The sequence below is a fragment of the Vulpes lagopus genome, chromosome 11, assembly GCF_018345385.1.
Source record: "Vulpes lagopus strain Blue_001 chromosome 11, ASM1834538v1, whole genome shotgun sequence".
In the NCBI taxonomy this organism is placed as follows: Eukaryota; Metazoa; Chordata; class Mammalia; order Carnivora; family Canidae; genus Vulpes; species Vulpes lagopus.
The window spans coordinates 59,183,970-59,472,327 of NC_054834.1; the positions used below are offsets into that span (position 1 = coordinate 59,183,970).

The 288,358-nt window shown below is 43.0% G+C and overlaps 2 protein-coding genes, 1 long non-coding RNA gene and 1 pseudogene across 22 annotated transcripts in view; 2 read left to right on the top strand and 2 right to left on the bottom strand.

Annotated features, from left to right (window-relative positions):
• Positions 1-21,900: 21,900 nt before the first annotated feature.
• LOC121472242 lies at positions 21,901-116,635 on the bottom strand. Of its 2 annotated transcripts, none has more exons than XR_005982826.1 (5): positions 116,503-116,635; positions 87,620-87,785; positions 70,065-70,113; positions 51,539-51,595; positions 21,901-21,991 (listed from the first exon to the last, which is right to left on the bottom strand). It is a non-coding gene; the product is annotated as an uncharacterized LOC121472242 (long non-coding RNA). The 2 variants fall into 2 exon arrangements; XR_005982825.1 differs by lacking the exon at positions 21,901-21,991 and adding an exon at positions 46,178-48,216.
• On the bottom strand, positions 56,646-57,261 carry LOC121472241 (annotated as a pseudogene).
• Positions 116,636-116,811: 176 nt separating the features above from the next.
• On the top strand, positions 116,812-166,272 carry WT1 (WT1 transcription factor). 7 transcript variants are annotated; one of them, XM_041723470.1, is made up of 10 exons: positions 116,812-117,636; positions 123,186-123,311; positions 123,778-123,880; positions 133,679-133,756; positions 134,802-134,852; positions 153,516-153,612; positions 157,248-157,398; positions 161,314-161,403; positions 162,066-162,158; positions 164,848-166,272. In XM_041723470.1, the coding sequence occupies exons 1-10, from the start codon at positions 117,192-117,194 to the stop codon at positions 164,967-164,969; spliced, it is 1,356 nt and encodes a 451-aa protein (XP_041579404.1). In that variant the 5' UTR covers positions 116,812-117,191; the 3' UTR covers positions 164,970-166,272. The 7 variants fall into 7 exon arrangements, with proteins under 7 accessions (XP_041579404.1, XP_041579401.1, XP_041579402.1 ...); XM_041723467.1 differs by having other exon boundaries at positions 117,055-117,636; positions 162,066-162,149; XM_041723471.1 differs by lacking the exon at positions 116,812-117,636 and adding an exon at positions 117,798-118,286 and having other exon boundaries at positions 123,189-123,311.
• A 44,518-nt stretch (positions 166,273-210,790) lies between these two features.
• Positions 210,791-288,358, top strand: part of LOC121471311 — a 172,589-nt gene continuing 95,021 nt past the window's right edge. The window contains exons 1-5 of one of the 13 annotated variants that reach the window (XM_041721879.1): positions 210,791-210,928; positions 269,301-269,446; positions 272,260-272,364; positions 275,721-275,849; positions 277,922-278,029. The gene's annotated coding sequence lies outside the window, so the exon portion shown is untranslated. Of the gene's footprint in view, positions 210,929-211,290; positions 213,367-234,061; positions 234,081-265,693; positions 266,337-267,268; positions 267,315-269,300; positions 269,447-269,598; positions 269,618-272,259; positions 272,365-272,537; positions 272,763-275,720; positions 275,850-277,921; positions 278,030-288,358 lie in introns of those variants that run through there. The other 12 variants (XM_041721869.1, XM_041721865.1, XM_041721871.1 and 9 more) reach the window with 12 other exon arrangements.

The following is a 288,358-nucleotide window of genomic DNA, read 5'->3' on the forward strand; positions in this document are numbered from 1 at the left end:
CTCTAGAAAAATATGAGACAGGTATTTTCCTTGGATCACAGTTTGAGAAATACTTGCCAATAGGATGAAATCCCAACTCCTTACTATAGCATATAAAGAGTCATATGCCTCACTGCTTACACACATTCTCACATACACACACGCACGTACGCACAGAGCCCAGGTTCAGACATATTGAACTATTTGTACTTTCTTGAATTCAGCAGCGTGTTGCATATCCTCAAGCCTTCGCTTATGCTTTTCCATTTACCTTGAATGTCTATTGTCCAATGTCCACTGATGAGCACACACGAACTTTCAAGACCCATCAAGCATCATCTCTTTTGGGAAACTGTATTCCCACTTTCCTCTCACCCTCTCTCTAGAGAAATAAAGCACTCTTTTCTTTGTCTGCCCTCTGTATCCCATGCAAACTTCCTTATTTCATATCTACAACATTATATTATAGGTATAAATTGGCCTATCTCTCTACCAGTCTGTGAGCCCCTGAAAAGCCATGACCTTATGTTATTAGTCTTGATAGCAAAAGGCCTAGCACAATGCTTGATACTCATTAGATGGTTTAAAACACTGAGCTACTCAAATAATAAAAATATTACTTTCCTGAAATTGAGCTAAATACCACAATTCATCTCTAACTACATACATTCTAGCTATAAAAATTCTTTTCAAACTCTGAAAAGGGCAAAAGAAAAGGCTTAATAGGGAAAAATATATCAAATTTCTGCTGATCCAGAAGCTTCATAAATGAGCAGGATTAATATTTCAAGGTATACACTCTAGAATTTTCTTTTAAAGTCTCAAGAGATCTAGGTGAAATGCCCAGACTCTGGACTGTTTTCCTCTTTAAACTATTAACATCAGAATTAATCATCCTTCATTGCAGAAAAAGGGTGTTCTGAAGTTTGTTTCGGAGGTAAAAACAACCCAGTTGCATTTGAATCTGAGGCAAAGATGTGGTTCTTTATGTTCGAGAGTTCTGTGTCTCTTCTACACAGTTATTAGTTCTCTGGCCTTATATCCTACCCCCATACACGCTCTAAGATCAAGCTATAAAAAATGACTTGTAATTTCTCAACTGCAAAGATTCTCCCCACCTCCTTCTGAACTCGGTGAACTTTCGAATGGCTGTCAAGGCTCTCTTTCTGTATCACCCACTGGATGGAGCCTAAGCCTTTCCTGTCTGCGGCTTTCTTCTACACCTGCCAGGCGCCTGCCTCACTGGCTGCCCCTTATCTACGTTCTCATCTCACCCAGCACCTACCACCATCACTGCACTTCCCACCCTGTGCACCCTAATGCCATAATTCCCTTCTCTTTCTCCTAGACCAGGGACGTGTTTCATCTCTGTCGCTTCAGTGTCAGATCACTGGTCCCTTAATTAATGCTTTTGAATCTCCCTTGCACTTATTATGTGTCAGATTTTTGTTCTGCATGCTTGGCGTACTGAACAATGAAGAAAATCAGCCAAGTCCCTGCCCAAGTCGAGCGGACTTTCTAGCAGAGGGAGGCAGATAGGAAGATTTAAAACATAAGCAAATCACACAGTATGTTAGAAGGTAACAAGTTCTATGAGGATAAAAAGGAAAAAATAGAGCAGGGTAAAGGGGAGCAACAAGGTAGGGGCTGGTGGCTTGTAAAGAGTGGCCAATTTACCCAAGAGAAAGGAAGCTAGAAGCAAGTTTATAAAGGAGATTTCATCTGACACACATGTAGGGGACTGAATAGGACTTTCAGGTGGTAGTGAGAGGTTTAAACCCCAAAGGGTATTCCAGGCAGCAGAAGCCACATGTCCAAAGGCATGCCGTCTTGAGTGCTAATGATGAGTATGTGTGTGGGGGGCAGTTCTGGGTGGCTGGAGGAGTGTGGAGTGCCCGGCCCAAGTAGTGGAAGATGAAGCTGGTGGGGAGCATGGGGCCAGGATGTGAAGGGACTTGCATGCCCCGCTAAGGAGTTTGCACTTTACCCTGTAGACAGCCGGGGTCCTGTTGATGATTTTATGCAGGGGAATGTCATGTTTATATTTATTTTTAAAAAGATAATTCTGGCAGATGTACTGGAGTGGTGAGAGTCTGGGCAAGTCACTTAACCTCCCTCTTCCTCTGTTTTACCATCTATCAAATGAGATGAGCCATATCTGCTCTACTTACCTCCTAGGATTTGGGTGAGAAATAGATAAGAGACATGGAAACACTTTGAAAAGTATATGGTATTGTAAAAAGGCAAGCTGGTGCTGTTGTTATTTCAGCTGTGCTGTGTTTAGAAATGCGGTTTTAGAGACGCCCAAAGAATCAAGGAGCAAAGCAGAGGGATGACCACACTTGTTTCCCTAAAAGAATAAAATCCAATAATGCTCTAATTTGTTGACTGCCTATTTCAGCACTCTGCTACAGAGAGCTAAGGGGGTCTACAGAATAGAAAGAAAACCCAGGAGGCCGCATAGTCTACCTGGAGAGGCATAATACTTCTAGGAAATGAAAACAAGGACATGAAAATATGATCCAATCCAAAAGGAAAATGCTGGAAGGGGGCAGAGTTTGAAAGAGTTGAGACTCCCTACAAGAAAAGACCCTCATGAAGTTTGTCTTAATGGAGATGATGATTTGCTAATAGCAGCAAATCTGTCATTCTGCTCCCTCTTAGGAAGCAGAATGGGTAGAAGAAACGGGAAAATATTTCACCAGGTAGAAGATTTTATTTCATATTCGGTGGCAGCCTACAATCTATTCTTCTAAAAGTAACACTAATAAATTATATTTTAATGTTTTCAAAATTATGTGTTATTTGGTGACCAACACGAGAAAGCCTCATTACAGAAATATGTTGGGTGAGTCTACCATATGCTGTTCTCTCCTCAGGTAATTGTTGGGCAAAAGCAGATTAGACATATTAAATGGTTTCTTTGGATTCCTTCTTGCATGCAAGTTTGAGTGGCTTTCACTCATTTTGAGCGGTATCTTTCTATCTCCAACTAGCCCTCATTTTTCCAGAAATACACAGCATTTAAAATTCTTATGTCCCCCCCAAATAAAATTAAATTAAAAAATGAAATGTTTCTGTCCATCTGTACTTTATTTTGTAGATTACAATGACAAGGTGTGTATTTTTGTGAGACAGACAGAAACCTTAGTGTTTGTGAAAGATTGAGAAAGGATGATATAATAAATAGTTTAATAAAGGAGAGATTAGCTTCTTCTTAGCCTCCGTAGAAATATTATTTCATGTATTAAACACTTCCCAAGTTGGTAAATTTTCCTTTTACCCAAGGTTTTTAGTTAGGAATTATATAAACTTTGAGATAATATTTTGATAAATCAAGCTTTTAACTGAAATGAAGTTCTCAGCCTGTGAGTCCTTAGTATGTACTCAATACGTGCTTAGCACATGGTTATCATCCCCTCAAACCAATGACCTGATTAAGGAGACAAGATTTTTATTTTATTTTATTTATTTATTCATGAGAGACAGAAAGAGAGAGAGAGAGAGAGAGAGAGAGAGAGAGGCAGAGACACAGGCAGAGGGAGAAGCAGGCTCCATGCAGGAAGCCTGACATGGGACTCGATCCTGGGTCTCCAGGATCAGGCTCTGGGCTGAAGGCGGCGCTAACCCACTGAGCCACCCGGGTTCCCTGGGAGACAAGATTTATACATAAGTAACAATTAGCAAAAATACAGTACAAAATGTGCAAAATTATGAGGCATAAACTAAAAGAGCCATGGGAGTGAATTAGCTTGGCTAGAAACAGTTTTTCAGTTTCAATGCCAATGTGTCAATGTGTGCAGCTGCTGGTGAATGTAAATATGATGAGTTCTCCTTGCTGAGGATATGGTGTAAAGAAAAGAGCATGGCTTTGGTGTCCTAATATAGGACCTATATATTAGGGGTCCTAATATAGGCTCTCATACCTTTCAGTCTTGTGATGGTGGGCAAATTACTTAACCCATCTATGAAAAGTAGCAGTTAGGACTCTCATAAACAAATAACAGCAATTTCTAGAAGGAAGATCCTTCTATTTAGTTCTACTCCTTACCACCTACCCAAGAAAGGATTTTTAGCCATTGTGGGGTATTTTCCTGAGAGCCCTCAGAAACAGAGAAAAGCAATCATCTTCTACTGAAAGGTAGGATTCCATCCTTGGGTGATGAGAGGGTACAGTGGGGGAATATGCTAAGGTAGGTAGGATGGGATGAATTATGAAGCTTGACAGTCTGGCAGAGGGAAGAGGGCTTGAGGAGAAAGTAGGAGGAAGGCATTGTTAGGTCTTGAGCAGGGGAGAGAGTCCAGATAAAAATGACAGGCCATGGGGCTGCTGAGGACAATGGAAATGGAAGGGTAAATCCAGATATGAGACATTTAAAAATCCACCTTTGCCATCTTTGAATTACATTACATACCAAATGTAATTCGTGCATTGCAGCAAGTTGGGAAGTATACAAATATAAATGAGAAAAGAATTACCAAAAGTCATTTCCTTTGAGATATTTAATGCTTATGTATTGCCATATTTTTTCCAAGTCCCTCCACATTCATTACCCTAATAGACCTTTGGCGGGGAATGTTGAAATTAAGATGATTTAAAACTTACAGGTCACCTCCTATGGGAAGCCTTCTTAGATTTCTACACCAGATTCATCCTCGGTGCTTATAATCTTTTATACTTATGCAGAATTCTTCTTTAAGGGAAGATTTCTCTGTCTCTTTTTTTAGATTTCTCTTTTATTTGTAAGGAAAACAACTTACAATGTTCCTTTTGAGTCACGCAAAGGTGAAAGCAGATCCTCCTTTGGGATAGAGCAGTTCAGGGTGAGTGGCTTAGTAACTTTGCAGAGCAATGTAAAAGACAGTCTGACTATGAGCAAGGAGCATTTCTAGAGAGAGCATTATTTAAACAGGGCTTTTACTTGTTGGGGCCAAGGGAGAGATGTTGCGGTGCTTGACTTGGGTGGGGGCTGAGGACAGGCTGTGGAGGATATCTGTCTTGAAGTTTGAGAGCTGGCTGCTGCAACCCAACAGCAGGCTGAGGGCTGAGCAGAGAGATGTACTATAAATGACTTCCTGGAAAGGGGCATCCTTAACGGACCCTAGGTGTAGCAATGTTTTCATAAACACTAGACTATTTATTAGCAGTGCTTTGTGGAATTAAGGGAAGCAATGGTGGCTGCTAGAAGTGCTATGGATGGATGGGAAAACAGCAGTGTGAAAAGGTGGATAAGACTTAAGTGGATAAGGTCTTTATTACACCAGGTTCTATTCTGGGACCTCTATAGACATGAACTTCTTTAACCCTTGCAACAATTTTATCATCCCCCACTTATGGATGATGACGCACAGAGAAATTTAATACCTCCAAACAATCTAGGAAATAGTGGAGTCAGGACTCAAGGCCAGGCAGTTTGGCAGCCAAGTCTCTGTTCTTAACTATTGAATTCTAATGTCACCTGCATATTAGAAAGGGACTGTACCATCTACAGTCACAGAGGATGCTGGTTCAGACAAGGTCCACTAGGAATTGAGGGAAAGAGGGCACATAAAAGCTGGAGAGCTTGAGGACTTCCATCAGAGCATTTGCCAGATAGATTCATTCATGTTCATTCTCTCCCATCCGCCAGGCTGATTCCTTCTCGGACAGGAGCGTGTTGTTTTTCCCCTGTATCCTCAGTGTCAAAGCATGGTGCCTTGCACATAGCAACCACTCAAAAATAGTCCCCCAAAAGAGCACATGGGACACATCAATGATGACTCCAAGATGTTGAGTCTAATTTACTGAGAATTGTATAGCTCTTGGGAGACAGCTCTTTGTTTGGAAGATCCTTTTTTTAAAAAAATAAAAGATTTTATTTATTTATTCATGAGAGATACACAGAGAGAGGCAGAAACGTAGGCAGAGGGGGAAGCAGGCTCTCCACCAGGGAGCCTGATGCAGGACTCCATCCCAGGATCCCGGGATCATGCCCTGAGCCAAAGGCAGACACTTAACCACTGAGCCACCCAGGTGCCCTAGTTGGAAGATCCTTACAGACTAATGACCATGCTATTATTTTTAAAAATGTGTATATTTCTCAGCCTTTCTCCCTAGAGAAGTCTGCCTTAGGAGATGGGCTGAATTTTGCTTGTAATTTTCTCTCCAGTGGCGAGGTACAATAGGGCAGAAACCAATCTGAGATTTACAGCCTTGAATATTATCAAGATATTTGAGAACAGGTAATAAGAGCAATCTATGAACTTGGTTGGATTTATAGCGTGTTTAAACCTTGTGTCTAGCCTTGATATATAACAAAACACAGTGGGACATTCAAGAAAAATTCATGTAGGATGCAAGGTGCATAGAATAGCGAGCTAGTGCCCCAGTGCCTGAACTTGGAACTTATGTTCCCTACTAACAAGTCCATGGGGAGTTTGGACTATTAGGAACTGTAGCTAAAGACATTTGACTGTGTTTAACTTAAAATATCCCCAAATAATCTGTGTATAGTATTATTGCTATCGATTTTGTTAGGTTAAAGCCAAGAGCAAAAGCAAGATTTTACCTCAAAACCAAAAAGCAATTCTGAAAACAATTCAAACCTACACAAAAGTGGAGGGAAGGGTATAATGAACTTTTATGCACCCATCATTCAGTTTCAATAGTTATGAATTTGAAGCCAATCTTGTTTCATCCATTGGTCCTCACTCCACCCCAGATTATTTTGAAGCAAATCCCATTGGTCATTTGCTTATAAATATTTCAGTATATAGCTCTAAATGAGAAGAACATCTTTTTTAAACTGATCATACCTAAAATATTAATCATAATTCTTTAACACCACCAAATATATAGTCAGAGTGCAAGCTTCCCTTATTATTGTTTGATTTTTGTAGTTTGGCTTGAATAAAGGATGCACTGGAGTCTATAGCTTGTGATTGACTGACATGGCAACTTATTGACAGGCTTAATTTATAGGCTCCCCCTCCATCTTTTTTTTTCTTTCCTTGAGATTTTGGGTTTATAGAGTACCTCGCATGCAGATTTTACAAACAACATCTAATCTAGTATCATTTAATGTGTTTTCTTTTCTCTTGCCATTTCCTGTGGATTGGTTATTAGGTCTAGAGTTTTGATTAGATTCATTTTGGCAGGGTGTTTTATAAATAGTGGTTTATGAGTGTGTTCTATCAGCAGGCATTTATACTGGGTTTTTTGTTGTTGATGTTGTTGTTATAACATTAACAACCATGGATCATCACTTACATAGATCCATTAATTCATTGGGGTTGCACAAGTCATTAATTCATTAGGGGTTACCTTGATTTTTCTAATTCTAGAATTCTTTCATGATTTATCAGCTGAAATAATCCTATAAAGAGAAACTTTCTTTGTTCAACTATTTGATTACCCTCAGATATAGCCCATTTAAGAAAAGCAGGACAAAGGCTTATCTCCTTTTATTTACCAGATTTTAAAATAGTAAGCGGATTCCCTAGCATTCTCTAAAGGATACTTTTTAAATACAGTTTAAACTCATGGATTTATATATATATTTGATGTATTTCAATCCATTGTGATTACTGGCCAGTGGGAGCTTTGGCAAATTGTCCCTTGACTCCTTTGAAGAGACTTCAGGAGTCTTTTCTAATTTGTATCTGAAATGTTTCAGGCTCAACTAGTAGATTTCCTCCCCTAGATCTGGCATTACCTTTTTATCTAAGGAGCTCTGAGTCATTTTGGAGCAAAATGGTATTTAGAAACCATAATCTGAAAACTATTTGGAATGGGACTTCTTTGAATTGAAAAAAAAAAAAAAAAAGAAAAGCGGAAAACTTTGTAGCTCCAAATATCAAAACCTTTGGATATTTAGAGAACCACCCATTTAAAGCGACTCACAAGATTCCTGGAGATTTTTTTCCCCTGAAAGAGTTACTACTTTGATAAAACACTGCAGTCTTTGAACATCTAAATTTAAAAAGAAAACATACTACCTAGAAGCAAATGATAACAATATCGTTAACTCACACTTGGGTCTGTGTAGGCTGAACATGTGTGCTTCCCCAAAGGTGTCCATGTCCTAATCCCTGGAACCTGTGCATGTTACCTTATATGACAAAAGAAACTTTGTTGCTGTGATTGAAGATCTTGAGATGGAGAGATTGTTTTGTATTATCCAGGCAGGCCCTAAATATAATCCCAAGTGTCCGTAAAGAGAGACAAAGGGAGATTTGACTACAGAAGTTAGATGGGAATGATGGGGCCATAAGCAGCCACAAGAAGCTGGAAAAGGCAAGTTAATAGATTCTCCACTGGAGCCTCCAGGAAGAACTGGACCTGCTGACACTGATTTTAGCTCCGTAAGACTTATTTTGGATTTTTGTCTTCCCAATTTATAAGAGAAAAATATTTTCTGGGCTTTAAGCCACTCAATTTGTGTTAATTTGTTAGAGCAACAATAGGAAACACAGAGACTCGTCCTGAAATAAGAGATAGGAAGTAGGGCCATATCTCTTGGAGTGTAACAGAAAATCAGAAAATTTGCAAGCTTTGGGAGGCTCCTAGGATCTGGGGAAGGGCTTGTGTTTAGATGAAAGTGAAAGGACTAATGAACAAGGCAATGTTCCATGCCTGTTTCAGCAGCTCAAACCTAGTCTCAAGCAGCTCTGGAGAGAGGTGTTTGGAGGCTCCAGGGCAGGAGGTCCGATTGCAGGTAGCCTCAGCCAGGTTCAAGGAACTCCCAGGAGCAATTAGGTGCTAATGTGGTGGGATTTGGCAAACCCATGGCATTACTTGGGGCTGGAAGCAGGATGGGAGGCGGGGATGGCAAAGGCTTTCAGACTCTCTGTTCTTGGTAATAACAGTGACTGTTAACAAGCAATAAAAGAGCTTTTCATCACCCATCAGCAGAGGAATAATTCAAAACATATTTTTGTGAGGGAAGAAGAGGTAAAAGGATTGTGCAGTAGTAGGAACTAAGGAGCTGAAACTATGGCTTTTTTAACAGGGGTGTAGAGGCTGCTGCTGCATGTGTGGTTTACATGAGAAAGTGGGAATCACCCCTGCTGACCAAACGCTTCGTAAACTCTTCCTTCTGACTTATGGTTTCTGGGACAGACACAGTGCATACTAGTGGCATTTTGCTTCATGCTTCAAAAGTTTAAATAAATAATCCTTCACTTCAATTCAGCAGCTATCAGGGAAAATGATATTGTTTTTACTCATCCTGGCGAGGGGAGGCACTTCTGAAGTGCCCACGCTTTCAAGCAGAAACAGCATTTCTGCCAATGAAGCGTGTAGCGAGTTCTCGAGTCACCAGCCTAACTTTTTATCACCAAGGCAAGATGAATGCCCCAATCTAAACTTTGGCTGCCCGCTATTTTTCCTATATATGGTCAGTGGTTTCCATAGAATCAAGTATGAGAAAGCCTTTTGATGATGATGTTTTCTTCTCTTGGCTAACTGAAAGTTTTTGATATTTAGGTGAAAAAGTCAGAACATTTTGTTGGATGAGTTGTGAAATTCATGAAAGTGCAGCAGATTCACGCGGGTGTTGAGGAGTCTCAAGGGGCCAAGGCAAGGTTACCATACTTAGGAAGAAGGGAAATGGATGTCCTTTTAAAATTCCACAAAGTCCCTTTCATAAAAGTGTATCAATCCCCATTAAAAAACACAACTTGACGTGTTTGACTTGATGACTTTGACTTCTTTGGCAAAATAACCATGAGAGTTTACCATGAACCCAACATCAAAGAACCAATAAATTTAATGAGTAGTTTCCAACACTACAGACTCACTAGCTAGTACATTTCATTGCTACTGTGTCCACGTTTAAAACAAAAACAAAAACCCCCAAAGAATCTCATTTCTAATTGACACACCTCTTGAGATTTAATCCAGAGACTGTGCTCAGAACTATTTGATGAATAGGTAAAAGAGTGACGTAAAGGCTTTGGCCACAAAAGTGCCTCATGGTGCCCAGAATATTGTCATTAAAGACAAACTGCTTTCAGCTAAAAACAGTTTTTTTCTAGATTCCTTCTCTGCAAATGCAAAGGATGAAATGCTGAGTCACACATGGTCAGATTACTTTTCTCTGGGAAAAGGCAAGTTAGGAAGCCTTGGGAAATGTGGTAAAGTGAGGCTGATAGATGGGGAAAGGTGTGGAAAGGGGCAATGAGGCTGACTGAAAGGATAGGCTTCATCCGTTCACAGTATTTCAGAAGATTGCCCCAAATCTTTCCATTATCTTGGTGGTTGCAAACTCCGATGTCAGTAGGGCATCTTAAATTACAAGGTAACACTGGTGAGTGGTGAAGACCATGGCAAATTGGATTAACAGGTCTGTATAAAGAAGCCAACATTTTCTTAGCTGCAGGCCATTGTCACTCCATGTATTGTCAGATGCAAATACGAGCTTAGTCTTGCTGGAGCTTCTGTTTTTTTTTAAAAAGCCGGAAATCCATATTTTTATATGTAATCTTCTGATTTTGGAATATAAACAGCTAATTCCAGTACTCTTAAAACATTGTGCAGACTAGGGATCCCTGGGTGGCGCAACGGTTTGGCGCCTGCCTTTGGCCCAGGGCGCGATCTTGGAGACCCGGGATCGAATCCCACATCAGGCTCCCGGTGCATGGAGCCTGCTTCTTCCTCAGCCTGTGTCTCTGCCTCTCTCTCTCTCTCTGTGACTATCATAAATAAAAAAAAATAAAAATAAAAATAAAAATTAAAAAAAAAACATTGTGCAGACTAAACAAAATGTGTCTATATGCTGCATCAGGCCACCATTGGGCCATCACATTACATCTTTTGCATTAGCTTAGAACAAATTTTGCATTTGCGAGAATATGCAAGCAAGTTATTTATGAGAAAAGGCCAGGATTCTCTTGTATCTCCTATACAGGATGTCCCAGTTGAGAATGAAGAAGGAAAATAATCACTTAAAAGGGAATTTTAAGTGGTTTTTTTTAAAGATCTTTTGGCCTTTAATCTTGCAGACTACTCATTTCCAAAGTTACTGGGGTCAGCAAATTTGTCCCCCACTCCTCCAGTGAAGTTGTCTCAACAATTGCAATAGAGTTGATAATTTCATCACATTCTTCAGGAGGATCCCCTAGCCCCCTAAATGAGTTTTAAAAATTTGCATACATTACGGTTCACCCTATGTGCTGTGGAGTTCTATGGGTTTTTGTAGGTGTCATCAGTTATTCACCACTACTGTATCATACAGACTTGTTCACTGACCTAAAAAGATAATGCCTTGTGCTTCACCATTCAAATGACTTTGTAGTTTAGTCACTGTGAGCCAGACATAAGAGATAGTATGGGGCTCAATATAAAATGATACTATTTAAAATAATAGCATTTTCTTTTCAATACATTTGTAGGAAGGGATTGGCCAAATGGGAATGTACTGACAGGATTTAGTTGCCTAAGTTAATATTTGAAGCAAAAAGTGATTTAATGTAGGGTTATAGGTTGGACACCCAGAATTACTCCCAGAACAACCACCAGAGAGCTGACCCACCAGGAGTACTGTTACCTCTGTGCCAATTGGGAAGGTGGGAATCACCTTCCTTCTTGTTGCCTTCAAGAACACAGGGCTCTAGCAGCATGCTAGAGATCAGGAAGTCACTGCACAGAAATTGCCCTTGATCTTCACATATTTAAAGGCTGTCCCCTGCTAACTTGTTGCAGTAAATCTCAAGATCTTCACAACTGTGATCACCAACAGCTTCAACCAAGGATGTGGAAGGATGGCCTCCTCCTCACTTCTACATTCCAACTTCCACACTGTACATCTAATGGACATAACCTGGTTCACATCCAGAAACTCTTGCATAATGGATTGAATGGTGGCTCCCCCAAATATATGTCCATCTAGAACCTGAGGATGTGACATTATTTGGAAAAGGAGTTTTTGCAGAAATAATTATGTTACGATTCTTGAGATGAGATTATCCTGGGTTATCTGGATGAGCCTAAAATCGAAAGACAAATGTCCTTATAAGAGATGGAGAGGAGAAGACACGGAGAAAAGAGAAGGCCATGTGAAGGTGTCTTACTTTTGTTTTAAAAAAAAAACCATCTTGGGTATTCTTTATTTCTACTGCTAGATGTCTTCTGATGGCAGAAGACAACATGCCTCCTGAAGTTAAATATGAGGGGTAGAACGTCATACTGTGGAATATACAGTCTATTTAAGACACACAAGAATATGTCATGTTTCTAGCATCATCTAAGGTTGGCGAAATGGGATTTGTAGTCTTACAAAATAAAAAGAATCATTTTCTCAGGTTGCTCCAGTTAAGTTGAATCTAAGTAAGCCAATCTGTAACAGATTATTACCTTATATAGCAATTACTAGTGTTGAGGTATGAACTCTACCATCCATTTGTAGGGACACTGAGCTGTCCCTGTCAGATTCTGTGCAGGTGGACATTCTCTATCTGAAACTAAGTGGGATTCTAAAACTGGAAGAGGAAGCAGAGTCTAGAATCTGATGAGAATCCAAAGCTCAAAAAGCCCAAAGAGAATGTGGTGTGTCTTCAAACAGAAGGGAGAGTAAGGGTGAAGTAAGGGTGTGGAGCCAGGGATCTGAGACTGTAGAGAAATAATACAGTGATGAGAGAATCTGGGAAAAGGTCCTCATGGGTCCAGGAGGCATCTGCTTACCTTCTTTTTAGGAAGAGCTAGGGTGTGGTGCCTGGTGGGAAAGGCAATTTAAATGGTCAGAGTAGAAGGCACCCCCCACCCCGGGACAATGAATCTCTTGGTGTAATGATAAGCTTTTGATAAACATAGAAACTCATTGAAGTGAGTGATCCACATTTCCTCCGTCATAAGGATCGTAAACACACAATAATAAGCAATTTAGCATTAAAGATTTAAAGTTCAGCCTCTAACTATTCAGAAATTCAGAAGGCTTATATGTTTAATAATATCACAGAGAAGATAGTAGCTATGTGATGTAATGCTTGCATGGATGGATGGATGGATGGATGGATGAGAAACTTATATCTCCCAAAACCTTTCCTCCCACTTAACATTCTACTATTACCTTGGCCAAGGTATCACCACAAGCAGCCTCTGTTAATATGCAAATACACCACACGGAGTTATAATAACAAAGGCCTTTTCTGGGGAGCTGTGCAGTTTTCAAAGCATCATCTTAGAAATATTCCATATCATTTTTCTAACATTTATGAGGAGAGATCAGAGAGAAAATAGGAGCTTTGGATGGAGAGATATGGGAGGACTAATCTGGGAACAGAGAGCATGGTCGGAGGTGACAGCTTGAGTGGAGAGATGTATCAGAGGGTTGCAGGTGCCACAAGGACACTGAGGGCCAAGAGGGGCCTGAGAAGCCCAGCAGAGAGGGCACTGGTGGGGAGGGCGTACTCTAGATGACTTCTCTGCTTGAGGGTCTTGCACCCTGAAACTCAGAGGGAGGTGTTTGTTCACACTCTTTTTGCTGCTCTGCTAGGACTTTGATCTACTTTCTCTGTGCCCTAGCAGTACCACGGCTATATATTGATCTCTACAGGCAAAAATCTGGAACAATATTTTTATTGCAGTAGAATATGGTGGGGACTACTGAATTATAGCTACGACCCTAGTGCTTGGTAACTTCATGCAAAAACTTTCCTTTACCAATTTATGCCTGAAATTTAAAAGACATTTTGTGTGTAATACCTCAGTACTTTAGAGCCACTGTCATACCCACTTAAGTATTAATTGTTGGCAAACATTTTTGTGGCCTTCTCTTGGAATAAAGGGTTAAATAAAAACTATATTTTTAATATAGCATGAACCTAAATAAAGGATAAAACGAATTAAGTGGAGAAAAGACAAAAAAAGAAGCTGTCTGTATAAAACAAACCAACCAACCTTAATGGTTTAACCTACTTGTGGTTATTCACAAGTAGCAATTTTCAGTTTGGTGGGAGTTTTGTGGTGCTTTGGTTTCGATGAGTTACAAAGTAAACCTGACTTTGAATAGTTGATCAAATGGAGTGAGTGAACTTATATATTGATTTGATAGCCCTCATAGTCTTGTTAGAGTGAGGCTGAAAAGGTTGGGTCACATTCTTTCCATGACATTTTAATGAGCAGTTTAGGGAGTGTGGCTGGTGTGGTGATAGTAAGTGGGGACAAGTGGCAGAGATTAACTCACTATTCATCTTGCCTCCTGCAGAATTTAATACCCCACTGTGGCTGTCAACACAATGATAGAAAATATAAATTAGATTAGGCTTTATGACATCTTGTATACAATAGCATCACCAGCTAATTAGAATATTTTTTTAAGGTTTTCAGTTGTTAATATCTCCTTCCCTAATTTTTCTATAAGGATCATATATTTATAGTAGTGTGATATTTTTGTTGAAACATAATGCGCACACCATAAAACTCATTCTTTAAAAATGTTCAGCTGAGTGGGGTTTTTTTTTTTCCCAAAAAGTTTGTGAAGCCATCACCAGTACCCATTACTAGTCATTCCCCCAAGTGTATTTATATTTAATTGGTTTATAATTAAAAAGAGAGGTTGTTTAGGAATACATCATCCATGAGAATCAGGGGTTTAAGACATACTTTTAAGATATGTGAGGGCGCCACTTCCTCTAATAAGTTAGCTTGTGCCAGGCCCTTGATTTTCAGATTCTTACCAATTTAATTTTTTTTAACTGCATGCAAATCTCAGCTGTTGCCACAACAGAGAAACACAATTTGGACAGCGGACAATTAAAAGTGTGAGATAATGAGTGGTTTACAAAAAGTTCTACTTATCATTTTATATCATTCCCTTTCAAAAAAAAATCTTTCCTGGATTTTATTTACTTTCCTAGCTACTACCGCGAAAACTTTAATAACCTACTTACAAATTTGTGGGCAGGAGTTTGGAAATTGTAGGTCAATGATCTAAAACAATATCTGGCACAAAGCTACGAAACACACACGGACTACCATTACTGTTAACCTTAAAAAAATAAAACTACCGATTCTTTTACTAGCAAAACTGGGTTTATTTGGGAGTAGCACAGAATTGTAGTCCCGTAGAAGCAAGCTACAGCAAAGTCATAGGTAAGAGTGCAGAATGAAGGAGAGGACCACATTTCTATATAGGAAAGAGGGAGAGGCTGTTATAAAATAAAAAGTCCAGTGGAGTAAACCGGGAGGTCAAAGAAGAATGGCGTTTCATTGGCTGAGTTGTAACTGTCTCTCAATGGCTGGGCTGTTGCTGGGGGAGGAGGAGAGACTTTCTTCCAGGGTAACATCTCTCTTCCAGTGGGATCTGCAACTGATGAGGAGTGGGAGGGGGTAAGAGCTCCCCCATCAGCCTCCCATTCTTTTTTTTTCAGCCTCCCTTTTATTAATTTTCACATTACTAGCAATAATAGTTTGTGTCATCGTGTAATATTTAATTCATAGACATCAAAAGCTTTTATAATAATGTAATCACTGTGTTGTACCCCTGAAACTATTATCACACAGTATGTCAACTAAACTTCAATTAAAAAAAAACTTTGCAAACCATTCACCGTCTGTTTTTCAGGAGAACTGAGTAAAGTCCTAACTGAAAAATACCTTATAATACATTGACAGTGTACGCTATTGGCAAGAGCTACAATTTTTTGTCTTGTAGTTGATGATGGATACCAATATCTGCATGCTTTACAAAGTAATGGCTATAGAATACAACACAGTAGTGGGTAATGTAAAAACTAGTAACTGGTGGAGCACCTGGCTGGCTCACTTGGTACAGCATGTGACTCTTTTTTTTTTTTTTTTTTCAGCATGTGACTCTTGATCTTGGTTGGGGTTGTGAGTTTGAGCCCCATGCTAGGTGTGGAGGTTTTTTTTTTTTAAATAAAATGTTTTTTAAAAAATAGTAACTGAGTTATTATTGCCAAAATGAGTAATAAAGTTTTAGAAGACTGACTTCATGCATCAGAATATAAAGTGAACAAGGAGTTGTAGCTTTCATTTCAAATGCATCTTTTAAGCATGCATGGAGATTTAAAAAAAAAAAAGGCTCATTTGTTTGAGTTTGCACTCACTACAGTAGCCAGTAGTTAAATACTGATCTCTACCATTTCTGGAACTATTCATGGATTTGAGGGTGGAGCAGTTTTTAAAGATGGTCACAAATTCTCTGACACTTCCCCTTCAAGAGTTAATGTTCCTTTCCTTTGAAAGTAGGCAGGCTTATGACTGCTTCGACAAAAAGAGCACAGAGAAGTGATATGTGTGACTCTCCAAACTGGGTTATAAAAGGCCATGCAGACTCTATCTTGTTCATTGGGACACTGGCTCTCATAAGGACTCTGACCCCTCAAGCTGCCATGCTGGAGAAGCCTCCTGAAGTCATTCTGATTGACAATCCCAGCTGAGCCTTGCTTTACAGCCATCCCTATCAGTCACCAGTCCTGGAAGTGAAGCTTCTTGGATCCTACAGACGAGACCATCTACTGGGTGAATACCCCCAAGTGATTTCTGAACACCACATGGAATAGTCAAGCCTTTCTCAAACACCTGACCCGCAAAACTACAAGATACAACAAGAACTATTGTTTTAAGCCACTAAGTGTCAGGATTGCTTGTTAGGCAGCAATAAATAATCGGAACTGAGGGTCATCCGTCTGCATCATCTGTTCTACTGTTGATCCCCTGTTCTGGTTACACTTGCTAAGCTGATATTCCCTTCCTTCCTCACAGCTCTAAATGTTCTCCAAAAAAGAAACCTTCCCAGGGAGAGACAACATTTCAGTTCCAGCCTGCTCTTCCCTTCCTTGTCCTTTGCCACGTCCTCTATCATTTTGTTTGTTTGCTTTGCTCTTTTGCTGAAAGCCTTTGAACTTATGTCAGGCCTTAGTTGTTTTGGTCTCTGAATAGTTCAAATGATCTGACCTAAGGCTTATCATACACAAATACATTTGGAAAACTCACAAAAAGTAATTTCTTGAAAGATTTAAAAATCCTTTCCACTTACATTTATCCAATATGACTATTCTTGAAGTCTTTTCTTTCACTAAATTGGATATTCACGTACAAAGTGAAGTGAAAAATTGAAGTCATCAACCCTGCTCTATAATTTTTAAAAATACAGAAAACAGAAACAAAGAGAAAAACTGAGATGCCAGTTTTGCACCTTTCTAAATCAGTGTATCTCTCACTCTAAAGAGAAGAAAAATCCATGAAATCCAGTCCACAACAATAGATTCAAAGGTAGCCGAATGACTTTTTAAGCCTGGGGTGAGTTTTGACTTATATCTTGGCTGAAAGTTTTAGAATCATCCATCTCTAGCTACAGATACAGTATGAATGATATAGAAATGAGTTAGTATTGGAGAAAGAAGTCTCCTGGATTAGTGACTAAAGCTTCAGGATATCTCAGGAGCATATATGATGAATCCACATTTCCTCCTATCCTTCCCTGAGATACAACTATACTTTGAGTAAATTTGGTATATCTTGTCAGAGGCAAATCTTGGTTTCTTCTTTTCTTCTAACAGTACAGCTGTGTGTTTCTGGTTGATGGTTGATGAATGAAAGAAGAATTTATGTAAGTACAGGAGCTACCCAATTGAATGTGTGTGTGTGTTGGAGAGACGTCAAGTTTACTGGAAGAAAAGAGAGAGGGGAAGAGACAGAGATAGCATGAGAATGAATAAAATAATTTTCTCTTGACCCAAGACAAAGATACGTTCAACATCACACTTGTTGCTAATCAGCTAATGTTAGGTTCACTTGTATTCTTCTGCTTGAGAATATAAGTGGCAATATATGCGGCTTTCAAATTTTTAAACATTTTCTATCAGGATTTTGAGTCATTTCATGGACACTTCAGCGACCCCCCCCCCCAAAAAAAAACTGCACTGGAACCCCTAGGATATGGCATTAAAATTGGAAGTGACCTTTGATATCATCTAGTCTTTGCTACTCAAAGTGTGGATCAAGGGCCAGTAGCACTGGCATCATCTGGGGGGCTTGTTAGAGATGCCCCACTTCAGACCTACTAAGTCAGAACTACCTTTTTTTATTTTTTTTATTTTTTATTTTTTAATTTATTTTTTATTTATTTATGATAGTCACAGAGAGAGAGAGGCAGAGACACAGGCGGAGGAAGAAGCAGGCTCCATGCACCGGGAGCCTGATGTGGGATTCGATCCGGGGTCTCCAGGATCGCGCCCTGGGCCAAAGGCAGGCGCCAAACCGCTGCGCCACCCAGGGATCCCAGAACTACCTTTTTTTAAAAAAAAAAAAAGTAATTAATTTTTTAAAATTCCAGTATAATTAACATATTAGTTACATATTTCACAATATAATAGTTTCAGCTATACAATATAGTGATTCAACAATTCAATACATCACCTCAGTGCTCATCACAATAAGAATACTCAATTCCCTTCACCTGTTTCGCCCATCCTCATACCCTCCTCCCCTCTGGTGACCACCAGTTTGCATAACTATCCTTTTAACAAGATACCCAAATGGTTTGTGTGTACACTAAAACACAAGAGATGTGGATCTAGTCTACATCCACCCCACATAAGGAACCAAATGGAGTGAATGCTGGCATATTCTAAGATGAGGAAATTATTATAATGACAGGTAAAGAGACTTCAAACTTCTGTTTTTAAGTAGGAAAACAACAAAATTTTGGGTAAAATCACCTATCAAACAAAACCAACAAAAAGGTGAGAAATCAAAGAAGATGAATGCAATATCTGACTTTAGTGGGAAGAATTGAGAGCATCAGGATAACACTGAACCAAATTAAACAAAACCAAACAACACAGCTCTGTATAGGACAGATTGGAACCATGAGTCCAAGGGAGCAGGGTGACCTAGGGATTACTCTATGCATTTAGTAAACAGGAGACACTTCTCCAATGATTTTCAAATAAACCTGGCCTTGTGAATTTGTTTGTGGAAATTTCTAACCTGTAATAGACCAGCAAGTCCACAAGAAAAGGCTTTAGTAGTACTGAAGTGTTTGTTTGTTTGTTTGTTTGAGGACAATTTTGTTTGAAGCAAGTAAGCCTGCCGTGTTTTAGGACTGTCGTAGCAGGTGTTTTTCTTAATCTTTTTTTTTTTTTAAGAAGAACTGCTGAGTTCAGAGGAAATGAGCACTCTTTTATTTAAATTTCCTGAGATTAGAGGAAGAACATATTGCCAAACAATGCCTCTTCACTTCAAAACCTCTCCCCATAAATTATTTGAGGATATCTTATTAAAAGTCTGTAAAATTTCCTATTAAGAATGGTTGATTGCAGTCCAGACCATCATAGCTTTGGTGCTTTCTCTGAAATACCACAGCTGTCGGGAAGAAATATATTTTGAGACAAAAGGTTTTGTTTCTCCAGCAATAAATTATTTTAGTGATATCTCAAGATAGATAAAACTTTCACTTATGTTTGAGTGAAGGAAGATTCTACTGATAACTTGTTAAAAATCTATAAAAAGAATACGAGAATGTAGATGTAGATAGCAAATTAAAATCAGACTTCCTTTAAGTTTAGCAAAGCAATTACTTGTAAAGCCGGTGAAGATTATTATTATGGATAATGAAGTGATTTACTGGGAAACGTGGAAATGACATTCAATATGTCCACATCTCCGCACAACCTCAAGTTGGTATTTTCAACTTTAACCTTGGAGCCATTAAGAAAAAAAAAAAAAAAGGCAACTTACCTCTAGTAGTATTTTACGTAAATTGCTAACCCAAAGCCCTACTTACAGTGATGTGGATCCTGAATAAGGTAAGAAATGTCGTGTTTGAGACACTAAATTCAACACCCAGAACGATATTACACTGTATGTTAGCTAACCGGAATTTAACTAAAAATTTCATTTAAAAAAAAGAAGTATCTTTTTTTAGTGCTGATATAATAATCCATTGATTTCATGGTAGGTGATATCTTAAAAATATAGTTGCCCTTCCTAACCCTAATAGGGTAACCCTCTCACTCTTCTTTATCCCTAAACAAGGAGGATCTTTCTTATTGTAGTCATAAGAAAATGTGTTTTATCAAATACATTCATTTGAAAATGGCAAATATCTTTATCCCCTTGAAGTAATGATGTATACCAAGCAAGCTGCTAAAGACTTCCAATTTTATTTATTTCTTATGAAACTTTTCAGGGAACATTGGGTTCATAAAACATTTTGTAGGCCAGAAGAACTTTTTTTTTTTGGCCTTTGTTTTCAGTTTTGGTGTAAAGCCATGAGAAAAATTTGTTATGTCTTCACCATTTCCAGAGTGATGTTAATTAAGAAAGATCCAGTCCATTTTTCATCAAGTCCCTGAAAGCAAATTCTAATGACGTCTGGCAAATGCAGATCTTTGATATTTAAGTGATGGGTATTAACAGTGGATAGAGATTGAGGGGTTTGAGACCTCAGATAGCTCAGTAATAATATAACTCACCAGCTTTGATGATAGCAGCAAAGTGGCACAAAATGCTACTAAACATTGATAAAACAATAATATTTTTAAATGTGCGATAAAATAATCTAATCTGTCCATTCGCTCTTAGTTTGGGGATGACGAATAAATTGTGTCAACAATTTTGAAAGGAAAATTAAAAACTAAGAGAGCCGTTATAACTTTTTAAAAGAAAAGAAAAATACATCACAAAAATACATTCTAGCCTTTAGCAGGGCAAGTAAAGTAAAAGAGTGATACAACTCTCTGTATACTAGGGTGCACTTTGTGAGCAGGTTTATGTCTGAACAACTCTATTTTGCCTCGAATAAAGGATCTGTACACAGTAAGTGCATGCTGCCTCCTGCAGCCTGCAGTTGTTAAAAGAACATTAATCATTTAAACAAGGTCACAAGCAACAAAGGCCAATGAGGGTTCAAAGTTTACAGGTCCAGGCATTTATCAGGTAGAAATGGGCTACATTTCAATATTTCATAAAATATCCTTTTATGAAAAAGCTATCAGTCATCGCATAGCCTGGCAAAATTCTGATTATCCCAGTGAGCAAAATGAATGATGACACTGAATCAAGAACCCCTTTATGGGTTTATATTTTTGTAGGACCACCATGGCTGGAACATACGTTTTCAATTTCTATAAGGATGTGATTATTATGTGGGAATGTCTTCCTCCCTCTGGCTGAAGCAGAAGATATATCAAAATTGTCTCTGCTTCTGATAGGTAGATTAGGATCAATTGGTTAAGGAAATCACAGAGCTGGTATCACTAAATACCATGCAAATCGTAGTTTTCCACCGACTTTTGTTATAACTTAAATTATTTTTATGGGAGAGATATAAAACCGAATGCTTTTGTTTATATTTAGTTTTGTATAATTGCATCAACTCTGTCATCCATCATTTGATGCCATCTTAAAAATTAGTCTATGTGTATTGCACTTCTGATCTAAGTTTTAGATTGGGTATTTTCCCCAGTTGTTGGTGGCTTTTCCCATTCATTTGAAATCGTAACGTTCAGGCACCTCATACCTTTCAGTACTCCACTTCCCAATGTGTGCAACCTTGCATTAACCAGGGAACAGCCCTTTTTATCTGAGTTTATTTTTTAACACCTTTGTTGAGCTCTAATTCCCATATCTTTCAATTTGCGCATTTACAGTGGCCAATTCAATGGTTTTTGTATATTCACAGAGTTGTGTAACCAGTACTAGAATCCATGTTAGAACAGATTGTACCCCTCCAGAGGGAAACTGTACCCAGTAGTGGTGAATCCCCATCTTCTCCCCAAACAACCCTCAGCCTTAGGCAACCGCTATTCTACTTTCTGTCTCTATACATTTATCTACCCAGGATGTTTCATATAAATGGAATCGTACGATATGTAGTCTTTTTGCGATGGGCTTCTTTCACTTACCATAATGCTTTCCAGGGCCATCCATCTTGTAGTGTGCATCAGTACTTCATTCCTTCCCGTGGGTAAATACTATGCCATTGTGTAGACACACTACATTTTGTCTATTCATTCATCAAATTCCATTCAGATGGAGATTTGGACTGTTTGTTCCCTACTTGGGCTAGGATGAATAAGGCTACAATTAGCATTCATGCACAAGGTTTTGCATGGACATATGTTTTAATTTCTCGTAGGCATATATATCCCCAGGAGCAGAATTTTTGGGCCATATTGTAACTCTAGATTTAACATTTTGAGGAATTGCCAAACTGTTTTCCAAAATGGCTGCACCACTTTACATTCCCACAAGCCACATTTGAGTGTTTCAATTTCTCCATATACTTTCTAAAACTTGTTATTACAGAGTTTTTTTAAAAAGATTTATTTATTTATTTATTCATGAGAGACACACACACAGAGAGGCAGAGACCCAGGCAGAGGGAGAAGCAGGCTCTCTGCGGGGATCCCAATGCAGGACTCGATCCCAGGACCCCAGGATCACGACCTGAGCCAAAGGCAGACTCTCAACCGCTGAGCCATCAAGGTGCCCCTACTACAGAATTGTTGTTGTTGTTGTTGTTTTTATCAGAGCCTGTCTGCATTTACTTGTACTGTTGTTACAGTGCCAGAATTAGATATTAAAAAAGTATTCAGCTAGAAAAGTAAGTACTTAGGAGAAAAAATACTTAATTATTTAATTAGACTAAAAAATGTATTTAACAGTATTATAACACTAAAATTTATGCAGCACTTCTAACTTTTCAAGAGTTTTCCCATTTTTCAGTGTATTATAAAGAATTAAAACCCCACTTTGGAGCTATATAACTACACACCATCCTCATGAGCCCATTGGAACTCAGAAGTTTTCTGTGGTGACTCCACCCCAAGATTGTTAGAACTCATACAGCAATTTGGCAGTGTGGCAGGATACAAAATCAATGCCCAGAAGTCAGTGGCATTTCTATACACTAACAATGAGACTGAAGAAAGGGAAATCCCATTTACAATTGCAACCAAAAGCATAAGATACCTAGGAATAAACCTAACCAAAGACGTAAAGGATCTATACCCTAAAAACTACAGAACACTTCTGAAAGAAATTGAGGAAGACACAAAGAGATGGAAAAATATTCCATGCTCATGGATTGGAAGAATTAATATTCTGAAAATGTCAATGCTACCCAGGGCAATTTACACGTTTAATGCAATCCCTATCAAAGTACCATGGACTTTCTTCAGAGAGTTGGAACAAATTATCTTAAGATTTGTGTGGAATCAGAAGAGACCCCGAATAGCCAGGAGAATATTAAAAAAGAAAACCATAGCTGGGGGCATCACAATGCCAGATTTCAGGTTGTACTACAAAGCTATGGTCATCAAGACAGTGTGGTACTGGCACAAAAACAGACACATAGATCAATGGAACAGAATAGAGAACCCAGAAATGGATTTTATGGTCAACTAATATTCGACAAAGGAGGTCAACTAATATTTGACAAAGGAAGAAAGACTATCCACTGGAAAAAAGACAGTCTCTTCAATAAATGGTGCTGGGAAAATTGGACATCCACATGCAGAAGAATGAAACTGGACCATTCTCTTACACCCTACACAAAGATAAACTCAAAATGGATGAAAGATCTAAATGTGAGACAAGATTCCATTAAAATCCTAGAGGAGAACACAGGCAACACCCTTTTTGAACTTGGCCACGGTAACTTCTTGCAAGATACATCCATGAAGGCAAGGGAAACAAAAGCAAAAATGAACTATTGGGACTTCATCAAGATAAGAAGCTTCTGCACAGCAAAAGAAACGGTCAACAAAACTAAAAGACAACCTCCAGAATGGGAGAAGATATTTGCAAATGACCTATCAGTTAAAGGGCTAGTATCCAAGATCTATAAAGAACTTATTAAACTCAACAGCAAAGAAACAAACAATCCAATCATGAAATGGGCAAAAGACATGAAGAGAAGTCTCACAGAGGAAGACATAGACATGCCCAACAAGCACATGAGAAAATGCTCCGCATCACTGGCCATCAGGGAAATACAAATCAAAACCACAATGAGGTACCACCTCACACCAGTGAGAATGGAGAAAATTAACAAGACAGGAAACAACAAGTGTTGGAGAGGATGTGGGGAAAGGGGAACACTCTTGCACTGTTGGTGGGAATGTGAGCTGGTGCAGCCACTCTGGAAAACTGTGTGGAGGTTCCTCTAAGAGTTAAAAATAGAAATGCCCTACGACCCAGCAATTGCATTGCTGGGGATTTACCCCAAAGATACAGATGCAATGAAACGCCGGGACACCTGCACCCCGATGTTTATAGCAGCAATGTCCACAATAGCCAAACTGTGGAGGGAGCCTCGCTGTCCATCGAAAGATGAATGGATAAAGAAGCTGTGGTCTATGTATACAATGGAATATTCCTCAGCCATTAGAAACGATGAATACCCACCATTTGCTTCCACGTGGATGGAACTGGAGGGTATTATGCTGAGTGAAATAAGTCAATCGGAGAAGGACAATCATTATATGGTCTCATTCATTTGGGGAATATAAAAAATAGTGAAAGGAAATAAAGGGGAAAGGAGAGAAAATGAGTGGGAAATATCAGAGAGGGAGACAGAACATGAGAGACTCCTAACTCTGGGAAATGAACAAGGGGTGGTGGAAAGGGAGGTGGGCGGGGGGTGGGGGTCACTGGGTGATGGGCACTGAGGGGGGCACTTGATGGGATGAGCACAGGGTGTTATGCTATATGTTGGCAAATTGAGCTCCAATTAAAAAATATGTAAAAAAAATTTTTTAAAATAAAAAATAAATAAAAAGAAGGGGAGGTAGGCAGGGGTTAGGGTAACTGGGTGATGGGTACTGGGGGGGCACTTGATGGGATGAGCATTGGGGGTTATACTATGTATTGGCAAATTTAACTTAAATAAAAAACTGTAAAAAAAAAGTTTTCTGTGGTGATCATAGTTAAGAGGCTACAGGATGGAGGAAACAATAATTGGTAAGTGGAAACATTACACGGACTTATATAAGATTTCATCAGACTAAGTCAATACTGTGGCAACATGCGTCAAAAATATAAATTAAATTGTTTTTAAAATTAGCTGTAAAAGATGCCTAGATCCTAAGAAAGCAAAATCTCATTGGCTGCACAATATTCCTTCATACAAATAGACCATAATTCATTTAAACATTTCCTAATTTTTGAGCATGTAGGCGGTTTTCAAACTTCACTACGATAAATAATGTTGCAATAGACAATATAGCAATTTCCCCCGTGCCAAATAAAGAGCTGATAGACTGAATTTCCTATTGCTGGCTTTGGCTTCGTGGAGATCTAGTCTGAGATTATCTTGAGATTGTGTAAAGTTGATGCAAAGCAGACCGAGCTTCACTTAGCAAGGGGCTCATCCAAAAGACCCCTGCGAGCCCACTAAACAGGGGGCATTCCAAGAACTCAATTTATCTGTCTTAAAAGGTTAAGCTATCATGTTGACCCTGCCAAGATTCAAACCTGTGCACCCAAGTCGGCTACATATTTTCAGGCTGCTGTTGGTCCTAAGTAGCCATTCCCTTCAGCTATACCAGTGTGATTTCTTTATCCTCACAACTAGAAGGCAAGGACTCTGTGATCCACCAGAATTTTCTCCTCCCATTTGAGACTATGCAATGTCTCAAATCTTTTACTTCCACAGACACAGATTTCACTACAGTGGAAAGACTTTGAAAAGCACATATGATAACTGTAGGAAAAAGTATGTTACACTTCAACATGGAAATCACATGCAAGAAGGAAATGCATACTAAGCAAAGCTTGAGTCAAGTTCTCATCCTGTCTCTCACTAGCTGTATGACCTTAGATGAGTTACTAAACTTCTCTCAGTGTGTTTCTTTTAAACAAAATCAGTTTGCTAAGATAATCATTATAGACTTTTCCGCTTCCAAAGTTCTAAGCTCTCCAAAACAAAAATATTACCGGACTAACAAGTGTATAGAATTTTCAGGAGTGGAGTTTGTGTATGTGAGCCAGTTCTAATTTGCATGTTTGTTATGGATGCCGCATTGTATTATTTGTTTGACTCTTCACAGTTTAAAAAGTAGTTATATACATTTTGTTATTTGAATTTTCCATAATTCATCCCTCCCCCCCACAAGTTTTACTATCCTCATCTTACATATTAGGCACTTGAGGCTTGGAGATAACTTAGGACTTGGTCGAAGTCAGACATTTATTCAGAGGCAGAGCCTAGGTCCTGGTCTTCTGTATCTAAAGCCCATACTCTTTCAGTGCCATCAACTATTTTTTAGTTCAGGCACATTGAGAAACTATTATAGATGGATTTTAAGACCGATTCTTATGTGCATGGGAGAGAAGGGAAACAATGGACGCGGGACACCTGGGTGGCTCAGTGGTTGAGAGTCTGCCTTTGGCTCAGGTCGTGATCCTCGATCCTGGGATCGAGTCCCTCATCAGGCTTCCTGCATGGAGCCTGCTTCTCCCTCTGCCTATGTTTCTGCTTCTCTCTGCGTGTCCTTCATGAATAAATAAATAAATAATATTTTTAAAAACAAAACAAAATAATGGACATGTATAGAATATTCCATTGGAAGTAACCTCTCTTAATTCAGTCGCTCTGGTTACCACTTCTCACTCTGTGCTATCATGGCCAAGTTCTTAAAAACCTGCTTTCTCATTTCCCATTCACTCCTTGAGCACCACACTCTGACTTCTGTTCCCACGACTTCTCATGGAGGCAATCTCTAGACCCCAGCTGGAATGGCTCCCTGCTCACAGCGGTTCTCTGCTTCTCTAACTCTGCCCCAACACACCAGAATAGGCCCTCACCAGCCATTCTGTGCTAGGTCCTGGTCCCCCATGGCCCTGGCTGATTATGTAAGAGGAGACACCTGCCCTGAGCTGGGTCAATCACCCAGAAGCTTGAATGGAAATCCAGAGACAGGGAATGACTGGAGCTGAGCTGATGAATGGCTTCACCCTCAAGAGTACAGCCAGTGCTCTAGGGCAAGTTCCTGCAGCTGCCTTGATTCCTGCGTGGGTGTTCAACTCTTGCTCTGACTTTTCACATTACCACTTTTCTTGCCTAAATTACTTTCTCAGGCATGCTACCCAGAGACCTCAACTAACACATCCATCAGCAAGCCCGTTTTAATCCAGTGGACACTGTTGTCAATTCCCATTTTTGAAATCCTTGCCTTCAGTTGGCTTTCACGATACCCACCGCCCCCCCAAACCATTCTCTTCCCATTTTTTTGGATCATGCCTTGTTAATGTCCTCATGGGTTCCTCTCCAACTATCCTGTCCCCAAGGCTCCATCCTCACACTCTGCTCCTCTGCTTACTCTAACTTTTCAGCTGGATGATTTGTCCGCTGCCCAGGCTGTGGCTACCTGCTCGGGGCCTCACTCCAGCTGTACAAAAACACTTTTCTTCAATCTGCCAGTCTTTCTCTCCAGTCTCCCAGCCTTGTTCCTGCCCTGCAAGAGCTGCCACCCACTCCCCAGTCCATTTCTCCTAGAATTCTTCAGCCTTTTGGATTCACTGTGGATGTTGTGTCCATAGATAGGGAGATCCACTGGGATCCTCCAGTGTTTTTGTTCTTACACATACCAACTCCATTTTGAAAAACTATGCATCCCCTTGCACAATTTATGTTGACCATCAAAAAGTGTTATCATGAGGTGCCTGGGGGGCACATTGGTTAAGGGCTCGACTCAAGTCACGATCTCAGAGTCATGGGATTGACCCTTATGTCAGGCTCTGCACTCAGTGCAGAGTCTGTTAAGACACTTTCTCTCTCTCTGCCCCTCCATCCTGCTCTCTCTCTTTAAATAAATAAATAAATAAATAAATAAATAAATAAATATTTTTTAAAAAGTGTTATCATAAGTTTAGAAAGTTGCAAATGTAGTAATGTCTCGTCCATTGTAAACGTTGACATTTTAAAATAAAACTGGACTTTAAATACTTTAAGTACTTTAGTGATTTGATGCCCTTCCTTACCTTTTAAAGAATACATGAATCCACTCTTTTAATAGTCAGAAACTTTATATCATTTTTCTTTCCTCTTGAATTTATATCTTCATTCTACTTCCACCATACAATTTCACCCCCATGCAAATTATTTTAATCTTGAAAGACTTTGACTGATGACTCATATTTCTCTGCCACATAAATATGTAAATAAATTGAAATTTAAAAAATTTTTCTCTGGTCATCAGCCTCCAAGAGAGAAATTGTTTTCTTCTTGGTTGGGTTTTTATTAAAATTATACAGTACATGGCAATACCCACCTGAGCAAAAGATTATAAAATATATTACAAATTTAGGTAAATAATTATTGACTCCAAAAAGCAAATGATTATTGAGACAGATGGGCCTTTAAAAATTGATTTATGTATATATCATGGATATTACTTATTAGAATGAGATTTTTTGCATCAATTCTATTTCAATCTATCTTTTATATGTAAGCATTGAGAAACAGCTCATAAATAGGAAAGAAGTTTTATTAGGGCAACATCATTTGATTCCTTGAACTCCTTTCAAAATGTCATTAAAAATAACATATTATTCTGGCATACAAATTATTTTAAATTTTCTGTTGGCTGTCAACTACATTATACCTTCGTTTAATGTTGTAAAAATATTTATGGTTCAGCTATTAGAATAATTTGCTCTCTAAATTGCTGGTACATAAACCCAAAGTTTTTACCAAAACTTACTAAATGACTACTGATTATATGTTACTCTTTCATTTTGATGTATCTTATTTTAACCCAGTATATTAATCAAGATTTGGGAGTATTAATTTTTTTATTAATACTTTGTGCATTTTTTGGCTAAAATTATTTTGTATTGGAAAATATCTAATATCCAACTTAATTGGCATACATGGTCCTCACTCTTAAGATAGATGCATTTGGTCTTTCTGTGTGGAAAGGAATCAACTGTTTTATGGTCTATTTGGCTTCTGCTTATGTGAATGTGTGTTTTATTTAATGACATCATAACTGACCCGGCTGTTCGGTTAATGTTCACATTTCTCTGACTTTACGGCTTCTTGTGTCTTGCTGGCATTTCTGAAGGGCAATTATTGTCTGGAAATTGAATATCAGAATGAATTCATTTAATCTACAAACTATTTTAAAAGCTATTTTCTTCATAAATTTTTATTATATGGTTTATCTGATTCAGTTGAGCCTGGTTAAAGAATTAGACACAACAGTAGAATTGTTTTGATCATATGTTGGTGTGATTAAATTGTATTGATTACATGACAGGTAGCCTCAAGTAATCAGAATGGTTATAATGAACACATACTGAACAAATGCTTTGCTGAATAAATGAATAATGAATGGGAAAGTCCCAAACAGATGTCTCAAAAGTTGCTTGAAAAGTTTTCGTAAATCTCTCCTGTTTTTAATTCTCTGCAAAAGAAAATTAATGCTAGCATCTTACGTTTATTAAGTCTTTACCAGGTGTCAGGCACTGTTCTAAGTGTTTTGTGTATATTAATTAATTTAATTATCACATTGCCATGAGGTTCTTATAAAGATTTAAGATCTATAAAGTTATATATTTTTTTAAGATTTTATTTATTTGAGAGAAAGAGAGTGGGAGTGGGGAAGGAGCAGTGGGGAAGGGAATGAGAAGGGGAAAGAATCTCAAGCGGACTCCAAGCTGAGTGAGGACCCTGACTTGGGGCTCAATCTCACAACCCTGAGATCATGAACTGAACTGAAACCAAGTATTGGAGGCTCAACTGACTAAGCCATGCAGGCACTCCCTTAAGGTGTATAAAGATAATAAAGGTATATATAGAAATCTGAATCTGATACTAAGTTAAAAGCTTTAGTTGAGGGATGCCTGGGTGGCTCAGCAGTTGAGTGGCTGCTTTCGGCTCAGGGCGGGATCCTGGGTCCGGGATCAAGTCCCACACTGAGCTCCTTGTGAGGAGCCTGCTTCTCCCTCTGTCTGTGTCTCTGCCTCTCTGTGTCTCTCATGAATAAATAAATAAAATCTAAAAAAAAAAAAAAAAAAGACTTAGTTGACATCTTTCTAAATTTAATTTAATGGAAAATAACTCTATTCTCCAATCTTTCAAGAGTAGAAGTTAGATATTTCTACAGTTGCTACACAGGCCTTTGATTTTATTTTATTTTTTATTTTTTTAAATTTTTATGATAGTCACAGAGAGAGAGGCAGAGACATAGGCAGAGGGAGAAGCAGGCTCCATGCACCGGGAGCCCGACGTGGGATTCGATCCTGGGTCTCCAGGACCGCGCCCTGGGCCAAAGGCAGGCGCTAAACCGCTGTGCCACCCAGGGTTCCCAGGCCTTTGATTTTAAATAACCAGTTCGAATTCTTAGTGGAGGGGCCCGGAACCTGTGTTGATAAAGCAAACTCTGCTTGATTTTTTTGGCCCTTTGAAATATTTGCTTTTTTCCTAACATAAATAGAACCCAACCCAGCACATTTAAACTGTTCAATTAAATCAACCTTGTCTAAAATAGTCATTTTACATATCTAATGCTCTGATTCTGCTCACAGTGGCCATGAATGCCATCACCCTCAACACGCATTGGAGGAAATTTTCACATGTACAAGTCATGGAAACTCTGGAAATTGGCTGTTGACTCTTGGCAGTTTACATTTGTTGTTATTCATCATTAAGACCTTGATTATCTCACATCCTGTACTGATAGAGATCTCTACCCACAGAATATTTATCAAGACCATGCTATTGGGTTATCACTAACTTCTAGGACATCTCCCAAGGGCATATTACAGAGAATTTTAGTTTTCTTCTGAGCTTTTTTGGTTCTATTGGTATTGCCGAAAGGGCGTTCTTGCATCCATTCAAGTTTGTAGGGTGTGAGAGAATGCTCTTGAGCACACAGCCACATTGTCATTCTGTTACCTATAAATTAGGGTGACCACGTGTGTTGGTTTACCCCAGACACTGAATTGTGCCTGTTTCCCCAACTCCTACCCAGCCTTTGTACCAGTATTTGTGTTTCATTTTTTAATGGGATATTCTTTATTAATAGTGGAATGAGAAGCTAGGATGGTTTTGACAGACCTCCACTCTAAAGATCTGGATTCTGTCATGATCTCTATTGCACATGAAATGGTTATGTAACAGATGGAATTCTTACTTTAACACATGGTTCTATATGGAGACTAGCCCTCCTCTCTTAGCTGGACCCTTTCAAGGTGCAAAGCAATTGACACCTTCCTTTGAAGGACAGTTTGCAGAGTACTTGTTGATAAAAACCAAAGTGCCCTCAGATAGGATCAGTCATAACAGCTAATTCCTTCTATCTCCAGAGATGGTGGGAGACACAGTCAATGATGTTGTTTTTGCTGGTCTTTGGGTACACCTGCCAGACCATTGGTGGGCCAACCCAGAAAGAAATGGGCAAATTATGGACTAGGTGTACACGCAATGTGTGCAGGAAATACAGGCTGAGCAGTCTTACTAAAAAGTGAATAGAGAATAGCCTGGACACTCTTAGTACAGAGGTCTTATTATTTATTGCATGATGAAAATAGCATTTATTTCATTGTTTAGTAATGCTTTTTAAAAATGTTACAAAAAACCTCTCAGCAGCTGTCTTAGACTGGATTTTTGAGGAATAGACTCTGAAATGGAGGTTTGCCTCCAGGGGGTTTATTGGGAACAACACCTGTGAGGGAGCAAGGGAAGCAGGATTGGGCAGTAGGAAAATTGATTTGTGATGCAGGTGCAGCAGAAGCCTCAGCCGATCTCATGGGAGTTCTGGAACTGAGTGATCTATCAAGGTTACAAATGGGCCAGGTCTTTATATTTTATCACCACCTTCCATCCCCCTGCCATTCACTGACTTTATAGGGTGGAAGCTGCCTTCCTTCCCCATGCCCCTCCACTCTCAGAGAAAGAACATGACATTGAATAAGGCAGCATTTCAGCTAAGGGCAATTCTGGATATTGAATTAACTGTGAGCTATCAACTGCTAGCATTCCCAGAAGCTGGGAGAAGCTTGTCACAGTCCTGCAAGGGGAATCTGGACAGCACACCACAGTGTTCACTACAGCAGCAATGAAAAGAGAAGGGGGGAAGGAGGGAAGGAAGGAGGGAGGAAGAAAAAAAGGCAGGGAGGAAGGATAGATGGGAGGTTTGTTTTATAAAAATTAAATACTGAGTTTCTATGTTTCAAGAAAGTTGATGAACTTGCACATAACATGAGTGTACATTTACCATCTGTTACAGGATCCATAGTGATATTATTGATTAATGAAAATTAGAAGACATAAATGTTCTTAAGATGTATTAGGTTAGTAGTTATTTCAAGAAGACCACACATGCAGCTTCAGAAGTTCATTTGTTAAAGCGTGAAATCTTTTTATAAATTAATTTGGCTATTTTATATCTTTTTTACAGATTTATTTATTTATTTTAGAGAGAGAGAGAGAGTGTGTGTGTGTGTGTGCACTAGCAGGGGGAGGGGCAGAAGGAGAGGAAGAGGATGGCAAGCAGACGCCCCACTGAGCATAGAGCATGGAGCCTGAGGTAGGGCTCTACCTCAGGACCCTGAGATCATGACCTGAGCCCAAATCAGGAGTTGGTTACTTGATTAACTGAGCCATCCAGGCACCCCTAATTTGGCTATTTTAATTTGAGTTATCTTAACCTGGGTTCCCCAGAAAGTAGCGCCTAAAATAAATCTTTATATTCAAATATTTTATTGGTAAATGAGATTAGGGTAGCAGGCATGAGGGACAGGAAGAGCAAACAGGGAAGGAGGCAGGCAGAGTCAACATAAAGAAGTGCTATCAAAGTTGGCCACTACTCCATGTGACTTACTGTTCAATCCATGAGACTACCTGAAAAGCCATATTAAACACATTTCAAGACAGTCCTTCAGATGAAGAAAGGGATAGCATTTAATGATTGGCCCCATTTGTTACAAGTTCCTTCCAGGGACCATTCCCATCCTTTTACCTTGTACACATATGCCAAATATACTGCAAGGTGTCATACGATGAAGCTCTGGAGCACAAAGTAAGAAATCCAAACTGAAGGTGCAGAGCTGAGATGAAAGACTTTGAGGATGCATTAGTGCGGCAACCAACTGGAATTGGGGAGCTGAGACAATTGGAAGTGGTACACAACAGATATCAAATATATTTGTGTGTGTGTGCATTTACAAGAAATAAAAAGTTGTTAAGTGTATTGGCTCCATTAGCAGAAGAAGTTTGCAAATAGAGAAGGATTTTTTTTTTGTGAGATAAGGATTTTTTAAAAAGATTTTATTTATTTCTTTATTTGAGAGAGAGAGAGAGAGTGAGTGAATGAGTGAGAACATGAGCTGTGGCGAAGGGAGAGGCAAAGGGAGAAGGAGTCTCCCCGCTGAGCAGGGAGCCCATGCTAGATTCCAGGACACTGGGATCATGACCTGAGCCAAGGGCAGATGCTTAGCTGACCGCCCCAAGAAATTTCTGAATAGTTAAATGATGCCTGATTTATAGGCGTTATATCAGATATTTCAAATAGACACTGAAATTAATTGCAATAGTGATTCCACTTTTTAATCCAATTCATGAAGTAAGAGTTAATAGATTATTTGAAAGTTTGTTTGGTCAAGGGCAAAATATCTGCCATTTCTTCCATTATTATGAATGCTATCATAAATTTAGTTAAGTTCATCAGTGAAGATAAAATAATTTATGTTTCTGGTAATAATATAAATTTGAATTTTGACGGAGCATAGTGTTGAGGTAGAAATAATGCTTGTGTTAAATGAAGAAATTTAATTTGGAGTAGAAAAGTATTTGAAATTGGTGATAGTGTGCACATGACTCACAGTCTTATCTGTGATGTTGCTGTTGGCCAACAGGTTGTTACAAAACCAAATCAAGTTGGCTTTCTTGATTTGTAAATGATGAAAAAGAGATTACTGATTTAAAGACTTGCTGTGAAGCTACATAAATGGAACTGTGCAGATTTGGTGTAAGGATGAATAGATAGAAGAATGGAATAGAATATGTAGCCCAGAAATGGACTGACACGTATATTGTCAGATTTTTAACAAAGGTGTCAAGTAATCCAACAGGGAAAGAGTTTTCTTTCCCCCAATAAGTGGAAGTGTTCCAAATGGAGATGATTCATATGGAAATAAATAAACCTTGTCCCCTACCTCACAGCCTTGCACAAAATTTAATCATAATGGCTCATATGCTGAAATATCAAAGCTAAACAAACTTCTACAAGAAAACATATAAGAAACTCTTTATGATTTCAGGAAAGCAAAGATTTCTTAGATAGGACACAAAAAATACAAACCGTGGATAAAAAAAATAGCAAGTTGAATTTCATTAAAATTTAAAGCTGCTCCTCTTCTAATGTACCATTACAGTAAAGGAAAAAGTAAGCCAATGACAAGGGGGCAATATTCATAATACATAAACCTGATAAGGGACTTGTACATACGATGAATACTTGCACCTCAGTAATACAACAAAAACCCAACTAAAAAATGGGCAGAAGATTTGAATAGAAACTTCACTAAAAAAAAAAAAAGAAAAAGAAACTTCACTAAAGCAAATATATGAATGGCAATGGCTAAGAAGCACATGAAAAAAATACTTAACATATTTAGTCATCAGGTAAAAGCAAATTAAAACCACAGTGAGATTGCACTACATGCCTATTAAGATGGCAAAAATTAGAAAGAATCACAGTACCAAGTATGAGTGAATGTGGAGTTATTGGAACTCTTGGTCGCTGCTGGTAGGAGTGTAAAATGGTATCGCTACTTTGGAAGATGGTTTGGCAGTTGCTTTTATATGGAAACATTCACTTTTCATATAATCCAGGAATTCTCTTAGGTATTATCCAAGAGAAATTAAATCATATGTCCACACAAAGACTTGGCCATGAATATTCATAGCAGCTTTTTTCATAATCTTTTAAAACTGGGAAGCAAGTGAACAGATAAAGAAATTGTGACATAGCTGTATAATAGAATATTGCTCAGCAATCAAAAAGAAGAAACTACTGAAATGAACACCTACAGGAAAGAATTTCAAAACGGGGCACCTGGGGCACCACTGAGCATCTGCCTTTGGCTCACGTCGTGATCCTGGGGTCCTGGGATCAAGTCCCGCATCCGGCTCCTTGTGAGGAGCCTGCTTCTCCCTCTGCCTGTGTCTCTGCCTCTCTCTGTGTGTCTCTCATGAATAAAGAAATAAAATCTTAAAAAAAAAACATGTTGGATGAAAAAAACCAGATCCAAAAGACTGTATACAGTATAGTGTATAATTTCATTTAATGAAGATCTCGAACAGGCAAAACTTATTTCCTATAAGAGAAAGCAGACCACTGGTTCCTTGGAAGCAAGGAGGGTGGAATGGTGAGACTGTCTACAGGAACTATGAAGGAACCTTTTGGTGTGATATACATACTCTATAGCTTGATTGTGTTGGTGGTGATAATTCCCCATCCTCAACCCCATTCCCATTTCTACATACTCGTTTCTCAACCTTCTTTCTAGGCCCCAGCTACCTCCTCTATGAAGCCCTTTTCTCAAACCAGATCTTTGCCCTCTGAGCACTTTAATTCTCTTGGATGATTTGTCACACATGTTATCAATAGTTTTTAAGTGCATGTTTTATCCCCTCTTTTTTCCTCTAAAAAGTGCTTTAAGGCCAGAGAGGTGGTATCTTATTCATCTTTGTATCACCCATAGTTCCTAGCAGTGTCCAGCACATAGTATGCAATCAGTAAACATCTGTGAAGGAAAGAACAAACAACACAATGAATGAATGAATGAATGAATGAATGAACGAAACCTCTGTTGCACATGTGTTGATCATAATAATATCATTTGGTATAGTATCCGTTGGCGTGGTGTAGTGAAACAAGTCCTTTTTTTCATTACATTTGTGATCATTTATAAAATTTACAAGTCCACTTTAGGGTAAGGTCTGTGCACATGAAGTGGTTAAAAATCTTTCTTTCTTACATCAGAATTTCTTGTGGTTTATTGGAATGTGTTTGACATCCTGCTACAAAAAGAAAAGGGAAGTTCTGAAGTGTGGAAGTCCTGATTTCAAAGGTCTTGATCCATGGTTTTGCTTTCCACCCGGACAGCACGTTCCAATAGAGAAGTCCAGCCAGCAGCCGGGATACTGACGTGTGATGCCCATTGTTTGCAGATTATGCCCCCTATGTTCTTCTGTGAGGAAGAGCCGAGATTTTATCTGATTATAATTCAGGCTGAGCTAGGGCACCCCAGATATCATGGTTCAGAATTTTTTGGTATGTTCTCCATGATGCCTAACATGTTGCCTCACACATAGTGCATGAGCATGACTCAGAAAATAATATTCACTGAATTAACAAATGAGTGAACAATCTAATTATCACATGAAGCAGGAAGGGCTGCCCTTTTGTACTGAATTGTGCAACTGTGGACCTTCCAGGGACGTGGGAGTGCTGTATTGCTCAGCCTCCCAGCTTCTAACTTTAGCCACTATTTAGAGGTAGCATTTAGCTCCAAAGACACAGATCTCCCCAGAAGGACTACACTTTCCATCACCTTTGCTCCCGTGCCTAAGACTCCTAGCTGAATTAAGACAATGAATCAGCCAGTATTTATTATGTTCTCATACATAAACTATGTGAGCACAACACTTTTAAGGCTGACAAAATTTACAAGTGAAATACAGGACACTGTTCTCACTTTTCAAGAACTTTACATTTTGTTGGGATGCAATATTAAAATATCCACAAAATGAAAATAATGCAAAACCATAACAAAATATCAAGTTGCGTGGGTTGGAAAATAAGGAGGTGCTGAGTTCAGAGAAGAAATTGATCGAACTACAGAAACTTTTGCCATAGAGGTGGCTAGTGTTTGTCGGCAAATGCTGTGCAGGTTGTTTCTGAGATGTTGCAGCCCAAATTCCTTATGTGATGCCAGCAGTGCTTCTAAGCCAACAGTGTTTTTTTTTGTTTGTTTGTTTTGTTTTTGTTTTTTTCAGTGTTGTTATCTGGCTGGTCCACAGGGTGGGGAAAGTGTAGAGTCCCTAGAAGCAGGAGGGACCAGATAGAGTATGGATGTAGGACTGCAGGAGGTGTGGGCTAGAGAGAGAGAAAGGAAGTAGGAGTGAGATAAAGAGTGAAAACACACATATATCAGGGATAGAGAGGGGCATCAATCAAGAAGCTGACTTACTAGGTCATCACTCAAGATGCTCTGACAGGACAGGAAGATAGGTGTGAACCAGTTCAGGTGATCCTGGACTGTGGACACTGCAGCTGTGTTGGAAGCCAAGGGCGTCAAGGATAGAAAAGGGAAAGCAGGGATTAGAATGCAAAGAAGTTAGATCAGAGGTTGAGAAACTTTATTTAAACAACCACCAGTTAAAGATTAGTCAGTCTAAGAAGTCCAGAAATAGGATTTTGTAGTGAAAGGGACCATAAGGGAAGGGGGGGGGACTGAGTGGCGAAAAACTAGAAAAGAAGATAAACCATGAGAGACTCCTAACTCTGGTAAAGAAACAAAGGGTCGTGGAAGGGGAGGAAGGTTGGGAGATGGAGTAACTAGGTGACGGGCACTAAGGAGGGCACTTGATGGGATGAGCATTGGGTGTTATACTATAGGTTGGCAAATTGAATTTAAATAAAATTTTTTAAAAATAGGATTTTTATCTACTCTCTGTCTTGGGGAGCTCCAACCTGAGTGCAAAATTTTCAGCCTTGCCAGTGCCGTCATTTATGCCAAACTGTGCAGGAGAGACTTGGGAATGGAAAATAAAACTTACTTAGTTTTTGTTTGTTCCATGTGACTGCTCAGTTCCCATATACCAGTCTCACCAGTATTTTTCAATTTCTTGTACATGTAGAGCATATTTGCACCTCAGAAATTTTGCATATGCTATTCCCTCTCCAGAGAACTCCTTTGCCTTGAGTCTTCAAATGTCATCTCCTCAACACCGAACATTGGTTCCTATCAATTTCCAGCTTGGCTGAGTGTCTATGGAAGACCTCACTGGGGTTGGATTCAATTTGCGTTGGGCCACCCTATTTGAGGAGACTGGTCCATGTCTCAGCACCACTGAGCAGCTTGGTGGCATAGCATGGGGCAGACTTGATGATTTGGAGGAGCCAAGAAACGCTGGTTGCTATCAAGAAGGACCAATCAAACTCAGCTTTATCTGACTTAGAATGACTTTAAAAATAGAAAACAGAAACAGCTTCAGAATATTTTAATGCCTCTTGATGTATTGAGAATGTAGAATCAATAAAAGCATGGGCATCCCTAACCCACATGAAAACTGGCAGGTTTGGAAGTACAGAGTAATCAAAGCGAAATATTTGCAACGAGTTTTTAAAGCAGTGAAAACACTAAAAATATAAACCAGGGATAGGAATATGAAAGCATCCTGCTACTGCTGTACTAATTTGTGCCATGTCTTACACCTGCCGTGAAAACGGCTGAGAGTTGAGTTCATGATTTCAAGAGGTATTGGTAGATCACATGGGCACCCAACACTAGAAACCAGGACAGTGACCTAGAATTAATTAATTACTTACTTAATTAATTTTTAATGTTTTGTTAATTTATTTGTGAGAGACACACAGAGAGAGGCAGAGACACAGGCAGAGGGAAGCAGGCTTCACGCAGGGAGCCCGATGTGGGACTCGATCCCGAGTCTCCGGGATCAAGCCCTGGGCTGAAGTCGGCGCTAAACTGCTGAGCCACCCAGCCTGCCCTAGAATTTAGAACAAAGGGAAAACTTTTTTAAAAGGTCCTAAATAAATGAGCAGACATCCCTCAGTGGATTTTCACTGACTGCAGAAGGCATTCAACTCTACATTTTTTATTACTTCTGTGGGTCTTGTGATTTTCTAAAGTAATGTGTCTAAGATTTCTGAATCTCAGACTAGAACAAAAATGATCTAACAATGGGATAGACTACTATAAGTAGGACTTAAAAAAAAATCCTTATGGGGGGTGCCTGGCTGGTTCAGTGGAAGGAGCATGAGACTCTTGATCTGGGGGTCATTAGTTCAAGCCCCAAGTTGGGTGTACAAATTACTGGTAAAAATAAACTTAAAAAATAAATAAAATAAATTTTAAAATCTTAAAATAATCCTTATGATTTCATTATCTGAAATCAACTAATCCATCCTTCAAAAGACTAAGACTTTGGGCGGTCGCACCCATATCAAAAGATGAGCCAGTTTCTTCCATCCCATTTACATGTCTCAAACCCCTGGGAATATCTAAAATATTTATTGGGAACCCCAATTTTTCCCAGCAAACAATTTCCAAGAGCATACATCTTAGTTAGTAACCATACTTTACCTGGACTTTTAAAAGTGGATAAGAGGGATCCCTGGGTGGCGCAGTGGTTTGGCGCCTGCCTTTGGCTCAGGGCGCGATCCTGGAGACCCGGGATCGAATCCCACATCGGGCTCCCGGTGCATGGAGCCTGCTTCTCCCTCTGCCTTGTCTCTGCCTCTCTCTCTCTGTGACTATCATAAATAAAAATTAAAAAAAAAAATTTAAAAAAATAAAAATAAAAAAAATAAAAGTGGATAAGAAATGGGTGAAGTGGTGTGGGAGCTACAGGCCTCCAGTTATGGAGCGACAGTCATGGGAATAAAAAGCACAGCATAAGGAAAATAGTCAATGATATTTTGGAATAGTAATGTAATGGGACAGATGATAGCTACACTTGTGGTGAGCATAGCCCAGTGTGTAAGCTTGTCGAATCACTAAATTATATACCTGAAACTAATGTGCCATTGTGTGTCAACTATACTCAAATAAAAAATAAATAAACTGGATATAAGAAAGAGGAAGATGTGGTATAAAAGCATATATTTCCATGGAATCTAAAGACTAGACAGGACTTTACTGTTGCTCTGGCCCAATCCCATCATTGTTCATATGGAAAAGCTGAGTCCACTGAGGTCAAAGATTTTCCCAAAGTTATTTAACATCAGGGGCTCTTTATTCCCATTTTTTTAGTATCTTCGGAAGGATTGTTAGGATGGTTTAATTCTTTCATTCAATAAGTGATGATGGAAGGCCTATTTGCGCACCCACCTTTATGCCAGCTGTTGGGAGTATCTACTGGGTGACATAGATATCCCGGTTTGCATGGAGCTTAGAATCCATTAAGGAAGACATAACGACATAAGCAATTATGATGAGGATGGGTAGGTTCATGATAAGGCGACTGCAGGATAATTCATTCATCCAAAAATTATGAAATGCCAACTGTGCACCCAGCACTGTTCCTGTATCAGCGATAGACAGCAGGAAACAGACAAAAACTTGCCCTGAGAGCACTTGTGTTGTACCAGGGGAGCCATCTAATAAACGCAGTAACATAAAAGTTAGTTAATACGAAGTTAGGAGGCAATAGCTATGAGAAAGAGGAAAAATGGAGCTGGCAGGGGGTGGTTGGGGAAAGTGGAGGTCTGGGGGAAGGCCTCATTGAGAAGGGGCATTTGAGTGAGGCACGGGAGGATGGGGAGAAAGCCCCACAGACAGGGGAGACAAGACTGTTCCTAAGGCAGGGGGTGCCTGGCAGGTTTGCAGACCTCCCCCAAGGACAGCGTGGTGAGGGGATGTGAGTGAGTGATGGGGAGGCTCCTTTGGGCCGCACGTCAGGGCCCCAAGCCAGGGTGGAGGGTGTGTGCGCTGCTGTGTTCAGTGCCCGTGAAGTTCAAGGGCAGGCCTGGCTCTCCTTTCTAAGCTTGCTCAGATCTCCAGCCAGCTTACCCACATAGGAAGTTGCCCTGCCCTTGTGGAGAACAAACATTTACAAAAGGCCGTGAGTTTTGGTCCTGTTTCATTTAGAGAAGTCAACTATTCCAAAGGCAAGCCCCACAACTTGAGAAAGAACTAGACATGGCCTTTCCCTCAGCAACAAGGAAATGCTGCCAGCCGCTCCCCATGGGCCCATAATTATATAGCTAAGGGTACAAATGAGGTTGATCTTTTTTTGCTTCCCCTCTCTTCTTTCCTTTCATAGAAAACAAGAGTCACCGTGTTTTCCTTAATTTTACCTTCACTCATCCTGCTAGAGTTTGGCAAATCTTTTTCCATGAGAGCCCCGATGGGGAATGTTTTCTTTACCAAAGTTCACGATTCTCCTATTCAAATCACTAATTTCCATGGTTTCACTTCAGTGCTTTTGTGCTCCTCAGGCCTTTCAGGAATGAGCTCAATTATCAACCCTGAGTGAATCTGAAACCTGATTCAGTCTTCTTATGATCTGATTAAAGCAACGGGGTTTTATAAATGTCACTACAGAAATAGTCAGACCTCCACTGCTAGAGGCTGGCCAGGCAATAACTTCCTCCTGTGAACTTGTGGCTTATTATCTTTCGAATATTTGAAGCAGATCAGTGGTCCGGTGGTCATTGTGTGTCTTAGGGGGTTAAGATTTTACCATGAAAAACATTCTTTATAATACTTGGCATGCACATTCCAAAAAAAAAAAAAAATCCTATCAAGAGACTGGCAGTTTTTAAATTAATTATTTGAGCTTGAACAATTCAAAAGCATCATCAAATTAAAACAAGGTAATTTGGCACAGAGGTTATTGCCCATCATGTCTTCTAATTACTTTTCTGTATTTTGAAAAAACAAAAACAAAACATTAAATGCTGAGATAATGAACTTTGGGGGCGGCGTTCCGCAGCAATCCCCTTGGTGATGGAAAAACAGCACTGACTTCCAAACAGACCCATCTGATCTTTCCCAGAAAGATCTGTTTGTAGAAAGTGGCAAGAATAAGACTCAAGTCTCCTTAGAATGCCTTTATAGCACACTAGCTATAAACTGCACACATGGTTATGGAGCAAGGAAAATAAAAAGAAAAATATAAGGGCACTCTCAGAAAGTAAGATGGCTGGGTCAATTTTGATAGTCATGGCCAAATTCTCCTCTCTAGGATGCACCCTTATATCTTACCTGTAGTGTATAAGAGGCCTGTTCCCCCAAAGTCTTACAGTATTATTGAGCTTTTGGGTTTCTGCCAGCTAATAATAGGTAAGAAATGATGTCTCAGTGTGGTTTTAATTTACAGTCCTCATATTATGAAATAAGTTGAGCATCTTATCATATATTTAAGAGTCATTTGTATATCTTTTTCTATAAAAAGATGCATGGTCATGTTTTATGCCCTTTTTCCTATCAGGTTTTAGTTTTTCTTCTCAATTTTAAGAGTCCTTTATACAATAGGGAAATTGGCCCTATTGTATTTTAAGTTTCAAATAGCCTCACAATTTGTCTTTTGTTGTTATTGTTGTTTGCTTATGTTTTTGTTTCTCCACGAAAAGTTTTAATGCACTCATATTTATTAGTTTTTTTCTTTTCATTGCTCCTAGGATTTGAGTCATAATTAGAAAGGCTTTCCCCATGGAATTTATCCAAATTTCCTTTTAGTAATTCTCTGGCTTTATTTTTTATATTTAGATCCTGGATCCATTCAGCATTTATTCTGGTAATGCTATAAGTTCTTAAATAAATTTTATTTTGGCATTTGACTTTACTTCATAGTATTTTTAAGATGAATCAATTGAATGTTTCCATATTTTATCATTAACATCTTTTCTGATTTTAAAACTAGTATAATAGGTTAATGAAAAGCAAAGAAATGTACAGAGAAGCAGGGGGGAAATTTCAAAGAGTTTACATATGTGCATATTTCCACTTTTTAAATTTATATTTTATATTATTGTGATAATATTGCCTATGCAATTTTGTAACCTCCTCTTTTCCTTTTTTTTTTTGTGTGTGTGTGTTTTATTGGAGTTCAATTTGCCAACATATAGCATAACACCCAGTGCTCATCCTGCCAAGTGCCCCCCTCAGTGTCCATCTCCCAGTCACCCCAACCCCCCGCACACCTCCCTTTCCATTACCTTTTGTTCATTTCCCAGAGTTAGGTGTTCCTCCTCTTTTCCAGTTAATGTTCTAGTACAAATACTTTTCCATGGGATTAAAGGCAATTCATAAATGTGGATTTTGGTGCCCCCCCAAATAATCCATAATTTCAATATATTGCATTTACTTACTCATTTTCCCTTAGTGATTGAGTTTTTTGATCAAACTTTCATTTCTTAACCATCCCCAATTCATAACTAGCTCTGTGATTACTGTATCTACACAGTTCAATTTGGAAGATGGATTCCAGAAAAGGAATGTGTAGTGAAAACCTAAGCTCTTTTTTTGGGATCCTGAAACATAATGCCTAATTGCTTTCTAGAAAGGTTATGGCGATTAATACTGCCACCAGCAATATGTGACACTACACTACATCTTAATACCGCATTTTTGAGAAATATCTTTTTCTGCCAACAAATTTATTTTTTGAATCAAAAAGAAAGTAAAATTTTTAGTACGGAACAGATAAAAATATCATCCAGAATATCTTTGCATTGATCTGTAAATTTAGTTTTTCCCTCTTTTCATTTTGTATAAGTTAAGATAGTCATAGTTATCCAATCAAAAAACTACTAAAATTTGAGATGTATAATTGCACCCAATTAATAATAAAAAATCTTACATTAATTCTTCTAGCAAACATTTATTAAGTACCAGGCCCTATCTGGGCCACATGAAGTACATGTGTAAACAAAACAGACACCCCTATGCATATTTAGGTTACCTGACCAAGCCCTAAAGGCATCTGAGTTTGTAGCATCTACTTAATATATGCTATCTTGCATGTATTCTTTTGCAAATTTTTGTCCATTCTTTTATCAAATACAAATATATATGTATTGATTGCTTACTTTGTGCTAGATAGTATTCTGGGATCTCAGGATAAACCAGTAAACAAAACAAAGACCCTCCCTCCCATCTTCTATAGGAGACCATGCCATACACACTAACTATAGGAAGTAAGTAAATTATATAATATGTTAGAAGGTAAGAAGTGCTATGGGAAAACAGAGTAAGGAGAAGTTAGAAATGGCAGTGCACCGTGTAGGTGGGGCCTTCAATTTCCTCCAAGATTTTTTTCCTATTAAATTTCCTAAAATATTTTTAAAATTTTTTGTAACTTTTATTTTGAGCTAATTTTAAACTTATAAAAACAAGTGGCGAGAATAGGGCAGAGGGTTCCTGGATACCCTCACCTACTTCCCCAAGTGATAACATCTTACATAACCATAACACAGTTATCAAGCATTGATAGAGTTTGAATATCACCACTTTCACCGCTAATGTTATTTTTCTGTTCCCAGACCTTATGCAGCTTCCCCAATTGCATCTACTTGCTAATTCTCCTATCTCCTTTAGTCTCTAACAGTTTCATAGGCTTTTCATGTCTCTCATAACCTTGATAATTTTGAAGAGTACTCCTCATTTTTTAGAATGTCCCTCAATTTGCATTTCTGATGTTTTCTCACAATTGAGCTAAGGTTATAAATTTTTGGCAAGAACACCACAGACATGATGTTGTGTCCTTCTCGAAACAAGGGGTTTATGATTTTAATATATTTTATCATTGGTGATTTTAACTTCAGTCACTTGGTTAAGTCGATGTATGCAAGGTTTATCCACTATAAAGTTACTGTCTTTCCCTTTGTAGTTAATAAATCTCTTGGGGTGATACTTTGAGACTTTGCAAAATTTTCATCCATTGATTTTTTTATTTTAAGTAAGTTTCATGCAGGGCTTGAACTCACAACCCTGAGATCAAGATCTGAGCTGAGAGCAAGAGTTGGATGCTTAACTGACTGAGCCACTTGGGTGTCCCTGTCCATTGATTTTTTTTTTTTTTAGCATCCATCCGTAGAGCTTGTATGCAACAAGAATTACTATAATATGTACCTAATGATGATTTTTCTACTTCCATCTTTCCTTTTACATCTGTTCATTGGAATTCTACTGTAAGAAAGAGCTATCTCTTCTTAGCCATCTATTTATTTATCTATTTATTCAATTACATATTTATATCAGTCTGGTCTCCTGAATATTCCTATTATTCTATGGACAAAATCCAATGGTCTCAATATTTATTTTGTTGCTCAAATTGTCCCAACTTGTCCATTAGGAACTTCTGTTGGTAGACTTTTGTTTTCTTTTGACATGCCCCCATCTTATTTAGAGTACTTCCCTCCTTTCTGGCTCCACAAATATAAGATGAGCCTCCTTTCCAGGCTCATCTTATATCCCTGCCCTTGTCCCTACTCTACTATTCCTCCTTTTATTGGATAATGACTCTTTAGAAACCAAGATCTGGGCACTAGTTATGCTCATTGCAACTGGAACTATTGTTTCCAGGCCCTCTCAGCAGACAGAGCTAGGAAATTACATATCTATAAACCATGTGTATATACCCACTAGTACTATCTACATCCACACTGTATTTCTGTATGTATCTTTCTATGTGTATATATCTGTGTGTATGTATGTCTACATATATACACTTACATGTATTCACGTATGTATATGTGTATGTATATGTATGTATATAATAATATGAATTGATATCAATAACTTGGACTCTAATACACAGGGTTCATTTTAACCTTTCCCTTTTCCTTATCTGTAACTTCTTTCTCCAACACTGAGAAACTTGGCTGTGATTTTATACAACCTATTCACGTATTTTTAATGTTCTAGTAAACATTTAAGGAGATCCACATTTCCAATAGAAGATAGCATTTTGGATGGATCTTTTTGTCTTTAGCCTGACAATACCTAGTCAAGATAACTGTTTTCCATAGTTACTTAAGTCAATTCTTTTCATCCTCCTTTTTAGTGCAGTTCTGTTATTCACTAATGAACACTAATGAACACTAATGAACATTAATGAACACTAATGTTAGTGTCTCTAAGTTCCCTCGATACCTTGGTTGGTTTTTTGTTTATTTTTTAGGGCATAGGAAAAGTATACTGAAATATTACCATGTTTTAATAAGAAGGGGTATATGAAAATACAGACTCAGAGATTTTATTAACCTTTTAAAACTCAGCTCTTGGGACACCTGGATGGCTCCTTGGTTGGGCATTTGCTTTCGGCTCAGGGCGTGATCCCAAGGTCCTGGGATCCAGTCAAACATCAGGCCCCCCACAAGGAGCCTGCTTTTTCCTCTGCCTGTGTCTGCCTCTCTCTCTGTGTCTCTCATGAATAAATAAATAAAACCTTTTAAAAAAATAAAAATAAAAACTCAGTTCTTGGTACAGTGTTGGCAATTCAATCACTATTTATTGAATAAAAGATCTTATTTATATGTACATGAAAAATTGTGATAAACTAAAAGTATAGTTATAATAGTAATTGAAACTAAAATGATGGCATTGGAAAAAACATGGCTGGGGAAAAGAATTTAGAAAAAAATATTAACAGAGTCAAACAAAATCAGAGGGAAAAATAGCCTCAGGTTCTCACTTTGACTTTTTTGACTAAATTCTGTACCTTTTCAATCAGTACATATGAGTTTCACAAAAATTTGAGAAATACCAAATTTGTCAAAGATCTCTCAAAAACTGTCTTATGCTCGTATCAGAATTTAAGTTACCTAGAAAGCAGAATCACCTATAATGTTATTTTCATATCTGTGTCTATCTGTCTATACTTATTTATTTCTGTAGAATCTGAAGTGTTTTCTATCCATTCCTGTGTCTCATAAGGAATTTAAAGAACTTTCAAACAAAAGAAGACATTTAATTATTTCACATTATAAGTTCGCATGTTTCCTCTAGGTAAATGCCATAATAGGTCAAAACTAATGTAAATTTCCAAATAATTTAAATTTCATTGTTCAAAATGGGGGTGGGGATGGGGGACTTAGGGAAGATTTCACCTCCTTCTGTTGTTAGTTGTTGTACGATCCCTTCCATTGTCTTTTTTTTTGTTTTCTGGGTCATGTTCCAAAAAAAAAAAAAAAAAAAAAAAAAAAGTAAATACAAGGTTCTTTATAAAATCTGTACACAAATTTTTTTTTTCGAAGTAAGGAGATGAGTGACAAGATACATTACAGCAATAACAACCTAGACAATGGAAAGAGTTTTCTGAGCAGTCTGAGTAAGATCCCCAGCAGCTGGATTTCTCCCGCATGTGTTCAGGCTGGCTGTTAAGCATCAAGTGGCCTCGGTGTTGCAGATTTTCCCACACATGCTTTTTTTTTTTTTTTCTACCAAACTATAGCGTTCACCAAAACAGTACCTTTCCCTGAGTTCCTCACTGACATGTCTCCTTGGCCCGCCTCCTCCTTTTTCCTGCCAAATTGTGCTTTCAGGAAAGAATCTGCATCAGGTTACTGCAACTTCCATGAATTAAAGTCCACAGGACTGGGAAAATGAGAAGGAAACCAGCACCTGGGGGCATATTCCAGGCCCTGTGCGAGGGGACCTGCATATATTCCTTTAAAAAATATTTTAAGCCTTATGTCTAAAATGAGAAATGGTGGGGATTTGACCACCATGTTCAAAAAATCTTAGTGAGAAATTTGAAAAAAAAATGATTTTAACAGATGGAGTCCCTTGTTCTGTGAAAGGTGATGCTACCCTCCTCACCCCACTGGGAGGGCTGGGAGCAGCATCTCCTTGAACTTGTCTTCCCCCTTCCCTGGCTACTCTAGCTCCTCATCTACTAGATTCTGAATAGTATCAGCTGAAGAGTAAGCTGCTTTTACTGCTGGTCAGAATGGATTCTGTTCTCTGACTGAGCTCGTTTCACAAATATTTATGGAGCTCCTGCTTCATAAGTCTCATTTCCTCTAAAGGATGATTGGGAGAGGATGTACAGGATATAAAGCATCACTCCTATCTTCAAGAAGCTCACAGTCCCTGGATAAACACACACACGAAGTGTAATTAGGGAATATGTGTGGGTCTAGGAGGGGCATCTCTACGCTTTCTAATCTCTGTCGGGCTCTAGGAGCCTCAAGAATCCTGTGTGGAGTGTTCTGATATCCCTTTAACCTGCTGTAAACACAGCCACTTTCTCTGGCTCTCAAACAATAATAAACATGGTAGGCGAGCGATAAATAACTCTACGAGGGCTGTTCTGTTTCCAGCTGGAAGGAGCCTCCTTATCCCTGTTAGTGCTAGCCTGGATTTAGGGGTTTAGACTTGGTGTCAGGGTACCTTTTCTCTCTCAGATACATGATTTTTTCCTAGCTCTTATCTTGATTCATGCAGCAGTGTCTCTTGATTTGTACTCTTGCCCCAGCACAGGGTGAGTTGTGAGGGAGCGTTGGCGTCTTGTCTTCCCAGCAGAGTTGAGATGAGCACCTCATCCCAAGAACATCCCCATCTCTCTGGATGTGTTTTCCCTGCAGGTGATGAATACAGAACAAGAGAAGGGGGCCATCAGGTTGGCCACGTCCACCGTGAACTTCCGCTCTCCTCCCGACTCTCTGGATCCCTGGGTGTGGGACAAGATTTGGTTCCATGTTCATTTTCTCAGGACTTGCCCAGGACTTGATGAGAAAAGTGACTTCTAACTCTACTCTTGGACTCTCCCTGGCCAGTTTCATTGATGCCAGCTGTTGCAACAGCTGAGAGACTTGGGTGTGCCATGTTTTCTGATGGGCTGTACGCTCCTGGCTGGTGTGGTTGAGGGCCTGGTCACCCTGTATGGGGTAACCACAGAGTGGACAAAATTTGTCTGCTCAAGTACACACACCATCTCTTCACCCTGATAAGACCATGTGGTATCAGTAGTTGCAGAGAGACGTCTGGTGAGGAAGACAATGCCTCTTGCTGCCAGCTTTCCTTTGCATATGTCTCAAAATCTAGAAAAAGCTGAAGACGAGAATTTTCCCAGGAAAGGGAACCAGACCATAAACACCTAAATTACTCTGGTTTTACAGAGAAATAAAACAGTTATGAGTTCCTTGACATACTTCCTCACCCCAAATCTAATGCTTTGGAACTCCATGGATGAAATCTAAGAGATAGTAACCAGGAAGACAAAGCCAATATTTCTATTTACTTTGTTGAATGTCCTGCAGAACTTGGGTAAAGACCTCACAGTTTCATCTAGAGTTCCTAATAATAGCTGGGGGAAATGTCCATAATCCTTTGGACTCTGGGAGAAAAGAAAGCAAATTGCAGAGTCATATTTATGATATGTCTATATGATTGCATGTGGAAAAGTACTGACATTGTATTTCTTAGGTATTTACGAGTCATGGGAGGATATTTCCAGAACAATTGCTGCTGGTTACCTCAGGATGAGGGTAGCAGAGTACGGAATAGAGAGGCGGGGGAGACAGCAAGACTATGAATCCTGTTCCTTTATACACTTCAGATCTGTTCCAATTGTTATGATAAGCATTTCCTTGTATGTTTATAATTAAGAAATAAAGCATTTTGTTTTAAAAAATAGCTAGAAGCTCTGCTTCTGTGCCTGAGACTGAGAGGAGGATTAAATCAGAGTCTTGCTAATCAGGTGGGAGCACGTTAGGCCGTGTGGAGTCCCTCCAGCCCCCCAGGAGGCTGCCCAAGGAGGAGGCTGAGGCTGGCTGTCGGCATCTCGGCATCTCTCCTGAGGGAGCCTGCACTTCCTCAGTCCCAACCTCTAGGACGTGTCAGGGCGGTGATCCATCAAAAATCGGGCTAGACTTGGGACTGGAGGGAGAATCTCGAAACCCAATGAGCTGATAGCCAGGGAGCACTGCGGTGGGGCCCAGAATCTCACACGGTTTTTAGTTACAGCCAGCACTGAGCAGCCACTCGGGGGCCAGAGGGCATGCCAGTGCTTTGCAAACATCTTGTTTAATCTCCCACATGCCTACGAGTTGGTACTGTTATTACCCATCTTACAGATGAGAAACAGAAGTTCAGGAAGCTGAGTGATTTCTCCCAAGTTCACCCAGCTTTCAGCACAGGTCTACAGTGAAAAGACAATTACAATTGTACAGTTGTAGCATATGCATGTGTGTGTGTGTACAGTCCTATATTCACACACTTAGAGTATATGCGGTCCAGCCCCCTAATCTTTCCAGCACTTTCTCACACCTGGGTAACCTGTAAGCTACAGTCTTCTAAAGAGTGATAAATATACGGATTCATTTCAAGTGTCCACAGGGCCTGGTATGTCAGAGACACTCGCTAAACAGTAGTTTAGGTGTATTTATTTGTTGGACGCGACCCTATCAGGGCTTAGACTCCAGTTAGGTTGGAAAAGAAGCTCCTCAGGATGAAGCAGTCCCATGCAGGCCTGGCACTTGGGAGAGCCTCAGTAACACAACTTTATGTGGAGAAAGTGTTCTAATTCTTCAGCTCACTCTTTCCTCATATCTTTCTCCTCTTCCTCTTCCTTTCCCTATAAAAACATCTGAGTTTGTGTTCTGGGATAAGAGAAAAATGCAGGTTCTACCCAATTTAGTTCTTCCTCTACTGATCTGATTAGAATAAACAAGAGCCTCCTAGGACTTGTAAAAAAAAAAATCCTTACTCAGATCTTGGATGAATTATTGCTGAGAGGTTTTAATTGGCTGTGGTTGGCTTCTGACCTCTTGTACGGATTGATTTATGAGGTGAATTTGCAATCCACTGTTGGAAAAATTGATAGCATGGTAGCAGATAGAAGTTACTGTTTGAATAAGGCTTGGAAAATATTCATGCCATCCCAGCCCCCACCGCAAACACCCAAATTCACGTCCACAGGCAACCTTCCCTAGGAGCACTGATGGGCCCTACGCTCGCCCTATGTGTTTGTTCTTAGAGTCAGATGAAGGTTGCCATTTTGTAGTCTGCAGAGGGAAAAATAATAAAATGTGTAGAATAATCTGTTCTATTTTTTCCTGCAATTGTTCCTAAGCCTTCTGCAAGATTTTACCTCTGAGGGTTTTTCTTTTAACAGAAAAGTGATTGGCTTTTTTTTTTTTTTTTTTGCCACCATTTTAATATTTTGTGTGGTTCTACAGAAGACACAATGACTTCTGCTTGTGAACCACAGTCCTAGGCATTTGAATGAGCCCTTTTTGGACAAGAGCAGCAGGTTCTCTCCCTCTGCTTAAGGAAGGAAGTCAGATTTGGAGGGACTGTGTGGGGCAAAAGTGAGCACATGCAAAGTGGTACCTGTTGGCTCCACTTCAACCTATGTATCTGGCTCTAGATACCTTTAGAAAAATGGGATGCCTGTGCTGAGGCCTGTGATCTCTCTCTCTATTTCGCATTATTTCTAGGATGTAGAACATAGTTCACATCCAATGAGCCACTCTTAGGAAATGGTTTAGAAATAACCCAATCATTTCCTTGCATGAATTCTCGTAGCCTGAGTTATCAGTTATACTGATTTACACTGATTACCAGCCAGCAGCTATCTAGTTCCTGTCTTCTTCCTCTGAAGAGCTTCTAAGCCTTCCATGGCACTTTGCTAGGTACAGAGCCAGTGCCTAAAAATTTTGCATTACCTTTGTTCATTTATTCATTCATTCAAGTCTTTCTTGAGTGCCTGCCATGAGTAGCCTCTGAGTAGGCACTTAGTGTACAGTGGTGAAAAAAAACAGTGTGGGCCTTACCACACACCCTCAGTGTGAGAAGGTGAACAAGTACAACACACAAATATATCATTACAAATTATCATGTGTGTGAAAAAGGGAAAAGGACAGGATGCTGCAGGGAAGCATAATAGGGGATGCTTACCTTATGTGAGGTAGCCAAGAAAGGACTCCATTGAAGAGATGACATTTAAGCTGAGACCTGTGGAAAGAAACCAGCCATGAGAATGGGGATAAACATTCCAGGCAGAAGGGACAGCATGTGCAAAGTCCCTGCACACCAGTAGGGCTAGGCCAGTATAGTCTACTAGCTAAAAAAGGCCCGTGTCGGGGTAACACAGCGAGCAACGCAGAGAGAGGGTGGATGGATGATCAGAAGACCAGAGTCATGTAGGGCTTTCCAGCCTAAGTTAAGAAGTCTGGATTTTGTTCCATGTGGTGGGAAGACATGCTTCACACAGAACCTCAGAAGGACACTGCATTGAAGCTCCAGTTAAGGAAGCCTGAGGTCATGTCTTTACAGAAAGTTCTGAGTATCTCTTTTAGTATTTTTTCAACGCCCACTATGTATCCTGTTGGTATATACTACATAACGAGGATAGCATCCCCTGTGTTCACTGAATGTATTAGAGCAGTATCTCATGTTATCAAATATTCTTCTACAGCATGATTTTTAACGACTTCCTAACATTGCCAATGTGGATGTACCACAAAGGATCTCACCTAGCTCCTATTAAACACTTGAGTCTAATAATTTAGTAACAATATTAATAACTTGGTAATAAATAACTTAAATAACAATGTATAGAACTTACTTGCACATTAATTTTTGCACACATATGCCTGATTATCTCCTTTGGGAAAATTCCCAGATATGAAATTAGTGGGCCAAAAGAATAGGCTTATTTTTATGATGGGATCAAAAGCGCCATGGTGTCAGCCTGCCTGAAAGCTATCAGGTTACCTGCCCTGGGTGAAGTTTCAGAGTAGCCATTTCAGTGGGAATACTGTTTTCAAATGGTGTGTTTGGAGCTATAGGGGAAACGGGAGTTACTCCTATCTGCTTGGGTTGGAATCTTGCCTCTTGTAAGCTTTGGGTACTGTAGGTTAAGTACACAAACCTTAACCTGAAAGACTCTCAGTTTGTACTTCCATAACATAAAGGAGATAATGCCTCAAAGAATTGATGCAAAGATTAAGAGCAATCATGTATGGAAAGCACTTAACAGAATATAAGATCTTCCTTGACTTATGATGGCATTATGTTCCAATAAGCCCACCCTAAGTCAAAAATATGGTAAGCTGAAAATACATTTAACACACTTAACCTATGGAACATCATAGTTTAGCCTAGCTTACCTTAAAGGTGCTCAGAACACTTACATTAGCCTACTGCTGGGCAAAATCATCTTGCACAAAGCCTATTCTATAATGAAGTATTGAATATCATCTAATTTATTATTTACTATACTGAAAGTGCAAAACAGAATGGCGGTGTGGGTACAGAACGGTTGTGAGCATATCTGTTGTTGACTCTCATGACTGCATGGCTGACTGGGAGCTATGGCTCATTGTCCTGCTCAGCATCACAAGACAGGAACACTTTGCTAGCCTGAGAAAAGATCTAAATTCAGAATTTCAAGTGCAGTTTCTTTCTTTTTTAAGTAGGCTCCATGCCCAAAGTGGGGCTCAAACCCATGACCCTGAGATCCCTGAGATCAAGAGTCATGTACTCTATGAACTGAGCCAACCAGGCACCACTCAAAGTCCAGTTTCTCCTGAATCCATGTGGCCTTGTCACTATCATAAAGCTGAGAAATCATAAATCCAATGATCATAGTCAGGGATCATCTGTACCTACCCAGAGTAAGCATTGATTGGGTTTCTCCCCTCCCCCGCTCTCTCAGGCACACACACAGACACATACACATATTTTGGGTCTGCATCTTATACTTGTGAATCGTGACACTCTCTTGAGAGAATGAAAAAAGGAAAATTCTTGTCTCTGTTATCACATCTTTGAGGCATTGAATAAAGTGTTTACCTACTTTCTCCTGGCAACTAAGAGTATAATCTTCACATTCTAAGGTGAAACCTCTCCCACATGGATATTTCTTTTCTAAAGAGAAGACAAGTCATCTTTGGCTAACATTGGGCTTAGAGACTAAATGTTTTGACTTAAATGTTTCATTATTTGTTCATGTTATGAGACAGAAATATGGCATGGGAATAAGAGCCCCTAAAGATTGGGGTTGTAAGCCTGACTCTTGCCACTCACAGTTGGCTTGGGCTTGGGTAGGTTGCTCGTGCTCTCAGCCTCATTTTTCCCCACTGCAAAATAATACAATACCACTTCTCAGTGCTGTTGTGAGGATTAAAGAGATTAACATAAGCAAGGGCACTTAACCTCTGCTGTGTCAATAAATCAATAAATATTTTTGAATCCAAATCTCATATCCACCTCCTCAGCAATGAATAGTAAGGATATAAACACAAAAAACTTCCTACATCCAGGAGAGAAGACATCTACTCTAAGGTCCAGTTCAGTCTTTTATTTCTACAATGATCAACTGCCTCTCCTCTTTTATGTGTGGTCTTAAAAAAATTACAGTGATTCTGATTTACAAAACGGATAACAAAACTCAAGCGATGAGGACATTGATGAATCTCCTGATACACTGCAGAGGTGTTTGAATGATTAAGATGACCTGCAATCTTCCTCCTCTGTCAACCTATGGAAACTCTGAAATGGCCAAGAGGTCCAGACAGCCAGTAGCCTGAAGAACTGAAGAGTGGAAGGGATGTCTGAGTTTATGATGGTCCTCAGAGAATGTCAACAAGCAGAGAACCACTGTTTCTGTAAAGTTTGCTCTGAGAAAAGTATATTCATTTCCACCAGGAGTGACGGCCCTGTTGTTATCATGCCAGAAACAACTTGGACATAGATTTTATTTGAGGGGGGAGTGGGGAGTAGTAAGGGTAGGAGAAGAGCCCAGATAATCAGAGAAAGCTTGGGAAGATCAAGACTTTGAAAGTCATAGCTTAAACTAGTTTTGAGATTGTCTAATTAGTTTTTTCATTCTTGTTACTTCTGGAAAGCCATTTCTCCCACCCCCATACAAATAGGAACAAATAGGGGCTTAGTGGTTGAGCATCTTCCTTTGGCTCAGGGCGTGATCCCAGGGTCTTGGGATTGAGTCCTGCATCAGGCTCCCTGCAGGGATCTTCCTCTGCCTATGTCCCTGCCTCTTTTTCTGAGTCTCTTATGAATAAATGGATCAAATCTAAAAAAAAAAAAATAGACACATGTCCCCAGATTCCAAGTTTGTAAGATATTGGCTGGAGCATGGGCTTTGAAACCTATTTTTGAGGCCGATCTCTACCTGCAGTCCAGATTTCTTCTCCCCTGTATGTTAAACAGACATCTTGAAAATCTCTGTCTCAGATAGAAACAACTCCATTCTCACTGGAGCCAAAGTTACTGAGGTCCCTCTTGTCTCCTGGCATTTATTTGTTTTGCTTTGTTTTTCTCTCACCCCTATCCAATCTGCTAGGAAACCCTATTGGCTGTGCCTTCAAAATATATTTAAGCCAATCTGACCCCTTTAAACTATTCTCCTTGCCACCATTTATCTATCCTTTTTGCCAACCTTCACCTCTTATCTGATTACCACAATATCCTCTTTATTATTCTCCTTTGTTTTATCCTGGTCCCTTCAGTCTATTTCCAACACAACAGGAAGACAAAGCAGGTCAGGTGTTGTACAAATCCAATGACGTCCACATCCTCCGGCTACAGCTCATTTCCCTAGAAAGAGTCCTTACTAGGAGTTCTGAGACAGAGGTGCTCAGCCCATTACCTGCCTGCTTTCCCTCTGGCTCTCCTCATTCATCCCATTTCTGCCACACGGGGCTCCTGGCTGTTCCTCCAACACCATGGCAGGCACACACCTGCCTCAAAGCCTCTGTTCTTGCCCTTCCCTCTGCCAGGAAGATCCTCTCCCCAGATACACACTTGGGTGGTGTCACTTTTTTCCTACCTTTGCTTTATTGTTACCTTCTTAGTGACACCTTCCCTAACCACCATTTCTAAAATTGTAGTCTCCCTGTCCCAACCTATCCCTCTCTCCCATTTTATTTCTTTCTCCTTTTGCTTACTGCTGTCCAAAACACTTATATTTTACTTACTTATCTGGTTTATCATCTGTCTCCGCACTTGACTGTAAGTTCCATGAGAGCAGGGATTTTTGTCCATTTTCTTTGCTGCGGTATTGCTAGGTCCTGGGACAGAGTCTGACCTATGCAGGTGCTCCAGCAATATTTATTGAATTGAATTAAACACAGAGCTGACCTAGTGCTGGGCTTTCCTACTTTTTTCTTTTTTTTAATTTTTTTTGTGAATAGGCCCAGTCAATGCCATTTATTATACATGTTGAACAGTCTCTGAGACCCAAGGGCTCCCATATAAAGTTTTTTTTTTCTTTTCTTTTTTTGCATCAAATAGGTTCTTCCAAGAGCCTGCTCACAAGGAAGAAAAAAAGAGTAATCCTCAATAAAATGAAACAAACAGGAAAGGCTGAACAGTCTACATATGAAAAACAAAGGTTAAAAAACTCACCAGACAGAAACCACACCAAACTCTCATCCCATTTAATTTCCTGTTACATGCACTGAGGGAGCCAAGAACATCAGGCCCCAAGGCAACAATGCTCTGAGGATCTAGCTCAGGCTCCCTCTATGTGACAAATTCATGCACACACGCCCGCACATACTACTGACCCAGGCAGAAATACACATGCATGCACAGGCAGTAGAGAACCACAAGAGGTTTGGGGAAAAAAGAGGGCTGGTCAAAAATGTGCTATCAGCTGGACACTGGGGACCCAGAGAACCCTTCTGCTGCAGGCTAAGCAAGAGTCAAAATTAAAACAAATGGAAAACACAGGATAAATGTCAGCTGCTCAAAGAGATTGGACAGATGAAGAGGGAAAGATGCAGGGGGAGGTTTGGGAAAGCAGCCTCAGAAGAGGTTTTTCTTTATTGGGAACTCAGGCAGAGGCCCTGTGACTCCAGTGATATGCCGAGGCTGAAGGAATATGCCACAGCATTACCTCTGCATCCTGTGTTCTCTCCCAAAGTAGAGGGAAACCACCAACACCCACCCTCTAGTCCACCCCCATTGCAGCTCTTAAGGACTTTTCCAAGTACCCTCCCCCAAAATGACCCCCCCCACACACACACAGTTAACAAAATGCCAAGCATAGAAAGTCTCAGTAACTCTTCTTGGTGGAACCAAAGCCAGAGAAGCCCATCACAGCTGCCATCTCATCATCCTCTTCAAATGTCAAGTCCTCCTCAGCCCTCTTTTTCTTCTCCTTCTGTTTCTCTTTCTTGTAGGCTTTGGCCTTTTCCTCCTCTTCTCTGAGCTCTTTCATCCTTTCCTCAAAATCATAATCCTTCTGTTTCTCTTCCATCTTCTTCTTGTTGACTTCAAAACGTTTCTTCACCTGATCCAAGGTGGAACGTTCCACACGCATAGACATGCCCAGATTTCGCTGATGTTTCTTTCCATTAATGTGATCCAGGAAGTTGATGGAGTCCTTCACCACACAATCACAGACATTGCAGTAATACCCTCCCATCTCAGATTGTGGCGTGGTCTTGGTAATGACAATTTCTTCCCAAGCTTGGATTCCAGGTCCATTTTATAGTCTCTATGCCGGAGAAGCTCCCGTTTGACTGGCTGTATTGGTTTTCCATCCTTCTTTTCTCTCTCTTACTTGAGCCTCTTCTCGGCAAGCTTCTCATATTCATCTTTGTCCCACTTTCGGGAAAGTCCAAGTTTTTTGTCCCGCTGCCCGACGCCATCTTCACTGCACCCCCCCCTTTTTAAAAGATTTTATTTATTCATTCATGAGACAACAGAGAAAGAAAAAGACAGAGACATAGGCAGAGGGAGAAGCAGGCTCCATGCAGGGAGCCCAACATAGGACTTGATCCAGGTCTCCAGGATCAGGTCCTGGGCTGCAGGTGGTGCTAAACCACTGAGCCACCCAGGCTGCCCTGGGCTCTCCTACTTTATGTGGTGTGAGAATGAGCAAAGTGCTTAACCTTTTTGAGTGTGTGAAATACGTGGGACTGTGCTAGGTTTACAGTGGATTTCGATAAATGTTTATTCTCTTGATCTTCTAATTCAAGTAATGGCAGAAAGGCTTTTGAGATGCTGGAAAAGGATAGCCAAGTACAAGGAAATTATTGCTCTGTCTTTATTTTTCTTTGCTTTCATCTTCTTCCTCTATCAAATCCTCAGGTCCTTAGTGAGATTTTCCCTAACCATGCCATCTAGTGTTTTCTCCATTCTGCTTCTTGGTCATCCACATTTTGGCTATAACATCCATTTGGACACATACTTAACTTTCCTTTAGCACTCTTTGCAGTCGGTATTATTCACCGCCTGCTTCCTATCATGTATCTCCAAGAAGACAGCAAGTCCTTCTAGCCAAGGACTGTTTCATGTACTTCCTTTATGTTCCCTGCCTTGGCAATGCTTGCTGACCTGAAGATCTTACGATGAATCCATGAGGAGTGGGTTATTGAGAGAAATATGATATTCTAGAGAACCCAGAAGTGGACCCTGAAATGTATGGTCATCTAATATTCGATAAAGGAGGAAAGACTATCCATTGGAAGAAAGACAGTCTCTTCAATAAATGGTGCTGGGAAAATTGGACATCCACATGCAGAAGAATGAAACTGGACCACTCTCTTTCACCATACACAAAGATAAACTCAAAATGGATGAGAGATCTAAATGTGAGACAAGATTCCATCAAAATCCTAGAGGAGAACACAGGCAACACCATTTTTGAACTTGGCCACAGTAACTTCTTGCAAGATACATCCACAAAGGCAAAAGAAACAAAAGCAAAAATGAACTATTGGGACTTCATCAAGATAAGAAGCTTTTGCACAGCAAAGGATACAGTCAACAAAACTAAAAGACAACCTACAGAATGGGAGAAGATATTTGCAAATGACATATCAGATAAAGGGCTAGTTTCCAAAATCTATAAAGAACTTATTAAACTCAACACCAAAGAAACAAACAATCCAATCATGAAATGGGCAAAAGAGGGATCCCTGGGTGGCGCAGCGGTTTGGCGCCTGCCTTTGGCCCAGGGCGCGATCCTGGAGACCCGGGATCGAATCCCACATCAGGCTCCCGGTGCATGGAGCCTGCTTCTCCCTCCGCCTGTGTCTCTGCCTCTCTCTCTCTCTCTGTGACTATCATAAATAAATAAATAAATAAATAAATAAATAAAGAAATGGGCAAAAGACATGAAGAGAAATCTCACAGAGGAAGACATGGACATGGCCAACAAGCACATGAGAAAATGCTCTGCATCACTAGCCATCAGGGAAATACAAATCAAAACCACAATGAGATACCACCTCACACCACTGAGAATGGGGAAAATTAACAAGGCAGGAAACAACAAATGTTGGAGAGGATGCGGAGAAAAGGGAAGCCTCTTACACTGTTGGTGGGAATGTGAACTGGTGCAGCCACTCTGGAAAACTGTGTGGAGGTTCCTCAAAGAGTTAAAAATAGACCTGCCCTACGACCCAGCAATTGCACTGTTGGGGATTTACCCCAAAGATTCAGATGCAATGAAACGTCGGGACACCTGCACCCCGATGTTTCTAGCAGCAATGGCCACAATAGCCAAACTGTGGAAGGAGCCTCGGTGTCCATCGAAAGATGAGTGGATAAAGAAGATGTGGTTTATGTATACACTGGAATATTACTCAGCAATTAGAAACGACAAATACCCACCATTTGCTTCAACGTGGATGGAACTGGAGGGTATTATGCTGAGTGAAATAAGTCAATCGGAGAAGGACAAACAGTGTATGTTCTCATTCATTTGGGGAATATGAATAATAGTGAAAGGGAATATAAAGGAAGGGAAAAGAAATGTTGGGAAATATCAGGAAGGGAGACAGAACATAAAGACTCCTAACTCGGGGAAACGAACTAGGGGTGGTGGAAGGGGAGGAGGGCGGGTGTTGGAGGGGAATGGGTGACGGGCACTGAGGTGGACACTTGACGGGATGAGCACTGGGTGTTTTTCTGTATGTTGGTAAATTGAACACCAATAAAAGTTAATTAAAAATAAAAAAATAAAAACAAAACAAAACAAAACAAAAAAAAAGAAATATGATATTCTGGAGACACCTGCAGTGCGGTACTTATGAGTCTGACTTTGGGGACTGGCAGGTGTGGCTGGCCCTGCCAGTGTATGGGTAGCCCTCTGGTATAACCCCCATTACATCTGTCTCCTCCTCTGGAGGGCTATAGTGAGGGATGGCCAAGATAAATGGGTGAACGGTTCTTTAGGAAGAACTGTCTGGCACATAGCAATAGTGAATAGTGCCAGTGCTCAGTGAATAGTAACTGTGATTTTTCTTGACCCTAAGTTTACATCAAACAGAACAAGAGAACATATTGGAATATGTTCCCTGGTGAACTTGTCTGAGGCTTCTCAGACTGTGAATCTGTCCCAGTACATCATTTTAGACGACTTTATGTTAAACTGAATTGTAGGGTTTTCAACTTCTTGAAACTGTGGAATTAATGCTATTAAACATTTAGGATGGGGCACCTGGTTGGCTAAGCAGTTGAGCATCTGCCTTCAGTTCAGGGTGTGATCCCTGCGTCCTGGGATCGAGTCCCACATGGGGCTCTCCACAGGGAACCTGCTTCTCCCTCTGCCTGTGTCTCTGCCTCTCTCTCTGTATCTCTCATGAATGAATAAATAAAATCTTTAAAAAATTTAAACATTCAGGATGGAAGGTTCTCGGGAGAGCCTGTGAGATTGGATGGAAGGGATAAAGCAAAAGCTTTTGATTATTTCCTGATTGTGACTTTCCCCCTGGCTTTCTTTTGTTTCTTTCCTCTCGCCCTTCCCCTCAAGTTTTGAAGGCTTGTCACAAAAATGAACAAAATATAAGGAAACCATTGATATACTTAGGTTATGTGCATATAGATATTTATGTTCTTTTGAGCTTTCAACATTTAAAAGTTGAGTTTACTTTTCTCAGTAAAACATCATTGGTTGATTCTTCACTCCCTCTATTTTTAGCCTGTACATTTTATAGTTGCAACATGAGGCAAAACCTCCTATTAAGATTTTGACTATTCACCCGGCCTTTCATTTTTTTTAAAGATATTATTTCTTTATTCATGAGAGACACAGAGAGAGGCAGAGACACAGGCAGAGGGAGAAGCAGGCTCCATGCAGGGAGCCCAATGTGGGACTCAATCCCAGGACCCTGGGATCACACGCTGGGCCAAAGGCAGTGCTAAACTACTGAGCCACCCAGGCTGCCCTCTTTCAGCCTTTCAGATGTGGGTTCTTAGATGTTGAATTACAATTGCTATATCTGTATGTTAACTATTGACTAGTGAGTTCAAAGACCATCTCTCACTGTTAATGTTTTTTTCTTTATTTCATTAATTCCAAACATTGGGTTCTTGATATGTGTCAGTTATGGAGATAGAAAGATGAATAAGGTATGAGGCCTCCCCTAAGAAGCTTCATCTACTGGATCCTAATGATCTATTATGATAGATTAGTTAGACTGTCAATGATGCATCTGAATACTAGCCTCATTAAAAAATACTGAGGAAGTTTTCACCTGTTAAAAGGAGTGTGTGTGTGTATTTACAACCTCCAAACAATGTTTTTTGTGCTTTAACAAACTGTTTTTAAAAAGTCCTCAAGTCCAGTTTATAGTTGGGGAAGAATAAATAATAATAAAATTTTTATTTTTTCCATAGTCTTATTTATTTACTTTAAAGATTTTATTTATTTATTTGACAGAGAAATAGAGAGCATAAGCAGGGGGAGCAGCAGGCAGAGGGAGAGGGAAAAGCAGGATCCCCTCCATAGTTGTAAAATGTAAAAGTCATCTTATATCTCCTAAGAGTTCTTTTATAAAACTAATCCTTTTGTTCTAGGGAAATTTTTGTAGAATAGATAAATAAGCCCATAGGAAAATTTAAGGACTCTTAAGTCTGTCTCATAATTGAAAACATCTTATCCAGCTACATTGTTTACTACTTTATGAACTTTAATAATGTTTATTTAATTCTGGGGGAGCGGGGAGGCTGTTGCTTTTCCGGGTGATACATGTTCTTTGCAATAAATGACAATGAAAATTAGTTATTTTTTAAACTTTAATTCTCTTATTTATGTTTCACGTGTTGCTGCGTTATACAGAGCAAGGTTCAGCATTACCTTCAGCATTATTGACATTTTGGGCTGGAGAATTCTTTGTTGTGGGGACTGTCCTGCGCATTGCAGGATATTTAGCAGCATTTCTGGCCTCTACCCACCAGATGCCCATAGCCCTCCAGTTCCCAAGGTTATGACAACCAAAAATGGTTCCATACATTGCTAAATGTGCCCTGAGAAGCAATGACTGGTCTGGAATTTCCAAAACATTGAGTAATAATAACAGTGATAAGGGCATCCCTAATTTGCTTCTGATTTTACAGGGAATAATGCTTCTGGTGTTTTTTCATTAAGTCTATCAGTTTAGCATAAGTAGTCTTCATGAGATCAAGGAAGTAGACTTTTACTCTTATCTTAAAATAAATAAAATGTAAATTTGCAATGAGTGCTGATTGATGATAATGTAGGATAAATTCTTCATAGTCAAAAAGAATTAATACAATTCAGTGGACCCCTTGGAGTAGGGAGTGTGTGTGTGTGTGTGTGTGTGTGTGTAAAAAGTTGGGTGGGGACTGTTGTGTAACTCTTGATTCTGGACACTTGACTCATAGAAGCAGAGAAGAGTCTGTGCTAAGAGAACACAGCCAAGGCTTTTGCACAGTGAAGGGAATCCAAATGTGGGGATTATTGCTGTAGCTGAGAAATAGCCCCTAGGTATTCAGAGTAGATGAGTTCTTTAGCCACTCTTTTCAAATGATAATTTATAGCTCAGTTTTGTTTTTCTGAACTCATTTTATTGGGCCTCTGCTTTCAACATTTCAAATATAATAATGACTTTGAGAGTCACTGTTATTAGCTTCCAAAGGCCTCAAGAAGTCTGCTTCTGTGGCTCAAGTGATGATGGCCGCAGACTTGGCAAAAAGCTGGGGGGTCATGTTCAAACCTCCAAAACCAGACTGGGGTAGGGGCCACAGACAGACGGCACAGGTGAGGGGAAGCATAAATCCCACTCCTAAGCTGTTCAGACTCCACTTGGCCTGAGCAGGCCTCCCTCCGTGGGGGGTTCAGAGGCCCCCTGGGCTGGCGGATTTATGTCAGCAAGAGCAGCGCAGTAGAAAGAGATTACAAATGCTTTCAAAGGGTGCATGAGGGGGTTGCTCCTGGGTCTGAGCGGTCTGGGACACAGAGCTGAGTCTGTGAGGACCTGGGCTGGTGCCAGCGAAGGGAGTAGGGTGGCCTGAGGAATGGAAGGTCACTGGCCAGTTGGGGGTTGTGATAATTATATCCTTGTTTCCTTGAAGGTACCAGCGTCCTTGATTTTCCAGCTTCAAAGAGAGCTGCCTCTGAAGTAGGGGGACGTTCACACCTGCTTTGCCACAGTGATTTCTGCCTTCCTGGCTGCAGACTCAACAAGACAACAATACGTCTGTGGACATTTTCAAGGCCATATTTATAAACCAGGCCTGGGAAGCTTCTCTTCCACCCTTGCTTCCTAAGTGAAAATGGAAAAGTTAGTGTGCCCCATGAGAATTCAACAATGAACCTAATTTAATGGTTTTACCTTAAATTCAGATACTTTGTAGGTCAGGCACACTAAATCATCACACACACACACACACCCTTATCCCCTCTCCTTCCAATTCTTACACCATCCCAAAGGGGCTATAATAGAACTGGAAATCTAGTAATTACTAAAGGCAGCGGTATACAATACACCTGGAATGTTGTTTATCCTTTCTCCTATCCCATTAGTCTCCAGAGAAGCTGTGCCGACAATAGTTAAGAAGTATAAGCATAATCCTGCCTTTCATATTTTCCTTCAGGCACTTAGATTCCCACGAGACCTTTAGAAAGGAAAGAGGTTTTTAAATGGGACCCTGTTTGTCTACTGGGCCCATGACTATGATCTAAAAATGAGATGACCTTTGACTAAATGCATCCTTGCTGCTCCTCACCCCATCTTTCCACTGATCATCTGAACCCTCCCATCATTAAATGTGCAAATTTAAAACCATGTTTTGGTTAATAAATTCCATTTGCTAAAGATGAGATGACTGGCTTCTGGCACATGAAACCTTCCCAAGAATAAGACTGTTAGACTGGATATCACACATAATTTCTTGGATCCTACGCTCCAATCCTTCTTTTGCTGCCACCAGCTCCGCAGACCAAATCTTCCTTCCCTAGGGCAAAAGCATGTCCTGGTCAAAGCCTTTCTAAGAAATTAGAAAGAGGGAAATATTGTCTCTTTTTCTAGCAAGTTCTTGTTCTGGCCTTGACAGTGAAAGTGGTTCCACATACAAAATATTCCCTCTTTTTGACTTTTGCTCTGAGATTGCACAAGTTATACACTGTTACGTGGATGAATTCCCAAGTTAGTGACATACAAAAACTAGAATCTTCCCTCATTGAAACATATAGTCTCTCCCCAGCATCCTCTTGCTCTCTTCCTCCCTCCCTCCCTTCTTCCCTGCCTCCTATCTCCTCTTTCTCTCTCTATCTCAATTGCTCTAAGAGTTTCCAAAGTCATGGGTAATGACCACTATGACTCCATCCTCCAAAGTCAGCTCCTACCTGTCACCTGGGACCCTGGGATGCTGAGCTCTTGCTTGTGATTTAATAACTAGACCCAGTGGAGCAGCCCAGGTGCTGTATCTCATACCCTTACTGATTGCCAAGGGAACATTTAATCTGTTGACTTTATTCAGTTATGCTAGTCTGGCAAACGTACCTGGAGCTGTAAATTATTCAGATGTTTAATTTATTTGGTGTAGAAGGAGCTCTCTTATACCTTAGTTATCTAATAGCAGAAGATGAAAAACCACTTTGTTTGCAAATCATAAAAACTTTAACAGATTGTGCCTTAAAGAGTAAAACAGACTTCCTTGACCTTAAAGGTGTAACGGGGTCTAAACGAGCACTGTTAACACATTATCCCCTAAGATAAAAATTATGACATAAATCTGTTTAGGTTAGAAGTGAAATGTGAAACAAAGGCCTTCCATTGGCTAATAACAGACAGCTAGTCTGAAGCGAACACAAATCTAGACTATAAATGAGGGGTCAGGGGTGGCAAAGAAGGGGCCTTTGTCAGAGTGCCCTTCTTTCCCAGTACAATATACTTCCCAACGACCCAGGGAGGGAGGGATGTGATAGGACCTAAACCCAATTAGTATACAAAATGACTACCTAATAGTGAAACATGCCATTGTTTTTTTTATTCTTTGGCCTCACACTCAGGACAATATCATTAAAACAGAAATTCAGTACATATTTAATTAAAATAGAAACAACAAAAATAAATGATCTCACGGAACAAGTCTGTCACACATCAGAGGGTAGGAGCCCCTACCCTCCAACTGTTTTCGTTCATGCTCCTGATGAAGAAGGGTTGATCCGAAGCAAAAAGAAGCATAATCTCTAGTCAACACAAAAATATAAACAACAGGAGTACAAAAATTCTTTGTAAAAGTTTTCTTTTACAATTGCCTTGCTTTAAAGGTCCTTCTGGAATCAGGTGACATCTTTGGGTTTTTATTTCTCATCACCCAAATACATCAAAATTTTTTGTTTAGCAGTGGGAGAACGCAGGCTTTTAGCTAAGTTCTGCAGTCCAGCTGCCTAGGTTTAAATTCTTGACTTTTCTTAGACCGGGACACATCAGTGCTCAATAAATGTTAAATTATTGCTGCTAATCATTTCCTACATACTTTGGACTCATTTCTTTATAATAAAGAATGTTCTGAAGTAGTCATTATTTCCATGCTACTAAAGAGGAAATTTACTCCTAGATCCAGCGTGGAAATAAGCAGAGTCCCAGTTCGAACTCAGGTCAGTAAGTCTCTGTGGCAGGTCTGGATCCCCAGAAAGGGCTCTAAGAGATCTTGGGACAGGAAATTTAGGGAGGAGCTCAGAGGCGACACCTGTGGGTCCACAGGAGAAGCTTCACTCATCCGCCCATGCTCTGGGAGCTCGGGTCCCTCAGAGGTGGACCCCACTGGGACAGAGGGTTGGCCATTAACCAGCCTCTCCATGGAATCTGCAGTCCTTAGATGTAGGCTGCCCTGGAAGTGGGGTGGCTTTGGGCAAAGCAGCTGTCTCCTGAAGAACTGCCAGCTGCCAAGGCAGCTGGGAGCATGAGGGCTTCAGTCTCGAGGGGGGATCTGGGTAGTGTACCACAGGGAGTCCACACCTCCCTGCAGTTTAGGAAGCTGTTCGAGGTCCTCTCATGGACCATGGCAGTTGCGATCACTTCTTCTTGTGCCCAGAATGTCTCAGATCCCTTTCGTGTTGGGGAGTCAAGGCAGCACATGGACAGACTGTCTCTGTGAACTACAGAGGGTGCTTGGGGACTTGAAACGGGCACAGCAGCTGCTAACCAGCACCAAAACCAAGTAAATCACTGATAGGCCCTGGCTGCCATGGTTTACATAACTGGCTTTAAGGCAGATCACTTAAAGATGCTTAAGCAGCCCAAAATTTAAAAACCCAATCCCTCTAGCCAGCACTTTTTATGGTGTTTATGTCCTAATCCCTAGGCTAGAACCACAGAATTTTAAAATCAGGAGGGGCCTGAGAGATCCACCTCCATAATTTGGGTTGGGGTGCAGGGGAGTGAGTTTGTCAAGGTCATACAGTAAGTTAATAGTTACACACAATGGGATTGGGACCATAAGCATGAAAACTGATATCTCAAGTAGAGTCTAGCTGTTTGCCAACTGCAAAGAAATTGTAAAAACAAATTCTTGGCTGAAAACTTGAAAGGATAGGTTTGGAATGTTATCTTAATGCACATTACAATCTTGAAGTTTCTTGCCATATCCTAGATAAAGTACTGTGTTTATATTTTATTCATTTCCATGCAAAATGGCTTCTAAAACTAAATGCCAAGAATTCTCACTAACATTGTTTGGTTCACATTTCTTTGACTATATTTTGCTTCTTTTCTGGCAACACAGTATTTTATGATTAAAAGATTCCTCTCCTCCTAGCCCTATAGTTTTTCTCCATGTAATTGAAACAATTCCGCAAATACTGTATGGCGTTGGAAATGTTTAAAGAACCTATTTCAGATCTGAGAGTAAAGTCTTATCTTTAAAATTACTTTCACAGAATGTATCAGACACACAGAGCTGTCAGATTTAAACTGTACCACCAATTTTATGTTAACTTATTATCTAAAGTGCAATTCTCTGGCACATGGATATATTCAGAACCATGAAGAGTAGTACTTAGGCCCCCCCCGCCAGAAAAAGGCTTTTAATTTTTCATTATCTTCTCTCTATACTACCTGGCTGGAGTTAGACATTTAAAAATCCCATATGATTGTTCAGCTCTTCAGAGATGTTAACCCTTAACTTCCCATCAGAAAACCTTCTGGACAATATCTGAAGAATAGTGGCAGTTTCATATTAGAGTTCAGAGTGGAGATTTAGAATCCATACTGCATTCGGTCAAAGCCCAGCTTCACCAACTGTATGACTTTGGGCAAATTATTGAACTTCCGTAAAATGGGAATAGTATTAGTACTTGGCCCTTGTGGTTGTCATAAGGAATTAGTGAGATAATACACATGAAATGCTTAGAACAGTGTCTCTACACAATAGTGCTGAGTGGATGCCATATTACTAGAATTTGATTTTTAAACTACAGAGGATTGAACTTTTACAAAGACAATGAAAGATGAGAGTTTAAAATTACAGATGAGGGGCACCTGGGTGGCTCAGTGGATGAACATCTGCCTTTAGCTCAGGTCATGATCCCTTGGTCTTGGGATCGAGTCCCACGTTGGGTTCCCCCCGGGGAGTTTTCTTCTCCCTCTGCCTATGTCTCTGCCTGTCTTTCTATGTCTCTGGATACATGGATACAATCTTTAAAAATATCTATATTATGCTTCTTCCATTTTCTCTATCCTCTCCTTCCAAAACTCCAATTAAATATGTATGAAAACTTTCCATTTTAACTTCGATATCTTTAACCTTCTCCTTCATACTTTCCATTTCCCTTTTTCCCATGCCACATTCTGGATATTTTCTGGAGATAGTACCCCATTCCCCAATCACCTCTTTAGATATTTAACGTGTTCATTAGATGTTTACTTCTAACCATATTATTTTCACTTCTAGGGGTTCTTCTACTATTCTTTTTTCAAATCTACCTGGTCATCCCTGAGGGGCTTTAGTTGCCTGCTTGTCTTTAATATTTCACCTGTTATTTCTTTAAATTCTTCATATGTACTGATTCTGCATTAGAAAGTCACCAAAATGCAATGGTGGAGAGTGCAGACCCTACATCCAAACTGTAGCATTACTACTTAAGAAAAGTTCACCTGGGACAATTTAATCTCTGTACCTCAGCTTTTTCATTATAAAATGGGAATGATAATAATACTTGCTTCCTAGAATTGTTATGAGAATTAAATAAGTTAAAATTTGAAAAAAAAGGGGAACCCTGGGTGGCTCAGTGGATAAGTGCCTGCCTTCGGCCCAGGGTGTGATCCTGGAGTCCCGGGATCAAGTTCCAGGTCAGGTTCCCTGCATGGAGCCTGTTTCTCCCTCTGCCTCTCTCTCTCTCTCTCTCTCTCTCTTTCTGTATCTCTCATGAATAAATGAATAAAATCTTAAAAAAAAACAGTTTTTAAAAAATTTAAAAAATTTTTGAAAAAAAAATCCTTGCCGTGACACCTATCACTTAATCCTAGCACTTAATCATTGCTATCGTTTTGTTAAGTTAAAAATATATATTCTATACCTGAGAATTCCAATATTCAAAATTCTTCGGTTCTAAGCTGGATATTTGTTTTTCTGCTGCTGGCCCTCCCCCACTCCCCCCAATGGCCTTCCTCCTTCTGTGCTTGGTCATCTTGGATTTGAACTCAAATGTGAATCTGAATGGCCTTCCTACCCTGAGGATTTGTATCTGCTTCTGGCTGGTGGCAGAGGGAAAATAGCAACCTGAGATCTTCTACCCCCTGTGGAGGGTCCTAGTCTTGTGCATCACTTGCCATCAGGGAAATACAAATCAAAACCACAATGAGATACCACCTCACACCAGTGAGAATGGGGAAAATTAACAAGGCAGGAAACAACAAATGTTGGAGAGGATGTGGAGAAAAGGGAATCCTCTTACACTGTTGGTGGGAATGGGAACTGGTGCAGCCACTCTGGAAAACTGTGTGGAGGTTCCTCAAAGAGTTAAAAATAGACCTGCCCTACGACCCAGCAATTGCACTGTTGGGGATTTACCCCAAAGATTCAGATGCAATAAAATGCCGGGACACCTGCACCCCGATGTTTCTAGCAGCAATGTCCACAATAGCCAGACTGTGGAAGGAGCCTCGGTGTCCATCGAAAGATGAGTGGATAAAGAAGATGTGGTTTATGTATACAATGGAATATTACTCAGCCATTAGAAATGACAAATACCCACCATTTGCTTCAACGTGGATGGAACTGGAGGGTATTATGCTGAGTGAAATAAGTCAATTGGAGAAGGACAAACAGTGTATGTTCTCATTCATTTGGGGAATATAAATAATAGTGAAAGGGAATATAAAGGAAGGGAGAAGAAATGTGTGGGAAATATCAGGAAGGGAGACAGAACATAAAGACTCCTAACTCGGGGAAATGAACTAGGGGTGGTGGAAGGGGAGGAGGGCGGGGGGTGGGGTGAATGGGTGACGGGCACTGAGGGGGGCACTTGACGGGATGAGCACTGGGTGTTATTCTGTATGTTGGTAAATTGAACACCAATAAAAAATTAATTTATTAAAAAAAAAAAAGAAGTCTCAGATTCTTGGCTTCCTTACCTTCTGAGGCTTCAGAGCTCCTTACAGTGCTACGCTGGCCCTCAGGATAACCCAATTCTCTTTTTTTTTTTTTTTCCTAATGCTCTTGACTCCCAGTTCTAGTTTCAACTCACTTTTTTTTTTTTAAGATTTTATTTATTTATTCACTAGAGAGAGAGAGAGATTGGCAGAGACACAGGCAGAGGGAGAAGCAGGCCTCCATGCAGGGAGCCCAACGTGGGACTCATGGGACTCGATCCCTGGTCTCCAGGATCACGCCCTGGGCTGAAGGCGGCGCTAAACCGCTGAGCCACCCAGGCTGCCCTCAACCCACTTTTTGAGAGAAGAGCTTGTCCTTAGACAATTTCCTTACTACTGATGAGTCCAGCAACACATTTTAAAAAATGATTTTGCTCTTTTGTAATTGTAAGGCCAGAGTATCTGGTTTTCCACATTGCCTGAAGCTCTTGCTTAGCATCCATCAGAATTAGCTCTTGCTTAGCATCCATCAGAATTAGCCACCTTATGCTGCAGCAACAAACAACCCCCGGACATCTGTGGCTTAGAAAAACAAAGGTTTATTTCCCATTTAGTCTACATGGTCATCTCAGGTCAGCAGAGCCTCTGCTTTGTGTCATACTTACACAGGGATTCGGGCTGATGGGGTTTTGACCATTTGAACATCATCAGAACCTGTGATAGAGGAGAGAAAACATGGTCAGGCACACTGGGGCTGTTCATGACTTCCATCTAGAAGTTTCACAGGTCATTTCCACTCACATGTAATTGACCAAAGCAAGTCATAGGGCCACACATAACTCCAAGGAAGTGTTTGGGAAGGGGAACGGGAAGTATCAGTGGACATCACTAATGATTACTACATGCTTCTTTTCACCTAAAATTATATTCTTTTTAAAAAATATTTTTATTTTATTTATTTATTTGAGAGAGAGAGAGAGAGGAAGAGAGCATGCATGCATGTGCACGTGCAGAGTGTGTGAGAACACAAGGCAGGAGGGGCAGAAGGAGAGGGAGAAGCAGGCTCCCTGCTAAGCAGGCTCCATCTGAGGGTCCTGGGATCATGATCTGAGCCGAAGACAGACGCTTAACTAACTGAGCCACTAGGTGCCACATAAAATTATAAATATTCTTATGTTCTTATATAGACTTGGTAAGTATGTTTAAGAACTTTATTATGAAAATTTTAAACATATAAAAAATGTAAACAACAACAGCATATAATATAGACCCATAACTACAATTTTGAATGTTTATATAATACTCCAGATGGGAGGATTCAAACACATTTTATCATGAAATATCTCAAACATACTAAATATAAAATGTTGAGTGCTTTTTTTTACTATAAAAGTAATATACGCTTATCATTTAAAAATTTTAAATATAAAAAAATTAAGAAGAATGAGCAGAATTTTAATAGATGTGAATTCCAAGTGGAAGAGAAAGTACCAGCAAAGAGTGTAACGTATAAAAGTATTTGCAGAAAAGCAGTAGGTTTAGTTAAATGATAACCCATTCCGTTAAATGGAGGGCTCAGAATGTCAGGCTGGAGCTTCATTCAGAAGGGAATCAAGAGCTACTGAAAAAATTTCAGTAGAAAAACAGCATAAGTTCAATCCAGCCTTTATTGGGTACCTACTAGCAATCAGGTACCGTTAGGCGCTGGGATATAAAAATGAACAAAATAGGGCAGCCCGGGTGGCTCAGCAGTTTAGCGCCCTCTTGGCCCAGGGTGTGATCCCGGGGTCCTGGGATCGAGTCCCATGTGGGGCTCCCTGCGTGGAGCCTGCTTCTCCCTCTGCCTATGTCTCTGCCTCTCTCTCTCTGTGAATAAATAAAGTCTCTCATGAATAAATAAAGAAAATCTAAAAAAAAAATGAACAAAATGTATGTCCTTCCCATCTAGTAATACGATTGGAAACATAATCAGGAAGATTGAGCTAGACTAGACCATCATAGGAGTCACCAGACACCTATGTGAAGAAACCAACTTTGAAGCTACTGTCATGGTTCAGGTAAGAGCTCAGGAGGGCTAGAATGAGGGCACTGGTGGTGGGGATGGAAAAGAAGGAGTGGATTGAGAGATCTTATGGAGATTGCACCTGGAGAATATTCTAATTACCCAGACAGGAGAAGTAAGGTAAAAGAAAGAGGGGGGGGGGGCGGGGAGAAAGAAAGACCCAGAGGTCATTTGAATCATTTGAAGATTATAAACACAAAGGACATGGAGAAAGACACCATTAATAAAACTAGAGACACAAAGGGTGCCTTGATGGCCTAGTTGGTTAAGGGTCTGACTCTTGATTTTGGCTCTGGTCATGATTTCAGGGTCGTGAAATGGAGCCCCATGTTGGGCTCCAAGCTGCCTGCTTGGGATTTTCCCTCTCCCTCTGCACCCCACCCCCTCACTTGTGTTCTGTGTAAACACCAGGAATGGGGCTTGGTTCAGGGGAAAAGATGATGACTTTGGTTGTACACATATTGAATTTGAGATTCCATGAGTTTATCCTGATGGAGGTAGCCAGCAGGAAGTTGGATTTATGAAAACGGAATCCATGGGGGGGGGGGGTGGAGTAAACAGCAGTCATGGTTTATATCATTTGCAGAAGATGAAATTGCTAAGGAAGAGCGCTGCAAAGCACCCCTTCCAACACGTGCTTTTTAAATTGCTGGATAATCATGTGAAAAATCATACGATTATATCCTTAAAAGAGAGTGAAGCCCAAAACTATTCCTCCATCCAAAAATCCCATCCTGTCACAATGAATGAAATTCCATCCTTACAGATCCATTCTCTTGTGTCTTGGGAACATTTTAGTCTTCAGTGTCCCCAGTTACAATGCAGATATCCCTCAAATAATCCTTGGGCCTAGGGATGCCTGGGTGGCTCAGTGGTTGAATGTCTGCCTTTGGCTCAGGTCCCGGATCCCGGAGTCCCTACATCAGGCTCCCTGCATGGAGCCTGCTTCTCCCTCTGCCTGTGTCTCTGCCTCTCTCTGTGCCTTTTATGAATAAATAAATAAAATCTTAAAAAATAATAATAATCCTTGAGCCTTGATGGGAAAATACCTTAGCTAGTGTGTGTTTATCAGGAACTTTCCCAGCTAGCTGACAGTAGGCATTGGGTTGAAGTGGTGTGGAGGTTAGTCCTGCAGGGCAGCAGGAAGAGGCAGCAGGACTCTGAGTACAAAGTGATCTGGTAACAGAACCACCTTCCAGAGTCCGCTGAGGCCCAGCTGCCAGACACGTGCTGGTGGACACACACACACACACACACACACACACACACACACATACTTATGCACATGTGTTGACCAAATGCATATAGTAGGAATGTGGTATAAAGTTCAGCATGGACAAGTCAGCCTTGAAATTTGATTTGACAGTTACAATGTTTATATGTCAGGTTGCTTGACTAAAATACTACATTGGCTCCCTTTCCCTTCATTCAAGCAGGCTTCCAGGCTTTGCATGCTTTGCCTGGAAAATTTGGTTAGAGCTAAAAATTGGATGCAGCCTCTCGGGGTAAAAGTTTTGCACCTTGGGACTTAGTGCCACCGAACACTTAAAAAAATGGTTAGGATGGGAGTTCACACAAATTCTATGTGAACTTTACCACAATTTTTTAAAACTTCATTGAACTAAATACGCAATGATTGTTTTCTGAGTAGTTCTGATGTATGTATGTTATAATAAGAAATAAGCATGACGTTTATGATTTTATTTTATTTTTTACGTTTATGATTTTTAAAAAAGTTTTGCGCCTTGAGGGACCATGAAGGTGGTCTGGAGAGGGAGGGCCCAGGGACTGCACCTTTGAACCGATGAGTCTAGGAGAAGAGGTCCCCTTCAGGAAGGAGTGCAGAGTCATCTAGATGGGAATCTTTTCCCCGCTTCCTGGTGGTGCCAACTTAGGCAGCATTTAGTGGGGAGCAGCTGCAAGAGCTCCTAGGGAGGCCCCATCCCAGCCTCGCCAGTGAGTCCCTCCCGGGCCCCAGGTGAGGAACAGAGTGCTGCTAAGCCTGGAACAGAGGGCAAGAATTTAACCTCTTTTGTACATCACTATTCATCAGCTCCTAGAGCCAGGCTTGGCACATGGTAGGTGTTCAACAAATAGTTGTTGAACAAAGGAATAATGATGAGAAGGCGGGGCCTTGGTGTTGCAGAAGACCTCTGGACTTCACACAAGTCCATGGATTGAAAAGAGGGACGTGGATAGTTACCTTTCTCACAAGCCTGGCAGGATAGGGACTTGGAGTCAGAATGAGGTGGATCTAAGGAAAATGATAGTGTTGTATAATACATCTGGTAGGCAACTTTTAAAAAACTGACTATTGCTCTGCATCCTCTACCATATGTTATGTGACATATTATGTTTGCAAATAAATTATGCTTGTAACTACATAAGGGTAGATGTTTATGTACTAGTGGATAAAGAATTTCAACATTAGCACAAGCAGTGTCATAGCTATAATCCTCAGAGTGGAGGTACGAAAGCTTTCCCCACTTGGGACCTTTAGAGAACCAGACACCCTGCCCATGGGCAGCCTTGGGTAGGAGTCAAGTTTAGGATAAACCAGTAGGGCCCTCCACCTGTCTCATCCAGGCCTTGAGGCTGGAGAGAAGTCAGATATGCAGCGGAAAGTGTTGGAAGGTGAATACAGGGGACCTGGACTCCACTCCTAGCTCTGTCACCTCATGGCCTCAGGTTAGTCCTTAAGCTTCTCTTGCCAAACAAGTGTCAGGTTTGATGGTCCTGAAGACACGACTGGAGTAGTCTGCACACACTTAATGTAACCATCCCAATGTCTATGGACTGTGTCATCTGACTGGTCTGGTATCTATGATACGGTGGTTAAATATTTTCAATGTTGGGACACCTGGGTGGCTCAGCAGTTGAGCGTCTTTGGCTCAGGGTGTGAACGCGGGAATCTGGGATCGAGTCCCATGCCAGGCTACCCACGAGGAGCCTGCTTCTCCCTCTGCCTATGTCTCTGCCTCTATCTCTCTCTCTCATGAATAAATAAAATCTTTAAAAATATATATATTTTCAATGTCATCCTCACAGTCAGATCCCTTCCATGTGAAGGAGAAGTCTCTTGCAGGTCTGTGGAAGACAGGTAATTTGGCTTTCTAGAAGCAGAAGAGTCACAGGCGCTCATCCAAAGCATCAACTTATCTGATTATAAATATTACTCCTGATGACTCCAGGAGCAGTTGTCATGAGCCATATAAAACAGACTGCTTATCCTGGCTCTGTGCTCCAATTTTCCATTTCCCACCATCCTCTAAAACTTTTCTCCTTCTACTGTAAAGTAATATGTTCCTTGGCTTCAAAACATCAGTGGGACACCTTCCCACTGATGTAGAAAATAAAAGAAGGCCTGAACCCAGAGCACCTGAGGTTCTCCCATGGTGCCTCACTCTTCCTTTTAGGAAGAAAACAAAACACAAAGAGAAGTTGCTAAGGTAAGTAAGACATTGCCTGGCGTCCAGGGAGCAGTCTATGTTCTCTCATTGCTCTATGCCTTGGCCTCTACTTGGAAAATCCTCTCGATACCCTTTCTCTGCATGAGCTTCTAACCACCCCTCAATGCCCGAACCTATAATTACTTTACTTCCATAACATTTGTTTATTCCTTCCTCCACTGTACTAAAACTTACCATTTTGTGATAGAAGTATTATTGGGAAGCCTACTTCCCAACTAGAACTCTTTAAGGGCAGAAATTGGGTTTTGTTCTCTATGTCCCATTGCCCACCACAACGCCTGGGGTGGAGAAGTCAGATGGACAAGAAATGTCACTCATGTCCTAACTAACACTAAGCCCACTGCCTCCCCACCTCCACCCCTCCATAGCTAAGTGTCACCCTTGATCTGGACAAATCAGATTTACAGAATTCTGAACTTAAGAGTCCTAAGGGCTAGGAGTCAGAGAGTATGGCCACTGGAACCTCCAAAATCCAACCCTGAGACAAGAACTTTGGTGCAGGAAGTTTATTTGAGAGGTCATTCAAGGAAGTACAAGTGCAGGTGGGGAAAGTGAGGCAGAATGGGAGAAAATCCAGTATAAGGTATATTAAAGAGCAGGTTATCACCATGGGAAACTCTGATTTAATCCCTTGAAACGCCCTGAGAAAACATGCGGGACACACCTCAGACTCGTCCCACTGGAGAACTAGAAGGTCGGGTGATTTACGCGGTGGCTCCCTACATCCACTGTTTGGGGGTTCACATTCCTGCAGCCCAGCAAGCTTTCTGGTAGAACAACAACAGCAACAAAAACTCTTTGAGAAGCAGAGATATGGATACTTGAGGCAAGAGTTGCCAGTCCATGGAGAACGTCTACCACTACTGCAGGGTAGTAGTAGGTAGATCAAGAGGTGCATGCTTTTCCAACGGAGTCAGCAGGCTCCTCTACACTCACATTTTTATCTTGGAAAATATCTCCAAAAATAACTCCAAGATGGGCCAGAGAATGTGGGCAGGACATTAGCGACACCTGCTACAATCCCCCAAAGCCAGAGCAAGTGATGGAGCACTGGGAACCTGGAGCCTTACAGAGGTGGCAGATCTGCAGAGGGGAGAATGTGGTAGGGAAGCAGGAGAAGCAGAGGGCCTGGCCGTCACCCCTCTCGATCGATCAGCAACCTGAAGAGACCCACCTGGCACAGCCCCCATAGAGATGTGATGCAGGCTCTGCACACCAGCCATCGCTCTTCCAGTCTCTCTTCCATAATTTTTTCCAGCTCTTGTTCATGCATCTGTTGGTCAATCCTGAGCTTCACTGACCTGTCACAAAGACCTACTAAATCAACACTCCCACCGATATCCCTATTTACCTGCTGAGCTGGACTCTCTGCTTCTTTATCCAATGCCTTGGAGGATCTACACTCTGGAAAACCTGTATTCTAACATCTAACACAACACTCTCTTTTATATCTTTGCAGTAGGTCCAGTGTTATGACCTATACATTTTGGTCAGCCAGTCTGGGTCAAATTTGTTTGCCAGACCACAAAAGTGAAGGCTGAAAGGGAGGTTAGGGCAGAAAAAAACAATATACATCACAGGATACGTTTAACTTTGATAGCTAAGTAGAGCTCAGCTTAGTGGCTGAAAGCAGCCACAGTAGTATACATAAATGCTCACTGGCCGAGGAGAGTCAACATAGTTTCTCTGCTCTAGATCTCATGGGCTGAGAGCTCTGATGACACTCAGAAACTGAGGAGAGACTATATACACTCATCACATTTAAAAAAAAAAGTTTTGTTTACTTAAGTAGAACCCAATGTGGGCTCAATCTCATGACCCCGAGATCAAGAGGTGCATGCTTTTCCAACTGAGTCAGCAGGCTCCTCTACACTCACATTTTTATCTTGGAAAATATCTCAAAGAAAAACAGGGCTGTAATGATTTGATATCGAGAGGGGTAATACTAAATATTAGAAGTATTCCTTGATGTTTAATTCTAAGGAGTTCCACTCTATCAACAGTAAATCCCTTTTACTTAAATTAGTCTGAGAGGCTTTCGGTTACTTTGCCATTAGACAATCCTGAGCCAAGATCATGCCACCTGTATTAGGGTTTTCCAGAGAAACAGAACCAATAAGAGAAAGAGGGAGAGAGAGAGATACAGAGACAGAGACAGAGATTTTAAGGACTTAGTTTACATGATCCCAGAGAATATCAAGTCCAAAATCTGCAGGGGTAGTCCATTGGTGGGAGGCCCAGGGAAGAGGTGTAGTTTGAATCCAAAGGCGTCCTTCTGGTAAAATTCTCTCTCTCCCTCAGGGGAAGTCAGTCTTCTTTCTATAAGGTCTTCAACTGATTGGATGAGGCCCACCCATATTATGGAGGATAATCTACTTTACTCAAAGTCGACTGAATAAAAAAATCTAAGCAAGGTCTATTGACTTTGAGTAAATCTCAACTAACTCTCAACTAAAAATAAATCCTTTGTAGAAATTTCTGGAGAATATCGGGATACAATTAGCCACATTGAGACAGAAAATTAACCATCACACTCCCATCTCTGATCCTCAACAGTAGCTGCCCTGAGGACCATGTTGCAAATGATTCTGAAGCCACTTCAGACTCCACAGGAAAGAACACCCACATGAACTGGTAATGTCTGCTGTGAGTGCAGATGGGAGGAGAGGCCGCCTGTGTCACATATTCACTGTTCCTGCAACAGAAGTTTAGTTCATGTTTACTGAATGAATGAACAAATGACAAATCCTGTCCATTTTGTCACTAAACGTAGGACTTGTCTCAATTCAAGCTGTCTTCAAATTGCATTGTTTGGTATTAACCAGGCAGGCCAAGCAAATTCTCACATATGCCTGCAAACATGGGCAGGAGCACTTTATCAGCAACATCCCCAAACTGGAAATAACCCTGATGGCCATCAGCAATACATGGAAGAGTTCAGTAAATAAGAAATATTGTGTCATAACGATTATGCCATGATAAATATGAACTATAGCTCCGTATAACATGGATGACTCTTACAGACATAATGGGGCAAAAGAAGCCAGGTACAAAGAAACAGGGCATGAATTCCATTTATATAAAGTTCTAAGATACAAAACTAAACTATTCTATATAGATGCACACTGAGGTGTTGAAGAATTATATGAAAAAGCAAAGAAGTGATTCCCATAAATGCCACAATAGTGGTTATCTCTAGGAGCATGAAAGGGGTTTATGGGGGAAAGATAGCAATATTACATATGCCCTGACTTGGGTGTTAACATTATTTTTGTTGTTGTTGGGTGTTAACTTTAAAACAACATGTCAAATGGCTCCCACCCCCCATCTCTGTGTTAAACTTTACAATCAAAAACTTAAAAAAAAAAAAAGTTCCCGAGGTCTCCTTATGCCAATTCCTGGAAATAGAGAGAAAATTCAGGGGACATCACAAACCCCTCACCCAGTCCTCATTTAGCCTCTAGCCAAAGAGACCAGTCACTGACTCTCCAGCCTTCTTCCTCACTAGCATCTACCCTGTACCCTTCTCTATTTTGTCTCTTCCTCCAGAACAAATGTCTCCATTTTAGTGCAGTGAGTAGATTTACAATATTACAAACTTAACAGTTGAAGGTCCTAAAATTCATCCTCAGCAAAACTTGCAAAGCAGCTGCAAAAAAGATGAATGCCACTCATGGGATCAAAAGCCTAGAAGGATTTCGTGGAAAGGTTGGGTAGCGTGTGCACTCAAGGTCTATTCTGAGTAGAAGGCCCAGTCAGAGGATAGGGTGTCCGTCTGTCTCACCACGGGCTGCAAGTGCCAGGATAACCGAGTTTTGAAGGCTGCCCTTTCTGGTACAGAAATCCTGCTGCAAAGGGCAGGCTCTCATGATTTCGCCTTCCAGGATCCCACGCTTAAAATTCGGAATGCAGCTTCAACAGGGTTAAAGAAAAGGCAGAGTGATTTTAAGGGCAGGTGCTGGAGGTTTACTTTTGCCTCTTTTTCATAGCTTTTAGTACTTAGAAATTTGTGCTTAAATATGCTTCTTCTCTCTGGAAAACAGACTCACCCCTGTCCCACCTCTGCCTGGGGAATAACAAATTTCGTATGGAAACCTGAAAACCCAGAGAGGACCATGCAATGCTTCAGACACCTCGTGTAGGGCTGGCTGTCGTCACAGCCCCTGGTTTGGGTCAGGCTGTTTAAGAGTCTTTGGAACAAGTCTTTATCTAGGGGGGTCATTTTATAGATCCATTAAATCTACATTTTCTCTTGGGCTCCTTTCCTCAGCTCCCCTCAACCCGGCTCTAGTCACACACTCTAAAAACCCCCTTAAGCCCCAGAAATAAATCTCTATAAACTGCCAAGTGTTCAATCAGGCTTTTACTGTATCTCTTTGCAATTAGAATAAATTTACTGCTCGGAGAGATGAGGGGAAATATGCAAGGTACTCCTTGGATAAATATACTGCAGCGAGAAAAGTAGAGGCTCTGTAAAAATTATCTCTGTGAATTCAACAAGAATCAAGGTCACTGGAGCTGCTACATACCAGGGAATGTTAATTAATGGGCCTGCAGCTGGTGGTACCACTTGGCTGCTCGGCTCCAGCTGCTCGCTCCATATTTCTCTCGTTTGTAGGACCATTCTTGGATCAAATCCCATCTCTTTTTTTCTTCCAAGTACAAAAAGTACATAAGTCTATCCTGGAAGGATGCCAGCCTTTCAGAGAACTAAGGAAAGTGTTGTTTCTTAGCTATTTTTATCTCCTTTTTAAAAGAAAGGACACTCTATCACCTCGGGAGCTGGATTACTTGTAATCGGTGTTCAAGCTGTGGTCTGAGGTCACCGTTCTGGCACCGTCCGCAGGGAGGTGTCCTGAAGACGGAGAGCAGAGAGGGGCACTCAGGACTGGCCCTCCAAGTAAAGTGGGAGACACCTGAAGAGATGTCTCCCTTCACAGGCTCCTTCACCACGAGGATCGCATGTTAGGCCCAGTCCCAAGACAAGGGGAAGATGCCACCAGAATGCACTCAACATCTCGGAGATGGAAAAAGACAGAGAAGAAAACCGGAGAGAAGGAGAAAAGACAAAAAGTCTGATGAAAGAGGCAGAAATTATTTCCAGGGTCAGGGTAGTCTGTTCCATTTAAGCCTGCTGGGGGGATCCCTGGGTGGCTCAGTGGTTTAGTGCCTGCCTTCTGCCCAGGGTGTGATCCTGCAGACCCGGGATCGAGTCCTGCGTTGGGCTCCTTGCATGGAGCCTGCTGTTCCCTCTGTCTGTGTCTCTGCTTCTCTCTGTCTCTGTCTCTCATGAATAAATAAATAAATCTCTAAAAAATAATAATAAAAAAAATTAATAAACCTGCTGGGAAGCATGAAATGAGACCAGGCATGTAAATCACTTAGCATACTTAGCGGCAATACGGACGCCATTGTTAAGTATAATAAAATTTCAGCGACAAAGTGGAACAGAAGTGTTCAACACAGGCCCTGGCTGTAAGGCCTGCAGTCTATATTTAGGCAGCGCATGGGTCTGTTTAAGCGTGGACTGCAGAGCCAGAAAGATCTGGGTTCAAGTACCTGCTCAACCACTTGAGTAGCTACATGTCTGTCCCCATGCTGCAGCATTAGGCTTTCAGACCTCAACTTTTCCATCTGTAAAATGGGGTTGATAACAGCATCTGCCCCAAGGCTACCTGCATGGATTGGCCAAGATGGGGCAGGTCAGTAAGCCCTTTAACAAAGGGTACCTGCTTGGGTACCTGGTTCATCTCAACTAATATTCATTGTTATAACTGGAGCTCTTATCACTGCCTCCATAGCAAGGGGAGAATCAGGCCAAGTGGTTCGGGATAAGGGTAGGCCTCTCTGGGCAGGTGAAGACAGCTTATGATTCTCTAGGGCCGCCTGGGTGGCTCAGGGGTTGAGCGCCTGCTTTTGGCCCAGGGCGTGTTCCTGGGGTCCTGGGTTCAAGTCCCATGTCGGGCTCCCTGCATGGAGCTTCTGCTTCTCCCTCTGCCTGTGTCTCTGCCTCTCTTTCTCTCTGTGTCTCTCTGAATAAATAAATAACATTTAAAAAAAAAAAAAGGAACATTCTCTAAGGCAATGGAAAGGGTCCCACTGCATCTCTTGTAACCAGCCTGTTTTTCTTCTCATTTGGAAACTTTCTTTCCTTCAGTGTTACACAGCGGAGGGACTGGGCGTTCTTCCACACAATGACAGACATGCAAATCTGGCCCAGAAATAACAGGGAAAAGGCCTGACACTGCTTCTTTCAAGAATTCTCCAGGTAGTCATTAGCCATCAGCTCCAGGCTCAGGGCTCTGGGGACGGCTGCCCCCACTCCCAGCTAAGACGGGCAGGTCACCATCCATTTGGGCCAGTTCCTCTGCAAGTGGGGAAGGGGGAACCCAGCTTTACGGAGCCCCCCCCCTTTTTTTTAAGGAAGGAAGAATGTTCTTAAAAATCGGGAAATGTTTTCCATTACTACTTTACACTGTAAAATGATATTTAGGCCTTTTAAAAGACTTGGGAAATTTTCTGAAATTAAGGAATATGGATTTAAAGAAGCCTTGGGGGATTAGATTTTTTCTCCTCTTTGAAGCATTTGAAACAACTTTAATCTGCTTTTAGACTTCTATCCAATTTGGTATGGCATTCTAGTAGAGTATTGTTGCCTTCCTTGTGGAACTGATACTTTTGTGCCTCTTGTAAAAGGCACTAGGAGAAATATTTGGGGCGGAGAAAAAAATAAAGCTTGAGTTTAAAGAACAGGACTATTCAAGGTAAAAGGACGATTTCTAGGATGTTTGAAGACATATTTAAATTTGTGTTTTGAGCAGAAGAAAAATCAAACAAAAGCCTAGTTTTATTTGCAACCATAATGGTCTGGTTGACTATCTACCTTCCTGGCGGTTGGTCCTCCTAGGATATATATGGTGCTTTACGATATGCAAAAAACTTAAATCCTCTCATGTAATAGTACTGCTCCAGGAGGCAGGCATTATAATCCTTATTTTACCGACAAGAAAGCTGGGGCTCAGGGAGTTAAAATGTTTGCTCAAAGAAAATGTGATATGTCAAGAACTTGAACTTAGGACTCAGGACTTTGAACCCAACACCTTTTCCACAACATCCCATTACTTCTAATCTCTCATGTGGCCTCGGCAGCCCCAGTCAACTTTCCATGCCTCAGTTTCCTGATCTGTGAGACGAAAATGATACCACTGGAGGCTAGATTTTCCAGGACAAGTCTGTCTATCATGTGACCAAGACTTCTGGGAACAGTGTACAAAGAGTCTGAATGAAACACTCTCTGCATTATCCCGGGGGATGGGAAACCTGGAGAAGCAGCAAACAGGAAAGAGAGGCACACACTTGTCAGTCTGGGGCCTTCATTCCCTGAAGCAATAAAAGAGGAATTAAGTATATTATCAAAGTAAATGAGAGCTCAACAACCATGCAAGTCTAGAAGAACACATAGTTTTGAAATATCTAGGAAAATACTATATTCTACTTTTTATTTATTTACTTATAACAAATATATCTATTCATTGCTAGAATAATCAACAGAGGGGCACCTGGCTGGCTCAGTGGTTGAGTGTCTTCCTTTGCCCAGGGTCTTGGGATTGAGTCCTGCATCAGGATCCCTACTGGGAGCCTGCTTCTCCCTCTGCCTATGTCTCTGACTCTCTCTCTGTCTCTCACAAATAATAAAAAGTCTTTAAAAAAAAAAAAGAATAATCAACAGATAAGTGCACAATTAGAAATTGCATTCCTTCCTTCATCTGCTCTTTACCCACCTCACTTGCTAGACTCCCCACTGTTAAAGTCTGTTTATCTCCTAAAAGTATTTTCATTCAAATACCATGTGCATGGGTGTATTCAGATACACTTTATACAGAGTCACACATGTATTTTTAAGTGGGGTCCTACAACACGTATTGTTCTATAACTTGCCTTTTAAAAATTTTACAATGTATCATAGATACCTGCTCATACAGACCTCTCATTTCTACCCCCTTCCAGCTTTATTGAGTTCTAGTTGACAAATAAAAATTGTATATATTTGAGGTGTTCAACATGTTGTTTTCGATCAATGTGTGCATTATGCAATGATTTCCGCAATCGAGCTAATTAACATATCGATCACTTTTTCTAGGTGGGGAGATGATCAACTCTCTCAGCAAATTTCAAGACTGCACTACAGTACTATTAACTATGGTCACCATGTTGTCCATTACATCTCCAGAACTTACTCATCCTGCCATAACTAAACCATTGTACCCTTTGACCAACATCTCCCCGTTTCCTCCAACCCCCAGCCTCTGACGACCACCATTCTAATCTCTGCTTTTATGCATTCAACATTTTTAGACACCTCTTGTTCCTTCTTTTTTTTTAAGTTTTATTTATTTATATTAGAGGGAGAAAACGAGGGGCGGAGGGGCAGAGGGAGAGAGGGAGAGAAATAGACTCACCGCTCAGCACAGAGCCTGATTCCACCACCCTGATATCATGACCTGAGCAAAAATCAAGAGTCAGACCTCAGTGGACTGAGCCACTCAGGTGCCCACCAAGACTTTACATTCTTTTTAAAGCATGAAGAGAGTTCTATTGTATGGATATGCCATAGTTTATTTAACTACCTCCCTACAAATGAAGATACAGGTTACTTCTGGGGGTTTTTCTTAACTATTACAAATAATGTTCAGGAGCACCTAGATGGCTCAGTTGATTGAGCATCTCCCTTCGGCTCAGGTCACGATCCTAGGATCCTGGGATCCAGCTCCTCATCAAGCTCCCTGCTTGGTGGAGAGTCTTCTTCTCCCTCTCCATCTGCCCCTCCCTTCCCGCCCATGCTCTCTCTTTTGCTTGCTTTCTCTCTCAAGTAAATAAATAAAATCTTAAATAAATAAGATCTTAAAAACAAAAACACACAGAAAAACAAATAATGCTTCAGTGGATAATAATAATAGTTCATTAATATGAAAGAAAACAATGTAGGGATAAATAGGCTAGGACAAACTTCGGATAAGTAGATATAACAACACCCTTACCAGAGAGCCCCAGGTGGGGCACCTGAGACAAACAGACCCTTCTCAGTTTAGCTCCTTGTTATTTCAGATCACTAGCTGGTGCCAAAGAAAGAACCCAGCGGGGGTAGGGGGTGGGGGTGGGGGGAACAAGTTAAAGAAAGAAAAAATTGCACAGCAGTAGTTTTGAGAAGTTGTTTAATTTGAACTACATGTACATCTTAAAGAGAGCTAAGTAGCAAGTGTGTAGAAACCCCACAGAGTAACCATAGCATGTGTAAGGAGGATTGTCTATAAGGCTCAGATTGATGGCATTTTAAGAAAGAAAACAATGGTGACAGTGAGAAAATGTTTGAGCATTTAGTCTCCATGTCAGTCCCTGTAGAACAAGGGCTGTGTCTTATTCGTTTGTAGCCTCAATACTTGGCTTAATTCCTGACAAGTAAAAGGTGTTCATAAGCACTCAAAGAAAAGCAAGGAAGGCTACTCTCTAGAGGACCAAGTCTTTTGGACATGAGCCAGCAGAATCGACCTGAATGTAGATAAATCTTGATTTGTGACTTTAAAAATTATTTTAAAATGTTAAAACATTTAGCTTAATTTGAGAAACAATAAGTTTTTTTTTTTTAAAAAGTGTCCCTAAAAGCCTCTGTTATTTAATTTAATGTCTCTGCATACTCTTTGGGTCTCATTCATTGCCTGCTCAAAAATATGTAATGAGTTAAACTGTAACTAACTGGTCATTGAATTTTTAAAGATTATTTTTTTTAAGATCGACATCATTTTTCTTGAACCTATCACCGGAATTGTTTTGTGTCTAGTTGCTGGTTGTGTCAGTGGGCTAGTTTCTGCCTCTTGGCCTCAAGATTCATGTTCCTAAATGAAGTAAAAAGAATCAAGTGACCAGGGGCATGTCTCCCATCTTGTTAACAGAGAATTCAGGGGAAATGTTTAAGACACCATCATCTGTGTAAAGGTCCTGTTAACTGGCTAACTATGGTTCAATCAACCAAAGGCTCAGATAACTGGGTCTGTGTGTGTGCATTTCTTAAGATACTGTGATGAAGAAAAGGATAAGTGAAAGATAAGCAGACTGATATGAAGGGATTCACTTTTTTAAAAAGAGAAGATCCAGTTTGGGTCACCCTCACCTTCTATAACAGGGTCAGCAAATTACCAAAGGGAACAGTGCCAACCCTGTTCACCATCAGCTGAATTCTCCAGAAAGGTAATCCATACTTATCACGATGACCTCAATGCAGTAGGGGAAGAAAGGCTGAATTAAACTCGGTAGCATCCCTTGTATTATATTTCAATGCTCCATATAGTCATTCATTCAACAAACATGAGCAGAAAGAGTAGATAACCAGGAAGGCCATTCTCTAGTCATTCTGAATCAGCAGGATTGTTCTATTGAGCCTTTTAATCACTTCGGTCCTCAAACCAACCTTGAATTCTCCCTCCATCTGGGCAGAAGCTCTAGTTCATAGTAAGACACACTTCAGAGTACTATGAATAGGCTGTGGATAGAATCATAGAATCATCTGCTGGGAAGTGGCCCACCAGCCTTGTAAAAGAGGAAGAGTGATCTGTGTAAAAGGACATTTTTAGAATCATCTTTTAGCCGTGTGGCTCTGAGGGTTGCAAACTAGACTGACAGCTGTGATCTTGGGTTCTGGCCTTTATTACTAGGTTGCTGTCTGACTTTGGGCTTCGTCTTCTTGATCATAAAATAAAAGAGTTCAATTAAGTGATGGAGATTAATAGTATCTACTAGCACATGGAACAGGAATGCTGATAAAACCACATCAAGGTAAGTTTTTAAAATCTTAAAAACTGGGCAGCCTGGGTGGCTCAGCGGTTTAGTGCAGTGTTCGGTCCAGGGCATGATCCTGGAGACCTGGGATTGAGTCCCACGTCGGGCTCCTTGCATGGAGCCTGCTTCTCCCTCTGCCTGTGTCTCTGTCTCTGTCTCTCTCTCTCTGGGTCTCTCATGAATAAATAAATAAAATCTTTAAAAAAAATTTAAAGACTTACCTATCCTTTATAGATATGGGGAAAAAACCCAAAACCCTGGAAATTCTTTTTTTTTAAAGAAAAGAATCCCAAATTGACTGAATTTGGGATTCCAAATGATGCCCTGACTGAAGCCATCATTTGCCTGATAATCACCAATCTAGAGAAGTGAAGAAAGCCTCATCTCCAGGGCTCTTAGCCTTTGTAACCAGTCACTGTGAGGCAGGGAATGTCTTGTGTTATCCTTCGGTACCTGTAGGTATCTAGAGTTGCTCTAGAGAACAAAATCTTAAAGATGAGTTTTCTATATTAGTTCAGGAGATTTTGGAATTGGTTCTCTAATTTGGTTAGATTTAAAGACACTAATGGCTCTATTTTCCATAGCACTGATGGTCCATAGTGTGTTGTGACAATAGAGATACACAAAATATGAGCATCAGATGCTCATAAGCAAATATTTACAAAAGGAGGCTAGGTTCTGGGTGACCACATAAAAATGATTCTTCGAAGGAAATCCATTGCTGGCTCTTATAGGAAAGAGTTGTCCCCACCTAGCCCCCTTTCTTGTTACTACAACAACTTACTGCTGACCTGGAGAATGTGGCTTTGGAAAGGGCTGGTTTCGCTTTGCTGGTTGCTGAAAGCCCCTGGGGTTGGGAGCAGCGGCCTGGAGGCAGCACATGTTGTGTCACTTGGCTAGGAGACATATCGTGAGGCAACATGAAGTGGTGTCTGTTTGGATCATTTGGTTTTTTTTTTTTTTTCCCTACCTCTTTATCCCATTTTTAAGAGTCAGTGTAATAATAACAATCATGACATAGTGATCACTCACATGGCCCTTTGCATGTGCCAGGCACATAGCTCTCGGGCTGTAGACAGATTCCTATATTTAATTTTTACAACACAACGAGATTTTATTACTAATCCAATTTTACAGATAGGGAAATGGAGGCAAATCCAAATAGTTAATGAGCAAGGAGCCAGGACTGGAACCCAGGAAGTCTGGTTCCAGAGTCTATGCTCTCAGTGCATTCAGATGACCCATAGGTCTGTGTGCATCCCAACCACACCACTCAGTGGTGATATGATCTTGGACTGGACCCTAAAACTCTTTGAGCCTCTGTCTCTGAATCTTAACATGGGAATAAGAACATTTCCCGCTTGATGGAATTACTATGAGCCAGAAGTGAGTTGATGAAAGGAGAGGGCTCAGTCCAGGACCTACACATCCTAAATGGCCTTCACATTCACTAAGACACCAAAGTACTACAGGCACAGTCAACTCATCCCAGCTCAGTGATGGAGGAAAAAGATGCTTGATAGTGGGTAAGCTGGTGATTACAACACTGTAGGAGAGAGCGCTCTGGACCTAGGAGCACCATGAGGAGAGCAGGGACACTCAGGAAAAATGTTTGTTTTATCAAAACAGGTTAGAAAAATATTTCTTTGGGAAAAATATTTAGTGTTCTTCATCCTAGAGAAGTGAGTCAAGACTATGACTAGGAAGCTACTGAAATTGCTCTGCTGTTCCATAGACAGGCTGGTTGTCTCCCTTCCCTCCTGCCTTGACACCATTCATCCGGCTCGGCTTATCATCTCTGATGGGCCACAGGGAGACCCTCCCCTATGGATCCCGTGGATCCCAGTTAATGACCTACCTGATGAAGTATCTTGATTTCAGAAGGTGATGCGGATAAGTGAAGCAACAAGGCCAAGGGTCTCCAGATGCCCACATAGGTCAGCCTTGGTTTGAATAATGGGAGGTCACAGGTCAGCAGTCCAGGTTGGAAAGAGTTGGCTCAACTAACCAATGTAAAAGAGACCCTGCAGTAAGAGAACAAAGAAAAATTGTATCAAAAATAAAAATTGAATATATCCATACAATGAAATATTATTTAACCACAAAAGCAATAAAGCACTGGTGGATGCTACTCCATGGATCAACCTTGAAAGCATTATTAGAGGTGAAAGAAGCCAGTCACAAAGGACTGTTGTATCATGTTGTATGATTCCATGTGCAGACACACTTCATGTATGTGGAATCAAATAATTTGTGGAAAGTAGATTAGCTATCACAGGGGAGGGAAAAGGGCCAGATGGGTATGAGGTTTCTTTTGGCTGATGAAAATGTTTGGAATTGTATAATGGTGATGGTTGCACAATACTGTGAATAAAGTAAAAACACCACTGAATTGTACACTTAAAACTGTAAAAATTATGATGTTTTTATGTTGAGTGAGTTTTATCTCCAATAAAAAATTAAGCAATAAATTCTAACATTCTAAAACAAACATATCCAAAAGGTATGAATTTTAGAACTCGTAGTCTTCATATTTTTTCCTGCATATTCTAAGTTTTCCATAATAAGGATGAATTCCTCTTAAAAAATGTTTTATTTTGAAATAATTCCAGATTCACAGAAAGTTGCAAAGATAGCACAGGATGGTCTTGGATACTCTTACTCATTTCTCTCTGTAGTTACATCTTATTTAACTATAGTACAATAAGAAAGCCAGGAAATTGATACTGGTACTGTGGGGTTGGGCACACGTACATGTGGTATTTTATCACATGTGTAGATTTGTGCAACCACCACTGCAATACAGATGCAGAACCATCCCATGACCACAAAGATCTCCCTCATGCTACCCTTTATAGTCACACTCCTCCTCTTCCTTCCCACCAACTGCTCATCTCTATAATTCCATCTCTATAATTTCAAGAATATGGTATCAATGGAATCACATGGTATGTGGCCTTTTGAGATTTGCTTCTTTTACTCCGCACAATGTCCTGGAGGTCCTTCCTGGTTGTTGCATGTATATCAATAGTTTGCTTTTTTGATGTTGTTGAGTACGATTCCATGGTGCGACATGCCTCAGTTTAACTAGTTATTGGTGTGACATTTGGTGTTTTGCAGATTTTGGCTATTGCAAACAAAGCTGCTAATGATACTCCTGTTCAGGTTCTTTCACTTCTCTGCAATAATGGCCCAAGAATAAATTGCTGAGTTGCATGGCAAGTCTATGTTTAGTTTTTTAAGAAACTGCCAAACTATTCTCCAGAGTCACTGTACCATTTTACGTTCCTACTAGCCATGTATGAGAGATCTGGTTTCTCCGATTCCCTGTCAGCATTCAGCATTGACACTAGTTTTTGACATTAGCTGCCTTACTAGGTGTGTAGTGGTATCTCATCATGGTCAAATGCATTTCTTTAATGGCCAGTAATGTTGAACATCTTTTCATGTGCCTATTTGCCATCTGTATATCCTCTTCAACAACATGTCTCATATAGGTTGCCTGTTTTCTAATTAGGTTGTTTGTTTTTACTGTTGAAATTTGAGCATTTTTTATGTGTTCTAAATACAAATCCTTTGTCAGATGTGTGGTTTGCAAGTAATATTTCCTCCCAGTCTACAGCTTGTCTTTTCATCCTCTTTACACAGTCTTTCACACAGCAACAGCTTTTAATTCTTCTGAAGGGTAATTTATACTCTTTTTTTTTTTTTAAATGGATGTGCTTTTGGTGTCAGGTCTAAAGATTCTCTTCGTCAAGCCCTAGATCTTGCAGATATTCTCCATCAAAGTTTCTAGGTAAGAATCACTTTTTGAAAGAACTTTTTTTTTTCTAAGTCTAAAAGAAAGACATGCCTATTGTAGACCATTTGGAATATAAAGAAAAGCTCAATGGGGAAAGTTAAAACTCACTAATAAAACCAACATCCAGAAATATGTTTGGTATTAGATGCCAGGACTTGCAACTTAATAAAAATGTCACCTCCTTTATAATGGGAAAACAGAACCCTCCAACAGTAAACTGCACTATTGAGTACCAACCCAAGTGCTGAGGAGAGGTGCTTCTCGTAATGCCAAGATCAGCTGGGGGAGTTGCCATTCGGAAAAGGCTAAGAACTACTGACCCAAACAGTGAAACTCATGTTTATGAACCACAGCTGTTAGTCACAGACTGTAATTGCCCTGCCAGATAAAGAAGCTATTTAAGAGAGCAGGTTGCAATAGCTGAAAAGAAACAGAAAATAGTCTTTTGGAAATCACAGGATTGTAACTAAGGGAATATCAGGTTTGAAGGTGGAACGGATTTTGGTGAATTCACTGGCCTGGGACAGGCTGATCTTATGTGAAGATGATCCAGCCCTGGCTGATGTTCTGTTCCACTGGAGGGAAATTGGTTGAGGTTCTCTTTTACAAATCCTGGCATGTGGGGGCTTTTAATAGCTAGAATCCTTCCAGCCTACCCACTTCTGGGCACCTGGAACTTTGCTTTTCATCTCACCCCTCTCACTTGCCTGACATGTTGGTCACACGGTGACAGTGGTGATCAGAGCAGTGGAGTCCAACAGTACTCACCCCTACCCTCACCCCACCACCTCTACACAGTAGACGTAAGCTGGTCTTAAAACAAAGCATTAGATAGACTTCAGAGGCTTTGCTCCCTACCCTTCACCGTCAACCTTCTGAGAAACTGATATTTTATGAAGGAATATTTTGTGGGGTGCCTGGGTGGCTCAGTGGATTAAGCCTCTGACTCTTGGTTTCCTCTCAGATCATGATCTTAGTGTCATAAAATCAAGTCCTGCCTGGGGCTCCTGCTCAGTGGGGAGTCTGCTTCTCCTCTCTCTCCCTCTGCCCTTCCCCTAGGTGAGCACTCTCCCTCTATCTTTCTCAAATAAATAAATCTGAAAGAAAGAAAGAAAAAAAGAAAGGAAGGAAGGAGGGAGGGAAGGAAGGAAGAAAGAAAGAAAAGGCACTTAGTGAAACTTGCTGTTTAAATTGTTTAGTGGCATTAGGAAATAATCCTGAATTGGATTTGGTCAGTCTAGATTTTCAAGCATTTGTTTGTACTCATCGAGTCTGCTTGAGTTTCTCTCTCCCTCTCCCTTTGCCCCTCCTCTCACTCTCGCTCTCTCTCTAAAATAAATACGTAAATCTTTTTAAAAATTTAGATTAAGGGATGCCTGGGTGGCTCAGCGGTTGAGCATCTGCCTTTGGCTCAGGGTGTGATCCCAAGGTGCCGGGCTCGAGTCCTGCATGGGGTTCCCTGCATGGAGCCTACTTCTCCTCCCTCTGCTTATGTCTCTGCCTTCCTCTGTGTGTGTCTCTCTCTTGAATAAATAAATAAAATCTTTAAAAAAATTTTAGATTATGAGTTAATTATGTGGTGAAAATTGCAACCTAAATGTCCATTAACTTAAATTATGATAGATCCAGACAAAAGCCCAGCATTTACTGTCATGGAAAGGTGCCTACACATATTGAGTTTTTAAAAGCCAGTTATAAATTAACAAGTAGATTTTTAAAAAGGCATTAGGAAAGAAATATAACAAGATATTATCAGTGGTAATCTCTGGATGATTAGTTATGGAGAATTTTATTTTATTTTTTAATTTTCTCATAAGCTTTCCAAACCTAATTGCACTGAGCTTATATTGCATTAATAATCAGGAAAAAAGAAAACTGATTTTCATCAGTGGTCATAGGGTTGCATGTTAAACAGAACTGTATATATAATTAATAATTGTATTTACTAGTTTTATGAGTTGTAAAAACTCGTATTTTGAAATATTCAAAAGGGACAAGAAGTATAAAGTGAAAAGTAAGAATTCTCTTGTGAATTCCATGTAACTACTGTCAACAAAAAATACATATCTCGAAAGCACAAATTAAATAGTGAGAGCAGATCTGAACTGCAGAAGCTAACGTGAAGAGGTGCAGAGGTAGGAGACAGCCTTGAAGACAAGTGAACGAGATTTACCAGCCTACTGCCAGCCACCCCTCAGCCCACTCCCAGAACATTCACTTATAATCACATTGCCCTTCTGATAAGGGAAATCACCCTCTTTACACTCTGAGCACGTGGGTTCCAACAGACATTGACATCTAGTCAGGCATGCAAATTAGCATGGGCCCTAAAACCCAAATGAATCAAGTCAAATTCAAATTACAGAGCACACTTGGGCGGTAAGTCACAGAAGCAGCAGGCACTGCTACCTGAGTGTGAAAGGAAGGCTCTTCCTCTCTCCTGTTCCCGGTCACCCCCAATTGGTTTATTTAATAGTTCACTCCCCATCCTCCATGCTTTGGCTTTAATGTCACTTTCTCAAAGAAGAGAAAAATTGGCTTGGCTAGATTGGCATAGCCCCTTACTTTATTCTCTATCATCATCCCTGATCATATCCTTGGAAGCACTTATTACTATTTTGTAATTTTTAATTTAATTTAATTTAATTTTAATTTTATGTACTTATACCTGAGCTCTACCTTCCATCTCTCCCCAGATTGTAAACTTCCTAAGGGCTGGGACCGTGTGTGTGTGTGTGTGTGTGTGTGTGTGTGTGTGTATGTGTGTGTGTAAATGTTGGCTTTGTTTAGCCAGCTTTTAGTCCATAATGGGTATTTAATAAATACAATGTAAATAAAATGGAATATTTTACAAGTCCATTTTGAGATGACATTCTAATTTCCTTAATGTTTTAGATAAGACAGACCCTTGAATGGTAGGTTTGTTTATTTCTTCATTCACTCTTTCACTCATTCAATCAGCAAACTTTTATTAAAAGCCTACTATTTGCAAGATCTTGTGTTAGGTGCTGGGGATAGAGGTGTCTAGCAAGGAAGTCAAATAAAAATAGGTAAATACGATCTAGGCAGACATGAGCTATGATATAGGTGATACAGGGTTTTAGGGGAGCATGCAGTTGGCTATTTCCTGAACTTTGAGAACTGTGGCTGATTCTACCCCCCACCCCATCACCCTGTGACATCCGTTAAAACCCCACAACTTCATATCCAAAATGTTGACTTGGGTCATCTGTGTATCTGTCACCTTGTATAGAAAAGATCATCATCAACTTTTTAAACAGAAAATTGTGTTAAGGAAGTGACACCATAGCAAACAAATGAGAAACCAGAGAGACAGTTTGAAAAGCTGTCTCTGCAAAGTAGGGTTTTATAAAGTGCACACTCTCTGTTCTTCCTTGCCTCCATCCTTTCTCTGTCCTTCCTTCCTACTATTCTCTCTCACACACAACTCAGACACAAGACATGGAGAAACAAATGTTTTCTGACTCGATGACTTCAGCGGATTAGCGCTCCTTTGAAAGTGATATTGTTACAGCCATAACGTGTTTATGTGTAACACAGACATCTTTATGTATAATGCAGACGTGTCTGTGTGGGGAACATTAACATCCTGGCCTTGTCATTTAGTGAGGTAGGAAGTTCAGCCTAGGACTACAGATCCCCAAAGCTTTAGAGAATCTTGAGACAGGAGAAGGAGGGAGCTGGAGAGAAGAGGGGAGATTTCTTTTAGGATTATTTCTCCTTTTTGCCTAACTCTCATGGGCTTAACTCCTACTCTCTGAGAAACAATCCTCTTCCAACACAGCTGGGATGGTTGTCAGGCAGAGGTATCCTTGCTGAGGATAGCAGCCATCCAAGAAAGGGTCAAGCAATTAGAAGATGCTGGTAAATCACAGAGACACCACAATGAGAGTTCCACTTTATAATAACCTGATGGCAAAACATTTATTTTAGACCCTGACACACCATCCCAAAAGAAACAAATTGGAGGGAGTGTTTTCTCAAACATTTTGATATATCCTAGAAATGAATTTTATTTTCACATTTTAAAGGGTCTTTACTCCTCATAAATTGTGAAAGTAATCCAGGCTCACTGTAACAAAATCAAACAATACAGAAGTATATAAATAAAAAGTTAGTCTAGCCTCTCCTCTATCCCACTCCCCAGAGCAGCCGTACCCGATAGAAATATCTTGCGAGCTATGTGTGTAAAGTTTTCTAGTAGCCACATTAAAAAAAGTAAAAAAGGAACAGGTGAAATTAATTTTAATTATATATTTTATTGAATGTAACGTATCACAAATATTTTTACTTCAACCTATAATCAACATTATCAAGTTATTATTAAAATAGAAAATTATTATTGAGATACCACTTTGTGGTACTAAGTCTACTAAATTTGATGTGTATTCTATGCTTACAATACCTCTCAATTTGGACGCTATATTTTCATCGAAAATACTTGCTCTCTATTTCAATCTCATAACACATACAGTTGAAGGACCGGTTTTAAATTAAATGTACAGTAATTAAAATTAATTAAAAATTTAAAATCCAGTTCCTCAGTCACACCAGCCACACTGTGAGTACTCAGTAGTTACATGCAGCTACCATATTGAACCATGCAGCCCTGGAGCGAACTACTATGATTTTTGGTATGGAATCTTCTCAATCTTTTCTCTATGCATATGCATATATAATTAAATATAACATATTACACATATCTGGATTTCATTTCAGAACAAACATAATCATGTTATATACATTTTACTCGACAATTTCACTTTTCACTTAAAGTTATATTTTGGATATTTTTATTATAGATTACTAGGAAAACGTATCAAAGTATTACATATTTTTTATTCTTTATTATGGGTGAGTAGTAGATTTATTTAACCACTCCCCTACTAGTGGACGGCTACGTTGTTTTTGATGTTTTGCAGTTATAAACATCCACGTTTGCATACTTATGCTAGTATTTCCACAGGATACATCCCAAAAATTGACACTTAAGAAGCCAAAGGGTATGTCAATTTAAACATCTGAAAGCTAATGCCCTCCCAAATAGTTGTGCCAAATTTTATCCTACACTCTTGGTTGGCATTCCTCTCCAGCATTTGTAGATGCTCCGAATGCCAGAATCCTAATATCTGAGAAAGAAAAGATCTTAGAGCTCATCTTTTCCAGTCCCTTTATTTCATGGACCAGGAAAACCAAATCTAAGTGGTGGAAAAAGGCCATGCAGCATTGTGGCCAAGCTGGGACTTGAGCAGCTTTTTTAAAAAAAAAATTTTTTAAAGCAGTTTTTAGGTTCTTGCCTCCTGTCTCAACATGCACTGCGGGGCTGGGCAGAGTCTTTGGAAGCATCCTGGGGAAGGGCATCCCTCCTTGGACTTGGCCTGCTGCCCCTCCCTCCCGCACTTTGTCATTATCAGCTGGCGCTGGCTTAGATCAGCAGGCCTTTCAATGGAGCATCACACTGCGCCTCAGTGAACAATGAACAAGAGCCAAGGGAGACTTTCCTTGACATTTGTATCCAAAATTAAATTCAATCCACTCAAATGCTTGCCACAATTTCAAAGTGTGCCTTGCCTGCCTTTCTTCTGCTAAACACAGCCAAATCATGGACCCACGTAGAAGGGGGCTAGGGGGAACCTAGGTGTTTTGTTTCATGCAGAAATAAACTCCACCACTCAGCAATTCCTGGTGGGTCAGCTCAGAAACATTCCACGTTTAATAGGAGTCACTTTGGGAGGGCAGAGGCAGAAGGACATGAAGATCCTTTTGGAGGAAGTTTGGCTCCCTTTAGCTACGAGGCCCGTGAGATAGTAGAGGCAACTCACATGCCAGTGAGATGGGCTCCCGAGGACCGTACACCTCCCTTCTCCCTGGAACTTTCCAGAACCCATGAACCCAAGAGCCATCTCATGGAATCCTTGTGAGTAAGCTCCATGCTCAAATGCTCGTTGGTGGCAAAATGGGGCCTGGAAACCAAATCTCCCAACTCTATCTCCAGAATGTTTCCCTCTTCCCCATCAGTCACTCCCTGGCCCCATCCCATGTTCCACAGAGTCACAAAGGGCCTGGTTCTCTATTCTCTACCTGCTGCCTACACTCCCAGCCCCACTTCATTACAGGCATTAAAAATTAAAAACTACTTTCTTATGCTATTCATTTATTTATTTATTTTTCTAAAAATTAATTCAGACATTTTTAATTTTACTTATTTTTTCTTCCCCTGTTGTCTTACACTCCCTCTTTCTGCCCCTTCATGATGCCTTCTTCATATCCTGGCAAGAAAAGCCAGAGTCAGGTAGAAGAAGTCTCCCGTTTTTTGGTTACATGTTGCCAAATAGTTTATGCTTCTATACCCGGTGCCTTCTTTGGCTCTTGTTTTTTTTTGTTGTTGTTGTTGCTATTGTTGTTGTTGTTGTTTTCCTGGTGTTTCTTTATTATGGGAAGAAAGGAAAGAATACCACAGTAGGAAAAGATAGGGTACAAGCGAGCCCAAAAGCAAAATAAGGATTTATTTCATGCTGTAATGAGCATATCATCATAAGGTTTCTGACTTTGTCATCCTTGACACATCTTTACCCCCATATGCAATTCACTGACAAGCCTGGTGATTTTACTTCTGCAGGATTGTCAAATCCACCCACTTTGCTCCATTTTGACCATCTTCACCCTGATTCAATCACCTCCCAACTAGCTCTTGTCCACTTGTACCCCTCTTGCCTGTACAGTATATGTCCCCACACTGTACACAGAATGCCCATAAAGGACTTTTAAACCTCATTATAAATGCTGTAGGGAATAATAATAGCAGCCATCATCACTATTGTTAAAATTTGAGCACTTTCTGTGTGCCAGGCATGATTTTTCATGTTGTTGTTTTTTTTAAGATTTTATTTATTTATTCATGAGAGACACAGAAAGAGAGGCAGAGACACAGGCAGAGGGAGAAGCAGACTCCCTGCAAGGAGCCTGATGCGGGACTTGATCCCATGACCCTGGGATCAAGCCTTGAGCCAAAGGAAGACACTCAACCACTGAGCCACCAGGCATCCTGATTGTTCATGCTTTAATACCAAAGTCACTTATGCATCACAATCTTGGAGGTAGATATTATTAACTTTTAAAAATAAAAAAAATTGAAGCATGGGGATGTATGTAATTTGCCCAAGAAGACACAGCAATTACGGGGCAGAACCAACTTAGGAACCCAAATCTATAATCTTAAATTCCTGCAGTGTGGGCAATGCCAAAACTAAAGCTGGTGCCAGAGATTAATATTAAGCAGTGCTGAACGAATTTTTGGTTTGCCAGTTGTCTTAATCCATCTGGGCTTCTATCACTACTTACCATAGACTGGGTGGCTTATAAAAAAAAGAAACTTCTCACAGTTCTGGAAGTTGGAAGTGGAAAATCAGGGTGCCAAATTCTGGCATGGTCAGATTGCAAATAGCCAAATTCTCACCGTGTCCTCATAAGGAGATAGCTCTCTGTGTCTTCTTAGAAGGGCACTAATCCCATCTGTGAGACCTCTGCCCTCATGACCTGATTACCTCCCAAAGGCCCTGCCCGCCTCCTCATACCATGACCCTGGAGATCAAGGTTTCAACATATGAATTTGGAGGAGGGCCGCACAAACATTCAGTCCATAACATCAGTTGTTTTCTTGACACCACCATCTTCTAACTACAACAGAGGACAGAGATCTGATAAGAACAGAACTATGGAGCATCCTCGGTCTTCTATAGAAGATGATGGGAAGGAGGGGTGAGTTGCTAGCTCAGCAGCAGCCTCCGTCCTTCATCGGGAGAACGCCTTTCCTCTCCCAGCTGTAGTAGTTGTGCTTGGAGCAACTCCACTGAGCCCTAGATGAAGTCTGGTCTTTTAGGAGCTCCCACTCCTCCGCTCAGTATTTAGCTCAAGATACTTAGCAGGATTTACAAGGTCCCACTGGTTCGGACCCTTGCCTACTCTCCAGCTTTGCCTTCATTCCCCACAACCCAATCACACCAGCCTCCAAAGCCAACTCCTTCTGTCTCTGAGCCTTTGTACATGCTATTTCCCCAATTTGGGAATATTCCTGTTACCTTCTTTTGCCCAAATTATTCCTACTTATCCTTGGGCTTAGCCTAAAATCATACCCTGAAAGACATTTTCTTGAACCTGGAAATCTAAATCAATGGTCTTTCCCACTCAGGTCATAATAAAGTGACACAGAGTCAGGAACTCAGGGCTTGGACTGACACTGCTTGACGTTATATTCTGAGCCTACCACTCATTAGCTGTGTGGCCTTGAGCAAGACATGTAGGCCTTCATACCTTTATTTCTTCATCTTTAAAATGGAGCTAATATTAAATGTATGTAGAGAGTTTGGAAGAGTGTCTGTACTATTAGTATAAGCTAGCATTCTCCTTCCTAGCATTTATTCAAGTTGTAATTAGAAAATTATTTTTGTTATTATTTGTTTAAGATTTTTCTACATGCTGTAGGTTGTATGGCAGTAATGCAGGGTCTCTCCTGTTCTCCACTGTACTTGCAATGCCTCGCACATTGCGCCAGGTCACAGGCTCTCAATAGACATTTCTTGAATGAATGGATGAACATATTACTTTTTCCTGGGCTGGGTCCCCTAAAGACGTGTCACCTTGTCAGAAAGCAATCCATATTATTAAAGAACATTGTCTGAAAATTTTTGATGGTCAGATTCAAGGCTGATTAACAGCCTAAAGTTAGATGTGACATTCACCATCTCTCCCTTTCTGGGGCCTGTTCTCACACAGGGCCTTGTGATGCTCATTGCCAGGCAGATTTATGAAACATCTCAACAGACGCTTACATTCCATATGTTACAATTTACACATTCCTTCTGGGGTCAAGGTGGGGAATGGCATGCGTGCTAATAGCTGCATTTCTCACATGAACTTTCACATAAACCCTTTTCCCGGCTCGTTTTACTGATACATTATAATATACTTTTGTAAACATTTTTCTCAAGGTCATGAATGAATGCTTCCTAATTTCCATTTTTCGAGGATTGCAAGTCTAGAGAGGGTGACTAGAGGTTTCTTAGCCTAGCCCCTTCCAGAGGCCAGAGCTCTATCTGAACTATTCTATCAGAGCTCCAAATAAATAGGACAATAGCATTTTTCAGTGAGTCTCCCAAGTTCTCACTGGTTCTTCCTTTGGTTTCAAAGATACTGTGGCTATATGTGTTAACGTTTTTTTAAGATTTATTTGAGAGAGAGAGAGAGAGAGAGAGAGAGCACACAGGAGCAAGGGAGAGGGGCAGAGGGAGAAGGAGAAGCAGGCTCTCCACTGAGCAGGGAGCCTGATGGACACAGAGACGCAGGGTTCCACCCCAGGACCTTGGAGTCATGACCTGAACTGAAGGCAGACGCTTAACCGACTAAGCCACCCAGGTGCCCCTATGTGGGTTAATTGTGTAGTATTTACTCTAATTACATTTGAAGTCCTAGAAAAAGTGCCCTTTGGCCAGAAAAAAACTGACAAAATTGCTGAATCCAAATGGCCACCAGGGAACTAGTTCGTCATGTCAGTGGAAACCTCCCCTGGAGCATTTGCTTCTTGGCAAGAAGGAGCCCAACATCAGTCTTCCTGTGCTTTCATTTTCTTTCTGACCTGAATTGTCAGTCAAGCTATATCTTTGTTCCATTTGTCAAAACACCATTGTTCTTTCTCTTCCCTGTGGCAGTTTCATTTCTATTGTTAAAAAAAAAAAATCAGAAGTCAGTATAGCCTTGGGTTGATGGAAGCAGGTCTTATTGCCAGGGCAGCCTAGTTTGTGGCCAAGAGCCAACCTTGACTTTGGTGTTCAACAGACCATGGAAATCTCTCGGGCCAACCAACTTTGGTTCCATCAGGAGACTACAACCCGCAGAAGAATTTCTGTCACCCACTGTGCTGTGTGGGGCAACAACATATTACATGCTGGTTTCTATAATGGGATAATTTCCCAGTTATGATATCTACATATAAAATAATAAGCCCATTAAAAATAAAGCATATCATTTTTCTAAGAGAAATGTTTGTTAGTCTGCTTTTAAAAGAGCCTATGGCCCTAAGTTATTGAAAAGACACACACTATTTATTCCTATCTTAGGTTGATTTTATTCAACAGCAATTGCGTGTGAAGATAGGATAACAGACATTTTTAGATGCTGAACAGAAACAATAATTTTGAATGCTCCCACTATCATGATTTCCCCCCCCCCATGTCTAATGTGATTTTCCCAGAAAATGCATTTTAAACAATTCAAAATTCAAGACCTCTATTAGATTGGGCCCTAAATGTTGCTAAAGGGAAAAATGATTTTCCCAAAAATGGATAGGGTAATTTCTTTTTCCTGTCTCTATAAATTGTCATTCTAAAATAATTGTTGGGACAGTTTATTTAACAGATCAATTCTTCTTAACAAGGATTATTGGGAATCGAATTGGGCAGTTTAGGGAACTCTTGCAGATTCTACAAACTTCCAGGAAGGAAAATCTAATTCATATATGAGCTCAGAAATCAGAATGGCTTTGGATTTCTCAAAGGTAAATGCTAGCAGTTAAAAGGCAAAGAGTGATGTCTTCAAAATTCCAAGGGAAAATGATTTCCAATCTATAATTATATAGCCAGCTAAATATCAATCAAGCGAAGGTTAGGATAAAGTCATTTTCAGACTGACAAGCCTCCTCCAGGTCCATCTCTACCTTTCTTCACTCTACTCTGGGCTGCTGGAGGCTGACCTGTATAGATTGCCTCAATGGCCTCCCTTGCCTTCCACTTCTGGTAGGATTTGGCCAAAGGGAATACACTGGCAGAGTCTGGAGGGAGTCTGTCATTTTCTACCTGTGGGACTTTGGACAAACGGCAAGCTCTCTTGTCTCATATATACAATATGGATGTTTATATGATTTTCCCCCCAGAGTTTCAGTAAGGATAAAACGAAATAATTAAGAAAATATGTATCACAGTGCCAGTCACTCAACAAACATTCAATAAAAAGTGGCCATTATTATTATTATTATCCTTGTGCATGGCTAACCTGCCAAGACCTACCCCTCCTCAAAGAAGCCAAATAACCCAAATGGCAGGAATGCCATTCCCATAAGTCTCAGAGCTTATTTGAGTGAATAAGCTCTGAGTGAATCCTGAAGGGTTGTAAAAAAGCAAAAAAACAAAAAACTCAGCCAAGTTGGGGAGCTCCATGCCCAGCCCCTGAAGCGTGGCTTAGGCTGAGAGGGCTGCTCTTGCATTTGAGTTGCACCCCTGCAGGGTGGGGCATCATCTGGTGGCTGGTTCCAAGTTCTACCCACAGTACTCAGTTTATGATCACGATGCTCTTTGCTAGAGATTAAGGGGACACTGGAAACAAGATGTATTTCTGAGAAGATTGTGATCCCAAATACCTGACTGAGGACCCATGGCTGTCTTCCTAAGGCCCTCAGCCAGCCAGAGCTGTCTCCACTTTTGGGCACATGACTCCTGCCTGGGATATTTAACCCCTCTCTCCTACCAACTGTATGAGAAGCTCCAGAAAGTCAACCTTGAAGGAGACTTATCTTTTCGTGTAACTGGGAGGTGTCACTTTTCCTTTATGAAACCATTTTCTTTTTTTAAAAAAAATGGCAGGGATCCCTGGGTGGCGCAGCGGTTTGGCGCCTGCCTTTGGCCCAGGGCGCGGTCCTGGAGACCCGGGATCGAATCCCACGTCTGGCTCCCAGTGTATGGAGCCTGCTTCTCCCTCTGCCTGTGTCTCTGCCTCTGTGTGTGTGTGTGTGTGTGTGTGTGTGTGTGTGTGTGACTATCATAAATAAATAAAAATAAAAAAATATTTTCAAAAAATGGCAATATTCCTGGGACACCTGGGTGGCTCAGCAGTTGAGTGTCGGCCTTCAGCTCAGGGTGTGATCCCAGGGTCCTGGAATTGAATCCTGCATTGAGCTCCTTGCAGGGAGCCTGCTTCTCCCTCTGCCTGTGTCTCTGCCTCTCTCTCTCTCTGTGTCTCTCATGAGTAAATAAAATCTTAAAAAAATAATAAATTGGCAATATTCCTTTAGCTCATAACTTCAGAATTATTTGTGTGAGTAGTGATGAGGAAGGGAGAGAGATGTAAACAGAAGTTGCTCTTGTGGGGAGAAGTACAAGTGAGAAGGCTCAGCTCAGGAAACATCAGGAACATGTGTGTGCATGCACATGTGTGTACGTGTGTGTGTGTGCATGAATGCATGCATACACGTGTGAACATCTGAATGCACATTTGAGCTTTGGGCTCATAAGGGTGCACTTTCTTCTTCCGCTGACCATCAGAAATGGCCCAGCTCTGAGATCTTTGGAGAGCCACCATGTTGGAAACCTGAGTAGAGCCTTCAATAGAGCTTCTTTCTGCTTTATTTAGATGCAATACTTGGTGTGCTTGCACATCTCTCCTCTCTAGTCAATCCTGGCATTTAAAAATTCAGGTTTGAAGAGAGGCAGAGAGAGATGGGGGCGGGGGTCATGTAGAAGGGGGAAAAAATCACCTTGGGATTCCCTGAAATAGCAAATTCCTTCTGTAACTCCCCCACAGTGCATTGTCACTGTTATTCACTGTATTTAACAACAACCAAAAAAATTAATTTCAGGGACACAGCCATTGTAGGAAGGAGGGTACGCCAGAATTTGATACAAACAGGAAGTGGGTGGGTTGGATTCCAGTGGACACTGTGTGGTAGAATCAGATTCTGTGGTAAAGGCCATTTCATTTTCCTTTGGCCTGTGGATCTTATCATAATTGGGCTGGACCATCACGGGCTGGAAGTCTGATTCTGAGAATAAGCTATGCCAAGGGCTGCCGTGGAAGGGGATCCTCAACGTTCACTTACTTCACTTCCTTCCAGAATTCTGATGTGGCCCCCTCCAGAGCCATGACGGCTGCTCTAGCGGCACCATGTCCTCCACGGTTAACATCGTGCAGTTCAGGGGATCCCTGGGTGGCTCAGCGGTTTGGCGCCTGCCTTTGGCCCAGGGCGCGATCCTGGAGACCCGGGGATCGAATCCCACGTCGGGCTCCCGGTGCATGGAGCCTGCTTCTCCCTCTGCCTGTGTCTCTGCCTCTCTCTCTCTCTCTCTCTCTGTGTAACTATCATAAATAAATAAATAAAGCTTTAGGGAAAAAAACAAAAAACAAAAAACATCGCGCAGTTCAAACCTCCCAGCATAGATTTCCTCATCTCAGAAATGGTGATCATAACCATTCATTAAAATGGTTGTTATGAGAAGTAGAGAGAATGTATGAGAGAGCCCAGCCACTCCATAAATGATGGCTGCTGATAATAATAATAATAAGAAGAATAAGAATAATAATAACTATTATTATGAAAAGAAGAGAAGGAGGAGGAGGCAAGAAGGAGGAAAGCCAATTCTAATTACATAAAGAAGCCACCCCACAGGGCCATCTGGGTAGCATAAGAGTGATTTTATAGTACCCTTTGGGAAATCTTATTTAACATTCTCTTCAATAAGCTTGCTGATTTTCCTGATGGCATTATTCTTTGTTTCTAAGCTTCAGCATTTTATTCTGTTTTACGTATACAATATTTTAGGTCTGACGTCAAAAAGTGCATCGTCTGTTTTTATCTTTCTCAGCCTCATCCACATCCTTGGTTACTGTTGCCAGGTATCCCGGGGTCACCCAAAGTACTTTTGTTCTAGAGACCTTTCAAAGGAAGCCAAGGGAGCAGTTTAGAAAACTTCTCTTGTTTGTAGACAAAAATATATTAAAACAACCAAGGGAGTGATGACTCTCCGGGATCATTATTTTTAATGCCTTACTGGACACGTTTGAAATGCTTTTCAGGTCCGTTGGGAGTCAAATTAGGAGAAAATCTTTGTTTTATATCTTGGAACTTGATCTTTGGTGAATGTCTGCGAGGTTTGCACATTGTGTAACACCCCCCACCCCCAATACAGTCAGGATTTCATCAGCTTTAAATAGGCAACAAAAACACAGGGCGGAGAGGATTAACGGTTTCTTTGTGGCTTTCTGGTTATCTTCCTTTGACTATGTTACTAAATGCAGCTCTAAAAGGCTTGTTGTGCTTTGGATTTGATCAGCCACTCACTTCAATTCAGTTCCAAACCAGAAGAGCTCCCCCTTGGGGTATCCTTGTTGCTAAACCTCTAGGAGGCATCATTGACCAATTTAAGCCAAAAAGGATGCTGCAGGTGTGTGAGGCATCTTTGTAGGTCGAGGCCTCTGTAAGATATAATGATGCTTTCCTATTTCTAACAATATTGAGATTAGCCTAATTATTTACAGGCCCATCAGAGGCCCTCTCTCTAACACTTAATGAAGTGGCCTCTGGTCTCCCTGATGACCATAGGGAAGAACTGAAGACAATTCTCAGACCTGGTATAAGGGAGGGTGGTTACAAGGACACCTCTCCTAGCAGAACTTCCACATCCTGCTTCAACCGTGACCAAGTCCTAGAGCACAGCCAGAGAGAACACGTTGAGAGAAAGGACTGTGTGTCTCGGGTTTGATTACTAGGCCTGTGATGTGTACTCAGTAAGTGTAAATGAGTGAATGCTGTTACAGGAAGACAGATCTCACCTCCCATAGGCCTGACCTTACGGAGAGCTTTACCACTAACTAGCCAGGTGATCTGGGGCAAGTCATATAATGTTTTATCTGGGAAATAAGATGTAGAACTAGATGCTCTTTGAAGTTCCTTGCAGCTGTAATCTGCTGCAAACTGTTGTTTCAGCCCAAAGAAAAACTGTCTTACACATCCTGGGTGCACTGAATGATACTGAGGAAGGTACCATGTTGAGTTAAGAAAAGGAGATGATGAAGAATTTCTTTAAAAAAAAATTTAGATTCCTCCTGCGTCCCCCACCACCACTGAAATTATTTAAAGCATGTACATTTATCTGAAAGTGAAGAAGGACAGCCGTGTCAAATAGTCTCATCTTTTGAAAATGGTCCTGTTGGGATCCCTGGGTGGCCCAGCGGTTTAGCGCCTGCATTTGGCCCAGGGCGCGATCCTGGAGACCCGGGATCGAATCCCACATCAGGCTCCCGGTGCATGGAGCCTGCTTCTCCCTCTGCCTGTGTCTCTGCCTCTCTCTCTCTCTCTGTGAATATCATAAATTAAAAAAAAGAAAAAAAAGAAAATGGTCCTGTTGATGGAATTTAGGAGAGAACTAGAGACTCTACGGGGGTCCTCCATGCATATGACCCATCTGAGAGGTGCAGGTACATTTTTCTCTTTTTCAAATCTGGTTTTCAAACATAGAGATCATCAAGAAGCAGCTCTGGCATTATGCACTCATCTTAGATCCACTTGTGATAGACACAGAACTGTGTTTGGTGAATGCAATTGCCTTGAGGAAATAGGATAAAATTGACCTAACAGATGTTCATGTTTGTCCAATAATAATAATGATACGCTGTCTTTGTTTGGAGCACAACTAAATTGTTCCTGCTGACTTCAAGGTCCCAGTGCAAAATCCTGGATTCAGATCCTGTGGATTTATCACACCCACTGGAGGACACTGGCTTTCCAAACCTCTGAATGGATTATCCTCTTCCATTAGATTGGGCTCATCCTTTCCAAAAGATAACATCTTGTTTCTCCGGCCTGAATTTCCCTCGACTTCTTTCAAAACACAATTTGTGAAAACAATGTGTGAGAACACATGACAATGGGAAGTGCTCAGCAGGAATACTGCAATAAATATGTCAGGAATATAAACTAACTGATGCTATTTATTCGGTCCTTAAGAAGAAAGTATCGGGATACAATAAATTACAATCATTTTTCAACATCTCCAATTTCTCCAGTAACGTATATTGGCAGACCTTAGTGGATCACGCTAATTTATTTGTAAACCATCAAAGGAAAGAATAAAACATGTTTCCAGGCAAGTGAATGGACGAGGACACCGAATTGGGCAACAGCAATATTTTCCTACGCCAGAAGTAAACATGTCAACATGGTGAGGAGGGTTTTGTCCCACTTCTGGCTGAACTTTGAGGGGTGAGATGGCTAATATCGAGGGACCCAGCTTTGTAGTCCTTTCTCACAAAGCATTCCATGATTCAAGAAAAGGACAATCTGCAGCGTGACACGGCGAACTAGGTCAGAATAATATTTCTTAATGGTGATTCCTACAATGCCTATTAATTACAGCAGTGGTTCAGAATTTTCTGTGCCTTGATAGGTTGTATTTTTAAGTAGGCATCCATTTTTTAAAATTTAATGTGATATAAAACTGAGTTCCAAGGAATCCCTACTATGTAAGTGGTGAAAAATGATGTAGGGGAGTGGAAGAAAATATGTGTCTATCCATATATATACAGCACAAGCCGGCATTCAGAGATGATCTTTGTGAACATAAAAGTTTATGCTGCTTTTGATTTGTGTGGTTTAAAAAAGAAAACACTAGCAATGTTTAGGGATCTTGGAGCATAACATCAGAACAGAAACTCTTTGCCCTAAATTCACATGTATTCTCTGGCTTTCTCTCTTCTTGCTTCACATAGATTCTCTCTTCTCCAGCTCAGTTGGTTTACTCCCTTTGTGGATGGCATCCCTACAACATGCTTTGCTCTTCTCACCTGCCCATTTCTGTTCCCACCATTTCTTGAGCCTGGGGAGAGGCATCCTCCAGCCCACTGGGATGGGGTGGGGGAACCTAGTTTATGGCCCCCATCTCTGGGAAGCTTCTTTTTAACCCAGCTAGAAATGATCTCCTCTAGTGACAGTACCCTACGGAAGGGTTCCTTAACCTCAGAATTGTTGACATTTTAGGTGGGATAATCCTTTGTTGGTGGGGGGGACTGCCCTGTGCATTAAAGAAAGTTTTAACAGCATCCCTGGCCTCTACCCACTAGATGCCCATAGCATCCACCTTCCTACTCCCACCAAGTTGTAACAATCACAAATGTCTCTAGACATTGCCAGATGTAGGTGCAGGAAATCATCTCTGTTAAGAACTACTACTACTCTAGGGCTCTCCCCAAATCAGATCACAAATTCCGGAAAACAAGGGTCAGATCCCTAGCAGTGTTTTGGTTCATAGTCAAAGTCATTTGATGATTAATGAATAAAAGATATTTTAAAAAATTATCAGTTGGCAGTTTCTGAAAATTAACACATTAGGCTAATTTGAATCAGGTCAGACTCCCAGAAAACTATAAAAAAGGATTATATTACTGCTTCTTTCCATTTAGAAAAGGTTTGGGTTTGTTTTTGTTTTTGCTTTAAAGGAACTATAATTAAAAAAAAAAGAACTATAATTTTAATACTACACCATTGGGTTGAAATGAGAAGCCACCAATCAGAGAATGTCTCTGCATCTTTTGAAATGTTATTGTTGAAGTCACTAACCATTGTCTGATGATCCTTAGAGGAAGGCCAGTGAGATAAGTTTCCGTTAGAGTTTAGCACTAGAAAAGTTTGTCTCTGAAAAAAATTGGCTTTCTTCTTTCTATTGCATAATGATAGGTAACTAGTTGTATTTGACTCGGGTGTCAAGAAGCTCAGAACTAAGTTTTATGCTCAATTACAGTAATTATCCTCCTTTCATTTCTTTTTAAAAATTATTTGTTTATTTATTTATGTATGTATTTATTTACTTAATTTTAGGAGAGAGAGAGAGAACACAAGCAGGGGTATTTGGGAGGGGCAGAGAGAGAGGGAGAAGTGGACTTTCTACTGAGAAGGGACCCCATGGCGGGGGGGCTCAATCCCAGGACCCTGGGACCATGACCTAAGCTGAGGGCAGACACTTAACTGATTGAGCCACCCAGGTGCCCCAAAGATTTTATTTATTTGAGAGAGAGAGAGAGAGAGAGAGAGAGAGAATGAGCAGGGACATTAGGGAGAGAGACAGTAGGGACAGAAGGAGAGAGAGAAGAGACTCCTCGCTGAGAAGGGAGCCTGATGTGGGGCTGGATCTCAGGACCCTGAGATTGTGATCTGAGCTACAGGCAGATGCTTAACTGACTGAGTCACCCAGGAGCTCCCGCATCCTTGGATTTCTAATATTAATGCAATCTTTTCTCCTTCTTACTAGCCACAATTAACTCTTGTCTTTCACCTTTGTTCTAATGGCTTTCTTGAATCTTTTTATAAAATAAAGTTTTAAGCAAGTGGAGTCCTTATCATTTACCATCAATACCAAAACACTTTGGGAAGTAAAAGGAGAGCAATTAATAATTAAGCTGGGACAACAGCTTAAACTGTGGCTGTTCTGGGCAAGATAAAAATGTGGTGTCACTCTAAAAATAAATAATAAGTATAACAGATAACAACAGTTATTCCATTCTCAGGTTGGGGATAATTAAAGATAAACATGTGCCCTAAATAGAGAATCAAAGTTATGTGCTTCTTATTTATTGCGTGTCACGTCTGTTGATTAGAGTTTGATATTTATTACCTCTTGGGAAATTTTGTAATTAGCCTCTGTATCAGTAGAGAAAAAAAATCTTGGGCTTTTTTTTAAAAAAAAGTTATTTAATTTCTGCTAAAGGGGAGAGGGAGATCCTTTAGATCTGGAACAGTGATCACAATAGAAGTTTCATTTGTGATTTATGGAGACTTGGGATAAAGGCACTATTGACCAGTATCAGATTTCTAATGACTCTATCTTGTTTTTCCTGAGCAACTTCTCACAAACTTTTGTAATATCTTGAGCAGCCAGCTGATACTATGTTCAAGCCTGTTTACAGAGCTATTAATAAATGCTATGTGGCAACTCCAGGAAGAGAGTCAAACTGTTTTTTTTCTCTCCATTGACTGAAAATTTTTCTGCTTATTTTGAAAAAATATGAGATTACCGAAGTCCTTGATATGTGCTGGATATTCTGTAAAGAAACTCAGTGAAAATAAATGGGATTCTAGCTTATAATCTAACGGACTCATAGTCAAAAAGGAAAGTCATTGTCAATGCCTTGACTGCAAAGTCTTTCCTATACGAAGCAGTGAGATTTTGATGTGGCATGGGTGAATTTATTTACTTATTGGCACAGGTGAATTTAGACAAAGATGGGAATTTGTTTCTGTGTGTGCTCAGAGTCATGCTCTAATTCAAGTTCTTAGTCGCTGATAGGTTTTTTGAGGTAAGTTAGTATTCTCTGGTTAGGCAAATTGAAAATTTAATAACTACCATGTATTGATTTCTGACCCCATGCCAGGCACCATGTAGGCACTCTACATGTGTTGTGTTGATCTGTTCTCAAAACTACTCTGTGAGGGAAAGGTATTAGCTCCCATTTTTACAGTTAGGAATCTTAAAGCTGGGATCCCTGGGTGGCTCAGCAGTTTGGCTCCTGCCTTTGGTCCAGGGTGTGATCCTGGAGCCCCAGGATCGAGTCCCACATCAGGCTCCCTGCATGGGACCTGCTTCTCCCTCTGCCCGAGTCTCTACCTCTCTCTCTCTCTCATGAATAAATAAACAAAATCTTAAAAAAAAAAAAAAAAAAAAAAAAAGGAATCTTAAGGCTCAGAGAAAATAAGGAAGTCACTCAAAGTCATAAAAAAATAAAAATAAAAAGCAGAGGAGGATTTAAACCCCAGCCGTCTGATCCCTAAGCCCTACTCTTTGTACTATTTCCTCCTGCCAGAGCAAAACAAACAAACAAAACAAAACAAAACAAACCCCAACCCTGTCAGTGTGAAAATGTAAAGCTCAGCTTTGGGAGCATGGCTAGAGGAGGATAACAACAAAGGTAGCAAGCCCTCTATGCCAGGTGGTGTTCAGAAAGGTTGCCCACGTCTCATGTCATTCTCACAACAGCCCCATGAGAAAGGCACTGTGCCCTTCAGAAATGAAGAAACATGCAGGAGAAAGTGATATACTCCAATGTTCCCTGTAGCATTTCTTTCCCTGGTTAGTCTTTCTTTCTCTTTCTTTCTTTCTTTCTTTCTTTCTTTCTTTCTTTCTTTCTTTCTTTCTTTCTTTCTTTCTTTCCTTTTTTTAAAGAGATTTTATTTATTCATGAGAGACACAGAGAGAGGCAGAGACATAGGTAGAGGGAGAAGCAGGCTCCCTGCAGGGAGCCTGATTGGGGACTGGATCCCAGGACCCCCGGATCACGACCTGAGCCAAAGGCAGATGTTCAACCACTGAGCCCCCCAAGTGCCCCCCACTGCCCCATTAGTTTCCATGTACCAGATGGTCCTGATGGCTGTCTGCAAGCGTTGCCTAGCATTTTGCAGTTTTCAAATCACTCTGCTTGCTTTATTTCATTCTTGTTATCATTCTCGTTTTATAGATAAGGGTATTGAAAAACCAAGAGCCTAAGTTATTTCCCAGGGGCCATGGTCATTGTCAGAAACAGGATTTGAGCCCAGGTGCTTTTCTACCTAGCCCAGCATTCTTTATTCTAAACTAGGCTACACATCTGAAATGTGGCTGTAAAGAACAAAGCAATCCTAAACTTTTCAAGTCGACATTAACCTGTAGCCTTCTGTACTGAAAGGAAAGAAACCAAGCTTGATTCTGAACCAGAAGCCACGTATTTTCTGTTTCAGGCCTGGGTGTAGGACAGAATTTCATTTCGAGGTGGCAACAAACCTTCCTTAAGGTTAGAGCTGTTGGCAAAGGGCTTCTCTTCCTGCCTTGATCCAACAACAGTGAAGATTCTCTCAGCTCACACCAATACTGAGGCTAAGTCTAGAACTCAATTAATGAGAAGCAAAGAAAAAACAATCTGTATGAATATAGATAACAGTCACCATTTTATTCAGTGCTCCCTTTGGGCTAAGAAATGGTACATACCTTTCCTCATCTAGTTCTCTCAACTTCAATAGGTGCTGGTTGTTTTTATCTTGAAGAGGAGAAAAGGGAGTGTTTCGGAGGTTAAGGAACTTTCACAGTCACTCAGCTGGTGGTGGCAATTTTAATCCAGCCCTGTCTAAACAGCTACCCTCCTGATTCCATGAAGTCCAGCCTCCCTGCAGACAGAGATGTGTCTAGACCAAGCATTCCAAATCCTTCACACCCTTCCTGCCACTCAGGTGGGACACTTACAAACATATTAAGATGGGGCAGGGTGAGTATATTTGCTCCCGTCCTTGTCTTAACCTTTACTCCTCTAGGCTAACAAATCTCCTTGTTCCTTTGTAGCAGGTACTCCTATGTAAAAGTATCTGCCTGGTTTGCTTGTAATTTGTCTGTCATTCCTACTGGAATGTCAGCTCCGTGAGAGCAGAGTGGAGACTGTCCTCTTCCTGCTGTATTTCCAGTCTCTGCCACAATGCTTGGCACAAAGGAAATGCCCATAAATAGTTGCCCCACGATGAACGAACTGATGGCACCCAAAGGCTGGGGATGCCCCAGATGAAGAAAAGGGGGGATTTTTTCTTTTCTCTGGTAAACTCCTTGATTCAAGAGAGAAAAGGGGAACTTTTTTAAAAAAAGGCTTTGGAATAATCATTTCTTTGGTTTGCCAAGATTTACAGAATGCTGTGATTATGAGCTTTGTGAGCCACTGCTCCTTAAACATTTTGCCTAATTTTTTGTCTTAGTAAACCTCTGCTAAGAATTCTGGAAACTGCCCTTCCTCACTCCCCCATCCCTCTTCTCCCTGTCTACCTCTAGTGAATTCACATCCTTCTCCTTCAGACCAGCTGCATATCCGGGTTCGCAGACGAAGGCCCAGGTGGCTCTTCACTAATGGCTCATCCGTTATCTTGTATGAAGAGCCAGTGCCTTTTCTGAGTAGATTTTTTTTTTTTTGAAGCTAAATCAACCTTTGGGTGTGTGTGTGTGGGGGGGGGGTAGGCATTCTACTGAAAGCAATGTTTTGCTCTCTATTCATCTCTTCTTTCCTTATTTCTTAACTTCTCATCAAATATATCCTGTCTACCTTTCTTCAAAAAATTGTCTACTGAGTATTCCTCATGCAAACTGTTGAGATTTTTCCCTTGTGCCATGCTTTTTGAGCCATCACAATGGCTAACAGGCTGCTCTAAAGAATAGACCCTTCCTGCCCTGCCATCACCCCCGTATTCCTAACTCAACATTTGGATATTTTTACAACGTATATTCAGTTTGAAAGATAATACCGATACCTTGTTTTATATGAACATTTATACACCAGGACCCTTGCGAGGCACTGACTTCATTGGGATACTTTATGGCTTAATACATCTGAATGATTTATATCTCGTTTTGTCTAAGCATTTATGCTAATAAATTTAACAGATTCCCCAGTACTGCCTGGTCCTTCGTTTTCTTCAGAGGGTCAAAGTGAGAGGAAAATAAAGCAGTGTGTTACTAAAGAAAGAAGGAAGAAATTGGCTTAACCGATTTAGAACACAAATAAAATTACAACACAAATAAAATCTCTGATTACAGTTAAGCTGAAGCAACACTCAAAAAAAAAAAAAGTTCCTAGATCCAGATAGATTTCTGTAATTAAGCTGTTTCTCAAAAGCAGAATCACAAAATGACAGAATATTTAGCAAGCTAATTTCCTGAGGAATATTTTGGTTCCATATAATTAAATCCAACACGTAACAAAAAAACACTGAGAGAAAAAACTGACAACTATTAAACTGAGTGCAATCGGGAGAGGGAAAGGGATAAGATAAAATCCAATCTATAAAAGATATTCCATTATCTTTTATAGGTTAAAAAAACTCAAAAGAATACTTGGAAAGAATCGTCTAAGATGTAAAGATTTTAAGACAGTGTGGGGATTTTTTTTTTTTTTACAGGTGCAGAATATAAGTTGGGATTGTTGGGTTGTTTTTTTTTTTTTTTTCCCTCTCGGTTTTTTTTTTTTTTTTTTTTTTCCTTTTTCCCATTTTTTCCCTTGTTGTTTGCAAAGTTGAATCTGGGGTCAGGAGTTCTAATTGTAACCTCAGACTGGAATTCCAGATGGTGCGCTTAGGACTGGGAGCAACTCTCAGCTCATCAATTTCATGGGCCTACGTATCTGCTCTGGCCACGGCCCGGCCTCCATCCCCACTGTGGCATTAATGCAGAACAAATTGAGACATATCCTCTATATAATTAGTTCCAGAATTTAAAAAGATTTACGGTATAATAATAGAGGCAGCGCTGCGGAATCCTTTCAACGGGGACTCTCTGGGAGCTTGGGGACCATCTCGCGGTGGCATCAGAACAGACGGGTAACTCTGGCGGTTGCAGGAGCTGCAAGCTGGGGGCAAGGGGTGGGGTGGAGAGGGGAAAATTTGGCACCGCCCAGGCAGCGGTGCTCACCGGTCCTGAACCCCCAAACTGAGAACGGAGTTTGAACTGTAGGCGAGAGGTGGTTCAAAAAGATCGAGTTATTTTTCAAATGAACAGAGGAAGCCAGGGTGGGGTGGGGTGGGGTGGGGGGCACAAAGGGGGTAGGCTCTAACAAAAGTCCCTCCCTTACTTTTTTTTTTTTTTTTTAATTTAAAGAAACGAAGCTGGGGCTTCTCTGGTCAGCACCGGGCTGCAGACCGGCCCTAGCGCCTGCCTAGAGGTTTGTGCCCGGGGGTAAGCCCACACCTAGGAGTGGAAGTCTGCAGGGAGGGAGGAGCCGCGGTCGGGCTGCTGCTGGTGCGCGCGGAGCTGGGCGCCCGGGCCCCTGCGCCAGGTGCTAAGCGAGCCGGTCCCGCTGGGCTGCCGGCGGGCGAGCCACCCCTCTCCTGGGTCTGCGGCCCCAGCCCCTGGCAGATCTCAGCGCTGCGCCGTGTTTATTCAGTTGTGCGCGGCCTCGGGGTGACGCCGGGAGCGCAGGCTGGGCGTCCGCGCTGTCCCCTGGGGCCCCGGCTGCACCGGGTCAGAGAGGATGGGGTGGGGTCGGAGGTCCTCAGTACCCTCTACCACGCAGAGGCGATTTTTTTTTTTCTGATCTCGCAATAACTAAGCACCTCCCAGGCCAGGATGCGTTTTACCATCGTATCAGAGCCACATGGGTTTTCGGGGTCCCCCCTCCTTTCTTTGCACCCCATTCCGTTAGCTCTACAGAGAAGAAGGGGCGTGGGGGTAAAGCCCTGAGCTAGACTTGAGAGATCTGGGGTCAGCTCCGCTTTGCCACGATCTTGTTACGGATCCTTAATAATAATAATTGAAACATTTATTGAACCCGTCTAATCCTCACGACCCCATGAGGTGGACGCTAGGATTCCTCATCCCGTCTGATGAAGAAGGAAACTGTTACAGCTGTTACCTGGTGGACCCGAGATTCCGTTCTCTGGCCACCCACGCCTTGCTCTTAACCTCTGCGCTCTGCAGCTGCGTTTCCTCCCTCCTCCGCCTGGGCCTCAGTTTCCTTCTCTGTAGACGGGGAGTTGAATTTCCATCTCTGCCAAACGGTGATTCAGACCAGATCCTCTTGGGCTCCCAGCCTCAGCGCCCACGGGAGCGGGGAGATGGGTGAGCGGAGGGAGCGGCCAGGGCTCAGCCGCCCGGGTTTCCTTGGGCCTCGAGAGCTACGGGGGTGCAGGAGAGCGCCCACCTGTCGAGCGGGCAGAGGGTGGGCCTTCCTCCCGGCCAGACTTTATGTCCCTCCGCCCAGGCAGGATCGGGGTGACCCCCGAGACCGCAGAGAACGTTCCCCAAGGGGGGAGGTGGGACCGCAGTCCGCGGGTTTCCCAGCTTTGGCCCAGGCGCTGCTGGGCTTCCGGGGATGGGGATTGGGATGGGGATGAGGATTGGGATGGGTGGGGGCACTCGGGGGCCTCCTCTGGGGTGAGGCCGTCCGACTTCGGGGGGCTGCGGAGGCGCAGCACTTACGTCTCCTGCCCTGCGGGTTGCGGGGAACTCCTCCCACCACTTCGCACAACGAAGTTGGGGCGCGGAGGACCGTAGGGTTGAAGCGGGCATCGCACCGCTGCTCTTCCCTCCCTCCAGAACTCTCTGGCCTCACACGGCGGGGGGCGAGAGCAGTCCTAACTTTTCACGGCCCCCCTTTCCCCCACCCCACCCCACCCCTGAACAAAGATTTTTTTCTTTTAAACATACAGTCACAAAATTAAGCACCTCTGCCCTATCTGGGATTCAAAACCAGAAAAGTTCACGTTCAAGCCACCTTCCCCCCAAACATCCTCCCCTCTCAAAAAAACTCTGCCAAGGAGGATAAAAGAGAAACAATCTCGACCTTTTCGTTGGCAAATGAAAATCCCTGACTGTTGTTGTTCATAAAGGGCTCTCCTTCCCTCGTGGCGCTTGAGTGAATCCTAATTGAGAAAAACTCCTTCGAAGGAGAAATAAAAGTGGTGGGGGGAGACAGGGGTCTGTCCCTTGTGAGGGCAAGCTGGCCCCAGAAGTTTCGTCCTGCGGGGCCTTTCTGAGCCAAAGGGACCAAAGGCGCATGCCCTCTGCCCAGCTCCCCAGGCCAGGGGCAGGCTGACCCACTGCTCTAGTGGGAGCGTAGTGGGCAGCCCACGAGTGTCGGCGGAGACCGAGGGGGCCTCCAGAACCTTTCCATTTCTGAATGAATGAATGAACGAATGAGTGAAGGAATGAATAAAATAAAGCTTCTGAGTGGACACAAGCACAAGTCACGCACCAAAGTAGCGCCGAGAGAGGTGCAGGACCTCCTAGATGGCCGGCGGGGGTGGGGGGGTGACAGCGCGTAGCGCGTGTTCCCGACCTTTGCCCTCCTGGTCTGGGGTCTCCCGCGCCTCTAGGACGAGCGACCCCAAGAGGAGGGAAGTTTGTTGGGCGCGTGGGTTCTGAGCCCGCCAACGCCTCGGGTTCGCGGCCGGCGCTCAGGTCTATCTACTTCGTTTACTCGGTGCAAACGAACGAAAACCAAAGCGCAAGGAATGGAGAGCAAGTCACGGCTCTTAAAACGCTCCGTTTCTTTGTGAAACTGCAACTACCGCTGCGGGGAGCCGCGGGCCCTCCCGGGCCGGCCCGGAGTGAGCGGCGCCCGCGCTCCCGGAGGCTCCGGGCTGCGCCGTCGCCGCGGCCTCCCCGGCTCTGCTGGGCGTTTCCGCGCGCCCCGAGACGCGCTCCGGCCCGGCTTCCCAGCGCCTCTCGTTATCTGGGCTCCGCATCCCCCTAACTCCTGACTATTCTGGAAGAACCAGACGACAAATCTCGAAACGTCAAACACCTGCCCCGAGGCGCGGGGCTCCCAAAGAGCGGCTGGGTGGGGAGAGGGGTCCGACGTGGCAAAGGCCGGCGCTCGTTGCTCCCAGCGGTGTGGCCGCTGCCCCGGACCGTGGGCCACTGGAGGCTTTCCCTCGGGGTCCTCCCAACGGGTTTGCGTCTCCTTGTCCGTCACTGCTTACCCAGAAGGGTATTCCCGATCGTGAGCGGAGGCCGAGCTGGGCGGGACTGGCTCCAGGGGCCAACCTCTGCGCGGGGGCTCGCACCTCCAATCCTCCCTACCGCTCACCCTCCAAACTGGGCTCCAGGATTCCCCGGTCGGGGTACGTGCAGGCCCTAGGAGTTTTCCTCCCTCCCGAACTAGCCGCTGTTTTCCCGGCTTCACCGTAGAAGAGTTAAACACCCATCCCTAGAGAGGGAGATTAAGTGCCGCTGACACCAATTTTTAGGCAGGCGACAACTGCCCTGCTCTGGGCGCAAATCCCGTCAAGTAATCAGCTACCAGACGCTCGAAATAAGCCATTTATCACAGCGGATGCACCCCCGCCCCCCCAGGTCATCCACGTTCACCTTGAGTCTGGCCTCTGGAACCCATAAAGTGTCACCCGCACCCCCCAGTGAACGTAAGATTCCGGCCCCACTCGTGCCCGACGGCTCTGGAAGCCAGAGCGGGACCTGCGGGCTCAGAGCAAAGGAATTCGCCTCTCCGCCGCCCGGGAAAGTTTTCTGCGCTCTCCCGAAGTTCCCGCCCTCGTGGAGCTCACCTGCCCCTCCCTTGAACCCGCCCTCTCAGATTGACCACCCCATCCCGCCTCCCCCCTCCCATCCCCCCCATCCCCCAGGGCTGCAGTGGGGACCTTCACTGCTCACCTGAAGGGGCTCGCCCGGGCCCAGAGGCGCCCACACCTGCGAAGGCCGAGCAGGGGAGGTGGGGGAGGGCCGTGTCCCGCAGGCCGGCAGGAGAGGAGGGTGTCTCCCCGAGGTGCGCTCCCTCGGGCCCGCCCCCACCCCACCCCCGCTGCGAGGGCGCCCCCACTGATCGGCGCGCGCCGCCCGGCCCGGCGCGGGCTGCGGTGTGAATGGAGCGGCCGAGGTTCCTGGCTCCTCCTCCTCCCCCGCCGCCGGCCCCTCTTATTTGAGCTTTGGGAAGCCGGGGGCAGCCAGGCAGCTGGGGTAAGGAGTTCAAGGCAGCGCCCACACCCGGGGGCTCTCCGCAACCCGACCGCCTGTCGGCTCCCCCTTTCCCACCCGCCCTCCCACTCATTCACTCCCGCACCCACCCACCCAGAGCCGGGACGGCAGCCCGGGAGCCGGGGCCCCGCCGCCTCCTTGCCGCGATCCTGGACTTCCTCCTGCCGCAGGAGCCGGCTTCCACGTGTGCCCCGGAGCCGGCGTCTTCTCCCTCGCTCCGCTCCGGGCCTGGGTGCCTTCAGCAGCCCGAGCAGCCGGGGCTCCCGGGCCCGGGCGGCCTCTGGGCCAGGCTAGGCGCGGCCGAGTCCGGCGCCGAGCGTCTGCAAGGCCGAAGGAGCCGCGGGGCGCCCGGGGCTGAGCCGCCGCAAATGGGCTCTGACGTGCGGGACCTGAATGCGCTGCTGCCCGCGGTGCCCTCGCTGGGCGGCGGCGGGGGCTGCGCCCTGCCCGTGAGCGGCGCCGCGCAGTGGGCGCCGGTGCTGGATTTTGCACCCCCGGGCGCCTCCGCGTACGGGTCTCTGGGCGGTCCCGCGCCGCCGCCCGCGCCGCCGCCACCCCCGCCGCCGCCGCCGCCTCACTCCTTCATCAAGCAGGAGCCGAGCTGGGGCGGCGCGGAGCCGCACGAGGAGCAGTGCTTGAGCGCCTTCACCGTGCATTTCTCCGGCCAGTTCACTGGCACAGCTGGGGCCTGTCGCTACGGACCCTTCGGTCCTCCTCCGCCCAGCCAGGCGTCCTCGGGCCAGGCCAGGATGTTCCCCAACGCTCCCTACCTGCCCAGCTGCCTCGAGAGCCAGCCCGCTATTCGCAACCAGGGTAAGCGGGGCGGGGGCGGGGGGAGCGCCCCCTACACGCGGGGTGGCGCCGGGGCTGCCGCCGCGCCCCAGCGCTCCCCTTCCCATCCCTTCCGCGACCCCGGCTCTTAACCCGCTGCCTCCCCCAGGACGGTGAGGGTAGCAGGAGCTGCGGCCGGGAGGGGTGGGGGGAGGAGGCCGCGGAGAGGCCCCTGACATCCTCCAGAGCCGGGAGCCGGACGGGTTCGCCCGAGCCGGGAGGTCACCTGGGGCCCCGTCGGACCCCGGGAGATTCCAGGGCTGCTCGTCTCCGTGGGAGTGGGAAGGGGGAACCCGGCCCGGTGCAGCCTCTGGCCCTGTCTCAGGAAAGCGCTGTTGTAGCTCAAGGCACCACCAGGCCGTTACGAGGCACTGGACCTTTCCCGCTTCTAGACAGTGGGACCAGCCCCGGGTGGGCAGCCCGCGTTCCCGCGCTGCGCCAAAATGTCAGGAGGCGCTGCAGCCTCCCCTAGGGCGGAGGCACACATCAGCCGTACGATGGGTATCACGGGGCCGAGGAAGAGTGGGTGAACGCGCTGACACCTAAACAGTGGCTGTCCTGGAACCGCGTCCCGGCGCGCGTAGGGTAGGACAGCAGCGGACGTCTCCCGGGCTCCAGCTCAGACGAGGCGGGTGAGTGCGGGCTCCAGGGCTGGAGCAGGACCCTGCTCATTATCCTCTTCCAAGCTGTGCGGGAGGGACCAGGTCCTGCGAGAGGCGGTGAACGAGGCCCCAGCATCCGCCTTCCTTTCAGCGCGTCTCGGCGCCTTCTTGTCGTTAAACTCGGACGGAGCTCGGCTCGGGGAAAGATTTTTTGCAAGACATGGGGGTGAGAACAAGAACGGCTTCTCCGCCGACTTCAGCCAGTGTACACGGAGGGACACAGCCCGAGTTCCCTCACCCCGCTCTGGTGGCCGCACACCTACTTACTTACCTCTACTCGGGGACTAGCTGGAACCAATCATATCCAAACCCCAGTGGTTTGTTTTCCAATTTTATTCTAATTGGACTTCTGTGCTGGTTGAGAATGTAACAGCATGGAATTCGGGTTGATTCGATATTTTAGGAAACGGTTTCCAAACGCAACGGGCGGATGCTTTTGCTGGGGCGAAATTTCGCGCGGGCCCGAGACTCTGGGGCGTTTCTGGAATGCGTGGGACGAGAGACGCAGAGCCTGGATGGTTTGCAGGAGGTGCCGGGGCGCCCAGGGCGCAGAAGGGCGCTATGCTTCGGTCCACGCCATACCGTCTAAACGAGTATCTTCAGGTGGCCCCTACCTTAGACCAGTCTGGAGCACCTGGCTCACCAGAAGCCCTGGTGAAATCGAAACCACCCTCGCCTCTAGGTTCAGGGAATCCGAGATCCCTGTTCTGTGGAGGAACCTCTAACGGCCCACCTGGGTTCCTCCATTCTGGGTGTTTCCTAAATAGAAGCTAGTGTTTCCCACTCAAGGAACAGTTGAAACAACTGAGTATGATTCAGAGGCTTGTGTTCTCTGATGGTGTCACCTCCACTGAGCAGGCTGTTGTTACCTTACCTTTTAAACAAATCTCCAGGTCTCAGTTTCCCCATCTGTAAGAGGAGAGCTGAGATGAACAACTTGGGGGTTGGGCCCTGCTGAAGTTCTGTGCCAACGGAGCAGAAGCCCAACTTTCCCTTGGCTTGGGGCTCTAAATTCAGAAGGCGGCAGACCACCTAAAATTGGACAAGAAACTGCAAGACTGGCAGGCAGGTGTGTGATGTAAGGGAATCTGTGTGTGGATGTGTGCTCTCTGGAGTAGCTATTTGGTCTGTTTCTGGGGCTCTACTGCACTATTTGAGGCCATCTAAGTTCTGTGGGGGATTTTGAAACCTGGGCTCTCTCACTTTGGGCCTCTTCTATTAGGCAGGTCTAGTGCCTGGGATCCCATCAGTTCAGCATGGGATTGGCTGCCAAAAAGATAAAAGGCTTGGGAGTTGGGGGACAGGACTAGCAGGTGAAAGAATTCTCCTCCCCATTCCAGGGAAAAGCCCAGTGGAGAGCCCGCCCCAGACACGTGCCACAACCTGTAAGGCAGTTCCCATCCGTGGGCTTAGGTTTTCTTGCATGGACGATGTAAGTGGGCCATGCTTGCCTGGCTGTTGGAACTTACTGGGCAGCTGGGAGCTGGGCTGAGATGTCAGAAGCTGCTCCAGCCTCAGCCCTGGCCTTGGCGACCCTGAGGCCTGGAGGTTCTGGGATTATTCCCTTGACTTCTGAGGTTCCTGTGGCTCCCCCAGGAATGCAAAGTCTGGCAGGAGGCTTGTGTTGGAAGCAAGGGCACCAGCTCCTTCTCCAGAGTATGGGAATGGCCATCAGCAGACCCAGGCCATGCTCCAGCAGAGAGGAATCGAGATTCTGAATTCCTGTCCCTAGGCAGAGCAGCTTAGCCCTGGCCCACAGGAGAGGACAGTTGGCACTCCAGGCATCAGACCATCCCCCTATATTCCCCCAATTTTTTAAATAGTATAGGTGGTGTACTGATCTTCTAAACCTTAATTCAGCAAACATTTATTGAGCATCTACTCTGTGGAAGGCACGGGGGAATTGAGTATTAAGGCCGTCTTTGCCCGTTGGAGTGCACGGAGTCTGACATTGGAGGACTCCCTTATTTCTGGATGAGAAAATCTGGGCTCTAAGAGATCAGGTGTGCGAGAGGTCCCTCTGTGGCACCGCAGGGACTCAAAGCCAGACCATACTAGGCTATTTCTACCTCCTTTTCCAGGGATCTGGGCCCCTCTGTTGAGATGGATTTCCTTTGCCGGGCTGGATGGTCAATGAACCGACTGCAGTCTGTGTGTGAGGGTTAGATGGTTCCTCAGGGCAGGAGGATCTGGGTAGTCTCAGACTAAAGGCAAGACTTTATGGAGGGGGAAAAAGATTGCTTGTCAGCCGGCCTCTGATTTGCTCAGCCTGAAGGGCTCCCAGAGTCCCAGTGCAGGGGGGCAGCCTTGGCATTACCAGGCCATCCTAGGGTTAAGTGTAGAGACCAGTTCTACCCAAGGGCGAAGGGCGCCCCCCTTTTTAGGTCACGTTGGAGAGGGTATTTCGTTGGGGGAAACAGACTTCTCCTTATTCTGCTGTAGCAATGGAGTCCTCAAGTTCAGCCTTCTGCCCCCCTCCCTGGCTGAGCCTGCAGCCCACCCTACCCCTCAGCTCTCGGGAGGCCGGGCCGGGCTGTTCCCCGTCCCTCCGCTGCGGCGGGCGGGGGAGTGAGGCGCAGAGCGTGCCTCGAGTCTCCGCGGTCAAGGTTGCCCTCCCTTCCCCGGGGGAGACTAACCGTGGGAAAAGCGCTACCTTGGCGGCTTAGAGCCTCTCCCTCCAAGGCCCGTACGAGGAGTCTGGACACGCAGCCCCTCTCCGCGGGCCACTGTGCCCCCCTGGCCCCCGCCCCCGCGCTCTCCGCGCCCGGCCCTGCGCGCGGCCCCGGGACAGCGCGATCTAATCAGCCCCGGGCCGATAAGCTTCTAATGAAAAGAGCGCTCAGTCCCCTCCGCAGGCGCTTTCGCTAAGGCCCCTCCCGGGGGTCGGGAGGGAGGAGGTTGGAGGCCGGCCTCTGCCGCGCCCCCGTGCGCCCCGGTCTGCGCGTCCTGTCCCGGAGGGAGCCTCGGGAGCCGCGCGGGGCGCGGTGGCGACCAGGCCGCTGCGGGAGCTGCAGCCCGCAACCCCAGGACTGCGGAGCCCGCCTCCCGAGGACAGCACGTGCTCCGGGCCACTGCCTACTGCTCAGGGATGGAGAGGGGTTCGTCTAGAGACCATTTCTTTGCGGTTTCTGTTTCTCCTTCTCTATTTAAAAAATATCTTCTAAAAATTCGGCCTTCTCTCTGCAAAATTGGGTGCCGAGAGCTTTATTTCGTTTGTAAGTTGACAGGCAGGCTTGGGCAGCGCGGTGCGTTCGCTCCCAAAAGGAAGCCCAAGCTACTCACCCACGCACCCTCCCCCCCACAGCTAAGGGAACGGGAAGGGGTGGGGTGGGGTGGGGGAGATCTTTGCCTACTTAGCAGGTAAGAGATGTAGGACTATGAGGTCATGCGACTTATAAAAGCTGGTGGCTTCTTAAATTGTCAACTTAAGCAGCGCATGAGATTTGGCCTGCCTGGTTCCGACCCGGTAATTAGGACCTGCCCCGGCCCTCCTTCCCACTCCCACACACCACACTGCCCAGAGTGGGCAGGAGAAGCTCCGTTTATTTTTGTTGGAGGAGGGATTATGTTTCCAACGTTCCTCTATCCATCCTAAGTCTTCTCCGACACTTGTTACAGAGCCTACCTCTCGCCTGGGGCAAGAATGGGGTGTGGGTGTGGGGCCGTTTGACCCATTCCACTCCCCCAAATTGAGTGGTGTTTGGAGATGGAGCACAATGGTTGGGTGGGCCTTGGGAGAATGAGCAGAGGATGGGTTGGCACCGTGGCCCTGCCCAGCGCCTATGGAAGCTTCGGGGCCCAACACATTCATCTCCTGGCCTGGACTCCAGGGCCTGCGTATAAAAGGAGGGAATCCCCCCAGTCGGTCCAGGGCCCCAGGACTGACCTTTATCCTCGCTGGAGGATCCTTTTTCCCTAGAGGTGAAAACAGTTTTCCAGAGGCTGGTGGGGTCTATGTTTAAAGCAATTTAATAATAATAATAATAATAATAATAATAATAATAATAACTACAAAGGAGACTACACTTTTCAATCAAGACACCACATTCTGTTACTCAGCCTTCCCAGAGCTGGGGAAGAACACGGTGGATATCACCCTTGGTTTCTCGGTAGGGAAACTGGCAGGGGACCTGTGCACTGCCAGGGAGGGAAGGCACACTCCCCACACAAGCATGCTCCCGGACCTGGAGCCCCAGGAACGTGTCCCCCACAACGGAGCCCAGAATAGGGACTCATTGGGTGCAAGTTGGGTGAGGGTAAGGAGGACACAGGGCGTGGCCGGAGGGCCCAACTGAAAGGGCCTCTTCTTTTAACCCTTACCAGCTTTGGGCGTCCTGGGGTTCGCACAGCCTCCGATAACATTACTCAGTAATTACTCTCACCATTTAAAGCCAATGCTGTTGAACGGGCTCCGAATAATTAATGAAAGTTGGTGCGCAGTCCCCTGATTTACGGCTCCGAGTCAGCGCGGGGTCAGCCCAACAGATTCATTTCGCTCACCCGCTCTGCCCCTTGAACAAGAGCCTCGGTGTTTGTTTTTTGGAGAACTTTCTCCTGCCAGTGGTTGGTGGGCTACATACCTCACTTACCTGAGGTTGGGTTCAGAAGCAAGCAGGCAAGATGTGGAAGATGTGGCCCTCCATGAATTGGGAGGTCCCGGTCTTACTTGGGAAAGGGCAGGAGCCTGCCCCCGAGGTCACACCTCTGGGCTTGGTCTCAGCTTCCCCCCACCCTCAAAGCTCTGGAGGCCGGCTGGTGGCATAATTCTCCGCTGGGGTTTGGAGTTGGGGGAGCGCACTCCCCCACCAGGTTCTGGTGTTGACCCACTGACCAGCTCCCCCCTGACCTGTGCCTCTCTCCCCCGCCTAGCAGGATACAGCACAGTCACCTTCGACGGGACGCCCAGCTACGGTCACACGCCCTCGCACCACGCAGCGCAGTTCCCCAACCACTCTTTCAAGCACGAGGACCCCATGGGCCAGCAGGGCTCTCTGGGTAAGCAGGCGGGAACGATGTGTGGTCCTTCTCCCCTTCTTCCGCCACTCCCCCCCCCCCCCATTCCCGGGATTGCCAAACCACAGCAAATTTCGAGAGAAGGGAGTTTTAGAAATCATCAGCCCAGTCCCACTCAGTTTTAAAGAAAGGACTGAGTTTTGCCCCCACCCCCAAGAATGTTAGGGACAGCTCTACTCAAGCAAGTCTGCGTAGGTCTCGATGGTCTTTTCGGTGTACTAGGAAGCGACCGCTTAGGGAATGTGAAGTGAGAAGCTGATTAGCGCCCTAGATCCATCGATCCGGACGCCCTCTCTCTCGGCACGCCCCAGCATCCAGCCCCCCAACCCCGCCGCTTAGTCTCCGAGCCCGGCTGTCCCAGACCCTGCCCGCGCGTCCTCGCACCCCCACCCGCACTGGCACCCCGATCCCTTGGGGCGCGCTCACGCCGCTCTCCGGCTCTCTGCAGGCGAGCAGCAGTACTCCGTGCCGCCCCCCGTCTATGGCTGCCACACCCCTACCGACAGCTGCACCGGCAGCCAGGCCCTGCTGCTGAGGACGCCCTACAGCAGGTAGGAGGGCGCTCGGCCCGGTGTCTGGGTCCCCGGGACCCGGGGGGGGGTGCGCTCGAACCCCGGGAGCGGTGACGTCCGACGCGGGCACCCTGGACCTCGGGCGTGCACGGTCCCGGACGCAGAGGACGCCTTTAGCTACTTAAAGCAAATTTAAGCAGACCTCCTGGCTCTGCTGCGGAAGAGGTAGGTTTCCTCCTCTCCTGGTGGTTCTTGTTTTGAATATAAATGACGGCGGTTACTATTTGAGCTAAAAGAGCGGCGCTTCGAGAAGGTTTTTTTTTTTTTTTTTAAAGCTCCTTATGGGAGGGCTTTAACTTCCTCGGGACCAGAGATGAGACGCGAGTCCACTCCCACTCCGTTCTTCCCACTGCTCACCCCCCGCCCCCGCGCCCACTGGCCACTCCGGCCGGCCTTCTCCGGGAGTCCTGCGAGGGCGCGGACACCCGGACCGCAGCCTTCGGCGCGGCCCTGCGGTCCCGGGGCCGTGGCGGCGGCGGCGCGCGGCGGGCGTGGTTGCCAGCGCCCGGCTCCGCGCGGGGACCCGACCCCGACCGTGTGCCGACTGCAGCCGGGACGCAGCAGTGGCCCCCGGGGACCCTGCGCCCGCCCGCCCGCGCCCGCCCTCGCCCTCCTTCCCGCTCCGGGGAGGCAGGAGACCGGCTTCTTTTTCTTACAAGCTTTTTTTTTTTTTTTTTCCCTGTCCCTGGTGCGTCCTCCCGGCTCTCGCTCCACCCTCCACCTTCTCTTCCCCCAAATTTATTCTTCAACTTTGGGTGAACTTGGCCGGCGTCCCGCGCCTCCGATAGGGTTGCCTAGTAACTGGTGCACACGCCGGCGCGCGCGGGCCTGGAAGGTGCGGCGGGGGGAGGGAGGCGGCGGCCCTCGGCCCGGGAGGCGGGGGTCGGGCGCGCCTTAGCTCCCATTCCGCCCCGACCCCCCAGCCCGGGGCTGCGGGGAGCCTGATACCGACTGCCCCAAACTCCTCTCCATCCTCCCCCCTCCGCTCGAGGACCCGGGGCTGACGTCAAGGGAAGGAGGTAGTGAGGTAATGAAGGAAGGAAAAGCGCCTGCCCTGGGAGATTGGGGGGGTGGGGGGTGGCCGCGCCTGGGGGACCTGCAGTCCCACAGGTGGAGGAGGGGAAGGAGTCTGCGCTCCCCCGCCAGCGGCGGCGCATCCCAGAGCCCCGGTGCGCTTATGAAATTGAGCCTGGCACCGGTCTGATTGTCCTGTGGGGGAAGTACAAGGCCGAGCCCCTTCTAGTTTTGTATGCTTGAGGCCCAGGGGCTTCGGAAGCCTTTCCTTTGGATGGGAAACTCTGGCCTATCTACTTGGATCTTGGATTCGAGATCACTCTCCTTCCCTTCCCTTCCCTTCCCCTTCCTTTAGCCTTTCTTCCTTCTTTCTTTTTCTTTTCTTTTCTTTTCTTTTCTTTTCTTTTCTTTCTTTTCTTTTCTTTTCTTTTCTTTTCTTTTCTTTTCTTTTCTTTTCTTCTTTTCTTTCAGCCAGAAGGGGCAAAGAAATGTGCAAGGGTTGCACAGAAAGAGGTAGAATGACCACACCTCCTCATCCTCTTTTTCTTTCTCACTAGCAGATCTCGTTCTTTTCTTTGACACTTCAGTCCCAGTGTCCTGTGCTTCCAAGCCCATAGTCTCTGTGCTTCCTCGTGGTGGGTGGAGTCACTGGAATGGGTGCAGAACCCAGAACCATTTTGTGTTGCAAACACTCCCACTCCCACCCCAGCAAAACTGTGGTGGCAGGGCCATTGCCATTATTCTTGAGGAACTGCTTCTGCCCATTTCTAAAGTGGCGTTGTGGTTATCCTAATAGCCATTGGGGGTGCATTTGGAATGGTTCCCCATGGGAACTCCTACCTCCTTGGTTCCTGATTGGAGCCTTACCTAGGCAGCAAGGAATACCTCCATGCTGGAATGGGTGCTGTTGAGATGTGCTGGGATATCTCCTTGAGTGTTGGGGCCTGAGAGGCATTGGAATCTAGTTCAGAAGGGACACAGATACACAACATTTTTTACTCTCCTCTCTCACAGAGGGGCTGAGCAGCCTAGAAAGAGGAGGTGGGGAAAAAGTGGTCACAGCCGCTATTTCAACAACAATTCTCCAAACTGAGTCCCTGTGGTGGATTTTGACTTAGGGCTGAATTTGTGGTTGCCATGGAAGTAGGAAAAGTCACTTGGATTGCATTTTATAGGTAAAATTCTCACATTTCTAATCCAGCTTCTGATTGTATAAAGCAATTTTGTCAAGTTCATCTTTTGGAAATATTTGCTTATCCCTTTCTGCTTTCTACATAAATGGAACTTCTTTTGCTTCTCATTTTTATGTTTATGTCACCAAAATACCATTTTCTTCTGTGAGAGAACATTTCTAAGCAGTAGCATCTGAAGAAGAATTTGTGACTCCCTAGGAAAAGAGTTTGCTCCCTTGAAGTTTGTACTGTCTTTGAAGTTCCAGTCACCCTAAATTCATAATGTTTCTAATCACTTTTCAAGGGTCAGATACTTCCCCTGAAGTAACGATGAGTGGACAGGTGTCGGGAAGTTTTAAATCGATTCTATGCATCGACATCACTGGAGTTATGTCATTTTCTTCTTTTTGCTCCTAAAAAAAATCTGAAAGGGTATTTATATGCTTTTATGAACGCAGTGTTTGAAAAAGCATGGGAAATAAGACTAAATTTTAATCACTTAATGGCTTAACATTTGGGTTTTAGATACTCAGTGGTGCTTCCATGGTCCTTGGCTCCATTCCCTTCTGTCTAAAATTGGGACCTCCTGGGAAAGGCTTGCTTGTATTTCGTTTGCCTTGGTGCACTTGACCCCCTGGGGCAGCCTGCCCAGCCTCTTATCCGCTGCCCTCCAAGAGCTTCTGTCTCTCTAATCTTGAATTTTGTCTTCCCAGCATGAAATAAAGGTGATGATACATATACTGATATTAAACAAGCAGTGCACAATATGAATTTGTTTTTAGAGAATTCTCAAGATTCTCTCCTCATTAGGAGAGAACTATACAGGGATTCTTCTCTCTCAGGTAACAGATCTCAGGAGTTACAGCGGGGCACATTTGTGTGCAGATGTGAATGATAGTGAATAGAAAATGTCCCCAGTCAACTTATGGGTAGTGATAGGAGATGGTTTTTCTCATTCTCTCTGCCATCCCGCATATTGAAGGTGGGTAAAGTTCTGTCTAAAGGTCACTAAGGCTTCTGAAGCCAGATTTCAGCCCCTGTGGGACCCAGTGATCATAGCTAGGTGAAACATGAGTAAACAATGAGGATTTATTGCATGCTGACTATGTGCTGCTGGGCACTGAGCTAAGTGCTTCATTCAGGTCACACTTTTAATTCTTCTGATTACTTTCTGAGGTAAGTACTCTAATCTCCACTCTGCTGAAGAGGAAATAGGTTCAGGCTCTCTAAATAACTTCCTTAAGTCACACAGCAAATCAGAATCAGGACCAGGACTTGATCCACACAGTGTCTCTGACTTCAAAACCCATCTGTGCTCTGCATTGTGGAGGAGTTTCAGGCCACTCGGCATCCTCCACCTGGAATGTTCCCCTTACACAGTCTGTACCAGTACAGTTGCTGATAAATATGCAGAGCAAATCCTTATACAGACTTCCTTTATTAGGGGCCCCATTCTAAAGCACTTTACAAGCACTGACCTCTTTAATCTGCATGACTTGTTGAGGCAGGCAATAGATTATCATCCCCATTTTACAGAGGAAGCCTTTGGAGGTGAATTTGCCTGGTATGCCACAGTAAGAGACAGAGCTGGCATTCCATTTCAGGTAGTGAGGTTTCAGAATCCATCCTCTTATCCACTTCACCCTGCTACCTCTCCTGATGAATAAGCGCCTTTTCTTTCCAAAGGTGGCATCTGCCTGGTGTCTCACTAGAGAAAGGTCTTTATTGCCCAGTTATGAAGGAAATCCTATTATCCATTAGTTTTACCCATAACTTTTGGTAGAAAGCCCTTAATAGATTGGGAGCAGTATTATTCCTGATTATTGTCAGGTGCAAACTTGAGCTTTCTCCTGAAACCTTCACTCCCAAATCAGCTGTCTGTCCTTCAGATTTCAGACTCCTCTAGCTGTGCCTTAAGCACGAGGTGTGAACCATTGGGGGTGATGTTCAGTCCAGACACCCGAAGACCTTTCCCCCCATCCATCCAGACCCAGGAAAAACGACTGCTTCCAGGGCCACCACGATTGTGCTCAGAGCCAAGATTCAGGAAAGGTTGGACCTTCCCCTCTCCTGAGGGGAGAGAGTAGTGAAATTCACTCCCACTAAGCACTAATTTTTTTTTCCCAATTTCTACCTAGAACAGGCAGCTAGCTGGGCTGGCTCACTTCCTTTGAGTCTTCTGCAAACCCATCTGCCTTCTCTGCTTGCTGACTTCCTTGGAGCCCCCCCCCCCCATCCCATCTGCCCAGTTCATGGGTTGATATTCACAGCTACTTTGACAGAGTTCTGTGCCCTGTGTTTGAAAAGTATTCCCCATGCACTGGTGTTTTGTTTTGTTTTTTAGATCTTCTAGTCCTTCCCCTTTTTTCTTATTCATTTATTAGGCTTGCATATCCCTCGTTAGCAACTGTGCTACCCCTTTAAAGGAGGATATTTCCTTTTGCTCCTTAGTAAGTAAAACGACCCCAACTTTGGAAGCAGCAACTGCTGATTCAGATACTCTTAAATTGAATGTTGGTGATACACAAATGATGCGGTTGACAGTGGAGGCTTTTTGCAGCAGATTGTTTTTTTATGTGAGAGAGACTTCCGTAGCAGCCACAGAGTTTCTTGGGAGCCCAGGTCAGCGGGAAGTGCATCATCAACCATTTAGGTTGGCCTTCAGCATAGATGTGTATCAGAGGGGGATAGCTCGTGCCCAAGGAAATAAAATGACAATTGATAATGCCTCCTTTCCCTTGTGTATCCACACACACTTTACATGGTGTAAGGTTTCACTTAAGACAGTACCGATAATTTATTTCCCACATAGGTAGGCGTGAAGGCAGAAAGTCTGAAGTGGTTTCCAGGGGTGGGCAATGTTATCACAACCAAAGGCTTGAAATGGACTTGTCTCCAGGGAGGGGGAAACATCTAGTTTCAAATATTTCTGCAACTTTTGTGCTGACCGAGTGTTTATTAATAGAAGTTGAATCCCCAGTGGGTTTTTCTTTGGTTAACTGGTGAGCTTGAGAGAAATAACAATACCAAGAGATTGACTGTGAAATAATTATTCACCATGGCCTGCTGGGCAGAAATTTCTCAACAGGCAGCCTCCATGGCGCCTTAGAGGGAAGAACGCAGGAAAAGGGCTGTGTGGAGGTCTGGCTGCAGCCTCTGTGCTTAAGCCCCTGTTATCAGGTAGGGAGAAACCCCAGAGGCCTCTCTGTCTGTGTGGGGCAGAGCTGTCGACGCAAAAGCTGAGCAATCACGAATTCTGATCACAGGTGCCAGCTACCTCTGCATTTTCCTTGTTGGCATTTTCTTTTTTCATTCATGCATCCTTTTTTTTTTATTTTCCCCTTCAATCTTGTGGGGAAACTGTACTTCCACCAAAGTGCTCCTTTGCCAGCCTGCAACCATCTGGCAGAGGTAACACCAACCTCAACCGGGTTCGACAGCTCCATTCCAGGGGTGACATGAACTTTTCTACCTTGTTCTGCTGCCTCTAGTAAACACACTTAAAGATGAACATGTACTTGAATTACACGTGCAGTTGAAGAGTGGGGGAGTCCCAGCCCAGATAATAGCCGAGGGCTTTTTTTCCCCCTCCTTTCTTTTTTGTGTGGAGGTCGAGAACTCAGTAATACTGCAGTCCAGGCCAAAACAAACTCTATATGATCTACTACCGATTTCCTTTTAAGTTCCTCTTTTTGCTAGGACTGACTTCCTTTTATTTTACTCCAACTTGCATTAATCCCAGTTATAGAAGTTTCTTTCCTCTCTCCCTTGCTTCCAACTTCAAACATTTCTTACATAGGAAACAAGGGGCCTTAAAAAAAATCGACTTGAAAAATATAAAGGATACCATGACTTTTGGAATATATTTTGGCAGCCTGCGATTTCAGAGTTCACTTCCGAACAGACAGAGTTAGACGGCGAGCTGAAATGCCTACGTGACCACTGTGGTTTGCTTTGAGCCAAACCACCTGCTTATCTGATCTCCTCTGGGAATGAAGTGGTCGACACCTACAGTGGTTATTTAATAATTAGATGCTTTATTTGTCAGAGGCCTTACATTCCTTGACCAGTGTTGCCTCTTTCTGTGGGTTTTCATGATGAAAGCTGGGTGTTGACCGATTGCCCAGAGAGATCAGAGCTGGAGCATGCTCCGGCCTGGTATTTTTAGCTCAGGTTCACATTCCGTCTCCTCCCCGACAGCAGTTACTGCCATGCTGTCATTGACTTCCAGTGAAGAGGCTGTGCCAGCCAAGCTGACTGGCCGAGGCCCTGAGGAACCCCAGGCCGCAGAAGGCAGGATGTGGTTAAAATGCTGCTCCGATCCTATCACTGGACTCAGGAAACCTAGTCGTAGCTTGGGGATTTTCCAAAACTCCGTCTCTCCTATCAGCCCTTCCCATCTTCTCTCTCCCCGAGAGGATTTGCAAGCTGAGCTGTTAGGACCACTAAAACAAGACGTGGGGGCTCCTCCTGTGATCTTGGCATACTGTTCTTAACTTAAAAGGCTATGTCGGGCATCTTGCGTTTTAGAACTTTCTGGAGACGGAGAACTGTCACAAGGCTTCCCTGGGCATCTTCTCTTTCAACTATGGACTTGTCTGCATTATTGTTGTGTTATGATTACTATCGTTGAAGTGGTAGAGGGTGAGCTGTGAGGCCAAATGATGCCAGGATGCCTCCCGAGGGGTGCGGCAGGTGGGGTGGGGGCATCAGGCAAGCTCAGGCACTTCTCTGAGCCCTAATCTTCCTCTAATAAATGGGGATCGTAACTATACCTGCCTCACAAAGTTGTGGGACATATTGAAGATGTGTGAAAAAGCACTGTGTGAAATTGGATACATTAGAAAAAATTAAAATATATTTTCTGTGTTCTTCAGAGAGCCACTGTGAGGGCTTTACCATATCCCTGTAGGGTTAGATTGATGGAGATTAATATTTCCATTTGGCAGATGAGAAAATGGAGGGGCAGAGAGCTGAACTGATTGGCTCAAGGTCCTAAAACTTATAGAGCAGTACTGTCCAATAAAACCGATGCTAGTAGCCAGGGGCACCTGGGTGGCTCAGTTTGTTGAGCATCTGACTTCAGCTCAGGTCACGATCCTGGAGTCCTGGGATCGAGCCCCTCATCAGGCTCCCTGCTCAGTGGGGATCCTGCTTCTCCATCTCCCTTGCCTGTGCTCTCTCGCTCTCTCTGTCAAATAAATAAAATCTTAAAAGAAAAAAATTTTTAGAACCAACGCAAGCCACATATATTTGGAATTTTTTAGTAGCTGCATTAAAAAAATAAGACCGTGAAATTTATTTTTAAAATATTCTATTTTAAAATAGTCAAAATCTAATTTCAGCTTGTGGCACTGGCCATTTTTCAAGTTCTCGATAGTTATGTCTGAGCAGGAGCTATCATACCAGTGCAGTATAGAGTATTTATTAAGCACACATTGGAAGGTACATATCTGGAAGACATAGACTGTATATTTGAGAAAGTTTGCTTTCTGGGGGCTGAGAGAATGGCCTTAAAAATAGTTGGTCTCTGGGGTCCTTCCTTATAGAGACCCTTAGGAATCTACTGGACTATCCTTTAAGCCTGTGAGAAAATTCCTAAATCATAAAGTGAGATATTTGGAACTCATTAATCCATGTGCATAAACTTCTTTCCCTCATCTTGCTTCTCAGCTCTCTTGAAAATTAGGGTCTTAGTCTTAGGCAAAGATGAAATCATTTCAGAAAGATCCCATCTCCCAATAAGGCCTAGGAAAATTGTCAACTGGAGCTGAGTGATTTTAGCTGGTGAACAATTTTTTAAAAATCAGTGACAAAAATACAACGCTGCCTGGGGAATACAATGCCCGTTGGCCGAGATTAATGGCAAGATTAATAAATGGATTGCTTGATGAAAAGGCGCAAGAGAACAAAAACCAGTAGAGATTGTGGAGGAGGCTGCTTATTAATGAGCTGTCAGCCCAAAGAAAGTTCAAGAAACTCTTCTGTGTTAAATGCAGCAGGGCTGGCACTTCTAATAAAAATTGGGGTCCTTCAGGAATTAATTACATCGGCCTTACAGCAAGAATTTGTGGAATTGCGAAACGTAGTGGCACAGACCAGCACGGGCCGCTACTGCAAATGGAGAAGCTGCAGGAGAAAGTAATCTTTTTTTTTTTCATTGATCTGTAGGATATTGTAGTAGCATAATAGCCGGTCAGACCTGAGCATGAATGATGGGGCCCAGATACACACTGACTAATGAAAGGACGCATACTTCGAGTTTGAAGTCACTTCACATTTCATATGTAAAATTCCCTCCTGGAATCTGATTTTCTCCTTATCCCCCCGTGTGCCCGCCACGAAGGAGTTCCAGATCATTTTCAGAGGCATTATTCGAACAGCAGAGGGACTGTGCCATGATTTATCAAGCTCTGCCTAGAGGGAGCACCGTATCCATTTATTCCAGGTTGCTGTGATTTCCCTGACCCCTCCACAAGTTCCCAGTGTGGCTGGCCAGACAAAACCTTCTCTAAATTATTAAAATTTGGTGTTGCCTCTGCCCGATGAAGCAGTCCAAAGGCATGCCACCACGGGATGGAGATTGTCGGTTTGGGGCCTGATACCCCACATGAGACACTGGAAGCTTCTGTCTTTCGCTCCTGCCATGAAGGGACAGTGAAGGGATTCCTCTGGCATGTGTTTAGACCAAGGGCCCCCAGACAGCCCATTCATCTGTGGGTCTCAAATTTCATAATTAACCATTTCAGCTCAGGACTGAATAGAGTCCTAACAGAGCTTGGTAATTAAGGAGATTTCTGCTAATTGATTTATGTGCTGCTCTTCTAGGAATGAGATAGATATAAGAGGAGAGGAGAGAATGACTTTTGTTGGCTTGCATGCTAGTGTACTTTCTCCTCTGGGGTCTTGATGTAAATGATCAGCCATTATTTTCCTTCTTAGAGCTTGATAGAAGTGGGCCTGGGGCTTTTTTATTTCTTTTCTTTTTCTTTTTTTTTCCATTCAACTTGTACCAAGATTATAAAATTTCTAAAGAGGAATTCCTTTGGTTGTGTATACACTTTACCATCCTCTTCCTTTTGCTTGTCACATCCTCACGTATTAGACCATCCACCACCCATCATTCTTTGACTTTTCAGACCCTCATAATCCACATGATACTTCTTTTGATTAAAACAACTTAATGGCCTTTTCACGAATAATTAATCTGCCATCTTTTTACTTTCAGCTCCAGGCTTTTAACTTTAATGTTGAGTTATCCGGCCTGTGTTGCCTTTCAAGAGTTCCACTCCCTTTAGCCTCTTCCCCTGGAAAGGTTTAATACCTTTTTAGAAGCTTCAGTGTTTGCTCTACTAAAGTTTTTTTTTAAAGGCTTCCAGATTACTCTTACATCCTTTCTGCTCTGTGTGAAGTGAATACAGGAATCAGTGGGGTGAAATGAAAATCATTTCAGACTCACATATTCTGTTGTTTTGGAAAATGTGGAGGTTTTCACTGCAAAGAAAAGGTAAAACGCCGTTGCTTTTTGAAGAAATAATTGTATATATTTTTTGTAGTTATGTGTTTCTAACTCTGGATGTTTTTCTAACAGTGACAATTTATACCAAATGACCTCCCAGCTTGAATGCATGACCTGGAATCAGATGAACTTAGGAGCCACTTTAAAGGGGTAAGTTCAATAAATTGAACTTTATTTGTTCAGTTGCCCTTAAACAAAAGCATATACCTGTTTGAACCATTTAAAGGTGCTTATAGCTCATGGAGAAACTGCAGTTTTAGAAAAATAGTCCTGGCTTTCTGGAGAATTAAGATGCTTTCCTCCCTCCCCCAGCTAGTGGATTGTGTTCAGTATTAAATTTTCGGGAATATGAATAGGGATTTTTGTGTGTATCCTGAACAAGGGAGGTGAGAATATTGAGAAAACATTATCTGGCCTTATTGAGCATTTTAGAATTCTTCAAAATCGTGTCAGTTCAACCTCATTTAATGTTTATTTTGCTAGTGATATCACAGATATTAACTATTACATTATCTTATCGAGAAATGCATTAATTAGTTCATAACACCCAGGATCCAAATTCGCGTTTGAGTGCTGATGATTAGGACGTTTCCGAGTCAGAGCTGCTCATACCTGGTGCATCCACAGGTTTTCTTCATGTTCGATAGACAGTCGCAACAGGGAGAACATAGCAGGCAGGGAAGATTCTTTGCCCCTGGAAATTTTGAAAGGCAGACAGGTGGGACTTGCTTTCAACAGTACAAGAACTCACTTTTTCACTTTCTAACAAGTCTGAGTCCGTGGGCATTAGGGTAGGACTCCAGTGAAGTCCCCGTGATGCAGCAAGTGCTCTTCTAGGTCACCTCACTTACTCTTCCTAACAACACTGTAAGGCTTAGGTATTGTTACCCTGTTTTCCAAGTAAACAAACCAGAGAATTAAGTAACTTCCCAAGTTCACATCATGTGAAGTAGGAGAGCTGGGATTCTAAGCCTGGATCTAATTCCAAAGCAGAGGCTCTTTCTGGCCTGCCTGTGCTGCCTTCCCCCCACCACCAGCCCTAGTGGCATTAGAGACCAAATCCAACACTCTGGACTAGACAACTAGCTGCACATCTCTGTGTGTTAGTCGCTTCTCATTGGATTCTGGGATCTGGGGGGCTTGCTAGAGCCATGCATGCTCCATTCCCCATTCCCCACCTCTTCTTCTCTTCTAGAGTTGCTGCTGGGAGCTCCAGCTCAGTGAAATGGACAGAAGGGCAGAGCAAGTGAGTGGACGATACGATGATGGCAAAGCAAATGATGTAGGCCTTGTTGACTGGCTCCTGGGGTGCTGCAGGAGTTAGCATTGACAGTGGGTAATCAGGGTAGTAGATGGTGCAAAAGGATGGGAAGACTCTTGCTCACTCTCTCTCTCTGTCTCTCTGTCTCTGTCTCTCTCTGTTCTCTTATTTAACTGTGGGCAAAAATGGAGGTGGTGACATTTCTCATCCAAGTACTCCTAGAAAACAACTTTTACAACAATGCTGTAGGAACCCTGCTCATTTCCTCTGGAATGTTCTATAAAACACAAAATTTGTGGTATTATTCATATTCCAGTTAGATAAGTCAAATCTTCCAGCCATACATAGCTTGCTTTTTCTCTATTTGCTTTTAAATCTCTCAGGGAGAACTTAATTTTTACCCCAAGACTGTAGCCAGAATTCTTACAAAAACTTTTTTTTTTTCATTCTCAGACATCTGTGCCTTCCCCAGCCCTACAGCCTGCACCCTGGGACATTTCTGAAGCTATTTCTTTTGATTTTATTTTCTCTGTTTGAACACCAGAATTGGTCTCCCTCTTCCTCCTTTCTTTTTCTTGGCTCTGTCTTGGCTTTTGGATCATCCTTCAGTGGTCAGCAGGATTGTTTTTCAGTTTTTCAGGACTTACTGTTAGATCCTTCTCTCCACCCCCATCCTCCATTTTTTCCTGCTATTTTATCCAAATCTCAACTTCCTCTCTTTCGACCCAAAAGTTAAAAAGCCTGTTGATTTGAATTTTTCCTTTCCACACTTCCATCCAAGGGGCTACTGACAATTTCAGCATTTTTCTTTCTACCTACACTCAACTTGTCTGAGGTTTCTTGGCTTCTTGCTCTCACCCTTTCTTTCTGGATCCCGTCCTTTTCTTCTCTCTCCTCTTCTCAGAATTCAGAAGCTGTCCCCACATTGAATGCCAAGAATAGATAGAACATGATTGTGAAGTGAGTAGTATGTATCAACTTTTAAAATTTCTTCATGCTGGAGTACAGGGTTTGTTTGTTTGCTTAATTACAAAAGTTACAGATAGGGACTCTTGGCATGTGTTTGACTCTGGGTCTTTCCAATCGTTGAGATAATTTTGATACCTTTTAAGGTCTATAGACACATGATATTAGTCACTTGCTGGGGAATCAGAAGCTATATTGTAAGGATGAAGTACGAAGTGTGAATAGTTTGTTTTGTTTAATGAAAAAAAACTAGAAAAGTTTTTATTGGTCTGGTGCTTACATTTTGGAAAAGGATTTCTGAAACCAAAATGTATTTCTTGAATACTATTTTTATTCAGAAAGCTGAATGAAAAGGATAAAATACCTCCAGTAGGTAGTCCTACAGAAGAACAACTATTTGGAGAGCAAAGTTGCAATTGTCTAATTTTCTAACATCTTCTCTCACACTGTGGATTTATCCCTTTAGAATGTAAGTCTACTGAAGTCCGCTTCCATTTCTGACTTGAACATTTATCTAAGGGTGGATGTTAACATTACTTGGCTTTGTGTAAGGGGCTTTATGTAGGTTTTCTCCTTTGATCTTGTGACAATCCTAGGATACTATGGTGTGTCCATCTTTCAGATGAGGAGGGTGGAGAGACTAAGCCACCTAACCCAATTTCACACAGCAATGTGAACTTTAAAATGCTTGTTGTGATGCATAGATTGATTTTACAACACCCTGATGTGTCATGACCCACATTTCGCCTCTCTTATGGCTCTTAAAAATGGCTACTCCTTAGCTCTTTCCTCCAAGCCCCTGAATTGCTGAAAACTGAATTCAATTGAATCTGTTACTCCAGTAGAAAATTGGGCTTTTCTCCAGGGAAGGCACAATCTGGGTAGGAGTCATTCTTCTCTCTGATGCCATATTCATTTCCTTTTGCCATGGTATGAAAACGCTGCTAGTATGGAAAATACATTTGAGTAAAGATACTCCACGAAGAAAGATAAATTTTTTATTACTTAAATCCATAGCTAGTGTCTTGACACTATTTGAAATCACTGGTAAGAAAAATCATGGTGATACAGTAGTTATAAAACTAGATGTTTACCTCATATTTTGGAGAAAAAAAGATAATTTCCATATCATTCATAAAAATGGGGCAGTATCCCAATTTTTTAATTAAAAAAGATCATGAACTCCAGACAAACCCCATTAAATATTTGTTCATGTCTTTTTTTCTTGAAAATTTTACTTAAAAAAGAATAGGTTTTTTTTTTCCTTGTGTATTAAGCAAGTCCTTGGAGACATCTTTCATTACATGTCAGGGAGCAGTGCTATTACAATGGGTGGGGATAGGATTTTTAGGGAGAACATGGGCAAGATGAGATGAAAACATGATATAATGGGGAGGAGGGGATACTCCTGCCCCTGATTTACTCCTCCCGCCTCCTCTCTTTATTCATTTTCTGATCTCTGTTGCCCATTGGGATCAGAACTACTTTTATGACCTCAAATAAGAGAGTATTATATTTCAATTTAAGAGAAAGTTCTTCTTGAACCCACTTTCTTAACTCTGACCCTTTTTTTGTCACTCACAAATGAAAGTAGATTTTTTTAAGTGAGTCACTGGGAAAGAAAATTGCCAGGGATCCCTTCTAAGCGTTAGTCCACCTTTAAGAATAATTCTGTTTAGGTGCCTTTGTGTTCGTTGTCTGCTTTTTATTTCTTTAAAAGCCTTTTCCCCATATGTTCTTAAAGGCCGATGATTTCCTAAAGCTGCTCACAAGCCCCAGCTACTCCGTTGGTCTCTGTTTTGTCTCTTCTGAAGAAAATATCCTGCAAAATGGAGTAACACATCAACCTTGACGGCGATCCAAGTTATTAAAACAAGGAAGAAGTTATTCTCTTGGGAGCTGGGCAGGGGGAGTGGGAAATTGAACACAATAGAAATGTGAAAGGAGTGCTGAGCGGAATGAATGTCCCTTTGCTGGCCCAAGAAGTTCATGGACTGGTGGGAACACACAGTGTTTGACCTGGGGATGGTTGAAAGGAAAAACGAAAGCCTCACGATGAGTGATGTATGGTGAAAACAAAGCTGTGCGTTTTGGTAGGGCCAAGGCTGTCGAATCTGGAGAAAATCCCCGCTAGACATGGTCTCATCCCTGGGAACCTGTGCCAAAAGAGATAACTGTCTTCTCTGGCCGGGAGTTCCAATACACAGCCCAGCACCTTCCCATTCCAGCTCATAAACATAAGGTATTCGTCTAAGAGATTTACTTCTTGAAAATAGATAGTCTGCTTTTAAGTGACTCCTGGAGCTTGGGATGCAGAGCAAAGGTGGAGAGAAATAGTTCTGTGAGTATGAGCATTCCTGAGTGAAATCCTCCACTCCACCGCCAGCCAAACTTTGTTCATCTCTCCTTCTAAATGGTTACCTTTATGCCAGGAATGTGGGCCTTTGTCTTCCCTTGGACACTGCTTCCCTTGGGTAGCCATACTGCCAAGACCAACATGGGGCTCCTGGGTTGGCAGGGTGGCGGTGGAGACTGATATTTGAGCTCTGTCTCCTGTTCCTTGCACCTGGAGAGGACTTAGCTTCTTTGCCCTCAATTCTTACTTCCATGTTACTTGTTTCCTCTCCTTGGCTGTTGCCTTTCCCACCCTTATCTTTTTGGGTATATATTCAATTAATATATTTAACTGTTTACATTATTTAAATCTGTAAATTATAGAACACTTAAGGATGCCTGGGTGGCTCAGCCTTTGACTCAAGTTGTGATCCCAGGGTTCTGGGATCGAGTCCCATGTCGGGCTCCCCATAGGGAACCAGCTTCTCCCTCTGCCTGTGTCTCTGCCTCTCTCTCTGCGTCTCTCATAAATAAAGTAAGATATATAGAACACTTAGAAAACACAACTAAACAGGGAAGGAAATGACCCCCCCCCAGTAGTTCAGATGAAACTACTGTTTAATATTATGTTGCATACACTTAGACTTTTATCTTTTTTGGGGGGGTGGAGGGCAGAGGGAGAAAGAGAATCCCAAGCAGGCTCCATGCCCAGTGCCCAATATGGGGCTCCATTTCACAACTGTGATATCAGGACCTGAGCTAAAATCAAGAGTCTGACACAACTGACTGAGCCACCCAGGTGCCCCTGGACACCCACTTTTTTTTTTTAAAGATTATTTATTTATTTATTTATTTATTTATTTATTTATTTATTTATGATAGAGAGAGAGAGAGAGAGGCAGAGACACAGGCAGAGGGAGAAGCAGGCTCCATGCCAGGAGCCCCATGTGGGACTCCATCCAGGGACTCCAAGATCACACCCTGGGCCAAAGGCAGGCGCCAAACTGCTGAGCCACCCAGGGATCCCCTGGACCTTTTTCTATGCAAACATATACATTTGTGTCCTTTTCTTCTTTTCATAACAAATGATTGGGCCTCAGGTTCTGTCGGCCATGGTAAAGTTCTGTTTCAACTATCAAGAGAGGGTTTTGAAAATATTCTCTTGTTAAAAAACATTTTATTTAAAAAACTATTTGGGGCTTGATAGACATCATCTCCACACTATGTTTCTATTTTATTTCTATGCAAGCAGTCATTTTAATCTTGTAAAGGTGAAGGAAAGTGACGGGTCTTTTCAGATCAAAAGAAGAAAGAGATCAAGCAGGAATGAAAGAAAAGGAAGGAGGTGGTAAAGGGTCCAGGATGGATATGAGGAGGATGATGGCCTCAGCAGAGAAAGAGGAAGTAGGATTCCAGCCCGACGATGAAGGGGTGTGTGCGTGCATGTGTCTGCACATGTGTGTGTGTGTATGTTGGAGGAGGAGAAGTATATCAGATGCGTGGAGGATGTCTTTCATGACCTAAAGGAGTATTTTGGACCACTCATGTCTATGATCCCATTTTGTGCCCTTCTGAGGCCCTCTACTCACCATGAATCCTTCTCCCTATCATTTACCCAAGGAAAAAAAAATCATAATCTCCACTAGGAAAAGGTGGACATGGAAGCTACACCAGCAAAAAGTCATCCATAATATAACACTTCTCTGAAGCAAGAGTTTGAGTAGGTTTTTTTTTCTTATTAAAAGTGAAAAAGTTCATTTACTCTAGCTTTATTTCTAACTCTTTATTTATTTTTTTAAATTTTTATTTATTTATGATAGAGAGAGAGAGAGACACAGACAGACAGGGGCACAGGCAGAGGGAGAAGCAGGCTCCATGCACCGGGAACCCGATGTGGGATTCAATCCCGGGTCTCCAGGATCACGCCCTGGGTCAAAGGCAGGCGCCAAACCGCTGCGCCACCCAGGGATCCCTATTTCTAACTCTTTAAAACCAAAGCCATAGATACAATGTTCTTAAGGCTAAAATGGTGACTTTATTACAATGAAAACGACTTTTTCCCTCTTGATTATAAAAGTAACAGGCTGGCTTGTTTGTTTGTTTGTTTGTTTATTTATTTAATTTATGTATTTAAAAATTCAGACCAGTACCAAAACATCATAAAGGAGAAGAAGTATCTGTTATCTCTCCACGCAGTGGTCACTAATTTTTATTAGGATGTGTTTGCATCTGCAGAGAGAAACTCCTGGAAACATTTACCGAGCTAGTAACCGTAGCTGTCACTGGAGAGATTGGGTTGGGGGGTGCCTCACAGAGATGGGTTTAAGAGATCCTAGGAGGAGATAAACTATAGGCACTTGTACAAAGACACTTGCATGGAGTTTTGCTGCACAAAGAAGCAAAGAAATGGGGTTCTAACTCAATGAGGATTGAATGTCAGGAAAAGATGGTTTCTTACTGTTTTTATTATTTATTTATTTATATTTAGAGAGAAGGACCTGCATATTTGTTTACTGATGAGAATGGTCAAGAAGAGGGAAAAAGTTGTTTGTGGGAGAGGATAGACTTGCTGGAACGAGCAGCCCAGGTGGCTCAGTGTTTTAGTGCCGCCTTCAGCCCAGGGTGCGATCCTGGAGTCCCGGGATCGGGTCCCACATCGGGCTCCATGCATGAAGCCTGTTTCTCCCTCTGCCTGTGTCTCTGCCTCTCTCTGTGTGTGTCTCTCATGAATAAATAAATAAAATCTAAAAAAATAAAAATTAAAAAAATAAAAAGAATTGCTGGAACACTGTCCTTGAGAGAGAAGAGGCTCCATGGGAAACTGGTGTCTGGCTAAGAGCTGGGATAGGTTATCTAGCAACCCTGGATCCGCAAGCGTTCTTTGTTTATAAGGATATTAACCCTTTGGTTGTCCTGTGCCCTTCAAGTATTTTTTCTGATTTGTATTTTAACTCTTAATGGTTTTGTTTTTTCCTGTCAGAAATTTTAATTTTTATAGTAAAAATGATCAGTTTTTGTCTTATGGTTTCAAGTTTTTGCTTTAGTATCCTGTCTGAAAAGATTTTCCCATCCCAATTTTTTTAAATTACTTATTTGTTGATATTTTGAGGTATATTTTTAAACTTAACTTCTTTTTTTTTTGTTTTTTTTTTTGTTTTTTTTTTTTAAACTTAACTTCTTATATTTAAACATTTAGTTCATCTTGAATTTATTTGGCAATTTGATTCCACCCTGCCCTGTATCTAGAGGATTAGCCAGTATCCTCAAACTATTTTAAATAATCCAGTCTTTCCTTGTAACTTCAAATATTACCTTTATAATGGGGCACCTGGGTGGCTCAGCAGTTGAGCATCTGCCTTCAGCCCAGGGCGTGACCCCGGGGTCCTGGGATTGAGTCCACGTTGGGCTCCCTGCAGGGAGCCTGCTTCTCCCTCTGCCTGTGTCTCTGCCTCTCTCTGTGTCTCTTATGAATAAATAATAAAATATAAAAAAAAACAAATATTACCTTTATTAAACCTTGGATCCTATCAAATTCCTCAGATCCATTTCTAGATTCTGCTGTCTTCTTTTGATCAATCTGATTCTTTTTGCTAAGTATCAGATTGTTTTCTTTGGTATAATTTTATAGTCTGTTTAAAAATCTGATAGAAAAGTTTCCTAACTTTGTTTTTTCTTTTTTTTTTTTTTAAGATTTTATTTATTTATTCATGAGAGACACAGGAGAGAGAGAGGCAGAGGGAGAAGTTTCCTAGCATTGTATTTCTTTTTTCAAACTAATTTTGGCTGTTATCGCTTGTTTATTCTTCAAGATGAATCATAAATTTAAGATTCATTTTGTTAATTAAAAAAAAAAGTCTTTATCGAGGCACTTGGGTGGCTCAGTTGGTTACACGTCCGACTCTTAATTTTGGCTCATGATCTCAGCACCATCTGGCTCTGCGCTGGGTGTGGGGCCTCCTTAAGATTCTCTCTCTCCCTCTCCCTCTGCTCCTCCCCACTCCTACTCATGCACTTACACTCTCCTTCTTTAAAAAAAAAATGAAAAAAGAAAGTCTTTGTCAATATTGGTTCATTAATTGTGACAAATGCACTTATATTAATGTGAGATATAAATAAGAGAGGAACCTGGGTATGAGATACATGGCAACTATCTATATTATCTTAGAAACTTTTCTGTAAATCTAAAACAATTCTAAAATAACAAGTTTATTTTTTAAGTCTTAATTAGAATTTTGAGTGTATTGCATCAGTTTTAAAAATTAGTTTTGGAGAAGATTGACTTTTGGGAAAAAAACTCAACCTTTCTTCAAGAATGTGGATAGCTGGGGCACCTGAGTGGTGTAGTTGGTTAAGCAGCCAACACTTGATTTCAGCTCAGAACTGATCTCAGGGTCATGAGACGGAGCCCTGTGTCAGGCTCTATGCTTAGTACAGAGTCTGCTTAGGTTTCTCTCTCCCTCTCCCTCTGCCTTTCCCCCACTCCTCTCTCTAAAATAAGTAAGTAGGGACACCTAGGTGGCTCAGTGGTTGAGTGTCTGCCTTTGGCTCAGGGCATGATCCTGAGGTCCGGGATCAGGTCCTGCACGGGCTCCTTATAGGGAGCCTGCTTCTCCCTCTGCCTTATGTCTCCGCCTCTCTCTCTCTCTCTCTCTTTTTCTCTTTCTCTCTCTCATGAATAAATAAATAAAATCTTAATAAAAATAAATAAATAAAATAAATAAGTAGATCTTTAAAAAAAATAAAAGAAAAGAATGTGGATGGCATTTCTCAACATTTTTTCAAGTCTTATTCTGTGTCAGATGTCTATTTTGAATTTCCTCCTTTTCAAGACTTTTTAGCAGTAATGCCTCTAGCTTCAGAATTTCTTTGAGAATGAGTGTGATTCCATGAATACATTATGAGGATTTTTCCTTTGTTTCTTCACCTTGAAATACTTTGTTGTGTTACTAACATTCGTTTGGAGGATGGGAGTTGAGGAAAAGATGATTTATGCACACAGCCTTCATACTACAAGCCTCCGTTTCAACAGTGGAGAAGCAGAGGACATATTAATCTTTAGAACCCTTTGCTTGATCCTGGTGTTTTAAGGAGGACAGGTTTTTTAAAAAATGTAATTGAAAAATAAATAAAACAAACAAACAAATAAATAAATAAAAATAAAAATAAAATGTAATTGAGCATAGTTGAGTAAACTTTTTCAGATTCAAGAGTATAAAAGCAAGCTGGGTAGGAGCCTTTAGGAATCCAGGCTGAGAAGATCCTGCTCCCTCCTTCCTGTGTGAGATTTGTCTCCCATGTGGATCTGGGACAGCTGTTCTTGGTATCTAGCAGCAGTTTCTGGCCATAGAACCAAGGCTTTGAGAAGAGTGAACCCAATCAGTTAGATCAAATTGGGATTTGGGTAAACTATCACCTCAATACCAGATACATGTAAGGAGAGATCCAGAGATTTCTTATATGATCTGATTGAGGTGGTCTATGAAAATATAGTTCCTGTGTTTGTGTGTGTTGAAATAGGAATGAAAGTCGTGCCAAAAAATATTCTTCCAAGTGATAGTGGCCGGTAAAATTGTGGTGTTCTTGGGCTGTGTTCTCTCCAAACTGTTGTGAGAAACTGGATTTAAATATTTAAAATATCTCTTAGCTCTGCTCTGTGTGCTAAATAGCAGGGAAAGGGTCAGTTGGAGGAGGTTTGTGTACCATTTCAGGTGTTGAGGAAGGCTCAATGGTTCCTAAGGACTGATTTATACAAGCATTGTTGTCAGGCTATCAGCCACTCAGTCTGTGTGCCCTGTTGAACAGCAGTCAATGACCAGGTTGCATGAGACATGAAGACAGGAGCCATGACCATAGAGAAACATCCAAAAGAGGAATACCAGCTAGGTTTTGGTAATGATAGCATTGCTACAACAAGTGTGCATCTTCCAGAAGGTAATACTTTGAAGGGACCAGTACTCATTTATAGATACTCTGTATTTTGAAAAATTCACTAAGGAAATAAATCCAGTGACTTTTAGGTAACTGCTAGATTATGCGTGAATTAAGACTTTTTCTACAGCAGGTGGCAAAACTCCAGTTGTAACTGGCATGGTCAAAGGGGAAACTTAAATTTAGTAACTTCCTATATTGTATTTTAAAACCCCAGGTCTGGATTCAGGGGCTCATTAGGATACTGTTTCATTGTCTCTTGTCTCTGCTGTTTTCTGTGCAGGCTGCCTTCTTAGGCTCTTGCCATTGTGGAAAAAGTAGCTCTGGTTTTGGGCATCTACAGGCTCACAAGGAGGATACCTCTTCTATTGGCTCTTCTCCAACAAAAGGCCCAGAGAAGGCGCTGACTGGCCTGGGCTGGGTCATGTGGCTAGAGAATGCAGTGATCTGATTGGCCAGGTTCTGAGCATATGTCCATCCCTGGAATCTGAGGGCAGGAGTAGAAGAAAAGTGGTTCCCTAGAAAGGGGGAGGGCCATATTTCCAGAGGACAGTGGGATAGATGTGGAATGGGCAGAAAAGAGATACTCAACAGAGAATTAAAAGAGCCAAAGTCAGGGAGCGTCCGGGTGGCTCAGTCCATTAGGTGTCTGACTCCTGGTTTTAGCTCGGGTCATGATCTTACAGTCAGGCTCTGTGCTCAGCGTGGAGTCTGCTTCGGATTCTGTCCAAATAATAATAAATAAATAAATAGTTAGATAAGTAAGTAAGTAAATCAGTCAAAGTTAATAAAAGTGACATGAGTCCTCTTCCTCTCCAGATCACTTTGTAACTGTATGCCATAGGGGTGTATGAAAGTTGGAGAGAAAGTAAATGAGGGATGGATGGAGAAGGCTTCTTTCTAATGCTCATGGGAAAAGTGTTCATTAAAAGGTACCATAATATGCTCTTTTTTTTTTAAATTTTTTATTTATTTATGATAGTCACAGAGAGAGAGAGAGAGGCAGAGACACAGGCGGAGGGAGAAGCAGGCTCCATGCACCGGGAGCCCGATGTGGGATTCGATCCCGGGTCTCCAGGATCGCGCCCTGGGCCAAAGGCAGGCGCCAAACCGCTGCGCCACCCAGGGATCCCCATAATATGCTCTTTAATGAAAAGTGACACAAGATAGATTATAGGTTTTTGTTAAAAGTCAAAAGTGCATTGTTGTCTTGAGATGTGAACAGAAATGAAACACCTGAGTTGGGGAGGAAGACACACTTTTTTGAGTAAAAAAAAAAAATAGCTGGTTGTTTTCTGTAGACTGTACTTCTGGGAAAATTTTATACCCATGAATCATCAGACTGCAGACATTACTTGTAGTTTTTTTTTTTTTTAAACTCAATCAAATTTAATTTGGTTGTTTCATTTTTTAAGTTCTAGTTTCTCTGCTGGATTCATAAAAGATACTGCATCACTTGGATATTCTCAGGAACAGAAAAAACCCTTTGACTTTGATATACCCATTGATTTGCTATATTCCCACTCTAAATGATGAAATTACGAAAAGAACAGAGGATGGCCAGATGACATCTGGATGTTTGTGCAGAATTTTATTTAAATATTGCCCTGAACACATCACGTTCAGACAGAGAATCAAATAGCATTCACGTTGAGCTGCAAGTGATCGTGCTGGGTTGCCATAACCTCTGACTATGTACAGAAAGAGAATTCCTTGTGTATTCATTTTCCCAAGTTAGATCTTATAAGTGGATATGAAAGTGAGTTCTGAAAATACTTTGGCTACAGGGAACTTAGATTTTCATTCAGTAAAGCTTTTAACCCTACACATTCTTTCTCATGCTACTGATACTTTAGAGACCAAGTCAGTTGGTCAGTAGAAAATCTCACAATCTGGATTCTGCAGATTGCTTCCTCTTAAAGTCTTTTAACTTTGGGCCTCCATCCCCTGTAGTTCCTATAAATAGGTAGTTAGGTCTGGAAGCTTGATTAGATTTTATTTTATTTTATTTTAGCAAGAGTGGTGTGTTTAGCCCCATCTCTTGTGTTTAACCTTTAAGGATGCACACTCTTTGAACATGGTTACAGTCCTCTTTTCCCTCAGAAGTGGCACACTAGCCAGGGGTGATGGTTATCAAGGCTTGTGGCAAAGTGTGTTTTCAACACCAAGAGGAATCAAGCACTCAAGCATCTCATAAGCCTGAGTATCAAGGATGGACAGAGAAGAGGGGTGGATGGGTAAATTCCATTTTCTGCATATGCAAGACTTTGAAGTCTCCCCAGGTGCTTTCCTTCAACCTGATTAAACTCTGCAGAGGTGAGAAGACCGAGGTAAAGATGGGGGGATGCCTACCTGGCCAAGGACTAGAGGCAGGAGAGAGAAGTCACAGATGGAGGTTTTTCCTTTTTGAATATTTGTATCAAATGCTAATTACCTTCAAAAGTCCTCTTTTTTCCCTTTCTTTCTTTTCTTTTTTTTTTTTTTTCTCTCTCTCTTTTTTTTTAACCTCCTCTGTTGATAAGGGATTTCAGGGCAGCTCTGGTTTTCCTCATCTGTAAAACCTCAATTCCTTTTTATTAATCTTCTTGTGCCTGTGGAATATCAAAATTAATCATTTCTAAAGAAGCTACTCTTCTAATGTTAAGTTTTTTTTTTTTTCTGGGCCAAACCTCAATGTAAAGGTTTTAGCATGAAGAAAGCTCATAATTTGTGTTATATGAGGGGCATTTTTCTCTTTTCACAAACTTTCTAAGGACACATGTTTATGTACTTTAAAGCTGTCTAGGAAAAGCAAACTTTCTCAGGATATATATTTATGCATTTTAAAGCTATTTAGGAAAACATGTAGTCCACACCACCACCAAGAAGGAAGCCATGAGGTGTATGCTCTGCTGATAACTGTTTCTGTTTACTTTGTTTTCCCAGTTAGGTGGAAAGAATTTCCTTTTGTAAAAATGATGCTCAGTTTTGGTCGCTTTGTTGCATATAAGCAGGCCACTTCTATCAGCTAGCTTTGTGCTTTCTTTGTACCAAAATAAATATTATGCCTCAGAGCAGAAGCTGGAGTGTACTGAAAAGTGAGTGTCTTGAACTTGCTCCTCCTGACTGCTCCCCTTATCTTATCCTACCCACTCCCACGACATTTTTAAACCTTCAGCAAGTCTAATTTCATTCATACCACTGGAGAAAATAGCTGGGGATTAGTCAAGTGTCTTGATGATAGAAGTGAACCCAGGCTGGGGTTATACCACTCGGATTGTCGAGCTAGTTTTGAAGGAAGAGAGCTGGACTGACCTGGATTCAAACCCCATCGGTCTGACTTTGGGCAGATAACTCAGTGTCTTCTTAAATTTCCATATCCTTTGCTGTAAAATGAAGATCTTACTAATTAAGTAATAGTGAACATTTATTGAGGGCATACCATGTGCTGAACAGTGCACTTTACTTACCTAGTCTCATTTTATGTTATGAAGTTCTGATGGGGAGGTGCTATGTCGTGTCTCTTTTGGACTAGTCTTGTAGATTAATCTGGAGATAAAGAACCTAGATTAATTTAACTCTTTAAAATGCATCTGCAAGAAACTGAATAAATCTGGTTCTCTTGGTATAGTAGGTTGAATAATGACCCTGAAAGATATCTCAGTCCTAATTCTTGGAGCTTGTGAATGATACCTTGGGTAGCTCAAGGGACTGTGCAGGTGTGATTAAGTTAAGGATCTTGAGGTGGAAGATTATCCTGAATTATCTGGGCAGGCCCTAAACATAAAACATAATAAGTGCCTTTATAAGAAGAAGACACAGGGGAGATTTGACTACAGAGAAGTTGTAGAAGATGTGACAAAGGAATCAAGAGGACAGAGTGATGTGAAGAAAGGACCAAGGAATGCAAGCAAGTCCTAGAAACTGGGCAAGACAAAGAGATTTTCTCCTTGGCCTCCAGAAGAAAATAGCCCTGCTCACACCTTGACTTTAGGACAGGGAGGCTGATTTTTAGACTTATGATCTCCAGAATTCTAAGGGAATATATTTATGTCTTAAGCCTCCAGGTTTGTGGTAATTTGTTGCAGCAGCTGTAGAAAACCGATATGCTGGGATTTGCACTTTCCTGCCTAAAGCTTCAATGTTTAAACCTACCAGCAACTGGGCCCATGAAATTTAGAGGTGAAACACTGATCCCTGTAGATGAAAAGTGCCTCTGGATTTTGGCCTAGTGGCATTGGCCATGTCTGCTGTACTAGTACAGCTTCTTTTTCAGTGTTCAAGGGTTTAAAGAGTTCTAATACTCAGTTTTCAAAGAATTAGATATATCCCCACTCTACTTTGTTGCCATGTGGCAAGAGACAACAAAATCAAGACAAAATTATCCAGTTTGTAACTTAAAATTCCTTGCATAACCTTTAAAGCTGAGGTTGCAAACTGGTGGCCCTTAGGCCAGAGATATTTTGTCTGACCTGACAGTGATTCTATAAAATCTCAATTATTTGCCAGAATTTTTAATTGATTGATTGAGGGGAGAGAGAGACAGAGACAGAGAGAGAGAGAATGGGTAGGAAGGCCAAAGGGAGAGCATCCTTCCAGTAGATTCCTTGCTGAGCATGGAGCCTGATGTAGGGTTGATCTCATGATCCCGAGACCATAACCAGAGCCAAAATCAAGAGACTTGACTGAGCCACCCAGGTGCCCCATTTGCCAGAATTTAAAGCTGAAGTGATCTCATATAAAAATATTGATTTCTGACTTTTCTGGAAAATGGAAAGATTTGGCAACACTGGGTTCATATAATTACCAGTCCTTGGCTGGAAGAGCACAGTCCTTACTTTCCTCCTCATTATCTGAGTTGGAAGGTAGATCTACCCACTGCAAACATTTCTACCCTAAGGCAGATTTGGGATTCATACTCCACTCTAGGGCTGCTCCATGAATGATAACACCCTTGTCTCTGGGTCATGATAAATTTTTACTCCCCAACTATCCAGGGCTTTATGATTGATTATTTGGAAACTATATCTTTGGCCAGAAACCCCTTCACTGGGTGGTAGCTCCTTGCCCTTCTTAGAAGACTTTATGGCTCTAGACCTCTAAGAATTCTTCCTTCACTCGCTTAATTCACCGAGCAGTCAAGAGACCCAGATCTCCCTTGGGGTAGAAATCTTAAGCATAGTCCCTGGAACTTTTTCAGTATAATTCTCTTGGAGGAAGAGCTTGGTTTTCCTTGACCATCTAAACTAATAGTTTGGTATTAACAGTGGCTATTGTTCCAAGGGCAGCTGCCATCATCCTGAGCCATTTTGTCTCAGATGAACCTCTGCTGATGATATTTGCCCATCAAAATGACTAAATTCTCTATGATGGCTTCCCCCAGGTTGCCACAGAAAGAGACCTTCTAGAATCTGGTCACATCCTGAATACTAGAGAACAATTATGTGTATTGTAAATATAATAGTTCCCCACAACAGCATTAAAAAAAAAATAGCAACACAGAAAAGATGGTTTCCAAAGATGGAGATGATACGAAATGGGATGGAAAGCAAATATTTTGGAAGCTAAATTGAGCCAAAAAAGATTTCAACAGTTGGGAATGACTTGCTAAAAGAAATGAAATGGAATTTGAAGGGTAAATGTGACATTTTTAACTGGGTGACGGGCACTTGATGGGATGAGCACTGGGTGTTACATGTTGGCAAACTGAATTTAAATTTTAAAAATGTAAAAAAAAAATAAAGTAAGAAGTATGTGTAGTCTTGAACTGCAGTTAAAGAAGTCGTGTTCAAGCGCAGGGTTGGAGATACATGCCTTAATTGCAGTTCATGCTTTCTTGGACGCTGAGGATTCTATTTGACTGGGGAAGACCACTGTGACCTGAGTGCTACAAAGTGATAATGCTCTTAGATGTGTTCGTGGAGCCCTGACAGCCTGTGAGCCTAATGCATTGTGTTGTGTTTGACTGGCATACTGGTTTTGAACAATGCGATGGAATCCCTTGGGTGAGGCATGTACTCTCTGGTCTTATGCATTTATGTAAATTCCTCAATTCTTAAGATTTTTGTGTTTATGGATGGCCCTCCTTCCCCCCTCCCTTATAGTAACACTCTTCTGGGGCCACTGGGATCCATTTTAAGCTGAAAAGTTGAGAGAGACTTAACAAAGGAAGGGAATCAAGAAGAGGATGATATGGATGGTAAAGGAATCAGACACCAGTGTGTGTTGTAATCACTGAGAGAACTGCAGCTCTGTGCCCTGGAAAGCTGTCTTCCAATACCTGAAGGGCCGTCGTGTGGAAGAGGAGTTAGCTTCAGTCCTTCTCATGGAACATTTACAGGCTGTGCGCCTTATTTTGGTCTCTGAGCTGAGAGGATACAGAGGAGCAGGTTGGTCTCTGTCTTTGAGGCCGAGTTTACTGCAGAGCAGAGGAGATATACAGGTGGCTGTAAAACACGAATACTCTGGTTCTCCAGAAGACAGAAGGGAGGAGGCAGATTTCAGCTTGGCCTAGAAAGGCCTTTCCTCACAATTAAAGCACTCCCCCAACTGGAGTGGGTTGCCCTAAAAACTTAACCACCAGTTGTATTGTCCAACTGTTGAAGATGAGCTCCAGGAGCTTTCAAATGAGGGTTGGAGTAGATGCCTTCTCCACATGTTAGTATATGGTCCCAAGACCACTGATCTGCTTTCCTTTACTTATCCAGAGAGCAGCTTACTCACCCTCCAGCTGCTGTGGCTGTGGGACGTGTGGACATGTCAGCCGTCCTGGCAGACACCAGGATGCCTATGTGTTGTACTCAGTGTTCTGGGCAGACCACGTTGGGAAGAGCGTTGGGTTGCAGGGTTTCCCCAGCGTGGAATTGCACTGATGTGTTTGTTTTTTGGAGACATCAAAGCCAGCCGGCAGGCCCAGCTGTAGTTTTTGTTCACGGACCTGGTAGGAGAACCTAGGGGCGTGTTTCGCAGGTACAGTCTTGTTTCTGGGTGCTTCTTTAGTGTGTTGGTTGCATCTGGCTCTGAGGATCATGTCATTACCTTTGAGTAGTGCGGCGCCTCATTTCCTGGGACATGTATTTTGAGGAAAGTCTATTACCTATGCCCTCCAGGAACCCAAGTAATATCAAATCCGGAGAATAGCTGCCAAGGCTAGAGATCCCTAATTCTTCCCCTTTAAAATAATTCAGATTTCTGTTGTGTCCCTAGAGATCCCTCAGCCTTAGAAAACGTGTCACCTTCTGGCTCCATGCAGAGGACTAAAGCAAGCAGAGGCAGCATGTCTTCACAGCCCTCAAGGCAGAATGTTCTGGCGGTGTCATTCTTGCCCTGTCCTCTCTCTGCTACCACACGCCACTGTCATCAGCTCTTACACCCCCACTGTCTCTGTAGCATAATTGTAAGGCAGACATGGCCTCTTTCTCGGCAAGTACCATCTATGGTTCAGAGAGGCAGATGTTGTCTGGATTTGGCATTTCTTCCCAATTTTTGCACATTTAACCCTGGCTTGGCTCTTTGGGACACTGCCCCCCAGATATATCAAAAATCACCTGGAGGATGTAGAGACGAAGTGTAGTAGGTTAAAGGGAGCAGAACTGCCACCGAGTTCCCCAAACTGCTGTCACTGATCTCTGCAAGGGAGACAGGCAATTCTTTCTAGAAAGCTTGGAGCCAGAATTAAATGTGGCGCGTCCCACAGCTGCTGTGGCCGTGGGACGTGTGGACATGTCAGTTGTCCTGGCAGACAGCCTTCCCCTCCAGGAATTGTCTCCCCTGGGGAAGTGGGAGGTGGAGCCGGCCCCAGGGTTTCCCCACACTATGGAGTGGGCTGAGCAGCCAAGCTACCTGCTTCCTGCACTGGGACCCCTGGCCTCTCTAGAGGAACAGAGGCAGAGGGTGGAGGTTCTCAGCCCTGACAGCAAGTTAGTGACACCTGGAGGCTTGAGAAAACCAAACCAAACCAACACCCCCCCCAGAAAAAGAAAAAAACAATCGTGCATGGAAGGAACCCATTATTCCCCAGAGTTAATTTTGTAAAGCAGCTTTATAAATTCCACATACTGTCAGTTTGGAGTATACAGATCAGTGGTTTTTAATATATTCGCAGAGTTGTACGACCATTCCCACAACTTTAGGACATTCTCAGCAGTCACTCCCCCATTCCCCCAACTTCCCGGGTCCTAAGCAGCCAATCCCCAATCCACTTTCTGTCTCTCCATAGTTTGCCCGTTCTGGACGTTTCGGTTAAATGGAATCACACAGTAGGTGTGTCCTCTGTGGCCAACTTCTTTCAGTCCCCTGTTGTCAGGGTTTGCCCACATCATCATGTATCAGTACTTCCTACCTCTTTATTGCCAAATAATGTCCCCTTTTATTAATATACTATAATTTGTTCATCCGTTCATCAACTGATGGGCATTTGGGTTGGTTCCACTTATTGGCTCATGAACAATGTGTACAAGTTGATGTGCAGATACAGGTTTTCATTTCTCCTGGGAATATACCTAGAAGTAGGATTTCTGGGTCGTATTGTAACTTTAGGTCTCATCTTTTGAGGAACTGCCATTTTCCAAAGCAGCTGCACCATTTTACGGAGGCTTTTCATAAGAGCTCCCTGTGCTGATTCTAGATGCGATTATACCGTGCTTCCCATGCAGATAAGAATCCTTGCTCTGCCTCATTTGGAAGTAAAATAACTGCAGAATAGATACCAGCTTTTACCTAAAGGAGAGAATACTTTTAGAGGATTCACTACCTCCGAGGTGTTCTCTTCAGCGTTCCACATCCCTCAGCTCTCGCCAAGCTGTCCAGGATCAACCTGAGCACCAGCTAGAGGACCAGCCACTCTAACGCTGGGTAGGATTATCCAGTGTCCAGTGGTGGCACCGGTTGGCTGCAAAGAGTTAAGTCGATCTGGAAAACTGATCTGTAGGTTAAGTGGAGCAGGGGCACAGATGCGTAATCCCCACGTCTGAGAATGTGACATTTCTTCTGTGTCATCACTTTCTCCGTGCTATCTGGTAAAAACTGAGTCATGAGGTGCCGACAAAAATCCATTGCACTTAATGTGAAACTTGAGGTATCTGCTCATTCCTGAGATATTCGCAGCTGTCAGTTCGGCTGGCTAGAGGGTAAACAACTTGCTGGGGATGAAATCCTGCCCCTGTGACTTTTCCCAGCCTGTCAGAGAGGCAGAGACCCAGAAGGCCAGCCAGTGAGAACCTGAGCGTAGGGCGGGCTGCGTGGTGGTGACCCCAGGGTTGAGTGGCCCTGCCCCGCACAGGGTCCTGTTTCCAGAACAGCCCCTGTGGAGGGATGCAGACAACCAACTGTTGTTGTTGTCCCATGATCCTTTTAAAGACCTTCTTTCTGGCACCGATGCGCATTTCCAGATGGCACCTGCGGACCCCTCTGAGCCTTGCTGTCCGTTCTTTGTGTTCGCAGCCACGGCACAGGGTATGAGAGTGACAACCACACAACGCCCATCCTGTGCGGCGCCCAGTACAGAATACACACGCACGGCGTCTTCAGGGGCATTCAGGTGAGACCTCGGGGGGCATCGCTGGGCGGGGATCTCGGTGCCTCCTTCCCTTCTCAGCAGCCTTTCGCTTCTTTGCTGATGGCCATTCGGCCAGGTAAGTCTGTCCTCATCACAGGCCCCTCTGATGATAGGGACCTCTGCTCTTCCCCCGGGGCAGAGGGCAGCCTCCTCTCCACGTGGGTCATTGTGACCACGGCCACGTCCCTGGCTCAGACCAAGAAGCTTCTGGTGGAATCCCATCCCTTCCCCCAACCACCGCTTAATTCACCTTTCCCGGTGGGCCATGCAGTTCTTGCAACGGGTGACCCGGACCCTTGGCTTCCCAGGCGGACCCTGGACTTGGTCTGCATCGTCAGGTGCCCGAAGCTGACTCTGATCTTGCCAAGTGTTCCACTAGTAATAATAAATAATGACAATAACAGCACTACCTTGTTGCTGCTGGACGCTTTCTGTATGCCAGGCATTGTGCTGAATTTTATATATGGGCTTTTTCTCTTAACAGATGTAATTTCTTTTTTTTTTTTTAAGATTTTATTTATTTATTCATTAGAGACACACACACACACACAGAGAGGCAGAGACACAGGCAGGGGGAGAAGCAGGCTCCGCGCAGGGAGCCTGACGTGGGACTCGATCCCGGGTCTTCAGGATCATGCCCTGGGCTGAAGGTGGTGCTAAACTGCTGAGCCACCCAGGCTGCCCCAGATTTAATTTCTTAAATCAGTTTTGGGTTTAGGGAAAAACTGCAGAAAATACAAAGACTCCCCATGTCCCCCCTCTTTCCCCTCCTCCCTGTTATAATCTTGCCTCCGTATACTACACTTGTTACAATGATAAGCTGGTATTGATCCTTTTTCTTTTTTAATATATTATTGTTTTTTTTTCAGATTTCAAGATAATTTAATTAATAGTAGAGCTAATCTATTCTCTGTACTTTTTTGCCTCAACATGCATATTTCATCTTTATATTTTAACTTTAGTATAAGTTGAAATAATTTCAAATTTACAGAAAAGTCTAAAAATAGTAGATATGTTTCCTGCATTCAGATTCCTCGTTGCTAATAGCTTACCACGTTCACCTTATTATTCTTTATGTATATATAACTTATTTCTGAATCATTTAAGAGTTAAGTTGCCAGCACAACTACCAGTTTGTCCTAAGGTTCCTTTTTGATACATTATTGTTAATGAAAGTCCATAGTTTACGTTAGGGTTGATTTCTTGTGTTGTGCAGTTCCATGGGTTTTCTTTAAATGCATAATTCCACGTATCAACCTGCACATTCTAGTACAGAATAGTTTCACAATCGGAAAACAAAAATGCCCATGTCCACCTATTCACCTCTCTCCCCCTCCTCACCTCCTCCAAAGGACTACTGATCTTTTTACTGACTCTGCAGTTTTGCCTTTTACCAGAATGTCCTATGGCTGGAATCACACACCATGTAGCTGCTTCAGACTGCCCTCTGTCAGTTAGCAATATGCACTGAAGTTTCTTCCATGTCTATATTTTATTTTTCCAGTTAGTCCTCAGTGCATCTTAACAGGTGGGTCCATCATGTCCATTTTACGGACAAGGAAACTGAAGTCCAGAGAAGATGAGTGACTTTTCCACAATCACATAGCTGGTTAAACACAAGTCTTGTCTGATTCTGGAACTCCTGTTTTTGTTTTGCTTTTTTTTTTTAAGATTTATTTATTCATGAGAGACACAGAGAAGCAGGCTCCCCACGGGAAGCCCGATGTGGGACTCGACCCCAGGACCTGGGATCATGACGTGAGCCAAAGGCAGACGCTCAACCACTGAGCCACCTAGGTGCCCAGAACCCCTGTTTTTAACCACCATGTTGCATTGCTTCTTAGGGAGACAGAGGGCTGTGAACAGTTTGGGGGAGAAGGGCTTCAAGGAGAGTGAGGAAAGTAAAGTGAAAAGGTAAACATTTTGGAGACTTTGGGGAAGTCAATAGCAGGCCACCTCAGCAGAGCCTTTTTTGGGAGGTCAGAACCACATGCAGGTACCAAGGGTGTGCGTTTGTGACTTTGACTTGTGACTCAGTGGCTGTAACACAAGTGACACCAGTGGTAGTTTCACCAGAATAGTCAGTACCCTAGGAATAAGTGGTGTGTGAGCCGGGTGTCCACATGATGTGTGGGGCAGGTAGCTCTGAGAGGTTCTGATTGATGTCTTTAGAAGCAGCGTGGTGATTGAACAGCGTGCTCCCTCAACCCAAACCTTCCAAGGGTGAGAATAAAGGTGAGGGTTACAGAAATATAAAATCTGATGGAGGTACCATGAAGAGTCATCCTGGTCTCTCCTCCAAAAAATACCATCTTCCACCAGGATCCTTGACTGACTGACAACTCGATTTTATATCCCGTTGCTGTGTGTGCCACATATAGATTGAATTAAAGGAAATGAAAAAAGCTTCTTTTGCCTTCATCTCCACCAAGCCACTTGTCAGACTCACTGTCATGGCTGCTGGTAGACTCCAGACCTCACAGGTGTTGTTTCACTACCTACTCATTTTCTCCTAGAGTCTGACAATTGAACACAGCTGGCTCACCATTTAATTTTGCCACCGTTTGCCTTGAGACACTGTGGCCTATCAACAGCAATGTGTACGTCACTCTAGTACTTTTTCTTCAAAGAAGATCTCACAGTGCCAGGCAGTGTGAAGTAGAATCTAGAACGTAAGCATGGTGTGGAAGATGCACAGGGCAGGGACACTGCTAAGCTCAGAGGCAGTTCCAGGTCTTAACGCAAACATAGGTATGCTCTTCGGTCTTGACTTGCACATCTGGAAGAGACTGAGGAGGATTCGGTGGCCCCTTGGGCACTCCCAGTTCTCCCATCAATGAGTCATTGATCCTGAGAGCAGGAAGGAGAATTTGCCTCACCGTGTCCCCTTAGTACCTTGTCATAAAGAACTGACCATACACGTACCCACTCCCACAAGATAAAGGGAATCAACAGTGAAGGATGGAAAGTGCGCGGAAGGCAGACACAATGTTTTCTGGCGTTACTACTAAGCGATTACACTGGTTACACCATTAGCCCTGGTGGTTTCAGCCCCATCACAGAGAAAACCTCCAATTCCCAGGGGTCCCTCCTTCCTTGTCATTTATTCCCATATGGAAAGTCTGGTCAGTTTGGGGTTCATTGAGGATCCCATATCTTTCTCTAATAAGGGCTTATCCGCACATGGCGGATTGGGCCTGAGCTCATGTGCCGGTGCATCCAAGTAGAAGGAAATAGAATCTGGGACTTGGAACTTCCAGACCTCACTGCCTCAAGTGGAGAAGCTGAGAGACAGGAGGGCTTGGAAGCTCTTGGAGTCACCAGCAGTTCTTTTCCAGATCCTCTGGATCAGCAACCCCAAACAGATTTCAGTGAAGTAGCAGCTATGGTTGATCAGTAGTAATGACGTTAGGGTGCTGCACAATAGACCGTCCTGATCTGTCATCCATTGGTGATGTCTGCTGTGGGTGTGGATCTGGGGTGTGGATGGGAGTGGTTTTAGATCTTATATCTGTCATCCTTTCTCTGGGTATATTCTAAAGCTCACTTTCCCTAGGACTGACATGAATATTCACACGTGGCTTAAAGCCTCCATTTCTCTCACACTCTGCCTGCAGGATGTGCGACGTGTGCCTGGAGTTGCCCCGACTCTTGTCCGGTCAGCATCTGAGACCAGTGAGAAACGCCCCTTCATGTGTGCTTACCCGGGCTGCAATAAGAGATACTTTAAGCTTTCACACTTACAGATGCACAGCCGGAAGCACACTGGTAAGTGTGTCCACCGTCCAGCCTCTTTTTCAGTGGCCTTTGGGCAAGGTGGTTCAAGAACTCCTGCTCCTGCCTGGCACACCACTAAGGACATGGAAAATTTCTTGGATTGACAGTCGGTAATGCTTTGAAAGGTCTGGCCGATGTGATTAAAAAAAAAAAAAAAAAAGGCTGTGGGGAACTTTGCATCCTGACTGTCCATCCTTTAATAAAGAATTCAGTAAACTGTTTTCAGGAAGAGCAGAGGAGAGTGGTGGAGAGAGAATTCCACAGAACTGAAGAGACTTGCTTGTGTTAGAAGTCTGGCTTAATGATCAAGTGGTGAGACCTTGAGCAAGTTACTTAACCTCTCTCTGGATTTCATTTTGTTTCATGGAAAATGGAGGTGATAATACCTGCCTTAAACCATAGTTAAGACTAGATTCTTTTTTTTTTTTTTTTTTTGAGAGAAAGAGCCAGGGAGGGGCAGAGGCAGAGAGAGAGACAATCTCCCGCAGACTCCACACTGAGTGTGGAGCCTGATGTGGGGCTTGATTGCACCACCTGAGATCATGACCTGAGCTGAAATTAAGAGTTGGACAGTTAACTGACTGAGCCACCCAGGCGCCTCAAGACTAGATTAACTTTTATTTTTAATTTTTAAAAAAGATTTCATTCATTTATTCATGTGAGAGAGAGAGAGAGAGAGAGAGAGAGAGGGAGAGAGAGAGATGCAGAGACACAGGCAGAGGGAGAAGCAGGCTCCATGCAGGGAGCCCAGCGTGGGACTCGATCCTGGGTCTCCAGGATCACACCCTGGGCTGGAGGCAGCGCTAAACTGCTGAGCCACCCGGGCTTCCCTAGATTAACTTTTAATATCAAATTAAATTAGGGGTGCCCTGGGTGACTCAGTGGTTGTCTCTGCCTTTGGTTCAGGTCGTGATTCTGGGGTCCTGGGATCGAGTCCTGCATCAGGCTCTCTGCATGAAGCCTGCTTCTCCCTCTGCCTATGTCTCTGCCTCTCTCTGTGTCTCTCATGAATAAATTAATAAATAAAAGCTTTAAAAAAATAATAAATAAATAAAAGTAAATTAAAGGCATTAGATGTGAAGCACCCAGTATAGTAGCCTATGTCAATAAATAAACAGTGGTATAACTAGTAGAATCCTAGTAGCATCTCTAAAGAGAGAGGACCTGTTCTGGGAGCTTGGTAATCAGACAGTTTTGAGAGATTGATGGGCAAGGTCAGTAAGACTTAAGGAGAGACAGGGCCCAAAGAAAAATGGGATGGACTGCTTGGGTTACTAATAACCAACCAGATAGGAATGGGAAAATGGATTTGGTTTTAATTTTTGTTTTCAATCTTAAAAAAAGAAAGATGATTTTTGATGATGGATGTGTCAAGGAAAACTGGATTTTCCCACAGGTCATGAGATCTGCCTTCTTCTAGGAAAGAGAATTGGCCTTGTCTGGTTGTTGGCCACATTGAGTATAAACAGCCATTTCACAAATATTTGCTCTTGGCCTTGTGGGCACTGTATGGGAGCGTGGTTGGGTCTCCATTGCAGGGAAGCAGTGCAAAACACAGGCTTTCCTACAGGGGAGCTGGTGCTGGGTTTTTTTGTTTGTTTGTTTATTTGTTGTTGTTTTTGGTAACTGGAAAGACAGCTTCATTGTTATAATTACCCTTACTATTTTGTTATTACTGCTTATTTTGCTTTGGAGAGGCTGAAAAGGGGAGCGAGCCACGTTTAGATCTCTCTGGATCGTTGAACTTTGCTAAGTTGTTGTGTCTGGAGGATGCAGTTCTCCTATAAACCTGAGTTTGCACTCAGTAGACCACATGCTTTGAGGCTAAAGATGAGACACCTAGGGGCCCATTATATTTTTACATTGTTCCCCAAGTGGGATCCTTTGAAAAGTGTCTGTAAAGGTTATAAAGAAAATAATAAAGTAAAACTGTGGCTGGAGAAACACAGGGGAATACAGCGAAGGAAATACGGTTTTAGAAACCTTTGATGGAGAAGAGGCACTTAGCAAGCAGTGAGGGGGAGAGGTCTGTGTGAAGGGGAAGCAGTGGATAAGATAGCCAAGACCCCCAGACCTACTGGAGGCTTTAAGAAGCTCTTCTTTCCAGAAGACAAGGAGAGCAGTCTGGTATTTCACAGTCCTGCAGCCCTTTTCTTGAAACAATGCGATCATTTTTTATCTACGTATGATAATAGGAAGACTATTCTATTAAGTACTTTTATATAAAATATCTCTTAGCTGCCAGACTATCTACATGAATTATTTCATTTAATCCTCAGGCACTGACCAGTTACCAAGTGGAGAGGGTATAGTGGAAGCAGGGCCCAAATTCATGCCTTTTAACTCCAACTCACAAACCCCCTTCTCAAAGAGTTGATAGTCTGTTTTGGAGCTAGGATACATACAAATGAAAAGGGGTCACGAGAGTAATGACAGTGTACTAAACCCGAGGCTGGAGGAGCCGAGAACAGTTGCTAATGTAAGCTAAAATCATCCCAGAAGGAGGAAGGGCTTGGCTAACCATCCAAGGGTTGGTAGAGTGCAGTAGAGGAAGTAAAGAAGGAGCAGAAGCAGAAAGGCAGAGAAAAGAAATTAGACCGAGTAGGATTGGTGGAATGTAAGGCACTGAGCCAGATATAAATACAATGTTAAGGAAAGGTTCCTGCCCTCAGAATTTTCCAGCCCACGGAGGAAGGTAGCCCTGGGTGTAGCCTACAATGTTAGATATTCCGGAACAAATTCCGTACTGAGGCAAGGAAGGGCTTTCGGTCTGAACATGAAATGTCCAAGAAGGCATATGCAGAGGAAGCAGGTGGCATTGGTGAGAGACATACAGTAGACTTTTTTTGTGGGAGGAAAATGTGGAGATAGGGACAAAGGGCATTTGTTGTGAGCGAACTGCAAGGCAGTTTTGGGAATGCTGAGCTCTGGTATAGCGGGAATACAGATTTATCAGGGAAATAGAGGAGGGTATGAGGCCGGAAAGGCAACTAGGGAATGCCCTGCAGCAGAAAGAACAACTGGCCCCAAATAGTTTGCTCTCCATCCCAGAATACTGGTGACTCAGAGTTCTCATAAGAAGGTGGGAAGGCCCAAGGTTGCTCAGTTGCACTCATGGCTGAACTTTCTCCAGCAAGCACAGGGGTGGGGCTTCTCCATTCTGAGGCAGAAAGTTGTGTAATCCCACTCCTGACTACTCTCGGATAAAGGGATACCAAAACCTTCCTAACTACTTGGGTTCCTGGTTTAACTTGAGTGTCTCACAACCATGGCGCTGTTTATGCTTGATTCAGGGATGAGAAGTCAGTAGCAGAGACCACCACATCTTTATGCCATGGAACGCAGGACACTTATTTCATGGGGCCAGCTCCAAGGCGTATCCATCCCAGAATTGCCTCCCAACTCCGTTTGAGAGTTAAGACTTCTTTGGTTTATTATTTGTCTAAAGATTCTCTACCAGTGTTTTTGGAGCAGTGCCTCTGTGCCAGACCCTGGGCTAAGCCCTTAATGTGGATGGCCTGGTTTCGTCTGTTCGTAAATCCTTTGAAGTTGTGAGATTTGGGGCCCCATTTCTCAATAAGGAAATGGCACCTGCTCAGAGCTTTAAGTGGCAGAGCTGGATGTGACCCTAGTGTCAGACTTCAGAACCTGAGCTCCCGTCTACTCACAACCCAGAGGTTAGGGACCATCCTCATCCACCCAGTCCTCTCTTGTACGCCCACTGGCCAGGAGCCTGCGCACAGGAGGGCCCTTGGCCTCACGTTGCTGTCGGCAGCACCACCCTGACAAGGTCTGCCAGAGTGCCTTAGGCGTTTGGGGATCCCACGGTCCCAGGAGGAGAGCTCGCCTTTAATGAGATCCCCATTTCTGGCATCATTTTCAAATGGAATATGTGTCTTCCCCAAGGTGAGAAACCGTACCAGTGTGACTTCAAGGACTGTGAACGAAGGTTTTCTCGTTCAGACCAGCTCAAAAGACACCAAAGGAGACACACAGGTTTGTAGGCTCGCTTCTCATTGCTGCCAGTACATTCTCTTGGGTCGCACTTGATTTCATGATTCTCTTTGTGGTTGAATATGGATGTGAGAGGGTTAGCCATTTGCTTAGCTTTTCCCGATAATCGTGCCTCCCCCCGCCCCCCCCCCCCCAATCTCCGGAGATTTTCCTTTTCTTAAGGGAAAGAATAAAAAAGAAAGAAAGAAAGAAAGAAAGAAAGAAAGAAAGAAAGAAAGAAGGAAAGAAAGGAAAGGAAACATCCCCTGTTTCTCCTGCAAACCGCAGAACAGTGGGATCCCGCTAGCAATTTGCTGATGATACAATAGTAGCGGTAAAGAACAGGGTGGTGGAGAACACAATCCAGTTTGTAGGGTGTGATTCACTTTTTCAGTCTTGGACACAGCTGAGACTGGTGGGAAGCTGGATGTTTGTGGTTAGGGAAGAGTTGTTCCCCAGACAGAAGCAGGTCTTAAGGGATTACACTGCAGCATCAGGTGGTTTGTGCCAGGCCTGGGGTGTTGGGGAAACCTGCGGGTGAGGCAGACATCGTCACAGGTGCCTGGAAACGTCCGGCTCCTCCGGCCACCAGGAAGCTGGCCCTGTGGGCCTCGTTATGCTCCCACATTGTTAGGGCTGCGGCTAGACCTTCTCTGTCCATTTAGGTGTGAAACCATTCCAGTGTAAAACTTGTCAGCGAAAGTTCTCCCGGTCTGACCACCTGAAGACCCACACCAGGACTCATACAGGTAAAACAAGTGCGTAAACTTTTCTTCACATTTATTTTTCATTATTTTTTTAAAAAATGTTGTTGAATGAAGTTGTTTGTGATGAGAGAGATGGGAAAAAAGACTAGTGTAGAAGTTCTGAGCAGGCTTTAGAGTGGGTGGGGAGAAAGAACAGGGCATGGCTATCTTTAAATAATAATATTGTTTCAGAAGAGATGGGGGGGGGGAACCATAAAGCTGGAGGAGGGACGTGTGAAAAGAACTCTTACTGTGAGTGTCAAGTTTGAAAGGAAGAGATGAGCTAGGTCCCTGCTGTTCCCAGTTGGCTCCCTCACACTGTGTCACTCAGTTTTGATATGATAATCAACCTTACAGAAAAACAGCAGAAATTCTCGCAAGCCAAATACTTATTTTTTGGAGAGCTCACATTTCATGACACTATTTTCAGAGACCTTGAATCCTTGCTGTGCTAAAAGTTGATGTCCCCAGAGCAGACATGGTGTCTGCTAGACTCGTATCAGCAGATGGATATTATTTCCTTTGTACTCGTATAGACAGGGGAATAGGACATTTATTTACTGGTCGCTGGAAGTTTCTTGCTTCTTCACAAGCCTGGTGTGATTCATAATGAAAATGGCACCACCTTTGTTGTGTATTTTCTACCTGTAGAAGGAGGCTTAGGGTTATCTCGCTGTTTCTTTGTGACATCCTTGTAAAAAAAGGGTAGGCATGTTTTATCCCCATTTCTGAGATGAGGAGACTGAGGTGATGAAATGACTTGTTTACAGTCCCAAAGCTTGTAAGTAGCAAACCCAATTCCTTCTGTACCCAGCCCACCGTGTCCCACAGCCTTCCTTCTTGAGAGAGAGAGAGAGAGAGAGAGCGCGCCTAGGTTCGTCTCACAGCCCAGGGAGGATAGGAATCAGGAAGAGAGCCAAGGTCAGGAAAGCCGAGTGCCACCAAGACACTGAGGAAAGTGATGACCACCAGGAGAAGGGGTTGGGCTTAGTCCATTAGAAGGTGACCTTTGACAGCACGGCTGGGGGTGGAGGTGGGGGGCCAGGAGCCAGATTGGGAAGAGCAGAGGAACAGTGAGCAGGAGGTGAAGGAAAACATGAGGTCACCAGCCCCCGTGCAGTTGCAGACTCAGACCAAATAGGCTGCGTTTACAGACAGGGCCAAGGCACCTGTGCCCCAGAGTTGGTGGGACGGGCATCTTTTGCCGTACTCAGGTGCCTCTGGTGTTTCTTCTTTTTATTTTTTTATTTTTTAAAAGATTTTATTTATTCATGAGAGACACAAAGAGACAGGCAGAGACACAGGCAGAGGGAGAAGCAGGCTCCATGCAGGGAGCCTGACATGGGACTTGATCCTGGGTCCCCATGATCACACCCTGGGCTGAAGGCGGCGCTAAACCGCTGAGCCACCCAGGCTGCCCAGTTTCTTCTTTTTCTTAGTCCTGAGCTCAACTTGGTGAGAAAGTTATCGTGCCTGGTGTCCCACCCCCCTCGTCCTCCAACACCGGACATACCTGCGTATTTGCAAAATGGCCCTTGTCACTGGCAGACCCTTTTACCTATCTTGGGTCACTCCCCTTGTGACCTTGGGATAGCTCCTCCTCTGGGACATTCCTCCCTGCTTGTCCCAACCACTAGCTCTCAGAGGAGGCAAAGTGGGGGGCCAGCGATACCCTGGGAAGATCTCCCTGATGGTACAGAGATTGGCTCCTGTGGCATTTTTACTTAGGATAAAGCCACGCCTCTATTCCCATTAGGGCCAGGCCTCGGAGGCGGGATAATGCCAAGCGCATGGGCTTTGGCATAGACCTGGACGGACGTCCTGCTTGGGTCTGCCCTCACTAGCTGTCTAGCCTCCTCTCTAGAATGGGGATACCAACGCTTCTCTTACAAGGCTGTTGTAAGGAACACAAGAAATAGCGTATGTAGATGATGCCCAACAAGGCTGGGCATAAATTAGGCATTTCATAAATGCTAATTATCCTCCTCATCCAGAACGAGGCTTGGAAGGAACTTCTGAGAACTCCTTAGATGGAGAGGTCTCTATCTTATGGCAGGCTTGTTAAAAATCTGAAAACCATGCCTCACCTAGAACCAGGGATTAAGCTCTCAGTAACACTTGAAGGTAAAAGAAGCAAATATCCTGCAAACTTGTATCCGTGAATTATTTTAAAATACCCAGCCCCCCCCCCCCCCAGAATATCCACACGGACAGAGATATTAAAGTTACAGTCAAGCTCTAATACTGGAGGACAACCAATCAGTAATATCCAGGGTGATGATCCTGACTCTCCGCAGCCCAGTTAAGCTCAATTCCCTTTGAAGACAGCTGAGGGGAAACGTGTATGCAGTTCACAAAAAAATGGTCCAACAGCAAAGGTTGAAACAAGTGTTTTCCCCTCGGTTACATATGAATTACCCAGACACTCTGATTAACTAGACTTTTTCCTTCTCTGCCATTTCCCTAGGCCTCTGACATAGGGAATATTTTATACTTTCTACAGTAGTGTAATCCTTAAGGGCCCAGAGGGGCTTCCATTTCAAGGCTGCCCATGAGATGAGCCCGATTTGTGAGCCTAGGGCAAGAGCTAGAGGGAACCGGGAGTGGATGCCTTGGGATGATTTAACTCAGGCTTTTGATAGTTGAACTTGTGCCCGGCCTCTCTGCTGCAAGTGTCTCTGACTGGCAATTGTGTCAACAGGTGAAAAGCCCTTCAGCTGTCGGTGGCCCAGTTGTCAGAAAAAGTTTGCCCGGTCAGACGAATTAGTCCGCCATCACAACATGCACCAGAGAAACATGACCAAACTCCAGCTGGCGCTTTGAGGGGGTCCGACCTGGGGACAGTTCTGTGTCCCAGGCAGGACAGTGTGTGAACTACTTTCAAATCTGACTTTAGAATTCCTCCTCACTCACCTCTCTAAGAAGAAAATGGCAGGTGATCTTCATCCAGCTTCCGAGACAAGACAAGATGCCTGTACGACTGGATCCTACCAGGTTTGCCCGGAGGAGTTGGGCTCTGCTTTGCTTGCTTTTAGTTGACTCCAAGGCCCTGGAGAGAAGTGGCTAACGATGTCCAGTTAGTTAAAAGCCCACCTCTGCCATTTGGTCTGGATTTTCCACTGTAAGAAGAGCCATTGTGGATCATGTCCCCCCCTCCCCCAGCCCCTCTCCTTTTATGCTCCTTTTCACTAGGAATGGAGTCATTGTACCATTTTCCATCATAGAATATTTATAGGCCAGGGCATGTGTATGTGTCTGCTAATGTAAACTTTGTCATGGTTTCCATTTACTAACAGCAAGAAATAAATCAGAGAGCAAGGCACTGGGGGTGAGTCCGTCCGACATTCCGGAGGTTAGGCAGGCTGCTAACCTGGAAGGCAGGATGTAGCACCACCAGGCAGCTTTGAAAACTTGTGCGTTCCAAGCAGCTGAAGAAAGCATCAGGACTAACCAGTACCTCTGTAGAGATATCGAGAAGAATCCTTCCGTTCAGCTAATTCGGTGTTAACATTTAGCACAGTGCTGTTAAGAAACTGTGTTTGAAAAGCTGAGATTTTGGTGGTATTTTCAACTTTTTTTGAGTTGTAAATCACATGCATCTTCAGAGACGTGCATATGTCCTCACACAAAAGAAGTGGAATTCATTTTTATCATCTGGGGTGTCCTTAGAGTGTACTGACCATGCTGGTTATGTGGCTTCAAGTTGTAAAAATTAAAGTGATTCTAGAAGAAAATTGGGCTGGTCCAGGATGTCCATTGATAAGACTGTTCTTAAGTAACTCTGAGTCTACCGGTGTATGTGACAAAATGAGACTCACTAGTGTGAGGAAATCCATTGTTTAAAGATGGTTGGGTGTGTGTGTGTGTGTGTGTGTGTATGTGCGCGTGCGTGCGTGTGCATGTGTGTGCTTAAAGGAGGGTGTTTATTATTTACTGTTGCTTGAAATTATTATGTAAATATATATATCTGATAATGATTTGCTCTTTGACAACTAAAATTAGGAAATGTATAAATGTTAGATGCATCACTGTTTTGGTGTTGATCTTACAACGTATCAATGATAACACTAAAAATGTAACCTGCATTTTTCACTTCACTCTCAATTAAAGTCTATTCAAAAGGAAAGTGGCAAGGTTGTATCAGCTGTATTGTGTTCAAATCTCAAGAACAGTTGAGACTCTCTTAAATAGGTAAAAAAGATGCTACCGGACGTCGAAGATCACTAGTGTAGTCTCTCCAGGTCCTGACTCCTAGCTGTTTCTCTCTGTCGAAACTCAGGAGGCGCAGTTACCCATCCTGGAAGCCGCCGGCATCATAAAGGGATCGTGTTCATGCTGTGGTCAGCTGGGTTTGTGGCCGGCATGGTGGGAAGCGTGTTTGAGGGTTTATTTTAGTCAGGCTCTCCTTGTATCACTTGTTATTCCAGCTCCAGCAAAAGAGAATAGGGATGCTAGTGTTAACTGGTCTTTTCTGGAAAGTTCACAGATACGTAGTGCAATCAGGAGGCCATAGGCTGAACACCTAGCCCAACTGAGTTGTCAGCTGTAGTTGCCATAAATCAGCTCAGCAGGCCGAAAACTACTTAGACTTTCCAGGGCAGCCGAGTGTAAAAGCAAATGTAAAAGCATTATGTATAAACTATAAACTCTCTCTCTGGTTCTGGTGTATGGTCTTTCGGGTGTAAATAAGGAGATGGATTTGGTGCCGCCCCTCCCAGCTCCAGTAGCTTGGAGTGTGCATGCATCCAGGTTTCATTTCTTCATTGAAAAAGTATCCTGAGCACACCGGCAGCTCAGCCCCTCACCAGGGAGAGACTGTGCAGCAGCTCAAAGTTTGGGCTGCCGAAAAGTTGAGTCCTGAGGCCCTGCTTCGTTCGCATCTGGCTCTTGCATCACTGTTAATTATAGCGAGTACGGTGACTCATTTGTATCAGCCAGTTTTATCTTTTCCTGCCAGAAGACAGCATTTCTCTGGAGAAGCTCAGGACAAGCATGGCAAACGTCAGCAAGTCAGAGCGAGCCAGGTTTCACAACAAAAGCAAAGCCACATTGTTTCAACTGCAGGAGGAAGACCAGAGAGTCTCCCACTGCCCTGGCAGTTGAGCGAGCAACAGTTAATAAGGTCATGGGCTTCGGTAAGCCGACCAGCCTGGGTTCAAATCCTAAATCCCTAGTCTCCTCACCTGTAAGGTAGGAGGAAAGATGGCCCTGCCTGACAGGATCATTGTGAAGATGAAATAAAAAAACACCCAGGACCTAGCAAAGGCTTCATAAGCGTTACCCAGGAAAACGCTTATCCAAGGACGCACCTGCTAATTTCCTTTGGCTCCCCCTTCCCCGGACATCCTCTGGCACAGTCCAGCCATCTTCATCGGCCAGCTCCACAAAATGCCAAACCCATTTTCCTATGCCCCCAACCAGAGGTAAGGTTTGCAGCAGTGGGGCTCTTGCCAGCCTCCCCACAGAGACGACATCTGCTTGCCCTGCATCTTTGGCGAAGCCCTGGGTGGCAGTGAGTGTGTGCTGCTGAGGCCCGCCCAGCTGAGCGTCAGTCCATGGTCAGGATGAAAGTTGGTGAAAGTTGGTCAGTGGACGCTCCCTGTACCTCCGGTGAGGGGCTCTGTTTGGTGCATTTGTCAAAATGTGCATTTTTCCATCTTGCTTTACTCTTGTGTCTGGTTCACTATATGGCTCAATGTCTTTGAAAGGCCCCTTCCCCTTAGCTGGATCTTCGCAGCCCGCTCCAGCATAGCACTCTAAGTACGTAACGTTAAATGGTACCTCCTGTGGGTGAAGTGCTTTCGCATCTAGAACAATCTGTGAGGCGGACGGGGCGAGTACTATCACCGGTTTACAAATGAAGAAGCTGAGGCTGGGTAAGAGGAAGAGGCTGAGGCAGGACTTGGTCTTGATGTTCTGTATCCACCAAATCACCCTTGATGATGGAGGCTTGCAACTCTGCTCCACTGTTTCATGTCTATAAATCATAACTTCCCAGCCAGGTGTGAGCTTCTAGAGAGGAGCCTGTCTGCCTTTCCTGTGTTACTTATAGAGAAGCCTTCTCGACCTTCGGTGACCGTGCATGTCACTGGAGGAATCGCTAAGGGGCATGCTCAGATTTGGAGGTTCTGGGGCAGAGCCTGAGAGTCTGCATTTCTCACAAGCTCCCAGCTGGCCTGTGAACCACCCTTTCCACAGGAAGGACCTAGACCGTCGGCTCCACAAATACTTGCTGAAAGGTGATCAATGAGATTTGCTCTTGCCGGTTCTGGGGCCGCTCTGAGCCTGTCTGACTCAGAGAGAGCAGCCAGGGAAGGTGGCCCGGGGCTGCGCTGCAGTGCTCCATGGAGCTGTGCTTGGGGACCTTCGTGCTGAATGTGGTCAGAAGAACTGGGGAATCCATCCTCGGGGAGATTTAGTTTCCAACCCAGGCTCCCCATCCTCTGTGGGTGACTCGCCACAAGCAGGGACGCCTCCCTAGGGGAGATGAAGTGCTCTGCATGGTCACACCTGCATATCCAGCCCTTGGGCCTTCCTTGGTCCACATCGCAACAGCAGGCCTCGACCTCCCTGACACCCACAAACTGGAATTCTGTGGCTTTGGAGAGAACGTACTCGCTGTGAGCCAGCAGTCTTGTTGGCAGGCTGGAATTCCCCATGTTCTGCTCCTACCAGGAACTGCTTGCTTAGTTAGTGTCTTTGGTAGGGTACCAACGAGGAAAGGCAGTGGCTTCTAGAGCCCTCTCCTCCCTGCCGGGTGTTTGCACTTCCAGTCTTGGACCAACAGGTGTATCAGGGAGAGGTGTGTGTGTGAGAAGAACAGTGCTTCTCACCACACAAGAAAACTGGGGGCCTTTTTCTTCAAAGCCTTGCAGCTGGCAGAGTGGCTTCTAAGAATTTCTCACGAGTAAATGTGTAAGACAGTTAAGGAAAAGTAAGCTTCCACCGTAAGGAACACAAATCCCTAAAAAAAAAAAAAAATAGAAAGGTGTTGGCCCTTTGCTTTACTCTTGTGTCTGGTTCAGTATATGGTTCAATGTCTTTGAAAGGCCCCTTCCCCTTAGCTGGATCTTTGCAGCCCGCTCCAGCATAGCACTCTAAGTACGTAACGTTAAATGGTACCTCCTGTGGGTGCTGTGCTTTTGTATCTAGAACAATCTGTGAGGCGGAGGGGGCAAGTACTATCACCGGTTTACAAATGAGGAAGCTGAGGCTCGGTAAGAGGAAGAGGCTGAGGCAGGACTTGGTCTTGATGTTCTGTATCCACCAAATCACCCTTGATGATGGAGGCTTGCAACTCTGCTCCACTGTTTCATGTCTATAAATCATACCTTTGCTGCTAATGACCAAGTTTTATGTATCAAGTGATTGAAATCTGCGTAAAGCTTAATTTAAGTGATCATGAGGATGAAGATCACACCTGGTCTGATTTCTTGCCCTGGGAAAGTAGCTGCCTTGGTGGAGGGCTCTGGGCTCTTCTCCATTTTTCAAGCGAGACCCTGATTCTGTTAGTCCTTGAACTGACCTTGAGAAGGAATTGGAAGGAGCTAGAAACCCACCAGCTCAGCCAGCAGACGGCCTCATGTAGTCAAGGCCTGAGTAAGTTTGCTTTGCAGAGACGGATGAGAACAACCTCCTTAAGACCCAAGGCCCTGGAGAGTCAGTGCCGTTAGGCCCAGACTGAAAAGCAGCCAGGTGTGAGCGGAAGCCCCAGACAGAGAGACTGCAGATGCGAGCGGCTAACGCAGACCAAAGCAGCAAATGTGAATTGAAGAGATAACGAGATATTTTTATGGAGCAGGGGAGGATTGACTGCTGGTCCGGGGGAGATGGGGCTGAGATAAGTGCACAGTTTTGGGGGGGGGGGTTGGTGGGAGCAAGCGGCCCTTCCCCCGCGGCGTCCCGGGAGCATTGGCGCTGTTGACGCTGGCTAAGAAGGATTGCCTGACACGCAGGGATGCCGAGGGCCACTGAGGGAGGCAGCTGGAGTCCAGGAGAAGGGGGAAGGAGGGATGGAAAGAGGGAGACAGACAACCCTGGGAAGAAAGATGAGACGGATGAGGGATGAAGTGTGGACGTCAGGGAGGTCTGACAGGAAGAGGGCGCTTCTGTCCGACAGGGCCTGACCCCCGCGTGAACCTACGCCGGCGCTGTGAACACACAGCCAGGGCTCTCCCACACAGGAGAGGCTCACGTGCTCACGTGCAAGTGGTCACACTGGGTGCCGTTTACGGACCTTCGCGTGTGGACTAGTGCCCGGCATGCTCTTCCTGAGAATATTCCCATTTAACAGATGAAGAAACAGGTTCCAAGAGGTGGGCCACACAGGCTCCTCCGGCCTGTATGTGGCAGACCGGGGATTCTAACCCGACTCTGACCCTTGACCCCCGCTTTGTTCCCTAGTCATCCTCCGGCTCCCGGGCCCGTTGGCCCCACAGGCCGGAGGAGCCGCAGCACTGCTTTGCCCACTTGTTTGTTGGGAAGCCGGGCATGTTGGTCACGTGCCCGGAGACAGCCTGGCGTGACTGGCGAAGTGTCTTCTCCTCACGTATCCATCCCAGTCCTTGAGCTGTTTTGTAAAATATGTTTTCATTCAGTGTTTTATGTTAAATACCGGAAGTTAAGAAATGACATAGCGTAATGTTAGCCGGACAGTGATAAAAGGGGAAAATTGAGAAACACATTTAAAAGTTCAAGGTCAATGAGTACTTTTAAAAAGCAGCATCCTGCTTTCCCAAGGAGCTGGACGGCAGAGGGAACCGGCTGAGGAGGAAGCGGGGTGGGGGTGGGGGACTCGTGGATGCGTCCCATACATAGGACTGTCCCCTTGCCTTAGCAGGCAGTCCCCATTTTTCTAAGATGTCATTGGGTCCTTCTGATCCAAAGGAAGAGGGCCAGGGGAGATGGTCACAGATGCCTCTTGTCCTAATTTTTCCAAGGTCTAAAAATATAGTGAGCCGTGTCCCTGGCCTCAGTGTGGCACAGCTTTCCTTCCAACCCCAGCCCTAGCAGACCTCTCCCCCTAGCAGGCCAGGAAGGGCAGGTGACGCTTGATCAGGGCTTCTGGAGATCTTACGGTGGGAAGATAATCAAACGGGGCTGCAGGATAGGCCTTTGAACTCCCTGGGTGGGTAACACAGAGCGTGTTCCTGACGCTGTCCTCTGGAGATAAGCTGCCACCACTTTTAGGCGGGGACCCTGAGGCCCTGGGAGAAGCAGCCGAAGAGATGGGAATTTTGAAAGATTGCCCTATTCCCTAAGTGTTCTAGTAACGTCCAGCGCCGGTGGCAAGACATGGTGGTTCTGTTTGCTCAGCCAGCCATTCACCTCTGATGACAACAGCCTAGAAAGGCCCAGAGCAAAGGATGAGGATCATTGAAGCGGGGTGAACATGTCCTCCGGGAGGCAGGGACACTCCAGCAGCGTGTGACACAGCCACTAACAGCACGGGCTCTGGTGTCACTCCTGTGAGACCCTAACACCTTTGGAACCTCAGAGCTTCCACTCATAACAAAACTTCACCTCCAGGGGTTGTCCAGAAGATGGAAGGGGACCGACCCTGGGCAGGTGCTTAGCCCTCAGACCCTCAGTCAAGGACAGCCAGGTCCCTGGCTGTGTGTCAGACAGGCTCTGGGCCTGCCAGCAATCCCTGGTACGGCCCCACTGCGCAGAAGAGAGGTGGGCCGCACTGGGCGAAGAGGCCAAGTTTCTCTTGTCACATGGGTGTCTCTGTCTTCCTTTTTTGACCTGCCCAACTCAGGAGGCTAAAGGGACTGGGGGTACAAGGTCACTTCCCACCTGTCGGTCACCTCACAGAGGAGGGTGCTGTGGGGGGGCGGGGTTGTATGTGTGGTGGGACTGGCTGGCCGGGACCCACCCTCATTGTGTGTCCTGCGGCATCCTTTGCGTAAAGGTCCTCTCTGAAGCCACCGAAGTGCCTCCTCCTGGTTCAACTTCCCAAATGAGGGGAAAACAGTATTCAGATGGCTTGGCACAGGGACAGTTTTTTTTACCAGGTGTGTGTTGGCAGGTGGGACAGTATCAGGGAACTGGGAACTCTGTGGGTCTCAGTTTGCAGACCAGGACGGGGCCTTGGAGACACCTTGCCTCCCACGTTGCTGGCTGCGTTGTTTGGTCAGGGGCACCAGATGAGCTGAGCGGTGGCTCAAATAACCCAAAGCAGCGGTGATTAAAAACTTCTGGTACTGGGTTCTGAAATGAATTTGTGGTGTGTATGTGTTTAATCCATTAAGGGCAGATTCATCTCTCAAATTAGGGTCATCGCCAGATGCTACTAGACCTGGATGAAAGAGGAGGCGCCTGGCTGGCTCCGTCGGTTAAAGCGGCTGGCTCTTGGTTTCAGCTCAGGTCATAATCTCAGGGTCCTGGGATCGAGCCCCACGTCAGGCTCCATGCTCATTGGGCAGTCTGCTTGAGACTCTCTCTCTCTCTCTTTCTCCCTCCCTCTGCCCTCCCCATGCTTGCATATGATCTCTCTCTCAAATAAATAAAATCTTTTTTTTAGAAAAGGGGCCCCTGGGTGGCTCAGTCAGTTAAGCATCTGGCTTCAGTAAGTGGTGATCCCAGGGTTCTGGGACTGAGCCTCGCATCGGGGCTCCCTGCTTGGCGTGGAGCCTGCGTCTCCCTGTCCTACTCTCCCCGCCTCTGCTCTCTCTCTCTCTCTCTTTCTTTCAAATAAGATTAAAAACAAAAACAAGAATGAAACTGAAAAATTTACCCCTTTCTCTGACCATCTCCCGCCAAGGCGCCAGGAACGTCATTTCATTGTGCCTGCTGTCCTCTGACACTTGTCCTTTCAGGATTACAGGCTCTCAGAATAGATGAAACACAGTTTCATTCCCTGGATCTGCCACTTACCAGCCCCGGGACTCTGGACCGGTTGACTTCCCCCCCACGCTGCTCATCTGTCAGGTGGGACTGGAGCCCTGACCTCGCAAGACAGGTGTCCAGGTTCAAGGAGCCAAGCGCCTGGCGTGCTTGGCACAGAGCGGGGAGTTACAGCAGCGCTTGCCTGTCTTTGGTGCTGGGCCCCGTGAATGCCCACTGGGTGTCGGGGTATCGTATCTACTGCCTGGGGCGCCCAGGCCTGCTCCTGGCTTTTCCTGGGTGCCGCCCCCCACAGGCCCTCCGAGCTGGGATGCAAACACTGGGGAGCCGCACCCCCTCTGTCAGCAGGCCCTGGGTGGCAAATGGGGGCAGGTCCCCAGGTGACCCCTTAGGACAGCCCATGACAGGGTGCTGAACCTGAGGCCCCCCCAGGTGGTCCGGGTTGGGGAGTCAGGCCCCCCTGAACCCCTCCGGCTGACAAAGGAGCCTCTGCTTGTGGATGTCCCTCGTCGCAGGGCCACTGCATCCAGTCAAGGGGGCCTGTCTTGCCCAAACCCCTCCTCAGGGGCGGGGTCAACCCCCCGCACAGGCCCCTGCACCCCCCAAATTAGGCTCCCGTGCCCGAGGCCGCCCGCACCGTGTGGTGTCCCCAAAGCAGAGCCGGGGCACACACGGAGCACAGCAGCAGCTAGGGAGCCATGTGGCTGTCCCCCCGTAGCTTTTGATCAGTTACTGCTGAGTGAGCTCCGCAAATCTTCCGAGCAGTGTTTTCATTTTCTTAATTTTGTCATTGCTGTGACCCACCGTTATCACCTGTCCCCATAGGGAACGTCACTCCTCCTCCGTCGCTGCTCCTGCCTTCCCTCTTGTTCTTCCCCTTCTCGTTCCTTCTTCCTCTGTCCCTCTGGCAGGTCCAAGTTCCCAGTTTGAGATGGTGGGTCTGAGCTAGGCCTGGCCCCCCAAGCCTGGGTTCCGCGGCAGTCCTGAGGGGACACCCTGGAGGACTCTCTCCCTGCCTGCAGTGGGTCCCTATACAAGGCTCATAGGTTTGGGGTGGGGAGGACTCACCAGAAGGATCAACTTCCAGCCTCAAAGTCCCCCCCCCCGCCTTTTTGTTTTTGATCAACAAAATGTTTAAGGCCAGCTGTGGCAGTCTGGTCCCTTCAGAGCTGGGATTGACCCAAGGAGCTCTGTCCCCTGCCCGCAGCCAGAGGATGGATGCACCCCACCAGCCACTGTCGCCCGATTACTATCACTGCTTTCATGGGCCTTCCAGAGACATAGACATTTTATGTCGGCTGAGGAGTCATGCCATTCACTGCCGAATTCAAAACCGGAGAGATGTTTATAATTTTATTCATTTAGCAAACACGCATGGTGAGCCTTCTAATGTGTGTGACCCCTCGTCCAGAGCCTTCCTTCTCCCCAAGAGCCCCACAGTCTAGTGGGAGAAGCAGGAACTTAAACAGACGGTACGAGCATGTGAAAAAGATGAAGAATGAGGTTTGCTTCAAGAGGCTTAGGAAGGTTTACAGTCAGCCTGATGCTTTTCAGCCTGGTTTTGAAGGATGCATAGGAGTTTCTAGAGAAGGAAGAGAAGGGAAAAACATTCCAGGCAGAAGGAACTTCGAGAATTAAAAAGATGGAATATTTTAATATACCTAAAGCCATCGTGGTGAAGGAGGGCACTGGACCACGGTCCCAAAAGACTGCTGCTTTCTCTGGGTGGTGCAACCTCGGATCTGGTTACCCAGTGGTGTATACAGCCGGCTTCCACTGACTTGTGAGCCAGTTCTTTTAAATATTCAGAATTTTGTTGGGGTGCCTGGGTGGCTTGGTCGGTTAAATGTCTGAAACTTGATCTCAGCTCAGGTCTTGATCTCAGGGTCGTGAGTTCAAGCCCTGCATTGGGCTCCATGCTGCATGTGGAGCCTACTTAAAAATATATATATATAGAATTTTGCAAGCCTGTGGTTAAAACATTAGTAGCTCGGATTGGGAGTATTATGTCACAGACACTGGCAAATGCTACAGAGCAGGACTGCTTGTTTCCTGGAGAGCCAGTTCACCGGCCTAATGTGTTTGTGCTCAGTCAGTTACTGTTACTGCCCTTTGCCAGGAAGGCCTTGATTTGGTTCTTCTGAAGCATCTGGCCTTCAAAGATGGGGTCAAAAGACAAATAGAACAATAATCCGATTCTTTCTGTTTTGAAGATGGCTTGGTTTGTGCAGGCCTTGTGCCCACCTCACTCCATATTCTTATACTTCCTCCCACAAACCTATCTTAAAGCCTCACGGGGGTCTGGCTTAGAGGCAGCCCCGCCAGGATGAGTCGCAGGCCCTGGTTTCCTCCCTCATGGGTACGGTGGCCCTTGTCCAGAAAGAGCTGCTGCAGAGGTGCTGGGCCTCAGACACAGCTCTCAACTCAGCTCGTGTCAAGGAAGCACTGACTTTTTAAAGAAACATATTTTTCTTCCTTTTCACCAAATTGACCAGTTATTTCATTGTCCGTTGACATAGCCTTGGCCTTGATAAATCTACATAGAGCTGCTCAGGCCCTGAAATCTCTGGCCACCAACCATTGTCCCACTGTAGTGTGATAGAAGGAGTCAAACAAAACATGTTCAGATCACGGCTTTGCTGCTGGCCAGTGGTGGGAAGTGTATACGAGTTACTTAGCCTCTCTGAGCCTCAATCTCTTCATCTGTATAATGGGAATAACAAGCTCACCTCATACGGTTGTTGTAAGGACTTAACTAGACCATGTGTGTAAAGGGCCTGGTGGTGCTATTTAAAATCTTTTTCCCTCCTCCTCACCTCTCACCATCCCCCTGACGACTTCTACCCACTGTCTTATCCTCATTTAGCTAGGAGAGTCTGATGCTGACTCTTTTTTAAAAAATCAATGGTGGATCTACCTTCATTTCTTCTGCTGGACCCTATTTGTTTTGTTTTGTTTTAAGATTATTTATTTATTTATTCATGAAAAACACAGAGAGGGAGACAGTGAGAGGCAGAGACACAGGCAGAGGGAGAAGCAGACTCCACCCAGGGAGCCCGACATGGGACTGGATCCGGGTCTCCAGGATCCCTCCTTGGGCTGAAGGAGGCACTAAACTGCTGAGCCACCCAGGCTGCCCTGGACCCTATTTGATGCATATTCATTAGGTTAGGAAGAAAGTCAGTAAGCCATCTGGGGAGAGGTCTCGTGACTATGGCTTTATTTAATTCCACAATCGAATCCCCCTGAAGCTGTAAAATGTGGATAATAATAGTGCTCACCTCATGGGTTTCTTTCTTTCTTTTTTTTTTTTTTTTTTTAAGATTTATTTATTTACTAAAGAGAGAGAGAAAGAGAAAGCATGAGCAGGGGCAGAGGGAGAAGCAGACACTCTGCTGAGCGTTGAGCCCGATACGGGGCTCCATCTCAGGACCCTGGAATCATGACCTGAGCTAAAGGGAGATGCTTAACTGACTCAGCCCCCCAGGCGCCCCTACCTCATAGGTTTACAGTGAAAATCAACGAGATAATGCATTTAAGGCATCCAACAATTTGCCACATGCTCTATGAGCAGTCAGTGATGGGAGCTGCCCGGGTTTCACTTGCTATGACTAAAGCGACTCGAAAGGAGTCTAAGGGTCAAAGGACCATAGAATTGGAGGAAAGCTTAGAATCCAGTCCTCTTATTTACAAAGCCTCAAAGGGCCGCAGAATGAGTGGCAAAGCCAGGACTCAAATCTGGGGATCCTAACTCACAGTTCAGAGTTCACGACGTCTCCTCAGCAGGAAATGGTTAATCCTTGCACTGGCCTTTTTTTTTTTTTTTTCCTACTGATGTTGGAAGACCAGAACAACCCTCCAGGAAGATCATTAATATTGGGGTTTGTTATTTTGAGGCTAATTAGGACTCTCATTGCTGTGATCCCCAAGGGAGAGACTGTAAGAGGAGGCCGGGGCCCCGTTTCCAGGAACATGGAAGTTGTTACATGTTGCCTCTGAGCGCCTCAGTGGGGACCAGAGTCCCCGAAAGCTGATGGGACATACATCATCCAGAAATCTGGCTGTTTTGAGCCAAATACAAATACAGGAAAGACCCCAAACTGGAATTTTAGCTCTCTCTTTAGGAAAATGAGGCATTTTAGCAGATAAGACAAAGCTGGGGAAATTGGCAAAAATCAAATATCAGCCTCATAATAAGTGTATTTGGAACAGAATATTGACCATATGTAAAATGCATGGAAGTGATTTTTAAGTAGATTTTTTTTTCTTTTTTCTTCTCCTTCATGTTTATGTTGGCCATTAGCTTCAGATGACCATTGACATTCTTCAATGTTGAAAACCTTCCTCTAGGAGCAGGCCTCTTTTTTGCATTTTTGGCCCTTGTTTTAATCTGAATACCCAGGACATAAGAGCATGGGAAAGGAGGGCTGAGGGTAGGTAAGCCTGTCTCTCTGTCCTAGGTCATGTCTTTACACCAAGCCCTAGTTAGTGTGGTAGAGTGGTGAAAAAAAAAGGTATTGGAACCAACAAATCGGGTTTGTGTCCAGCTTTGCCACACTCCTCATATGATCCCTTTCTTGGCCTCTGCTCATCTCATTCCCTTATCTTTAAAAATGAATTAATAATGGTACTTGCCTGTATCTGTCTGGGTCCAACCAGGAGGCAGAAACCACACAGTGATTTGTTTTTGTTTTTTTAAGATTTTATTTATTTATTTATTCATGAGAGAAACAGAAAGAGAGAGAGAGAGAGGCAGAGATACAGGCAGAGGGAGAAGCAGGATCCATCCAGGGAGCCCGACGTGGGACTCGATCCCAGGACCCCAGGATCACGTCCTGGGCTGAAGGTGGTGCTAAACCGCTGAGCCACTTGGGTTGCCCCACACAGTGATTTGAAAAGAGGTGGTTTAATTTAAAGAAGTATTAAGCTTGGAGAGGTCAGGAAATAGAAAGATGGGAAGAGAATTCTAAAGGGTACACCAGAGCCGAGGGAAGATACCCAAGGAAGGACAAACTTGGGGTGGGGAAGCCTTCCGTAAGGCTGGGGTTCAGACTTGGTTGGAGGTTGCTGGCCACCAGATGGCAGAGAAGTTTCCTGGGTTATTTGGCCCAGAGCTTGTACACGGTCGCCACACAGGAGGAACCAGCCCACGTACAGGTGAGCCCAGATGGGTGGGCAAAGGGAAGGAGATTCTTTGGGAGTCTGCTTCCTGGCAGGTGACACTTGGCCTAGGATTTGAAGTGTTGACATTGGGAGGGCCATGAGAGGTGATCTTCCAGGGTGCAGATGAGTCAAGGCTGGTGGGCAGGTGCACAGGGGGTGCCTGGGAAGACTGGGAGAGGCCTGAAGTGTTTACATCAGGAAAGCCACAGTGAGGTGGTCACCAGGCTCTGGGCGGGGCTGTGAGGTTGTTGGAGGGACTGGGTACCCTGGGTGGAACAGAACACCATTGGATGGCTCCCCATGGAGGTGCGGGGGGTGCAAGGAGCAACAGGGACAAACAAAAGGCAAAGAGCGCACCAAAACTGGGAAGAGAAACTTCTTCCTATAACGTTCCTCCATTGCCCTCTACTGACGGAGCATAACACAGTGGTCAGTGCGAAGGAGAAATGCTCAGAGTCCAGTTGGTCATTGCAAAGCACGTACTGAAGGGTGAGTTTGGAGTTGAGAGGCAATACATGGATCAACTGGCCCGAGAGTTCTTTAAGGGATTAAATCAAAGAGGCCACGGAGGGTCCTTATCACAATGCCTGGCAACTTGTAGTAAATAGAATCTGTCCTCTTGATTCCTGCTAGGGGGTATCAATCCACATTTCCCAAAATGTGTATCAAGGTCTTTAATTTATGTGCTAATAAACTTTATTGTCTAATGAGAAACCAGCTCAGAAGAACATCCTGTAAATGCTCTAGCTGAAAGCAACCCCAGAGGCCAGAGGCTTTGAATGGTGATATTTAGCAGGTAACACCTTTAGAGATGCTTTCTGGGTACCTGCAGCCCAGGCTGCCCCAGAATTAGGACTGTACCTGTCCCCCATCCACCAAGATTTACGGTGATGCTGGGGTGCTCCCCACCAGGGCTACCTGTTTCTGTCAATTATGTCCCCTCCCAGCCTCTCGCATGGTTTCCTGATGGTTCACTCCCACATCTCCCTGCATGAAAGCGACTTCATTGGATTCCCCAATCTTGTGAATGGCTAAATTAAAAGAGACTTTAGAAGCCACCTGTCCTGACTTCATTTTCCAGATGAGACACAGAAAGGTGATGTAGATTTCCCAAGGTCATTCAGCTGAAGGCAGGACAGTGACTGGAATCTAGGTCTTCTGAGTGCCTCACAGTGTCTGCCAAGGGCACGCATCGAAGGAGGCCCATGTCTTATAACCTGCAATTGAGTTTCCAAAGATGTGTCAATATAAGTGTGTGTGTTGGCTTGGATAGCGTCCTCCCAAAAGCCATGTCCTCCCTGGAACCTCACAATGTGACTATTTGGAAATAGCTTCACTGCAGATGTAATTTGCTAAGATGAAGCTATACTGGAGTAAGGGGGGGGGGTGTCCTTCATCCAATAGGACTAGTGCCCTTACAAGAAGAGGAGAAGAAAAAAAAAGAAGAGAAGAGAAGAGACAGAGAGAGAGAGACAGGGAAGAATGTCACATGAAGACAGAACAGGGATTGGAGTGATGACAACCCCAAGGATGTCAATCATTGCTGGCAGCCACTAGAAGCCAGGAGAGAGGCACGAACAGGTTCTCCCTCTGAGTCCCCAGGAAGGACCCAAACCTTCCGGCATCTTTATTTCAGACTTCTGGCCTCCAGAAGTGAGATAAATTTCTGTTGTTCTAAGCCACTTAGTTGTGGGAAACTTAATCCAGTGTATAAAGATGAATGTCCAGCGATTCTGCATGTCAGGAGATATTGGCTGATGTATGCCCTCGGTTGCTTGTCACATTTCGCAGAAAATTTGATCTCAAATCGTCAGTCTTGCCATCAGGATTCACCAGGCACCTGTCCTCCATCCAGCCATGTGCTCTGTGATGAGGGAGATGCTGAAGCATAGAGAGATGGAGTAACTTGCCCGGTCATAAGGCTGGTGAGTGGCCAGCTGATATTTGGAGCAGTTCTGTTTGCATCCCAAGTCCCTGCTCTTTCTTTGGCAATGTAAATAATCCTTTTATTACACAAATTCTTCTAAAAATCTCAGGAGTTGACCTGTTCATGGAGCCTATTGTATGAATTGAATTTGGTTTTGATTCCTAAATCTGAGAAGGACACAGCTCCACCTTGAGCCCACTCCTCTTACCACCAGATAATTTAAACTAATTTTACATGGGAAAAGATACAAAAGCTGTATATTAAACCCTACCAGTTAGAATAAAACAGCACATATTAAGAGAATTGTCTATGATGGTAATGTGGGGCTTATTCTGGGAGTGGAAGATATAATTTGGAGAAACTATTAACATTTCCTATTTAACAGGAAAAAGAATTACTTTCATAAATACAAATGCCTTAATAAAGAATCTATCATTTTTCTTGGTCAAACTTAAAAATTTGGTGGAAAGAATTTCTTGACACACACACACACACACACACACATGCAAATTAATCTCAACAAATTGAAATGCCACTTCACATTGGCTAGAATGGCAACAGTGAAAAAGACTAACAACGCCAAATACTGACAAAGATGTGGGACATCTGGAATTTTCACATATTGCTAGCATGAGTTTAAAATGGTAAAGTCATTTTGGAAAACTTTCTGGCAGTTCCTTATAAAGTCAAATATATACCTATCCTGTGACCCAACAATTACACTCCTTAGTATCTATTCAAAAGAAATGAAAACATACATCACCAATAAATATCAGAATGTTTCTATCACCTGTAATACAATAGTTAAAAATTAGAAACAGCTCAAATGTCCATCAACAAGAAGATGAATAAATAAATTATGATAAATTCATAAAATGGAATACTAGTCAGCAATAAAAAGGAATGAAGGAATAATCAATGCAACAATTTGGATGAATCTCAAAAGCAGTTTGAATGAAAGAAGTCCGACACAAAAGAGAACATACTGAATGATTCATTTTATATGAAGTTCAAGAAAAGGCAAAATAACTCTGTGGTGATAGAAACCAGAACAGTGGTTGTCTATGTCTCCAGAGAGGAAGTTAACTGAAAGAGGGCATGAGGGAATTTTCTAGAGTGATGAAAGTGTTCTGTATCTTGATCGGGATTTTGATTAGTTGGTTGTATGCATTTATCAAAATTCATCAAATTTTTCACTTGAAAATCTATACAACTCCTTGATTTTTATCCCAGGTATAAAAATACTCGAGCCTGCCTCACCATCCTTGAGGAGGAGGAAGAGAAAAGAATGTTTGGAGTAGAGACTGTAAACAAAAGAATAGAAAAATGTTAAAAATTGTTGAGGTTTGCTGTTGAGCGCATGGTAGTTTCATATACTTTGCTCTCTACCTTTGTACATGTTGAAGATTCCCATAATAAAAAGTTTTTTTTTAAGTAAATGCAACAGCCAAAAAACATCCTTAATGTACAAGAACCTAAGCCATTCCTCCTGAAAATGAAAGTAGACAAAGAGATTTCTTGCTACAACTCCATCTAACAGGGATTAGATACATTGGCAAGATCTACTCACATTGCCCTTTAAAATAAAATGGCAAAACCAACCTGCCAACTCTAATAGACTGAGTTCTCTTAAATATTACCCTTAAAGTCTCAAATATGTGCTGATGTCTTAACACAAAAATGTTCGTGTTTTTGTATGATTCTCTTGCCATCTTTACACTTAGGTATAAAAAACAAAATCTTCTGGGTTTCAGAATTAAGGAAGTTTTCACCCTCTGAAGAAACATTTTTGGGGTTACCTTTATTAGGGTTGATGGCATCTGGATGCTGACTACAAAACCATCCAGCAGACTGATGAGACCTACTGGGCTTTATTTGTGGTCCTGTATCCCAGTCTCCAGATGCAAGTCCCAATTCCTAATCATTCTCTCTATTCATAGAAGTCTGCACACCTCCCAGCCTGCTACTTCCCTTGACTGGACTTTGAATTTCTTTGATTCTTGAGATATTTAAATGTCTCTGTTCTAGTTTTAAAGACCTTTTTTTTATTTATTTTTTTTTAGTTTTAAAGACCTTTAAACTTGGTCAAATCCTTCATTCATTGAATATTTTTCCGTATTGGAGTCCAACAACACATAAAATATACTAAAACAACAACTGACTGGATTCTGGATATTTCTCATTGCATTGTCTGACCTCGGGCTCAGCACTTCCAAAGTTATCCTATTGACAATGAAGACAGGCCAGGAACTTGAAATGCTGTAACTAGTTAGTGGTTAATGTTCCTTGAATTCCATTTATCTCTTACGAAGTTGCTGCATTCATAATGATAATATTTAAAGGAAATAAATTGCCCCTGGTGCCTCATAGATCAAAATTTTTTCCTTGTACCAAATGGTACTTTTGCCTGGAAAAATTAATTCCTCTCTCTGAGGGGCAAGTATGAATATTAAACTGCCAGGAGAAACTACCCCAGTCTTCTTACGGGCCTGGATGCCCAGATGTGCAGACAGAGAGCTCTCTTTGATGGCAAAACTAGGTTGAGATCAGAGCTAAGAGAAGAATCGACTCATTGCTGCTGTTGTTGATGCTGAGAAAGGCCTGCCCCACTCCTCACCCCCACCCAGTTTCCCATTAAGAACCAACCAGCCTGGGGTTCATCTTAGTCATCACCCTAAGTTTCCCTCCTGACTCTCCCAGGTGATATTGTGCACTCAGGGTCGTTTTGTTTTCTCCATATTTGGTTGATGCTAATTGAAGCCCCCACTTCAACAGGCGAACTGTCTACCTTTTTTCTTTTAATCTCTGGGACTCAGCATGAGAGCATGCACATGAATGTAGCTACAGAATCACCCTTTTCCTTCCTCTTCTCTCATTGATTTACCTTCCTTTTGTCCGCAGGCCCTGACCTCAATGGCTTTCAGGGCATGGTTTACTGAAGCACATCCCAGACCTGAGTATAAAATTAATAATACTAAAAATAAAATAAAATAAAATAAAATAAAATAAAATAAAATAAAATAAAATAAAATACTAATCTTTCAAATTTACGAAGCACTTACTATGTGCCAGTCACTGGGCTAAATGCTGTCCGTGGACATTTCATTTAATCTTCAAAAGAACCCAGTGGCATAGCTGTAGCCAACTGCTTCCCAGGCATCTCCACTTGGCTCTCCCACTGAAACCAACGAGTCGGCATATTCAAAATGGAACCCATCATCTTCTTCCCCAAACCTCTTCCTTCTCCCCCCTCAATGGCTCCAGCCAGAAACCTGGGAATCATCCTGGTCTCTTCCTTCTTCCTTATGCCTTCACCCAACATCCAATCAATCGCCAAGCCCTGACAGTCCTAAATCTACATCTCTCTGCACTGCCTCTGCTTGTCTCCAGGCCCCCACCCCCATCATCTGTCTCTGGATTATTGTAACAACCTCCTAACTGTTCTCTCCACCACCAGTCTTGCCCTCTCTCATCTCTACTGGCACGGCAGCCACAAGGGACTTCTCTAAAATGCGAGTCATCTTGCCTCACTGCCCTTTGCCCTTAGGATAAAGCTTAGATGTCCCAGGAGGTTACCTGGCCTTTGAACACCTGACCCCCACCTTGCGGCCTCACTCCAACAACTCACAGCTCCAAAGATCGACTTCCTTTTCTTTCATCTTTGAGCCTTTGCTCTAAACTTTGTCTGGATCCCTCCTTCTGTAGCTTCCGTGTCCCATTTCTCTCAAATCCCCTTATTCATCTTCCAGGTCCCAAGCTAAACAGAGAAGCATTTCCTGAACCCCCAAACTACCATTCCTGAGATCTCTCCTACAACCTGCACATTTCCCCTATAATTGCACCTACCACAGAAACCCCAGACTCTAAACCCCCATCCCAGCAGAATAACAGCTTCCCAGAGATGTCCCAATCCCTAGGACTGGTGAATATGCTACCTTACAAAGCAAAAGGGGCTTTGCTGATATGATTAAGTCAAGGATTTTAAAATGGGGAGATTATCTTGGATTATTGAGGTGGACCTTAAATGTAATAAGGGCCCTTTCAAGGAAAAGAGAGAGGAGAGTCCGAATCAGAGAAGGAGAAATAATAAAGGAAGTAGAGCTCAGAGTGATGAGGGCCATGATCCCAGGAACGTGGGCAGCTTCCAGAAGCTGGAAAAGGCATGAGCACAGATTTTCCCCCTGGAGCATCCATAGGAATGCAGCTCTGATGATAGACCTTGATTTTAGCCTAATGAGAACCACTTTGGACTGTTTACCTCCAGAATTGTCATATAAAACATTTTTGTTGTTTTAAGCTGCTATGCTTCTGGGGGAATTCGTTATAGCAACAAGAGAAGACTAAGGCATACTCTGTGTAGATTTTGTTCACCTCTCTAGCCCTCTTACCCAGAGCAATGACTGGCCTGTAGTGTGTGCTCAGTAGTGTGTTGGCCGGGTTATTGCTTTGGAAATATTATCCTCTTAATTTTTCTCCTAGCATTCTGCTCTCCCTCTCTGTACTCTAGCAGCTAGTCCCGGGGTTTCTTCCCCCAGGGAATAGGCATGCTAGGAAGAGTTGGTCACCAGGGTCCCTTCTACGAGTTTTTTTTTTTTTAAGTATTTTTTTAAGATTTTATTTATTTATTCATGAGAGATACACACAGAGAGAGATAGAGACACAGGCGGAGGGAGAAGCAGGCTCCCTCTGGGCAGCCCGATGTGGGATCCGAGCCTGGGACAAGGACCATGCCCTGAGCTGAAGGCAGACGCCCAACTGCCGAGCCACCCAGGCGTCCCATACCTCCTTTGAGTTTTTATGTATTTTTGTATTTGTATTTGCCACAGAGTGAAAAAAAATCACGGAGCGAATGACTCTGAAAAGAAATCACTACACTTTAAAAGAAAGAAGGATTTTTTCTGAAGACCAGTAAAACATTTCTTTAGGCAGGAGGAGGGGCTTGGGCAGGGACATGGCCAGACCCCAGGGGGAGGTGGCTAAGTGATGCATGTTGGGTAGACAGGCTGGTAGGGCACATAGATGGCCCAGCTGAATGTCTAGTGCCCTCCAGGCCTGAAGGGGACAGGCAGACAGGGGAAGTGTCTCAGCGAAGACCTGCGTGCACAAGCCGCTGGAACGGCAGGAAGACAATATTCCAGGCTTTGGCAGTGAGTCTCCTGAAACTTACACTAGACCTTTTAACATGAGCCAAGATCAGACCCGAGTGACACGGGAGTTTGACATAGGAATTAAGTTCCATTCGAGGAAAAGAAAGTTATGTGCTGCTTTCGTAACTGTCCTACCACAACTCAAAACTCTTTCTTGGCTGCGCAAGAAAATGTATTTGAACAACCCCTATCCCAGCAAGTGTTTTAAGTCCATCTTGATTTTTGAAATGAAAAGTTGGATCTCTAAGGCTTATGTTTTGGGGCGCCCACTCATTCATTGCATCCAGATAGTAGGCAACTCACTTAACCTCTTTACGAGAAGCCTGTGAGTTAAGCTAACACGTAGCCTTCTTGTCAAGATTAATTTTGAGTGAATATGTATAGAATACCTCTGTTTGGGTGTGATGGCTAATTTACTTTGTGTTGAACTTTTTTTCTTAACCTGAGACATGCGTAGAGATGGAACTAGTGTTTCTTGCTGTAATTGGAGACAAGGGAGATGATAGCTTCATGTCAAAGCACCCCTCTGGCAGCTCAGGAACTTACGTAAGTGCCAGTTGTTATTAGCCAGGGCGAGCTCTGTTCTGGGTACTGGAATGTCAGTGGATAAAACAAAAATTCTGCTCCCAAGGCACTTACATTCATTTGGGGAAACCAACAAAAACAATAACAACGAAACCAAATGAATATTTATTAGGTCTGGTGAAGAACAATAAACCAGGATAAAGGGGATGGGAGCTCTATTTTATTTATTTATTTAAAAAAATTTTTAGCTCTATTTTTAAATAGGATAATTATTTGGGGAGAGACCCAAAGGAGGTCAGAGAGCAGGAGGGAAGAGTGTTCCACGTACAAGAGTCAGTGTAGGAGTCCAAGGTGGGGCATTGCCGTGTAGAAGGACAGCTGGAGGCTGGTGTGTTGGGACCAATGGGTACATATTAGGTGAGTTTAGAGAAGTTCCCTACAAATCCACCTTGTAGGGAACTGTAAAGACTTTTGTTTTTACTCTAGGGTGGGAAACCACTGGAGGGTTTTGAGCAAAAGAGTAACTTGATCTTACTTAAAGATGAAAAAGACCATGACCCGGCAATTCCAATCTCCAAGTATTGAAAACAAGTATTCAAACAAAACTTGTATAAGAATGTTCAGGGGATCCCTGGGTGGCTCAGCGGTTTGGTGCCTTCCTTTGGCCCAGGGCGCGATCCTGGACTCCTGGGATCAAGTCCCGCATCAGGCTCCCTGCATGGAGCCTGCTTCTCCCTCTGCCTGTGTCTCTGCCTCTCTCTGTGTGTCTCTCATGAATAAATAAATAAAATCTTAAAAAAAAAAAAGAATGTTGGTAGCAGCAGTGTTCACAATATCAAATGTGGAAACAATCAAATGTCCATCAACTGATAACTGGGTAAACTAAATGTGATATATCCGCACAATGGGATATTATTCGGCCATAAAAAGGAATGAAGTGCTGAATCATGCTATAACATGAGTGAGACAGTGAAAGATGGTAAGTGAGAGAAGCTGGACGAAAACGTTCCCATACTGTACGAGTCCATTGTACGAGTCTCTATGGGCAAATCCATAGAAACAGCAGATTCATGGTTGGCAGGGGCGAGGGAGGGGGAGAGTGGGCTGTGATGGCTTAAGGGGTTCCAGCTTCCTTTGGGATGATGAAAAAGTTTTGGATCTAGATAGAGGTGGTGGTTATACAACATTCAGAATGGATTAATAGCCACTAAATTATATATGTTAATATGTTTCATTTTATGCTATATGAACTTTACCTCAATGAAGAAATAAATAGAAGGATCCTTCAGGCTGCTGTGTGGGAATAGGCTCAAGTGGGTGAGGACAAAGATCAGATGGTTCTTGCAATAATCCCACTGAGGCAAGGGGTGGCTTGGACAGGCTAGTGGTGGTGGGGTGGTGAGAAGTGGGGAGATTCTGGATAGGATTTAAAAGAAAAGTGCCTCAAGGTCCTCTCTGAGGCTCGTGCACATGGGACCCCATGAGGTCTATACCTCCTATGGCCTTTGTGATTGCTTTCAGCTCTGAGTGGGACTGGATTTAGGACACCTGGGTATTCTCCATCTTAAGGCAAATACTGATCCCAAGGATGACCACAGGGAATAGGGTGCTGTGGGCCACAGAGACATTTTGTCCGGCACAGAGTGTTGTGAGTCACCTTACCCCCAGTGAAGGATTACACTCCACTTAAGAGCAGATAGCATGTTAAATCTCTGTATAAACTGTTTTCTTCTTTCCCATCAATAAACATTGCACAAGGGAGAACCAAAAGCACTCACAGGTCTTAATTGTTCAGAACAGTGACTAAGCCCCACTTGGTCAAGATTTTCTTGACTTCGCAGCTGTCCAGAAAGTGACGAATTTATGATTTGAGAGCAATTTCATTTTTTTCTCCCCCTGAATCACACAATAATTTGTGAGAATTAGCCACCTGATAAGATAAGGGGTGGGGGTGGGGAGAGGGGGGCTGGGGAGGGGAGAGGGTATTCAATGCCTCTCAGTGTTCCAGGGAGGGCTGTGGAATTTTCGGAGCAGCCCCGGACACACTGCAGGGACCATTAAAGGATTAGGCGGCCCTGGTCGGGCGGCTGCACAGCGGTGAGGTTAGTAAATCATGGGAGGCCGGGTCATTATCCTGGAAATTAGTTCAAGTGGTCTCCGCAGAGACACCAGCTATCAACCCGAGTCTCCGAGGAGAACGCCAGAACCCGGGGCTGAACTCGGGGACTTGCCTGGCAGAGACTTCCAGGTCACAGGCAATAGGCCCTGCTTCCCCTTTTCTGGCCCAAACCTCCAAAATCTTAAATCCCGTCTTCACAATCAGCACATTTTTTGCAGGGGGGGGTGGTGGGGGTGGGCAATCCCTTGCAAGTTTGCTTCTCTCCACCAAATTGTATTAACTTTGCGCTTCGTTGCTTGGGGAGGGGGGGAATAAATTGCTGAAACATGAGAATCATCATTAATTGGACAAAAAAGAAAGTTTCTTCCACAGTGTGTGTCAACAGCCGAGGCTTAGATTTCTGCCTTTTCTCTTTCTTTGTGCATCGTTTTTTTCTTTTTATTGAGTGGAGGTGGGAGGGGGAGGCTTATTTCACGTAAACGTGGAACTATATAAGGTAAAAAAAAAAAAACACCCTAATCCATCTGGCCTATGGAATATGGAGGTTCTTGACAAAGGTAATAAGTGGGAATAAAAAATGTATTTGAGTTGCTTGCGTTTCACTCCCCAGATGCCCAGCCAAACAGCAGCAAATCTTTCCCCCTGACCCTCTTCAGGACATTTATTAATTATGTTGCCGAGTGAGACTCTGTTTGAGGAATCTGTCTCTGTGTCCTCGTGGAGTTCGACCGCCATCTGAAAGAGCAATTTTGCAGAAAGAGGGGATCTTGTGTTGCTGGTTTAAGGGCTCTTAGGCCCCTAATGCACCCTTGCTGAAGGGGTGTTAACAGACGAGGTGTAAGGATTCGGCTTGATTCAATCAGCCAACCTGCTACCAAGCAGAGGTTCTGAGGGTGTCGGGACCTGGGGCGGGTTGCCTGATAAGTGCAGAGGGACAAGCCCGCGGGGGGAGGGAGGCAAGAGTGGTGGCTGGGAGTCAGGACCTCCGCAGTGCTGCAGCTTGGATGAAGGCCTGGCATGGCCACTTCCTGTCTGTGACGGGACACTGGATGCCTCTGAGCCTCAGATTCTTCATTAATAAAATGAGGAATTTTATTTTACGTAGGGCCCTTCTACATAGGGCCGTTGGGAGAAGCAGGAGATAGTATCTCTGAAGTGTTGGACATAGAGTAAGAGCTAAAAGCATGGTAGCTAGTTAGTATTGTTTTGGAGTGGGGGGGTGGTGGTGGTAAAGGATTGCTTCCTTTGCTGTGTCCAAGAAAACTGCATGTCATGCCCCGGGATACTCACTGGTTCAGTGCTGGACTGTGCTTTGGTCGTGGTTACTTGCCTAATCAGCTAGTGGGGGGGGAGGGCAGGGGAGGAACATTGGACTCAGGGTCAGAGGACCTGGTTTCAAGCACCTTCTCTTCTGCTACCGAGATGGGCAGACCTGGGAAGAATTCCTTGTCTGCTGCAAGCCTCAGTTTTCTAATCTGTCAAGTGGGGCCACTCATCTGGGGCTCACCGATATATGGTAAAGGTCAAAAGAGATAACTCATTCATGTGGCTGTGCCGCATGGCCAGGAAGTATGCTGTGAATATAAGGTGGTGGCAGTTGCAGTGGCGAGTAATGAAGTCATGAGGCCTAGTGATATCATGGGCTGTCTTGGTACCCTCTGATGGCTTTGTTCTCAAAGAGGGCCTGGGAATGACAGATAGGAGGGATCCGAATGCTCCCAACCCCATACATGGCTTTACTCCCTGGAGGTGGGACAGAAGTGTCCCCTTCACCCAGAGATACCAAATAGGTCCTCTGCAGGGCCAGTGTCTGTATTTTTTTTTTTTTTATGCCGGTGTCTGTCTTGTAGCAGCTCTGCCTCTATCACTAGAATCACGGTAGGCCCAGCTAACTTAGTCACCGCGTTCTCCTACCTCCCCTGGAACAGCCATTCCGAAGTGTGGTGATTAATCCTGTCCAGCACAAGCTCAAGAGGACTGGCCAAGGGCACAGCAGCTGGAGTGACTCCGGTAAATGTAACTGGCCTCCATCCCCCAAGGTCAGGGGAAACCGAGCAGGAGCTGGCCCAAGCCTGTTCTCAACAGCTTGTGGTTTCCTGGTGGGAAGAAAGCAGCAAGGACTAGGCCAGGACTCCATCCAGAGGAGGGCCTGGTCTCTTTCTTCCTTGCATGGCCGGGCTCCCTTTAATACATCGTGCGATGTGCTGAGCTAATGGTTTTGCAAAAATCTACCCTCAGAGTGGTAAATGATTCCCGACCGCAAAGGGCCTTCCTTAGTACTTCTGTATGTTCTACTCGCCACCTTAGCAGGGAGCACAGATGGGAGGGGAGTCATGATTTAAAGCATGACAGACCGATTTCTAGACCTCCCTAGGGGGATCCCTGTGTGCTTGATCAAATACCCCCAGTGTCAGCCTTCCCAGTGATCCCTGCCCAGGTATGGAACTGTGGGAGTTGAGTTTATCACTCCCCTTGCTCACTTCAGCTCTGCTCCTTCCTGATGAGGACTCAGCAGAAGACTGGCATCAGTTTCTCAGAACAGAGATCTTTGATCCTAATGCTTTACGTGAGAGACCTCTCCAATATAACCTAAAGTGATCTGAGGAGACCATTCTAGATCAATTTGCTCTTTCCTTTATTGGAGACAAACTCTAAATTATCCTCTGGCTACCCAGTTGAACTTTTAACTCCAGCAACCCTACATCGAAAGCACCCCGAGAGAGACCTTCCGCATAACCTTGTATTCAGTGCCTTACAATCCGGTTGATACCAGGGCTTCCTGGAAGTATTGGTTTCAATCAAAATCAATTTCCCAGAAAGGGCAACTGCACTTGTCTGACTCATGGTCATGATTTCTACTTTTAGAAGGCTTAATTTTTAAGAAGATTGTTATTACAAAAGTAATATGCTTGCTATATAAAATAATTCAAAATGAGGTATGTAAAAATAAAAGGTAAAAAGCAAGCTTTTCACTTGATCCCATTCCCCACAGGTATCAAATGTTCATTTATATATAACATGTAAAAAAAAAAGTGGAATCATGCTATATATACTGCCTGCAATTTATTATTTTTTCACTGAAAAATATCTTGGACATCTTTCCATGAATATAAATTTTAAAGCAGGAAGCTAGGGTCCATGGATCCCCAGGGAGATCCATGGATTGACTTAAAGAGTTCACACACCCTGAAATTTTATGTGAATGCACGTGTGTGCATTTTCAGGTTCACAGTGTTCCGTAGGTCTCAGAGAGTACTATCACCCCCAAAGAGTATAAGCAAAATCATCCCAATCCTACATTCGAGGCTTTTCCTGTACCGGCTCCTCCAAAAATCACAGTTAAAACTCTTAGACGTCATTGTTGAACTGCCACTGTGATATATTAGTCTAATGGTGACTTTATGAAATTGCCTTTAAATGTTAAGTATCTTCAAGCGTAGAAACTCACTCTAACTCAGTAACTTGCTCAGTCGACCACATTGTACCTCTCCTTGCTCTGTAAATTTTGCAGCAGCCTTGAGCCAAAAACAATAAAATCTGACCTGGACAAATCTGTGCAGTAACAACCAGGCTATTAATGGGGTCCCCGGGCTGTAAGGCTGTGTGATGCTCCGTCCAAACAAGATGGAAATTGAAGAGGACGACAGATAGCTTGTCGTCAGGTAACCGTTTCAGAAGAGAAACAATCAAAGAATTGAAAGCCTAGATTGCAAATCAATTTTTAATTCTTCGCTTTCTCCAACCATGGCACAGGTTGAGGATTGTTAAGAGTGCTGCTTGCCACCTCCAGCCCTGCTTCATCACAAGGGGGAGTTAGCCTAATCTGCAGGTTTCCTTGTTTATTATCTGTGTCCCTTGAGGCCCCCCCCCCCAAAAAAAAAACGTAAGCTCCATCATCAGTCTTGGAACATCTTCAGTTGCCTAAGAATGTGTCCGGCAGAGATGCCTGGGTGGCTCAGTGATTGAGCATCTGCCTTGGGCCCAGGGTGTGATCCCAGGGTTCTGGGATCGAGTCCCGCAGGGAGCCCACTTCTCCCTCTGCCCATGTCTCTGCCTGTCTCTCTGTGTCTCTCATGAATAAATAAATAAAACCTTTTAAAAAAAGAAAAGAAAGTGTCCGGCAAAGAGCACTTAATAGAAATCACTTAAATGGACAGATAAATCCATAAATTAGTGAGGAGATGTTGCTCTGCTGTGATCTGTGAGCCCCCGACACCTGGAAACGCAGGTTGGCATTTGCCCACGCTTCCAAACTTTTGAAAGCCGTGTGAGACACAGGCCCAAGTTCCCAAAGGAGGAACCAGGCTAGAAAGATGCCTCTTGGAATTCCTAGCTCAGGCCTGCAGCCTCTCAGCACTCAGCAAGCCGTTAGTTCCAGTTGTGGAAGGGATAACAGTAGCAAACATCTTTTCCATTCCCTGATTACAGAATGGGAGAAGGCTGCTTTTTTTTTTTTTTTTTTTTTTTTTTTAGCCTCGTCTTCAGTTTTAGGATGACAAAAGGCACCAGCGTGTACCATGCAATGATTTCACCCTCTAACACAAGTGGAAGGGGTTGAGCGCAGACAGGAAGCAGCTGCTCTGCTGTTCACTGGCACCCTGACCCTGTTCGGACCCACAACGGTCAGCAGCCTGTCCTCTTGGCCTGCCCTGCAGCCTGCAGCTAGGTAAGGCCGCCAAGCCTCTGCAGGGAGAAGAGGCCGCCCCCTGCCCTCCGCCGCCCCCTCTCCGGCACAGCCTTGTCGTTTCTTGGACTCATAAATCCTGAGCCAGTATTTGATCCCACAAAGCAAGATTGCGGTTATCTGGGTGGATGGGCCTGTCATGGGGCCTGCAGACAAACCGCAGCCAGGCTGGGCCGTGCTGGATCATTAGTCACCAGGACAGAAGTTCTGCACCGGGTCAACCCCAGGGCCAGTCCAGCTCTGGCCTCAGACAGGGCCCCAGGAGGACAGCTCATTATTGTTCTCAGGAACTCAAAGTCAAGCCTTGCTGTTCTTTTTTCGGGGGGGGGGGGGCGGTGGGTAGGTGAATAAATAAATCTCTTGCATCTGTGTGCAGTGCCTCTCGAACTCCAGTGTAGACAGGAATTCTCCTATAGAGTGTGATATAAATGCAGGGTATCCAGGGGTTCTGATTCAGCGGCTCTGACTCTAAGATGACCCTTAAAGTCTACCAATGGCCACCTTATGGTGGCCTGTGCAGCACCCCCGATGGTGGTTTTGTGCCTTCCAGGCATTGCTCCCCTACATGCCACCCACCCACACAGCCTTCCCCATGCAGGAGGCTGGAGGACGGTGAGAAGGTCTCCAAAATTCTGGCACCACTCAGTCCTCGCCTTGTTGCTTCTGGGGACAGAAGTCATCATGCGCTGCGCAGCACGGAGACCAAGATGCTGGAGAGCAGAGCCTGGTGCCCCCTGGCATTGGGAGCCCAATGGGGGCCGGCTTCCCAAGCGACAGCGTCGGGGATGACAATCACAATGGTCACCACAAATCGAGCCCTTCCACGCTCTGGGAAGGGAGCTGAGCTGTTTCTGTGGTTCTGTCACAGGGCAAAGCCCTACGAGATGGGTTCCATCACTACGTCCAGTTCGCAGATGAGGTCCTGAGAGGTTAAGTGACCTTCCGACCTCTGCAGGGTGGCTTTCAAGACTGTTCTAAGCCCGTGTCTCTCCGGGTGTGGACGGAGGAGCAGCACCAGGGATGTCTGTGATGGTTTTACAAATACGGTCACGAAAGTGTCTCCCCATCCAGAGGTGGAATTCCCCTCACGTCCGTGTGGCCTTCTGAAAAATAGAATATGGCAGACGTGATGGCACGTCACTTCCGGGGTTATGTGTAAAAAGGCCGTGGCTTCCACCTCAGGGGAAGCAGTATCACACGTAAGCAGCCCTCTGGAGAGGCCCGCGGGGTGAGGGCCTCCCGCCAACCGTCACCAACCAGAGTGAGCCCGGAAGCGGAGGCGCCGGGCCCTTCAGGGTCGGCAGCCCATGTGACAGCTTGCTTGTCACCTCATGAGAGAGCCCACCCCAGAGTCCTCCGGCCAGGCTGCTCCCAGATTCCTGCCCCTCCGAAACTGTGTGAGTCAAGAAGTTATTGTTGTTCCACACGGCTACGTTTGGGGGTAATGTGTTATTACCTCAGTAGATAACTGGGAGCTTTTGAGAAAGTCAGGCCTCAAGCCCCACCCCAGGTGTACTGAGTCAGAAGGTGGGTGTTAGCAAGTCCCCCGGGTGTTTCACGTGCATGTTAAGTTTGAGAAACACTGTTCTAAGCCACTCCGTTCCTAGTCAATAATACAGACATAAGTACGTACGGACGTGTCCCAAGGAAAGCTTTTGAAGTGAGCTCACCTTGGGTCATTCCTTTCCCCCTCGCCGTCTTTTCCCCTTGGCTAAGGAAACCAGACCCTCTGTCCACCCCCACCCCCACCCACCACACCACCCTGGCGGCCATGTTGCTAGGTTGGCTGAGCATCCTTGCCCTCTTCCTCAGGCCCAGCGCGTGACAGGTGCATCCTTCTCGGCCTTGTCTGTCTGCCACATGCCAGGATGCTTGGGAATGGTTCATTCAGTCGGTTCCAAAACAGCACAGAATAAATAGTTGGAGCAGGTAGGTGAGATGTGGCTTCAGTCAATCTTTTTGGCCGTGTTTCTGACCAATCCCCAACACGTGCTCTTTCTACTACAGCCAAATGGAAGAGTTTCTATTCTGCAAAAACACTGTGGGTTTCACACCTAGGCCTTTGGATACTCGACTCCCTCTGCTTGCCAGCTCTTCCTCCCTTCCCCTCAGGTAACTTCTACCCCTCCTTCCGTTCCTGACTGAAGTATCACCTCCTCTGGGAAGCCACCCTAGATTCCTCTGGGTCTGGTTTCCCCTCTTTGTGCTTTGGTAGCACCCTGCTCACCCCTTCCTCATACTATTATCACTCTGTAGGTGCTGATTTACTTCTCTCCCCTGCTAAACTGGAAACTCTGTGAGTGGCCCTGTCTCATTCATCGTCCCATTTATCGCAGTGTCTGGCACAGATTAAGTGCTCAGAACTCACTGTCATTACACCTGCATGAATGAATATTAGGTTATGCCTAGAATGGTGCCTGGCCCCTGGTATGTGTTCAATAAAGGTTTTTGGAAGGAATTGGTGTTTAGTGATTGTTTCCGTGGAGAGGTTAGAAAGGTGGTGGAGCTCTTGAAGGAAGACCACCACCCCTCCACCCCGGCCCCTGGAAGCCCCTAGAAGCCCATGTGAACCAGGAGATGCTCTGCCTAGGTCCCGCCCTCTTCTATGGAGGAGTAAAGTTTTGGCCTCCACGGCAGCTTAGCTAGTGCTCTGCTTTCATCATGCCTCTGCTTCTCTCACTTCTCTTGACTTGATAAATAGAATTGAACTTTCTGGTCCGAAAGGTGCTGCCTTATTGATTCAAAAGCTGGCAACAGTGACCCCAGCACAGAAACATTTCCTGGGGATCAAATAACCAGCTCCTCTCAGCCCTCATCAATCTGCAGCCTGGCTACATGTCCACTTACTCTAGGACTTACTACCTGAACCCTAACCCTAAGGCCCCCAGGCCAGGGGATGGCCCAGATAATTTACTATCATCTTGAATTCCCAGGGTTGTAATTTAGAAGGACTTGCTGTTTGAGGCAAAACAAAGCAATACTTTAGTTCACTCAGGGTTCTGAGTGGTGCTACTTTCCGGGGATTAAATAATAATTCTGGATCAAAAATACTTTTTACACAAATTTTCTGGTCTGCCTTACATAAAAAGCTAGAGATGATCATGAATATTTCCAGTTCATAAGTAAGGAAATAACCTAATAGAAGTTGGGTAGATTGTCCTTTGGCCAGAGATACGATGCTATTCTTTTTTTTTTTTTTTTTTTTTTAAGATTTTACTTATTTATTCATGAGAGAGCCACAGAGAGAAGCAGAGACATAAACAGAGGGAGAAGCTGGCTCCCTGCAGGGAGCCTCATGTGGGACTCAATCCCAGGATCCTGGGATCATGACCTGAGCTAAAGGCAGATGCTCAACCACTGAGCCACCCAGGTGCCCCTCCAATGCTATTCTTAATGATAATAATAAATAAAATAGTCATAAGTTATTTCTTTAGTGTTTATTAGTGCCATTTAATACTTCATATAGATAATGTGAATTATCACACCAATATTAAGGTTAATATTACTACTGAAAATTTTGGGGGGTGAAATAGGGAATTAAGAGTACACTGATCATGATGAGCACTGAGTAACGTATAAAAGTGTTAAATCACTACATTGTACACCTGAAAGTAATACAACACTGTAGGCTAACAACACTGGAATTAAAAAAAAATTAATGAAAAAAATTTAAAACCCATCTTCACAGCAAAAGAAAAAACTTATTTTGAGGATAGTTGACACAGGGTTATGTCTTATTATTATTTTCACCTGACATTTGCAGATATTGAATCTTAGAAAAGTGAAATGATTTGCCCAGGATTACAAAGCAAATCCATGGTAGTGCCCGTAGTCTACCTCCTATCAACTCAGCTCCCCAACCGGTCCTCCTAGTCATTATTCTGTGATGTCCCTGAGGACAGGGACACCACGTTCACCTCGCCCTCCACTGTGTCCTAACCCACAAGCACAGAGCTAGCAGATGGGGAGGTGTAAGTGCCTGGTTCTCCTGCTTCCAAATCTGATGTTCTTAAATGTCTGTCCTGGGATCCCTGGGTGGCTCAATGGTTTAGCACCTGCCTTTGGCCCAGGGCATGATCCTGGGGACCTGGGATCAAGTCCCGCATTGGGGTCCCTGCATGGAGCCTGCTTCTTCCTCTGCCTGTGTTTCTGCCTCTGTGTGTGTGTGTCTCTCATGAATAAATAAATAAAATCTTTAAAAATAAATAAATAAATGTCTGTCCTGCCTCAAAGAAGGCAATGAAGAAGGCAGATCTGTGCCAGGCATCAGGAGGCCAGCCAGGCCCCTCTCCCATCTATCACCAAGGCTTTTCATCCTCTGAGTCTCAGTGGGCTCAACATCCGAATGGTCACAATCAGAGCCACCATTTATCAAGTACTAACCACACAGTCAGCACGCTGCCAGGTACTCCGTGGGCGAGCATTGATTGGACCCTCTGCCCCACCCTGCAAGGGAGGCATTATTATTTCCGAGAGAGAGGTCAGTTGTGATTCAGAAAGTTGAAGTAATGTGGCTACAGTCATACAGTAACTAAGTGGTAGAGCTGGGATGGAACCCACATTCATGCCAAAAATAGGCTCCATGATGTTACCTCTCTCTTTAAAAACAGCTTTACTGAAACATTAAAAAAACTATATCGTATGGCTACTTATTGTTTACGATGCACTGGCTGTTAGTATGGTCACGGGGTTGTGTAGCCAATACCACAATCAGTTTGGGAATATTTTCATTATCCACCCCCCAAATAAACCCTTCCACCTTGGTTCCCTACCACCCCAACCCCACCATACACATACCCCAGGCAACCACCAATCTACATTCTATCTCTGTAGATCCTGGACATTTCACATAAAGGGAATCGTACAATCCTTTGCGACTGGCTTCATTTACTCTGTCTAATGCTGTCAACGTTCATCTCTGTTGTAGCGTGTTTCAATCCTTCGTTCCTTTTTACTGCTCAGTAATATTCCATCGTATGGTTATACCGCATTGTGCTTACCCGTTCATCAGCTGATGGACACGTGGGTTGTTCCTGATGTTATCTCTCTAACCCACCCCATTTGCCTCCCAGGGATGTCCTGAGGACCAAATAAAAATGAGACAAGAAAGCATTTTCTAACTGTCAAGTAGGAGGCAGCAGTTTTTATTGAGCTGATGGAAACAAATGAGGGCAAGTTGGCTTATGTTTGTTTATTTGTTTCCAACGAAGCACAGAGGATCCTGTGGCGGTGGTTGGAAATATAGTCCTGGCATAAGAGCTGTTTGTGTTCTTATCATTGCTAATGCCTCTTCGGCATGCCATTCTGTGATAATAGTTTCTATCTTGACTTTTATTTTTTGCTGTAAAACAAATGATAGCAAGTGGCTCTTTAAGGGAATAGTTTTTATTTGGAGTGATTCAAAAGTCTGGCATCTAACTTTAATGGAAAACAGATCTATCTTCTGCCACTAAACTAAGGAATTGTTGACTGGAAATAATCTTACTAAACCAATTAAAAAAACTCTTCACGGATCTTTCTCATCAGCAGCTCAGCAATTCATATATCTTTCAGATATCAGAAGGGGCTAATCATGTGTGTGTTACTAAGGAATCCACTGAGTATATTTTGTAAACACACTTAGATGAATCTAAGAAGAAAACCAGGACAGCTAGGAAACTCGCATCCTCTTCTCTTCCTTATCCTGGGGTGAAATGAAACAGAAGTGGGAGATTATGTTCTTTTCCCCCATCTTAATTTAGCAAACTAGGAATTGTTTCAACCAACTCCTACAAAGGTTGCATATGCTGCGCAAGATGTTCCTCACGTATAAAACACACTTTGGGGTTAGGTTTGTCAGCAGCCAATCTGAAGGCAGTATAAGAAAATATCCACATAAAATCTTTCCTGTTTTCAGCTAAAGGGGTGCTCCCATTATTTTCATAAGGGCCTCTACACAATTCAACAGATTTATTGAGTGCTGAGTGCATTTGGCAAAGGACACAGAGACAGGCATACAAAGAGGTACCAGCCAGAGCAGGAGAAAAGTGATCATTGGGACAGGAAGGAGGGGCTGGAGTGGGGCAGGGGTTGTGGGGCAGGGGTCTGTACTGGGACAGCAAGTGGAAAGGCCAAGAGGGGCAGGAAACACGAAGAGCTAATAAGTTTGTTTATACGTTTACTGTTTGCTAGACCCTGGGCTTAACACTTTGCACGTATTTTCTTACCCAGTCACTGCAATTCAATAGTGGTCTGTGCCACAAATGGGTGCCACAGTGGATATCATTATAAACCCCTCTTTTAAGATGGAAACTTACTTAACCCAAGTTATACCCTTAGTAAGTGATGGAGTTTGGGCCAAGTTCCTAACCACCGTGCAAACCACCTCTCAATCAAACAGAAGCCAGTCTATTCAGGATGTTCCATATCAGAAAGTAGATAGAGATTTTTTTTTTTCTTAAAGGAAACTGAAGTCAAATTTCCTCACTACAAATTATACAGCCTAGTTCTGAAATCTGAGTGTTGAATATGAGAAGATCAGAGTTTTATAATTTTACCATCTGGGCATTTTGGGGCCAAACATGTTATGGCAGTGGCCCCAGGCGAGGCTGGGAACAGGATGACTTTTATCTGTGATACTTCCACACCCCACCATTCCTCCAACATTCAGGCCCCTTCTGTACCACCTTTCAAGTTACCATCTGGCTGTCTCTTACCTCCATGCTGTCCCATGTCCCAGATCTGATGTTCGTTTCCTTCTATAATGCCGGAAGTAGGCTCTAGAGCTGGGAAAGACTGCAAGACATTATCTGGTCTCTCTCCCATTTCACGGATGAGGAAAACTGAAGCCCAGAGAAGTAAATCACCTCAACTCACAGAGTTAGATAATAGGTGTCTGATGAACTGCTCCTAGAAGAAGTGTTGGTTTTTGGAGGAACATGAAAGGGGCCCACAGAATTCCCCAGAGTCTGGGATGAAGACCACTGGTGGCTCCTAAGATCATTTAGATGATGTTCAACAGCATTTAGCTTCTCTGTCAATCCTTCTGGTTTAGGTCAGGGAGACAAATTCCATTTGGCCCTGTCTTTAACACCTACCAGGCGGCAATCTCTCTTTTTAACAGAAAGAGAACAAAGATGAGGCTCAGGGCCCTTGACTAGCTAGCTAGCTAGCTAGCTAGCACCTAGTAACATTGTTTTGCTTTCATTGTATTTATTATTATGCCTCTGTTTTTGGCAAATGACACTGACTTTCCATTGACACTCCTGAGGCAGTTTTCCCTAAAACATTATCTATTTGTTTTTGAAAAGTAGATCTGAATTGTTAAGCAAATAATATTGCATTCGTTTCACAAGTAAGACAAACATCTTCAGGATGGTAAACAACTGCTTTAAAAGCAAGAGCCACTTGAATGACAAAGAGCAATGATTTGGGGCCCTGTGCGGGACCCTGAGGTAAACACCTCTCAGATCACACTGCCTAGCCCCTTGCTTATTTTGAGAAGGGTCATCTTTGCTTCAGGATTGGGGATAAATTGGTGACTCGCTTAGCATCGTCCACCCTCCGCCCCATGATCCTGTCACTCCCACAGTCTGGCTTCTCCGTGGTGTGCTCATATATTCCTCTCCCACCCCCCCACCCCACTCTCCACATCTCCCTCCATTCCTGCAATGGCCTCCAAATTCCCCTCTCTTCTCCCTCTGACACTAAAGATGGCAGATAACTCAGAGGGAATTACTTCACCTTGAAGAATGGTGATTCCCTGTGGCCTCCTTGAACAGGCTTAGGAGAGTGAAGAAATGCAGTGTGCCACAGTGAAGGAATGCTGGTGTGGGGGCTCCTGGCCCTGCCTCCCAGGAGCTTGACGGCCCTTGTATGGCAAGTCACTCTGTCTCTAGATCTCACTTCCCTTTCTCAGCAGCAGCTGTCTGTCCTACCAGTTCTGAAATTCTGCGTTCCAACGATCTGTCCCCCCCATCTACCTCACCCCTCTGCTTGCAGGAAGGTGGGATGAAGAAAGGAGGAAGAAGGAGAAAGGAAGTGGTGAGGACAGAGGCTTTTCCTAAGCTGTGAAGTGAGAGACTTCTGGGTAGCCAGAGGCCCAAACACTTAGGGTTGTTGTGAGAATTAATCAAGATATTATCTGAAGATGTCTTCCCACAATACTCAGCACATGGTAGGTGCCCAATGTGAAGGCTAGTCTCATTGTCGTGGGATTGCTGAAGAGGTGAGTCAATATCCAGAGACAGTGGAGGCCGCTGGGGGTGGGGGTGGGGGGTGGGGAGCGGGGGGGGGGGGGGCAGGAGGCTTCACCTGGGTCATTGGATGGAGGAGTCACACTTCGGCCCAGGCTGGCTTTCCCCAGGGCTGGCCTGGAAAATGGGCCTATTCCCTTCCACTGGGTCTGACCAGGGACAGAGGGCACAGTCAGAAAAGAAATAACCCCAGGGAGAAAGTAAAGGGGATGGAGGCCCCTGTGCAGAGGGGTGGGGGGGGGAATGACAAGGAACCAGTCAAAGGTCAGGAAATCAATATTTTTCTCCTTACAGATCTATAAGTTTAGAGGCTTGTAAAGGTCAACGTTGTCCTTTTAAAGTACCTCCAGGATTTACATCCCGAGTAACACTTGGTTTCCTCCACGGTAAACATGAAGATCCAATTAGTTTTCCCTATAATTCAAAGAGATCCGAGAAAACAGGGACCTTTCCGGTTGGGAGTCAGTTTGGCTATAAAGTTTCTTGCTACACTATTCTGAGGATGAACTTTAATCCATATCTTATCTCCTGTTTGAAAATGAACATCCCTTCTCTTCTTATCATAATGTTTCTGCTTTCTTTTTCACTTTTTCCCCCCCCTTTCCTGAGGAGCCTTGGCCATATTCCTTTTTGGCAATTAGAATAAATTCCTCATACTTAGTTATTTGCTGCACTCGGTTACCTAAAGAATTTTTCTCCCCGACTTGACTCCAGAAGGCATTTTAAGGTCCTGTCGAAGCAGAATGTTGCTGGAACCCAAGCTTTCTGGGCCCTGATTCGAAGTCTTTTACAGCGATGTGAAATGGGGATCACTGAATATTTCTCTTTTTTATGGCATCCTTGACTGGGGATGAAATCACCGATGCAGCCGTTCCAGGAACCCTGTTTACAGAGGCTGCTTCTCAGCCTCTGGGTTTCTCCCTTTCCCTCTGGGTCCACTAATCCATCCTGGTCTTTCCCAGGGGGCTAAGCGGTGAGGTGGGAGTTGCCAAATATAAACACACCCCAGGCTGGGCTTTCAGTCTCATGCTGGGTGTGGTGCTGGTGTGCAGTCAGGAACAGGGCTAGCTCTGGATTCCTGGGGTGAGGGGGATACAGAGGGCGAGAACCTCTCTCACAGGTGTGTGTGTGTGTGTGTGCGTGTGTGTGAGAGAATCACTACCATTGGAGTGTTCTGGGTCCTTCCGAAAGGGAGGACCGAGCTTTGAGTAAGAGGCCTGTGTGTGGAGCTAAGGAGTTGTGGGGCCTGTTTAGAAATCTGGAGAGATCTTACTTTGCTCTCTTGCCTGAAAGAAGAGGAATGAGCTCTACAGCAACAAGATGATACCTTGTACAAAGCTCATTGGGAATATTTGGCAGGAAATATTGGCCTCCCCAGTGCAATCCCAAGTTGACAGAGGGTCCTGATCCTACTGAGTGATTACCACGACCAGGCCCTGTCAGAGAGACTTGACATGCATTATCTCACTTAATCTCAGAGCCTCCCTAGGAGACAAGTACAGTCATCATCTCCATTCCACCACTACAGAAGCCAAGGCACAGAGAGGCTGATTGACTTGCTCAAAGCCCAACAGAGTAAGTGGCAGGGCACATTACATGTGACAGCTGGACACATCCTATTTTTCTCCAGCTTTGGTGAGTGAAGAAAAGGATGAATGGCCATACACCTATCCAAGGTGGAGGAATGTTTTCTCTTTCACTTCCTAAAAGGCTGCCATTTGGGCTTTCCTCTTGTTGCCCGTCAGTCCAGATGGGAGGTGTATCAAATCAGAATGCATTCTGAAGTTGCAAAGAACAGAAAATGCAACTCAAACCGACTTTGATAAAGGAGATTTATGAGCTCATGTAATGGTAACTTTCAGACAAGGGTGATCCAGCACCTCAGTGACATTATCATGGACTCAGTTTCTTTCCGTCTTTCTGTTCTGCCTTCTGTTTGCATTCCAGGCTTCGTATGTGAGCAGTTGAGAAGGTGAGAGAGCACTTCTTTCTTCTAGCACTCCAAATCCAAAGTTCACCCTGGTTGGACAACTTAAGTTGCAGCTACTCCTTGAATCAATCACCACTCAAAACCAGGGCAGTGGAATTTGTTGGCCAACCTAAGTCAGTCAATGATCACCTCTGGAAATGTGGGCAGTGTCTGCATCTACGAGCTATAGGAAATACACAGGAAGACTGGATACTCAAATAAAAATCTGGACACAGTCAGGAAGTCAAGAGCAGAGAATGGTTAGTGTGTAAATAATTTATATCCTTGGATTATTTAAAGATAGCCACGGGATGCCTGGGCGGCTCAGCTGGTTAAGCATCTGACTTTTAATTTCAGCTCAGGTCATGATCTCATGGCTATGGGATCAAGCCCTATGCTGAACCCCATGTCGGGCTGGGTGTGGATCCTGCTTAGGCTTCTCTCTCTTCCTCTTCCTCTGCCCCTCCCTTGATATCTCTCTCTCTCTCTGTCTCAAAAAAAAAAATCATGTCTTTGGTTAAAAATGCTAGAATAACCAATGGCTGAAATGTAGGAGATTATTAGTCACACTTAGAATGAACTGTGAAGGCGGGCCATTCCAGTTGGTGTCGTGGCTCGATGATGGCCCCAGAGATGTGGGCTTTTTCTGCTTTGTCATCTTCATGTTTCAGTAATGGTTACGACGGGCTGCTAGAGCTCCAGGTATTACCTTCTCAGATGTGACCCAAACAAGAAGGAAGCAGGAAGGATGGACACAAAAGGACTGTCTTCCCAATGCATCTTGTCTTTTACTAGTAGGAAAATCTTTCCCCACATGCCCTAACCATCTTTCTCTTTCATCTGACTGGCCTTAACTGGATCATGTGGCCATCTAGCTGCAAAGGAGGCTGAGAAAATAAATACCTGGAGTTTTCAGTCTCTGTGGTGGGAAGCTGGTGAGGAAGAAGTGGATTGAGAATGGCCTTAGTAGTCATCCAATAATGTCTTGTTTGGGTAATTTTGTGCTAACGAAGTAGAGACCACGTCCTAAGATTCTGCTAGTGTCCATTACAGAGGATATTATCAGGATCTGACTGATGGTCTTTTTAGTAAAACTCAGACTCATAGGTAGTTAGTTTTTCATCCATATTACCTTCAAACACAAAATACAACGTAGCATTAGGTATTCAAGTGCTGACGTTGCTGAGAGGTTTATCAGAAGCAAATTTAGGCAGCAGCATACCTCACATTGTCAACAGTAAAAGAACACCTCACACCTTATTAAAAATCAGATGTCTAAAGTAACCTTATAAAAATTGGAAATTCCAATATGGACTGTTAATTATTCTGAAATTGGTTTTTGCTCTAGATGGCAAAAATATTTCTCTGCTAATTAATTGCCTAATCTTCGCAGCTATAAGCTCAGTCTCAAAGTACGTTACAAATACCCTATCACTCAATAAATTGCAGCTAGTATCAGCAAAATATTTTTGGCTTATTTGAGGACTAGAGCAATGAGGCCAAGAAAGTGACTCAATAGATTAGGGAAACGGTAGAGTGAAAGATGCTGAGAACAATCTGATTACACACACATACATCCATTATGTTTGCAGTTTCAAACCATTCCAACTTTGGACATTTTTTTTTTCCTTCTGACTTCCTTTGAAAAATGACATGAACAGATTTTTCACTGCAGTTGGAAACAGACTCTGTGAGAAGAAAGAGGCCAATATTTGGGGAAACTGTGACAAATGAATCTGCTAGGAGGAAAGAAAAACTTAAAACATCCAGAGAGCTAAAGATCCAGGAGTAATTGCAGTTTGGCTGTGTAGGGCTGATGTAGACTTACATTTAGTACTGACTCACAACCAGCATTTCATGGTGCTTTAGCATTTATGAGGCATTTTTACGTATACTGCCAATTGGCCCAGGCTCTAATAAATCTCCACTAGAGCATATTTGGTATGTACAATTACACAGGGATGTAATAGGTTTTATTTTTGGCACCCCAGCAATTTATTCCCCACCTTCCCTTTTCTGGCAGCTGATTCAGGCCTGGCCCATCATAGTATCCATTCACCTGAACAGTTGGAGGACCAATCAGAGTCTTCCCCTGGGATTTTGATGTACACCAATAAAGTTATCCACCTACCCCATCAACACCCTCTGTTGCAAAGCTGGAAGAGTAAGACTGGAGCTGCAGAGGGGAGTAATGGAGATGGAAAGAGCTTAGCATCACTTCTGGATCCAGGATCAATCTTTGCCTGAAGCCAGAGCTTTTGGGATGTCCTAGTTAGGCGAACCAAAAAATTCTACTTCTGGCTTAGCTTGTTTGGCTTGAGTGTCTTGCATAAAGAGTCCTGATCCATACCACCATTTACACAAGCTACAGTCCGTCTGCAAATTCAGCTTGAATTGAGACTCTTTGATGAAGACTCTCCCAGGGACTGCCTCCTGCACATTACTCTTTCCAGGAGTCACACCACTCAACTGACTCCATTAAACAGCTGGCATGGTGTTGAATGCAATCACAATATTCTCTGATTTTTCAAATGTCTTTTCAGCTTTGTTGTAAAGTCTTATGGGAATGGATAATATTTGCCCAATAAATAAACAGAAATTCTGGAAGTATTTTTTTAGAAGTTGTTTGGTTAGAAGCTACACATCTTTGGAGAAGTAATATAAGCAATAGTTGAGTTCCTAGGCTAGCTCACAAAAGCCTATTTTATGAAAATGTGTGTACAATGGCAGAGAATAAAGAGCTGTCATGCAGAAAACTGCGGCTTGAAAAAAATGAGTTTGATCTGAAAAAAGAAAGAGGTAGAAATAGACTTTTATGGATCATCTGGAGGAGTTTCAGAGTTGTGGGGTTTTTTTTTGTTTTGTTTTGTTTTTTTTTTTAGTTTTAGTTTTTAACAAACTTACATGTCCATGTGGTCTGAAGAGTCAAATAGTTCAACAAGGCTTATCATAAAATCATAGCAGTTTCCAAACCACTCAGCCTCCTCAATTTCTTCTTTAGAGACAACTGCCTTTAAATATTTTAGTTGTTTATTTGGGTACTTAACACATGTGTCTAAGACATTTCTTGGTTTTTCTCTTGTAGGCATTATCTACTGATTCTTAAGAATTTGGCTTTCATGATCATTTGCCCACCCTGGTGCACACCACTCATCTTCTCAATGCAATTCTATCTTAATTTTGGTCCAATCAATATTTCATGGTCACATTATTGTGACTAGATACATGCAGTTACCTCTGAGCCATGCAGTATAAAAGAGTGCCAAGATTATTTTTTAATTTCTACCCCAATTTGATGTTTTCCCAGAAACAAGGATCATCTTGTTTGTTTCCTTAGATTTTCATGTCATTGTTAATTATTAATTTAGCCTCAAATTATCTCCCAGTTGGCTATATATGTTCTCAAGAAGTTCAAAAAAACAAAACATTGTTTTTCATCAATTCCTCTTTTTGGAGACATCACTCCCGGAGCCTTCTGATCTGCTGCATTCTGGAATGCTTGTTCTCTGTGCCTATAGCACAGCTGCTATCCTACGACCTCCCTCCATCATTATCCTGAGGATCCTTCTGCCTTGCTCTTGAGTTAGATTTCTTGCTTCCTGTATTTCAACTTTTTCTTGTTCCACTCCCTCATTTTGGTGGCATATCTTCTCCTATAGTAGCTTTATCATTATTATTTTTTTTGGTAAACATAACCTAAAATTTACCATTCTAACTATTTTGAAGAGTACAATTCAATGACACTATGCATATTCACATTATTGTGGAAGCATCTCCACCATCCAACTCCAGGACTCTTTCCACCTTACCAAAGTGAAATTCTGTACCTATTAAAAACTCTTTGTTCTCACCTCACCACACACCCTGGTACCCAATCTTCTACCTTCTGTCGCCATGCATTTGACTGTTCCGGGTACCTCATATAACTGGAATCATATATTTTTGTCCTTAAGAAAGGGTATATGAAAGGTATATTTTTTGAGAACATGCATACCTAAAAGTATATTTATTTCTCACTTATAGATAATTTGGCTGGATATATAATTCTGTGTTGGATGTACTTTTCATGTTTAATTTTGAAAGTGCTGTTTGCATATGATATGCCAATTAGATCTCAGACACCTGGAGCCAGACTGCCTGGTTTCCATCCCAGCTTTTAACCATTTATTACCTATGTCATTTGGGCAAATTTGTACTCTGCTACTGTGTATCTCAGATTTCTCACCTATAAAATGGGGATAAGAATAACACCAATTTCATAAGGTTGTTGTGAGGATAATTGTAAAGCACTTACTATAGTACAATAGAGTTAAAGTCTCGTCTAAAATATTAGCTACTATTGCCTTTCAACTTCTAGTGCTATTGTCAAGCTGTTTTGATTCTTGATCCCTTCTAGGTCACTCATTTTTTTTTTCCTTTGGAAATGGTTAAAGTCTATTTGAACTAATATCTGAAATTTCATAGTGATATTCCTTTGTATAGATTTATTTTATTTTATTATTTATTTATTTATTTATTCATTCATTCATTCATTCATTCATCCATGAGAGACACACATAGAGAGAGGCAGAGACACAGGCAGAGGGAGAAGCAGGCTCCATGCAGGAAGCCTGATGCGGGACCGATACTGAGACTCCAGGATCACACCCTGGGCCAAAGGCAGCGCCAAACCGCTGAGCCACCAGGGTTGCCCTGTATAGGTTTATTTTAAACCATTTTTCTGAATGCCTAAGAGGCTTTCTTCTTTTTTTTAAATAAGGAAAGTTTGTTTTGCTAAAATTTATTCATGAGAGACACAGAGACAGAGGCAGAGACATAGGCAGAGGGAGAAGCAGGCTCCCTGTGGGGAGCCTGATGTGGGACTCAATCCCAGGACCAGGATCACGACCTGAGCCAAAGGCAGGAACTCAACCACTGAGCCACCCAGGTGTCCCACTCAAGAGGTTTTCAATCAGGAACTAATGGCCTTCAATGTGGGAAAATCCAATTGATTAATCAATTAATTATTTAATGATAACCTCCCTTCTATTTTTTTCGGTCCTCTCTTCCTGGAATACCTATCATTTCGTTGATCTTTATTTTCATTTATTTTCACCTATATCTTTTATGCCTTATATTTTCATATATATAATGTTGAAGAGCTCTGCCTGTGTTATTTCCTTTTTAAAAACCAACCAAACCAGACTGTTCTTGTTTCATGGATTCATATCTTCTTTTATCTCTCTGAGAATCCTAATTTTTAAAAAATGGTTTTTCTTCTTCTTTTTCATAGTCTTTGTTTTTTTTTCTGCTTGCTCCTACTGCATCTTTAACATTAGAATCTTACTTCTAACACCTGGTGATTCTTGGTATCTGCCAAGTGGGCAGAAAAATGCTGATTAGAAGCTCTATATGTGTGGATGGGGTTTGCCAACTATGGGCTTCACCACAGGGCAGTTTTATTGGATCTGATAAGGAGCCCTTCATGTCACAGAAAAGAAATCTTGCAATTTCCTCACTGGAGAATGTATGTCAGGCTTCCAGCCTGCTGGGGAAGAGGGCTTGGGCAGTATTTATTTATTTATTTTTAATTTATTTTTAATTGGAGTTCAATTTGCCAACATATAGCATAACACCCAGTGCTCATCCCGCCAAGTGCCCCCCTCAGTGCCCGTCACCCAGTCATGCCAACCCCCTGCCCACCTCCCCTACCACTACCCCTTGTTCATTTCCCAGAGTTAGGTGTCTCTCATGTTTTGTCATTGGGCAGTATTTAAACTTTCATTGAATTTTCTTGTTTTTAATGCACTTACCCTCTCAAGAGAACAAACCTTCAGTGTTTTGCTGCCATGGGGGGCAGTCACCCAGCTGTAATGACTTGGAGAGGAGATCTAATGTATTCTTCAATAGCTTTCAGACTAAAACTCTGTTTTCTGCTGTGTCCCAGTTCTGCTGTTCAAATTGGGATTCTTTTCAGTGTTCACTATCACCTGCTTAGGAGTATGGTTTTGTGAGTCTTCTGTCCATTACCACTCGACTTTTTTTTTTTTTAATAACCAGAAAGGAGCAATTGTTCATGTTTTTCTTTTCACTTTACCCACCATGGACATCTTCCCAGGTCAATAAATATTCTCTGAACTATGTTAATAGTTGTCTTGTATTCCTTCATATAAATATACTATAATTTACTTAACCAACTCTCTACTGCTGGACAACTTGGGGTTATTTTCAAATTCTTTATATTGTAAGCAAGAACGTGTTGGACATTTTTGTTGCAAAAATTCTGTTTATATCTTTAATCATTTCCTCAAATTCAGTTACTGCTCTTCTGGCAGTACCACTTTTGATAGGTCATTAATTCCACTGGGATGCTTTGTGAAACAAATTTTCTGCAAACAAATGTGTTTGGGATTGGTGACATTTTGTGTGGGTCCGTAGTTTAAAACACTCCGCAGATGATTTTGTTGTACAGTGCAATTTGGAAATCACCATGATCACAGACTCAGCTTCCATTTTCCCCAGGAAAGCCCCGCTGATTGAGGCTGGAGTGAAGCAATAGAAGAAAACCCAGCAGGTGTCTTAGTCCATTTGGGCTTGCTATGACACAATACCATAGACTCAGTGGCTTATAAACAACAGAGATTTCTAACAGTTCTGGAGACTAGGATATCCAGGCACTGACAGATTGGGTGTCTGGGGAGAGCCCATTTCTGGGTTCAGACAGCCATCCACTAGCTGTGTCTTACATGGCAGGAGGGTAAAGAAGCTTTCCCAAGCCTCTTATGGAGTCACTAATCCCTGTAGGTTCTGCGTCATGACCTAATGATCTCCCAAAGGCCCCACTCCAAATACCATCACACTGGGGATGAGGTCTCAACATGAAGTTTGGGGGATGCAAACATTCAGTCAATTAGCAGCAGGGCAGATATAGGTTTGGCCCAGAATGACAGATTGCTCAACATTAGTAGAAGGCACTCAGCAAAATCCACCTACTTTTTTTTTTTTTTTCCAAATCATTGGTATGTGCTCAGAGCCCTATACAGTAGGAAGTAATGCTTTTAGCATAATTTTCTTAAAAAAAATTCATGAAATAAGGCACAGTTTGTTTGGAAGCCAAATTTTGTAGCCTACACTTAGAAGAAAAAAAAAAAAAAAAGAAGAAGAAGAATGTTTAACACTGTTGAGAGTTTTGAGGGAGTGCTCCAGATGGAAAAACAAGTACCATTTCAGCAGTGTCAAATAAAGGGCCAAGTCTAGTAATTTTCAAACCATACCGAGCAGAAACCTCACAAGGCAAGCTTGTGAAAATGCAGATTTCTGGGCCTCATCATTCTTAATCTAGTTTATCAGCTAGAGTGTAGGCCCTAAATCCTGAATCTACACCAAGGATCCCTGGATATCTGATGTAAGTGGTCCTTGGACCACGATTTGAGAAAATGGCTTTAGACCATGTTTCGCCAGAAATTACTAGAGCTGCTTGAATCTGGAAACATCCGTAGAATTCCCTCTGTTAGCCATCCCAGGGTCTCGGGGTTGGGGCTGAGAACACTCTTCCCCATCAAACAGGGCCCCAAGCCCAGAAGACAGCGCGGGGCTGGCCCAGTTTGTAGTGGTTTCCATGAAGTCGAGCGTGCAGGCAAACATTTGGGATGGGGAGGCCCTCTCCCTGGCTGGTCTGGGCCGCTGTTGGCTGAAAATTCACACAAGGCCTTCGGAATGGAAGCTATAGAGCCTCATAAAAGGTTTTTTTAAAACAGCAATTAGAGCAAAGGAAAAGAAAAACAAGTGGGTTTGCTCTTTGGCACAAGGAAGCAGTGGCCGCTCAAAATTTGGAACCTTGGTTTTTTTTTTGGGGGGGGGGGGAGGGTCCCTGTTCTCTGCTCCTTAATTCTGTGCAACTTAATGCTCCTCTTTCTTCCAGGCCCACGGTTTCTACTTTGAAAGCTCTGGAGTCCGACTAAAGCACCGCCACCCAAACCTCCGACCGCAGGGGCCGCCAACGCCCCCGCCCCCCAGGCTGGGCCGGGGGCGGGGTTCAGGGCGCGGGCGCAGGTTGCAGACGCGCTCGAGAGGGGGCGCGGTCTCCGCCGCCGGGTCCGCCCTGCGGGGCAGAGGTCGCGGGGGGCGAGGCTCCCGGGCCCGCTGCTGCCCCGCGTCCGGAGACGCGCGCGCCCCCCGCCGCCGACGGTAAGCCCCCCGCGACCCCCGCGACCCGCGCAGGTCCTGGAAGCTCTGGAGCCCCGGCCGCTGGCGCGCGGACACACTCCGGGGGTCGGGGAGGGGCGCAGAGGCGCGGGGCCCCGGCCCCGGCCCCGCCTCGGGGCTCCCCAGCCGCACTCTGTGCCCTTGCACCCGCCGCTCCCCTTGACGGGTACACCTGCGTGCCCGGCCGGGACCCCGCCCAGCTCGAGATCCCTTCCAGAAAACGCCCCAGAGAGGGGAGCTTTGGGCCAAGCGAGGCCTGTTGGGTCCAGAACGCGCGCCTCCCGTTAGAAGAGCCCCGGGGTGCCCCCCCCCCCCGAGGATCCCCAAGAAGCTCCCTCCGCGGAGACCGAGAAGGGCGTGCGCGGACCCTGCAGGAGCCGAGCCCCTCGCTGCACCGGGGTTTGCGGAGAGCTCTGCACTTTTCAGCTCTACGTGTAGCTCGGAGAGGGTGTAGGTGGTGGTGACGTAGGAAATGGGATACGAGCCGCAGTTAAAAACACATCTGTTGACCTCGAAGACCAGAAAATTGCCCGGTTGTGCACAATGTATTCTTTTCTTCCCAGTTTTAACAACAACAACAACAACAACAACAACAACAACAACAACAAAAAGGAATATTGGAAAACAACCGCCACCCCTTCCTATACTCCCACGGCCTTAATCCATGTGCACACGTGTTGTTGTTGTTGTTGTTGTTAACATAGTTGCAATTAGAGGTACATGGCATTCTGATTTCAAATTCTGGGGCAAGGGAGGTAAATTACATCCGGACAGAATGGATGTCTTCATTAGTTCTAGGAGGAAGATCTTTCAGTGCATGAGCTGGAAGTTAAAGATTGTATCATGCTTTCAACCTATATTACAAAAGTTTAAAGGATAAAGGACATGAAAGGCTCTTTAAAAAGATCCTTTTGAGACATATAAATGTAAATATATATTCGCATACATTCCTTTTGCATCTTCGTTTCAAAGCCAAGGACAAATTTCTTTCCAACATAGCACTTTGATCTTTATGCTCTTAAGGAAATAACTTTACCATGTATTAGGATTTTGAGAGCACTGGTTTTCCATCAGATATTTTTCAAACCCCTAATCACCATTTAATCAGAGGCCTCAGGGTCTTGCACCTCTGTTCTTTCTGGAATGCTTTTCCCTTGCCTTTGCTTTGCTAGCTCCTCCTTATTTAGATCTTAGCTCATATTCATTTCTCAGCCCACCCCCATACAATGATATTTTATTTTCTTCCAAGCACGCACCACGATCTGAAATTATTAATTTGGTAATTGCTGCACCCCCCAGCCCCCACCGCAACAACAATGTAGGAGACTTTGCTGTCTTACATGCTGTTATATTCTAGAACCATACCCCCCACTCCCAGTATCTGCCAGGACTGGGGTTTAATAAATAAATTTACTAAAAAAAAAACCAATCTTTGCTACATAGGATAGCCTTGAGAGCACTTGCCGATTGTGACCGTGGAGGAAACATCTTTAGTCTCCTGTCCCCTACTCCCTTGCTTTTATCCCTTGGTGGCTTGGGTGCAGCTGCTCCCAGATCTGCTGGCCCTACTTAGGGCCCCACCCACGGTGACCCAGGCCAGCCCCAGGAAGTAGGCCCTGGAGGCAGCTGGGGCCTCAGGCAGTTTTTTTGGGGCCGGATTTTGGACTAGAAAGTGGCCGGGATTCTCCCCCAGAGGCCTGGGACTGCTGGCCGTGCAAACCCCCTGACCCTTTAGCACTTCTCAGCGCTTGGCTGCGTGCACGAGGCTGCAGGGTTCGTGGTGGGAGCTGCTCGTGAAAAACGCTCTGTTATTGTTGGCCTCCAGGCACAGGGAATAATTAGGGGAGTGACATGCGCTAAAGTGGAGGTCTTTCCCTGTGGGCTGGGCCACGGGACTGCAACTGGCCTGCTTGCTGGCAGAGGCTGTGGATTCCTGCGGAGTCCTACGTGGTTCACTTCTCAGAGGAAGCCTGGATGAGGAAGAGGCTGGGAGTGGGGGCAGAAAGTTTGGAATTTCCCGTGGTTCCTTGGGGATTGATTGTTGTCGAGAACCACCCTGGCCAACAGCAAGGTGAGGTGGCCAGGCCTGCCCGCCTTTCCTCAAGGCCACACAAAGCTCCCAGGGGCTCACGGGGTGCCTGGCCCAGGGCCTGCCTCTCAGATGCCAAGAGCTGGAGTCCAGCCGTGAGGGGGATCCAGTGTTCTAGGAGCTGTCAGGTGCCAGAGAGGAGAAGCTTTCCATTGAGCTGTGTAGTTTCCCTGGAGGTGCCTGGCACCTAGGTTTGACGTCAGGGTCCATTCAAGTGGGAAGTGTGAGGATGCCCTTAACACTGTGTTTCGAGTCTGGGTGTGTGTCGGAGAACGGAGACTCCGGAGGCCCACTGCCTGGGTTCAAATCTCGGCAGCTCCATTTGCAAACTGTGAGCATGCTCTTGCCTAGTACCCTGTGCACCTGTAGGGCGCAGGTGGTACCTCCATGGGGTTTGTTGGGAGGGTGAGATGTGGGCATTGTGGAAAGCACTCAGGACAGGACCTGGCTTATAGTAATAGGGTAAGTGCTAAACAAAACTGAAAAAGAAAGTATGGAAAAGGTAACAGTTCCTTCTGGGGGAGGACAGAGAAGGGGCACACTGGGGATTTCAACAGTTACTGTCATTTTTCTTAAACTGGTTGGGAACATGGGTTTCGTTATACTGTTCTTCTTTATGCTTTACACATAATAAATGTCTTAATAACGGTTCAGTATATAATAAAACATTAAAACTGAACACTGGGATCCCTGGGTGGCGCAGCGGTTTGGCGCTTGTCTTTGGCCCAGGGCGCGATCCTGGAGACCCGGGATCGGGTCCCGCGTCGGGCTCCCGGTGCGTGGAGCCTGCTTCTCCCTCTGCTTCTCCCTCTGCCTGTGCCTCTGCCTCTCTCTCTCTCTCTCTGTGACTATCATGGATGAATAAAAATTAAAAAAAAAAATAAATAAATAAAACTGAACACTTAGGGACGCCTGGGTGGCCCGGTGGGTTAAGTGTCTTCCTTCAGCGTAGGTTGTGATTCCATGGTGCTGGGATGGAGCCCTGCATCGGGCTCCCTGCTCGGGGGAGAGCTTGCTTCTCCCTCTCCCTCTGCCCTTTTGCTCTCTCACTCTGTCAAATAAAGCAATAAAATATTTTTAAAAAGTAAATATTGGGCAGCCTGGGTGGCTCAGTGGTTTAGCGCCACCTTTAGCCCAGGGCGTAGTCCAGGAGACCTGAGATCGAGTCCTGCGTCCGGCTCCCTGCGTGGAGCCTGCTTCTCCCTCTGCCTGTGCCTCCCTCTCCCTCAGCCTCTCTCTCTGTCTCTGTGTCTCTCATTAATAAATAAATAAAATCTTTTTAAAAAAAGTAAATATAACTACACACTTCAGTCTCCTGTACTGCATTTTAACACACTGAAGACTATTGAGGTATTATTCATTTGCGAGGCCTATCTTGTTCCTGTACAACCTTATGAGGGAAAACTGTTACTATTTCCAGCTTACAGATGCATAAAGTGAGTCTGAATAAGTTGCTTGAGGTCTGCTTTGTCAAACAGGAGAGGCAGGATTTAAATCAGCGCCTGGGTTCTTAATTGTGTATGGCTTTCTTAATGTGTCACAGATACAACAGGTTGTATCTGAGCTTGAAAAAAATGGAACTCATTGCACACTATGACTTAGCTGTGTGAATTGGGATTTTCTGAATCGTGAAACCAATCAAAACACAGAAATAAGCTGAAAATGGAAATGGCTGAGTGCAAATCACCACTCCTAGCCCTCTACTTCAGAGTTTATTTTCATTGAAACAGCCTCCTTGGGATGCCTGTGTCTCTGCCTCTGTGTCTCTCATGAATAAATAAATAAAATCTTAAAAAAAAAAAAAAGAGAGAGAGAGAAAGAAAGAAACAGCCTCCTCACAGGTCTATTAATAATAAGAAATGTTGTAAATTTTAATTTTAAATAAAATGAGATGCCACTTATATGTGCTTTACTCTGTATATAGAACATATAAACAATCTTCCTATAAAATATATGTTGGGATTCCATTACAAAAAAGGTCTGTGATGCAAGAAAGAAAAAAGAATATTGACTATCACTGGCTTAAGGATATAACTGAGGTTTAGGAATTTGATGGTGTGTGTTAAATGTTATTCAACAGACATTTATTAAATGCTTTTGTGTATAAAGCATTGGGTTAAGCATTTGGGGAAATTAAGAGATGATAGCACAGTTTTATAATCAAACTTGTTTGTAGTCCTTCAATTATGTAATGCATTAGTATACAGTGGACTTTTGAACTATACAGGTTTAAACTGTGGGTTCACTTAAATGTGGATCTTTTGGATAAATACAGTACTGTAAATGTATTTTCTTTTCCTTATGATTTCTTTTGAAGCTTTATTTGTTTGAGTGAGAGAGAGAGTGTTGAGCATGTGCACTCACAAGCCCATGGTGGGGAGGGGCAGAGGGAGAGAGAACCCCAAGGAGACTCTGAGCTGAGCGTGGAGCCTGGCCTGGCGTTTGATCCCACAAACCTGAGGTCACAACCTGAGCCTAAACCAAGAGGCAGAGGCTCAGCCGACTGTGCCACCCAGGCACGTCCCCTGCCCCATGATTTTCTTAACATTTTCTCTAGCTTGTTTTAATGTAGGAATGCAGTATATAATACATATAACATATGAAATATGTGTTCAGAGACTATATGAACCGTAAGCCAACGGTGTTAGGCCAACGGTGTTAGGCTTACGTGGATTTTCAACTATGCAGGGATCCGTATCCCACCCCCTGTGTGGTTTAAGGGTCAACTGTACTATGGACTATTTTGAAACTTCTGACACTTAACCAAGCTGAGTGTACAATGGACTATGAAATTCCTACTGTCAGAGTCTTTGGTAGAATTCAAACAAAAGATTAATGATTTCACAAAGTCCCAGCATTTGAGCTGGACTTCAAAGATGGATAAAGACAAGGAGAGGAGTGCCTGGGTGGCTCAATCGGTTGAGCGTAAGACTCTTGGTTTCAGTTCAGGTCCTGATCTCACAGTATTTGTCCTTTTGTCGCTAGCTTACTTCACTTAGAGGAAAGTCTTCGAGGTTCATCCACGTTGTAGCAGGGGTCAGAATTTCCTTTCTTTTTAAGGCTGAATAATATGCCATTGTATGGACAGATAGCCCACACTTGTTTATCTATTTATGTGGGTATGGACCTTCGTGTTGTTTCTACCTCTCTGTGATCTTGATTAACTTCTTTAAGCAGTTCCTGCATGGAACTTCCCTCCACACAAGTTGGAGATGCTTTTTGAGTTTGTTTTAATTATGTTTGAGTTGTTAGTAGAAAATCACAAACCATATCACTAAATCAAGATGTGAAATTGAGCTCATTCATCTTTAGAGAAAAAATAATTTTTAATCCAGATTTCAAGTCAATTTGGATAGCACTGTTCTTTTTTTTTTTTTTTTTAAAGATTTTATTTATTCATTTGAGAGAGAGAGAGAATGAGAGAGCAAGCACAGAGGGAGGAAGAAGTAGGCTCCCTGTTGAGGAGGAAACCCAATGTGGGGCTCAATCCCAAGATTCTGAGATCATGACATAAGCCAAAGGCAATGCTTAACAGACTGAGCCACCCAGGTGCCTCTGGGTAGCACTAGTTCTGTACTTGATTGTGGGGTGACTTGGTCCCAGGAGCTCACCAAGGATGGATGAGGGCCAACTCAGCAGTTAGCAGTTCAGTGTTGGGGCCTGCTATGCTTTCCTCCATCTTTGTAAAGCCTCAAACTTAGGGGTGGAGGGGTAGAAAAGTGAGGAGGTTGGTTGGAGATCCAGGCCTAGACACCATGGAAAAGAACTGGACTGTTTCCCAGGAACATGCTGCTTTGGGGGCTGCTGTTGTTCTTAGTTTTGAATAGAAGGAACATTGGCAGAGGACTTTGGTGGAATGGAGGTATAGGGAAACCACCAGAGTCCAAAGCTCAGGCCAGCTTCCCACACCACTCTTTTCTCCTTCCTTAAAGACCTTGGTTTAGAGAAAACAAAATAGGTTTTCTGTTTTTGTTTTTAGATTTTATTTATTTGAGAGAGAGAGAAAGAGAGAGCACAAGCGAGGAATGGGGAGACGGCGAAGCAGACTCCTCGCTGAACAGGGAGCCAGACTTGGGGCTCATCCCAACACCCCAAGACCATGACCTGAACCAAAAGCAGATGCTTAACTGACAGCCATACAGGAGCCCCAGAGAAAACAAAATAATTTTGACAGAGTTACTAGGTTGGAATAATTTCAGGTCTAGTTTAATGCATTTCTCCTCCTTTGCCAGCCTTGCAGGCAATCGGTTTTTATCTTTGGAATTTACTGTTTCCCTAGTTGTGTGCCACTGTGCCCAGGGGTGCTGCAGTAAACACGCAGGGGTACCGTGGGATATATTACATTTTTAAGGGAAAAGCAACTATACTTGACATTTGTGGGATGCTCAAGAGCTGCTAGCTGGAGGTGCTCATAGTTTCAACATTAGGTCGTGCTACATTCCTTCCAGTGGTGTCATATCTTTGCGAAGTTGGGTTTTTGGTGCTTGCTGTGATAAAAACTGAGTACCTAATGAAAATCAGTGTGGAGTAGGAGATGAGAGCAGCAGTGTCCAGTCTGATTCCCAGGTTTAAGAAGTTGTAAGGTGCCCGATAGGTGTATACAGTCTGTTAATAAGTAATTATACCGTTTAAGAATGAAATAAAAAAATATATATTTTTTCGATTTATGTGTATTATTCTTTCCAATGACCACACAATTGTTAGGACATAAATACTTCATACGTTGTTTGGACTTTAACATTTAATAAATGGAGCTGTTAAGTGTTTCTTTCATCCAAGGGTGCCATTAAAAATTACTGAGACACTAAAGGCACAGTCTATCAAGAGAATTTGGGATTCTTTGCTTTAATTTATCAGAAAATTCCTGAAATACTTACTTTTAAATATATCAAATATGGAGCTGATGGTGAGGTCACAAGAGAAATAAACATGTTGCTTTGAGATTTTTTAAAGCAAATGGCTTTATTTTTCTGATTGTAAAATTTAATAGGTGTGGTTTATTTTAAAAAAATCCAGAAAGGTACAAAATAGAAAACAAAACCTTCATATTTCCCCTCTCTGTTCTTTCCCCTTCCCAGAGGTTACAGCTGTTAACATTTTGGTGGATAAACTTCCAGACTCTTCTCTCATGTTTATTTAAAGATTAGATGTTATGCAAAAATTGGATCATATATATTCTATTTTGCTTCTTCCTTTTCAAGGTTCACTGTATCACAGCTATCTTTCCACGTCAACATAAATAGATTTGGAATCACACATCATGTATATACATTTACTTTACACAGATTTACAAATAGACTTCCAAGGGGAAAAAGCCTCTCAGTTCTCAAACCTGATTAACTGGAAGAGGATTCCACTGTTAGGGTAGCTCAACCGTGCCCCCTCGTGGCCCGATACAATATTTAACATTTTTCTTCCAAGATTTGCAGGAAGGCCTTGTAGTCTGATGGAAGATACAAAGGTGAATGAAATAAGACCTGTTTTAGAAACTCACAGTCCACAAGAGGAGATGAAATGTATAATGAAATAACTATGGGAGGAAAGAAAAAGTAATTAGGTACATCATAAGAGAGCTACAGTTAACAATCCCATAGGAGCAAGGGGTTAGTCTGTCTGTGAAGATTAAAGACTTCATGGCACAAGGGCAGCAGTAACTACCATAATAACAGAAAACATTAAATGAGTGCACTTAAGCCAGGCACCACTCTTTGCACTTTTTAGAGCAAAGATGGAACTTCTCTCTTGTAGGCTTTACCATGGGAAGGATTTCGACACAGAGGGGTCAGGAGGAGATGGAATAAAGGATAGTACCCTAGGTGGGGGAGCTGCAGGAGCAAATGTGGGAGAGTCTGTGCAGAGAGGACCGGGCCTTGCAGATTGCTTGCAATGAAGTGAGAAAGGACATTAGAAAGAGGCAAGTGCCTCGAATCCCAGGCTAAGGAATGTGACCTTAATTCTGCTGACAGGCAGCAGTGACCAATGATTCAAGTTGTTTGGTCAGGGGAGCAATTTTATTGGAGCTGGACTTACGGAAGATTAAGTTTTCAGCAGGGCGAAGGATGAGAGGCCCATGGTGGAGGGGCCAGCCAAGAGGCTACTGCACCAGTCCAGGCAAGAATATAATGCCGCCTAGAAGAGGTGCAGCAGAAAATGGAAAGGAGACATGAATCAGAGCTTGGTTAGGAAGGCAGCAATGACAAGATCTCTGTCTTGAATTTCACAGTTTTATCACTGGTGTGAAACCACAGTCACATTTGGTGAACTTCGAATGGAGCTCTCTTCATATCCGATGGTTCATACCATTTAGTTTGATGTGAACTAAATAGATTGATTTGCCAGGGTTCACAGGCTGATCTCTTCCTCCTCCTCCAAGAAACTAGTTATTTTAGAGACACCAGCCAGAGCACATTATTCAGCCTCTCATTTGGTAATTTTGATTGGGCTCAGGTCCTCTGGCAGAGCATACTATTCCTAGCCATTTGCTACATTTGTGATGGTGGCACGGTATTTAGAGGATGGTGTTACAATACGTTTCTTTTTTTCTAGTGACTGTAAAAGCGGAGGCAATTTGCTGAGCCTGAGCAAACAGGGTTTGGATTAGGTCCGAGGGGCTGATTCTAAGGATGGGAGATACCTGGAGATTACCGGAATTGCACGATCAAGGGGGGCTGCGGCTCACTATTTTGTGGTCACTTAAACAGACGAGACAGTTAAGTTAGATGACGGGAGTTTAGTTTGCCTTCCAAAATAATCAATTTTATTTTATTTATAAATGGTTATCAAAGAAATCCTGCCTTTAACATTATAAGCACCCAGTGCAGTGATTCTCAAAGTAGGGTCACCAGTTCATTGGTGAGTACAGGATCCTCTGGATGGGCTCAAGCCTAACCCATAAATGTACAAGGTGTTATTTTATAATAAAGAGTAAGGCACATCAGCTCACTTTTATCTCTAATAAAGCTAATAATAAATGATTCAAATATCTTCCTCCCACCTCTTGGTTATCACAGGCTTTCCTCTGCCTGTGTGGGAGTGCCCCTACATAGTTTAAGGGTCACCGATGTGGAAAGAAGTGATTATATTGATTGCTCTTCATGCATTTTCCTGGTAACTGGTGAACTTCTCTGCACTTCCTGGGTCCTCTGAAATATTGTTCCCCGAGAAACTATCTTGAGTTGTATCACATCTTAAAGACAAGTGAGTTGAATGAGGGGAAGTTATGTCAGGTGTTCCTGGGGTATCCGGGACCTAGAATTCAAAAAGATTCACATGGCTTTCCTCTCTGAATATTAGGGGATATGCTTTTGCTGGTGGGCAAAGAGGTGTGCCTGGGTATAATATATAACATAATATAATGCAGTTCTTGAATTTGTGGATCACTAATTAACATGCTTGAGCTATTTCAAACTTTGCTGGAGTCATAATTCAAAACTGGTTTGTCATCGGGGTACAGCAGTATCATATTTCAAACCCTATCAGATGATAGTTATGTACTTTATCACTTTTTAACCATTTAAATTACATTGCTGTTAATAGGATCTGTGTTTTAACATCGACAGGCGGATTGCATGGTTCATGTCTAGTTGAGTTTTTATGGCTAATTGGGCACATATGTACTAGACTAACCCCTCTCTTCAGAACTGAGGGATTTTACTAAAAATGAGCATATTTTTATTACAGGCAGTTTAGTTTCATCTGCTTAAGTAGTTTCTTAAACATGAAGCATTTTTTCAGTACAAGTGTGCCTTAATGTGTTAACTGTATTTTTTAAATGCAGATTTCTTTCACTAGCTTAATGGGAATTCACAGAAATCATAGCCTTTTAATTAAAGCCAATCTGTTTCAGTGCCAGACATTCTGAAAGATTCCAGTGAACCAAAAAAGAACACATTTCTGCACTGGAAGTGTGCATATGGGAGCCTTCAGAAGCCTGACAGAAATGCCTGATGGAAGGATCTGAAACAGGAAAAAGATTAATAAAAAGAATGTCAGAGTAGTTTTCGGAATAGCTTAAATAATGTGTGTACTGAAATCATTTTCTACACCAAAGGATGATTTGATTGAAAAACTGTGACTCTTGCATAGTCTTAATGCTATGAATTCTAAATCTCACTTCAGTCCGTTTAAGCTAAAGAGAGAGCTACGTTTTTTCAAACCTAAAATTGGTATAAATGACTATTTTCAGAACTAGCTCAAGTGGTCTGACAAGCAAAATTTGGAAGACAAAGGAACGGAATATTTAAAGTTGAAAGGATCCTGGAAGATCTGGAATGTACAGTCATTGTAAGGTCATCATGGGGAAACACAGGATACATTCGGGTACAGTTTGGTCACACAGAAAGAGCCAGGGACCAGAAGTCAGATGCACTTAACTCTCTGTGGGACTGGACCAGTCACTTAACGCTGCTCTATTTCTGTTTCCTCCGTTGTAACACAGTGATTATATCCACCATAACCATTTTGTGGTTATTGTGAGGATCTTAATGAGCTGCTGGGGATAAAAGCTTCTGGAAAAACCATGCTAAAGTGTCATAAAAGTGGAATCATTTCTGTGGCTTTGGGTAACCATGGCCAGGCAAAGGACATGTTTTATTTGCCATGGCCTCACGCAAGTGCCTAGCACCTGCCTGGTGTAAGGAAAGGCTCCATAGACAGAGCTAAATGAGGAAGGAAGGAAGGAAGGAAGGAAGGAAAGAATAGTTCTCTTTGCTCTCGTTTTATATTCCCCCTCAGAGACTTGGGCCAAAAAATAAAACTAAATGTGTGGTTTGGGATTCTTTAGAGTTTTACGCAGGTGTACTGGGCTGGTACCCATCCAAGTCTGAACCACATGTATAAATACAAATCGAATCTGGTGGATATCCTAGTAGGACATGTGTACAGGATGTGAGGTGGGATTTCTTTCTGTGGTATTAGATTTGGCAGCTAGGACCGTAGTTGCAGATGCAACATTTTAAAGAAAGCCGATGACAGCGTGCCCCCTGCTCCTTCCCTTACCACCCCCCTCCCCCACTATGGGGCAGCCTGCTAGGTCCTCCTACTTCCAATTGTTGATTCAAACTTTCTTTCTCATCCTGAAGGCCTTTTCTGGCGGTTATGGGGGAAGCAAGAGAGGGCAAGTCTTCTTGGCTGCAGCCTTTTGGAGCAACAGAGCCTTGGGCGGGGGGGGGGCGGTAATTCCTTCAACAAATTAAATGAGGGGAGAAATCCCTTCTTGCTTGCAAGAAGGGAAAACTGGCTTTAGGTTCCCTACTGGACATCTTCCTGGGTAGCGGCCTTGCAGATTTGTCCCCCGGCCTGCTTAGCAGAGGGCAAGACTGGAGGAGGAGGCAGGACGCTGAGGGGCTGGCTGCCACGGAGCCTGCACGTGCGCTGGCAGATGTGGCCAGGATGCCCAAGTCTGTCGTGGTCAGGTGCACGCTCTGGCGCAAGGCCTGTTGGGTTTGACTCTCTTGCTGGTTTTCTGGCCCAAAAGGGTAGCCCATCGGGTGAGGAAGCATTTCGAAGAGTCATACTCCCAGCTGCAGCCTGCTCTGCCGGGGAGGGAGGTGATGAGGTTTAAATTGAGTCGCACTGACATTTGAAACTGAACTAACTGGCCCTAAGTGACAATGACCCGGAGGTGACGGAGTGCTTGCCTGAGACCCAACTCCTCCAATGGTGAAGGGAAATTTGACAGCACGCAATAGAAAGCCGTGATTAGAAGATCGAAAACAAAGCCAAACCGAGACAGTTCGATGTTTTGGGGCCCTGAGCAGAGACTTTCATGAAGTTATTACATTAATTAGAAACTGTCCTCATGTGGTTTGACTCCAGTTGCTTAATCACAGAATCCAGACTCCAAGCAGATAAGACCTTAAAGATCATTCTTTCCGGGCCAGTAGATTTCAGATGGTTGTGGGGGCAGCCTGCAAAGGTTGCCCGGGACCCCTGGGGATGGGACGAGGATGGGTGTAGATGAAGGCCAGTAGGGAGGCAGGTGGATACGCTGAGAAGGTGGGACTTCTGGTTTCTCTCCAGAAAGAAGAAAAAGTTTGCTCTTATTTGCTTTATACATCAAGCTTCATTGCAAGATTACTTTTGTCCAAAGGGTTCCCCAGTTTAAAGAAAAAATTTCGGGGATCCCTGGGTGGCTCAGCGGTTTGGCGCCTGCCTTTGGCCCAGGGTGCGATCCTGGAGTCCCAGGATCGAGTCCCGCATTGGGCTCCCTGCATGGAGCCTGCTTCTCACTCCTCCTGTGTCTCTGCCTCTCTTTCTGTCTCTATGTCTCTCATGAATAAATAAATAAAATCTTTTAAAAAAATAAAGAAAAAACTTCCTTATAATCTAATCCTCTTAATTCTGAGATTAATAAATTGAAGTTCACAATGGGGAAGTGACCAGCTACAGGCCGCAGAGCCTTGAGCGGCCGAGTCAGGACACAGGTCATCATTGAGTTCTGCCCCCTGTCCCAAACCGAAGGGTGGCATTAGCCTCATGAATTCAAGGCACATTTATTAAGCAGCTACTAGATAGAGTCATGCAATAGGTTTTTTTTTTTTTTTTAAATTTCTTCTTCTTCCTAAAAGATTAATGCAGTTACTGCATCCATTTGGTGCCTTTACTGCCGGAAAAATAACAGCCAGCAGGGGCTTTCTTGGGTTACCTCAGTAAGAGATCTCTTCAAGTCAAACACTATTAACTTTAATGAAGCGGCTTTGATGGTGGGGAAGAGACAGCTGACACCGCATTTCCCTAACAATAAACCACTCTGACAGATAAAAACAAACAGGCTCAAGATAACATATAGCATTTCGGAGAACAGGGCCAATAATGAATGTAGACGGATGTGAGCCCGGCTTTCCTCTAAAGCTGTGTCCCTCCATCTGTTGTGGAAACTTCTAAAAGGCAAGGCAGGGTGATCTAATCCGGCTTTTACAGAAACCACTGCCTGGGTTATTATAAGGATGGCCCTGGGAGGAGATTTTAAATAAACCTAGTCCCACCCTGGGCTCTTTCTGAAGACCCTCGTTGCTCCATGGTAGGTATTGCATCTGAGCACTGATGTTTGTTTTTCCAGTGCTAGCAACTGTGGTAAATATGCTCCTCCACCTTCCTGGCCACGGGGTTGCCTACCCTGCTGACGTCCTCTCCGTGGGCTGTGCGCTCTCAGCTGCTGGAAGTGAACCCATGACCGGTGATCACATATGGGGCTGCCATCCTGGCAGATCCTGGCAGAGAACTTGGCCTAAAACACCACTGCAACAGCAATAAACCCAGCCGGTGGGGACGCCTGGGTGGCTCAGCGGTTGAGTGCCTGCATTGGCCCGGGGTGTGAACCTGGGGTCCCAGGATCGAGTCTCACATCGGGCTCCCTGCAGGGACCCTGCTTCTCCCGCTGCCTGTGTCTCTGCCTCTCTTTCTTTCTCTGTGTCTCTCATGAATGAATAAATAAGATCTTAAAAAAAAAAAAAGGAAAAGAAAAGAAAAAAGAAATCAGTCAGTGATGGGCCAGGTTTGATGGTCATGCCGGTGGGATGCTGCAAAGAGGAGGATGGTGTACAGTGCAGAGCTTGGGCATGGTGTGGTCATTAGTCATCAAACCCAGATTTCGGTTAGACTATGATGAGTAACAAATATTACTTTACAAAAAGCACATTTCAGTTCCCCCACCAGGCTGTCATGTAACAAACTACCCCGTAGGGTGTCCTTTCATTGGGGGCTGTTTTATGTGAGCAGTGGGGGAGGGACCATTATCATTGTATTTGCAGATTTTGAAGTCATTTTCTCCATGTATTTTCTCATTTTATCTTTACAACCTTCCTACTGACGTAGATTGTTGTTAATCCCATCGATTTGCCCAGGGTCATGCAGGTAGTGAACGCCAGAGCCAACACGGGATATATTTCAAGGCTTATTCTACTGGGATGGAAAACTCTGAGCGTTTCTCTCTTTCTCTGTTGGGAGTGGGGTGTGGGGTGTAACAGCCAGCAAGGAGAGTTTAAGGACACCCGAAATTATTATTAAAATCCACTGATGGGGGCAGCCCTGGTGGCTCAGCGGTTTAGCGCTGCCTTCAGCCCAGGGCCTAATCCTGGAGATCCAGGATCGAGTCCCACATGGGGCTCCCTGCATGGAGCCTGCTTCTCCCTTGCCTGTGTCTCTGCCTCTCTCTCTCTCTCTCTCTCTCTCTCTCTCTCTCTCTGTGTCTCTCATGAATAAATAAATAAAATCTTAAAAGAAAAACATTAAAATCCACGGATGGGGCACCTGGCTCAGTGGTTGAGCCTCTGACTTTGGCTCCGGGCGTGATCCCAAGGTGCTGGGATCGAGTCCCATATCGGGCTCCCCGCAGGGAGTCTGCTTCTCCCTCTGCCTCTCTCTCTGTGTCTCCAATGAATGAATGAATGAATGAATGAATAAATGAATAAATCTTTAAAAAAAAATGAATGGAGACTAAAAATAAGGGATGCTTTAGGGCCAAAGTGGATTTGCGGGCTCTTCTCACCCAGTGTTTTTTATTTTATTTTATTTTATTTTATTTTATTTTATTTTATTTTATTTTATTAATTTTATTTTATTTTATTTTATTTTATTTTATTTTATTTTATTTTATTTTATTTTATTAATTTATTTATTTATAAAGTAGTCTCCCTACCAGCTGTGTGTGTGTGTAGGGGGGGTGGGGGCTTGAACTCAGACCCTGAGACCTCATGCTCTAGGGACAGATCCAGCAAGGCGCCCCTCCCCGGTATTTCACCTGCCCAAGGAATCACCGCGGAATGAACCCCAGGGCTTGGGTGGAGGGAAGGGCTGGGGGGACAGCATCCTCCAGGGTGGGGCCGGAGAGCCGGCGGATGTGATCCGACTTGGGGCTCCTCCCCCCCTCCCGGGCCCCTCGGCCTCCGGTGCTCCCCGGCGGGGTGAGCAGCTAAGAATTTCTGAACACCACCGAGCTCTGCCCTCTAGTGGCTCTTTGAGAAACATTCACGATCCCTTAAAAAAAAAAAAAAAAGAAAGAAACAAAAAAATCCTAGAAAGGCAGCGTTTAATGCTACCCCCAATTTAAAAGAGAGTAGCCAGGGAGCAAGATGACCTGAGAGCGCAGCACCCCTGCAGCCCCTTCCTGCCTCACTGCTCCCCGCCTGGCCCTTGATAAGTTTAGGAACCGTGCACATCAGTTGAGAGTATTGTAATTAAAAAAAAAAATGAAGCAACACATCCCTAAAAACAAAACTCAGTTGGGATTCCCTGTTCTTGCTCAGCCCAGGGCCTCTCGAGCCCTTTTACTTGCAGCCTCATTTGTTTACATCGCTGGCTGAGTGCAGGGTTGCATCTCCAATTGCATCAACCTCCTCTCGCTTTCTTTATGAAACATCCCTTTGGCATTTCTCACCCTGTGCCGAGCATTCCTCTTTTCTTGCGTGTTGAGAAGAAAGCGCCTTTAGGAGCATAGGCGCTTTAATATTCAGTTTTCTCCATGTCTTCAAAGTGAGGACAGACCTTAATTTATAGGGCGAGCTGAACTGTGTGCTCTCTTCCTAAGGTTTTTAACTTTACCCTTAAGTTGACTCTTGCCTACTCGGTGACCTTGCACCCTAATTTTTCCGTTTACTTCCTGTACTGCATTTGAAGTGCCTATAAATCACATCTCAGGTCAGCCCTTTCCTTAACATGAATAATATTTGTACACTCGCTGTGCAACACAATTTTACAACAATGCCAATTAATTTTTTTGGCAGTCTAGACTTTCATTCTTTTTTCGTTTTCCTTTTCAAAGCCCTATTGAATTTCAAGCCTCTCTCTTAGCTCGTAGCTTTAATGCACTAACTTTTCACCTCTCGGGGCATATCTGGAAAACATCACACGTGAGGTTCTAGTGGGCTGACCCAGTTTGATGTGGGTGCAAAAGCAGAATCGGGCCCAGAGGCAGGCTGTGATGGTGGAGGTAGACTGGGAAGGAGGGAGGGGTGGTGAGATAGGCCGGGGTGAGCAGATTCTCACCTGGTGCCTGGGTTGACCACTAACAGGTTTCCTGCCCCTGCCCCCTCCTCCCCCTCTTCATACGACCCTCTTGTAATTAAAATAACATACTTTAATGATCTCGTAATCATTGGTTTGTTTCCAGAAGCTATCAGGTTGTGTGTGGAAAAGTCAGTAGAGCAGAAACAAGATCCACTGACCTCATCTCCCAAGCCACGGAGGAGGGAATTTCAGCATTTGGTGCAAGGAGGGTAGAACCAGATAGAATTTTTATCTCAATCATATCTTCTACAAGCCTCGCTTTTTATGATAAACTCTGGCCATTTCCCTTCTTACCATTCCTCCACGTTGTGAAAATCACTCAACTGTAGTTTGTACCCATTTTTTGTGTGTGTCCTTATGCTGTGTGTGTGTGTGTGTGTGTGTGCATTGAATGTCCTCTGTCAGAGGGTTTAGAACTCTTAGTTATATACGCCGTTTCATAGTGTGAAATTCCTGGGGCCCTGCTCAGGCACTCAGCAGTATTTACAATTCTGTGGGAACCCAGAACTTCGGGGTATCGTACCTGCCATATAATCAGTACTGTGGTCCAATTTGCCTTTCAGGTGGATGTAGCAAAATGTGAAGACAGAGGGCCCTGCGGTTTGGTGACTTCCCTGTGTGATGCTGGGCGCCTCGCATATCCTTCCTAAGCCTTGGGTTTTTTTCACCTGTAAAATGGGACTGAGAGTTACACAGGTTTGGAATATATGAGGTGATTCATATAATGCACTTAGCAGCACATGATGCTCCATCGTATTAGTTCTTATAGTTGCGAAGCTGGAGGATCGATTATAGGAGATCAGTCTGTAGGGTACAGACATGGACTATGGGCTCAGGAGGGCCTGCGTCTGGACTCCTGACTCGTAGGCATCATTAACTCAGTGACTCTGGAACCTCATACAACCAACGAGCCTTTGGGTTCTCTGCCGAAAGTTGCTATCCTATGCTTCCAGCCCAGGGCTGTTGGGAGGCCTCGGTTCGATGCGGGATGTACTGTGTGTGGTACAAGGCACTTAACACACGTGTTAGGCAGCTTCCCGTCTCCAGATCTTCTGAGATGCTGTGTATGGTCTCCAGGAGGCATTTCACCCCTAGTTTTGCTGGCTGTGAGTCAGAGATAAAGCCAAAGGGGTCTATTAGAACAACACTGCCCCCACCCCATATTAAAAACAACCATTGGGCAGCCTGGGTGGCTCAGTGGTTTAGTGCTGCCTTTGGCCCAGGGGGTGATCCTGGAGACCTGGGATTGAGTCCCACGTTGGGCTCTCTGCATGCAGCCTGCTTCTCCCTCTGCCTGTGTCTCTGCCTCTCTCTCTCTCTCTCTCTGTCTCTCTCTGTCTCTGTGTCTCTCATGAATAAACAAATAAAATCTTAAAAAAAAATTAAAACAACCATTTAACACTTTCTTTCTGATATCTTAAAAAACCCAGGAGCCCTTGGCTCTGAGGTTTAGAATACAACTTCCGCTGAAACAAAGACTGCTGTTCTGTTAAAACCAAATGAATGCGTGTGTTGTTAGAAAACAATGGGTTGAGAGTTCTAATCCTGCTGTGGGAGAACACAACTGCCTGGCTGGGAAATGGGGTCACCACGTGCCTGGGGTGCTAAGGATCTGGTCGGAGAGACGTCAAGGCTGGGTCCCTTCCGTGTGCCTTAGCCTCTGGCTTCTAACTCCTACCATAGCTCTGGGTGGGATTTTTGCTCAAGGGTCCCAAAGGCTTTTTTTCTTTTTTTCCTTTTGTAAATAAAGAATTCAGTTTATAGTCAGTGCTTCCTGGGCGTTGCAGAGGTGAGGGAAGGGGTCGTCCATGGACATGGGAGCCGGACACGAAAGATGCTCTCTCTGTGCAGACATGGGGCTTGTTGGCTCCACGGGCAGGTCCGTGAGAAACAGCAACACCCACTTTGGTGCGAGCAGTCTGTTTTCTGCTTACATATACAGACTTGATTTATAATCCCAGGCCGGACAGCATCTGAGTCTAATTACCTGGGTATATGAAAGTTCAGGAGATCTCAAACGAAGTTTGCAATTCAGGGATGCGCTTTACCAGAAGCAGATGGAAAAAATAAAACACTTTAGTTTATGACTATTTTTCTATTTGGGGGAAGGAGAAAGAACAAAAAGAGTTGCCAAATTGATCCTTGTCAAGTACTAATTAAATATTATTCATGATTAATTCTGATGTTGATGTATTCAGTGTTTTAGCGGTGTCATAAATATCTGAAAGAATGAAATAACTCACTTTGTGTAGCTCTAATAAATCATGCATACCACAGTTCCCACGTGGCCTCATGAGCCAGCCCCTTATTATTATTATTTTTTAAGTGCATACACTTGTTAGTGACTTTTATGGAATATTATTAGACATGCGAGAAAATAATTTCCTAATTATGCCTTGCAGTTGCCATGTCATTCAGTTAACAAATACTTTTAAAATTACAAAGAATGAACAGTTTCTATTGTTTAAAGATAGATACTGAAATATTTACAGATGACATGTCTGGGATCTGCTTAAAAAAAATACAAGTTGTCTGAAAGAGGGGTGAGTGGGTGGGAATATTAGATGAAACAAGAGTAGCCATGAATTGATAATACTTGAAACTTAGTGATGGGTCCAGGGGAGTTCACTATAATATCTTCTATTTTTGTGTGTTTGTGAAATTTTCCATAATGAACTATTTAAATGATTTTTAATGATTTTTCCTTGGGAAGGAGCTCAAGTTTATTTCTCAAGGAAAGTTAGAGTAATCAGTTTTTGTTGAAAGCATATGTTCCTTTAATTACAAATCATGAGTCAGAACATGTTACAAATCCAGTTTGGGGCTGATAGACATGATGATGATGATGACGATGAGGAGAAGGAGGAGGAGGTGGAGGCGGCAAATACCAGTCATAGCTTCAGCCTCATTGAACATTTGCTGTGTCCCGAGCACTGCACTGCATCCATTACACCTTTATTTAATCCCTGAGATAGCTGTGCAGGTTAAATGTTTTTATCCTTACTCTGTAGATGAATAAACTGAGACAGAGATGAAATGACTTGTAAAAGTCACATGCTCTATGACGGAATTGAGGCATCCAGGGCCCAAATCGAATTCTTTCTTTCTCTTTTTTAATTTATAAGGAGATTGCATTTAGTGGGACTGTTGGGCCGGAACCATGAATTCAAGTGATTTGAGCAGGAAGGGACCTTAGAGATGCTCTAGTCAGAGATGGCAAACGGATGACAGGCTTCCTCCCCGCTCCTGTGGCCGTGGTGGCAGACACTGCTGATGGATTGTGGCACTTGGCTGTGCTGGCTCAGAATCCCACTCAACCTCGTGCTCCAAACAGGTCAACTGGCTCAGAGTTGGCATTCCTTTAGAAAACGATTCATCATCTCTCATCTCTCTGACCACCTCAGCAGATGGGAAAACTGAGGCCTGGGCGAGAGGCAGGCCTTGCTCAAAATCTCACGGTCATAGGTGTCAAAGCACTCGTTTCTCCTGGCATCCGTCCAAGGCTCCTTCCACCACAACATCCCAGGCTCCTTCCAGGTCAAACTTCCTATGATTCTCCATGTGTGAACACACGAGAACTGCTTAGAACAGTGCCTGGTACATGCAAAGGACTGGATCAATATTGGCTATTATTATTATTATCATCACTGTGTGTTACAAAGAGGCCAAATGTAAAATATGCCAACTCTAAGATGTAAGAGCTGTGACTCAAACCAGGTCAGCTGGCAAAAGCCTTTGCCAGCTTCCTAAAATGGTCACAGAGCCCCGGGCAGAAACTGGCCCAACAGCTGCAGCCCCAGGCTCCGGGGCCCCCTGGCAACACAGACTGCTCAGCCTTTGCTCCCCAGTCACTGCTCCTCAGGAATGTGCATGGAGAGCACCATTCCGAGGGCTCTGTCTGCTGTAGATTGATGATGTAAAGCAGCCGACCTTAGCACTGCCTTTGTATGGCGCCAGCAGCACCCCACCAGCCTCACCTTGTCCAGGCTCGGCAGCTCCATAAACCACCCGGCTGGCTCCATGAGTTCCTGCTCTGATATGGCAACCAGATTTAGGCTTTGCTCCTAATTGTGGGTCTCTCTCTCCTCCTCTGAAGACTTTTGAATCATTCGATGACTTTAACCAACATTATTTCCACCACTCCCAAGCAGGATTCTCGTACATACACAAAAATGTCCAGCTGCCATAGTCTTTTATTCTTCGGTGGTTTCGTGGGTTGGTTCTGCTTTCCCCAGGAGCTTGGGAATAATGCAGGTATTGTGAGTGGAATCTGTTTTTTTTTTCTTTTTTTTTTTAAAAAAATCTGTGAATTAAACAGCTAAGAAGCCCATGTAATTTGTGTGACAAGTGACAGCTTGTGTGAAAATAACTTACCCATATCCTGTTACACATTTGCATCCATTATGCCGGGTAAAGCTGTATGTCACTGGTAGACCATTAAGTCGTAGTCACCAATGTTTTCCTAGGTGAAAGGGTAATTATTTTTGCTGTTTGTTCATAATTTATTAATAGTCAGTGAAGAACATTAGGGTAAAGGATTATTTCAAACAAAGTGACAGATCAAATGTGTGGAAGGCATAGTGATCTAGCGGTTGATAAGAAAAGCTATTAGTGTAAAGATAAGCTTTCGTTTGGGATCTGCATTTGCTACTACTGATTGGCATTTCAGATAAAATAGGTGCGTAGAGAAGACCGAATAGAAACTTAACGAGAACACCAGTAAACAGTTTCGCTTTGGATGAAATCAGCTGTGTTCTAGAGTAAAAGCTAATTTCCTATGATGTTAATATGCATTATGTAGCATTAGTATGCAGAGTGATTTTAAGTGGTGCATGAATAATTTTTCTTTAAATAGTTATGTGTCTATCTTAAATGTGCTAGGAAAATAGTATAAGTTATAAGACACATGATTTCTTGGATTGTTAGTTATTTTGCTTACACTGAGGTTAAATTAGCTATTTATGTTTTAAAAAGTGAGTGAAAGGAAAGTAAGTCAAAAGAAATAAGCCAATAATGTAAAGGTGGTGGTCAAATCTGACAAAAATTGAGATAAGGATATGCGAATTAATGATGTTCAAAGACCATTGGACTACAGACTGGTCGGAACCTTGGGATTAGTTTCTGTTCACTGGGGATGCCCCCCCATCCCATGTCTTGACGTAACATGTCTTATGTCGAAACCATCTGGAGCTTTCTTACAATCTTCCACCTTTGACTTGAATTTTCAGCATAATATTATTCTTTAACTTGTGAGGCAAAGAGCAAAACAAAACATGGAATGTGATTCAAAGCAGGGGTTGGGTGGAAGTTACTGGATTTTTCTTCTGAGTGTAAGATGAAGAAAGATGAAAATCTTGAGTGTGTGATTGGCTTGAAGATAAGCTGAGGTCTTGTCCCAACTCTGCCACTAACTTCCTATTTGATCTCTGGGATGACTTCAGCTTTTCCCGACCTCAGTTTCCACATCTGTAAAATGAAGGGTTGAGTTGATGTCCCAGTTACCCTCTGGCCCTGACTTTTTGACTCACTCAATTCTGAGAGGTAGGAAAAGTGAAGCCACCCTTTGTGGTCTCATGTCCTGGGAAATTTAATGTATTTCTTAGCCTTTGAAGAGGGCATTACTAGCATCAGAAACTCAACTGATCTCTTATGAAGTGGCTAAATAACTTCCTTAAAGGCGATGACACTCATTTGGGATGTAAATTTGGGTGTGCATGTTAAAGTTAAACCCAGTCCCATTTCTTCTTCATCACACACAGGATCTTTTTGGTAATGGGTGTCCCTCACCGGACTCAGGGAGAGGGTCAAAGATGATTCCCAAGTGAGCAGAACTCTGAAGCTGATTCTCGTAAACATAGAGGAGGTTAGAGGAATGGGAAAGAGAGCTCAACAGAGAGAGTAGCTCGGACTAAGACCTGGAGAAGGAAAAGAACATGGTTCATTTAGGGAGATGCAAGGACTCACGGATACAGCCCACGATCGTCTGTGCCAGGCACTGTGATGAGTGATCAGGACAGATGGTTGTTTGGTCAGCCTGCAGCACGTGGTGGTGGTGGTGGCGGCAGGGAAGGCGTGAGACATTGGACAGTGGGACTGTCACCCAAAGGGCCTCACGAAGAGGCCTCGGAGGCCTTGCTGAGGACTGAAGAGTCCGAGCTTCCAGCAGCCTACTGCCCACCGTAAGCAAGCAGTGGTTAAGGGGTGCCTGGCTGGCTCCGTTGGAAGAGGATGTGACTCTCGATCTCTCTACTTTAGGTGGAGAGATTACTTAAAAAGGGAGTCTTAAAAGAACAACAAACAAATGCCTTTCCTAAAAAGAAGAAGAAGAGAAGAGAGGAGGAGGAGGAGGAGGAGGAGGAGAAGAAGAAAGCTTTGAGATCAGGAGAATTGTGGGAAGGATGGAAGCTTTGGGATGTACTTGCCTTTCTCCAACAGCTCAGGCCCTGTTGGGCCTTCCCTGTGAGGGAATCTTCCTGAATCTGGTCACTTGAAGGCCCCCTCGAGCCTCTAATGATAAATGTCCTTGTCCTTCTAGCCGGAGGCGGCGGGGGGAGGGGGGGGAGAATGACTGTGCCTAGCATGGATGCCCACTGTGGTCTCAGATGCTGATTCACAAATCACTTTTTTTTGTTTTTTGGGGGTTTTTCTCTGGTGAAAGCTGACTCTTACCTTTCAGCTTCTTGCATGGACAAGGAAACACAATCTCAGGAGGTATTTCTGTGGATTAAAAAACATGGGCGTGTTTCTTCTTGCAAAAATTCTTCACTTTGTTGCTAATTTGCGCAGACCACGTAAGTACCATTCTAGAGACAAGCTGCTTGTTCCTTCTGCTGATTTTAGACACAGGCAGCTTGTTCCTTCTGAACAAGCAGATCTGGGTAATGCACTGCCAATTTGGTGAAAGTACAGCTTTGGAGCACAAGAGATTTAGGGCTGAGCTAGGCACCCAGAGGTGGGCACGGGTTTTCTACTTCGTTCCTTTACGGAGAGAGGATATAGAGAATCTGGGCATGCAGCCTCCTGCAGTGACTCCTGGCTTCTGTAAGTGAACCGTCCTTACTCTTAGAAATCAAAACACCACTAGCCGCCTGGGCCCTGACATGAGCACTGGCTGGGGTACCTCTGGCTTCCTGGTTTCAGGGGGAGGCAGGCAGGGGAGAAATTAGCAGGGCTTTGGCAGGGGTGTTACCATCGTGCCTGGGACACATCTTGAAAACCCAAACCCAGTATTCCATTCCATTCGGGTTCAGCGGAGGGCTCCTTGCTGCTTTGTGGCTGCCTTGGAAACAAATACAGGTGACATGAGTTTGGACTTTGAGTGTGATTCAGTCTTTGCGAGGGTAGCCACAGCTGCAGTGATGCCTCCTGGGCACCCCCTGTGTAATTCACAATGGACATAGGTTTGGGTCTGAGGGTATAATAATCATCCCTCTCAGAAGGCTCCTCCTCAAGTCCGGATCCTCCAGCATCATTTCTGGTTGGTTCACTGTGGTTTATGGAACTAGGTCACCTGTAAGTTGTAGGTTCTGGTCCCCTGAGCTGCAGGTTCCTTCTCATTAGAATGCACCTAGGATCCTGTAGTTTGAGTTATTCTGTATTGACTTATTCCTTCACATCCACAAAGTCTAATTTTAGTGCAACTTAAGACCTCAGTGTAAGCTATTTTTGCAGAATAGCTCACGGTCCTGTGATGTTAGAGAGAAGGCAGGTCCATGAGCACACCTGCCTGGACTCTAATCCGGGTCCGCTTGCCGGGTAGGAAAGACCCTTCATCTCTGTGGCTGACGTTTCTTCTTCTCTAGGGTGAGAGAGTTGAAGCGATATCCAAGTCTCGGTCGGCTTTCAAATTCTGTGATGTTTAAGCAGTAGTTTAGGAGCACTTTAGAAGAATCAATTGGAACATCTCACTAACACTGGGAATTGCTAAGTTGTGGAGACATGAGTATTTTTATTCTTCTAAAAACTGGTTTTGTAGCTGTATGCACTAGGCATTAAAAAAACATGATTAAGCAGTTTCTACGTATTGCCTTCTCATGGAAGCTAAAGGCTTTTTTCTTTTTTAAATTAGAAAGTGTGTTTATTTTTCTTTTCTTCATATATATATTATATATAAAATATATAGTTCCTATGGTCCTATGGCTTACGGTCAGAAATATGGAGGAGACCTTTAAAAGGTACAGGTTTCCTTAGTAACTCCCAGACTTATAGAATTAGAATATCTGCATTAAGGCCCAGCAGTCTGTATTTCAAAACAAGCAGAGAGTCCAACAAACTCCCTGGGTAATTCTGATGAACAGCCAGGTTTGGGTTAAGCCTCTAAGTTAGCGGGCATTGTGCGATTTTGGTGGAGTCCGTTTCTGATTCCTGGCTCTGATTCTGATTTCTCATTTGAGAAGTTTTGTAGTGCTCAGGGTAAGTCCAGAGTAAGGTAAGTGCTCAGGGTAAGTCCAGGGAATCACCTGGGTTATTGACTGGCTAATGTATAGGAGAGGAAGCGCAGGCCTGTACCAAGGATGGGGATGATTGATTTTTCCAGTCTGTGCAGGTTGATCATTTGGCTGCGTATCATACCCTGTCTCTGGTGCCCTCGGGTCTCCCTGTCTCCAGGGCCTTCTGAGCTCCCACATGTGTGCCTCTTCATACAAGTCAATAATCCCATCCTACTTGGATTTCTTTCTTTCAATTTGGGGTAACTGTTTTGTTGAGATATCACTGAAATACAATTCATCCATTTAAAGTAGATAACACAGTAGTTTTAAGCATATTCACGAATAAGTACAGTCATCTTCTTTTCTTTTCTTTTCTTTTCTTTTCTTTTCTTTTCTTTTCTTTTCTTTTCTTTTCTTTTCTCAATCATCTCTTTTCAAAGAAACTGTATTCAAGAGCTGCCATTCCTCCATCCCCCACAGCATTCCCCACTGCATCCCCAACACCAGGCAACCGCTGATCAGCATTCTGGGATTCATATAATATGGGGCCTTTTGTACTTCCTTCACTTAGCATGTTTCCAAAGTTCATCCATGTAGCAGTGTGTATCAGCACTTAATTGCCTTTGACAGTCAAATAATATTCCATTGTATGGATATCCCACATTGTATTTATCTATTTATTCACTGATGGACATTAGGGTTTTTTCCACTTTTTGGCTATTATGTGTGTACAAATTTTTATGTGGCTATATGTTTTTATTTCTCTTAAATACATACCTAGGTAGAGTGTTGTGGGCTATATGGAAACTTAATGTCAGATTTTGAGGAAGTGCCAGCCTATTTTCCAAAGGGGCTGCACCATTTTACATTCCTGCCAGCAGGATAGAAGGGTGCCAGCTTCTTGTCTTTGTCAACACTTGTTCTTTACCTCTAACAAAAACAGCCATCTAATGAGTGTGGAGGGATACCTCATTGTGGTTTCTTTTCTTCATTTTTAAAGAGGATTCCTACCAAATGCAAAGTATTTAATTCATCTATGAAAGGTCTTAAAATCGAAATCAAAATGAACTTTTGATTGTTCATAGTAAATAAAAAACCCTAGAAAATAGAGATACACAAAAAAGTAGAAAATCGAAATCACCTACAATCTCACCACTTAGGGAAAACCAGTGTTACACTCTTGAGCATCTCCTTTTAGAATTCTTTTTTATGCAGTATTCACTTTTAAGAGGAGAATTTGGTAGGCTCAGTGAAACCAATTGGTAGGATTACGGAGGAGATATTTTTGAGCAAGACGAACCCTGACCTTTCCCTTTCCCATCTGAGATGAGACCAAGGTGGGGCCTCTTGGCTGCACCCTTGCAAAGGTCCAGACCCCAGCAGTCTGGAGTCAGAAAAATATGTCTAGCAATGTAGCTGTCAGCAGTCACTGAATAAAGGTCCCTTGCCATGTAGACTTTGAGTAAGGCCTTTGGGGTGTGGGCTGGAGGTGACAAGGTTCTCTTACCCTGAACCTAAGAAACGTTTGGCAAGTGCTGTGAGAGGCATACTTTCTTTTCTTAAAACATTGATCATGGGCAGCCCGGGTGGCTCAGTGGTTTTATGCCACCTTCAGCCCAGGGCCTGATCCTAGAGACCTGGGATTGAGTCTCACCTGGGCTCCCTGCATGGAGCCTGCTTCTCCCTCTGCCTGTGTCTCTGCCTCTCTCTCTCTCTCTGTCTCTCTCTCTGTCTCTCTCTCTCTGTCTCATAAATAAATATAATTTAAAAACATTGATCACATTGGACCCATTGGATGAAGGAAAGGATCATGCATGCTGCAATCCTGTCTTTAATATGTGATCTGCATTTGCGCGTTGATTTAAAAAAGGCAGTCTTTTCCTAACAGCCAGCTGATTGAGAATTCAGTGGTAACTCTTATTTTCATAACAACTCAAATTGTTAAGAGTTCATTGGAAGCCCGTGATTTGTACCTTAGAATATTCTCTCATCAGCGGTGGTGTTCTAACCAGAAGCCAGGTGCCAAAGCTAGCGCAGTCTATTTTATATTTTAGCTCCAATAATAAAAACTAAGTATTGTGGAGCACCTCCTATATATCAGGTGCCCTCCAGTCTTTTATGTGGATTATTTTATTTCATCCTCACAGCCACCTTACGAGGTATGATTGATCACTATCTCAGTATTATGGATAAGAAAGCTGAGGCTACACATCTTGGCTTGGACATGCAGTCTGGCTGTGTGAGCATTCCAGAAAATGGTACTTGTCTAAAACTTACAATTAAACAAAACAGGAAAATGATATGATTGAAGAAGAAGGTTTGCTTGTCTGGACTGCCTATGCCACCCCTTGACTGAAAGGCTCCTTCTTCTGTTTTTGTTGGATGTCGCAGACTGGGCTACCTCAGGGAAGGGTTCTCTCTGTCCTGCCCCTACTACTTGGAAAGAAGGTGTAGAATTAAGTGAGGTAAACCTCTCCTCTCCGCAGGGGACATCACTCCAACTATATACTTTGGCTACTTAAGCACTTTTTCTGGGAATACACTTGAGGAGTGAGGAAAAGCTAGGATTGTTTCAACTCCCTTTTTCTTGGTCTCGTCCTATATCCCTCCACCCCCATCCCGAGGCACCAGGGCAGGAGAGGAATGAGAGCAGCGCAGTGGGAGCCTTAGGACGGTGGGGTGGTTGGTTGGGCATGGGAGCCTTGTTGCGGAGCTGGACGATCTGGGCCTGGGGGCATGAAGACCAGCCCACCGTGAGCCAGGTGCTATACTGGATCCTTTATGGAGAGGGTGTCATAACAAATGCTGTTGTCATAAATAGCTAATAAAATTCTATTTTATTATGGTCACTAGTCAGTGAAGTAGGTGTTATTAGCTGCCCAAAACTCTTTTGGAACAGAGCTGGTGTGAACAGTTAAGACTGTCATTCCTATTGAATGGACAAGTTTGCAGGCTCAGAGTGATGAAATAACGCTTTTCACAATCCCCAAATGACAGAGCCAGGGCTGAAGTTCTGCTTGAATTCCAGAAGCTGTGTAAATATATATTTAGTTTATTTGCTGGAGCCCTCTGGATCTAAGTCCAAGTCCTGTGCACTCTTGTGGGACCGCGGGGTGGGGTTGGAGCACACCGTCTGCTCAGCATAGTCGGGAGGAGGCCAGGATTCCAGCCAGGGGGTTTGGAGCCTTGGCCCAGGGGCAAGATTGAATGCTGTGATTGCTGACTTCATGTCCCATCTTTTACCAAAAACTAATTGGAATGAGTTGGGAGTTTTAAGTTACTGTTTCTAAAGTCTTTAGTGGTTAGGGACTTGGGATTAGGGTCAGACCTGGGTTGGAATTCAAACCTCAGGCTATTTATATATATTCCATTTATTTTATTTGTGATAGGGGGTTAATACTGCCCATTTGGTGGGGTTGTTGGGATGAAAATGGTAGGTATATGGTAAAAGCTCAAGTAACATTAGCTGTTACTGTTATTACCACCTGTGTATGCCCTTTTGTACTCCTCCAAGGCTTCCTGTCTTTTTTCCCTTGATATTTATTTATTTATTTATTTATTTATTTATTTATTTATTTAAGGGGGCAGGGAAAGAGAGAGAGAGTCTTAAGCAGACTGTGCTGAAGGTGGAACCCCATGGTGGGGGCAGGGAGGGGGGGGCTCGATCTCATGACTCTGAGATCACAACCTAAGCTGAAACCAAGAGTTGAACCCTTAACCTACTGTGCCACTCAGGCGCCCCCTTCCTACTCTCTTATACTCCCCAGAGGGGCTTCCTTGACACCCTCTACATCTACCCCCATTGAGACCCACCAGATCCAACTATTTGATGGAAAGTTATTCAGGAATTTGGTTGATTTTGCCTTTGTTTTGAGTTTGCTGGTTGGATGCCTTTAGGCTCTGGGAGACTCATTTGCTGCGCTGGGACTCCCAAGGCTGTGTGTAGCTTCCATATTGACACCTATCTGGGGTCAGAGCTGCTCTATCAATTCTTTATTAAGACCAGTTATTTTTTATTTATGATGCTTGCGTGTTCATTAAAAATGGCACTCCCTGTTGGGGATACCATCAAGGCTTTTAGCCAGTTTTTATCAGGTTGTTAGAGTAGATATGAATATTTTAATAGAGAGAAAGAGCAAAGGCTTCAACAAACTTAATTTGTTCTGGAATCTAAGTGACAGGCTTAACGGGGGTGCCAAGTAATTCAGTATAATCAGCCCAGATAGTGGAATAAGGAACACAATTAAATGGACCAGGGAGCTTTTCCAGAGAGTCCACAAGGGGATTTTCCACCCCTGAGCAGCTGTAAATCACTGTTTCCCTGCATCCAGGTAAGATCTTGCATAGCCACAGACAGCTCCTAGCCCCTGTTAAGTTCCCAGGAAGCCAGGGGGAGCATTTTTGCAGACTCCATTTTAGCATTTATAGAATTCTTTTCCCAAGATGCTGATCTTATTAAATTATGTACAAAATGATGGATAAGTCAGGTCACTGCTGCCCATTCACAGCGTTATTTGGGACTTCAGTCTTGATTGGCAATCCTAGATACCATGGCCAGTTTCTTGGTGTAGTTTAAAAATTACCCACTTGGGGGAGCTTTATGATTGAATTTTAAAATCCATATCAGTTTTTTTTTTTTTATATGGGACATGTGAGATCCAGATGAATACCACACACAACCCCCACCCCCCTCCGCACCCACTACAGTGACAAGCTACTGAAGCAAGCAATGGTTGCAGAAATACAATGATAAATCAACGTGAGTGGTGTTACTTTATTGGCAATTCCTCCTTCTGGATTTTGAAGTTATTCTTGATTTTTAAAAAGCTTCCCTTTCAAACTAAAATAGTTTAAAGATAAAGAGTAGCAGTACTTTCTGCTGTTTCTTGGATGAGTGTTCTGCGCATGTAGGCAGACATCAGTGCATACTTGAATAAATGCTTGTCCCAGTTAATGTTCAATAGCCAAAGCACCAGAAAAATCTCCTTTGAAGTTTTATGAACACGGCCAATTGCAAAGAAGCTGAAATCATGAAACCAAATGTCTGAGCAGGGAATGCCGTTTTCCAGATTATTCACTATGTAACTCTCCATCACCCTTTCTCTCTTTCACATAGGTGGGGCATGGAGAGGTCTAATGAAGGACAGTCCCTTGCTGCCCGGGCATATGTCCAGGTTCCAGATGGTCTTTGGGGTCTACCCAGATTTGGACAGTTTTGAAATAATGGAAAGCTAGTTAGGGTTCCTAATTAGGACATTTGCTAGAGAATGTTGTCACAATATGGACTCACTATTAACCCATTTTACTATGGAATAAAATGAAACCAATTATAAAGCCCCGTATAGGAGGGTGATTCTGTGTGCCCACCTGCCCGCACAGAGGGAGCGGGAGCGTGCTTCCCAGAGGGGGACGGCTTGCTCATTGTCTGAAGCTCCGTGTTATTCTCGTCTGTCTTTGCTCCTCTTTGTCCTCTCCTTTTGAGTTGTCAGGGCATTACTTCCTTAGTGTTCAATTATATTAATAAGGCTCTGCTCTTTCGACAAAGCTGACTTCTTGTTTTTCCTTTTCTCTCCCCGGAAGAGGAAGGGAGGAATGCTGGAGTGTCGCCTTTCAGCCTTTTGTCCATCTCTGTATGTGAGCAGCTGCTGCTGCTGCCGGCACTGGCTTCCTTCTGTGCCATCCCGCCCGCCCCCGCGCGCTCAGCCTCACCTTGCTGCACCTCTCTCTCCCAGGGCGGCCTCACCTTGCTGCACCTCTCTCTCCCTGGGTGGCCTCACCTTCCTGCACCTCTCTCTCCCAGGGCAGCCTCACCTTCCTGCACCTCTCTCTCCCCGGGCAGCCTCACCTTCCTGCACCCCTCTCTCCCTGGCCAGCCTCACCTTGCTGCACCTCTCTCTCCCAGGGCGGCCTCACCTTGCTGCACCCCTCTCTCCCTGGGTGGCCTCACCTTCCTGCACCTCTCTCTCCCAGGGAAGCCTCACCTTCCTGCACCTCTCTCTCGCCGGGCAGCCTCACCTTCCTGCACCCCTCTCTCCCTGGCCAGCCTCACCTTGCTGCACCCCTCTCTCCCTGGACGGCCTCACCTTGCTGCACCCCTCTCTCCCCGGACAGCCTGGCCTGTCTCCACGCCAGCGTCACACTCTGTCATCAGCGCCCAGAGACCAGGTCTCAGGTACCTGCTCCAGCGGGGACCCACTCCTCTCCTCCCCCAGTCACTTGTTCACCATCTTCATTGGTCACATCGATATGACTTACAGTGTCTGCTCAGTGGAGGAGAAATCTCGCTTCCTCAGGAACCCTGTTGCTCCCACCAGGAAGACTTCTCTTCAGGAGACAAAAAAAAAAAAAAAAAAAAAGTGCGGCTCACTCCTATTTTTATTTTCTGGTCTTTTGCTTTAACAGAGTGGTTTTCAAACTTTTCTTTGTAACCATAGACTTTTTTTCTTTTTAAATAAATCATATGCAGAAGCCCAGACCAGTCCCTGCCTGGCTTCAAAGAGCTCTGTGGCAGATCGTTTCCCCAGACAGCTACAACCATTTCTGCTAAAATCTTTTGCGGAAGGGCTTTGCTGCTTCTCCCATCAAGGGGTGGAGTGTGTTTCTCCTCCCCTTGCATCTGGTGGCCGGTTCACTTGTTTTGACCTTGAGAATGGGCTAATATGGTGGAAGCTGAGCTGCCCAGGTCCCAGCCCCAGCTTCGAGAGGCCTGGAAGCTCCCATTGCCATCCTCATGGGTCCTTGCCTTAAGACGACCAGGTGAAGAAACTGCCCCTCTGTCCTCTTGGGTCCTTACCTTAAGGCCACCAAGGGAAGAAGCTGCTCTGCTTGGCCAGAGGACGGGGGGCGGGGATGGGAACTGAGGCCACCTTACCACCATCCGGTACTGAGAGCAGGATACCTGAGGAGGCATCTGGGACCTTCCCGTCCAGGTGACTCCCCAGCTGATGACAGGAAGATGAGCGACCCCACCAGAAAAGCAGAGGGACCACCCAGAGAAGTGCCGAGTCGAGAGAAATAGTCAATTCTTATTAGTATTTTTAATCTTTAAAAAAAATTTTATTTATTTATTCATGAGACACACAGAGAGGCAGAGACCTAGGCAGAGGGAAAAGCAGGCTCTGCAAAGGGAGTGTGACCCCAGGACTCAACCCAGGACCCCGGATCATGGCCTGAGCTGAAGGCAGATGCTCAACCACTGAGCCACCCAGGCGTCCCCCAATTCTTGTTATTTTAAGCCACTACGTTTTGAGCTTAAATAGATGACCGAACTAGAAATAGAAATAGATGGCCGAGAGAGGTGCCCTCCAGGAAAATCTAAAACATTTTCTTTTTGAAAGAGAGAGGCAGAGACACAGGCAGAGGGAGAAGCAGGCTCCATGCACTGGGAGCCCGACGTGGGATTCGATCCCGGGTCTCCAGGATCGCGCCCTGGGCCAAAGGCAGGCGCCAAAGCGCTGCGCCACCCAGGGATCCCTTTTTTTTTTTAATTCTAAGGAGACAGCTGCTAGGGCTACTGTTGCACATTAGCCTATTCCTTTTTTTTTTTTTTTAAGATTTTATTTATCCATCAATGAGAGAGAGAGAGAGAGCGAGAGAGAGAGAGCAAGAGAGAGAGAGAGAGAAAGGCAGGGAGAAGCAGGCTCCATGCAAGGAGCTCGACGTGGGACTCCATCCCGGGTCTCCAGGATCATGCCCTGGGCCGAAGGCAGGTGCCAAACCCCTGAGTCACCCAGAGATCCCCTCATTAGCCTATTCTCGATTGCTAGAGTCGGTGTCATCTTTCCTGGTACTACCTGGATAGTAGTTACCGTATTCTCACTCCTCACTGTGTGTTGGGCTCTGTGCTGAGCGCTTCACATACAGCGTCTCATTCAGTCTTCCTAAAGACCCTGTGAGGCAGGTACGATTGGGCTCATCTTACAGGTAAAGAAGTGAGGACTCGGAGTGAAGGGATCTTGCCGTCAGGGCTGGGGCATCGCACCCTCCACCGGGCACCGTTCACATAGTTGTCTGCGTAGTTCACATGGTGGCCCTACTGGAGGTGGCAGTCGGAGGGGTAGCAGAGTTGGGATTCTGGACTCCCATCTCTGAGCACTTCATTTTATATGACTTCATTATAACTTCCACTTGTCTAAGCTCCTTTATTTCTTCTATCTTGATCTCTGTATCCTAGTGTCAATCCATCCAGTCACCTGTTCATCCATCCATCCATCCATCCATCCATCCATCCACCCATCTATCTCTGCCTCCTTCTCTCTACCACTCACCAAGTCATCATCTATTTAGTCGAATCAGTAAAGTTGAATCAATAATAAAGGTCTGAATATCCAGTTTCTTGAAATACACATGGAAACATTAATTCTCTAGTGTGTATTCTTATTTTAAAGTTCATTTGAAATAAAAATTTTAATTACTGAACGTGTAAACCAACCAGAAAAGAAAATCATTTTCTGGAAATCCTTGTGCCCACAATACAGATTTCATATTGTGCCATATTTGCTTCAAATTTCTTTGGTCCCTCATTTCAAAAATGAAAATAGAATAATGAGAGTCAAAGCTATGCCCCCTCCCTTTTACTTCTTTCTGCAGCTTAAAGATGGCATGTTATCCATGTCACATTCCCTCCATGATTTTGTGTATTTACTACATCTGTATGTATCCATAAATAGCATTTAGTATTACTTTGAGTTTTATAGGTTGCCTTTACTATCAATATGCTTTTGCACCTTGCTTTTGCTCTTTGACATTATTTTTTGAGATTTAATCATTTTGACATGTATACATCCAACTGATGAGTCGTTAAGTTGTTTTACTTCTTTTGCCATTACGAATAATGCTGTAGTGAACATCTTGGAACAGTCTCCTTGTTCACAGGTGCACAAGCTTCTGTAGGGCAGACACTGGGGAATGGAACCGTGCGTCTTCTGCTTTCCTGTTTCAAATCTTCTCTGAAGCGATTGTGCCTCTTTACCCCCAGCAGCACTCTACTGCAGTTTCTGTTTTCCCACATGCTCACTACAGCTGATATTATCTAGTCTGTATCAAAGGGTGTCTTGTTTTTTATTTCTAGTTCCCTGAGCATCACTGCATAGTTATATAAGTCGTCCAGATTTCCTTTTTTGTGGCATGCATAGGCATAATTAATATCCTTGGCTTATTTTTCTACTGGATAATCTTTGCCTTTCTTATTGATTCATAGGAAGTTTCTTGTTTCTGGTGTTGTCGTGGCCACATCTTTTCTGGAAACAGATCCTTTTTTAGTTAATTGCATTGCAAGAACCATCTTTGTCAATAAACACAGCTTATCAAGTTCCGTTCAGTCTTTTGCAGCTGTGGGTCTCCCACATCTCCTAGACAAGCATTCAGAATGTTGTAGGTCATTACCTATTACTGGTCATTACCTATTACTATTACTAGGTCAACCAAATGTGGACAAACCAACATGGTAATAATTAAGGCATTGCTAATGACCTCATTTACCAGGCCCGTATTTCTCTTCTCCCTGACCTCTGCCTATCAGAACCACACTCTAGCAACTGCTGAATCCTTGCAAGGAGCTAAAAGGCCTGTTCCTGGTTTTAACTAATGAGTCAAATCAATGAAAGATAATTCATTCCCAATAAGTCTGTCTTACCTAAAACAAACCAATCCTAAGCATAAATAACCCACATTATACTTCCTGTGTCCTGGAGAGAATGTGTTCATTTAACTCTGTTTTCTCAGCCAGCTGCCCCAACAGCTTCAGTGATGACGTATAGGCAATGATCTAGAACACTGTGGGGTCAGTGGCCCTAGATTGGGTCGTGGAATTTGTATATGAAAAAGCTACTCCAGAGGATTACGATCTGTGGCCATATTCAGAAATCTCTGAATTAGGCCAGCTGGTGTTCTGGGTACCATTCTGCCTTTACTGGCTACCTTCTGTCGAAGAGGGTATTTTTTCCCAAGACGAGGCAGGAAGCAGATCCAGATATGGGAAGAGGATCCTAGGGAAGAACAGGAGCTTCCTCCCTCTCCAACGTACCCCCTACAGACTAGCTTCCCATCTGAAAATCTGTCTTATTCCTATTCATTGCTGTTAGGAGTCTTCCCAACCCTCTCCATCGCTTTGGCCTAAATGAAACAAGCACAAGAAAATACAATCCATTGCCCCTCCTCCAAAGTGAAATCACAGATGGGAGGTGGGGGATTGTTTTCTTACAGCTAACCTAGGAACTGGTTCCCTGATTCTTAAGATTTGTTTTTTTTTATTTTGTTTTTAGAAATGGGCTCTAAGGGGGTGCCTGGGTGGCTCAGTCAGATAGGCATCTGCCTTTGGCTCAGGTCATGATCCCGGGATCCTGGGATCCAGCCCAACATTGGGCAACTGCTCAGCAGGGATCCTGCTTCTCCTTCTCCCTCTGTTCCTGCTTCTGTGCGCGCGCTCTCTCACTGTCTCTCAAATGAATAAATAAATTCTTAAAAAAAGAAAAAAAGAGATGGGCTCTAAGTCTACTGATCCATTTAAAAGAACAGTCACAGCCACTAAACCTCTTGGAATAGAACCCTTAAGACTTTGTGTGACTCTGTGTTTTGTTAGTGTTGTCAAGATGATCCTCCTCATCCTATAAGATGAGGTTCCAGAGTGAGGCAAGAGGGATGCAAAGATGGATCCAAAGGAGGATATGGGTAATTATCAAAGTCCAGCATCTCCTCCTGTTGGGCCTTTGTTGCCTGGAGAGCTCTGTGACTTCCTGAAGTGGTTGTTAGGACAGAGATGGACCAACAATTTTTTGTGCTGCCTAAGCTAAACTAAACTAAGCTAAGCTAAGGAAGCATTATGTTGAAACATAGTTTCACTTCAACAGAGTAACAGGACCATCCTAATCCTTGACTGCTTTGTTGGCCAAGGAACACATGAGCCTCCAAGGAGTTGGCCTGTTTACATGGGAAAATGATTCTGGCCCTTCCTTCCTGCAGACCATGTTTCCGGAGGGCTGAGGGGTGCCTGCACCCTTTCCATGTTCTGTTCACACAATCTTGTGTTATGGAGTCTGGCATCAGCTACAGAATAGAATTATAGAAAGGAATTGCATTAATTGTCAGACTAAATCCATGGCCTTGATTGTATTACCCAGGAACTGGTGCCCAGGTAGATGAAATGTCCTAGTGTCTGGCTTACTCGGCTTTCTGTTTGTTCTCCTTCTTCTTCCTCTTCTCTATTTTCCTCTTTCAGTTTTTTCCATAGTCTTTTATGGAGAGAACCAGTGTTCAAATCCTACCCACTTGCTAGCTGTGTGACTTTAGGCAAGTCCCTTACTCTCTTAAAGCCCCAGCTTTCTCCTCTTTAAAATAGGAATAATAAAAAATATATATAAAAAAATATAAAAAAATATTTAAAAAATATTTAAAAATAGGAATAATAATAATGCTGGTCTCATAAGGTAGAATCAAGACTGATAATTTGTAGGGCCCAGTCAGTACAAATGAAAATGTGGGGGCCCTTAAAAATTATGAAGAATTTCAAAATGGTGGTAGCGAAGTATTAAACCAAGTATGGGGTCCTTCTAAGCACAGGACCCTGTGTGACTGCATAGGTTACACACCCATGAAACCATGGAATCAACAAAATTAGTAGTATTATTATTACTTCTATTTGTTTGTGTCTTCCATTGCCTTTTTGTGCCCTAGATTTGCCAAACATGCCCTCCATCGAAACACGCACACATGTACTTATTATTCGGTTATTTTTAAGGGTCCCGTAAGTCTGTGGAATTTGCTTTTTCTTCTTTGCTTGAACCTAATAACAGAAACTACCAGGTATAAGGTTCCGATTTCATTCAGAGTGGTTCCATCTATATATTCCGCTTTTGCTTTGATCCTTCTCCGTGTTCATATCCGAGTGTAATTATTCCCATTACTTTTGTACTCTCCTTACATCCATCTTGTCCCATGGTTTTCCTCATTAAGGTTTTCAAAAGAAAATCATGAAATCAGAGAGGGAGACAAACCTTAAGAGACTCTTAGCTCTAGGAAACAAACTGAAGGTTCTTGGAGGGGAGGTGGGCAGGGATGGGATAACTGGGTGATGGCCATTAAGGAGGGCACATGGTGAAATGAGCACTGGGTGTTAAATGCAACTGATGAATCACTGAACTGTACCTCTGAGACTAATAATGCACTACACTATATGTTAATTGATTGAATTTAAAATAAAATTAAATTAAAAAATAAAAAGAAAGTCATTAAAAATTAATGAGATGTTAATTTATTGTTAACAATTGAAACGGATGCTCAAGAAGGAAACGGGTTAGCAAGGGAGGAAATGGGATGGAACCAAGAACCAGAGAGCAGGACAGAAGAGAGATTTCAAGGGATTAAGTGTTTTGGTGACTGGGGTTTGGTTCATAAGCTCATCTCATTTGATCCTCACAATAACCTGAGACGAAAGATGGGATTGTTGTCACTAGTAAACAAGAGAGGAACAGAGGCATTGCAAAGTCAAGTAACCTGCCTTAGGTCACATAGCCAGTCAGTGTTGACTCAAAATAGGAACTACCTGAGTAGACAGTAGTGTGTGCGCCTATACGCGTGTTTTGTTGTGGTGGCTGTTAACTGGGACTGCACTATGTTCAAGTCCAAGTCCTTTTGTCATTTCACCCTTACATACTGTGTTATGCATTTCTAGAAAATATGGGTGTTTTCCTATGCAACTGTAGTATCATAATGATACTTAATAACATTGGCAGTAATTCTTTGATATTACATATAACCCAATCATATTCAAATTACATTGATCGTCCCAAAAATGTCATTTTAACATCTTGATTCATACACATCAGGATGCAAATAATGATCTCCATATTGCAATGGTTGTTATATTTCTTAATTTTATTGATCTATAGCAGAGTCACCTTTAAAAAAAATGCCATTAACTTGTTGAAAAAGCCTGGGCAGACGTTCTGTGAATGTCCCCAGTTTACATTTGTCTGTTTGCTCCTCCATGATATTATTTGACTTGCAGAACCTGTTTTTTAAATTCCTACACTGTATGTGGCCTCTCTTTGACATGTTGTTCTGGGTCATGCAAGAAGCAAATCTTCTTTTTTTTTTTTTTATCTCTTTGAAAGATATCCACAAAGATTAAATTTGTTTTTCAGTGCTCTTCCTTTGGATTTTTGGATTTGTTTTTAAATATCAGTCTTACATTTCCCCTAGGGATGGATCATCATTTAACTCTCTTTTCTCTGCTGTTTTATGTTTTGCTTACAGCTTTTTCCCTTTAAATATGGTTTAGTGAACATTTTTGCAAATATAATACTTTGTATCATTTTATTAAAATACTTTTTTGTCATTTCTAACCCAGAGGTAGGGTGTCCAAAGTTATGATCATTTTAGTAGTTCAGAAAATTACTTTCCACAGGAATGAAGAATTTCAAAATGCACTTTTTTACATTAAAAAAATTAAAGCTTAAAGTTTTCTCAGATTCAGTTGGAAGATCGCATAGGTTCTTTGAGTAACCACAGACTCAGGGGTGGGTGTATAATTGAAGATTTGTCCATACTATCTTTCCTAATATTTTTTCAAAGAGATGACAAAGGAGATTGCATTGCATGACCCACAACATGTCCAAAGAGAGGCAATATAATAGGGTAGGGATGAAATGAGATAATTGAAGTGATGTCCAGTTATACTGGCCTAGTATGTCACAATATTGTGATTTGGGCTCATTTCAGCACACCTGTTTTAAAGATTTTATTTTTAAGTAATCTCCACACCTAACATGGGGCTTGAACCCACAACCCTGAGATCAAGAGTTGCATGCTCCACTGACTGAGCCAGTTGGGTGCCCCAGTACATGTTTTATTTTTTTATTTTTAAAAGATTTTATTTATTTATTCATGAGAGACATAGAGAGAGAGAGGCAGAGACAAAGGTAGAGGGAGAAGCAGCCTCCATGCAGGGAGCCCGACGTGGGACTCAATCCCGGGTCTCCAGGATCACGCCCTGGGCTGAAGGCGGCGCTAAACCACTGAGCTACCCGGGCTGCCCAGTACATCTGTTTTAAAGGAGATTTTGTTTTGGTACAATCTAGTGGATTGTAGCTTGGTTGTTGTAATGAATTCTGTCAAGAGCCAATACATTTCAAAAAGATTCTTAGTCGGTTTAAGGATCTAAAGCAAAGTAACAACAAAAAATGAAAAATTCCAGTATTTTCTGTCTGTTATATCCCAGGTGGTTGATTTTTGTTGTTTTGCTTTTTTCATTAGATGATGTTTTGCAGACGTCTTTTGTAGAGAATACTTTATTGTGTTTAGGAATGAGGAATGTATTACAATGCTGATTTCATAGAAAGAATACAGTAATTAGAATATCAGTCTCCCTGATTCTTTCACACCCTCATGCCTGCCTTCTTACCTAAATCTGTAGCATCTTTTCCTCGCGTGTGTGATACCTGTTGGCTGTATTAGAGATCAGTTAAGCTGCTGTAACAAAGATCCTCTAAAAATACAGTGGTTTAAATAATGTAGAAACTGACTTCTGTCTTCCATAATGGTTCCAAGGTGGTCCAGGTATTTGGGACAGCTCTGTTCTATGCAGTCATTCAGGAACTTGGGCTCTTCCAAGCTTTTAAATCTGTTATCCGTTAGGATATAGCCATTGTCTGTGTGACTGAAGCTTGATCCTAGCCATTAGGAGTTCCAGTTCATGAGAAAGAGAGGAAGTCTGGGGCCAGGGAGCTCCTTTTGACTCAGAGGTTCCACAGTTTACTTCCACTCATATTCCTGTAGTAAGAACTTAGTTAAATGGCCACACCTAGGTGCAGAGGAAGCTTAGCAGTGTATTTTTTGGTGAGGCTGACAGGTGCCCAGGAAGAAGAGGAGAATAGATTTTAGTGGGCAGGTAGCAGTCTGTGACATATTATTTATGATGGTGGGCTCTAGAGTCAGATGCACATGAGTTCCAGTCTTGGCTTTGCCCCTCACCATCAGTGTGACTTAGAACAAATGATTTATCTTCTTGATTATTTCATTAGAAAAGTAGAGATAATCATTTCTGTTTTATTGGAGCTGTTAAGAGAATCAAGTTGAATGAGCAAGTTCACACAAAGTGCTTAAGAGAAAAAGCACTGATAGTTAATAGCACAGATTTGGAATCAGACCAGTTGAGTTAAAATCCTGGCTCTGCATTTGCTGGCTGTGTGGCTTTAGAGTAATTACACAAAATTGCCTGATATCCACACTTTTTGTCTATAAAATGGAGATCTTATTAGTACCTACCTATAGAAAGACATGAATAGGCACTTTTCCAAAGAAGACCATCCAGATGGTCAACAGACATATGAAAAGATGCTCAACATCACTCATCATCAGGGAAATGCACATTGAAACCACAATGAGATACCACATTATACCTGTCAGAATGACTAAAATGAACAACTCAGGAAACAATAAGGGTTGGTGAGGATGTGGAGAACCCCCCTCCCCCCACACACACACTGTTTGTGGGAATGCAAACTGGTGCAGTCACTCTGGAGGTTCCTCAAAAACTTAAAAATAGAGCTACCCTACAACCCAACCATTGCCCTACTAGGTATTTATCTAAAGGATACAAAAGTGCTGATTCGAAGGGGCACATGCACCCCAATGTTTATAGCAGCACTGTCAACAGTAGCCAAATTATGGAAAGAACCCAAGTGTCCATCGACTGATGAATGGATAAAGAACATGTGGGCTGTGTGTGTTTAATGGGATATAACTCAGCCATCAAAAAGAATGAAATCTTGGCTCTTGCAGTGATGTGGATGGAACTACAGTGTATTATGCTAAGCAAAATGAAGCAGTCCAAGAAAGACAAATACATGATTTTACTCATATGGAGACTTTAAGAAACAAAGCAGATGAACATAGGGGAAGGGAAGGAAAAATAAAATAAGATAAAAACAGAGAGGGAGGCAAATCATAAGATACTCATAAATATAGGAAAAAACTGAAGGTTGCTGGAGGGGAGGTGGGTGAGGGGATGGGCTAAATGGCTGATGGGCATTAAGGAGGACACTTGTTGAGATGAGCACTGGATGTTGTATGTGGGTGATGAATCACTGGATTCTGCTCGTGAAACCAGTGCTACATTGTATGTTACCTAACTTGAATTTAAATTTAAAAAATGGGAAGGATTCAGTGAGGTCCTCCATGCTGGATATATTAAATGATTTATTCACGCTCGATAAATCATGGTAGTCTTATTATTATGTCTGTTCATTTTTGTAACTCCTGAGTTTATCGCCATAAAAAAGTAGTAAATTTTAAAAGTGTAAGCATGCATCTATCATGAGTTATTGCATTTTCTTATGTCTCCTATAACTGCTTTGCTCCTGCGTCCTGTTAATATGTTCATATATTCAGATTGTGTACTGGTTTTCTTGGGATTTCTTGGGAAAGCATCTACTGATGACTATATTCTAAATCACATAGATTAGGCTAGTTAGTGTGAACTCTATAGCTTGTTTCAGAAGTTGAGTACATTTTTTTTCATAATGGTTTCAGTCCCATGCAGCCATTTTGAATGGATCAAGTTGGCCAAAAGAAATCTCTTTATGGTTAGCTAGGCAATGTAATAAAAATGGAAAACATAGGGATGATACATGGCTGCTTTAACCTCAGGTTTTCTCTCTCTTACATCATTGCAGTGACCCTGGATTATATTTTTCAGGCCTAATTTTGGGATATATTTGCAGAATTCTACTGTGATTTCATGCAGGTAGCCTTAAGTCCATGGTGGCTCCCCTTCTCTTCCAGGGACCCCTCCATGATTCTCTTATGACTGCAGGGACACCTCCCTCTTGCCCCTCTTGCCACCCACTACTTACGGAGCTGACACGCTGCTGTGTGGTACCATTGTGCTATCCTGAGTTCTGTGGCATTCAGCCTGGCTCCAATGACAGTGTATGTATGCCTTTTTCAAACTTGAGACTAGCAAAAAGACAAAACCCCCTTTTGTTTGAAACCATTGGAAGTGTAGTTTTGAGTTCTTGTTCTTTTAGAGAAACTGTAGGGTGGGCCCTTTTCTTCCCTACACTCCCACCCACTGGCTGCTGTAGTTTTGCATGGAGTAATTGAGCAAATGAAATACCAAACCTATAAAAGGTAGCATTATCAAAGTGAATGAACGAACGCTTACCTAGCAGAACTGTAAGACATGGAAAAATAGGAAGACAAGTTAATGATCTAGAAATTGTATAGCTTTGCTGTCTTAGAATCATGGCAAATGGAACATATGGCATTGGGTCATTTTTTGCATTGATATGAAAAGAAAATGAGTTTATTTTACAAATAAATGGAGTTTGTGTTTCTGTTTGCTATTCATGACTGTAATGTTTACTTCTCTTGAAATAGAAATATGCCACCTAAATATTAAATATAGGGAAAGATTTTTTCAGCTGTTAATGAAGAATTTTTTCTTTACATGCCATGCCTTCATCCACTTCAATAAACATTTTATGCTTTTTTCTTCGTTTGCTATTACTTTGTCTGATGAGGCTGTCTGTGAATTGAGGCATCTTAAGAAAAAAAAGGTGGGGGGAATTGGTGAAAAGACAGACTTGTTAAAATTGTTATTTGCCTGAGTATTAGAATTTCAGATTAAGGCGTAGAATCAAATTCACTTTATTTTCTCATGGATTTTAAGATATAACAGTGTTTCTCTTTCCCATTTTGAGATTCAGAATAGCTCTGGAATTCCATTAAGGTTGTCATTAAAAATTTACCGCATTCATTGTCATGGTAGTGAACATTTAGTATTTTTTATCTTCGCAGCATCCCTTACTTCAGAAGCCTTCTTTTCCTTGTAGAAACAACCCTTGCCCTGTTCTCAGTTCGTGTGACCCAACATGGCCAATCGAAGTCCCCTGTTAGCCCATGTCAGTTACAAGACTTTAGAGAAGAAGGAGTTCTCTGCAGACCATTGAAATTGCTGGCTAGATGCAGTATGAAGTTGGCAGAGGTGATCTAGGCTTGTGCATGTTGAGACTCTGCTGAGACTGAGGCCAGTTGAGAGAAAATTGACCCAAGAGGTGGAGGAAGGTTTCCAGCCATATTATTTGAGTACCCATGTTTGAAGTCATATTTACCTCTTACCACTGAATTTCTTTTTTTTTAAATTTATTTATTCATGAGACAGAGAGAGAGAGAACGAGAGAGGCAAAGACACAGGCAGAGGAAGAAGCAGGCTCCATGCAGGGAGCCTGCTGTGGGACTCGATCCCGGGTCTCCAGAATCACACTCTGGGCTGAAGGTGGTGGTGCTAAACCACTGGGGCTGCCCTTACCACTGAATTTCTTTTTCCCCCAAAATATCCTGAGTCGGTTTCATCCACTTACAGTTGAGAGAGTTCTGGCCAATACAGTCATCATAATTTTCCTCAGGGAGCAATGGTTCAACATCTGGATCACTGTGTATTAACCACTTCACATTTAATAGGAAAATAGAGTATTAATTGAACAGTAGAATTAGCGGGGTCACCTGCTAGTTTTCTACTCAATGCAGAACTCCCTTCCTCAGTATCTTTCATTGATAGTCACCCTAGAATCAAAGTCACTTTGTTTCTTCAAGGATTTCAAGGTACAGTAGGGTTTCTGTTTTCTATTCTGAGTTTCAGAATAAGTCCTGAGTTCCATTATGGCCATTACTTTAAAAAATACACCCAGTTCACCAAGTCAGATAGCTTACTGTCTTACAGAACAGTGCATTCCAATTTGGAAAGTTCTAATTCTTGAAAGGTTTTTTCTTTTACTGAGTTGAAATGGATTTTATATTTATTTCACTCATTGGTCCCAATTCTGCTTCAAACTATGCAGATTAAAGCAAAGTCCCCCTTCCACAAGGTAACATTTGGGATATTTGAAATACCAATCATATCTCTACTCTGTCTTCTTTGCTCCCAGTTACATAACTCCAGTTTCTTCTCCCGTCCTTCATGAAACGGGAATATCCAGACCACCTTGGTTACTCTTGCCTCAATTTCTGTTTGTTAAATGTTTCTTTGATATGGGACCATCACTGAGCTGGCACCTCCTTTTTATTCCTCTAGATACTTATATGAGTGTAGCCTTATACTGAATTGTATTTTGGGACTTCTATTTCCCACCTGCAGTTTCTGATTTATAGTAAGGTTGCTGTGACCTAGTACTTTCTTTCTCTCTCTACTTTTTTTTTTGGTCCAAATGGTTCTTAAGCCATATCTGTGTTTGGGTTTTGGTTATTTGAATCTGTACTAGGATTTTGCAAACAATCATAAGGTTTCCTTTCCTAAATACCCAGTACCATGTGAAGGGTACTGTTTTGCCCATGTGTTTCTGCCTCATTTGTGACCTCTGTTGTGTAAAATGATAGAAGATTTAATCACTGACACTTGGGCCATTGAAATAGTCTACTGACTAGATAAGAGTATTCAGTTGATTAATTAGGAGCTGCATTCAGATCTGTGGGTAGGAAAGAATCTAATCGAATAGCTTAACTATGTATAAAGTCATGTGGAGAGAGCCAGCCTAGAGATGGTATGATGTTTGCATCATCAGGTGTCTCAGGCACCTTCTATATTTATGTGCCACCACCCCAAAGTTTGGCTTCTACTCTCAACTTTGCCTCCTAGTCTAACTAAGATTGTGCTTTCTAATATCTTGTCCAGATGATAGGAGGGACAAAATGTTGCTTTTCCCAACCAAATAAGTTGGGTTCTCCAAAATCCCTACAATTCTTTCATTTTGATCTTATTGGATAGTATTAAATCATGTGGGCATCCCTTCCCCACAAGGAAAGTAAGGAAATAGGTCCTTTATTCTGGGTAGCAGCATAATCAGCCAAGAATTGGGATTCTGCTACTAATAAAGGAAAATGGATATTTTGGAGACCACCAACCACATTCGTGGGAAGCTATGTTGAAATATTTTGTTTCTGGTCGTGGACATAAAAAGTAATGAAAAGGTCTATTTAATTTGGACAATATCTTTCCTCCCTTTTGGATGGCTTTTGGGTTTGGAATGCTCTATTTCCCTCTCTAGGAATTTTCCTGAAGGCCTATTTAGAAGGTTATAATGCACTTGTTTTTGCACTTCTTCCTCCTCTCTTCCTGGCTGCCTAATTTAGCATTAATCTGCAGACTGTGGAGGTGGCAAAGATGAAAAGTGTTGGAGCCCAGGACATGTTTGAATTAAATCCAACCCTGCCTTTTTAAAAAAAAATATTTTATTTATCTATTTGAGAGAGAGCAAGTGTGCATGCAAGCGCGTGCGCGCGCGCACACACACACACACACACACACACACAAGTAGGAGGAGAGGCTGAGGGAGAGGGAGAGAGAGAGTCTCAAGCAGACTCCACGCTGAGAACAGAGCCTGACATGGGGCTCAGTTTCATGACCCTGAGATCATGATCTGAGGTGAAGTCAGGAGTCAGACGCTCAACCGACTGAGCCACCCAGGTACCCCCCCCCGGCCCCTTTTTTAATATAGTAAGACTGAAGACTAGTCTTTCCTTCTTTAATAGAACTGTGGTAGTAATTAAACCTGACATAATCTTTAATACACAGGGCTTGCTTACATAGTTCTGATAGGCCCAAATTTCAGTACCCCAGTTTGCAAAACACCAGTCTCCCAATGATACCATTCAAATTTCAGTTACCAAATATATATATATATATTTTTTTATCTTTTATTTTTATTTATTTATTTTTTTTTTAATTAACTTTTATTGGTGTTCAATTTACCAACATACAGAAAAACACCCAGTGCTCATCCCGTCAAGTGTCCACCTCAGTGCCCGTCACCCATTCCCCTCCAACACCCATCCTCCTCCCCTTCCACCACCCCTAGTTCGTTTCCCCGAGTTAGGAGTCTTTATGTTCTGTCTCCCTTCCTGATATTTCCCAACATTTCTTTTCCCTTCCTTTATATTCCCTTTCACTATCATTCATATTCCCCAAATGAATGAGAACATACACTGTTTGTCCTTCTCCGATTGACTTATTTCACTCAGCATAATACCCTCCAGTTCCATCCACGTTGAAGCAAATGGTGGGTATTTGTCGTTTCTAATTGCTGAGTAATATTCCATTGTATACATAAACCACATCTTCTTTATCCATTCAGTTACCAAATATATTAACTGAGAAGTTGCATAAAGTACAACTGTGCTGCTAGCCCTTTAGTCCACCGATCAGTGCGTAAGTGACAGATGCACATCATGGTTAGTGACCAATCAATGTCACTTCTTCTAGTCTTTCAGTGATTTGTCACTGCGCATGTGTTATTCAGCTCAGAAACAGACAGCAAAGTATGTATTTGTGTTTCCTCCTTGTTCTCTGGTGATAAACCCATGTGATGTTTATTAGAGGGGTAATCAAAAAGAGAGAACTGGCCAGAAAAGTGAAGGTGCAGCAAAGAAACAAAAAAGTGATAATGCTGCAAGTAAAGTTGGAATCAAACATAAATGGAACAGAAAGGAAATAGCTGATAGGGGGCATGTTGACACTGCTGCCTTTTGAAAGATGTGCCATCAGAGGAACTTAGTGAAGGCAAAGTTGTTGACATAAAGGAGGGAAGTAGTTGTGATGAAAGGATAAAAATGTCCCAGAGGAGGTGACACCAGCAAAAACTTCACTTAAAGGAGCTCTTGGAGATATTTCATGACATTGAAAATACAAGCAAAGCATAAAAGGTTGTAAGCAAATGCAAAGTTAGAAAGTGAGGGGATAATTTGCCGGGGCATGGAAAAGATGCTCACTCCATTATAGAATGACAAGAAGGCAAGCACTGTTCAAACTAATCTGATTAGATTTTTTTTTTTTTTTACAAATAAATACTTTATTTTCAACGTTTGTAGTATTTTAATGTACTAAGTAAGCAACATTTTCCCCCCATACATTTCTAACCAATACTGAGGAAATTTTTAATGTTTCAAAAGGTATTTTTTGAGGTCATGGTGTAATGTTTTTCATTCACAGTCTTGCACAATCTCAACCTGCATGGTCATTTTTATGGTTCTCTACTACAGTGAGGATTGCCTGTAGTTCACAGTTATACTCTGAATATCCACGACAATTTTACAGCTCAGGCAAATATTATCACCCCCATTTCTTCCATTCATTCATTCATTCATTCATTCTTATCAATGAATGTCACAGAATGAATGAATATAAGTGAAAGCCACAGTGATTGTGCAGGTTCAAAATTACATACCTGAATAACTGGCAGGACTTGAACCATGATAATTTCCCTTTAAATTCATTGCCCCACTACCATGACACCTACATTCTTTCCAAATAATCTCATTAATATGTGAGGTATAAAAGGGTAACATGTCCTAAATGTAGAGTCTGCCAAAATCTAATGTGTTCCATGTCACATTTCACTGATTAGTGGATTAGTTTTCATTCTCAGGTTGCAAGCAACAGAGACTAACTCCAATGTGGTAGATTACTACAGTAGTGGTCTCCAATGAATCATGTCTCCTTGCAGCCACTTTCCTTGGCAAGATTTCTTTGCTAGGCTTCTTATTAACAGATGAAGTCCATCTTCCCACCCCTTGAATTTGGGCTGGTTTTAAACTACCTTTGATCAATAGAATGTGGTGGAAGAGAAGTTTCACCTTCTGCTTTTGTTATTTTGGAACATTTCTCCATCATTTTAAGGAGCCCAGTTTAGCTTACTAGAAAATGAGAGGAAGCATGGAGAACTAGGTGTTTTACCTGACTACTCCAGCCAATTTCCAAGTAAGTGAGTGAGTGAGGCAGTCTGGGATCAGTCAGCCCCCAATGGATCTCCTCGCTGACTGGAGATCAGTTCCATTCCTGAACCCAGCTGACATCGCATGGAACAGAGACACACCACCCCAGCTGAGCCCGACCCAGATTACTAATCTACTGAATTATAAGTAAATAACTGGTTGTTTTTTTTAAGGCATTAAAAGTTTTGGAGTAGATTGTTACACAGCAACCCACTGGATAGTAGAAAGAGAATATATTGGAAGGATATGGGGTTATTTGTAGGATTGAAGGGAAAGCTGAAGTACAGAAAGCCTTATAGCAGGAATTACTCAGCAGTCTTGCCTGGGTACCGCTTACAGAGTGAATGATCTCTAGCTGTTTCTTCTGTTCTTGTGTTGTTCTGGTAAAGATTCAGAGTCCTGTGGGAGATAATTTGATGGATCACACGTCTGTTCTAGGGATGACTGGATTTCTCAGGAGAATCTGGCAGAAGGAACTTCCAGTTTCCTTTTAATCTGCTGTAGTTGGGGAGGCAAATATTAGAACTTGTTCCCCCCAAATTGTACACAGAGACTACTCCCAAAAGAAATCAGGGTGGGAGAAGGAATGAAAGATAGACATCTTCAAAATGACACCTGTCCGCTACAGTTACTTCTCTTTCCTGACAAGGATTTAAAAAACATTTGAAGTATACAGTTTGTTATTTCATGGCGAGTAAATTTGTGGGAAATCAAAGGAATTTTATGTCCATATAACAGGTATGTAAGTCAATATATATGGAGAAAAATTGCATAGTGGACCAAAGAAGTTGAAGGTAAAAAGGACTCTGGAGCTCATCAAAGTGAAAGACCTCATTTTATACATGTGAAGACTGAGATTAGGCCAAGGATACATTAAGTTTGTGATAAAATCAGGACTAGAGATTGGGTCTTTTTCCCCCTGTGTCCATGGCCTCAGCTGGGGCTGGGAAGGAAAAAAAAATGACCTAATAAATTTGAAATTTTCATATCACCTTCCTTTGGGTATTGTCACAGCAAGGTTTCTTTGGGAGGACTCTGCGACTATGTGTGGTACCTCCCAATAAAACACCCATTATCTCTTTTTTACTCCCAAACACATTCAAAGGTACTGAGGCCAACATTGCTTGGGGCCAGTCTACACCTGAAAAATCGGAAGAGGTGGTTGTTCCAAAATCCAAGCTAACTGGCCCATGAATCAGGACAACAGTGTCGGGCCAAAACTCAAACATTCTTAGAACTTTGGTTTCATGACATCTATACATTGTAGTTTCCCTTTGGTTTAAATATCTTGTTTTTTTGAAGGTTATTTGGGTAAAAATAGCATCTTTGTGTTCTTGTCAGATTCTGATGCATACCATTCCTTTAAAGTCCTAATCCTGTGGTCAATTAGCCTGGATCATGGGGGATTATGGTGTCTGAGAAGAAACAGCCCGTTGGAGAATCTCAAACTATATGAACACAGACCTACCACGGAGAAAAGACCCTGATATTATTAATGAAAAACTGTTGCATAAAAACAAAACAAAATGACAACAACAAATAAACAAGTGCAAGAATATATAGGAGGAACATTATTATGAAAAAAAGCTTAAAGAATATTTAGGTCTCTGGTCTGGGAGAAAACAAGAAATTGGTGATGGTGGATGCCTCCGGAAAGGGGGATAGATGGCTGGAGATCTAGGTAGGAGGGACACTTTTCAATTTCGAACCATGTCTTTGAAGCCTTGCCGAAATAACTAAATGAAAACAACCAAATACATGAAGTGCTGCAACAATTCCTTTACCAGAATCAAGTGTTTTGTTTTGGGAACTTCTACTGTGTTTTTTAATGCTTCAAGCAAATTTTGGTGAACGAGTTATAAAGATATATCCCTTAGCCTTATTCTCTTGACTGGTTCGGTAGTGTGGGGTTTTCTTTAGCCAAAATTTCAATTGTTGCTACCGTTCGGGTATTTTTTTCCACTCAATACATCTTATCTCAGTATTTTCTGTCTTGGTATTAGTTGATTTTTATCATCCTAAAGACTCAACACATAAATAATACTCCATTTTCCGTCTTACTAGTCCTCTTGCACAATATTTGATATTTGGAAAATAGCTTCTAACCCATTTTATTTTCATGACATTTCTCTTATCCTCTTAAAATGTGGTCATTGTATTAATGGACCAATTTTGCTTATCCAAAAGGTGGATTACTGTGCCATTTGTTGGCTGTTTCAGCGTGTAAAGGATTAAATCGAGGTTGGTAACTCCAGGTTTCTCACTGGCATATAGGGAGATAGCAGTTCTCAGCAGGGTGCACCTTAATGGAGATTTTTTTTCCATTTTGAAAGACATGTTTTTTGATGTTTCTGCCATGGTTTTGCTTCCTCTGGAAATAATACGAGAGTTGCCGTTATTTGTGAGAGGAGAGAGACTGTAGAAAGAAAGGATGTTGGCGTCAAGGTAAAGGTTTTGGCAGATCCAGTGCCATCTCATTGGTTACCAAGCTTTTCTGGAAAGAGTGCAATTATTCAGCTTGCACAGTACAATTAAGTAAACAATTCATTTAGTCTCTCTATTGATACTCCAGTGCAGAGGGACCGGGGTGGCTTGGGAGATTGGAAACGGGAGCTGTAGCCTTTTCCCTCCACATAGGTGGTTTGGATCTGTTCCTTAGGGTAGTGACCACATAGCGTCTCCATCTGATGGCTGTGCGGTGACCTGTGTGAAACGGATTGGTGGTTTCAGGCCCCTGGAGAGGCGGTCACATCCCAACATCCAGGATCCCAGCTGGCAGAAATATGTGAGGATTATACTGACATGATTCTATTCAGTTTGTGCTTTAGTGAAATTTATATGTTGAAAATCTTACTTGCAGGAAAGTAAGCTTTAGAATATCCTCATAAAACTCTAAATGGAAGTATCTCGGCCTTCCACATTTGTCAGATGATTAGCACACTTGGCCTGTTTATTTTGTCTTCGAGGCTTCAAGAGTCTTTAGACTTCTCCCACATTTGTGAATGTCGAGGATAATATATCTGCTCACAGGTAGTACAAACTTCCTGAGGAAACACAATACCTGGGTACAGGATTCTGTTTTCAAGTTGTAGTAAATTGTGGCACATCTTGGTACTTTTAGGCTAAACGAAGCTTCCTGAAGTGAAACAGATGTGTTCATAAATACTAAAGATGTGCTTATAAAGTGCTGTTCAGACCTAAGATATTTCTTAATCTTAGGATTAAGGCCTGGGGGCCATGTTGATAGACCTACTGTTCTACCTCCAAATTTTCACTCTCCAATTCTAATATTTAATAACCTTTTCTACACGTGTGCACACACATACAAATTTATTACTTTTATTCTTTGTTCTAGTTGGTGGAAGGAATCCACACCTGGGCCTCAGGTAGATAAGCTTTTAAAAAGTGAATGCAATGCTAAACAAAAGGAATATGTATGTGCAAAATCCTAGGGTGCCATAGTTGCCAATAACGTCTGTGTAAGCCTGAGATACTGTAGATTGTTGCCATTTGCCTAAGGATTCTTTGAATACTCAGTGTTATCACAGCTTTGGATGTGTAAATATTAATAAAGAAGGGTAATAAAATTCTCTTTAGAGCTTGGGAGGAAGACATGGGCCCAGGCAGGGGAAATTCTAGCTTCTTCTTTTGTACCAACTCATCTATCCCCAATATTTTGTTGTGGTTCCCAAGGATTGGATGCCTCTTGGTGAGAACATCAGCTAGGTCTAAGATTTTTGGAATTTGATTTGTTAATGTCAGGCATCATCTTTCAGATGGAACGTGCTCACACCTCCTCCCTGCAGGCCCAGCACCTTTACTCTTCCCCTTCCCAACTGTGTGACAAGTGGAAAAGATGGAGGAGGCCACAGATGAGTTAATATGGGGGCAGTTGGGAACATGCCTCCACTACTAATCATATTTGTGTCCTTCTGAGGAGCCGACCTCATGGACGCTGCTAGAGGGCTACCCACATGTGATTGGCTACCTGATGGACTACTTTTCTGGAGGAAGGGGCACATCACATGTCAGATCAGTGCTTGTCTTCCTGTTCTCATCTAGGTGGGGGGAGGGGCCGGGTGGCGGGGAGACATGATGCAAGGTGATGGGGCTGATGGATGCGTCTAAGTGGAGAACGTCTATCCATGGAAGGGATATTCACCTAGTTGTAGCTAGTGGTGGTATTTATCTATTTTAAAAAGAATGATGGACTCCTACTCTTTTTTGGGTCCCTGTGGGTAGACTACTATGATGAGTATATTTTAAAAATTCCTTTGCTTTCTTGGTAGAGAAATTGAACAAACTGGAGAAAGGCATGGGAAAAATAGTAGGCTTGGGCCTTTCATCTTCTCCCTCTACCTTTTCTGCCCAGCCTAATGGTGTTGGAGGCCCATGAATCCCATGGGTGTGGACAGATCCACTATACATAGGTCCTGATAGAGTTTGGGGACATGGTGGGTTGAATTTGTGTCTTTGTTTATGACATACTTAAAATGCCAGGGTTTGCTTTATTTTGTTACTTGATTAAAGTTTATTATTTAAACTTCAGGGTGTCTTTTAAATACAGTACTGAATTGGAAGAGGGTCAAGTTGGATCTTTTCATTGACAAGAAAATTACCAAGTCATAAATTCATCACTGAATTACAGAGACACAGTGGGATTTGTTTTCAACTTGTTTGATGGAGACTGTGTGAATTTTTTTTGCAAATTATTTGAGGAGAATCTTGTGGGAAGTTATAGAAATGATTCACTTGCTTGCAGGAAGACTGATACGACTTTTCTCTCCTGAGGTTGGCAGTAAGTGCTATTATGTAGTTTAGAGGAGAAAGGCTTTATAATTTCCTCTTTTCCATGACTCATAACTTTCTGAGCAGTCACATTGTGCTTTACAATGAGGGGTGTAATGAGAGTTTGGGGAAAAAACTGTTACCTAGATTGAGCCAGCCCTTCTGAGTGGAGAGCATAAAATAAAAAAGAGAAGCATTTGATCTTTCCAAACTTCAAATCTGCATTGAGCCCTGGCCCTAAGAACTAACTTTCCTGTTAAGAGGGAAAAAAATTTGGTGGCTATCTTAAAACAAACAAAATTAATTCTGGCTTTAAAGCTTTCATACAGATATTTTCAAGTTGCATAGGCTGTCTATAATTTCAGGAAAAGTGGGTAGCTTCAGGCTAGATTGTTTTCTCTGTTGGTGGGTGTAAATGTATATGAAAGCTATTTGTTTCTCATGTAAAATTGTATCTGTTGACATAAGCATTTTTTTTAAAGCTTGAAGATGTAAGTCTGCATGAAAGACTTCACTCAAAGTTGTCCCTCCTGAGAACTTGAATTTAGTCAAACATGTTGCTGCGAGATGAGTCACAATTTGAAAGATTTTACATAGATTTCTCTCTGAATTTTATATCAGAATGGGTTTGTAAAGGAGAGTTAAGAGTAAATGCCAGTAGATTGAGGAGTGAAATGGAAAGTCTCTAGTGTTGAAATATCACTTGGGAAGGGACTATTCCGGCTAAAATAATGATATTTTGTATTTATCATCTTCTCTCTTTTCATTTGTTACCTGTTTCTGAATTCACAATCTGTTCCTTTCTTCATATTGGAAAAGAACTAGAATTGGACTACTAGAAAAATGTGAAAAAAGATTATAAAATTGGATCCTTAGATTTAGGAAATTAAAATATTAAAAATTTTCACATGGATTTCATTACCATTTTATAGCCTAGTAAAGCAAAGGAGGCATCACAGGTTCATAAAGGGTCCCAATTGTTTATTTTCAACAACATAATTTGAAGTTAAAATTTTTAGCTTTTTTTCTCTCTCTCTTCCTTGTCTGCCTGCCTTTCTATCCCTTCCTTCCCCTCCCTCCCCCCTCTTTCCCTTCCTTCTATACAGTAACATTTAGAGCTCTACAGCTTAGTGTCCCATAGCATATGTTTAGCAGGCTCTCTTCAAAACAGGATGCAAAATTTTATGCCCCCCCCCCACCAATTTGCATTCAAATGCTGAATCTCTTTATCCAGATTGGAGGAGGGAGGAAAGGAAAGGGTAAATACATAGCTATTAAGTACATGTAATCATCGTACCCATTTGTCGTGTTGCTTCATTCATATTTTGTCCTGTCAGAAGAACTGGATTCTGGCCTTGGTTGTGCCATTAACTGGCTCTTTAACTTTGGTCTTGGCTCCTCAACAGCTCTGAGTCACACTTTTCTCATCTGTTAAAGTAAAGTGGTTGAAATAGATGATCAGTGAAGACCTTTTCTTGATTGTATGCATACTCTATAACTTCTCAGTCCTCTATCTGTGGGCATTTTAGTCTGTTTCCTGTCTGACTTCCCAGTTAATGGGGGATTTCACCCATGGCTGACAGGATGAAAAGTGAGAATTGAGTTCTGCAGAATTTTTCTCAAAGCAACTGAGAAGCTGCTTTCTCAAAGCCAGAGAGATGGGTCACATGGACGTACACTGCTCACCAGCTTGTTAATCCAGATACACAGAAGTCATCCATGTAGAAGTCATTTCTCTCTCTCTCTCTCTCTCTCTCTCTCTCTCTCATTTTCTCTCTCCACCTCTTTATCACCACCCCCATCCAATCTCACCTGTCATTTCTACTTCCTGAATATTTCTTGCCTCTGACTTCTGTTTCTTTTGACAGTGCACCGGATCAGGCTACCATCATCTCTCCCCTAAATGACTACAGCAGCCTTATAACAGATCTCCTTGCTGCCAGTCCTGCACTATCTCCATTTCCCACACAATAGCCAGTGAGTTCTCATTTGATTCCACTCTCTGCCTCATGGCAGCTTTCTTGATTCCTACAGCATGCCAAGCTCTTCCTCTTGTCAAGAAGTATGCTATTCCCTCCATCTGGAATGAGGATTCCTTTTTTTTTTTTTTTCCATGTCTGGAACCTTCTCCTTCACTTAAATATGACCTCTTTAGAGAGACTTTCTTTGACTAAGCAATTCTCTATTACTGTCTATCACTTTTCTTTTTCCTTCTTGGTACTTATTACACCTTGTAACGTATGTATTTGTGTGTGTAATGAGTGTCTTTACGAAAACTTAGGTGTAGAGAGAGATGGAATGTTATTTAATCTCTATACCTAAACCACCTCATGAATTCCTCTCTAAATTAGTAATGATTTCCTCTCACCCTTCTTTGCTTTTCCTTTAAGGCAATTAAAATTCTGGAGGAGCTTAAGTGTTTTCTTTGCATCAGGGATGAGATGTCCAGTTTGTACCATCTATCATTGATGGCCTCTACTTGATGTATATTGAGTTTTGAAGGGAATCAATAAATAATACTCCTCTTTGCCTCTGAAATTCTGTCAGAGGAAGGCATAAGGAGACTGAAATAGCACCATCATTATTAAAGCTGATGTTAGAGGATGTGTTTTATATTTGTGGGTAAGTGGATTTGCTCATCGCTGCTCTAGCCTGAGAAAGCATTCTTAAAATAGTTGCTAACAGTACATGCTGAGGTGGTTTTAACTAGGAAAGAACAGTGGTTGTCTTAATCTTTATTCTCCTGCATCTCTGCCTGTGGGAAGAGGAGCTTGGTCATAGTCTTGGTGAATTTGTACGATATAATTTCAGTTACCTTCTTTTTAAAAAGATTTTATTTATTTATTCATAAGAGACACAGAGAAAGGCAGAGACACAGGCAGAGGGAGAAGCAGGTTCCCTGTGGGGAGCCCAATGCAAGACTCAATCCCAGGACCCCAGGATCATGCCCTGAACCAAAGGCAGATACTCATCTACTGAGCCACCCAGGCGTCCCGCCTCCTGGTTTTCAAACCTTTGTGTAAATCCCTTCTCCCTGAGTATAGGCTGGACCTGATAGTGGCTCACATGTAATGAACAGAATATGACAAAAGTGATGAGGTATCATTTCTGAGATCAGGTGACATAAATACTACAGCTTCTCTCTCTCTCCCCCCCGTCATTTTCTGTCTCCAAGGGAAGCTGCCTGCTAAAGGATGAGCTGCCCTGTGGAGAGACCCATGTAGCAAGGAACTGAAGGAGGGTTTTGGCTCATAGCCAAGAAGGAACTGAAGCCTTCAGCCTAACAGCTCTCTAGGAGTTTGATCCTGCCAACACCCAGGTGAATGAGCATGGAAGTGGATCCTTCCCCACTTGACTGAGTCTTCAGATAAGGCTGCAAACCCAGCTGACAGTTTGGGTGCAGCTTCTGGAGAGATCTTGAGCTAGATAGAGTCAAGCAACTGAATTATACCCAGATTCCCTACCCGCAGAAACAGTGAGGTAATAAATATTTGTTGTTTTAAGCTGAAAAGTTTTGGGATCAATTGTCATGATGCAATACATAACGAATCCATTATCTGTGTGAAATAGAGACAACAGTGTACCCTATCCAGCATCTAGTGGCAGAGAGCACTTGGGAGGTGCCCAATACATGCTTATTGATATTTATAAGTGATAGACAACCAAAATATTTGTTAAATTATTCCAGGAATTAATTTCTCCCATTCCCTTGAAGGAAAATGAGGTCTTTGGGAGAGAAAGCAGACAATTCTAGAGGGCTACTTATGTTATTGTTCATCTGAGTTTTAATGTTAAGTACACACTTCTGTATTAATTGCTGCCCCTAAAGTGAAGAGGGAGTGGAGGGGGATATAAACAATTACAGCATGACACATTAGGTCGAATATTAAAAGTGATACCTACAGGGCACCTGAGTGGCTCAGTGGTTGAGCATCTGCCTTTGTCTCAGGTCGTGATCCTTGGGTCCTAGGATAGAGTCCCACATGTCTCTTGTGAATAAATAAATAAAATCTTTAAAAAAAATTTTTAAAAAAGAGATACCTGCGTGAGACAGTCACATTGAAACATGGGCCAGAAAATCTGGTAGTGGAAAAGACAGCTAAACCAGTTTAGATAGACTTGGGATTTTGACGAGGTTAACAGATTTAAGTTCAAGGATAGTCTTTACACACATCAGTGCTAACAGTTTCCTGCCACTGCCATATTTTGTTAATGCAAAATATTTTCATCATGTTCTTTTCCATTCTGCAGGGACTGAGAGAATCCCAGTGTTACTGTATATAGCCTCTGAAATAAGGTAGGACATAGGAGGTGGGAAAGCATAGTGGTTGGGAGCATGGACCCTGGCTGGAGTCAGATGGGCAGGGCTTGAATCTGAGCTCCCCCATTCTACTTTCCAGTCTTGTGACCTTTGGCATATTGCTTAACATATCTGAGCTCCGGTTTCCTCAACTTTAAGATTATAATGGTATCTACTGGGAGGAGCAGAAATCCATATAAAGATTTACCAGGGTATTTGTCATATACCTGGGTGATAGCCGTTGGTTATTTTTATTATTATTACAAGTACCGAACACCATGGCTGGCACATAGTAGACATGCATTAAATACCAATTTCCTGCCCTTTCTGTTTTTTGTCTACTTCCTAAAATCTAGCGTGTATTTTTTGAGTTCTATTTATTGATTAATTTATTCTCCAGTTCAAGAAATATTTTGATACAGGAAATCTTAAAAAGACACTGTTTGTCTAAAGCCTCTCTACTTTCTCCTTTTATTCCTAAAGGTTTTATTGTTAGCAAAGCCTTTTGAGAGCTTTCAATATAAAACTGCAATCAGTAGCTTGAAATCACCAGGTAAAAGATTTTTTTCTTAGGCTTAGAAATTAGGAGCCAGCTGAGCTAGAGGGGAGGTATTTATCGTGTCGTTATTCTGGATATGTACGATTGAATGCCATTTTGTGTATTTTCTATGAGTATCAGGTTAGCAGGAAGGACTGTAGTTGTCTGAAATCGTGGGAGAAAGACAAGTGGACTCAGTGCTATATCAACAGGATGGAATATTGTAGGGAAACTACATAAGGAAAATGAACAGTGGCGGGTTGTTTTACACAGAATGCACAAGGGTTAACAAAAGTTAACCTACACGACAATAAATTTTAATCTTTCCTATTAGATAAAACTTTAATTTCGATTTAGTACGTTTAACATTCTGATTATCAACAAGTTCTCAAAATAATTCTGCCTTTGTAAGCTGTTGCATTTATTTACTTATTTTTTAAAAATTTTTATTTATTTATGATAGGCACACAGTGAGAGAGAGAGAGAGGCAGAGACACAGGCAGAGGGAGAAGCAGGCTCCACGCACCGGGAGCCCGACGTGGGATTCGATCCTGGGCCTCCAGGATTGCGCCCTGGGCCAAAGGCAGGCGCTAAACCACTGCACCACCCAGGGATCCCCAAGCTGTTGCATTTAAAATAACTCATTTGAAAAGAGTAATTCTTCATCTCTGCTCAATGCCTATGATTGAATTGAATTCATTACTCACTTTCTAGGAAAATATTAAACATATCAAAGACAAAATTATGGTATTTCCAAGGAGCTGAGAAGTGTACAAAATTCTCCAAGATCAGGTTTTCATGACATGTAAAGGAACGGGGTTGATTGTTTAGTGAAGAAGAGTTCAGAATGCAAAATAAAGCTAATATAAGGAAATAGCACCTTTGAAAGTGAAACTCAACAAAGTTGGCAAGTGATTCAAGTCCCTTCGATTCTTCTTTAGTGTGAAAGTGATTTTGTTCGTTTGTTTTTAAATAAAATCTTATCTGTGGTCATGTTCGAGTATCCAAGGATTATCCCTAAGCAAAACCATTGGGGGTTCATGTCTTTGCTCCTTCATTCATTTATCCACTGATCGATTTCATTCGACAAATATTAATGGGTACCTGCTATTTGCCAGGCCCTGCAATAAGCCCTGGGATATGGTGGTGAGCCACGCATGCTTGCGTTTTGGGAAATACTGCCTTTTATATTGAACCCCATCCCCCCTCTGCAGAAATATTCACAATGCCTGTTAGCACATTAAAGGCTCTGAGAAGTCCTGCAGTGAAGAAACCTGTGTAACCTTCTCTGGTACAATGTTTCCTATATCCTTAGGGACTATTCTTTCTTGGAACACACTGTGGGAAATCTAGGTTAAGATAAAATAGGCTGCACAGAAGGACAGGATGACATTGGATAAAAAGGCAAGTAAAACACTGCTTTAATTCATACTTGTTGATTGCAGGGACTCTGTCACCGAGCAGCTTGGCACTCCACTTAATGAAGAGGAAGCATGTACTGCCTCGATTTTGTCCAAGACCCTTTCTTTTCTCTGTATTTGCAGTGGCCACATGGTTCAGCTTAGGAGATAATACAAGTTCAACATGACCGGTGAGGTTTTTCAATTTGTTCACAATGGTCCTGGAGCTAGCTGTTTGCCAAAAGAAACCCCCCTCCCATTCACGATGCTTCATTTGGGGGAGACAGATGAAAGTGTTGCTTATATGGTTAAATTGGATTCTTCTAAAACCATTCCAACAAATCGAACCTCTGAGAGAAGAGGTAATCTACAGATTGCATTTTTTTTTTTTTTGGAATTACATACTTCCAGAGAGTTAAAATACCTCTCAAAAAAAGTATATTAGTGTACTGCAAAAAATTAATACATGGAAATAATGTAAGCACAGGGTACTTTTAATTTCTCGGTGGCCCCGGGGCACCGTTATCTGCTCTTTTCTGGGAAATCACTCATCATGTAGCTATTGGGGAAAGAGAGCACTTCGGCCCCTTTTCTGGGAGCAATCCAATGCAGTATGGATATTAATTAAATTTATTAAACAAATAACACAGCGACTCGGGGAAGCAGGGGTCCATCTGCTAGTTCTGCAGACAGATCTCTGCAGAGACGCGAGCTGAATGGTAGTTAAAGCGAAGTTGCCGAGCTCAGCAGATGGGCTCTTGTCTCCAGTGGGGGAGATTTGGTGGCGGTCCAGCAACTCTTTCCCCCCTCCAGGTTTTTGTTCCTTGCAACTGTGATTGAAGAAGCCCTTCTCTGTCTTTTCCCAGCCTTGTGCCTCCCTCTCTCCCACCCTACCCCGCTTTGTTTATGTGAGCGATGTTTAAATCTGAGTGATTTGTTAGAGAGGCAAGTCCCGGCTGATCTCATTTTGTGTATGTGCTGGAAAGCTCAAGCAGAAGATAATTAGGAAAATGTAATCCCATTGACTTTACACCCCACTTGTGTACATTGCAGGAACTCAGCCTCGTGCCCTGGAATAAAGTCTCTGAACAGATTTGAATTTTGTCAGCATTCCCCTTCTCTGCCTTGGGAAATTCTTATTATTCTGAGGTTTTAGATGCACATTATTCTTAAAATCGTTCTTTAGATTGCTTTTACACCTATGTTTCTTGTAAAACCATGCGATGGATTTAAGGATCCTTGTTTGTTTGTTTTTTCCTTATGTCTTCATGATCTGCTGGCAAGTGTGTAGGTGCCTTAAATCCCAGTGTCTCCTTCATTTGCCATCTGGGGTGAGATGTCACCGATATTGTTAGATCAGCACATTTGTGATCTGCTGTATCTTTCAGAACCCCACCTCCCACCTCCCGACCTACCTCCTCCATGAAAAAAAGATGGGGAACCATTTTGCTTCCAGTTGATTATCGCTTCCTAGCGTTTGGGATGAGTTTTGACAAAAGCCCACTTGGGCAGAATTTAATGGTATGATGTTAGATTAATGCAAATCACCTCTGGCCTCTCTTCCCCCCACCCCCAACCCTTCATCCCTACCTGAATCTTTGCAAGAATTATTTTGTAGAAGGCTCTGTCCTGTCTGGCTACATCCCCTCACCTGAGACCAGTGCCTTTCTCAGGGGAGGGTGGGGGCCGATGAAGCCTGCTAGGCAGATTGTGTGCTCTACTGATGGCAAACTTTTGGACCAAAGAGATGCCACCTTGGGCTGAGTCCTGAAATGCCCTTGCCGTAGTAGTTGTTTGATTCCAGCCAACCTGCCAGCAGGACACTTCTGCAGAGATCAAGGCACCTCTGTGGAATAGAAACTTCCAATCAGAATGCATTCCCTCCCTTGCCCCCGCCATTCTTTGCCAGCAGAGGTCTCTGCTGATTACAGAACCCAAAGAGAAAAGGGACAGATGTATCTGGGGTTTTGATTCTCCGCAGGTGTACTGAGTTTGGTGGCCTGGCCTCCAGACCTTTATTCCAGTTTGTAAGAAGAACCAACAAATGGATCTCTTGACCCAGAGCACAAGGAAATCCTAGCAGGCCGAGCCTCTATGCCCTAGGATGGTTGGTTCATTTCTGCCGCTCTTGAAGGTGTTCGGCCAAGGCCATCCTTGATATTGGTCCCCGTTTGTGCTTCTGGAACTAACTTGAAACCCCAGGCTCATTGACTTTAACCAGGAGATGCAATATTTTAGCTGCTGTTGCCAGCCCCAGCCCCTCACTGAGGTTCCAACTCCCCCTCTGGCCATGCTAATATTCAGAATAGGAAGGCTTCTGTTACTATGGCAAATTGTTGGAATGAGGTGGAGATTTTGTTTTTCATTAGAGCCCTGCCAGCGATTATATTGTGAACTCAGAGTTATCGTTCCATCCCAGTTTTTTTTTTTTTTTTATGGAATTTAAAAAGGCACAGCAAAAAGGACAGTCATGAAGTGGCTGGTGAAAAATGTTTGTTTACCAGCAAATCGTAGGTGAACTGCCAATTTATTTCTCTAATTTGTTGGAAGTCAGAATTGGCTGGGGGCAGAGGGGGGAAGACTCTACATTTTGAATTCATAGGCTATTTACCAGTGTCTGCTCTGCTTCTCCTTCCACCCTGGTGTACCTGGACTAATTTTGTTCTCTGATTTAAATCGCAATCTAGTTGCTCTGGCATCTCAATTTAAGGGAAGATTGGATGTTGTTTTTCAAAGGGAATTGCAAGTGTTTTAGTCTTGTCTGAAAACAGATTGTGGCTTCTTTCCCAAGGATAAGCTTAGGAATTACATATAAATCTCAGGGTTTCATTCTTAGCAAAATGTTTTCAACCCTCTTGTCCACACATTAGTATAAATGAATAAAACAGAGAAAAAGCCAGAGAACACCCTGACAGTGTGTGAATATTTCTGATCTGCTTCCTCAGCCTGCCATTCTACTGAACACATTTTGTTTACTCTATGGCTTCTAATTGCTTCATTGCAGATTTTGTAGGCAGCATGACAACTTGGAACTAAATGCATAAAAAAGCTTTTGATGGGGAACAGAAGTTAACACTCATCTGTAAGGAACCAGAGAGTAGCTTTAAAGGTAACAATTTATTTGAAAATTATCTGATAAGGGCAGGTATTTTTCAGATGTTCACATTTATTTGGCCATGATGTACCTCTCTTCTAGGAGCTCAAATGCAAATTTTAAAAATATTCCATCTGGGGGCTCCTCGATTACTCCTTACTGTCTGTCTATCGCTCTTCTGGGGGAATATTCCGTAAAGAATCCATATTTGGGAAGATTACCACCAGTCTTATGTATCAAGTCTCCAGAATTAAATGCTGTAGGTTTTCAGAGCATGTACCTCACTATGAAGGACAGGGACTGAGGAATGGTATCTTCAAGCGAGACCCAGGCCTGGCAGCTTGTAGCTGAAGACACTGACCTCTGACCTGTGCTTCAGGGGACACAGCTCAGCTCCCGAGAGAAAAAGTAAGGTTCGTGATCCTTGTCATCCTTAATGATTTCTCAGCCTCTTCCCATGGCTCAGTCGTATTTCTGGTACCGTGTCTGGAGCTTTTCATAATCCTGGATAACAATAAATATTGATTGATTGCTAATTAGATTTGCATTTGGTTTCCAGGAGCCCAGCAGAATAATCCAGCACCCTATGTTTTGGCCTCTGGCCATCTGAGTCTTCTCAGGTCCAGGAATCTCTTATCTTTGCTGTGCTTCAGAAAACTGCCCTCCATTCTTCTGATCTAGTCTTCTGAAGTCAAGCTGAGGGGCCATCCTGGGGCTATATGATTTTTTTTGTGTTCTCATCCTACAGTATATTTTAATTCAAATTCAGAGTCTTGTGGTAGGAAGGGAATTTATGGACAAGAAGCTCAACTGCCTCCCAGTGACAGCCATGATGGAGAGATCATGCTGCTTATCCATTTGTAACAAAAGAGAATTTACGCTTGCGTTGTTGCAGTTTTTAATTTTACGCATTTTAAAATACTTTTATTTATTTTTATTTTTTATTTTTAAAGATTTATTTATTCATGAGAGACACAGAGAAGCAGAGACATAGGCAGAGGGAGAAGCAGGCTCCATGTAGGGAACCTGATGTGGGACTCAATCCCAGGACCCCAGGATCACGCCCTGAGCTGAAGACAGACCTCAACCGCTGAGCCACCCAGGCGCCCCTTAAAATACTTTAGATGTTAGAAACTTATTCTTTAAACTAATGAGTAGAAATTTCCATCTTAGAAACCCAGACTTTGTTTCTAGAAGTGATGAAAATAAAATCACAGTTCAACTCACTGGTATCATGATATCCTTTTTTACGTAATATGTCTTCAAGTAGGCTTACATTATTTAATGTTTCTATATATATGTATATTTTCAAGTATGCTTATATATATTTTTAAAGATTTTATTTATTTATTCATGAGAGATACAGAGAGAGAGAGGCAGAGACACAGGCAGAGGGAGAAGCAGGCTCCATGCAGGGAGCCTGACGTGGGACTCAATCCTGGGACTCCAGGATCACGCTATGGGTGGAAGGCAGGCACTAAACTACTGAGCCCAGGGATCCCAAGTATGCATATATATATATATTTTTAAAGATTTTATTTATTTATTCATGAGAGACAGAGAGAGAGAGAGGCAGAGACACAGGTAGAGGGAGAAGCAGGCTCCACGCAGGGAGCCTGATATGGGATTTGACCCCAGGCCTCCAGGACCACATTAGGCTGAAGGCAGGCGCTAAACCTCTGAGCCATCCAGGGATCCCCCAAGTATGCTTATATTTAATGATCACTAGCTACCATTGCTAGTTCCTGGGCTAAGTGCTTTACATGCATCATGCCATTTAGTCTTCACAAAACATTGATGTTCTCATTTTAAAGAAGAGAAGATTGAAGCAAGGAGATACCAAGTAACTTGCCCAAAGTCTCAGGAATCTGAAATAATCTAACGTTGTAGCCAATAGCCAAGCCTGGATTTGAAACCAAGTCAGCTGACTCCCATATCCCTGCATTTAACTGCTCTGCTATGTTGCTATATGGACTCATTTCTCATTTAGTTAAATCCAAAAGGAGCTTGAGGCCTCTTCCAATAAAGGTGCACATAAAATAACATAGTTCAAAACCAGAAGAAAAAGGTAAGTCATAGAAGAGTCCTTCAAATTTTGGGGGGGGGGCAGCAATCCTATTGTGCCTAAATGTGCACTAAGTCAATGTTGCCAATTTCTTAAACTTTCTTCCTCTTGGGAAGAAGGTGGGTTGCTACACCCACAACTCTTTGGAGGCAGAGACCTCATCTTGTCCCCACTGTGTTTCTAGTGTCTAGCTGACAGCGTTAAGATTGAAAGAGAGGACTGGGGAAGACGAAGCTGGATACAGAGATTGGATTCAGGCTGCTGCTGCTAAAGCACACTCATTCACAGCAGGTGTTGGGTCAAATTGGATGGCATATGTGACCCGGGAACCCAAGGCAAAAATGGGGATGGGAGAGGAAGAGAGGTAGAAAAAAACAATACTTATCTTTCTTATCTATTCTCCACTGTATGCTATTTTGCATTTTTTGTATATATCACTATTAACCACCTTGAATCCCTTTTCGAATGAGGCAAGATATAAATAAATGCTTATATAGGTGTATAGACACACACACATACACATAAAATATTAGGTTGAATTGACCTGTTTAATGAAATCCTTTGTTGTTTGCTGAGATAGATAAAGAAAGGGTGGTGTCCTAATCAGGAGGAGGAAAGACTAGGTTGGTCTTCCCATGTGCCGTGGGAGCCATCCCTGCCATCATCCTGGGTAGCGTGACTTCTAGGCCTTTGCCATGCTGCTTGCCTTCCTCTGGAACTTGAGAGTTCCCCTAAAAACTCTTTACTTCAAATTCATGCAGAAAGAATAGACATGTTCTTATTTTATTTACTGCAAACAATTTTGCTTCAATTCATGCAGCTGGAGACTGTATTTGTTTTTAAACAATTGTATACTTCACATGTATGTCATATTGATCTTTAGCTAACTAGCCCCCTGGTTCTCATCAGAGAATCCCCTCCTTAGATTTGTGCAGGTGACGTTTTACACCTAAATCCAGGACTTTGCATTAATTATTCCCATTTTGTAGATGGAGAAGCAGGTTCAAGGAGGCCAAGTAAATCTTCCTTCTTTTGTGTTCCTGTTTTTTCTCTACTGCTATGTGGCCTCTTCATTTTTATTTGTTTGCTCCCCATCCTCAGAGTTCTGCTCCTTTCTGTGGTTGATTCCATGTGTTCTTGACCAGATGGTATCAGAGCACTGAATTACAGAGTTTGAGGGGATTTTTACAATATCTTCTCTGGGTGGGGAGTATTTGTAAAATATGATAAACAACTTATATTGGGTGTTTCCCATACTAACATTATGCTAAAATGATTGCCTTCCTCTGTCATTTTTATATTCTAGGTCTCCAACTCCTGGGGGAAGGGGGAAGAAGGAAGATACCTACACAGTTTGATCAGAACTCAATAGCCCAATCATCACTGTGTGCCTTTGGCACACTCTTGCTTTATTCTCCCAAGAGAAGATTTGAGGGTGAGTGTGGTAGGCCTGGAACAGGCCTGTGTTTTGGCTACTCATGTCTGATAATCAGTGCTGCTTGGCTGTGTTCAGGATGCCAAAGCCAAGTGGTGAGGTTTTGTCATGTTACAGACAAAGAAAGTTTTACTAGTGGAGGTCATGGTGCACATCACTTATTTTCCATCAGGACAGAGAGTTGGTTCGTGGATGGCCCTTTACACTCCTAAGTCAGGCTGGATAAGTCTCACTCAACATGAGAGTCTTCTCAGATATCAGAACTTTTTGTTTATGAAGAAGAAAACTTTAGGAAGTAAGGAAGGGCCTGATGAAAAAGATTCTTCCTTTGGATAGGTCACAGTACAAAAAAGAAATTGTTTTTCTGTCTCCTATAAGCTCAAATAGACCAGGGCTACTGTTTCTCAGCTGGGGTAACTCTGGGAACAGGACAGTCTTGACCTGACTGGTATAGCCCTTTTAATTTCTGACCTGTGTCTTTCCCAGCCCTTACCAGGGGTCACTGAGGTGCAAAGACAAGCTTTGGTTTAGTTTTCCAGAACTTTTATTCTTTGTAATACTTGTCAATGTTCATTCGTTTATCCAATATTTGTTGAGTGCTTTCTAGAATTGGAACAAACTAAAACAACAACAACAACAGCAGCAGCAGCAGCAGCAGTGGGTCCTTCCCCTCAAAGAACCTCTGTTTTTTATTTTATTTTATTTTATTTTGTTTTATTTTATTTTATTTTATTTTATAAGATTGTATTTATTTATTCATGACAGAGAGAGAGAGAGAGAGAGAGAGAGAGAGAGAGAGACACAGGCAGAGGGAGAAGCAGGCTCCATGCAGGGAGCCCAACGTGGGACCTGATCCTGGGTCTCCAGGATCACACCCCAGGCTGAAAGGGAGCACTAAACCACTGTGCCACCGGGGCTGCCCAGAACCTCTGTTTAGAAGAGGAGACAGATATTAATTAAACAACCACAGCAACAGTATTATAATTACAAAAGTGCTAAATGATCTTAAAGAGAATGGACAGAGAGACCTCAGTCTGGTGGTTATATGACAATTCTAGTAATCCTGTCCATGAAAGTGGGCATCCAGATAAGGGGATGGGATGGGAGTGAAGGACCAGTGTGGGTAGATAGTAGGGGAAAAGATGTTGAATAATCTTGTAGTAATACTTAAAAAGGTAATAAGTTGATATTTTTCATTTAATGCTCTTCTAGAGCTTGAAGGTTTTTATCAAGTGGTATATCACTTTTATAATAAAAGAGATCTTAAAATAAAAACTAGGGGGGATAGGGATGCCTGGGTGGCTCAGTCGTTGAGTGTCTGCCTTTGGCTCAGGGTGTGATCCTGGGATCCGGGATCGAGTCCCGCATCGGGCCCTTTGCGGGGGGCCTGCTTCTCCCTCTGCCTGTGTCCCTGCCTCTCTGTCTCTCTGTCTCTCATGAATAAGTAAATAAATAAAAATCTTTGAAAAAAAACTAGGGGGGATGGATTGTTGGCTTAGACAAAACGAACATTTACTTCTTACAGTTGTGAAGGTTGAGAGGTCCAAGATGAAGGAGCCAGCAGACTTGGTGTCTGGTGAGGTGTGGCTTCCTGGTTTATAGACGATTATCTTCTCACTGTGTAAATGGTGAAGTGGGTGAGGAAGCGCTCTGGAGTCTCTTTTATAAGGACACTAATTCCATTTCATAAGGACTCCACCCTCACAACTTGAGCACCTCCAAACCCCCCCACCTCCAAATATCATTATGTTGGGGATTAGATTGCATCATATGAATCTTGAGGGGATATAAGCATGCAGTCTATAGCAACATATGATGTGTAAATCTCCTTATTCCTGCCCTGTCCAAGGAGGGGTGCCATTCTAGGGCGAAATCCTCCTCTTCCTTAGGACATCTCAGGTCCCACTCTGAGTGAAGGTATCGGCATCAACCCATATATTACATTCTAGTGATGCTTAATTTGTCTCTTAGTCTTGATATAAAAAAAATGAACATGAATGGAAGTTCTATTTTCTTCCTGCCTCCCCATGCTTCTCATCATTGGATCATCCTGCATCTTCCACACTTTGGAGGTCACTGGATTAGAGGACAGGAAGACCATTTGGAGATCTAAAGACAAACAAAGTAAAGCATCATTTTAAACCTGTAGAGGTAGAAGTGACTGATTCTCTGTGGAGCAGGTGATTTTCTTTCTTTTATTTATTCATTCAACAAACAATAAATTGAGCAATTCCTGCCAAGTGCTGTACTATATGCTGGAGAGCAAAAGATTATTCAGTTAGTCTCTGCCCCTGGGGAGCTCTTAGCTTAAGAAGGAAGACTGAAATGCAAATGAGAAATTGCAAAATGATACATGGAAAGAGGTAGTACAAAGTGTCCAGAGGCCCTCACCTTCCGCGTGTCTTTGTCACTTTCTTAATTGGCTGTACTCTGACCATTGTTTTTAATTGCACCTCTTTCATGCAGCCTTCCCTCCATACAGGTGATGTTACAGTAGTAAGTATCCTGGTGTATCTTCTTTACATGCCACTTATCACCTTATAACATTCTCTATAATTACATATATATTATATTTATTTGTTTTTAAAGATTTTATTTATTTATTCTTGAGAGACATAGAGAGAGAGAGAGAGAGAGAGAGAGAGAGTGAGGCAGAGACATAGGCAGAGGGAAAAGCAGGCTCCCTGAAGGGAGCCCAATGCGAGGTTCAATCCCAGGACCCCAAGATCATGATCTAAGCCAAGGCAGACACTCAACCACTGAGTCACCCAGGCACCCAGTATTGTATTTATTTTTATTGGCTCCCTCCCACAAGAATATCAGCCTCCCAAGGGCAGGGATATTGGTCTGTTTGGTTCACTAATCTGTCCCAACTCCAGGATTAGTTTGTTGAATGAATGAATGAAGCGATCATCAATCTCTGTCTGACTTTTGAAGGTTGTAGACAGGCGAGGAGAATGACTAAAGAGAATGTAATAAAGGTGATTTTTGAGCTGGGTCATACAGGGTGAGTTGAAGTTTTAAGAGGAAAGAGAGTGTTGTACAGAAGGAACAGTAGTATACACAATTACGGAGGTGAGCAGGAGCCTAGTGTGTTGGGAGAAGATGAATGGTTCAGCATGGTTGGAACTTAAGGCATATGGTGGAGAACAATGGAAGATGAACTCAGACAATTGAGAAAGATCGTGAAGTCCCTCACATATGTTGCTTATCATTGGGGGAACTTCAGACAGCAAAAAGTGCCTGAAGACCTGTAAAGAGAAAAGTTGATAAATTAATTTGTGTAACATATGGAAAATCTTACTTCCTCTGTTTTCAAGCACAGTGCTTGTCCAGAGCATTGTAGTTGAGGAAAAGACTTTAACGATGTCCCTGGGCTTTGGATGAGTCCTGGGAGGAGTAACTAAAAATCTAGGTTAGGAAACATGCTGTTTTCATCTTTATCACCTGGCCCAGAGCTCACGACATGGTAGTTGTTCCATAGATATAAACAGAAATAAATGAAAGGATGAACTTGGTAAGAAGCGTGCAGATGACCTCTGAAGTGAAAAGGCTAACACATAAGTGGTGTCTAGTTTTATTCCCATGGGTGCTGATGTGAATGCCCCCCAGATGTGTTTGTGGATAATCTCCAGGACTCCTTTGTGGTGTCACAGTTTTGTGAGAAAGAGAATGAACTTTGGAATTAGGATAACTTGAATGTGAGTCCTCCATCACTTGCTAGCTGCATGCGTTAAGTAAGTTCCTTAACCTTTCTTGAGTCTCACATTCCTACTGGAGGGATGTCAGTACTTTCATCTAGGGCTGCTTAAGGATTAAATGAGATGGTCTGTGGAAGTGTTTCAGGCACTTATGGGAACTTCGTAAACATTCCACGTGGGTGGCAAGACTCTTCATTCCTTATGCTCATGGGGAGGAATGAGGTGTTTGGGTCCACCTTGATAAGTTGGTATAGGGTTGAGACACATTGATGTTTCATTTTTCTTTGGTCAAAAGCAGAGTAAAATGAACATGACCCATCCCATTACCTAATGCGATGGCAAACATTTCCTGTGGGCCAAGCAGTGTTAATGGAAATATAAACTCAGCGGTTGAATTACAGAAAATATGTGTTTTTTTCTAATGACCCATAATGACTGAACACACCAGGTACTGTGTTCCTCTTCTGTGCTGACAACTTTGGGGTGTGATGTAAGAAAGAGAGATGGTTGGGTTGGGGTGCTAATAGCAGGGTCAAAGTTGTAAGTGTATTGACGGATGCTGACCAATTAGCGCCACACAGGTAAAGGGTCTGTCTTTTCATTCTAAACAGCCCTAGAATGTTGAAGATGTCACAGGATGGATAGGAGGAAGGATGGTTCCTCGCTCCTGAAAAGGTCCTTGAAACTCGTGCCCTGTTGGTGGTTCATTAATCTCAGCTGAAATTTGAATCTTAGTGGGTCAGGCCCTGTACTAACTGCTTTCTGCTGATCATCTCACTGAATATGCATAACAGCAATGTAGATATTATTTCCCCTACTATTTATTCATTTATGAAGCTTAGAAAAGTGATTAATCTTGTCCAGGTTTCCTTGAGGGGCAAGTGGTGGAGTTGGGACTTGAATCTCTGTCTCTTTGACCCTGAATTTGTAACCTCCAAAGTATTTTCCTCCAAGGTACAGTTATACTGTGCTTCTGTCTCTGTTAATGAAGAAGAACCATCGTCTTAACACACATTAGAGCAGTTTGAATTACTGTCAGACACAGATGTGTGTCTTTTTTAGACTGTTCACTTGCTGTCCTGTTTGTTCATTAAAACAAGCTTTAAAAAGGCTGCATGTGTTTATTTAAATGCTGACTTCATAGGGTAGGAAGAAGTGACATAGCTAAGTAATCAATTTTACTTCTCTCTGTGATGTTTTTGTCTTGTGAGTTTGGGTGCAATATGCATAATTTATGTGTCATAGAGATAAAATAATTTTTAAAGTTTCTAGCTTCAGGTAAACATATTTAACAGTAAAATATGACTTTAAAAAATCAGTAAAATGATCGTTTATGTAATAGGCCGGATTTAAGATATCCCAAGGATCAGATTACTGTAGTTGAAATTCTTCCTGGAGCATGACTCAAGCGTTTTGGGAAATGGCATTAATTCTCTTAGATGGGATCAGAATAAAGTTTCAGTGGATTAATACTCTGAGTTTCAAGAATCTCAAACCATCTGATATTCCTAGAAAGTCTAGGCATCAGCCTGGGCTGAAAGTTTGATTTTTATACAATCAGTTAGCTTTATGCTATTATATGCCCTTGCCTGGCTCTCACCCTGACCCCATATTATCTACGTGTTGGCTTTTGGTCCTTACCAGGGACTGGGTAAAATTGGGTGAATTGCTTATGCAAATTTGTCATCATTTCCCAAAAGGAGATCACACTGCTCCCCCTCCAAGCATGTAATCCTTCTGTTCATAAATTCAGCAACTAATTTTAGAGAGTAAATGACATTAGAAAATTTTAAATTTTATATCATGTGCTAGAATTTGGCCTTTGTTTACTTAAACATTATTCAACCCGAGTACAAAATACACTGCTGGGGCCCTTTAAAACATTTTTTTTTGGTTAGATTTTTAATTCAACTATAAAGACAATTCAAGTGAGAAACTTCAGTGCGTTGATTTTGTTCTTTGCGTCATTGCACTGTAATTAGCTGAGTTGTGTTTTAAATGCAGCACAAGAACATCTTTCTTGTCTGTTTATGTCAGAAAAAAAATGGCTAATGAGCACTTATCAAAAAGATGAACATTTTTTCATTAGATTAAGTAAAATCAAAAGAGATTTATAATGTACTATTATGTTTCAACTTGGAATAAATTGAGTAAAATAGCTAATATCTTCACAGTTTCCTGAGAATTTCTTTGCATGGCAGGATCCTCCTCCCCCACGTACTTAGGCTTCAGCAAGTGCCCATTTGTGGTGATTTACTTTGTAAAGTCAGGGCACTTCCCAAAGGGTTTGGAATGCCATTAATATTGTTTGTAAAATCTGAATATCTATGAAGCAGGTGTCAAAATTGAATTCCTTTGGGTATGCTAGTGTTCTTTGCTACTTGCAATACAGTTCTTTAAAATTGCTTTAAAAAATACTTTCCCTCTACTTTCTCTTGGTGGTCAGTCAAAATACCACCTGGTACTCAGTATCATGCAGAGCATTCTTTTATTTATTTTGAGATATTTGTGTGTGTTCAAGTGAATGAATATTAACCCCTGTGTTCTCAAAAAGTACAGGTGATGAAGGCTTATTCCTTACAAAAAGTTTAATGTAAAAATGTACACATTTAAGAACCTTCTCCTTTTATATGTCACCTAGATGGCAGGTTATTTTCAGGTCAGCAAAAATTCTAAGACATTGCTTTCTTTTTTTACTAAGTGAGAGTTAAAATCCATTGTATCAGTGTCTGCTTGGGGTTGTACGTGCACATCCATAAAACAGCTGATATAACAAGGCCTTATATGGATGAAGAAGAATCTTAACTTCCTCAAGTTTTTTGAGTTAGCATTAGAGTGGACAAGAGATAAATTCTCAGTATAAAAAAATGACAGACTGCTCTGGACACTGGAGACTTAATCTAATCACATAACTTCTTTGTCCACATAGCATGCTTTTGGGGAGAATGTTTTGTTTGATGTACAGCATATTCACAAATGAAAGAAGTTTGATAAGTTTCTGCAGAGTAATATACCCATGTAAGCACCACCCAGTCCAAGTTGTAGAACACAACTAACACTGCAAAGACATTCTTTATGTCCCACCCCATTATTTATCAAAAGTAAGAATCACTCTGATTCACTTTGGAACTTTATATGAGCACAGTCATACAGCAAGTACTCTTTTGTGTTTCGTTTCTTTCCCTCAAAATTATTTCTGTTGAGATATATTAATGTGATTATGTGTATCAGAAAGTCATTTTTCATTGTTGTGTAGTCCTCTATTGCATGAATCTACCACTATTTATCCATCCTACTCTTCGTTTTGTATCCAGTTTGGGGCTACGTGAACAATGCTGCTATAGGTATTCTTGTCTGTGTCTTTGGGTGGACATATGTATGCTTTTCTGTTGGATATATACAAAGGAGTGAAACTGTTGGATCACAGGATAGGTGTTTGTACAGTTTTAGTAGATACTGTGAAATAGATTTCTGAATGATGGCTACCATTCATACTCCCACCAGAAGAGTATTAAAGTTCTAGTTGCTTTACATGCTCATCAACAAAATAAAATTTTAACCATTCTGAGGGGCTTAAAAGTGAAATCATTGTGGTTATCATTGCATTTTCCTGATGGTTAGCACCTTTCATTATGCTTATTGACCATTTGTATATCCTCTTTCATGGTGTGCCTATGTAAGTCTTTCGCTTATTTAAAAAAATTTGGTTGTCCATTTTTTTCTCATTGATTTTTAAAAGTTCTCTGTATATATTGGATATGAGTTCTTTGCTGGATGTGTGTATTGCATTACTGATATCTTTTGATAAACATAAGTTCTTAAATTTGAGGAAGTTATATTTATTAATCTTTTCTTTTATGGTAAGTGATTTTTATGTCCTGTATTCAGAGATTATTTTGCTCACTTCAACATTAAGAATATAGCCTGTGTTACTTTCCAGAAGGTTTATTGTTCTTCCTTTTACATTTAGATCTGTAATTGATGTGGAATTGACATGTGTGCATGCTTTGAGGTAGGTTAAAGTTTCATTTAAAAATGTCAGTTATTAAACATACCATCTTTTCCCCATTGCATTCCATATCACTTTTTTCATAAATTAGGTGGCCTTATATGAGTGGTCTATTTCATAGACCCTCTATTCTGTATCAGTGATTTATTTGTCTATCCTGTACCACTACCAGTATTTTAATTACCCTGTACTTTATAATACATCTTGATATTTGATAATGTAAATTCTTTAAATTTATTCTTTTTCATGTTTCTTTTGGCTGTTCTAGCTCTTTTGTCTCTCCAAGTAAAAATTTAGGATCAGTTTATTAATTTTTATAGAAAAGCCGGCTCAGGTTTTGATTGGGTTTACATTGAACTTCAAGATCAATGCGGAGAACTGACGAACTTTGCAATAGTCTTCTAATCCATGGACATAGTACATCCCTCCATTTATGTAGCTCTTCCTTAATTTCTCTCAGCAATGCTTTGTAGTTTTCAATGTATGCATCTTACATGTTTTTTGTTAGCATTGTTCCTAGTATCTGGTATTTTTGATGCTGGATATTCTTAGATAGCTTATATTATAGTAATGTCAATGATATTGTTTTAAAATTTCATTTCCCAGTTGTTCAGTGTTAGTATATAGAAATATAATTGACTTTTAAGTATGATATCTATATCCCATGACTGCTAAATTCACTTTTATTTGTAGATTATTTTGAATATTTTATGTATTTAATCATATCATCTGTTGCCAATGACACAGATTTTTTTTTACAACTTAAAAAATAATTTTAATAATTTTAATTTCTTTCCTTTGGACCACCATGCTTAATGGAAGTACAATGATGATAATGTTTAATAGTACAGTAAACATTACAGTGCTTAATAGATGTGATGATATCAGACACTCTGTTTTCATTCCCAGTCTCAGGGGAACAGGAAGTTTCCTTCTATTACTAGTTTATCAAGATTTTTAAACACCATGAACAGGCATTTAATCTCATCAAATGCCTTTTTTTGGGTGGCATCTATTTAGTGACTATTTAATTTTTCTTACTTGGTTAATGGGGTAAATTATATTGATTGCTTTTCAGATGTTAAAGTAACCTTGTATTACTGTTATGAATTAACTTGGTTGAAATCTATTCTTTTTCTGTATCATAGGATTTGATGTGCTAATATTTTTATTTGGTTTTGTCAGATTTTTTTCATCTATGTTCATGAGAGAGATTGGGTTATACTTTTTCTTTCTGGTAATAATTATTTATTGCTAAGTTTTGGTATGGACCATGTAAAATGAATTCAGGAGTGATTTTATTTTATCCATTCTATGAAATAATTTATATAAGATTGGTGTTGGTTCTTTTTGAAATGTTTAAATAATTTACTGATGAAGCGATTCGGACCTGAAGTTTTCTTTATGAATAGGCTTTAAATTACAGATTCTTATTTTAATAGGCATAAGACTATCTGGATTATCTAGATCTATCATCTTGTGTTGCTTTTGGTAAATTAGTATTTAAAAAAAAAGTATCTGTCCATTTCATCAGAATTATCAGATTTGTTGGTCTACAGTTATTTATAATGCCTCTAATATTTTTAATGCCTGTAAGATCTGTAGTGATGTTCTTTTCCACCTTATAGTATTATTGGCATTTTATCAATTCTTCTTCTTCTTCTTCTTTTTTAATTTAAAGAGCCAACTTTCGGTTTTGTTGTATTCCTCTATTACAGGGATTGGCAAAATATGGCTTCTGGTCAGATTGGCCCATCACCTGTTTTTGTAAATACAGTTTTATTGGAAAACAACTGAATCCATTCATTTCTGTATTGTCTGTGCTTACTTTTGTACTACAATGGCAGAGTTGAATAGTTGTGATAGATCATGTAGCTTACAAGGTCTGAAGTATTTACTCTGTCCCTTTATAGAAAAAGTTTACTGACCTGTGCTCTATTATACTTTTTTTCTTATTTAATTAATTTTTGTCCTTTTATTATTGCTCTTGTCCTTTCTTTGAGTTTAATTTGCTGTTCCTTTTCCTGCTTCTTGAGGTGGATCCTTAGATCATTGATTTTTCATCCTTAGATTTTTCACTTAACTATTATATTTTCTCTAAGTATAGATGAGCTGTATCCCACAAATTTTTATGTACCATATTTGCATTATTATTCTGTTGAAAATGTTTTATTGTATATCTATTATGATTTCTTACTTAACTCCTAGGTTATTTACAACTTTATTAATTGATTTTCAGGTATTTAAGGATTTTCAAAGTTTTTTCAATGTTATTGTTTTTTAGATTAGTTCCACTGTGGTGAGAGAGCATATTCTGATTTTAATTCTTTGAAATTTGTTGAGACTTGTTTTACAGGCTGGTATATTTTATTTTGGTAACTGTTCTAGAGCTACTTGGAACTCAGGTATATTCTATAATCATTGGGTGCTATGTTAAGTTTGTTGATCACACTGCTCTAATTTTCTTTTAACTAATTCATTTTCTTCTTGTTCTTTTAGCTGAGAGAGGTGTGTTAAAGCTGTCTACTGGGATTGGGAATTTGTTACTCCTTTGGTTTTGTTAGCTTTTGCTACATTTGAGACTATGTTGTGAGGTCTTGTGTTGTGAGATCATGTTTAATTGAACTTCTCCCTTTACCAAAAGTTTCTTTCTGTATAGTATTACTTCTTTTCTTAAAATCTATTTTGCCTGTTTTTAGTACATTTATACCAGCCTTTTTCTGTTGTTTTTGATGTTTTTATGTTTTCAATCTTTTTAGTCTAAGCTTTTCTGTGTCCTTACATTTAAGTAATGTGTAGTTGGGTTTAAGAAAAATCAATTTTTACAATTTTTGTCTATTATTTGGAGTATTTAGTTACAACTAATGTAATTTTTGCTATTTTTTTCTTAAGTCTACTACCTTACTGTTCGTTTTTTGTCTCATCTGTTTTTTGGTCATATCATCTTACATATTTCCTTCTTTTGGATTTGAAAATATGTTTTTATTGATTAGTTTTCCTTTTGTTAATTAAATATTCACTTTTTATTATTTTTGTGATTATCCTAGAGGTTACAACATGCATTCTGGACTTACAGTGAGCCTTAAGTTAGGATTCTTACCACTTACTGAAGAATGCAAGGACCTTAGAACTAAATTTGCTCTATTATCCCTTTGCTCCTATTGTGGACTATTTTAAATATATGTTTATATATATTTATATCATATGCATATGTTAAAAACCAGAAGATATTAGTCATATTATTGTTTAAGCAGTAACATATACTGTTTATATACATATATAGCAGTAACATATACTGCTTTTATATATAAACATATACTGTTTAAGTCAGTATTAATTTAAACTTACCCACTTATGTACCTTTTCCAGTACTCTTCATTCTTTTCTGTGTTATAATGCTTCCATTGAGGATCATTGTCCTGCTTAAAATCTGCTGGGATGAATTCTCTCAGGTTTTGTTAAAATGGCTATTTATTTAGATTTCATTTTTGAAGGATATTTTCTCTGGTGTAGAATTCTAGCTTTGCAATTATTTACTTTGAGAACTTTTAAGGTGCCATTTTTTTGTCTTCCGTTTTCCATTATTTCCATCGAATAAGTCAGGTTAGGTTGTTACTTTGAAGGTAAAATGTCTTGTCTTTTTTTCTTCAAGAGTCTTTGGGTTCCAGCAGTTTTGTTATGGTTGCTTTTCTTTAATTTAACCAAATGGGTGTCACAGTGATTCTTGAATCTGTGGCTCTCTGTCTTTCAGTTTGGGAAATTTTTCTGTATCTCTTCAACTATTGCTTCTTACTCATTACCTGCCTCCTGTTTATCTAGAACTTTAATTACAACAATTATTAACAATAGCACTTAAAAAAAAGTGCTATCCAATATATGTCAGTTACGCTTATTTGTATTTTAAATCTTTTTATCTGTTTGTGCTTCAATCTGAATATTTAGGCTGACCTATGTTCCAGTTAATGAATTTTTTCTTCTACTGTGACTAATCTGTTGTTTTACCTATCTACTGAGTTCATAATATAATGATTATATTTAGTAGATTCCAGTGCTCTGGTAAAATGATCAGATGTTTTACCTGTTTTTTGAACATATGAATGATATCTTTTTGGATCAGCCTTAATTTTTTTAGAATTTCAAGTGTACAGAAAACTTGTAGGAATCGTGGGAAGCATTACTCTGTATCTTCTACCTAGAGTCACAAATGTGTTACATTTTTCCCCATTTGCTTTATCATCCTCTTCTCCATGTATAGGTGTTATCCCCTGCCACATTCACACACATTATTTCTTTCTGAACCATTTGACAGGATGTTGCAGATGTCATGCTTCTTTATTCCTAAATTTTTCAGTTTGTGTTTACTAAAAACAATGAATTCATCTTACATAACCACAGTATAACTATCAAAATTAGAAAGTTTAATATTGATACAATATTACTGTGTGATCTACAATTTAAATTCAAATTTTATCAGTTATCCCAAAAATGATCTTTATAGCTACACTTTTTCCCAGTCCAGTATGTGATCTAGGATCATGCATTTAGGGCTATTTAGTCTCTCTTAATTAAAATAATTCTTCCACTCTTATTTATCTTTCATGATATTGATATTTTTTAAGAGTATAGAACTGTTACTTTGTAGAATGTTCCTCAATTTTGATTTTTCTGACGCTTCATCATGTTTGATTCAGATAATGCACTGTTGCCAGAAATGACACAGATGTGATATTGTGTCTTAGTCTCTTGGTTCGTTTATAATTGACTTGGATAACTTGGTAAATTCATACTGTCTTTGTGTG

Excerpts from the sequence above, each read along its gene's own strand:
- WT1 (XM_041723470.1), top strand. The coding sequence starts at position 117,192 with ATGGGCTCTGACGTGCGGGACCTGAATGCGCTGCTGCCCGCGGTGCCC. Across the intron at positions 133,757-134,801 it reads TTAGGAGCCACTTTAAAGGG|AGTTGCTGCTGGGAGCTCCA; the intron begins GTAAGTTCAATA and ends CTTCTCTTCTAG. Across the intron at positions 153,613-157,247 it reads GCGTCTTCAGGGGCATTCAG|GATGTGCGACGTGTGCCTGG; the intron begins GTGAGACCTCGG and ends CTCTGCCTGCAG.